Source organism: Spermophilus citellus (genome assembly GCF_964194105.1).
Source record: "Spermophilus citellus genome assembly, chromosome: 13".
Classification (NCBI taxonomy): domain Eukaryota; kingdom Metazoa; phylum Chordata; class Mammalia; order Rodentia; family Sciuridae; genus Spermophilus; species Spermophilus citellus.
Genome location: NC_138193.1, coordinates 77,273,763 through 77,554,474, shown reverse-complemented (window position 1 = coordinate 77,554,474; position 280,712 = coordinate 77,273,763). Strand labels below are relative to the sequence as shown.

The 280,712-nt window shown below is 40.6% G+C and overlaps 2 protein-coding genes across 7 annotated transcripts; one reads left to right on the top strand and one right to left on the bottom strand.

Annotated features, from left to right (window-relative positions):
* The first annotated feature begins 143,821 nt into the window (after nt 1–143,821).
* MSH6 (mutS homolog 6) lies at nt 143,822–164,175 on the top strand. Of its 4 annotated transcripts, none has more exons than XM_081264062.1 (10): nt 143,822–144,424; nt 152,738–152,937; nt 156,112–156,281; nt 157,855–160,414; nt 161,587–161,855; nt 162,683–162,800; nt 163,049–163,138; nt 163,421–163,575; nt 163,681–163,880; nt 164,012–164,175. In XM_081264062.1, the coding sequence occupies exons 1-10, from the start codon at nt 144,228–144,230 to the stop codon at nt 164,091–164,093; spliced, it is 4,041 nt and encodes a 1,346-aa protein (XP_081120188.1). In that variant the 5' UTR covers nt 143,822–144,227; the 3' UTR covers nt 164,094–164,175. The 4 variants fall into 4 exon arrangements, with proteins under 4 accessions (XP_081120188.1, XP_081120185.1, XP_081120186.1 ...); XM_081264059.1 differs by having other exon boundaries at nt 143,826–144,435; XM_081264060.1 differs by lacking the exon at nt 143,822–144,424 and adding an exon at nt 145,120–145,232.
* A 603-nt stretch (nt 164,176–164,778) lies between these two features.
* On the bottom strand, nt 164,779–253,650 carry FBXO11 (F-box protein 11; the record flags this gene model as incomplete). Of its 3 annotated transcripts, none has more annotated exons than XM_081264063.1 (23): nt 164,779–165,500; nt 165,581–165,679; nt 166,098–166,206; nt 166,471–166,578; nt 167,259–167,369; nt 169,045–169,188; nt 169,276–169,352; nt 170,463–170,548; nt 170,636–170,758; nt 171,799–171,893; nt 172,899–172,984; nt 173,965–174,182; nt 179,603–179,740; nt 179,828–179,934; nt 180,018–180,129; nt 180,216–180,322; nt 181,497–181,629; nt 181,708–181,791; nt 182,990–183,119; nt 186,248–186,392; nt 187,271–187,352; nt 187,490–187,617; nt 253,425–253,650. In XM_081264063.1, 23 exons carry the CDS (start codon nt 253,648–253,650, stop codon nt 165,371–165,373), a joined length of 2,778 nt encoding a protein of 925 aa, XP_081120189.1. In that variant the 3' UTR covers nt 164,779–165,370. The 3 variants fall into 3 exon arrangements, with proteins under 3 accessions (XP_081120189.1, XP_081120190.1, XP_081120191.1); XM_081264064.1 differs by having other exon boundaries at nt 186,248–186,389; XM_081264065.1 differs by lacking the exon at nt 253,425–253,650 and adding an exon at nt 253,030–253,332.
* Between the last annotated feature and the right edge of the window lie 27,062 nt (nt 253,651–280,712).

Here is a 280,712-nt window from a genome sequence, read left to right as displayed (position 1 = left end):
GGCTGCAGGGTCTCCTCTCGCCACCCCAGCTTACCAACCCCTCTAGCTCAGGGTAGGGGAGCGTGGATACGATCCTGGCTGCGGTAGAGGGGTAGAGGAGGTTAGGAGAAGCTAGCTTGTGGCTCCCCCACGGCTGGTGCGGGCAACGGTGTGCTCCGTAGTGCCCCGCGGAAAGGGTCGCCCCCTCCGCGGGGAAAGATAGCGGGTGCTTGGCTCTGCCTGGGACTCTTCTCCACTCGACACAAGTTGGCTTGGCTGGGTCCAAGGAGAGGAACGCCCTTGCTGCAGGCGGAAAACTGTCCTCTTTGGGTAGCCAGTCCCTTCTCTGTCCTCCTCCCCGCCTTTGTACGGGCTATGGATGGAAGACCCTGATGATGCTACAAAACAGATGATGGAAAATAAAGATAACGGTGGAGATAGTGCTTAGATACTCCAAGTGGATGAACTGTGGCAAAATTCAGAGCTGCCCCTGCCCCTGCCCCTACCCCAGCCCCAATCCTAGGCCCCTTGACCCCACAGGAAAACTCCAAGCTAAAGTCTACTCAGTCGTGGCCACAGAGTCAGTTTCCTATGGATGGGGTGCTCATTGTGGTCTCTGAATAAGCCTCCACCGCTCATTGAGCATTTCACAGCCTTGAAATTAGGGTCCTGTGCCTGATCCCTCAAGAGAGGCAGATTGAGGCAGAGACTTTGGATCTTCCCAGAAATGCTACTGCTGCAGGGCATGAATAGAGCCCACTATGCTCTTCTCTGTGTTAGTGTAGATGGGAAGAAATCCCACCTCCCACCACCACCACCATTGTTAGAGTTGGGCTTCCTGGCACTGGATGACATGGGGCTAGTTTCTCAATGATCTTTTTAGAATGGTACAGGGAAGCCCTTGTGTGAGGAGAAATCTGGGCCCACTCCTCCATTTCTGTAGTATACTGGGAGCTTTACATACCCACAAATTACTGTCATTGCAAACTATTATTATTGTCAACTGTTTCTCTCCAAGCCTTTGCCTCCCCTGGCCTCTCCACAGCAGTGCCCCAGGTCTTTTTCTCCACAGGTCCTGTTCCCTCCCCTTTGTCCCTCATACATACAACCCCAGTGGGCAGTGAAGACAGCCTAGCCATGGACTTCTGGGACTGAATTCCACTTGGTGGAAAGAAGCTCTGAAAGAAGCCATGTGAGACATCACTTGATTCTCGAGCCTCCAGATACAGCTGAAGGGCATTGCCAGACCTCTCAATGGCTGTTCTTGCCCCAGCTTCCAGATTAGGGACAGGTTGCTTTGCTGCAGTGTTCTGGGACCAGCTTCTTGCTCAGTTGGCAGAGGGCCTGCCCTGTCCTCATATTTGTTATTCTAGCTTGATTAAGAGCAAACCCCTGGCATAAATTTCAACTCTGAATGACCTAATCAATTTATGTAATAGGGAGATGATAAGTACCTGCACATAGTCCTGGGTCCTTTAGGGAACTAACCACATGATGAATGTGGTTTTTATCCACTGGATCAATATTTAAGCCTTTGACTGCTGTAGGGCTATCTTCAAAACCTTTGCCTCCACCCTGAGTTGCTTCAAGAGCCTCCTAATGGTAGAACTGGCTATTGTAGATGTCTCCTCACTTGGGTCCATTCTGCTGCCCCTGCCAGTCATTGCTGTAATCCTACCTGTCTGATCTGACACTGCATCTGAAGTCTCTAAACCGGTCTCCAGTGGTTCCCCCAAAGTTACAAAAATTCAATGTTTAAGCTCTAGAGGCTGCCATTCAAAGCCTTTGATGGCATGATTCCCAACAAGTCATTCCTACTACCTACTGCTTCTTAGAGTAACAGGGAGTTAGAGGCTGCTTTTGCTAAAAAGCACTGACTCTTCACTTGGGCCTACAGCTGCCTAATGAATAATTAAATTTTTATTAGCTCATCTAATACAGAATAAAAGGATAAAAGCTTGGAATCTCTGCTTTCATTTTGCATTTGTTCCCTTTGCTACCTTAAACTTTGGTTCAGATTTCTGCTTAATTCTGCAGGTAGGGGGCTGGGAATGTGGCTCAGGCGGTAGCGCGCTCGTCTGGCATGCGTGCGGCCCGGGTTCGATCCTCAGCACCACATACCAACAAAGATGTTGTGTCCGCCGAGAACTAAAAAAAAATAAATATTAAAAAAAATTCTCTCTCTCTCTCTCTCCTCTCTCACTCTCTCTAAAAAAAATTCTGCAGGTAGATACAATAATCATTTAAGGAGTTTTTGTTTAAATCTGGCAACCCTCCTCATCATGGCTGAATACACTAAGATAAAAGTAACTAAAATGTTCTCAAGATTATTTTTTTTTAAATCTCAAAATTTTGAAGGCAATAGTGTCAGCCACCAACTCTTATTTCCTGCACCAGACCACTGTAATGGTGCTTACAAGTCTCCAGTCATTGCCCTAATCCACCTTGCCATTCTGACTTGTTCCTTCTCAGAGTCATTTTCTTCTGTCGTCACCTTGGATTCTAAGACAACATGTGTGATTGGTAAACATCCCATGACAGGAGTAAAAAACACACCCAAGCCAGGCAGGGTGGCTCATGCCTGTAAACCCAGTGGCTCGGGAAGTTGAGGTAGGAGGATAGCAGATCAAAGCCAGCCTCAGCAATTTAGGGAGTCCCTGAACAACTTAGCAAGACCCTACCTCAAAATAACATTAAAAAAAAGGGCTGGGGATGTAACAAGGTGGTAAAGCATCCTTGGGTTAAATCCTTGCTATCAAACGAATGAACAACAGCAACAAAAAGACACCCAGGTAGCAATGAGTTTCTTACCAAGGACAAGGCTCTGCTTGACCATCCTTAAACAATGATCAGTCAGACCAGTTTTACCACAACTGCTTGACTATGCATACTTCCCATGCCCAAACTTTGTCCTTTCTCTATATATTCCCCAAGTTTGTCTTAGCTCCTTTAATCCAAGGCTTGGGATTCTAGTCCTCCTGCTTCCTAGTGTGGCTACACTGAATAATACATTACTTTCCTATATCACCATTACTTTTTATGTTTGATTTTGTAGCTAGTGACCAGACCTGGTCTGTTGGGGACCCCCAGAGTCAGGTAACTCATTGAACAACCTTATTCCTCAAGTACTCCATACCAACCCAATCACCAGGCCTTTGCTCCTCCTGTGTGGCCAGCATCAGCACTGGTTACATTGGAGTGTCACCTTTTTTTCTCCGCTCTACAAATATAAAGCCCAACTCAGCTCTCAGACTTTTTCCAGAAAAGCTTTCCTTTTGTAGTATATTTTGAGCCAATCACTTTGACAGGGTCATTTGAATCCCAAGTTTACTGAATCTGCCATGCACTCAAGAATTTCATATCCTACCTCCCCCTTTCCCTCTCTCTTTCTACCTTTCTGTGTTTTATAAAAGAAAATACCATGCAGGAGTTTTAGTCAGGAAAATTAGGTAAGGTTAAATGCAAAAAATTGGCAACTCCACTTTATGCATATAGTTAAGATAAACAAAAACATACATCCACACAAAAACTTGTACATCGATGTTCATGGCAACAAAAAGTGGAAACAACTGACAAGTACATCAACAGATAAATGGAGAAATAAAATGAAGTCTATCCATACAACAAAATATTTGACAACAAAGAGTGGGGGAGTATTAATATGTGCTACAATGTACATGAATCTTGAAAATTATACTAAGTGAAAGAAGCCAGTCACAAAAGACAATAAATTATATGATTCTGGGTGGGGGCTGTGGCTCAGTGGTAGTGCACATGCCTGGCATGCATGAGGCAGTAGGTTAAATCCTCAGCACCACATAAAAATAAATAAATAAAGATATTGTGTCCATCTACAACTATAAAAGTATTTTAAAAATTATGATTCTATTTATATAAGCAAATCCATTAAGACAAAACATTTTAGTTGTCGCTGGGGGATTGAGGAGAAATGGAAATGATTGCTGATGGGGATGGGGTTTCTTTGGGAAGATACAAACGTTCTACCTGGGTATGACAGCCAGCACCCCACCACCACCACACACACACAGGTTTCTAAAGTTGATTGTGGTAATGATTGCATAGCTCTGTAAATACATTTAAAAAACATCAATGTGTACCCTTTAAATGGCTAAATTATATGGTATGCAAATTATATATCAATAAATCTATTTAAAAAGACAACTTATTGTCTACATATTGACAAGTGACTGTGTAGCAACATACTTGTTAAATATTAATTTGTTTCTATCCTACAAAAGACCACTTGAATCGCCTTCTTGGTTGTATATAAATGCAGCAACTCTCTTCTCTTGGAATTAGGCTTTTATAAAACCTTTTATATAAAACTTTATATATTTATAATTATTATTTCTTCTTTCTCCTCCTCTTCTCTTCCTCCTCCTCATTTTCTCCTCCTCCTTCCTCTCCTCCTCCTTGTCTTCTTAGTGCTTAACCACTAAGCCATATCCCCAGGCCTTTTTAGTTTTATTTTGAGATAGGGCCTTGCTAACTAGCTTAGGGCTTGCTAAGTTGCTGAGACTGGCTTTGAATTTGTGATCCTCCTGCCTCAGCTTCCCAAATCACTAGGATTACAGGCATGGATCACACCACTGGTCTTATTATATCTTCTTGATAGATTTACCCTTTAATCAATATACAATATCCCTTTTTTGTCTCTTGTAGCAGATTTTTTTTTTTTTTTTTTTTTTTTTTTTTTTTGGTACTGAGGAACATCCTCAGCCATTTTATTTGGAGACAGGGTCTCACTGAGTTTCTAAGGGCCTTGCTAAATTGCTGAGGCTGACCTTGAACTCACAATCCTCCTGCCTCAGCCTCCCAAGCCGCTGGGATTACAGGCCTGTGCCACTACACCCAGCTCAGGCTGTTTTTAAATCCATAACTTCATTGGCTGACTCTCAGCCCCTCACTAAGACTTTAGTTTGTAGTTCATGCATAACTGACTCAGTAAACCCCAAAGGTGAGTGAGAGTTGAATAGCTAATACAGGTGGACTTGGAATTAATGAAGACAAATTCATGTCAACTTCCTGTTTCTCCCATAGACACTGCCACACTGAGAGGACTCAACTGGGTCTTTGAAGGAAAAGCAAGACAAATGAGTTACATATGGAGGGTGGGGTCAGGAGCTCTGGAGTTCAAGCCTCCCAGTGCTCCAGTTTCCACAGCGGACTTTGTGAAGAACACACTATTTCATCTTTTTTTTTTTTTTTTTTTAAAGAGAGAGAGAGAATTTTAATATTTATTTTTTAGTTTTTTCAGTGGACACAACATCTTTGTTTGCATGTGGTGCTGAGGATCGAACCTGGGCCGCACGCATGCCAGGTGATCACGCTACCGCTTGAGCCACATCCCCAGCCCCACACTATTTCATCTTTATGTCACCATGATATTTGAGTATTAACAAGTCACCAATCATTCCATTTACTAAGAGTTTAGAAGTGAAGACCATAATCCTAGGGTGGTGAGGAGTCATAAGGCCATTAGAGATTACTTTTATCTTCTGATCTGATCCAGAAGGCTGTGGGTTCCTTGTCTAAAACCTCCATGAAGTCCTCTTTTGCAACACCAGATCATTCCATATTGAGAAGCACTTTTAAAATGTCTGTTTCAACTCTTTCTTACTTTAAAATATGATTAAGACTTTTTTTGTAGGTAAGGCTGATAAATGTATTGATTTTGTCTCAAATGGATTTGGATATAACTTCTAAAGACTATTTAAGTTATGCACAGTTAACTTAGAACAATTGGAAAATTTAGAAAAGCAAAAATAAGAAAATACAAATTACCCAAGTCCTATTCTATTATTTCATTATTGTAGAGGATTACTATAATCAATCATTTTGATAACTCTTCTGACTGGTTGGCTGGTTATGTCTATCTATCTTCTCTCATACATCATTTATCTGATCTATTTTCACATGTACATACACAAATTTGATTTGATTAAAATCCTAGGATAGGATATTTTACATGCTGCTTTACTATCTGTCATTCAAAAATATTTTAAATACTTGGATTCTAACATATTTGTTGAGAACATACTACATGCTGAACACTGTTCAAGGTGCCTGGAGTTGACCAATCAACATGGAGCTTGCATTGCTTTCATGCCAATAGGCATATATGCAGCATTATTTGATAGCGTCTTCATAATGTCCTGTCAAATGAAGTTTTAGCTGAGTTTCATGTTGACAGGTTTTGTTAGATTTTTTCAGGTTCCTTCTTTCTTTTTCTCTATCCTTTTCAATTATTTAATCACTTATTTAATTAATTACTTATTTATTGGTACTGAGGATTGAATCCAGGGGCACTTTACCACTGAGTTATATCCCCAGTCTTTTTTTTATTTTTTATTTTGAGGCAGGGTCTCACTAAATTGTCCAGGCTGGCTTTGAACTTATGATCCTCCTGTCTTAACTTCCTAAATAGCTGTGATTACAGGTATGTGCCACCACGCCTGGCTGGTTTTAGCTTCTTAATGAAACTTCTAATTCCTACCCAAATATATGCTTCATCTCTTTATTTGGATGTCAATGGACTCAATTAAAAAGCCCTATTTTGCAGGCTCCCTCATAATTAGGTGAGACTGAATTATTAATTTCTAGCAAAATATTATGTGGGACTTTCAGGAAGGCTGCATAAAGGAAGCTAAATTCCACCTGGAGAGGTACCTTTTGCTTTTCCACCATTTCTCCTTCCTTAGCCATGCTTCCTAGATGTGGTGCAATGTGGGTGGATTTGATGGCTGGGGTTTCAGCTGCCATTTTAATCACGAGGTGACTTTAAGGATGAAAGTCACAGTGTGGAGAAGCAAAATGTTGAAGTCTTTTGCAGGAGAGAATTATATGTCTGACGCGCTGTTGTTTAGTCTCTTGCCGATTGGATATTCTGATATTCAAGAGTCCCTGTTTGAAATGAATCTGAGATAGAAATCCAGACTCAGTAGGCCCAACTCATTCATTTGTTTGAAGTTTTCCCTCCATCCTCCGTTGTCCCTTCTCTCAGGCATCTTGTAATCTCACCATGGCTGACTCTCCTGTGGTTTTCTGCCCACTTGATTCCTCCAGATTCTTCGAATTGGGAGAGATTAAATGATGGTAAATTTTCTTATCCAAAAACATTAGGCTTGTCAGGACTAAGCACAAAACCAAGCAGGGGAGGAGATCCCCAGGAGAAAGAGGCTTTGAGGTTGTCATCACTGACATCTCATTGTTTGAACGAGTTGGAGTTCTGATAATATTGTTCTGATGCTTTTAGAGTGTTCAAGCATTTGTTTTTTGATAAGAAACTTTTAAAATGGGGGTGAGACCTGATGGAGAAGGAACGAAACCCAGCATGAAAGAGTAGACAGAGATGATGGAAACGATTGTTCTTATAACCCAACCGCTCTTCACATTCTCAACCTGGCTGTGGGCTGTGAACATCTCGTGCAAGGGCAAGAGATTTGCTCATTAGATGGTAATTAAAACTCCTGCTTAGCATGAGCATAGCACAGAACATCATATTCAACTTGAAGAGCAGAGAGGGAAACCGGGGACAACAGCTCTCCTTGTAATAACCCAGGAAAGGCTGGAGGGCTGAGAATTGAGAAGGGGTATGGAGGGGGATGGTGTCCACAGGGGGAGGGTTTGTAGAGGTAGGAGTGGGGATGGGATGGGGAGAAGAGTCTTGAGGACAACTTTGTAAGTATTACATGAGCGTCAACAGAGCCTATGGGGAAAGGGATGTTTCTTCAGAATATAAGTTCTCTAAAGCTAGTGATGGGCTTCCCTCCCTTCCTTCCTTCCTCTCCCCTTCTTTCCTCAACCTCTCCTCTGTGCCAGGGACTGTGCTACTAAGGATTCTAACTCATTACAAATTGACTTTATTTTCATGACTGGATAGGAAAGAGTTGGGGAGTGACACTGGGGGCAGTTGACTCTCAAATAAGGAATCTAAGGCCCAGGGGAGCAGTCAGAGGTAGTTCCCTTGTTAAGCAGGAGCTCAAGGACACCAAGATGGCGGAGGCAGGGTATAAGAAAGATGCCACTGGAGGACAAAACAGGGAGACAAGTCATGTCCTTGTTTATGATAAGTCCCATTCGTGACAACTCCTGCCAAACAAGGACTTATCATCATGACAGCTCCAGACACAGGGTAGTAGACAATGGGAGTAAAGTGGGCAGTATTCTAATGAGGTTTTCTAAAGTGACCAGTGGGGCAAATCGGATAATGTTCCAATCAGTTATCATAAAGTAACCAATGGGAGCAAGTGGGGTAAGGTCTTCAATCCAGGCCATATAAGAAAGAGAACATGCTGGGAGTGGTGGCGCCCACCTGTAATCAGGAGGCTGAGGTAGGAGGATCTCGAGTGCAAAGCAAAATAGGGCTGGGGACTCCGTTTGAGAAACTAATGTGACTCCATCTTTAAAAATAAATAAATAACAGCAGCTTCTACCTCAAGGCCTGTCCCAAGGAAGGGGGCGTGACCCTGTCCTTGGAAAAACCCACAGAGCACTCCTAAGCACATACCCACCCTGCTGAGTTGTTGGTCTGTAAATAACAGGAGAGGTCTGAGGCGCCAGGTGTCCCTGACTCAGTTAGGCTAGGTGAGGACCCATAGCAACCCCCTAGCAACCTCCAATCAGCATGAGACAGGGAAAATACCTGGGATGCCAGATGACACCCCCAGTAGTTTATGGTGGTTGATAACATGTTGGGAAACCATGTAGTTTAGCATGTACACCCCTCGTGGCCTAAACCAATCAGTTCAAAGGAATCCCCCTCTTGTACTAACCAATCACCCCTACCCAACTTGTTCCCGCCATTGAATGTGCTAATCAATGTTAAGAGTTGTTGTTTGACTTTCCTGTGTTATGGAATGATTCGCTGTGTGATGTTGTGACGCATAGAGTATCCCCCCAAAACCTATAAAATCTCACTGGACAAAGGACTGGGACTCACTCCCTGGGACCGCTGCGTTGAGAATGGTTGTGAGTCCAGGCTCAAGCTTGCAATAAAGACTCTTGTGTGATTGCATTGGATTCAGCTCCTGGAGGTCTACTGGGGTCCCACGAATCGGGCATTACAGGTTCAGTGGACAAGTGCCCCTGAGTATCCCAATTACCCCCAGCAAAAAAAAAAAAAAAAAAAAAAAAAGAAAGGAAAGAAAGAAAGAAAAAACGAAGGAACTCCTCACTGACTTCAGACATGGGGGCCGTGAGCCTCTCCCTTGCTCAGCACACTCCACTCTACCTTACAAAGTACTACTTCCACTTTCACCTTCAATAAATCTCTACTTTGCTTTTTACTTGTTCAATTCTTCATTTGGGACACCTAGGACCTGGACCCCATCTAGATACCCCAACGATAACACTTACGCGGCACATTTTCCATCTCCATCAACACAAATGTCCACCGGACTGGCTCAGCTGAGAGTGGACTGAAGACCCTCCATTTAGCATGTTCAGCATCTCACTCCCTTACAGGAGACTAAATGGAGGAAAATGATCAGGTGGGGAGAAGAGGGAGGAGGAAAAGGGAGACCGAGGAACCATCTCCAAGAAAGTTTGCTGGAGAAGTTCAAGTCTTTCTGAGCAAGTTGAGCAAGAAGGAAAGTGCTGAGTAAACCCACTTTCAGACACAATTACAATCTAGGAGGTGTTTTCTCACTATGTGTGTCCTCATTATATTCTACGTAAAAAGCATAATATACTGCAACCTGGGGATGATAAGCCAGCCAAGCACCAGCTGGACTCACCCTGGGAGCTGCTGTTCCCTTGGCATTCCTCAATAAACAGATTTTAGCAGGAGAAGGGCCTGATCAAATCCATAGTAGAGGAGTCCTCACACCATGAAAATGCTGGAATTCCAGCGATCTCTCTGCTTGTCCCAATACCCATAATGGAAACAAGATCTCAAGTGGCCCCAGGGTTCTTAGAAAGATTCCAGTTTCATGTTCTCATTTGTCTTTCCAATAAGTAGAGTGGGGGGAACAACTGCCTACCAGCTATGTTGCTACGTGCTGGATGCAGGAGCTGAAATTGGCTTGGTTCCTGCCTTCATGGGGCTTCAGGATCAGTAATTATACAAGTAATTGAGAACTGGCCATTGTGACAGTAGCGCTGAAGGAAAACTGTGTGACAAGATGCACACAGAGAAGGGCAGGCAGTGGCCAGGAGGAGGGACGTGTGAGTGCCAGGGATCGGCCACACAGAGGGCACAACAGCATGTGCTGAGGCTGCTGGCAGGAGGGCACAGCTGAAGAAGGCCCTTGTGGGACCAGATGGAGCGGGCAGAAGCCTGATCCTGTGGGACTTTGGAAACACACAGGCATTCCTAAAAAACAAACAATAAAACCCAGAGTCAGGGTGGGGGGATGGCACCGTGTTCCAGACAGAGGGCAATGGATTAACAGGCTGCTTCTGCCTCCCCCATGATTTCTTTGCTCATCCAAAGGAGCTCAGTCCAGAGGCCTGACTCCCTCTCTCTTGCACCTGCCCTATCTAGACGGACACCCAACTCCTGCTATTCAATCTTTGAAATCCCTCTCTGATGGCCTCTTCCTGTTCCCTGATCCCTGCCACTGCCAGAGCGAGAGTCCTGGTCCTCCTCTTCTGGGGCTGCTGTAGTTCCTCTGCCTCTCCAGGGCAGTTTTCCTTCTCAGTACCTGTTTCCTTCCCCAAACACACACTGATCCCTGGCTGGCTTGTTTCCCTCTCTTGGCCCCCCAGAGTCTAGATGAGCCATCCCAGTCTCCCTATAGGATCCCCTGGGGCTCTGTTCTTTCTGACACAACCTGCCCATTGCACGATCTCCTTCCTCCCCAGCATCCCCAGCTGCACCCCCTCCACCTGTTGCTACCCCTCCAGGAACTCCTCCACGGTCTCCAAATATACACCAGTTCTTTGTCGTTCCTTCTTCCTGGAATGCCCTTCCCTCTTCTTTACTAGAAAAGTCTTGTCGACATAGCAACAGAAATGCCAGGGCACCACCGGCACTCCCCGGCAGAGCAAGCTCCCAGACTGCTGCAGGTCAGTCTCTCTGACTGCATTTGACCTCTGGAGGGTAGACACTCACCTAGTATTGCCCATGGTGGGTGTTCAATGAGAGGTCACATCATGGACTGCCATTTATATGAAACTTCCAGAATGAACAAATCCATGGAGATTTGTTAGTTTAGTTGCCAGGGGATGGGGGAGGAAGCAACTGGAAGGCACAGGGTTCTTTCTGGTGTAATGGAAAATGTTCTAGAATTAGTGGGGAATGATCATCCAATATTGTGAATATATTAAAATCTTCTGAATTGTTTACTTTAAAATAAATGGTGTAGGTTTTTTTTTTGTTATATGTCTTTTATTTCAATATTTTTGTAGAAGAAATGTTAAATAAAATGTACTGGAGGCTGGACTTGTGCTCCTGCATAGGTCACAAAAGATCAAAATGGAGTCACTCATGCTTAAGTTTCACATCACTAAACTGAATTAAAGTGGTTTTAAAACAACTTTGTTTTCTTAGAAGTCGTCATTGGGCGTGGTGCTTTAGCTCTTATAATGAAAATAGCCTTAAGTAAGCGGATACTAATGTTTCTCTCCACTCTTTGGAAGTTTGATAATTGAGTCTGCTGAAGTAAACTCACAATAGACATATTAACTGGAGAAAAGATATATAAGCTTATTAACATGCACATGTGCACAGGAACCCTAGAAAATAGAAAGTTCTTGGGCTTTGGGCCGAGGATGTAGCTCAATAGTAGAGCTTGCCTAGTGTATGCAAAACTCTTGCAAGACCCTTGGTTCAATTCTCAGCACTGAAAAAAAAAAAAAAGAAGCAAAAGAAAGTAAAAAAAAGAGTCAAATATTTGATATTTGAAGCTTAAATACCCTCTTCAAGGGAATAGGGAAGGAGATGTGTGAGTAAATAATGTTTTTTTATTTTATTGATATTGGAGATTTAACTCAGTGGTGCTTTATCACTGAGCCACATCCCCAGCCCTCTTTCTTTCTTTCTTCCTTTTTTTTTTTTTAATTTTTGAGATAGAGTTTCACGAAGTTGCTTAGGACCTTGCTAAATTATTGAGGCTGATCTTCAACTTGCCATCCTTCTGTTTCAGCCTCCAGAGCCACTGGGATTACAGGCATGGGCCACCATGCCTGGCTCCTCAGCCCTTTTTATTTTTTATTTTGAGATAGGATTTACTAAATTGTTGAGGGCTGGCCTCAAACTTGTAGTACTTTTTTTTTTTTTTTTTGGTGTGGTGGTAGAGATTGAACCCAGGGCCAAGGCAAGCACTCTACCAACTGAGCTATACCCCCAGCCTTGGCCTCAAACTCCTGCCTCAGCCTCCCAGAAGCTGGGATAACAGGCATGCACCACCATGCCAGGTAAACAGACTTTCTCAGGTAACAGCCTGGGTTGAGTAGGTGTAGTGACCACCTTCTGTGATTAACCTTCCCTGGTTAAGGAGATTTCAGGGATGGAGTCCAATGCAGCTGCATTTCTTTTGGAAGAAGTTACTTCAGTCAGATAAGGGTACGCTAGAGAGTCCTTCCCTTCGCATGGTGGGAGGAACAAAGAAGGTCAGAGAGACTTGAATCTGAGACAACCTCTAAGCCTTCCAATTTCCATTAATTCAAAATGCTCAGCCTCCAAGTGGACAGATTAGGGTCTGGTTTTCTGAGCCCTGGCATTAGCAGATCCACTTTCTGTTCCCATTTATGCTTTCTTCAGTCCTATTTGCCTGTCTAGCCATCCCCTGTGCAGCTCATCCAAACTTTTCTACATTTTTAGAGGAGATGCTGCCCCAATTCATGAATTGCAAATAGAAGTCAATTAGATCATTTAACTATATTTGTTGTAATTTTGTTTTTGCCAGAAGTGATAAAAAATGAATAAAATGTTTGTTTTCTAATTTGCTTTCATCCTAAACTCTTTGCTCATTCTCCAGCCACTCCCCCATTGGCAACCATTACGATTTAAATGGAGAATTACCCAAGAATAGACCACATCTGAAACATAAAAAAACACCAATTAGTTGTCTTGGATCAATGGGATTTGGTTCTTTTGCTGTTTGTCTTTTTCTTGTTGAAGTAGAAACTCCAAAGAGAATACAGTGGCTCATGTCTGATTTTGGAACTCAGGAGACAGGGGTGGGAGGATCGCAAGTTAGAGGCTAGCCTAATCAATTTAACAAGACCCCATCTCAAAAGAAAAAATGAAAAGGAGGGATGTAGCTCAGTGGTAAAGCTCCCCTGGGTTCAATCCCCTATACAAAAAAAAAAAAAAAAAAAGAAAGAAAGAAAGAAAGAAACTCTGAAGAGAGAAGCTAAGCTATGCAGACTGGTGTGTATCATCTAATCCATCCATCCACCTATCCATCCATCCATCCATCCATCCATCCAGCCATCCAGCCATCTACCTTACTAGAGACCACACTGGGTCTACCTACAAACCAGAAGCCATCTAGAAGTCATCGTCAGGATTGTAGTTAGATTGGGACAAAAATAAATTTTCAAAGCCCTATACACACATAGGCTCATTTACTCATTATGAGAATGGGGTGGGGGACAGATGAAGAAAGCAAGCTTGTGACTTGCTCTTGCTGCTAGTGACCTGAGAAGGCCAGTGGGATTCTTCTGACTCATTGGTCATTTACGCTGGTAAATGTGTGTGAGACTTCTCCTGTGTGTGGGATTATACTTGTTACTCTCAAATTTCCTTAGCAGGGGTGGGCCTCCCTGGGAACATCAGAAAACACTAGAAGGTACAGGCATTGAAGACACCCTTGGGGCCACTTCAGGAGAAAATGGCAAAGAAACCCTAATTACTGAAGTTGCTTATGGCAACTCCACCTGAGACAACTGAGTCAGGTTGCTCTGTCTTCAGCCCCTAGAAACCTATGAGACACACCATTAAGTGTCAATTACAGTGACCCCTCTTTGAGGCAGAAGGAAGGGTTAAAATGGACTGCAGGAAACTTGGGCTCCTTTGAGGTCTGGTTTCTTTGTAGTAGAACTGAGAGACTATAGTCACAAGTCAGGCCTCATCAAAGTCAGGCCAACTCCTGTGTAAGCAGGAAAAAAAAAAAAAGAACTAACTGCAGTGTCACAGGTGAAGAGACGAGGTCTCCAGAGGAGGGTCTGAGGGGTTCCCAGAAGAGTTGAAGAACCCAAGTCAGGACCAGCAGGGTTCTTGGCATACAGGACAGATAAGAATTTCAGCACAAGCCTCAGTTTGGGCTGAGGATCCAATATTTATAGATGGGTTGTAGTTAGGGGCCGGCCTGGAGGAGGAGCCAATTTACCCAGCCTGGATATTTCCCTCATTTTACAAGGGCCTGATGCTCAAGAGTCACAACTGTGTCCTCTGCATCTCAATGGCTCATGCACATTTCCTTTACGACTCAGTATCTATCTCTTTATCCTAAATCTCAGTCTGACTCTAGAATCTGTTCAACAAATGGATCCCAAAGGGCTGTGTGGTTGGTAAGACAGGCAGTCAATGAATTGTGGGATTTGGGCCGACCCATTTCAGGGGATGAACAGCCCACAGAGGTAAATCTTCATTTAATAGGACTTCCCACAAGAGTGATTGCTGATTGTAAAATGCTTTCTGTCGTGTGGTTGTTGGATTTTATTTTGTTTTGTTTTTCCCAGAGAAAAAACAATCTGCATGGGCCATTTTCATGCTCATGAGCTGACCAGTTACCACCAGGAGAGGTCAGAGTCGGGGCTGTGGGGAAGGGAACAGAGCTGGGGGGAGGGAGTGTGGAGGGAGGCCCTCTCTCCTGCAGAGCACCCCCAAGATCAAATTCTTCACCAGCCTCCTGTCTTGTCCCCTGCCTACTAGATTCCTTCCACTTTCATAAAAACAGTGAATCACTTTCCTGTCCTCTGTGGAGAAGAAGTGTTCCATTTCCTAGTCAAAGAGCTAGACAGAGTTATTTCATTATTAGATTTTCAAGTAAGTAGGCAAGGGTTTCTCAGTTCCCTGATGTGAGGGTCAGCCTGAATTCTTCAAAAAGAATATTGTGGCAGAAACCCCCAGGTTCCATCTCCAGCACAGAAAAAACAAACAAAACCCCCAAACAACACACATACAATCCCACCCCCCCAAACAAAAAAACCTCAGCAGATTTTTTTTGTGGGGGAGTACTGGGGATTGAACCCATGGGTACTTTACCACTGAGCTACATCCCCAACCCTTTTTATTGTTTATTATTTGAGACAGAGTCTTGCTATGTTGCCCAGACTGACCTCTAGCTTGTGATCTTCCTGCCTCACAGAGGGAGTCACTGGATGGCAGACCTGGCAAGAGATTCTTCAGATACCTGCCTGATTTGAGCTAGGACAAAGGGCCTGGTACCCTCTTTCTTGTTGCTCTTCACTTCCTGCCAAGGACAACTCAGCCTAGGACCTGAGTGGATATGGGAGGTCATCTCCTACTCTAGAGAGCAGAAGGTTTCTGAATGAATACCTTCTGCCAGGCATCTCCCTTGGTCAATCCATCACTGTCTATAATTGGTACTGTGGTGGCCTTAACTATGTGTGCCAGGAAGGAAGGCCCTGGAGTGGGCTGCAGAAGAAGGACTGTGAAGCAGGACTTGAATGTGTGGCCCCCAGGAGCAAAGGAGCAGGTTTCCTGTCTCTCTCTCTCTCTCTCTCTCTCTCTCTCTCTCTTGCTCTCTCACCAGCTTTATCCTCCTGGTCTAAAGTTCATTACTGATCATCAAAATAAAATTCATGAGGATCGGCTTGTTCTGGCATGGCCAAGTCAGTTAGATGGTTGGAGGGGAGATGATAAGAGGAAGGTGGGCCTGGTGGGACTGTTATGGATCTGATCATGGTTTCTAACCTTCATTCAGGATGCAAGGTCTGACTTCCATGTAGCATTGGAACAGATAATTGAAAACCAGGAAACCGGAGACCAGGGCACGTAAGGAGGAATCATTCCCTTCATGCTGTCTCCTTCAAAAAATGTTTCGGCACAAGAAGGGGCAATGAAAAAGAAGCTATTCTTTCTAGGGTCCTGGAGAACAATGGCTATTTCTGCCCCATACAGACTCCATTGCCTTTGGGAAAACTTCCTCCCCATTCCCAGTTCCTCTGATTTGGGTGGAGGAGGTCCCATGATGTTTACCCGACCCCTGTCACAGGGATGGGCCAAGACTCAGTCTGGCCTGCCAGGGCATAACATCTGCTTAATCTCAGGAACTGGCTCAGAAAAATGGGACTCAAACCTGGGAACTTTGGCAGTTCTACTGGGGGAAATGAAGCTCTCATTCAATAGGAATGGTTAGTTCTAGGGAGAGTGAGTGGGTGTCCAGAGGCCAGCATGTGGCCAAACCTGTCAAGGGGGAAGCAGAACTGAGGGATGGAGGAGGAGAGAGACCAAGTCATGAAGAGATTCTTGGAGTGCCTTGTTTTTTTTTTTTTTTGGTTATACCAGCCTACATTTTTTTTTTCTTTTTTAAATTAACCGCTTTAAAGGGAACAAATCAGTGGCATTGAGTATGGTCCTAATGTTGTGCAGACACGACCTTGAACTAATCCCAAAACAGTTTGCTCACCCCAGAATAAAACTGCTCATTAAACTCTTCCTCCGCATTCTCCCTATGCTCAACCCAGACAACTGCCAGTCTACATTCCTCAGCAGCTCAGAGGCTAGGATAGGAGAATTGAAAGTTCAAGGTCACCTTAGCAACTTTGCCAATCTACTTTCTAATTCTATGAATTTGCCTATTCTGGACATTTCCTATAAATGGACTATTATGATATGTGGCATTTTGTGACTGGCTTCTTTCACTCAGCACAATGTATTAGAAGTCATCCTCATGGTAACATGTTGGTACTTCCTTCCCTTAGATGGTTGGATACGATTCTATCGCGAGGATACACAGCATTTTGTTTATCCATTCATCTATTGATGGACATTTAGTTGTTTCTGCCTTTGGCTCTCATGAATCAGGCCACTACAAATATTCAGGTACAACTGTTTGTTTGAACCCCCGTGTTATGGTTTATATGTGATGTTCCCCCAAATGCTCACATGTGAGACAATGCAAGCTTTGGAAGAAAAATGATTGGGTTATAGCCTTAACCTACTAGTTGAATTAATCCCTGATGGGATTAACTGAGTGGTAACAGGAGGCAGGTGGGGTATGGTTGGAGGAAGTGGTTCATTGGGGGTATGGCTGTGGGGTATATATTTATGTCTGGCAAAGGGAGACCTCTCTCTCACTCTCTGCTATCTGATCACCATGTGAGTTGCTTCCCTCTGCCACACTCTTCCGCCATGATGTTCTTCCCCACCTCAAGCCCCAAGGAATGGAGTTAGCCTTCTGTGGACTGAGATCTCTGAAACTGCAGCCCTCAAATTAACTTTTCCTCCTCTACAATTGTGTTGGTTCAGTCTTTTAGTCACAGCAGCAAAAAAGTTGACTAAAACACCCTGTCTTTGGTTCTTTTGGGTATGGTGTGGGAGCAGAATTGCTGGATCACATGATAATTCTCTGTCCGATTTTTTGGAAAAACTGCCAGACTCTTTTCCACAGTGGCTGAGCCTAAAGTCCTTTTTTACTGTCTCATTTACTCAATGACATGGGCGAGCTACATGCCAAAGGTGTCCCTTTGCCCCCAGGGCCTCCAGCCAAATGTCCCTCACTACTCTGGAACCATACCTTGGCTGGTGAACCATGAAGGTGTGATTCATAACCCAGGAATGACCCCAGCTAAGGATCCGCATCTCAGAGCAGCTTCTGTCTTCAACTGCTGGGAGAGAGGCCCAGCCCAGCTGTGTCTGTCAGCCCAAGCATTCTGCCTGGTGGCCTCCCCCAGAGTTGTGCTAAAAGGTTACAAGCTGATGAGAGCTGAGTTTCAGCTTAGGTCAAGGCTGTGGAAGGTCTGTCTTCAGATTCAGGTCTTTGGAGCTGAGATGGACAGTGTTAACAGCTGTGCATTCACCATCAGGTGTAGAAAGGCTGATGAAGGTGTCATGGTCTAAATGCTTGTGTCCCCACCAAGTTCATATATTGAAATCCTCACCTCCAAGGTGATGACATTAAGAGGTGGCGCCTTTAGAGGTTGTTAGATTGTGATGGTGGGTCCCTTCTGCATGAGTTTAGAATTCTTATTAAAAAGATCCCGTAGAGCTACCCAGCTACTCCGCCACGTGAGAACGCAGTGAGAACCTGCTATCTGTGAGAGACAGCTTTCACAAGATACCACATCTGCCAGCTCATTGACCTTGGACTTCCCAGACTCCAGAATTGTGAGAAGTAAGAGTCTGTTGTTTGTATAATGCCCAGTTTATAGTACTTTGTTATTGCAACCTGAATGGACTAAGAAAGTGACCATGGAGAGAGCTGAACCAGGGTCAGGACCCTTGGGCTGTGCCTACTCAGTATGTAACCTTCAGCAAGTCACATAATGTCTCTAGGTCTCAGTTTCTCAAGTGTCAAATGAGAGGGACCTAGTAAATGGTCACACCAATAGCCTCACATTCTGGCGCATCTCATGTTACCTTGCTCCCAAGCGTTCACCCTTGCTCTCTGAATCTTCATTATTTTTTATTTTATTTTATTTTTTTTAGAGAGGGAGAGGGAGGGAGGGAGAGAGAGAGAGGGAGAGAGAGAGAGAGAGAGAGAGAGAGAGAGAGAGAGAGAGAGAATTTTGATATTTATTTTATAGTTATCAGCGGACACAACATCTTTATTGGTTTGTGGTGCTGAGGATCGAACCCTGGCCACACGCATGCCAGGCGAGCGCGCTACCGCTTGAGCCACATCCCCAGCCCCCTGAATCTTCATTAAAATCCATCTGGCTGGCTGGATAATAATCCACTGGCCCCCCTCCCTGAACTCCTGTGTGCATTCTGGGTTCATAGACTGACCACTGCATGTGGGGGCGGCTCCTGGAGGGCATTTATGACAAGCTCTAGTAAGCTCCTGCAGAAGATGAAATCCACGCAAGCAGCAGCTGCCACAGGAAATGAAACCATTGTTACTGACGGAGAGATGATGATGTGCTCCCCACAACTGGCCCTTAGTGACGTTGGAGCTCCCCAGGCCAGCATGGGGGAAGTGACTTCCTGTTTAAATGTCAACCGGAGACATCAGGTTTATTCACATCACCAGCAGCACAGTAAGTGCTACACACACACCCAATCTCAGGCAGGGTCCTTGGAGGGCTGAGCGGTATTTGGGTGTATCTCTCTTTCTCTGCCTTTCTTTCATACACACACACACACACACACACACACACACACACACAGCCATCCTGAAGCCCACCTTCTGTGAACTCAGTGACTACCTGAGAATGACTCTTTCTTTCTTTTAAAAAAAAATTTTTTTTAGTAATACATGGACATAATACCTTTATTTATTTATTTATTTATTTATTTATTTATTTATTTATTTATTTATTTATTTTTACGTGGTGCTGAGGATTGAACCCAGTGCCTCATACATGCTCGGGAAGTGCTCTACCACTGAGCTACAACCCCAGTCCAAGAATGACTCTCTTTTAACATTTCATTCTTCTAATCAAAGGTTCATTCTGTTTTACAACAGATATAAATGTATTTGGCATACAAAAGAGAAATGTTAGAATACTGTTATTATTTTGTTGTTGTGCTGGGGATTGATCCCAAGGCCTCTTGCATGGTAGGTAAGCACTCGACAAGTGAGTTGCCTCCCCAGCCTTAGAATAAGTTGTTTTGTTACTACTATTATCTCTATTGCCCAACTCTTATAAATCCAAGAGATACAAATGATCACTTTTTTTTTTTTTTTGGTACCAGGGATTGAAACCAGGGGTGCTTAACCACTGAGCCACATCCCCAGCCCTTTTTATTTTTTATTTTGAGACAGGGTCTTGCTAAGTTGCTTAGGGCTTTGCTAAGTTGCTGAGGCTGGCTTAGAATTTGCCATCTTCTTGCCTCAGTTTCCAGAGCCTCTGGGATTACAGGTGTGCACCATCAAGACTGGCTAAAAATGAACCAGTCTTGAGATTGAACCCAGGGCACTTTACTGCAGAGTTACATCCCCAGTTCTTTTTTAAATTTTGAGACATCGTCTAGCTAAATTGCTGAGGTTGGCCATGGACTTTCGATACCCAAGCACTTGAACTGGTATTTTACTTTTACCCCCATGGGGGTGAGGACTTTGACCTCAGGCAGTGCCAAGCGTGTTTGGTAATGAAGGGCAGTGAGCAATGGACAAGGCCGTGGGTGAAGAAGACTAGGGCAGGGGGCACTCCTGTTCTTTAAGGGCCAGAATGTCGGCAAGGGGTGTGGGTGATGGACAAGACTGGGTGATTAAATAGCCCCCAAGCAGTTTCCACTCTGAGATCCAGGGTCTGTGAGTTCAGCTCTTTAGGACTGCAGACCTGAGGGTTTGTGCCTGTGGTTCCACCCTGCCTGCCAGGCACTCTTGGGCTCTATTTCCAAGCCATCTGCAGCTCCCCAACCATGGCAGGAGATATGGTCTTCTCCTTTGAAGGTGAGAAAAGGCCACAGAAAGAACTCACCCTTGACCATTTCACTAATGGGGGAAGTTGTGGGCATTTGGGGACATCCATCCAGCAATTCAATGGGCCAATGCAATGCAGGTTCCTCCTTGGGCCACTCACTGCTCTGCCCCCACCAGCTAGGGATATGGATTGGCCAAGGCCAGTTGAATACTAAATGGAGATGGTGAGCCGAGTATAGAGCCCCTTCTCATTTCTCCAGTGAGCCAGGGTCTTATGCCCAGTAGGGGCTTATGTTGCTCTTCGCACAGGCAAAATAGACAACTGCACTGTGGTATATATTAAGAATCAGAAAAGCCAGGCACGGTGGCACACGCCTGTAATCCCAGTGGTTTCAAAGGCTGAGGCAGGAGGATTGTGAGTTCAAAGCCAGCCTTGGCAAAAGCAAGGTGCTAAGCAACTCAGTGACATCCTGTCTCGAAACAAAATACAAAATAGGGCTCAGGATGTGGCTCAGTGGTAAAGTGCCCCTGGATTCAATCCCTGGTTAAAAAAAAAAAGAATTAGAAAAGACTCCAATGCCACCTCAATATCCTTCTCTTTTGTGCCTGATACCTCCATCATTAGTGGGTCTCACTTTTGAAGTTTAACTGTTTCAAATGGATATGTTTATGGAAAGAGGGAGGTGTCACTCTTGAAGATCCTGCTCTTCTGCACTGTATTTCTCCCTTGATGGAATGGCTTTGGGTGCCATATCCCCATCCCCTGAGGCAGGTTGTGGGTAGAGGTCCCTGGGGGGGACAGGAGTGTAGAAGCCCAAGCCTCTTGACTTCCCTGCGCTGCTGTGAGCTTCCCAGGACAGGCAGGGAAAGAGGTAGGCATGCAGTGAATGACTGCTGTGAATTTTAATTCAACCCAGCCTGTCTGGCTGACTAAATCAATGTTGGGAAAACACAGCACTCTCCTGGGAGGAGAGGTGTTTGGTATAAATAGAAGGTATCATCATTGTGAGGCAACTGGAGGATGTCACGTTGCTCCATGCAGCTCAACACAGCAGCCAGAGCCCAGTCGTGGGCTGCAGGGTTGCCAACCACCTGCTCCCATTTGCTCGTCCCTGGAGAAAGAGCTCTTCCTCTGCTCAGTGCTCACCATCAGGGTGACCTGAGCAAACCCAGTGTCCTCTCTGGGCCCTTCACCCCTTCTCTGCCAGAAAAACTGAGCCACTCCCATTCTCAGGGCACACTTACCGGGGACCCAACCATGCTGTTGAAGTGACAGTAAGAGGGGGCTACCGTACACCACCCTCCACTGGAACTGAGCCAAAGCTGGGCCTTCCCCATACGCCACCTCATTCATGATCTTTAAACAGTTTGAGATGTAACTTATACAACATACAATCCAACTACAGTGTATGAGGCAATGGTTTTTAGTACATTCACAGATATGTGCAATCTCCACAATATAGAACATTTTCAGCACCCCAAGAAGAAACCTGTTAGCTATCACCTCCCTGTCTGCCCATTGCCCTGGCCCTAAGACATTTCTATTTTCTGTCCCTGTTGAGTCTGCTTTTGGACATTTCATAAAAATGGAATCAGATAAAATGTGGTCTTCTGTGACTGACTTCTTTGACTTAGCATGTTTAGGTTTCGCTCATGTTTTGGCATGACATTAACAGCACTCCGTTCCTTTTTATGGTCAGATACTCTTCCGATATATGGACATACTACATTTAGTTTTCATTTCATCAGTTGATGGACATTTGGCTTGAATCTACATATTGGCTACTACAAACAATTTCTGCACAGACATGTGTTTTTATTTCTCTTGGGAATATACCTATGAGTGGAGTTATGGGGTTACATAGTAACTGTGTTTAGTCATTTAAGGAGCTCTATTCTGTTCAATTATCGAACAACAACTGTTAATTAGGGGCTTGCTAGACAGTTACTCAATAAATACTTATTAAGCTTTTTTAATGTTCCAGGAATCGTTGTGGACACTGGGGAAATAGCACTATGATTAGAGGTCCGTAAGGACAAAACTTTGCCACTTTACGGACTTTGGCTTTTATCCTGATTGAAAAGCAGAAAACTTGAATGTGGGTTTTTCCCTATAGGTTCATGGACATATAATGGACAAACAAAACTGACAAGCTTCACACATGTAAAGTGCACGATTTCATAAGGTTTGATGTGTGTGCATCTAACCATGAAACCATCACCACCATCAAGATACTGAATATCTTCCCCAAAGTTTTCTTGCACCCCTTTATAATTCCTTCCCCTGCCACTCCCCACCCACACATCCACAGACACCAACTAATCAAAATACAGATTAGTTGCATTTCTTTCTTTCTTTTCTTTTCTTTTTTTTTTTTTTTGGTGGGGGGGATTGAACCCAGGGGTGCCTTAATCTTTGAACTACATCCTCAGCTCATTTTATTTTTGAGGCAGGGTCATGCTAAATTACTGAGGCTGGCCTTAAATGTGCAATTCCTCTGCCTCAGTCTCTAGAGTAGCTGGGATTACAGATGTGTGCCACTGTGCCCAGCTAGATAAGTTGTGTTTTCTAGAACAGAACAGGATGTGTTCTTTTTAGTGTGGTTTCTTGAATTAGCATACTTATTTTGAACTTCATTCATATTGTCACTTATATTAATAGTTAATTCCTTTTTATTGTTGAGTAGTATATCCACTGTATGGATATACCACAATTTGTCCATTTCTCAGTTGATGGACATTGGAGTTGTTTCCATGCAGAACCACTGCTTTCTATTGTACCATTTATATTCCCACCAGCAGCATATAAGATTTCCAAATGCCTCATATTCTTTCCATCACTTAGAATGGTGAGTCTTCAAAATTTGAGCCTTTCTAATAGGTATATATTATATCACATCATGATTTTAATTTGCATTTTTCAATGACTAGTGATGTTGAGCATATTTTCCTCTGCTCAGTGCTCACTGAGTGTCATCTATATATCTTCTTTAAAGAAGCACCTGTTTAAATGTTTTGCCCACTTAAAAAAATTGAGTGATGAGCTGGGCACAGTGGCTCAGGCCTGTCATTCCAATGATTTGGGAGGCTTCAGCAGGAAGATCTCAAGTTCAAGGCCAGCCTCTGCAACTTAGCAAGGCCCTAAGCAATTAGTTAGACCCTGTATTTAAAAAAAAAGGCGGGGGGCTGGGGATGTGACTCAGTGGTTAAGTGTCCCTAGGTTCAATCCCTGGAAATGATAAAAAAAAAAATTGAGCAATGGGCATATGCCTATGTGGGAGGCTGAGACAGGTAAATTGCAAATTCAAGGCCTTCCCTGGCAATTTAGCAAGATCTTGTCTCAAAATAAGAAATAAAAAGGATGGGAGATATAGTTCAGTGGTGAAGTGCCCCTGGGTTCAATCCTCAGTACTGGGGGGAAAAAAAAAGAGTCCAGTATAGTAGCCCATGCCTGTAATCCCAGCAGCTCCAAAGACCGAGATTTAGGCAGCAGGATTGCGAGTTCAAAGTCAGCCTCAGCTACTTACCCAGACACTGAGAAACTGGGCAAGACCCTGACTCTAGATAAAATATTTAAAAAGGGCTAGGGATGTGACTCAGTGGTTGAAAACCCCTGAGTTCAATCACTGGCACCCGCTCCCCAAAAAAAGTCAATTAAAAGAAAATAACAAAGCAAGTGCAGCTCGAGGTTTTCCTCTGGTTTCACTCTCTTCATGTTTGATAACTTGCCACATCAGTCACAGAACTCAGAGAAGCGTTTGCTTACATTTGCTGTTTATCATAAAGGATATTAGACAGGGTACAGATGAAGGGTCAGAAGGAGGAGATGCACAGGTGAGGCTTGGGGAGAGGAGCAGGGCTCTCATTTGCTCTCTGGAGCACTACTCTCCCAGCATCCCCACGTGTCCATCGACCCAGAAGTTCTCCAAGCCTGTGGCTCAGGGGTTTTATGGAGATCCTGCTAAATAGGACAATTGATTAGATCACTGACCATTGGTAATTGAACTCAATCTCCAGCCCCTTCCCCCGCACCAGATGGCTCTGGGGCTGAAAATTCCAACCTAATCACATGGCCAGTTCCTCTGGCTATCAGTTGTCATCCTCCAAAGTTCCTCAATAGCCATGAACTCAGGTCTGGTTGAAAGGAGCACCTTACAATAATAAAAGATGCACCTTACAATAAAAGATGGTGGTGAAATTAGACAATAAGATAACAAATAACCCAATCAACAAATGGGCCAAGGACCTGAACAGACACTTCTCAGAGGAGGACATACAATCAATTAATAAGTACATGAAAAAATGCTCACCATCGCTAGCAGTCAGAGAAATGCAAATCGAAACCACCCTAAGATACCATCTCACTCCAGTAAGATTGGCAGCCATTATGAAGTCAAACAACAACAAGTGCTGGAAGAGGATGCGGGGAAAAGGGTACACTTGTTCATTGTTGGTGGGACTGCAAATTGGTGCAGCCAATTTGGAAAGCAGTATGGAGATTTCTTGGAAAGCTGGGAATGGAACCACCATTTGACCCAGCTATTCCCCTTCTGGGTCTATTCCCTAAAGACCTAATAAGAGCATGCTACAGGGACACTGCTACATCGATGTTCATAGCAGCACAATTCACGATAGCAAGATTGTGGAACCAACCTAGATGCCCTTCAATAGATGAATGGATTAAAAATGTGGCATTTATACACAATGGAGTATTACTCTGCATTAAAAAATGACAAAATCATAGAATTTGGAGGGAAATGGATGGCATTAGAGCAGATTATGGTAAGTGAAGCTAGCCAATCCTTAAAAAACAAATGCCAAATGACTGCTTTGATATAAGGGGAGTAACCAAGGACAGGGTAGGGACGAAGAGCTTGAGAAGAAGATTAACATTAAACAGGGATGAGAGGTGGGAGGGAAAGGGAGTGAGAAGGGTAATCGCATGGAAATGGAAGGTGATCCTCAGGGTTTTACAAAATTACATATAAGAGGAAATGAGGGGTAAGAGAAGAATAATACAAGTGGAAGAAAGGATTTACAGTAGAGGGGGTAGAGAGAGAAATGGGGAGGAGAGGGGAGGGGAGGGGAGGGGGATAGTAGAGAATAGGATAGACAGCAGAATACATCAGTCACTAGTATGGCAATATGTAAATCAATGGAAGTGTAACTGATGTGATACAGCAATCTGTATACGGGGTAAAAACGGGAGTTCATAACCCACTTGAATCAAACTGTGCAATATGATATATTAAGAACTATGTAATGTTTTGAACGACCAACAATTAAAAAAAAAAGATGGTGGTGATGGTTTCATGGGTAGATATACACACTTTATGAGCAATAAACTGCTTTCTCACTCAGGGAGGTACATGGGTATTTTAAAGTTCTGTGCCAAGCTAGGTGTGGTGGCACACGCCTACAATCCTAGCAATTCAGGAGGATGAGGCAGAAGGATCACGAATTCAAAGCCAGCCTTAGCAACTTAACAAAACCCTGTCTCAAAATAAAATGTAAAAAGGTCAGGGGATGTCGCTCAGTGGTTAAGTGCCCCTGGGCTTAATCCCTGTTATCATCATCATCATCATCATCATCATCATCATCATCATCTATGCCAAATATTTCATTCTTATTATGTCCCAATTATATATTCTGGATATATACCTTTATCAGATATTATAAATATTTTCTCCCAATCTGCAGCTTATTTTTTTTCATTCTCCTAACAGTGTCTTTCAAATAGCAGGGTTTTAATTTTTATGAAGTCAAATACATTAGTTTCTTTCTCTCCTGAATCATGCTTTTGGTGTTTTGTTTATAAGAACACATTGCCTAACCCACAGCCACAAAGATTTGCTCCTATTTTCTTCTAAGTTTGATAGTTGTTGGTTTTGCATGTAAGCCAATGGCTCATTCTGAGTTAATTTTTATATATAGTCAGGGGTATGGACTGAAGTTCATTCTTTTGCACTTGGCTCTCCAGGCATTCCAGCACTATTTGTGCAGAAAATTGATTTCTCCACTGCATTACCTTTGTGCCTTTGTTGAAAATCACTTGCCCGTATGGATGTGGATCTACTTTTGGACTCTCTTATGTTCCATTGTTCTATGTGTATACTTTTATACCAGTACCACCTGTCTTGATGAACATTACAATAAACTTCAAATCAGGCAGCGTTCCTCCAATTTTGTTATTTTTCAAAGTTACTTTTGTTATTCCATGTGAGTTTTCAAATCAGCTTGTCAATTTCTACCAAAAAAAAAAAAATCCTGAGATTTTAATTGGGATTACATTGACTCTACAGAACAATTCAGAGAGAATTGGCATCTTAATAATACAGAGTCTTGCAAGCTACCAACCTGGACTATTTCTCCATTCATTTGGATTTCCTTTAGTTGCTCTAATGCTTTGCAGCTTCTAGCGAGTAGGTCTCTGCAGAATATGTGTGCTTCCATGGAGTGGTCAGCTACTGGGTAGGCTTCAGGATTCTTGAAAAAGTTATTCAGAGAGCAAGGGTCCTCTCCTGGGTCCACTTGCCAGGAATGTGGAGACAGTGATCAATGTGTGTGTCAGTGGCTGCTGACTTTCCCTGCCAGAGCACTGCCACTTGGGGATTAATGAGTCCTCCTGGCTGCCCGCCAGCAGACCTGCAGAAGCAGTCCAAGTGCCTGGAGCTTCATGTCCAATCCGAACCTGGCATCCAAATCCACAGAAGCAAGGTAGGGCCTGTAAGGGAGGAAAAATATCTTTCCCTCTCCTAGCCTAGATTCATTGCTGAGGCCCCTCTAACAAAAGACAAATTAACAAGAGAAAACATGCAGACTTATTTAATGCAAGTTTTACCTGCCTTGGGAGCCTTCATAAATAAATAAAGCTGGGATGGTGTGTGGTGCACACCTGTAATTCCAGCAGCTTGGGAGACGGAGGCAGAGGATCTCAAGTTCAAGGAAGACTTATCAACTTAGTGAGACCCTATCTCCAAATAAAAATGTAAAATGACTGGGGATGTAGCTCAGTGATAGGGCACCCTTGGGTTCAATCCCCAGTACCACCAAGATAAAAGAAGTAAATGAAGCTGGGCACAGTGGCAACAACTGGAATCCCAGCTTCTCAGAAAGTTGAGGCCAGAGGATCTCAAGTTTGAGGCCAACCGCGGCAACATAGTGAGACACTGTCTCAGAAACACAAAAGAAACAAACAGACAAAAATAGATGAAGACCCAATGAAAGAGATTAACTTGTATATTTTTCATGCTGAGTTTGATGAAAAACTAAATAAGGGTGGAGAAGTATGAACCGATTAAAAAAGTATGATCGGATGATAATAAGATGTGACTTTGCAGTGATCTTGTGTCCCTGGAGATGAGAATGTTCCTTTCTTTATGATATAGGGAGGGTCCTCGGACCTGCTTTAGGGGAAGGTCAGGAAAATCCTTTCTAGGTCTTAGGATCTGCTTCCAGAGAGAATGGGGGGATGAAACCAGCCTCCGGCTTCTGTTTCCTCAACGATCAAGCCGCCATATTTTGGGGCAGTGTGTCCTGAACTCCAGAAAGCCAGCTCCTTCCTCTCTCTCAGTTTTGTGCACATCCTTCCTATTATGGGTTCAGCTCCGTTTCTGTCCCCTGAATCATTTTCTTGGCCACCACTCTGAGTTTTTCCAGGAAAATACCCACAGATGAGAAATAGCTACACCATTGTCGTGGATGCCAAAAGCCAAGAAGGAGTGGTGTCAGGGTGAGTCTGGAACCCTGAAGAACTTCTGTGAATTCTTCCGCTGTGTGTTCCTAAGATTAGTCTGTTCCTGTCAGTCATGTGCTGTTATCCTCAATGCAGGGTTAAAGTCACAGAAGCCAGAGTGGTCTTGCCTCTGACTCTTACTTCCAAATCATTTATGCACTGGGGAGGATGGATCTGTTTTCCCATGTCACAAGATTTATATTATTGTTCCCCCATTCACGAATCATTCATTTCTCCAGAATATCCTCAGGATAAGGTCAAAACTCCTTGACCCTGCATGCAAGAAAGCCCCAAATCTGGTACTTCCCCATGTTCCCCAAATGCTCTGCTCTGGTTAGACCAATCTTTTAACCAAGCATACCTCCACCCCTACACCTTTGCTCATGCATGTCTTGCCCTGCCCCTTGCTGCCCCCATCTTCCCAAATCTTACTTCTCCTTAAAGGTCAGTTCAAATCCCATTTTTCTATGAAGTATTACTGACAATTATGACCCATTTGGCCATCTTCTGTTCCTTAGGTTTAGAAGGAGCTTTATTTTACAACTTGCCTTCACCTTAATCCGTTTTATTAATTTTTTAGTAAGTGTTAGTTCTATAAGCTCCCTTTAAACACATCTATACCAAAAATTACATAGGCATCCCTCCATGAACACATGCCTGCATATTTGATTGGTTTATAAATGTTTGTTTCCTTATAAAAGTTGTTAATAACTCAAATCTCAAAAGTCTGGGCTTCTAAGAACTCTCTTTGTACATACTGACAGAGAGCCAAGTGACATGTGCCTGTCTCACAGCAAGTGAGTGTTGTGGGCTTTGAGCCCATAGCCATGTCTTTCCCGCTTGAACACAGCCCTGGAAGATAAGCAGGGCCAAGAGCTTCATGGTATAGGGAAAGAAGACTGAAGCTCAGCGAGGCCAGAGAGCCTACTTCCTTAAAAGTCATGCAGGAAAGCAAATGGGCCCTTTCATCTAAAAAAAAAAAAAAATTTTTTTTTTTTTTTTTAAACCAGAAGGGGTGGCACATGCTTGTAATCCCAACCTCTTACAAGGCTGAAATAGGAAATTTGCAAGTTCTAGGCCACCTGGGGAACTTAGTGGGAGCCTGCTTCCAAGTAAAAATAAAAAGAACTGGGGATGTAGCTTAGTGGTAGAGCAACCCTGAGTTCAATTCTCAGTATCTCAAAAAATTTGGAAAAAGAATATAAAATGATATGTATTATTTTAATCATTTAATCATTAATCAATAAAGTGAACAATCTAGTGGCATTAAGTATACTCCCAGTATTATACAACCTCACTCTCTAGTTCTAAAATATTTTCATCATTCAAAAGAGTAACCTTGCACCCATTAAGGTAACACTCTCTGTTACCATTCCCCCTCCCCCATGCCTCTTTTTTTAAAAAAATATTATTATTTTTAATACCTTTGTTTGTATTGATCTATTTTTAAGTGGTGCTGAGGATTGAACCCAGGGCCTCACATGAGCTAGGTGAGTGCTGTATCACTGAGCTACAACCCCAGTGCCAGCCCTCATGCCTCTTAATCACTAATCTGCCTTCTATCTCTATAAATTTTGCTGATTCTGGACATTTCAAATAATTAGAATCATATGATATGTAGTCTTTTGTGTATTTTTCAGTGCACCCATTTATTTTGCTGCTGCCATTTGAGACACCTTATCGGTCTTGCAGTGTGAAATCATGTGTCAAATGTGTCAAAGCAGTCCCAACCCCAAGTGGTGCTCAGCCTGGAATCCAGGTTTCCTGATGCGTAGTGCCCATCAAGCTGCATCCTGGTTTTTAAGTGTGACTGTGTTAGTCAGATTTTTGTTGCTGTGATCCAAATGCCTGATCAGAACAACTTAGGAGAAGAAAAGTTTATTTGGGCTCATGGTTTCAGAGCTCTAAATCCATGGTTTGTTGAATTCATTGTTCTGGGCAATGAATTCAAATGATTAATCCATCAAGTGAATTAATTCACTGATGAAAGTTACAGCTCTCATAATCTAACCATTTCACCTTTAAACACTCCTGCATGGGACATTAAAAACCCAGACCATAACAGTGACCCACAGCTTTGCCTTGCCTCTGTCACAGGGAGATCTGTCTTCTTGTTTTTCTTCTGGTCTCCACTTCCACACCAACACACAGCACCCACCTCATCTAGGCCCTTATGAGTTGAACAGCAGTGGCTGACTTGCTACTTCTGCCTTCCTCCCACAGAGTTCCCAGGGGGCAGAGCCCAGGGCTGCCTTCTGTGTCCCAGCCCTGGTCCCCACATAGCTCTCTTTGGGACAAAACACTGGCATTTGAACTTAAGGATTTTCCCACATGCCTGTACCCTCTTTTGGGTGGCATCACCCTGGACCAAAGTTTCTATCTGGAAGAATCTCTCCTCAGCAAAAACATCACTCACAGATGAACCCCGAGTCTGTGCTAATACAAACAGCAGTTAGATATAGAATGCAGCAGTCACCCGGGTCCTCTGCTGACTCAGCCACTGGAGGAGCAGGTGACTAGCCCCCTGCCTTCTAGAAAGCACTGCCTGGTTGAGCACAGTTGTTCACGCCTGTAATCCCAGCAACTCGGGGATGTGAGCCAGGAGGATCACAAGTTCAAAGTCAGCCTCAGCAACTTAGTGAGGCCCTGTCACAAAATAAAAAATTAAAAGGTCTTGAGCTGTGGCTCATTGGTAGAGTACCCCTGGGTTCAATCCCCAGTACCTAAAAGAAAAAAAGAAAAAGAAAGCACTAACTACACAGCCATGACTTCGCCTTCCTGATTTCCTCTTGGGAAGTCATTTCCAGCCACTCTTGTCAACCTATCCATCTCACTAAGCTATAGAACATATTTTGTTGCAAGATTTGTGAGCACTGCTTTCTGCTCTCAGGGAACCTCTCCATCAAGCCTAATTTCCTGTCCTACCTCTGGCACCTGCAACCCACCATTAGAGTGTCCTTTTGGGATATGGCACTGTCCTCTTCACTCTCCTTCAGGGTCTAATACAGGTAATTCCAAACAGTGCTGGGATAGTGGCTTGCCAGAATTTTAATTTTAATTCAGTTAACATGCCTTGTACTTGGCATATTAACACTTTTTCAACCCAAGTAGGCCAGTTTCCTGCTTCCAACAAATTGCTCCTCCCAACTTTTTTTTTTGTGGTGCTGAGGATTGAACTGAGGTCCTCATTCATGCCCGGCAGGTGCTGTACCACTGAGTTACATCCTCCCCCAGCCCCACCCCGCACCTTTTTCTTTTCTGTGACAGGGTCTCACTAAGTTACTTAGGCCTTACTAAGTTTCTGAGACTGGCCTCAAACTTGCAATCCTCCTGACTCAGCTTCCCAAATCACTGGTATTACAGGCATATGCCACCAAACCCAGCCCCAACTCTTTTCTAGATAGACATTCTAGGCCCACCACAGCCCTTCAGTATGAATGAGTTTATTCAGGCCTCTTCCTGTGGGGGGCTGTCACAGCTTGCAGGCCTGTTCTAGTTGCTGGGTTTCTGAATCTCTGACCCTTGGCATGGATGTGAGTCTCAGTCTTCACCAGGGTCCCACACACCTCTGTGTACCTGTGACATGTATTTACCCTTCCAGGAAGCTTACAGGCTTCTTCACTGGGAGCAGTACTGGGTATAAGGAGTTGTGTGGGTGCTCAGATTCCAAGTTCTGCTCAGGGTTTGAGATCTCCATGCATCTACTTTTTTTTTTTTTTTTTTTTTTTTAGGTTTTCCCAGGACAGCGCACAGAGTGTCTGCTCCCTCGCTGCCTCACCCTGAGTGTGACCTGGTTGAGATTCCACAATTTCTTTCCTGGTCATTTCATTGGTTTTCAATTGTTAGACTGTTATAATAGGCTTGACATTAAAAGAATGATCTTTGTGCTTCTGTCGTTGATGTGACCTCATTGGGAGCCAGACAGAAGGGAGGCTCAGAATTCAATTGGACTGAAATATATTTGAGAAGTGTGGCCTGGTCACATTGGCAGAGCACGGAAAGAATTCAGAATAGCATCAGGCAGTCAATAGAGGTTCTCCTGTAGTGAGGTGGGATCTGGGGAAAGTGGGTAGCTTTGCAAACTCAAATCAGACTTGATAATTTGGAAGTGTATGGAAAGTACATGGAAAGACTGGATTGTGAGACCACCTTGTTTAGAGGGCTGGGACTAGAGACTGCAAAGTTTAAACAGAGCTTCCATATAATTGAGTTTAAGTTATCTATTGTATAATGAGAAAAATCTCCTGAGGTGTCTATAGCTCCAGATCTTAGGACCCAGCCAGCAATAGGATCTGTGGGCAACCCCAGCCTAGCAAGAAGCTCATCCCCCAATTCCTTGGAATGGTAAAAATATGGTTCTCTTAGTGAGTTAGAGTTTTAGAATTAAATAGGGGCATGAAAAAAGCAAATTGAAATCATGGTGTTACTATTACTAATTGTTGTGAATTTTTAAAAGTAAGTTTAGGAAAAATCTATGTATATTTATTTATTTATTTTTTAGGTGCTGGTTTGAAATGATTGATAGATTCACATTGAGAGTCCTTTCCTGGCCCTTCCCCTACCATGCTGAACACAAGAACAACATTAACTTTGCTCTGTTCATCTACAAAATTTAGGTCTATTCAGTCTCCAGGGGTGGGAAATAAAGCTCCCCACATCTCCAGTGAAGAACACTTGAGACTAGAAGTATAGCTATAGGCCTCCTGGGCTATCAGCTTCTCTGACAGTCTCTTGAGGCCCTTTAGGCTTTCATTCATCCTTCCATCAAAGTACTTCCAGCCCCCACTGGACACCTAATCCAAAGCCCCAGTGTTTGGGTTTCATTCTGGTGGCACCCCACTTCCAGGTCCTGAAGTCTACATAAGGCATCTATTACTGTACCATAACCCATTCCTAAACATAGTGGGCTCAAAACAATGACAACACTAATTTTTTCATGGAGCTTCAACTTGGGTGGGACTTGGTGAGGATGGCTCATCTTGGCTCTACTCCATGGCAGCCGGTGCAGCTGGAAAACTGGGGCCTGGAATCCTTTGGAGGCCCAGTGTGTCTGGAAATGGGTCCTGGCTGTGGGCTGGGATGTTGACTGGGGCTGCAGCAAATCCACGCTTTCCTTCCCCATGTGGTCTGGGAGTCCTCACCACATGGTGACTGGATTCCAAGGGCCCACGTCCTGAGAGACAGAGAGAGGGAGAGAGGCAATATCCCCTTTAATGGCCTAAACTCAAACCATGCAGCATGGCTCTCTCCACATTCCGCTGAAGTCATCAGAAAGACCCACCCAATTTCAAGGAAAGAGGAAGCTGACTCAGACTCCACCTCTTGGTGAGAGGAACAACAATGTTCTGGAAGAACATGTGGGACCACAGATATTGCTATGGAAACTGCCATCTGCCACGCTTCTGTACCAGCCTGTCATTGTCAGTGAGCTACCTTGGTGTGGGGGTGAGGGTGAGGGAATCCAGATGCCGGGGTGACTTCATCCAGGAAAAAACCTCCAGTCTCCCAGGGTTAATCTCCTAAGACAGGCTCTGGAGTCGGGTGTGTGGAAGGCCCCTGAAAGTTGGGGAGAGGTACACAGAAGTACCCAAAGATAAGTTCAGGGTTTATAGAAAGAGAGTCTGTTTGAGGATCATAAAATGAAATGCTAATGGATGGACAATCAGCATAAATAATATCTGTCATTTTTTTGTGTGTATGAACACAAGCAGAGAAAGCCAACTTTACGTGACAGGACTGTGAACGGAAGGTCAGCTGGAGGCCCATGTTTAATGAGAAGTTGGTTTGACCCAGCATGTCCATCTCTCACACCCCTCCTGTCTCCATCCATTGAGAGGTAGACCAGTGGTTCTCCTTAAGTTATGCCCTCATTTAACGGTGACTTGTTTCTATCCAAAAGTGGTCTAGAGCTGGGAGTGGTGGTGCATCCTTGTAATCCCAGTGACTATGAAGGCTGAGGCAGGAGGATCACAAGTTGAAGGCCAGTTTTGGCAATTTACTGAGGCCCTGAGTAACTCAGCAAGACCCTGTCTCAAAATAAATAAATAAAAATAAACAAAAAATTAAAAGAGTCTGTGGACGTGGCTCACCAGAAAAGCACCCCTGGGTTCAAGCCCCAGTACAAAAAAAAAAAAAAGTAAATAAATAAATAAATAAAAGCAGGCTGGACACCCATATTTTGTTTTTACACATGGTCCCATATATACACAAAACAAGGAAGTCTTTATTCAGTGAACCTGCTGTTTAAACAGTACCTACCCATATGCACCTATAGACCTTTATTGGGCCACTGAGACTGGTGTTTTGGAACTAGCTTCTTTGAGAAAACGATGGGAAAGATATTTTTTCTAAGGATGAGCAGGCGAGAGGACAGAAGTGGACACAAAAGACATGAAGAGTACCCACCTTGGCTGTTAAAAGCAGGACCTTTGTGTATCTGCCAAGGCAGAGCCGTGGAATAGAATTCTCTGCTAGATGACAAAGAGATTTTGCTCTTCCCTAAACCTAGATGTTTTTCTCTTATTGGCAAAACTTCACAGAAAAACTTCTAGGTCTTTTAGATGCCTCCCTCACCACGGTGTAGCCATTAGGAAAGAAGAGAGGACTCACTGAAGGGCTCCGGGGAGGCAGGGAGTAAGTGGGAAGCCATTCCTACACAGGTCACACATCCTGAGCCTTGAAGGAGGCCTCTGAGTTAGCCCACTGCCTTGGTTTCCTCAATGCAACAGTCTGAAGAGGCGGGCAGGATCACTTAGGGCTTGGCTGTGCCACCCGTCCAACAGGTGAGCCACATTATAGGTTTTCTCCTGGAGGACAATGACACTCGTGATCTTATGTACACCTCCATTATTGTTTCTGGAGACCACCAGGCTCCCACCTCCCTCAGGCCCCAGGCCTGTGACTAGAGTCACGTGATGAGGTGCTCTTTCTCCTCTAAATCAAGGCTTTGTCAAAGTCAAACAAAAATAGAAAAACAAAGCAGGCACAGTGGTGTGCACCTGTAATTTCAGCGACTCAAGAGGCTGAGGCAGGAGGATCGCAAATTCAAAGCCAGCTCAGCAACAGCGAGGCCCTAAGCAACTCAGCGAGACCCTGACTTAAAAAATAATAAGGGGCCTGCTGAGGGGCAGGCCCGCCCCCTCCCCCAGTGCCTGCAAGGTCAGGCCCAGCAACCTGCAGAGTGACAGAGCTGCTCCACACGCCTGCAGGGTAGGTGGACCTGCGACCCACCAGCAGAATAGGTCCAGCGGCCTGCTGAGGGGCAGGCCCGCCCCTGCCCCCAGTGCCTGCAAGGTAGGCGGAACTGTGACCACCAGCAGATCAGGCCCAGCGGCCTGCTGAGGGGCAGAGCCGCCCCCTCCCCCTGCACCTGCAAGGTAGGCGGACCTGCGACCCACCGGCAGGTCAGGCCCAGCAACCTGCGGAGTGACAGAGCTGCCCCACGAGCCTGCAGGGTAGGCGGACCTGCGACCGACCGGCAGAGCAGACCTAGCGGCCCGCCAGCATGGTAGACAGATCACCGCAATTGGAGGAGGATCACAGCCACTACCTGCCCTGCAAGGGAGATTTTTCAACTATACAAGAGCAATATAAATAAATAGAGGGAAAACTTCAAAAACACAACAGTTTCACCAAGCAGAAAGAAACGCGAGCAGTATGAAAAGACAAGGAAAGAAAGGACCACAAGCAATGCAGGTCAACTCAACTCTAGAAGAGGTAATAGCTGCAACAGATGGAATGTCAGATAAAGAATTCAGGATATACATGCTTCAGATGATCTGGAGTCTCAAGGAAGACATGAGACAGCAAAATCAGACAATGAAAGATCACTTTGACAAGGAACTACATAAACAAATCCAGGAAGCAAAAGATCAATTACACAGGGAGATAGAGGTAATAAAAAACAAACAAATAGAAATCCTAGAAATGCAGGAAGCAATAAACCAACTTAAAAACTCAATTGAGAATACTACCAGCAGAGTAGATCACTTAGAAGATAGAACATCAGACAATGAAGACAAAGTATTTCAACTTGAAAAGAACATAGACAGCTCAGCAAGACTGCTAAGAAACCATGAGCAGAACATCCAAGAAATATGGGATAACATTAAAAGACCAAACTTAAGAGTCATTGGGATACAGGAAGGCACAGAGCTCCAAACCAAAGGAATAAACAATCTATTCAATGAAATAATATGAGAAAACTTCCCAGACTTGAAGAATGAGACAGAATCCCAAATCCTAGAAGCCTACAGGACGCCGAATGTGCAAAATCATAAGAGATCCACACCTAGACACATTATAATGAAGATGCCCAACATACAGAATAAGGAGAGAATTTTAAAAGCTACAAGAGAAAGGAAGCAGATTACATTTAGGGGTAAACCAATCAGGATAACAGCTGATCTCTCAACACAGACTCTGAAAGCTAGAAGATCCTGGAATAACATATTTCAAACACTGAAAGAAAATGGGTTCCAACCAAGAATCGTGTATCCGGCGAAATTAAGCTTCAGGATGGAAGATGAAATTAAAACCTTCCACGATAAACAAAAGTTAAAAGAATTCGCAGCTAGAAAACCATCTCTTCAAAAAATCCTTGGCAAAACATTACAGGAAGAGGAAATGGAAAATAACAATGAAAACCAACAGTGGGAGGTAGGACAGTAAAGGGGGGAAAATAATCAAAGAGGAAAACAAATCAGGTTTAGTAACATTAATAAACAAATATGGCTGGAAGAACAAACCATATCTCAATAATAACCCTAAATGTTAATGGCTTAAACTCACCAATTAAGAGACACAGGCTAGTTGAATGGATCACAAAACAAGACCCAACAATATGCTGCCTACAGGAGATGCATTTGATAGGAAAAGATATACATAGACTGAAGGTGAAAGTTTGGGAAAAATCATATCACTCATATGGACTTCGGAAACAAGCAGGAGTGTCCATACTCATATCAAATAAAATAGATTTCAAGCCAAAGTTAATCAAAAGGGATAAAGAGGGACACTACATACTGCTCAAGGGAACCATACACCAACAAGACATAACAATCATAAATATATATACCCCAAACAACGGTGCTGCTATGTTCATCAAGCAAACTCTTCTCAAGTTCAAGAGTCTAATAGACCACCATACAATAATCATGGGAGACTTCAACACACCTCTCTCACCACTGGACAGATTTTCCAAACAAAAGTTGAATAAGGAAACTATAGAACTCAATAACACAATTAACAACCTAGACTTAATTGACATATATAGAATATACCACCCAACATCAAGCAGTTACACTTTTTTCTCAGCAGCACATGGATCCTTCTCAAAAATAGATCATATATTATGTCACAGGGCAACTCTTAGACAATATAAAGGAGTAGAGATAATACCATGCATCTTATCTGATCATAATGTAATGAAACTGAAAATCAACGATAAAAGAAGGAAGGAAAAATCATGCATCACTTGGAGAATGAACAATAGGTTACTGAATGATCAATGGGTTTTAGAAGACATCAAGGAGGAAATTTAAAAATTCTTAGAGTTAAATGAAAACACAGACACAACATATCAGAATCTATGGGACACATTGAAAGCAATTCTAAGAGGAAAATTCATTGCTTGGAGCTCATTCCTTAAAAAAAGAAAAAACCAACAAATAAATGATCTCATACTTCATCTCAAAATCCTAGAAAAAGAAGAGCAAAACAATAGCAAAAGAAGTAGAAGGCAAGAAATAATTAAAATCAGAGCTGAAATTAATGAAATCGAAACAAAAGAAACAATTGAAAAAATTGACAAAACTAAAAGTTGGTTCTTTGAAAAAATAAATAAAATCGACAGACCCTTAGCCATGCTAATGAAGAGAAGAAGAGAGAGAACTCAAATTACTAGCATACGGGATGAAAAAGGCAATATCACAACAGACACTTCAGAAATACAGAAGATAATCAGAAATTATTTTGAATCCCTATACTCCAATAAAATAGAAGATAATGAAGGCATTGATAAATTTCTTAAGTCATATAATCTGCCCAGATTGAGTCAGGAGGATATAGACAACCTAAACAGACCAATAGCAATTGAGGAAATAGAAGAAACCATCAAAAGATTACCATCTAAGAAAAGCCCAGGACCGGATGGGTATACAGCAGAGTTTTACAAAACCTTTAAAGAGGAACTAATACCAATACTTTTCAAGCTATTTCAGGAAATAGAAAAAGAGGGAGAACTTCCAAATTCATTCTACGAGGCCAACATCACCCTGATTCCGAAACCAAAGACACTTCAAAGAAAGAAAACTACAGACCAATATCTCTAATGAACCTAGATGCAAAAGTCCTCAATAAAATTCTGGCGGATCGGATACAAAAACATATCAAAAAAATTGTGCACCATGATCAAGTAGGATTCATCCCTGGTATGCAAGGATGGTTCAATATACGGAAATCAATAAATGTTATTCACCACATCAATAGACTTAAAAATAAGAACCATATGATCATCTCGATAGATGCGGAAAAAGCATTCGACAAAGTACAGCATCCCTTTGTGTTCAAAACTCTCGAAAAACTAGGGATAACAGGAACATACCTCAACATTGTAAAAGCAATCTATGCTAAGCCTCAGGCTAGCATCATTCTGAATGGAGAAAAATTGAAGGCATTCCCTCTAAAATCTGGAACAAGACATGGACGCCCTCTCTCACCACTTCTGTTCAACATAGTTCTCGAAACACTGGCCAGAGCAATTAGATGAAAGAAATTAAAGGCATAAAAATAGGAAAAGAAGAACTTAAATTATCACTATTTGCAGATGACATGATTCTATACCTAGCAGACCCAAAAGGGTCTACAAAGAAACTATTAGAGCTAATAAATGAATTCAGCAAAGTGGCAGGATATAAAATCAACACGCATAAATCAAAGGCATTCCTGTATATCAGCGACAAACCCTCTGAAATGGAAATGAGGACAACCACTCCATTCACAATATCCTCAAAAATAATAAAATACTTGGGAATCAACCTAACAAAAGAGGTGAAAGACTTATACAATGAAAACTACAGAACCCTAAAGAGAGAAATTGAAGAAGATCTTAGAAGATGGAAAAATATACCCTGTTCATGGATAGGCAGAACTAACATCATCAAAATGGCGATATTACCAAAAGTTCTCTATAGGTTTAATGCAATGCCAATCAAAATCCCAACGGCATTTCTTGTAGAAATAGAGAAAGCAATCATGAAATTCATATGGAAGAATAAAAGACCCAGAATAGCAAAAACAATGCTAAGCAGGAAGTGTGAATCAGGTGGTATAGTGATACCAGACTTCAAACTATACTACAGAGCAATAGTAACAAAAACAGCATGGTACTGGTACCAAAACAGGCGGGTGGACCAATGGTACAGAATAGAGGACACAGTAACCAACCCACAAAACTACAACTTTCTTATATTTGATAAAGGGGCTAAAAGCATGCAATGGAGGAAGGATAGCATCTTCAACAAATGGTGCTGGGAAAACTGGAAATCCATATGCAACAAAATGAAACTGAATCCCTTTCTCTCGCCATGCACAAAAGTTAACTCAAAATGGATCAAGGAGCTTGATATCAAATCAGAGACACGGAATCTGATAGAAGAAAAAGTTGGCTACGACCTGCATACTGTGGGGTCGGGCTCCAAATTCCTCAATAGGACACCCATAGCACAAGAGTTAACATCTAGAATCAACAAATGGGACTTACTCAAACCAAAAAGTTTTTTCTCAGCAAAAGAAACAATAAGAGAGGTAAATAGGGAGCCTACATCATGGGAACAAATCTTTACTCCTCACACTTCAGATAGAGCCCTAATATCCAGAGTATATAAAGAACTCAAAAAATTAGACAATAAGATAACAAATAACCCAATCAACAAATGGGCCAAGGACCTAAACAGACACTTCTCAGAGGAGGACATACAATCAATCAATAAGTACATGGAAAAATGCTCACCATCTCTAGCAGTCAGAGAAATGCAAATCAAAACCACCCTAAGATACCATCTCACTCCAGTAAGATTGGCAGCCATTATGAAGTCAAACAACAAGTGCTGGCGAGGATGTGGGAAAAAGGGTACACTTGTACATTGTTGGTGGGACTGCAAATTGGTGCAGCCAATTTGGAAAGCAGTATGGAGATTTCTTGGAAAGCTGGGAATGGAACCACCATTTGACCCAGCTATTCCCCTTCTGGGTCTATTCCCTAAAGACCTAAAAACAGCATGCTACAGGGACACTGCTACATCGATGTTCATAGCAGAACAATTCACAATAGCAAGACTGTGGAACCAACCTAGATGCCCTTCAATGGATGAATGGATAAAAAAATGTGGCATTTATACACAGTGGAGTATTACTCTGCACTAAAAAATGACAAAATCATAGAATTTGGAGGGAAATGGATGGCATTAGAGCAGATTATGCTAAGTGAAGCTAGCCAATCCCTAAAAAACAAATGCCAAATGTCTTCTTTGATATAAGGAGAGTAACTAAGAACAGACTAGGGAAGAAGAGCACAAGAAGAAGACCAACATTAAACAAGGATGAGAGGTGGGAGGGAAAGGGAGAGAGAAGGGAAATTGCATGGAAATGGAAGGAGACCCTCAGGGTTATACAAAATTACATAGAAGAGGAAGTGAGGGGAAAGGGAAAAATAATACAAGGGGGAGGAATGAATTACAGTAGAGGGGGTAGAGAGAGAAGAGGGGAGGGGAGGGGAGGGGAGGGGGGATAGTAGAGGATAGGAAAGGCAGCAGAATACAACAGACATGAGTATGTCAATATGTAAATCAATGGAAGCGTAACTGATGTGATTCTGCAATCTGTATACGGGGTAAAAATGGGAGTTCATAACCCACTTGAATCAAAGTGTGAAATATGATATATCAAGAACTATGTAATGTTTTGAACAACCAACAATAAAAAAAATAAAAAAAAATAATAATAAGGGTTGGGGATATAGTTCAATGGTTAAGTGCCCTGAGTTCAATCCTTGGTACCCTTCCCCACAAACAAACAAATGAATCTCCAATATAGGAACTTTTAGAGGGGAATAAACAAAAAATAGGATTGCAACCCAGGACACACAGACACAGGCCAGAGTGGCCTCTAGAATGTCTAGAGTACAAGGGATAGTCTGGGTGATTTTATTAGGACAGGAAAATCTGTGCAAGTTATTTTGAGTGTTAAGTTCATTGACACCTTTGGTGCTTGCAGGAACTGGTGCGCCCTGATTGGCCAGCAGCAGCAGTTACAAGGTAAAGCTAGGTGAAAGGTCATGTACATTCCATGTCAGGGGCTAAACAAAAACAGTCTTGAAGATAGAGCAGGCCAGGTGTGGTAGCACACACCTGTAATCCCAGCCACTTGAGAGGCTGAGGCAGGAGGATCACAAGTTCAAGGCCAGTCTGGGCAACTTAGCAAGACCCTGCCTCAAAAGAAGAAAGGGCTGGGGATGTTAGCTTAGTGGTAAAGTGCCTCTGGGTTCAATACTCAGTTAAAAAAAAAAAAAAGACTGGGCAAACTGTTTCATTGGGTTGATTTCTGAGACAATTCCTGAAGCAGAGATATTTGTGACCTGAGTATTTCCTTTTAATTCCCAAGGATCCTCAACACTATTTTAGAGGGATGTAAAAGAAACGACTTCATTTTATGTAAGGGATTTTCATAACTCTTTCCTCCTGGCCCATTTCAGAATATTTTCTCAATGAAGAAAACTATAAATGTACAAAAACCGTTTTCTAGGGAGATTGCTCATCTAATTCCAGGCCTCCGTCCTGTTGGAAAGGGAGTGAATAATCCATCCCATGCCATAAGAGAGAGCCGCTGTAAAATCCCAACACAAGTCTGTATAGCACAGAGGGAGAAGCAGGGCCAATGCTGGGGAACAGCACCCTTCCACTGGATTCCAGCTGGGACTCGCCCCAGGCCCTCCCTTCCTCCTCTTGCTCTGGTGGATGCCCTGGGAATATATACCTGCTCTATGCTTTCCTGTTCCCACTGTCTCCTTGGGCAATGGAGGGTGGACCAGATCTGGGGATGCAAGACCTGGGGACAAGCCCCAAGTCCCCTTTACTAGCTATGTCCTTGTCTCTCTGAGCCTGCTTCCCCATCTAAGCCTGGGTCCCCTTCCTCATGGGTTGAGGTGAACCAGATGAGATGGCCTTGGAAAGAGCTTGGTAAATTCCAAACCTCTGTCCAAATAAGAAGGTCATGTGGGGCACTGGCTCAGCACAAATTTGAGTTCCCCATCTTGGAACACAGCACAGAGCAGGCTCTGAGTCCCCTGCAGGATCCTGGAGGCAGAATCAAGTGCTCTTAGCTGAGCACTGGCTGCCCTAGAGACAGACACCCAGCCCTCCCTCCTCCCATGTGTCCCTTGAGTCTCTCAGTCACAGTGTTTAGAGCAGTGCTGCTGTCAGTGGTAGACTCCTTTGTGCCTAGGGACTGGAATAGATTGATCCTGTAACCAGCCACTGACACAGAATACAGAGGGTTGGTTCCTAGAATTAATGAAGACCTCAGAGAAAACTAAAAGTTGGGATGAACTTCCAGCACTGGGCCAGGTGACAGGGTATGAAACAAACTCGCTGGGCACCCTCCTTCCTCAGCTGCCCAGAACTCCCACCTACCAGGACCGACTCCAGGAAAGGCCTGCTGTCAGCTAGTCACTTTATCTTTGATGTGAATGAAGGTCACTTGGCCCTCTTCCTTGAGGCACTGTAGACCAGATACAGAATGGAGAGTGTTGACCCTGGGTCCAGGGCTGTCAGCTTTCAACTAGCAGGTTGAGGAGGATTTTTCAGGACAGGAAGGTCTCCCTGGTGTCCCCGAAATACCTCCGTTTCTCTGTCTGAAATTTCAGGGCAGAGGAGAGAAGAGGCCAATAAAATCAGAGGTGGAAGGCTAAGGGCCAGGGCAGCAGATTGAACATCAGGCTGTGAGCATCTTAACATGCAGCCCTAGGGCCTCACAGAGAGGCTCTTCCAAATCACCCTTAAGCCACTGAGTGCTCTGGAGAGTGGTTGGTGTTCCGAGTCTAGAAAGAAGGAAAACCAATCTTGCAAGTCATCAGGGAGCTTTCTGAAACACACAGTGCTAGGTCCCATTCCCGGAATGTTTAACTCGTAAGTGTTAGGAGGAGAGATGAGATTTGCCATCAGAATCATTTCCTACATGATATCAATGCTGTTGATCTGGGGACTACACTTTGCAAGCCACTGAGCTAGTGTGTATCAGGGAGTTTCTGCTTAAGGACAGGATATGTACCTGCAAACCAGCAGAGAGCTTTCTAGAAACGGGGTGAGGTGAGGCTGCCATGATAAGAAGACCCAACACTAAATCAAGAACTTAAAGATGGAAGTGTCTCCCTTCTGTGACAGTCCACAGCAGGTCCTGTGATGCACCTCCTGACGGCCACTGGGCTGGGGCACCTTCCCCCAGCTGCCAGGATGGTTGATTATTGAAGACTCCAAGTTGAGTCCTTCTCTGGAGATTGCCCTTGGAAAAAAGGGAACTGCCTCACCCAAGACACATGCCCTGGCAGGAGCAGTTGCATCCAAGACGGAGTAGTAGGCATGGGAAAAAAAGGTAGTAGGCATGGACTGGGGACTATACTTTGCAAACCACTGAGCTAGTGCATATGAGGAACTGTCCCCGGTCTCAGTCCAGGACAACTGGAAAGATCTATTCCAGCTCCAGAGCCTCCACAGGGTCAGCAGAGGGCTCCCATCCAACTTCATTGCAGTTCAGTGCCTTTTTCCTTGCCACCCGCAGGTGCTGTTCCCCATAGCTCAGTCGGTGGAGTCTGTTCCCAGTCAGGAGGCTTAAGACAGTCAAGGTTCCTGGTTGGCAGGCAGCTGAGGGACCAGCTTCTTTCCATCTTGTTTCTTCATTATCCCTTGGGCTTCCCCACCCCCTGGGTCAGAGCCCGGTTGCGGGCCCTTCTGTAGAGAAGCACACTATACTTTAAGACATCTGTCTGAGGACAGCCACACGAACACCAGGAGCCTGGGAAACATCAGACAGCTGGGCTGTAACTCAGCTTTGGAAGAAGAAGAAAAGAGATGATGGTGGATGGCCAGGAGTCTCCATGACAACCTCTTCACTATAAATTTGTGTGACTCTGACTCTATGTGTCACAAACTGCAGCTGAAATAGCAATGTGAGCCATTGACGGGGCATAAAGTCCCCCGAAGCATTGTCATTCGTGTGGATGAAAACCCTTAGCACTCCTTGGGGACCGCTCACTCCGGCTCTGCATAAACAGCTTCCCCTGCAGATTTTACACAATACCTTGAGCTTGGGTCATAACTCTAGTCATTTCTCTGCCATGCAAGAAGGCTTAGCTAAATAAATGTGAGATAAAGTGACATGATAGAGATAACGTTCAACAGACTCAGTAAAATGAAAGTAGTTCCCAAGTTTCATTTTTTTTTCATTAGCCACAAATTACTTGTACAAATCTTTCTTCTGATGGTGACACACAGTTGCTGGCTTTTGCCTGAGACCTCCCCTCTGGAGGGAGAGAACCGACAGCAGAGTAGGGTGGCCGGTGCCCAGATGGAGAACTGCCCTGCCACATCTGGATGGGGCAAACTGCCCTTGGTGGTTCCGGAGGATATGGCTAAAGGCCTGGGGCCCAGGTCACCCCACACCAATGCTCTCCCCATCCAGCTTAGAACCCATGGCTCATTTTGTTCTAACTTTTGTGCAAATGTCTTTAACTTACTCTCCTTCCTCCCACTCTGTGAAGCTCTAGTCCCCTCCCCTCTGTGCCCAAGGAGGCCTAATGGCGCGGGAGCAGGTCCTGCATCAGGGCTGACTCTGCCACCACATTTCTCATTTGTTTATGATCCCAGATCTCAAGTTTGCAGTCAGTGCTGTCAGCAAGCCTCCTGCCTTCTGAGAAATTCCTTCCCACCTGTCCTCATGCTGCTGCCACCACCTCCCTCTTTGCACCCACACACCCTCTCCACCCACTCTACCAGGGGCCTCGTCCATAGTACAGAGAATAGAAACCATCAGGTGGACTCCTGTACCCACCCATTGCCAGTACCACCCATGCCCATGCCCCTTGCTGTCACCCTTGAGTATCTGCAGCTGTAAATCCTATCCCCAGCCCAGGCTCCACCCTTGTCTGACCTGCCCTGAGCCGCAGATCTGCATCCTGCTGCCTGCTCAGGATCTGCACTCCTGTCTGAGGGCACTGAGCTGGGGAGCTCAGTGACGGGGGAGAGTCCCGGGGGAGGCCATCTCCACCAGCAGGGAGCCCCCATGTCCTTCCAGACACCTCCTGTGCCACTGCAAAGGGTCACAATGGGACTTTAGGCAAAGCCCACCAATTCTGCTCCCAACAGGCCATCCCAGTGGCTTCCCTTAGGCCCCAGAGGTGACCCTCCTCTCTGGGATGACGTCAAAGCTGGCTCTCCTCCTGAGCAGGTAGAAGAGCGGGGTCAGCATGCAGTGTTTGTCCCAGGGGGTGGCAAGCTGCCCGGGGTGCAGCAGCTCCAGGAGGACTTGCTGACAGGCCTTGTCCTGGTGCTGCTTCTGGGGACAGGAAGCCAGCACCAGGGGATGAAGGGACGGCAGCAGAGGACCCCACACCCTGCCTGGGGGCTTTGGAGCTCCAGATTTCTACCCTCAGCAGAAGAAACTTGCCCAGAAGCTGCTTGGCTTTTCTTCATAAAAAATGTAATAGGTGGCTACTGGTCACCCCAGTGTGCTGTGGAACACTAGGACGATCCCCATCATCCCACCTCCCTCAGTCTTCCCCTCTGTCCCTGCTTTCCCAAGTAAATAAAAAGGATGAGGAGATGGAAATGCTAATAACCCTGATCTAATTGGTAAATGCTCTCATACATGTGTTGAATTTCACAGTGTATTCCATAAATAGGTATAATTATTACATGCTATCAAAAAATTTAATTCTCTTGCTTTAATAAACAGTAAGGAAGAAAAACAAAGATGAGGAGGAAAGGAGGGGGAGGGGAGGAGGGGAGGGAGAAGAGGGAGTCGCTTGGCACCACTGGGTGAGAGGCGGGCTGCTCGTCCACCCTGGTCACTGACCTGTCCTCTCTCCAATTCCCCACACTGTCCAACCAGCTTGTCCCTTGGCCAGTATCTGGGAGCCAATTTATTTGAGTCCCGAGGTTTGTTTTGTTAAGGACTTTAAAATATATTAGGAAATGAACTTTGTCATCACTTTTCCCTTTCAAACACCCGAGCAATTGGATCAGGCCCTGCCTGGCTCTTTCCGTGGCAGACCACCAAGGCTAGTCCATGTCCCAGGGTGAGGCAAGGAGCTGGGCTCAGTCCCCTTCAAGCCGTAGAGCTGTGGCTTGTTCCCCCTGCTTCTTCACTCACTGTATCACGGGGATCACTGGTGCCAGGAGGCAGAGAGCAGAGGACTTGGGGGCCCTGCACCCTGAGTGCCCATGCCATAGCACAATAAAGATTTGAGTTGTGAGGATGCACTGAGTACTGGTCTGCACCCACCTACCTTATGGGCCAGTTTCAATCCCCCACCCCAGAGGTGTCTCCAGACAGTTTAAAGGCCTGGACCAGAGGTGGCCAGGGTCTCTCCTAGCGTTTTTATTTCATTTTTTTCCTGACTGGGGAGAATATATTTGATGCTGCTCTAATCTGAGCTCAAGCACTGAAGAGAGTGGATGGATATAAAGGCTTTGGATTTTATTGTGCCCCCCGCCCCAGCCCCTGCCAAAGATACGCTGAAGTCCTAGCCTCCAGTACCTCAGCTTGTGAGATAATCTGAAATGGGGCTGTTGCAAAAGTAATTAGCTAGGATGCAGTAATACTGGAGCAGAGGGGGTCCCTGATCAATGCCCTTATAAGTCACCCAGGCTGAAGCCAGCCATGTGACAACAGAGGCAGGGGCAAGAGTCTACAAGCCAAGGAATGCCAGGGCTGCCGGCAGCACCAGAAACTGAAAGGGCTCTCTTTGCAGGTTGCAGAGGGGACATTACCCTGCTGACACCTTCACTGAACTCCCAGGCTCCAGGACGAGGAGGCCATGCCTCGTTGTTGTGCTAAGTCACCTGTTTATGATACTTTGCTATAGCAGCCCTAGGAAACAAAAAGGTGAAAGCAACTTCACCCCCAGCACCCACTTAAATGGCATTAACATGGTCTGTGCCCTGCCAATTGATGGTGTCAATACGTCTTGGAGGCTCACTCTACTCACCGGTCATTCACTCAATTCCCAGAAAGCCTTTGGAGGAACCCAGTCCCAACCTGGTAGTCATCAGAGTTGACTACAGAACACTCGGCACTGTGAGTGTTAAGTTTGGGGGGCTGGGGACTGTGGCAGTGAACCAGGCACCCTGGTACTCTGCCAGCACGTCTCCCCCCTGCCCCATGGGCATCATGCCTAGGAACTCTGCTATACAGCAGTCACGCACACATACCCCCAACCCAGCAAAACCCAGCTTCGTCCAAACCACACTGGGATAATCCAAGAACACACTCAAGTTCTCTGCAATAGCAATAAGTCCCATTTGCTCACTTCTTCCATCTGTTCCAAGAAATGTTCCCTTTTATGACTCTGTGAAGTGGCTTGTTATCCCCTTGTTACAGATGAGAACACAACACCTCCGAGAGGCTGTGGACTTGATTGAAGATCACACAGCTAGTGGTAGAGAGGGCCAGAACATGAGCCCCAGTCTTTGATGTCAAAACCCCAACTCTCCACTTTATCTGGTTGGGGGAGTCACTGTTCTCTTCCCAGGACAGATGCCTACTTTCTGACAAGGGCCATTTACAAAACCACTTCCTTTAGGAATTTTAGGCATCATGACATGCTGTGGATGGAAATGTTGGAGAAGCAAATCCTTCTGGGGCATCTTTATACCTATGAATATAAAAAAGTCTCAGTGCTCAGTTCTGGTCTATTTTTAGCTTCACTCAATCTTCAGTGGCCCAGGTGTGGCCTGAAACTGTTAGCCTCCTCAGGCAGAGCTGTAAGCAGATTGGTCTCTACCCATTGAAATGCTTGTGGCATTTGAGATGAGTTGCTTTTTCTAGTTAATTCTAACCTGTCAGTTTTCATTTTTTCCTAGAAGCCCAAATAGCAACATGTCACCTCCCTAAACACAGGCCCAGCATTGACTTTCACTCCTCTGAATTAAAATCATGGAAGTTGCCAGAATTAGAGAATTGGGGCCCATGATGGTACATGCAGGGGAGAAATCCAGGGTTACAGAAATTATGGGCACCCTACTTCAGGGAAAGCAGTACAGAGAGTAAAATGCCAACGTATTTCTTGAGATGAAAAGATATTTACAACATATTGTGGTATGAAAAGAATCAATTACAAGACTATATGCAACATGACTCATTCTGTATTTAAGAAATATAGCTGTTTATCAAAATTGTCAGGAAGGTAGATTCTGAAATCTACCTCTGGGTGGTGTGATTGGGGGTGATTTTACTTTCTTTTATCTACTTAATTTGTTTCTAATTTTTCACCCAAATTAATTATGTTTAAGTTTAAACACAACAATATTACCTGTGATATAGAGTTGTAACAGAAACCCTTGACCCTGAATTTCTGTGGACGTTGGTCTCTCAAATCAGCCAGAGGAAATTTATGTTTGAATGAATTCTATGCAGACCCACGTTCTATTTCTTTTTCTACTTTTCTATTTTGAAAAACCTTAAAACTCACAGAAAGATTTCAAGAGTGGTACAATCAGTATCCCAGCCTTTTCAGCTGGGTGGATGGAGTACCAACATTTTGGCCACTTGCTTTCTTTCTCTTTGTGGTTGTATTTCTTGGTAAACTCCCAACAGCCACCATGTAACCATCAAATGAATGAACAGCTGGAGTGGCAGGAAGGCCAGTCCTAGGGGCAGGGCAGAGGGTGCTACCTGGGGGTCAGGGGTGGTCAGAGGAGAACCAGAGACCAAGGACACCGGGGGTGGGGGGAGCAGAGGCAGAGAGCCTCAGGAGCTCTACAGAGCTGGCCATCAGGGACTGGAGGGCAAGTGGACTGAAGGCCAGAGACATGAGCACTGCAGAGACCCTGAAGGGTTCAGATATCACCCAAGTGTCAAAGTGTGAGGGGAGCCACCCAAAGAAGTGACAAGAGCAATTTTGTGCATTTGAAAGATTTCTCTGTCACCGTGATGAAGACGAACTTTAGAGATACAGACGGAAGGATGAAAGGATGCAAGACCAGTTAGAAGGCTGTAAACTAATGTGATCCATGGGCTGGGGATGTGGCTCAAGCGGTAGCGCGCTCGCCTGGCGTGCGTGCGACCCGGGTTCGATCCTCAGCACCACATACCAACAAAGATGTTTTGTCCGCCGAGAACTAAAAAATAAATATTAAAAATTCTCTCTCTCTCTCTCTCTCTCCTCTCTCACTCTCTCTTAAAAAAAAGAATGTGAAAAAAAGAATAAAAAATTAAAAAAAAAAAACTAATGTGATCCAGGGCAAAGCCAAGGAGGCCTGAACAGGTGGGAGGGGCCACAGCAGGCAGCAAGGCAGCTCTGGTAGTGAGTGCCTAGGTGTGATTAGTGGGGTGGAATCCAGGACACAACCAGGATCTGGGTGGGGACTGGTGGGTGGACGCCAGGGCTGTTTCTCTCCAGGGAGAATACAGGAACAGGAGAAGCCTTGGTGAGGGAGAGGGGGTGGGGGACTTCAAGGTTGGATGTGTTGTGGTTGAGTAGCCCACAGGGCATCCAAATGGAAATACCCAGCAGGCAATGGAGGGTGGGTCTGGATGTCAGGGCCAAGGGCAGGCAGGAGGCAGACACTGCTGAAGCATAGGATTTGCAAGGGCAGGGTGAGTACCATCCTGGATGGCAGAATAGCTGCTGTCCATGCCTATGTGGAGTATTTATTTATTATGATTTATTTATTATTAATTAACAGCTCCACCTTCCTCTTGTCCAGTTTGGACCTGCATTGCTCTCAGTTAGTCTCAAATTCTCTCCAGAGCTGACTCCAACGTGACCTGGTGCTCCAGGAGACTGTCTTGGAGTCTCCCTGCCCACGTAGCAGCATTCCCTCCATCTGGAGACAAAATCTCCAGATGGGAGGGCACCATTGAGGGTTGTAGAATAAGCAATGACAGGATGAAAGAGAATTTGCACTGATTCATTCATTCAACAAACATTTTTTCAACTCTTGGTACTAGTCACTATGTTGCATAATGAATTTAGAGAAATACTACTTTCAAGCACCCCCCCCCCCCCGTTTAAAAGAAGGAGGGAACAAGACAGAGGAATTAAACAAAGACTTACTAAACAATGCAATAATGACCGTAACAGTAGGAAGATCAAGTGCACAAGCGGAGGAACTGATTCTCTCATAGAATTGGAAAGGGTCTCACCTGGGAAATAACATTGAAGTTGGGTCTTGAAGCATGCATAGGAGTTTGCAGAAAAATGTTACTGCTGGCAGAGGGAACAGCAAAAGCAAAGGCTCTGAAGCCCAGAAAGATTCAAGTAGAAACTGAAGACATTCACAGGGAGGAGGGAAGGGAGTAGGAACTGGAGTAGGGGAGACAGAAAGTGCTGGGGAGACGAAGTAGGTGGAAGGAGGAGGGGGGTCCAGTATTATAAACAAAGGGCAGGTTTGTAGGAGAGCTAAACCTCGGTGACTGAGGCAGCAAGGAGAGGGAAGAAGAGAGCTGGTCCTGAACACCCACCTCCCTGTTGACCTGGGCTGCCCTGAATTCCCAGTCCTGGCTGCTTGGCTTCGGTTGAGAGTCCATATGCAGAACTGCCCACCCCACGCCCATGAGTTGCCAGCAGCTGCTACAGATTTTAGCCACCTCCTCCCCCACTCTCCTCCATCAGTACTTCTGGGGACAGAGTCCTTGCCAGCAGGTCTTCGGGACATTCCTTTTCCACCAGCAGGGAGATGCCTGTGCCCCTAGGGCAGGCAGATGGCAAGGCCTGCCCTCCCTGTTGGGCAGCTCCCTGGGCCTGCAGTGCCCTTTCAAGTGTGCAGGAGATGGCGGGAGCCCACAAGCAATATCCGGCCACCCAGGTCGCCATGCTTGGCAGCCTCACTGTCTCCAGCCAACTGTATTCAGGCAGGTGACACCAGCAGCAGGAAGGGGCTGGGCCCCAGCAGGTTCTCTGTTTTTAATAATCACAATATTGATGGTTTCTCTTCTTCTGGGTAAAACCATTAGTCCTAGTTTACTACTTCTCAGTGCCCCACTATAGGGTGCTGGTCACTGGGGTGCAAGGACTGTCCCTCCCTCTAGCCCCTAGGACTTACCAGCCTCTGGTCCTATCGGCTGCCCGTCTTATGAACGTTTATACAAATGGAAAATATCAATGTGTGGTCTAAAGGGAGCCCAGGTTGTGAAGCTCCAAAAGTAAACATCTGACAGGGCAGCGAGCTCCCCTGGGTGTGGGATGCCACCGGGTGATGTCACCTTGCACCAGGGACTCCGTACCCTGGGTAGGACCCATGCAAGATGGGGAAGGCTCCCCGCCCTTCTGGAGCTTCCCAAATGAAAAGATAAATGGATGGCCTGTGAAATCCCCAAGTCAATGTCAGAGCTGAGGTCAGGACGGCTGGGGCACCCAGGGTGACTTGTCCTGTGCCAGGCAGGAAGGTTCGCTGGAGGAAGGGCATCAGGGCCCACAGTGGCTGGGTTGGGAACTGGGGTGAGGAAGGGACTGAGGAGCTTCCAAGAGCTAGGAGACATGAGGGAGGTGAGGAAATTTCAGGAGGGAGCCGGGGTCTGACCAAAAGGCTGAGGGGACTCAGGGTATGAGGGGCCGGTGGGCCTGGCAGGTGCCGGGAGGCTCCGGAGCCTTGGACGAAGTTGGGCCCTTCTGTGTATGGAGAGGAGCTGCGCCCATCCCTCCTGGCCCTGCCCCGAATCAGCAGAGTCTTGTGTTAGTTACTTCCCCTCAGGTCAGATGAGGTCAGTGCACCAGAGCAGAAGTCCCCAACTAGGAGGAGAGAGGTGCTCTTGAAAAACCCTCTCCTCTGGAGCTGGTCCTGCTGGTGGACATCTCTGGGATGTGGCTCAGATGTACCTATGTTTTAAACGATGCTGGTGCTTCTGGTGTGTATTGCTGGATTAATCCACTTCTAAAATTCTAACAGCTCTAAAGCAATCATTCTTCTGAGGCTTAAAAACTTGGTGAAATGGCCAATGTAAAGGAATTCCTGAACAGCCTGGCTTTCATAGCCGGAGGAAACCAGGCTGAGGATTCACCTCACTGTGTAGACCACACATCCCTCCAGGGATCTAGATGACTTCAGAACAAAGCTGAGGCTGGGGGTGGAGAGACATCCTGAGCCTGAATGATCCAGATAATCGCAGTGGTGGAGCTGCCCTCCCAGCATGCCCTGGGATGAGGGGAGCCCATTAGTCATGGCTTGGGGTGAGGAGAGGTGGCTGAGGAACAGGGAATAAATAAAGGAGTGAGCAGTCATGTCTCAAGCAGGCCTGCGAGGGTGGGGTGGGGGGTGGCTGCCAGTGTCCCAGGCAGGGAGGCTGAGACATGAGTCACACTCAGAGACACTGACCTGGCAGCACCCAGCCTCTCTAGGAGGAGGGAGGAGGCAGACAGTGGAGGTTCTGAATGTCAGGCTTTGCCTCTAGCTGTATCCTAGAGGGGCTTGACAACTTTGTCATCCCTTATCACTAACCTTTGCAAAGCTTCAAAGATTGAGAGACCTCTGTTCCCAGTTCTTCTGCCACTCTTTATCCCCAAACCATCAGAAGCTCCATGCTGACCTTCGGAGCTGTACCACCCAATCACTGTTCCAGACTCTAGGAACCAGAGTATTCTTACCCCATGGGACCTCCTCTGTTTCAGACAGAGGAGTGAAGGTGTGAAGATGGGAGGAAGGAATGACGTCTGTTGCTACATTCTCGGCAGCATGTTTCTCTGCCAGGCCTCAGTTTGCTCTTGTTCCCTGCTGCCCTTAGAGAAGGTCTTTTCTAATGTTCTGACAAGATCCCCACCTCACCCTTGGGCCTTGTGACCTGCTTTTCGGGGCATCTGAAAAGCCAGCTGTATGCAGCTGGGGGCACTGTCTGGTCAACCATGTTCAATAGCCACAGCCACAGTTCTCCTCTTTCTTCTGGGACAGACACACTTTCAAGGGAACACCAGGCCAGCATTGCATGTGAGCTCCCCTCCTTCCAGATCTTCCCGGTGTTGATGCTGGAGGCTGGGCCGCCTACTCCTCAGCTATTTCATGGCCTCCTGGTCAAAACGTCATCCAGCCCAACATAGCATCCTCTCCTTCACCTAGATCTGCTCCCACACCCTGCTCCAAGCCTTGCCAAGGGCAGCCTGGGTGGAAGCTGACATTGGAAGTCTTTTGCCAACTTTGGCAGTGAAGTGCAGAGTCTGTCTACAGTCCTGAAGGCTATTTGCTCTTGTGTGAGGAGTTCTGCTGGCCATTGTGGGCAGCCCTCTTGGGCGACCTGTTTTTTCACCATTGGATGTTTGCAGTATCTACGCACTTGCCTTTTTAAAAAATGTCCTCCTAGGTAGCATTTCTTCTATTTTATGTTTGATCTTCCTTTTTATCTTTTCAGTGGTAAGTGGAGAGAGCAAAGGAGGGGTGATCGTGAGGTGTGCCTGTGCTCCAAGTGAGGCACAAGATTCTTTTTTTTTTAATTTTTTTTATTGGTTGTTCAAAACATTACATAGTTCTTGATATATCATATTTCACACTTTGATTCAAGTGGGTTATGAACTCCCATTTTTACCCCGTATACAGATTGCAGAGTCACATCAGTTACACTTCCACTGATTTACATATTGACATACTCATGTCTGTTGTATTCTGCTGCCTTTCCTATCCTCTACTATCCCCCCTCCCCTCCCCTCCCCTCCCCTCTTCTCTCTCTACCCCCTCTACTGTAATTCATTTCTCCCCTTTGTATTATTTTTCCCTTTCCCCTCACTTCCTCTTGTATACATACATTACATTTTGTATAACCCTAAGGGTCTCCTTCCATTTCCAAGCAATTTCCCTTCTCTCTCCCTGTCCCTCCCACCTCTCATCCCTGTTTAATGTTAGTCATCTTCTCATGCTCTTCTTCCCTACTCTGTTCTTAGTTACTCTCCTTATATCAAAGAAGACATTTGGCATTTGTTTTTTAGGGATTGGCTAGCTTCACTTAGCATAATCTGCTCTAATGCCATCCATTTCCCTCCAAATTCTATAATTTTGTCATTTTTTAATGCAGAGTAATACTCCACTGTGTATAAATGCCACATTTTTTTATCCATTCATCCATTGAAGGGCATCTAGGTTGGTTCCACAGTCTTGCTGTTGTGAATTGTACTGCTATGAACATCGATGTAGCAGTGTCCCTGGAGCATGCTGTTTTTAGGTCTTTAGGGAATAGACCCAGAAGGGGAATAGCTGGATCAAATGGTGGTTCCATTCCCAGCTTTCCAAGAAATCTCCATACTGCTTTCCAAATTGGCTGCACCAATTTGCAGTCCCACCAACAATGTATAAGTGTACCCTTTTTCCCACATCCTCGCCAGCACTTGTTGTTGTTTGACTTCATAGTGGCTGCCAATCTTACTGGAGTGAGATGATATCTTAGGGTGGTTTTGATTTGCATTTCTCTGACTGCTAGCGATGGTGAGCATTTTTTCATGTACTTGTTGATTGATTGTATGTCCTCCTCTGAGAAGTGTCTGTTTAGGTCCTTGGCCCATTTGTTGATTGGGTTATTTGTTATCTTATTGTCTAATTTTTTGAGTTCTTTGTATACTCTGGATATTAGGGCTCTATCTGAAGTGTGAGGAGTAAAGATTTGTTCCCATGATGTAGGCTCCCTATTTACCTCTCTTATTGTTTCTTTTGCTGAGAAAAAACTTTTTGGTTTGAGTAAGTCCCATTTGTTGATTCTAGATATTAATTCTTGTGCTATGGGTGTCCTATTGAGGAATTTGGAGCCCGACCCCACAGTATGTAGGTCGTAGCCAACTTTTTCTTCTATCAGATGCCTTGTCTCTGGTTTGATATCAAGCTCCTTGATCCATTTTGAGTTAACTTTTGTGCATGGAGAGAGAAAGGGATTCAGTTTCATTTTGTTGAATATGGATTTCCAGTTTTCCCAGCACCATTTGTTGAAGATGCTATCCTTCCTCCATTGCATGCTTTTAGCCCCTTTATCAAATATAAGAAAGTTGTAGTTTTGTGGGTTGATTTCTGTGTCCTCTATTCTGTACCATTGGTCCACCCGCCTGTTTTGGTACCAGTACCATGCTGTTTTTGTCACTATTGCTCTGTAGTATAGTTTGAAGTCTGGTATCGCTATACCACCTGATTCACACTTCCTGCTTAGCATTGTTTTTGCTATTCTGGGTCTTTTATTTTTCCATATGAATTTCATGATTGCTTTCTCTATTTCTACAAGAAATGCCATTGGGATTTTGACTGGCATTGCATTAAACCTATAGAGAACTTTTGGTAATATCGCCATTTTGATGATGTTAGTTCTGCCTATCCATGAACAGGGTATATTTTTCCATCTTCTAAGATCTTCTTCAATTTCTCTCTTTAGGGTTCTGTAGTTTTCATTGTATAGGTCTTTTACCTCTTTTGTTAGGTTGATTCCCAAGTATTTTATTATTTTTGAGGATATTGTGAATGGAGTGGTTGTCCTCATTTCCATTTCAGAGGGTTTGTCGCTGATATACAGGAATGCCTTTGATTTATGTGTGTTGATTTTATATCCTGCCACTTTGCTGAATTCATTTCTCTCCAAAAAATCCTTGGCAAAACATTACAGGAAGAGGAAATGGAAAATAACAATGAAAACCAACAGTGGGAGGTAGGACAGTAAAGGGGGGAAAATAATCAAAGAGGAAAACAAACCATATTCAGTAACATAAATAAACAAATATGGCTGGAAGGATAACCCATATCTCAATAATAACCCTAAATGTTAATGGCTTAAACTCACCAATTAAGAGACACAGGCTAGTAGAATGGATCACAAAACATGACCCAACAATATGCTGCCTACAGGAGACGCATTTGATAGGAAAAGACATACATAGACTGAAGGTGAAAGGTTGGGAAAAATCATATCACTCATATGGACTTCGGAAACAAGCAGGAGTGTCCATACTCATATCAAATAAAATAGATTTCAAGCCAAAGTTAATCAAAAGGGATAAAGAGGGACACTACATACTGCTCAAGGGAACCATACACCAATAAGACATAACAATCATAAATATATATGCCCCAAACAATGGTGCAGCTATGTTCATCAAACAAACTCTTCTCAAGTTCAAGAGTCTAATAGACCACCATACAATAATCATGGGAGACTTCAACACACCTCTCTCACCACTGCACAAGATTCTTTTAACCCTCAGTCTGCCCCTGCATGTTCCTTCCAGAGCTACAGAGCTGAGCTTGTACTGCAGCCATGAACAGGCCCCTTGACCTTGAACCCAGTGGGCTGACAGCCCTGGCACACTCGTGCTTCTATGAAACAACTGATACTCACCCAGAGCAGTGAAGAGCCTAGAAGGAGCCAGGGTGCTTCCCATCCCAGTCTCTGGCTTACAAAGCACCTCTGCTGCCCCAGGACCATCCATAGCAGCCATCCCACCCAGGAAGGGGCTCTTGGAGAATTGCCTCCAGCCCAACATTGAGATGTGGCTGATCATTGGAGATTCCCCAAGGGTTGGCTCTTCAGTATGGTGGTCACAGGCTTGTGTGGCTATTTAAACCTAAATTTAAATTAATTAAAATTAAATAAAGTTTTCAAACCCATTCCTTAGTCGTACTATACACATTGCAAGAGTTCATAAGCCACACGAGGCTGGTGGCTACCTCACTGGACATGCAAGGACAAGAAATCTTCTGTCAGCCCAGGGTTCCTGACCTGAAATGGAATTGATCCAACCTTTGGGTGATGTTTGGAGGCTTCATTTGCCCTGCAGACTCTCCCAGGCTTCTTTCCCAACTCAGGGAACTGGCTGTGGGGGGGTTTGTGAGGCCTCCCTTTTGGGAAGAGGGAGTCAGCCTCTAGTAACCAGGATGACCAGGCGCCCACCAGGATGAGCAAACGGCCTGACATTTACTGCCCAAGCTAACGGCTCCCTGTGTCCAGCAGGGACACCTCTCATTGAGATTGTCCTCCTGCCTCAGTGCTACTGAGTAACTGGTTGACACAGGAGAAGAGACCATCAGACACTCCAGTTCTTTACAATTTTCCCCTTTTGGCACCTCAGTGTCACCCTTCTCTTCCCCCAAACATCAGCATCAGTCCCCCACCACCAATGCTGTCTGTTGATATCTAAGGTACAGTCCATGATGCTCAGGTACAGGAAGGCTTAGAGGGGAGGGGCTTGTTTAAATGTACAGTTTGGGGCATGGTGCCAAGCTTATGGAATTGGAATCTCTGTGAGGGGGGAGGTGCTGAATTGCTAGTGAGGAAGTGGAGCAGAAAGCACCCTTGAGTCCCCTAGAAACTAGAAATCAGCCTCCTTTGCATTCTGGGATATTGCAGATTATGTTGCCCCTGGGCTGAGCCACTTGGGGCTGGTGGTGGTGATAGTGACAGGATATTTCCCATCTTCTCCTTTATTCCTCCAGCCCTCTCCACCTGCACACACACACAGGTGTGTAGTGACACACAGGCATGTACACAACATCTACATATTCTCTCTCTCTCTCTCTCTCTCTCTCTCTCTCTCTCTCACACACACACACACACACACACACACACACACACCCCACTCAGTTGGAAGGTCTTCTGGGTAACTAATAGACCCTGGGTTAAGGAAAGGCTGTGCCCATGTGGGGCAGGGTAAGACCCTGGCTTTCCCTGGTTATGTGGGGTTGGGGGGCCAGATTTCTCTTCCTCGCCATCAGTAGGTTTATAGCTGAGATATCTATAGTGAAAGACAAATAAACAAGAGAAGAGTATATGGATGGCTTTACTACCTAGGTTTGATGACTCTGACATGGGAGCCTTCAGAAACAAAGACCCAGTGAAACAGGGACAGCTGCGTGTTTTTCTGCTTAGGTTTGATGAGGAGCAGACGGTTGTGCAGGAGTATGAGCCAACCAGGGTGCCACCATCTCCTCCAATCTGGGGGAGCTCAGCAAGGTCTGATTGTTGAGTCTTCACTGCGTCCCAGTGAAGAAATATCAGAGATAAGGATGTTCCTTCCTTTCGTCCAGGTATGGTGGGGATGTCTCTCCCATGAGGGTCTACTGACCTGCATTAGAGGAAGGTTAGGCAATTCTTCCATGGTCTGTTCAGGGAGAAGATTGGGGGGATGACAGAGAGATCTTCCTGTTTCTCTGCTTCTGCTCTTTCCTCAAACCCGCCAAGGGGCCATCTTTTGGGGTATCATGCCCTGAATAACACCCTTCAGCAAGAACTTCTGAGACCTCCCTCCGGAAGACCTTGTTTCTTTTCTCTAAACCAGTGTTTTACAATCTTTAAAAATTCGTGCCCACTTTGGTGAATGTAAAACTCTGTCTCTGGGGTTTTAATATGCTTTGTTTCCCCTCTTGGCCTCCCAAATATTCAATTGTTTGTGTTACAAAAATAGTTTCCACCTCATTTTCCAAAAAGAAATTACATGCACATGATACTTAAAAGAAGATTAAGGTAGAGTTTATTACAGAAAGAAAGTCATACTGGTAAAGCAGTTTCCCCAGCACGAGTCTGCATCAGAATCCTGACTTGTTGGCACCCAGCGCTGGGTGGGGCTTGAGAATTTGCATTTCTAACAAGTTCCTGGGTGATGCTGCTGCTGCTGGCTGGGGAAACCACAGGGAGAATCACTGATCTAGAGTGAGTCTAGTCACACGCTCCCTCCCTAGAGCCAGAGAGATGATCAGGCCTTGAAGTTGACAGATGTGCACCCAGATCATCTGATGCTGCTTTCTTCTCGCTGGGCTCCCTCTCTCTTCAAAGTGGAACATCTACAGACAGACCAAGAGTGTTCTCAAAGATGCTGATGGCTGGATCTCTGCATTGTCACGCTGACCCAATCTCTGTCTGGGCAAGGATTCCACTCCCTTCACTTCTCCTAGGTGAAGGGAGAAAGGGAAGGAGGAGAGAAGGCAGAACTCTTCCTTGCCAAAGCAATATCGGTCATACACGTTTTCAAGTTGCACATCCCGGAGGTTTGGGGTATGTGAGTGTATTTATTTTTCCTTATATTTTTCTGGGCACGAAGTGAGAAATCAAAGTAAAAAACTCACATGGTGAATCAGAACGGTTCTGATAGAGAATGCAGGCCTTCTATTCCAGCCAGGGCTCAGGAGGAAATAATAGCATAGCCTGAATATTTATCTGGACCTTGGCATCTCAGTAATGAAAAAGTTTATGGAGTAAAGGAACAAAAAAAGATGGAGAACTTTCTGGCTAGGAGTCTATGGGTTTTGGCTTTGCCCAAACAATCCATCTCCAGCTCTCCCCATAAAACAGGCAAGGGACTCACTCTCTGACACTCCTATCTTGTTGGAAGTCTTATACTTTTTTTTTTTTTTTTTTTTTTTTGCTCTGGGAAAGGATCTTGGTCTCCACCAACGAGGCTTGTCAGGCAGTGACAGAGAGCGTGAGCTTGTTCGATTATTCATGGGGCTTTCTCTGAAATTCTCAGCCCTTCCCTACAGATGGGATACATAATGGAAAGTCTCTTAGCAACCCCTGAGCAAGGCTCAGGCGTCCTGATACGATCCTGGCTTAGTATCTGTCTCGTTGCCGAGATGGTCCTTTTCTACTGTGGACTGGCCAGTCACACCTGGAATGTCACACTCAGAGAAAGAAACTTTGAGTGGAAAAAGACCAATATGGTGAAGGTCTCTAAAGGAGGTCTTAAAAGGAAAGGAAGAGGGAACGTGGAAGGTAGCCTCTGGAAGAGGATACCCAGAAGGACACAACCCCTTTTTCTAAACATCCACAGCACTGAACTTGAACTTGTGTCCTGGGGTTCTAAAGAGAAATCATAAGTTATCATACCAGTTCCTGGCCGGGGTCTCCTCCTCTACCAGCCTCTAATGTTAGTTCCTGGGAGTCTTTTTTTTTTTTCTCTCTCTCTCTTCCCTCTCTCCCTAGGCAACCTCATCTCTTCTTGTGGCTTTAAATATCATCTCTAGGCGGATGACTCCCAAATGTATATCCTAGCCCAGATCCCTTTTCTAAAATGTAAACTTGTATATTCAACTGCCTACTCACATCTCCACTCGATATCTTCCTGACACCTCCAGCTTCGCATGTGCAAAAGTGAACTCTTGATCTGTGCCCCCTAACCCAAATCTCCTCCTCCCACGGTTTCCCCGTCTTAGTAAATGCCACCAGCCTCCACCCCGTTGTCAAGTCGGGAATCTGGGAGTCATGTTGGCACTTCCTTCTCATTCACACCAGACATCACCAGGTTCTGTGTATTCTACCTCCAAATAGGCTTAAGCTCCTCCACCTCTGTCCACCTTCCTATTGGCCTTGCCCATGCAAGCCATTATCATCTGTCCCAGAGACCACTGCAATGGCCCTGTAATTGGTGGACCCGCCTTCCTGTGACCTGATTGTGATGCAGGCTCCCACACAATAGCTAGAGGGACATCTGAAAACTCAGCATCTTTTCAGTCTTCCCTCTGCTTAAAAACCTTCAATGGTGTTCCCTGCAAGGGAATAAAGTCTAGGTTTTTTCTAAGTAAGACCTAGAGGCCTTGAATGTTCTGGCCCCTGCTGCCCTCTCTCATTGCCTCTTATCTGGTACTGCCCTCCCGTCTGTCTGAGCTTGAGCCACACTGGCCTTTTTCAGATCTTCAAGTGTCCCAAGCTCTTTCCCAACACCTCTGCCTTGGCTGGTCTTTCCCCAGGCCCCCCCACCCCTCCCCTCAACCTTGCAGTTCCTATCTTAGATGCCACCTCCTTAAAGAAGCCCTCTCTCAGTTATTTATTGCTGTAGAACAAACCCATCCAAAACTTGGTGGCTGAGCACAACCACCATCATAACACGGTTCGAGCTGCTGGGAGTTAAGTAGCCTGAGGCTTAGCCGGATGGTTCTTCTGCTGAACTTACTTGGGGCTCCATCAAGTGGCAGCCTGAGGTGCAGCTGGGACTGAAAGTCCCTGTGGCTTCCTTCACAAGCCTGGCCTCTGGGCAGGAACATCCTAGGTGGTCAAAGGTGTGGCTGGGCCTCTCTCTTTGTCATCCCAGGGGCTCAATCTTCGTGTGGCTTGTCCACATTGTTCTATTTCCAGCAGGACAGCCAGACTGATTTAGGCCTGACACAATCCCATGAAAAGTCTTGTTAGAACTAAGAACTGTGAGTATGTATCCCCGTCAGTGCGAATACGTGTGGTATAGCTGGGGGCGGGTAGACCAAAACAGAGTTCCAGAGTGCAAAGTTAAATCTCATGTCTACCACGCAATTCTTGCTTATTAGGACTCCTCTGGCTGGTAGGTAAGCCTCCTCAAGGGTGGGGACTTGATATGTTCTTTTTACCCTTCTGCGTCTACAAGTGTGTCTGTATATACTAAATGCTTCAAGCCAGGCATGGCAGCACATGCCTGTAATCCCAGTGATTCAGGAGGCTGAGGCATGAGGCTAGCAAGTTCAAGGTCAGCCTGGTGAGACCCTGTCTCCTACCCTCCACCCCTGCAAAAAAAAAAAAAAAAAAAAAAAGTGCTCCCTACTTGATTAACTGAATGAATTTGCTGTGTCTTAATTGTTGTTACTTTATAATATCTATTTTCTATTTAATCCAAGTGATATTGATTGAAATGCCCACTACTATTTTATTTATTTAGTAGTACTGGGGACTGAACCCAGGGGTGCTTTAGCATTGAGCTATATCCTCTATAAAAATCCTTTTTATTTTTGATTTTGAAGGGTATCACTAAGTTGCTGAGGCCGGCCTAGGACTTGAGATCCTCCTGCCTCAGCCTCCAGAGTAGCTGGGATTGCAGTCATGCACCTTTGTGTTCAGCTCTTGTTTCTTCTTATAAAGCCACTCATCTTTATGACCTCATTAACCTTAATTTCTTCCTTAAAGTCCTCATCTCCAAATACAGCTACACTGGGGATTAGGACTTCAGCATATATGTTCCACTGGGGGAACCCAAAACATTTTGTTCAAAACACTAAGGAAGAGAACCCTATGAATAACATCCTACTTGGTGGGGTCATGGGGGAGAGTGAGTAGTACCTGGATACCTGAACCAGGCCTGGCCTCAATACCTGAAGCAATTAAGCCAGAGGATTTATATCTGTGTTTAAGACCAGCAATATTATGTTTCTGGCAGGAAAAATCTATAATCTAATTATGAACCTGGGCATCCTAGAATTGTAGGGAGAAGCCCTTTTCAATTTGTTTTAACAGAGCTTCTCTCTGGCAATTCCAGCCAATTAAGCCAACCCTGCAGGTTCAGGCAGAGAGGGCTCTGTGCTTGGGCTATATTTAGTGCCCAGGTGGCAGATGGGCATCAGCCACGCTGAGCACAGCACCACTGCTCACCACCGCAGCATGCCAGGATGACCCCCGAGGGTCGTATGGCCACCAGGAGGTGCCTGCTGACTCAGACCCCTCCCTACCTGCCCCAGATGGCGTTGGAAAAGCATCCTCACCTGGCACTGGGCCTCTCTTTATGGGCACCATGCCGAGGGCCTACTGGCTTTTTAAGGACCCACAGAATTAAAAATTTATTGGCTCTAAGAGACAAAATTTTCTAGATTGAAATTACTAAATGTTACTTAAACATCCAGAAAATGTCCATGGTCACCTACATTTCAACTCTCAATTGTTATAGTTATAGAAAATATATCTACTAAACATGTAGCTAGAGCATAATATGTATATGATAGTATGAACAACATAGTTTTGTTTTTTTTTTTTTTTTTTAGTACTGGGGATTGAATCCAGGGATGTTTTATCACTGTTACATCCCTATTCATCTCCTCCTCCTCCTCTTCAATTTTGAGACAAGGTCTTTCTGAATTGCTGAGGGTCTCGCTGAATTGGTAAGGCTGGCCTCCAACTTGAGAAAGGTATGGTGGGAAGGTGGAAAGGTATGGTGGGGGAGAGTCACTGTGCTCATGGTGGCCAGGAAGTGGAGGTGGGGACTGGGAATGGGACTATAACATAGATGAACCCTTCCAGGGCACATCTCCAGTGTCCCACCTCCTCCAACCATACCCCACCTGCCTATAGTCACCACCCAGTCAGATGGACTGATTTAGTTCACATCTTTCATAATCCAATCATTTCACCTCCAAACATTACCTGCATTGACATAGGAGATTTCAGGGAACAATTCATATCCCAGTCATAAAAGTGCTCAAAAAATATCTGATGAATGAATGGGAAAGCAAGTACATTCCCTCCTGTGCATGTTCTAAAGGGTCTATCTTTGCAGCAGGAGTCATAGGAAGTTCATTTTCATAGATTTGAGAAGAAACTTATGGAATAAGATAGTTGGGTTAGTAATCTACTACTGGGTAACAAGTTATTCCAAAATTTAGCATCTGACAACAGTAAACATGTCTCTGTAGATCAGGGATTTAGAAATATTTTCTGGGTGTCTGTCTCCAGGTTTCTCGTGAGATTGTGTCAACATGTCAGCCAAAGTTGCAGTCATCTGAAGGATTGACCAGGACAGGAAGATCCACTTCTAAGACAACTTCAAGTTAGTTCTGATTGCTGCCTGGTCGTCTCAGATCATCACCATGTGAAATTCTCCACAGGACTATTTAGATATCCCACTGACATGGTGGCTAAATTCTTCCAGAGCAAAACACCAGAGAGAACACAAGCCAGAAACCAAAGCATCTTATATGACCTAGTGTTGGAATTCATACTGTGTCCTTTCTGTTCCACGCTGCTGGTTACATAGGTCAACTCTAATCATAGAGGGAGACTCCCCAGGGGTATGAAGATCAGGAGCTGAGAATCACTGGGGACCATCCAAGAAGGTGGCTACCAAGTACTCAAGTACATTACCCTATTATGTAAATGTGGACTCAGCAGAGAGAACAATCTCTGGGATAAAAAAGATAGGTTTGATGAAAGAAATTGGTTTTCTGTATCCTGAAGAATAACTAGAAACTAGAGAGTTGGAGGAAAGGTAAGCCAGGAAGGAGCACAGCATGAGCAAAGACACAGAAGCAGGAACAGGCGGTGTGAATTTGTTAATCAAAGAGAAGACTTGTCTGGCTGGAGCAGAGGACATATTTGGTGATGTAGAGGTAATAAGACAATGGAGCTCAGTGACATCCAACCCTGGGGGCTTCAGGCAGTGGCTTTCAGTGTTGACATGTGGTTAAGAATAGTGGTGAGTGTGATGATGGTCATGAGGATGAGAGCAGTGCTTTTAGAAAGCATGATCAGAGGCAGCTGGCAGGAGAGCTCAGCTGGGGGAGAGATGGAAGCAGAGACACGAACATTGGCCCGCTGAGAAGCTGGATTAAGATACTAGCATTTGGAATATAAGATGAGGCAGAGTTTTAAGTGAAATAATTGACACTACCCAGAAAGTCTGAAAGTAAAGAGATAGATGGATCTGAGTGTGGTGGTACACACCTGTAATCCCAGAAACTTGGAAGGCTGAGCAAGAGGAATGCAAGTTCAAAGCCAGCCTCAACAATTTAGCAAGGACCTAAGCAACTCAGCAAGACCCTTTCTCTAAATAAAATATAACAAAAGCGCTGGGGATGTGGCTCAGTGGTTGAGCACCCCTGGGTTCAACCCCTGGCACCAAAGGAAAAAAAAAAAGATGGATCAGGTTCTCCATATACAAAATGGCAGAGTAGTACCTGCTCCGCACCCTCCCAGTACTAAGCTGAGCTTCTTATAATACAATGGCTGTAAAACCATTTGGATGATACAGAAGTTGTAGACACCCAAGGGATTACTATTGTTGTAGGAATGATTCACTTGGTGAGAAGTGTTTATTTTAGGACAGAGGGAGCTGAGGATGAGAAAAGGAGGGTACACTCGTGGGCACGTCTGCCCAGTTCCTGCTCCCTCGCATCTCTTCTCCCCTTTCGTTGTCTGTTCACCATCATTCTCCTAATTACCAGCTTCAATCTGGGCATTTCACTCCAGGAACCTTAGGGACCTGAAATCTTCCCCTTTCCCTTTACCCTGCTGCAAACACACAAAGAACTGTGCCAGGGACAACATTTGGCTTGGCCAGTTCTGGCCAGCTACTGCTGTTGACTAAGCAGCCTAGGAGACTAGATCATTTGGAGCCTGAATGACCTGAAATGGTCTGGTCAAAGGAGATTCGGACTCAACCTGTGGACTCTGAACTGCAGTGTCTCAACTTCACATCTGTCTAATCTCTCCTGGTCACCTAATTCCTTGCACTCAGGGTAATTTGCAAAGAAAATAAAAGCCATTTTCTCTTTGCTGTGCTCATTCTGCACAGTCTTCTATTGTGTCATACTACAGACTGAGAGTTCGTGTCCCCCACAAATTCCTGTGTGGGAACCTAATCCCCAATGTGATGGTGTTAGGAGATGGGGTTCTGCTCTCATGCATGGGATTGGTGGTCTTATAAAAGAGGACCCAGGGCTGGGGTTGTAGCTCAGTGGTAGAGCGCCTGCCTCGCACATGTGAGGCACTGGGTTTGATCCACAGCACCACATAAAAATAAATAGATAAATATATTTTTTTAAAAAGAGGCCCCAGAGGGCTCCCTTTTCTCCTTATATCCAGTGATGATAACTTATCACATCCTGTCTATGAACCAGGATACAGGGCCTCATCATACATTCACCTTGAGCTTCCCAGCTCCTAGAACTATGAGAAATAATCTTCTGTTGTCTTGAAGCCTTCCAGTCTCTAACATTCTGTTATAGGCAACCCGACTGAACTAAGATATATTAATAATGAGATTCTGGATTTTTATTATCCTTATCATCTCCAGATACTTTTATGAATGCTATCACTAAGGGGATAACAACTGGTAGCACTTTTGTGCATGAGTTTAGGTCCCAGTTTCACAATTTACCAACCAGTTACAACAGCTCCCTTTTCTGTGGTTTCACTTTCCATGATTTTGGATACCTATTGTCAACCAGGGTTTGAGAATATTAAATGGAAAATTCAAGAAAAAAATCATAAATTTTAAACTATATGTTGTTCTGAGGATTACTTGAATATCAACTCTGAAATACCTTGGCAGTCAGTCTGATAATGATGACCAAGATGGCTACCAAGTGACTAATGGGTGGCTAGTGTATACAGCATGGATACAGGGGATGGGATGATTCACATTGTATCCTCTCATGAGGCATGGTTGTGGCAGTCCTATAATCCCCCAATCTCAGGAGACTGAGACAGGAGGATTGCAATTTCAAGGCCAGCCTTGGCAACCTATCAAGACCCTGTCTCAGATTTTTTAAAAAAGAACTGTGGATGTAGCTCAATGGTAAAGCATCCCAGTTTCAATCCCCAGTACCAAAACAAAACAAAAACCAAAAACCCATGTTATTTCCTCTCACATTATCATAAGAAGACCAAGGAGGCTAGAGAACAATAAGATATTTTGAGAAAGCGGAAGAGACCACATTCACATAATTTCTGTTATAGTATATTATTATAATTGTTCCATTTTACCATTCGTTATTACTGTTAATCTCTTTCTTTTCCTTATTTATAAATTAAACTTTATCATGGGTTTGTATAGGAAAAACATACTGTACATAAGGTTTAGGACTATCTGAGGTTTTAGGGGGTCTTGGGTAAGGGGGAACACTTGTACTTCTGCAGGTCATGGTCTCCTCATCTGTGGGATGGAATGACTCTGAGGACTGAATGAGGCCCAGTGGGGTGGCTGGCAGGTCATGATGTAAAGGCAGGGCCCCCCCCTCAAAGTGCCTGCTGGCTGGTTGGAAAGACACTTGAAAAGAATAAAGTCTGCTTTTTTGGGCTGCCTGGGCTTTTGTTAATAAATTTCCAGTGGGACGTTTCCGCCACTCGCCTTTTTTTAGAGACATGAAGAGAGGAGAATTGAAAACATTTCCTATGTTGAAATGAAAGGCACTATTTAATCTTGTCACCATCTGCCTTCGCTCCAGGCTGGGAGCCCACAGGCCCGGCTCCCTGTTTCCTAGCGACGGGGCAGGCACACCTTCCCCATTAGAGACACGGCAACTGCAAAGAATGCTCTTGTCCCAGGGAACTGGGAAGGAGACACCAGACCAGAAATGTGGCCCAGCCTTACTTGATGTTTTTCTTCAACCTAACGGGCCACCCAACTCACCCTTTCCAGGGTCACACAGCAGCAGAGCCAGTCATTAGTTAATTTGTGAAATCCTCAAATTAACTCTGCACTCCAAGTCCCCTCGTCTTCCTCGCCAAAAGTCCTAGGGCTGATATAACAAAATACCACACTCTGGGTGGCTTATACCAACAGAAATTAATTTTCCCTTGGTTCTGGAGACCAAAGGTCCATAACTGAGGTGTCAGCAATGTTGGTTCCTTCCAGAGGTTCTGGGGAGGATCAGCTCCATGCCTGTCCCCTAGCTTCAGGTGGCTGTGATGGTCCTTGTAGCTCCTTGGCCTATCGCCGCCTCACTCCAGTCTCTATCTCCATTCCCGTGTGGCTTTCACTTCCTGTGAGGATCTCTTCTCTTTTTCTGTCTCTTATAGGGACACTTGTCATTGGATTTAGAATCCAACTTAATCCAGGATGATCTCCTCATCAGAGCTTTGCTTCATTACCTCTGCAGAGACCCTTATTCTAAATCAGATCACATCCCAAGGTTCTGGGTGATGTATTTTTTTTTGGAAGGACCCTAAATTTAACCCATTGCAGAGGCTTATCATGTCACCTGGGGTCCTCCTGCCCGAGAGAAAAGGTTTGACAAACTGCAGTTAGAACAGCATGTGGTATACTCTTGATCTACAGTGTAATAAGTGTGTATTTTAAAAGTGGAACTTGGGTCAGAGCAACACCCTACCTGTAGAAGAGGTAGCCCTCACCCTCATGGTGGAATACCAGGTGTGGGGATCCCCTGGGACATGTTTGCTGACACACTCTTAGGTGATCCTGCTATACAAGGGGCAGCAGCCCTGTCCTGCACATTGGCGCATCCAGGAGAGGTACTGACATTGTCATCTTAGCAGGAGGGGTTCTTGCACCTTCTCTGCCCCCCTGCAGGACTCTGTTGGGGCCCTTCTGCCTCAGTTGAGCTCCCCGCTGGTGGCTCTGGCCCACCTGGAAGTGGGGTGTGTGAGGGGCTCCCCAGGCTCTGGGAAGGACCTTTCTTGTTTATCTTCCTGCTCACATACAAAATAGCTGCCTGCAAACCCAGGAGGATCTCCAGTTGCCCCAGATATCCCCCTCCCTGATGGCGAAACCTGACCATCTGAAATTCATTCCTTTTAGTTCTTTTTTTTTAATTCTTTTTTAAACGTCATATGCAAAGGCTGGGGATGCAGCTCAGTGGTCAGGTATGGGCTTTGCATGCATGATGGCCTGCGTTTGATCCCCAGCACAGGAAAAAAAAAAAATTGAAAACCACATGCAAAAACAAAACAAAACAAAAAACCCATGAAACCATCACAAGAATTTTTTGAATAGGTAATATATTCTCATTGTTCCTGATTTGAATGAAATAAAAGGATATTCTGTAAAAATTCTCCCTCCTACTCCCATCTCCCAAAGTACCTGGTTTATCTCATCTGAAGCTATGGATAAGATGTCTCAGTCTTCAGTCTTTTGTATTCTCCAGAGATATGGGTACTGTCATGTATTTTCCCTCTCTGCTCTTCTGTATAATTGGTAGCCACCATACCTACTTTTGTAACTTGCTGATTTCATGTCACAATATATTGGGGGATCTTTCCACATCAGTCATGGAGAGGTGGAGATTGCTTTTTTTTTCTTCTGCAGAAGCAACCATTGGTATTCCAATTGCTAATCCTGAGCCTTACTCAGTTCCCTGCTGGTGGACACATAGGCTATTTCCTGTTGCCACAAACAAAGCTGTAATGAATCACTTAGCATACATATACATCATACCCCGCATGTTTAGAAATAAATCTACAGAATACATTGCTAGAACTGGCATTGCTGGCTTACCCCCTCTGCCACAAACCTCCCAGACCTTCGGACCTGGGACTGAATAGTACTTTGCAAGGGCCTGGATGGTTTATTTTAAGATGGTGGGTGCTCTGCAGGTGGAAATGTGAAACTCACTTTGACGTGGTAGTTATTGATGCAGCATATTAACTCGGGTGTGATTCAAAACACTGTATTATTGTTATGCTGCTATTAAACCTGCTGCAAGTGAAAGCTTTGCCTCCATGCTCCATCTGCATTGAGGCCTCTCAGGGTAGCCCAGAGCCAAAGACCACAGGCCTAGTCCTGGCTCTGCTTCTGCTCCCTAAGACCTTGGCAAACCACTCACCCTCCCTGGGACAGTGGTAAGTTTATCCCCATCACTCCTTCTCTTCCAGACTTCAGGATGGATAGGAAAATGTGTTCATGTGCCCCCAGGAGCAGCTACATCTATTTTTAAAAATTATAGTGGCCACAGAATGAAGCGGACCCCGTTTCATCCTTCCTACTGCTATATTTATCTCCAGCTTTATGTTTTTGGCTTTCTGAGAGAAAAACTTATTGAGAGAACGTCTTCCATTTTGTGATTGATCGCCTGGCCTGGCTCCCCGGGCAGGGCAGACCCAGAGGGGTGGAGGGGCATTGCTGTGAGGCTTCTCTACCATGGGCCTGGCCTCAAATACCAACAGCTAACATTTTCCTGGCACTTTCCACATCACAAAATGCTTTCTCATGTGTTTCTCAGTTAATGTGTGCTTCATTCAGTTATAGCAGATTTAAGCAGAAAAAGAATCTACTGGATATTTTAGGGGGTGGCTCTCAGAATTGCCTCAAACGTGAAGCTTGCAGTTCAGATATGAGGAGGGAATGAAGGGATGGCAGGGGAGTTGGAAGTGCAGCTCATGCCCCAATCACAAGGCAGTGCAGACCCCATAGCGTCTGACACCATATATTACTGCACAGCCCCGCCACTCCCCAGGCGGGACAGTGATGCCAGAGGTGAAGGTGACATGTTACCACAAATGTCATCCCTGTTACACCCTCAGCCACCTAGCAAGCCCAGTGGGCCTCCTCTATCCCTGTTTTTAAGTCACTTACCCCAGTATTAGTGTCCCCTTCTGTTCACATTCCCAATGTGTAGAGTCTGCACCTCTACCACCAGAGGTGGGAAAAAGAGGGAGGCCAGCCTGCTCCCTTCATGACTTGTGGCGGGAACTCCTCAGTCCTAAGCAGGAGAGGTCAGAAGCAGGGCAAGAAAGGGCAGCTGTGCACAGCCACCTTGGGGTCTGGGTCAATGTAGCATTTCTGATCTGTTGAGGAATGCAGGGAGCGAGGTGTTTGCATGACTCAGGGCCACGGGGATCTTTATGCTGGGATTCTGCAGATCCATCATGAGTAGTCCTCACCCTACCTTTGGTATTTGGTGCTAGGGTTTATACGCAAGACCTCACATTTACTAGGCAAGCACTCTGCCACTGAGCTGTGCCCCCAGCCCTGCAGATCCATCCTGCCATGACAGCTTATTGCTTACAATCAACTCAGCATTAGGGGACAATTGGCCAGTGTTAAGGAGAAATGGAAGATGTAGCAAAGGGAGAGCTGCTGGGTTGGGAGGCCAGGGGTTACTGCATGGTCAGCCTCTGGGCCACAAGGAATCAGCTGGGGGGGACATCACAGAATGAGGCATGTTTGTGCTCCCACTGGACAGCTGCAGAGACCCATAGGCAGAGCATATAGGGGTTTCATGTAGGAGCTAGCTGCACAAGGTAGGTCTTCCGTAAGAGGTGATGGTGGCAGTGGTGGCAGTGGTGGCAGTGGAAAGCTAGAAGGACCCCAGGGCTCACTTTGTCCAAACTTTACATATTACAAAACCAGAGAGGGCAGGGAGGTGCCCAGGGTGAGTTGGTAAGGTAGAGTGAGGACTAAGGTGTGGCCCAGCACTCTTGTCACCCTAGCAGGACGCTGACACCGGGTTGGTGACATGCCCCCTAGAACTTTATAGCAATTTGAATCCCCAGGGGATCTTAGTAAAGTGCCCTCTCTGATTCCACAGCTCTGGGGCATTTGTAAGCCATTTTGGGACTACATTTCAAGAAGCCAGTCTTTGGTTCCCTGGCAGCCCATTATAGTCACTTGGGGACTGATGACAAAAGACAGGTTTGAGCCCAGCAATTTTAATTTAATTGGAAATAGTTAGGAGGGTCTGAGGTAGTATTTAAAGGTCCTTAGGGGTCTTATGTGCAGCAAGTTGAGGAGGATGGAGTGAGAGGTTTGAAACCCAGTGGTTGTCTGCAGGTGACCTGAGGAGCACCTGCTAGAGCCACCCCCTCCCATGGGGCACCAGGCCTGCAGAGGCTGAGCCAGCCAAGGTGCCAGGGTGCCAGCCAAGTTCACATGTGCAAATACCTCCAGGAGAGGTTGATGCTCCCTGAGGCTTGGCCCAAACAGCAGGGTCTTCCCAGAGGTACGGGGGTTCCTGAAGAATGGCAGGCAGAGCCGCAGTGGAGGGAAGGTGGACCACAGAGGGGCTGGAGCAAGGGGGTCAAACCCACAACTGCACAGCTCCGCTGCTGGCCACGACGCCCCAGTTTAGATGAGAGAAGCCCTTCGTGAGCACTCTGGGACTGACCCAGTTTAGTTCTGATGCTGGTAGACTGGGGGAGGGTTGCAATGAAGGGGGCTCCCCAGGAGTCCTGCCTCTGGCCCCATGAGTTCCGTCATTCCCTCAAGGGTCTATCTAAGATGGCTGCTGTCACCGCTTCCTGGGGGCCTGGTTTCCCTTTAAGGCTCTAGCCTCCCAGAGAGTCCCCCACACCAGGACACCTGAGGCAGGCTGTAATTTTAATGGGTATGTCCCTCAGTTTATGTGCAGGACCAAAGGAATGAGCTTTGGCAAGGAGATGGCCCGGCTCTGTGAATTCTGCAGATAGATTGTTTCCTGGGAAACACCAGTTCTGCCTCTGGCTTCTGCTCTGTGCCCTCTTAGAGACTGGGGAGGGTATGAGCAGAAGGTGCTGGAAGGAAGTTCCCATCAGACATTTGTTCATTCTAGGATTTCCAAGTTCACTGGACTATGGAACCCTTTTGCTGCAGCGTAACTATTAATTTCTGTAGAGGCCACTTGGGGATTGTGGATCCCCTTTTTTCTGGAGATTCAAGGGCTGGACTGATGTGTCAGATCTGGAAGTATAGGGCCAACGGGTATGGCCTGCATGAACTCTACAGCCCTGCTGGGCAGAGCCTTCTGTGCCCTTCTTGGGGGGCTCACAAAAGCCCAGGGCACAGGTATGAAGCATCTACTCTGCCACGCTCACATCTACATGAGATATTAAGAGTATGAGCTGTATCTTCAGGGACCAGGGTTCAAGTCCTTCCTCTGCTGCTCACCAACTGTGTGGCCTTGGACAAACTCCTTAACTCCTCTGAGCCTCAGTTGCTCCATTGGTAAAGAGAATCATTCCTACCTCAGGGATGCCATGAGAACTCAGTGAGACAAGTTACATAAAGTGCTTAGCACACTGCTGACAAAAAAAAAAAAATTACAAAATGTTCAAAATATTCTCCCCATCCAACCCCACCCTGTGCTTCAACACCCTCCTTGAAAGGCCATTCTCGACTCCCTGGCCCTCATGGAATGGACCCTTCTCCATGCACATGGCCTACACCTTGCCCTGCTCACTTCCCTGTGGGTCAGGGGCCACACTGGGGGAAGATCTGGCTGAAAAATGTTGAAACAGCAGGGCCCCTGGAAGGTGGGGTGTGGAGCCTGGGAACCAGGGGAGGAGCCTGCTCCTCAGACTGTCACCTGGCATTTGCCTCCGAGGCGGCCTTGTTTGCCTGCTCTGGTTGTTGGACTCTCACTGTCTACACAGCCCTGCACACACCACGGTCCAGCTCTGGCTGGAAAAGGTCAGGTATTCTTTCACTGTCATCGATTCTTTAAGCTCAATTTGATAACGAGGTGCTTTCCAGGTCTCCTTTGTTGCAGCCCCAATCCTGTATTGATGGTTTCCATAGTAACAAGCCCTTGGGAGAGACACTGAAGGCAAAGGGTGAAGCCCAGACTGTGACCACAGTGTCCTCCTGACGCCTCCTGCCTGTGCAGCTGGGTTGATGTGGGGAGCAGGGTCACACTCTGAAACCCTGGAGGGACACAGAACACTGGCATGAGCGCTTGGCTCACCAGGGGCTCTGCTCTTTCTGAACAATTTCTTCAAAGCTCTTTGCCCCTTCTCTGGGGGAAGACCCTTACCCCCAGCCCCACCCACACTACCCCATTCCAGGTGGACTGGGCAGGAGCTGATTTCTTTCTGCAATGAACAGTGTCAGCTGGGTCCCTGCTGCAGTGAATTCTGGAGTTGAGCCAGCTGGGGTCCTGGTGAGGTCCAAGGAGCTACCAGGTAGATCAGATTATCTCATCTCCCTGTTGTACCCCAGCCCTGTGTGGAGCAAGGCAGCTCACTCACACCAGGTCCTCAGGCAAACGCCCAAGCAGAGCCAGCAACTCAGCCACGCACAGAGACCTCAGAGGCTCATGACTCCTGGATTCCAAGGGGCTGCCAGGGCACCAGGACAGAAGGCCAATCCTGACCTCTGACCTCGCCAAGCCCTGTTTTCCAGGTTCATATGGAATGTCAGTCCTTAGGCAGGGTGGCTATATTTGAATGTGTTCCCCAAAGTTCATGTGTTGGAAACTTAATCTCCAAATTCTTACGTTGACGTTTGGAGGTGGGGGCTTTGGAAAGGCAATTGGAGTTAGATGAGGTCATGAGGGAGGGATTCCATGATGGAATTGGTGGCTTTATTGTCAGAGACCTGAAGCCAAGTGTGCTGGTGCACACCTGGAATCCCAGCAACTCGGGAGGCTGAGGCAGGAGTATCACAAGTTCAAAGCCAGACTCAGCAATTTAGCAAGATCCTGTCTCAAAATAAAAAACAAAAAGGACCAGGGATATATGTACAGCTCAGTGGTTAAGTGCCTAAGTGTCCCTGGCTTCAATCCCCAAACCAAACAAAACAAAGAATAGAGACCTGAGTCTGCACCCTTGATCTCTGGCCATGTGATGCCATCCAACAGGTCATTACTCAGCAGGGAGGCCCTCACCAGATGCCAGCACCTTGTTATCAGACTTCCCAGTCTCCACAACTCTATAAGAGAAATCCTTGTTCTTTACAAATTGATCTGTATCATTTTCTTAGAGCAATAGAAAATAGACTAAGACAGGATCCTTTCTGATGGATGGTGAATCTGTCTTAGGTGACTCCTGAGCGACTCTCAGAATCATGGTTCAGGGAACTGCAAGGCTCCCAGAGTTAGTGACTTCCGGGGAAGTTCAATGATTTTTTTCCCAAAAGCCTTGGCTAGTTAAGGGACACAGTGGGGCTAGAAGTCAGGCCTCCCTCTCCCTCTTACTTAGCTAGACTTTGGTGAATGACAACCAGGAGGGAGGGCAGGGTGTCCACAATGCCACCTCCAGGCAGCCACACACCGAGGCCCTGGTATAGGCATGGACTCCCACCCCCCCAGAGTTGGAGTTCACAGGTTGGACGTGATGCCCCCACACATGGGTTAATTTCTTTTATCCACAGCAATTTGAAAAGCAGAAACCAAGAAACTGTTGGGCTCTTGCTTTTCCCTCCATCCACCTATCCTTGTCTGCAAAATCTTTATGGCTGCTGATGACATGGGGATCCCCGAAGGCTGAGAGACTGGTCCCACTGAAGTCACTGTCTGGTGGGTCTCACCAGGTATAACCTGGACCATGGGCACAGATGTGCATCATCTATCAGAGAGGCACAGGAATGTCCCTTGACCTGACTCTCCTGACTAGGTGAGGAGCCTGAAACGTCTTGTAATGGAGGGCTGGGGAAACAAGGAGCTTCTCAGAGGGAGAGGAGGGCAAGAACTGTGTGTTGGAGAAGGTTTCTGAGGGTTGTGGGTTAGTCAGTTTTCCATTGCTATAGCAAAGTACCCAAGGCTGAAGAAAAAAATGTTCATTTTTGCTTATAGCTTGAAGGACTGAAGGTCCAAGGTTACAGGGCAGATTTCTGCTCAGCTCCTGTTGAGCTCTGGGGGAGGTCTTGTGGCAGGAGGCATCATGGTAGGAACTCATGTAAGAGTGATCACATGGCAAGACAGGAAGCCAGAGAGGGAGGGATACAGGGGACAGACTCAGTCTTTTATAATAATGCACTGGAGTCCCACAAGAACTGCACTAACCGCTTTGAAGGGTAGCACTCCTGATGGCCCAATTAACTTGCAGTAAACTCTACCACTTCCCAACCCTGCCACTGAGGATCAAGCCTCCAAGACTCACTCAAACCATACCCATCCATGGCAGGAGGCAAGGCCACAGGGTGGAGTCAGGGGATCCTGGCACAGAGACACATGGTGGGAGGCCACTGTGTCCACTGGGTTCTCTCAGAAAGCCTCCACACTGTCTCCAAGTGCCCTCTGATTCAAAATTTGCTGAACATCTGCTTGGTGTCCTGTCCCAGATTGGGTGCTATGGAGAGATAAAGGAAGATGATCCAATCTCTGGCCTCTTGGAAGCTACATTTCAGACAACTTGAAGAGAATTTAACCTTTATCAGTTACTTCTATATGTCAGGTGGATGGCATTGTATTTAGATGAGAAACTAGGGCCCGGAGAGATTAAAAAACTAACCCAATATCATGCAGCGCTAGCATGGCAGAGCCAGAAATTAAGATCTATTCTATTTACATCTCTCCCTATAAATTGATTATATCTGTGAACTGAGAGGGAAGGAGAAAGGAAAGGGGAAAGCAAAGAGGTAGGTTGGGGGTGGAATTCAGGTTCTGCTGTTAATTTTATTTTGATAAATACTTACGATGCCACCTAGATGTGCCCAGCAGGAAGACCCCAATCCCTACCCTCAGGCACTCACTCCATAGCTCAGAAGATGTGATGCTTGGTACTGGGTACCAAAGGAGCCAGGAGCACTCAGGGCCACCCAGCTTGTGGAAAGGGTAGTGGACAGCCAGATGTGCAGATCCCTCAGGAGTGGGGGGCAGACTGGAAGGAAGAGGGCGCTGTACGGAGGGAAAGCTTCCCTCTTCCCTCTGAGGGTCCAGACCTGAGCCTGGGAAAAAGTGGCATATTTATCCCATGCACAGGGGTTCATGGGAAAGAAAAGAGAAATCCCAAGCCCCAGTGAGACCTAGAAGCTATGCACCCTTTTCACAGGGAAGAAGGAAGGTGGATGTAGACAGTTTAGGGGACAGAAAATGACTTGGGGGAAAGATGACTGGACCCTGGGAAGAATAAATGACTACCTTTGACAAAGTCTGCCTGGGCCTGGTGTCCACCTCAAAAGGCCTCTGAAATTTGCTCATTTCTCAAGGTGTCTCCCCACGTACACAAGTGTGATGGTATTAGGCTCCTGTGCGTGTGTCTCTTGGGTTCTTGTCTGGGTTCTGGTTTCTGCAGTGCTGGGGATGGGAGCCAGGGCCTGGCACATGCTAAGCTGGCCCCAGCCCTGGCCTAAACCTGTGTATTTTTATGCCAGGTTTGATGAAGAGCAGACAGTTTTGGAGAAGCATGAGAGGACCTAGAGGGCAAGACCTCAGGGTAATAAGCTCAGGAAGGCCTGCTCCCTCAGGTTCCTCTGGGAGTCCTCCTGCTTCGGAGAAAAGCCTGCTCCTTTCCTCCAGATACGGGGAGGGTCTCACACGAGTCTTATGAGTTGCTTTAGGGAAGGTGGGGAAAGTCAGAAACTCCTTCCTTTTGTAGGGCCTGAGGTGGATGAGCAGCGTGGGGGGAGACCAGACTCACCTTCCTACTTCTTGCCATTTCCCCAGATTCCTTCAGCTTTGGAGGGCGTATGTCCTGAATCCCATCAGATATTAAGAGTTTTCACAAAGCCACAAAGCAGGCGTCAGTAGACCTGAGACTCCGGCTTGGATTTCCTGATCCTGTGACTCCTAAGACGGGTCTCTGTCTCTAGCTCTGAAATCCAGGATGGGCCAGCAGCTCTACTCATGGAACCAGGGTCAGGGGTCGCGCCCCGTCTGGCATCAGACTTGGGCTGGACCATGTGAGGTGGATCCAGAGTTTGGGAGAAGGTCACAAGACGTGACATACTGCATGCTACATTTTCAAAAGTGGCAACAGCTTCATGAGGTCAGTGACTTTGAGGAGGGCACATAGTAAAATAGGTCCTCTGCGGAGTAGGAAGATGCTTCAAGGAGAGGAGTGACCCACCCCTTGCAAGTTACCTGTCAGTCCCTGGATCAGCAGCCAGGGTGCTGCCTTCTTTAGCCATGCCTCCCCTGCCAGTCCTCAGGGTTTAGAGATATAATGCTCCCTGTCCCCCACCCCCCACCCCATTTTCTTCCTGTGCCTTGACTACTCTGTGACCCAGCCAGCTACAGGGATTCCCAGCAGACTTGAGCTCACTCCAGGACCTGGGACATTCCTAGCTACTAATGAATATGTTTACATTGTTGCCCAAAACACTGAAAGATATTGACCCCAGCCCTGAGCCCAAATTCCATAAATCCTCAAGGACACTCCATACCCTGACCCCTCTCCACTGAAAACCTAGGTTGAATACTCTTTTCCTCTGGTGTCCATTGTGACCACAGCTTGCAGTACTCTGTAGACAAGTTCCCCTAATAAATGCTTTGGGTTCATCATGCTGGCATTTGATGCTTCTTTCTTTGGAATCCCAACTGGCCCCATCTCAGGGTGTCTTGGGGTCCTCCTCCCTTGTGGGAACTCCCCTACCTCTATTTTTTGGACAGCTCCATTCTCATTTCAATTGAACAGAGCAGGAGGGAAGACTTGAGTTCAGTCCAAATAACCTGCCGGGGCACCTTCTAGACTCAGAACTACAACATGAGAGCTACAATACATGCTGACCCCAAAACTCATTGGGACGTCCATGAGATGGGTTTGAGCTGTCTCTAGAAAGAGAATTTATGGTTGGCTGATTAATGGCCCCCAAAGGTATCCACATCCTAATCCATGGAAACTGGAAGTGTTCTACTCTATATGGCAAAAGCATCTTTGCAGATGTGATTAAAAGATCTTGAAATGGGATGATTATTCTGGACTAGCTGGGTACCCTAAATATAATTACAAGTATTCTTGTAGGTGGGAGCCTCCAAGGGAAGCGAGGACACACCGATTCCTCTCTGTAAGAAGCAGGGAAACTGATTCTCCCCTAGAACCTCCAGAGGATCCAGCCCAGCTGATGTCTCATTGTGAGAGCATTGTGAGTTGTAGTGGACTTCTGGCTTCCAGAACAGCTGGAGAATACATTTGTATTGTTTTAAGCCAATGACTTGGCAGAAACTAATTATAGCGGCATGGGGAAACTATATAGGACCTTCCCAGGGATGCTCCCAGGGATTTATCCTGGTTAAATGCAGCCCAGAGTAGCAGGGAGGAAGGGTGCCTCTGGCTGCCTCTATCAAGTCAGGCTTGGAGGCTCCATGGAGACCCAAACTGTACCCAGGGCCTCATGAGCCCTATCACTGAGCTACACCCCCAGAACTATAAGGGGATTCATTGTGTGCGTGTGTGTGTGTGTATGTGTGTGTGTTTGTGTGTGTTTACATGTGTTACTAGGAATTGAACCAGGGGTTCTCTACAACTGAGCAGCCCTTTTTATTTTTCATTTTGAGATACAGTCTCACTAAATTACTGAGGCTGTCCTCAAACTTGTGATCCTTCTACTTCAGCCTCCAGAGTTGCTAGGATTACAGGTATGCACCACCACTCTTGGCAGAGTCCCTATTCTTAACCACCAGCCCCCTACTGCAGTGAGATTGTAAGCCCTGAGCAGGGTAACCGTGGAATGGGTTCAACATCGTTTGATCTAACTCCTAAGGGACAGGGTGATCCCAGTTCACACCTGGGCTACACATTAACATTCCATTGCCCTGTACCTCTCCCCAACTAGAAGCAAGGACTCCTGGAACATGAAGTGGGTGCCGTTGTTAAATAGTACTAAATCCTCAACAACTTGGGTGCCTGAGGCAGGAGGATCACATGTTCTATGTCAGTTTTAGCAAGTTAGCAAGGCCTTGTCTCAAAATAAAAAATAAAAATGGCAGGGATTATAGCTCAGTGGTAGAGTACTCCTGGATTCAATCCCAAGTACCAAGGAAAAAAAACAGGAGCTGGGGATGTAGCTCACTGGCAGAGTGCTGGCCTAATGTGTATGAGGCCTGGTTTGATCCCCAGCTCCACACACGCATGCATGCAACATGTGTGTTCACACGCACGCGCACACGCGCACACACACACACATACACACATACACACAAAAAAAACCCAGAATTCTAAGAGAGAAAAATACCATACCCCACATTTGTAGAGGGCTTAATACTTTCTCTCTGTACTTCCCCTACCCCATGTTCAATATTTTTTTCTTGCAGGGAGGGTGTACTCAGGATTGAACCCAGAGACACTTTACCACTGAGCTACATCCCCAGCCCTTTTTAATTTTTTTATTCTGAGACAGAATCTCACTAAATTGCTTAGGGCCTCACTAAGTTGCTGAGGCTGGCCTTGAACTTGCAATCCTCCTGCGTCAATGGGATTATGAGTGTGCACCACTGTGCCAGGCATGTAAGATCTAATTTAATTGTCCCAGGAGATAGAAACTGAAGTTTGTAGAAGCCATGTGGTTTGCATGGGTCATACAACTGATAAGGGACATAACTATGAACTGGAACATGAGATGTTTTTTCTACCTCACTGTGCTTCCTCATCAGGTTGGCTACTTTTAAAAACAGTTCCACCACCCCCTCAAAAAAGAGCCCACTCTCTTCTTTTCTTCCCACTTTTAAAGTGCAGGCCCCATGTGCAGATGGTTTTGAGCTGGAAATACCACAGTGTCAAGATGATTTCCTGGAGCTTTGGAGCAGGGATTTTGGAGGTTCAGCACTAACCACTAATCTTGGGTTTGTCCTAACTAAAAACGACTTCAGTTGCAGGATAATTGTGGCACATTCATACCCAAGGCCACTTTTATACAGATGCAGAGCCGAAGGCCATACTCTCACTGTTCTGATGAACGGCTGCTCCTTGCAAAGAAAGAAAAATGACCTTCAATTAGCTTCTGTGCCAGCTCAGAGTTCAGGCCAATCAAAAAACTACTTGAACTAAGGGAGAAATGGACAGTGCAGAGCAGCCATCCCCCTGATCTAATTGACTTTCCCTTTTCAATTTCTCCTTTAAAAACCACTTACTCAAGCCGGCGCAGTGGCACACAGCCTGTAATCCCAATGGCTTGGGAGGCTGAGGTATAAGGATCCAGAGTTCAAAGCCAGCCTCAGGAACTTAGTGAGGCTCTAAGCAATCCAGCGAGACCTTGTCTCTAAAAGGGCTGGGGATGTGACTCAGTTGTTAAGCACCCCTGAGTTCAATCCTGGTACCAAAAAAAAAAAAAAAAAACCACTCAGAAATGACTGATTTAGGGCTGGGGTTGTGGCTCAGTGGTAAAACACTTGCCCAGCATGTGTAAGGCAGTGAGTTTGATCCTCAGCATCACATAAAAATAAATAAATACAGTTATTATGTCCACCTACAACTAAATTTTTTTTTTAAAGATAGAGTGAGAGAGAGGGGGACAGAGAGGGACAGAGAGAGAGAGAGAATTTTTAATATTTATTTATTTTTTCTTAGTTCTCGGCGAACACAACATCTTTGTTGGTATGTGGTGCTGAGGATCGAACCCGGGCCGCACGCACGCCAGGCGAACGCGCTACCGCTTGAGCCACATCCCCAGCCCCACAACTAAATTTTTTTAATATTTATTTTTTAGTTGTAATTGGACACAATATCTTTATTTTTATTTATTTATTTTTATGTGGTGCTGAGGATCGAACCCAGGGCCTCACACGTGGCTGAGCCACAACCCCAGCCCTACAACCAAACCAAAACAAAACAAAACAAAAACGACTGACATGTCACTCTTCCGGTAAATTTATCCAAGGTTCTAAGCAAAGGGGCAGTTGCCTACCCAGATGGTGTAGGCTTTCACAATGATGGGGTGCAGGAAACACTACCCTAAAATATAGCACTGTGGGAATTGGAAAAACCACAGGGGCAGCCTTCCTTCCTAAGGCAGGTCATAAAACCTAGGAAAGTCACTCTCTGGCCTTGTCCCCCTACCTTTCATTAAGATCCTCCTGGGACAGGTGTCCTGCCCTCTACCTGGAGAGAAGGGATGTCACAGAAGGATGCCAAGAAGAATCTGAACAAACGGATCTTGCTAAGTTTGCCCCTGTTTATTGCTGGTAGATGAGACCCTTTGTCCTCTAATCAGAGCTCTTCACAACTGTCTGCCCTTCATCAGACCTGAGCATAAAAAACGGACAGTCATGCAAGGCAGAGTGTAATTCCAGCACCTTGGGAGGTGAAGGCTGAAGGATTGCAAGTTCAAGACAATTACTCCCATGTCATCATGTCCGTGATGCTTTTCCTTGTTATCTTGCATTTTGCTACAGGGCTCTCAGCCATGAACCTGTGCGGTAGGTGAGGAAAAGAGTCCTTTTTCTCTCCGACACCAAGGCTTTTGCCTGCTGCTCTGAGCACTTTCTGGACACCCAGAATACTTCAAGTGGTGCCAGATGTCAAGAGCGGCTGCTCTGTGTGTGTGACTAAACTGCAGGAAAAGATGCAAGAAAAACAAACAAACCCAGAGCTCAGGGAAAGGAGCTGATAAAGGCCAGGGTACAGGGGAAGCTTCCAGAAGGAGCAATACTTCATGGGCTTGGAAGACCTCTTCCTTCTTTCCTGAATACACATACTCCCCAGGTCCTGGGGAGATAGCAAGTCCTGGGAGTAATTAAAAATCCTGCCCAGACACATTGGATCTCTGCCAAAGTTCTTGCCCCCAATATTCATCTTTCCCTTCTGCCGAGGTGACTGAGACCTGATTTTGGCTGAGCATGTGGCCATCCAGAAGGAAGACGGTACTTGCTAGTCCTGCTTGTAGCTCAGGTTGGCCAGGACTAAGTTCTGCCAATGACGTATGAAAGAAGAGCTGAGGGAAGCTCCTGTTTGTTTGTTTGTTTGTTATTTTATTCTTGTGGTGTTGAGGATTGAGCCCAGGGACACTCTACTCCTGAGCTACATTCTGACACTTTTTTCAAGTTATGATTTTGAGACAGGAACTTGCTAAGTTGCCCAGGCTTGCCTTGAACTTGCGATCCTCCTGCCTTAGCCTCCCAAATCCTGGGATTACAGGCGTGCGCCACCACAGCTGGCTCTTAGAGCCTTCTTCCCAGGACAGCTGTCACATTCCCCCCCCACCCTTGTTAATGTCCTCCCCCTGGGCCTATTGCCTGGAACATGAAACCACTATTATGATTGGATCTGGAATTCTCACCTGTGTTAGAGTCTTGGTCCCCAGTGCAGCAAGGTTCAGAGGTGCAGCTGTGGGGAAGAGATTGGATCATGAGGGCTTTAACCTCATCACTGGATTAATCCATTGATGGAGTCATAATTTGATGGAACCGTCGGGAGGTGGTAGAAACTGTAGGAGGCAGGGTCTCATTGAAGGCAGTGGATCATTAAGGGCGTACCCTGGAAGGGAATTGTCCCTGGCCCCTTCCTTGCTCTCTCCCTGTTCCCAGGTGCCATGAGGTGAGCAGCTTTCCTTTACCACACCAAACTCAAGAGCCATTTAATTAGAGGAAGGATACATCAACTTAGCCTCCAGATGACTAAGATTTAGACTCAGAGGCCAGGAGGGTGAACATTCTAGACTGAGGCTGGAAGGATCAGTGAGCGTGGCTTGGTGGAGGGCCTGAGATTGCAGACAGTGAGTGGGCCAGATTGGAGAAGACGTTGATCACTCCATTGAGACTCGGGCTGGATGAATCTGTGTGGTTTAGAATAGCCCCTGGAGAAAATCCATCCTTGTGTTGAACTTAAATGTACCATGTTGTGGTTTAAATTTCCCTGCTCTTATTCACAGAACACTGAGCCTGACTTTACCAATAGAAAGTACAGCCTCTTATGGACCCTTAGGCATTATTAAATGGAACCCTATCACCACATAGACAAACAGAGTGGATTTCTTTAAATGGCTAAACCATCACTCCTCACTGCCATATCTGGTTCTCCAAATGTGTTACTGTCATCCTTAAAGTCTAACTCCCAGGACAGGCTTACTGAGCTGGTGAGGGCAGGAAGTCATCTCCTCCCTTGGCATCCAGCCTGGGCCTCTCCTTTGTTGAACAACTCTATTCTCCCTTTGTTCTGCATGGGAACAAAGACCCCCGGTAGCTAAGTCAGGCTGGGTATGTGGCAGAAGGGGACATCACGCCTATCCTCCTCATTGCTTCCCAGAAATCTCCCTGAGGTCAGGTATCTGAGATGCAGTACCATAAACTGACTCCAGTACCATAAACCACTGGAGTCAGAGAACATCTTCACTGTCACACCCCTGACCCAGCTGCCAAGGGTTTTCTGGACCTGGAAGACAAAACAAACCAGGGTTATTATTTTCATGTGAATGACATCAGTGTGCTCCAGGACTCTGTAGGGGTGTCACTGGGAAAGAAAGACAGGGCCCGCTGACTGTGCTTACTCTGACCTAGGATGCCTGGGTGCTGGTTCTGTTAAGTTGGGGGAGACGGTGGAAGACAGGCAGGGATCTGGGGTTCCAGCCACAGGTCATACCATCTTTCTTCTACCAAGGACACCCTGGAAGTCTGTCTAGAGGGCCAACCGGGCCTTTTTCTAGTCATCAGTTTGCTGCCAAGTTTTGCTTATCCAGAAGCCAGAGTGATCATCAAACCAAGCCACCCTGAGCGTGCTGTGGACAAGACTGACCCACCAGTGACGTCATTCTGCACAAGTGATGTCATTCCCGCTCCCCGTAAAGCAGCCTGGGCTTTAGTGAGCTGCACGAGGCTCATCTTGGTGAGTTTTTAAGCTTTCTTTTAGGCTTTTTAAAACACTGTCAACAACTTGGCAACTCTGCCCACTCCCCACCCTTGCTCTTGCCCAAGTGAAAGCCAGTACTTCAGCTCCAAGAGTGACTCTCGTAGCTGGGACCAGTGGTTCACACCTGTCATCCCAGCGATTTGAGAGGCTGAGGCAGGAGGATTGCAGGTCCAAGGCCGACCTCAACAACTTAAAAGACCCCATCTCAAAATAAAAAAATAAAGAGAGCTGGGGGTGAAAATCAGTGGTGAAGCACCTCTGAGTTCAGTTCCCAGTAACACTATTAAAGTGTCTCGGGATCCACCCCACCATGTGCAGTGCCTCTGGGTGAAGCCTGACCTGGGCCCTCATGTTCCTGGAAATTTTGACAAGTTTTCCATATGCCCGCAGATTTGGATAGTAGGAAAAACTGAGTGTGTGTGTGCAAGAGTGTGAGGGGGAGATGGCCTCCAGTTTCTTGCAGGAGCTAATTTTGCAACTAAATCTAAAAAGATGTGGAAAATCCTAGCACCAACTTGCAACACTCCTCACACCCTCAGGCTAACCAAAGGGTTGATTTTATTTTATACAGTGGGGAGGAAAGGCAACCTGAGATTTCACCTGTGAAACTCACTGCCTTTATTACCCACCCACTCCTCATCTCTTCCCAGGAGGTGAGCTTAAAACTCCTGGTGGGTCTAGCCAGGAGCAGTGCCTTTCATTAGAGCGAGGATTCCTGGAGGTCAGAGAGACATGCCCTTCCCCCACCATGGCCAGTTCCTGCCTGGCTCACCTCCCACCCACCAACGGATGTCTTGTCTAGCAGCAAAGAAGTTATGATCATCCTCCTTGAACCTTTAAGTCTGTGGGCAGTTTGAAGGCGACATGCAAATCCTACTGAGGGAAGTTGCCCAGGGAAAGGGTAGAGGAAGGCAAGAATTTTGTGAGGGTATCATTTCCCTGTCCAGTGCTTCATTTCCTTTGCTCATAAATTCATTGCTTGGGCACCCAGACACGATCTATCTCACAGTAACAGAGTCCTCAAAGACTGGTGGGTAAGACCAACACATGGAAACAAAATGGTCACCAGAAGTGTTTGGTGAGTGCTGGACTGAGATTGTTGGAGAGCGTGTGGTGGAATCAGCAGGGGAAGCCTCCCCCCACCCCACCATCACCAGGATTTCCTAGACTGCAGTGAATTGGGGGCTGGGGGTCCTATTACAAATGGGAATTACTGAGAACTAATTCAGACATTTCTGGTGTCTCTGGTATCTCTGGTGTTGGGCCTAAGTATCTTCAAGTTTAACCAAATCCTCAGGTGATTTTCCCCCAGTGGACCCAGGGATCCAACCCAAGGTCTAGTTCAGGCTAGGCAAGTGCTTTCCCACTGAGCGGCATCTCCTGCTCTCCCAGGTGATTCTTACAAGGCTCAAGTGTCTAAAGACCTCAGCTTGGGGCTGGGGATGTGGCTCAAGTGGTAGCGCGCTCGCCTGGCATGCGTGCGGCCCGGGTTCGATCCTCATCACCACATACAAACAAAGATGTTGTGCCCGCCGAAAACTAAAAAATAAAGATTAAAAAATTCTCTCTCTCTCTCTCTCTCTCTCTGTCTCTCACTCTCTCTTTAAAAAAAAAAAAAAAAAAAAAAAAAAAAAAAAAAAACCTCAGCTCCAGGGTATCACCTGCCGGAAACATGCTGCTGGCCTTTACGCCAAGGCCATTTCTGCACGACGACTTTCTGATCAGTGAATTTCTTCTTTAGAATGTTAATTCTTTTAGTACCTTTGGGCCAGCAACGGAGCTATTTGATCCCAATAAAACTATCCCTATATCTCAGCTCCTCTACAATAAATATTTATCAACATCTTAGACTCAGGAGTCAGTTTGATTTGGCTCTAAGTGGTGAGAACTTTGGTGGGGGTGAAGGGTGCTGGGTTGGAACCCAGAGCCTTGTGCATGGAAGGCAGGTGCTCCACCTCTGAGCCACACCCGCTGCCTTACAGAGGACATTTGAAACATTTTCATGCTTTTCGTTGGAAGGCCTCCCTTGGAGCCAGGGTGGCATGGCCTGCCCTTCTCACTCCATGCGGTGCCAAGAGGTGGGAAAAACCTGCAGACCACCGTGGCTCATGAGCTCTTGCAGATATAAGGTGAGAACTGCCTGTGCTCCACTTGAAAGGCTAACCCAGTGTGGTTTGTCTTTTGTCTTCTTTGTTTTGTCTGGCCCAGTGTTTCCTCTACCTCTATGTTTGGGATCTTGTCTGCAGGTCAGGAAGGAGTGATGTAGTTGCCGAGACATTTGGATAGGGTGACTGCACTTCTTGGTTTGGGTGATTGTCCATTTGTGCCTGCCCTTCGACTATAGAAACAGTGCCTCCTTTTGAGGAGCATGTGGCTCCTTGGGAGACAAAGGATCAAGATCTGATTGCTTTCCTTTGGAGGGTCAATGCCCTTTCCTTTTTAGGATTAGTAGCTCTGTGGACTGGGGTACCTTGCCTAAGATTCAAAGGTGACACAGGGTACCCTGGGGAACTCCCCAGAAGGAAGTGGGAATATGGGGCCTGGGACCCAAAGCCCAATGCCAGAGTGGAGGGCACCTGTTCTGGTCACAATAACATCGCAAACATCGAGGGGCTCTGGCTCTGTGTGCCTGTGTGTGTGCAGGCACTGCGGTTCCGCTCATTCAGTCAGGGACATTTATTCTATGCAAGGCTTTGATCTGGTTATGGGATACAGTGGCAAAAAATATACAGATATTTCTGCAGTGGCAAAAAATATCTAACCTACATTATTGAAACTTATTTTCTAGTGGAGGGAGACAATTTTTTTAAAGGTAAGATACTAAGTCATATCAAATATGACTGAGGAAAATCATTCTTCAGTAAAGAGAATGGAAAAGGGCAGTAATTTTATGGAGAGTGGTCAGGGACGCCCTGACTCATGTAAGGAAGCAAAAAATAGCTTTCTGTATCCATCCTAGGTTCATGGCTGAGACCTCTATGACAAGACAGATTTACAACAGAAAAGCATTGCAGTGTATTTAATACCCGTGTTCTGTGACACAGAAACCTTCTGAAATGAAGACCCAAACAAAGAAGGAACCCTGTGTATTTTTATGGACAGTCGTCAGATATAGGACAAAAGCGTGTGATCTAATGATGGAGTGGGGCAGGTTTAACAAGGCTGTTGGATCAGATTCTTCTCTGTCCCTGTGTCTTCAGAGATGAGGATGCTAATGAGTGGTGTGAAGTACTTCAGAGGAAGAGGGCAGGAGGATGGGTTTTATGTTGGGCTTCAAGAAGGAGGATGAGGGAGAGGCGAGAGTGGTCTTCTGGTGTTTTCTAAAATGCCAAGGAGCCATATTTTAAAGTAAAGCTTTGAACCTGTCATTGGTAAGGTGCTTAGGACAAAGACCTGAGGAAAGTGAAAGGACGAGTCCTGTCCATGTTAACGGGAGAGAGTTCCAGGTGGAAGGAGCAGCGGGTACAGAAGCAGGACAGGTTCTTCTAGAAACAGTGCAGCTGGAGACAAGGCAGGTGGGGGGGAGAGGAAAGTTACTTTTTGTACTTGGGGCAAGTTTTGAGCAGAGAAGTAACAAAACTTATAAGCACTTAAATTTTGTGTGTTTGTGTATGTGTGTATGTGTGTGTGTGATGCTAGGATTGAACCCAGGAACTCACACATGCTGGGCAAGTGCTCTACCACTAAACTATATCTTCAGCCCTTTTTCTTTTTTATTGAAAATGGGTCTAAGTTTCCTTGAACTCGCAATCTTCCTGTCTCAGCCTCCCAAGTAGATGGGATTACAGATGTGCACCATCATACCCAGCTAAAAGTAGGAATAAAAGAAGGAAGAGGAGGAGGAGGAGGAGGAGGAGGAGGAAGAGGAGGAGAATGAAACAAATGCCCTATGCCCTTTATGGAGCTCTGCCAATTATTTACATTATTATAAATTGATTTTATCTTATTAAAATTTAAAAAACATTCATTTGATGCTGTTGCTCAAGAATTTAAACTGATTGAGAGCAGGAATCCTAATATCTCATACATAAATTCCCAGCCCTGGAACACTACCTGGGACAGAATAAATATATTTATTTCCTAAATATGTTTTGAACAAATGAATTGCATTTATATTTGTGTAGTTTCTGTCCTTGCAAGGGTCATTGTGTCCCACCTTATGACATTGTTAAGAGCATAAAGTTTGCTTTTAAGAAAAACCTATATTCAAGTGAAGAAATGGAATAGATTAAATATGCTTACTTGTGTGTGTGTGTGTGTGTGTGTGTGTGTGTTGCTAGGGATTAAACCCAGGCCTTGTGTATGTAAGGCAAGAACTCTATTAACTGAGCTATTTCCCAGCCCTAAATATATTTACTTAATAGTAATACAAAAGATGAAACACAGATAAGATAAAAGTCACCAAATACAAAAGTGACGTTTGAGAACCCTGTGATGGACAGAATGGGTGCTGACTTGCAAGGGTGGTAGTGGAGTGCCATTTATGTAACACTCTTGAAATGACACATTATACAGATAGAGATTCACGATTGCCAAGAGAACAGGGTACAGATGGATGTAGGAGTGGTTATTGACGCAGGTCAGGATGCACTAATGTAAAGTATGGCATATTGAATAAGGTGAAGGAATTTGAGAAAATGACAGAAGCCCCGATATTCTGAACACCATAGGTTTGTAAGTTTGGAGGAGTTGGAGAAGGCCAGGTACTGTGGTGCCTGGTTGTGATCCCAGCGACTCAGGAATCTGAGGCAGGAGGATTGCCAAATTTAAAGCCAACTTCAGCAACTCAGTAAGGCCCTAAGCAATTTAGCCAGACCCCATCTCAAAATAAAATATAAAAAGGGCTGGGGATATGGCTCAGAGGTTAAGTTCCCCTGGTTCAATTCCGAGTACCAAAAAATTAAGAGTTAGGGGAGGTGTCATAGACATCACGTGAGGTGTTTTACATGCACAAGGTGATCCAAATATGTTGGGTTTAAGGAGATAGAAACTCACCTGGAATGATGTGCATGTGGCAGTCCCTTGTAAGGAGAAAGCTGTCAATCTCATATGCAATCTGAAAGTCCTTTCCTGGACCAGGAAAGTTAAAAACTTTTTTTCTGTCATCTCCAGGGAGTCAGATAGACTTTGAGAATCTGCTCCATCCTCCCTCTAGGAGCTTCCCCATATTTTCTTTACTCCTCAATGATTCACCTTTGGGCTGGGAGTGGTGGTACACACTTAAAATTCCAGCAAACCAGTAGGCTAAGGCAGGAGGAGCACAAGTTCCAGGCTAGCCTCAGCAACTTGATGAGGCCCTGAGCAATTTAGCAAGACCCCATCTCAAAAAGCAAAAAGGGCTGGGTATATAGCTCAATGGTAAAGCACCCTTGGGTTCAATCCCAGTAACACAAAAATAAAAGATAGTGAAGCATCTATAAGAAATTCTTTGATGTCACAAAAGCCCTTTTATCCTTCAAATGCAGTTGCTGCAGATTCTCAACAAGGTAACTCTATGATGATCTATAACCAAATTCAGGACATCAGGCCAGGCATGGTGGTGCACACCTGTTATACCAGCAGCTCAAGAGGCTGAGGCAGGAGGATCACAGGTTTGAAGCCAGCCTCAGCAAGACTGAAAGCAACCTAGTGAGAACCTGTCTCAAAATAAAAAATAAAAAGGGTTGGAGATGTGGTTCAGTGGTTAAACACCCTTGAGTTCAATCCCTGGTACCAAAAAAAAAAAAAAAAAAAATCAAGGTGACAGCACAATTTCCACAATGAGGAGTCAAGTGACTGATATAAAACAGATTATGGTGCAAAATATTGATGTAGTTTTAGAAAGAGAAGAAAGATTAAATACTTCCTCCATAGAACAGATGATCCCCAAACAACTGCCAAGGGATTCCAAAACATGCAATTCCTAGGAGGATATGGTGGAGATATTTCAAAAAGATTGTAATTATCACCCAGGCAATTCTCTTTTCAACTACTGACTCTTTTAAGTACAAATGTGATACCAACTTGGCCACTTTCTCCCCAGTCCCAACACATACCAATAAATTGTTATATGTAAAACACAAACCAAATTAAAAAAAAAAAAAACTTGAGTGAGTGAAGCCTTAGTGACTAGAAGGAAGAGAGCTTGCCAAGGTTGCTAACTTAGATATAAAATTGGTTAACACCCTACAGTAGCTGTTAACATTTGGCATTACTTCTCTGAAGGACAGACATCATGAGTATCTCTATAGGACAAGATTAATATGAACTGATTGATAAAATGATTAATACTCATTTTCTACAACTTAGTCTCCTGGTAAAATTGTTCTACTATTCAATAGCAAAAAAGCCAACGAGCACAATCCTAGTCCATCAAATGATCCAGGGTAGGCCTGCCAGACAGAGCCCAGGAGGACTCCGTAAAAACAGGTGGTGATCTTTTCCTTATTTCAAGTTTTGGAAACATGTTTTTGGTCACCTAAAGTCTTGTTTTCTTCCTTCTTTACTTTTTTTAATTTTAATTTTTAAGTTTTACTGATTCAACTCCAAACTTTAAAACTATTGACTCTGGATTTTTTTTTTTTACATAAATGCTCATTCAAGTGAAATAAAAATGTTTGCAAGAGGCATTTTCTACTCATTCAGTATGAAAATGCAGATGGTCTCCAACACAATGGTTTGACTTAAAATTTTTTGATATTTTCGTGGTGTAAAAAAAGTGATATAGTATGCATTCAGTGGAAACCATACTTCAAATTTTGATCTTTTCCCAAACTAGCAATATGTGATACAATCCTTTCTTGCCATACTGGGCAGCTGAGGTGAGCCTCAGCTCCCAGTCAGCAACATAATCTCAAGGGGAAATGACCTGTACTATATGGTGTGTTGTGTGGCTGAGCTGTGATGACCAACAACTCAGGTGTAGTAATTGCAATTTGACTTGTTATATTTTACCTTATGGTGAGATTGTTGGGATGTAACCCCATAATAAGTCAAGGAGCATTTGTATGTAGTTTTATTTTTTACCTTGCAATAGTATATGTTCCTTCAATTTTGATAACCTGCCTTTTGAGATCGAGAAATGTTCATGGGAAATTGGCTTCAATTAAACAACTGAGCCTTTTTCTTTTTTTGGTACCATGGATTGAATTTGGGGGCACTCAACCACTGAGCCACATTCCCAGCCCTATTTTGTATTTTATTTAGAGACAGTTGCTTAGTGCCTCACTAAGTTGCTTAGTATCTCACTTTTGCTGATGCTGGCTTTGAACTTGAGATCTCCCTGTTTCAACCTCCAGATTACAGGTGTGTGCTCCCAGGCCCAGCAACAACTGAGCTTATTTAAGAAATGCTTTCCGGGCTAAGGATGTGGCTCAGTGGTAGAGTACTTATCTTGCAGGCATAAGGCTCTGGGTTCTAATCCCAAAGCAAAAAAAAAAAAAAAAAAAAAAAAGCACTTTCTAATCTTCATCATGAATTGTTCCAGCTTATTCTGCTTATACAGCTCATTTTGGTTTATACACTGATTTAAGGAATTTATTAGCAAAACCCTATAGGAAATGGATCCCTAGAGAAGAGTGACAGATAACAGTTAGGGGCAAGTAAGAGAAGGAAGGTGGGGTTTGGGGGATTGTAATTCTTCAAGCTAAAAGACAAAGGGCTTTTGAGGAAGAACCTTTTGCAGGCAACACCATTTTGAAACATATCCTCCATCTTAAAATAAGTGTCGGTTCCTGGTCACCCTGACTCAGTCTGACCTAACCCCCAGATAATACTCCATCATCATGCAAAGAAAGGAAATTGCTCTCTGGGACTTGGAATCCTGAAAACACCTGGTCCAGCAAGGAACAATGACCACCTTATAGAGTAGAAGTGACACCCTGACAACCTCCTAGCAATGGCCAAACTGGAAAAATCCATACCCCGCATCCCCTTATGTCAACCCCAGCTGTAAGTGGAAGACGGGTCTCTGTCTCCACTGAGCCCCCTCCACAGGTTTGTCCTGGATAAACCCGTGTTGCTGCTGAGCTGCCTCGCCTCTCATTATTCCCTGCATTCGCTTCTTCCCTTCCAGTACTGAGCTGAGGTCCTGGGGATGGTGGTGCTTGCAGAGAACACCCAGCTTCGGAGCCTGAGGGATGTAGCCTCCGAGGTCCCTTCCCCAGATGCCTGTGTTCTTGCTTGCTTGAGAGTTCAGGACACTCCTCTTACCTCCAGCTTAACTGGGGGTCCCAGGGACGGTTCCAGAGAGTTCTGCCCACTTTTGACTGATAACAGTATTGCATCAGACTTCTAAGTCCCCACTGTGCATGATAAAAGTCCAAGGCAACTCTGGGTCACTTTGGCCCATGCTGACTGTTTCTGTTTGGAACTTGTTCTTACAGATTTTATGGTTTGAGGAATTATCTTTATCTTCCTGAGTTATGGGATCTGATCTGTGTGAGGGTCACAAAAGTCCCCGCCCCAAACATACCCCCTTTCAGGGTCATTTGTCAAGATGAAGCTTTAGGCCCGCATTCCTCCTGCAGATAACAGGTTGTTTGCTGAGGAATGTAACATATCCTATTGATTGAAGCCAGGCAGGGCTGCAGGCAAATTGTTTTTTAAAAGAAAGCATGTGAGATCAGCACAGTGGGCCATTTATAGAATTATTCCCTTAACCTCATGGAGCATTCAAAGAAACCAATTGTGCTTAGAGCATTTACAAGCATTTCCTTTAAGGCCCCTCTGCTGCCTGGAGAGCTGAGGGTGGGGAGTAAGCTGTCACAGTAGCCCATTCTCTGCCTCCAAGCCCAAGTGGCTGCCAGGCTCAATAGCACGGCCTGCTGAATTAATCTTTCCCCTTCCTAAATGGCTATGTACCTTCTAGAAATTACGCTTTTATCCAGAAGGGTAGCTAATGATAGGGATTTCAGACCCTACAGCAGGGCAGTGGCACTGATATTGTGGGGTGGCATAGTGGGTGTACTATCACTATCTATTCCTATTGTAAGAGACCCAAAATATACTTCCCCAAAATATGACTTTACGAGATCAGAATGTGCCACCCCAAAATATGCCTCTTTCACATACGGATTATTTTGAGCTGATTATTTTGAGAAACAGCAGACATAGGAGAAGCTCTGAAAACAGAGGAGAAGCTACCCTTTTGTAGGGGAAATTTACATCTACAAAGGAAATCTCTTCTCTGTACCAGGAAGAAGAAGATGACTATAACCCAGGAAACTCTTATCAATGGAGAAGGCAGTGAGTTAAATCTGCTTAACAAACCTTATTACCTTGTTTGCCAAGCTTTTCCTGGTCATCTCCCCACAACCAGGCATCAAAGACAATGAGCTGAAATTCTAAGCCACTTTTTAGAGATTTTTTCCTTTCTCTGAGTGTCTATCATATGTACATGAGGCATTCGTGTTAATAAACTGTGTGTTTTTCTCTTGTTAATCTGTCTTTTTTTTTCAGGGCTGATCTAATTAAGAACTCAGAAAGGGTAAGGGAAAGTTTTTTCCTGCATTATGTCGTCCAGTGTGGATTCAGCACACGTACTTAAAATGTGATTAGTCCAAGTTGAGATGTGCTCCAAGTATAAATCACACATAAGATTTCAAATACTTACTAGAGGGGAAAAAAAAGTAGAATTATCTCATTGATCATTTTTATATCAATCAAATATGATATTTTAAGTATATTGAATTAGTATATTATTAAAAATAATTTCCCTGGGCTATGGGTGAAGCTCAGTGGAAGAGCATTTGCTTAGCATGCTTAACGCCCTGGGTTCCATTTTGTTGTGGTATGAACTAATCAATAAAATCAATAAGAGTGTAAGTTATAGATTAGTAAAAAATATAGATTATAGATATAAGATTTTGATAATCGAGATAATGTAAGGGTCCGGCAGAGCGTCAGAGAAAGAGACCACACAAGAGACTGGCTCCGTGCAATTGGCAAAAGGGGATTTATTGGGGATCCATTCCAGCGCGCTGGGGCTCCGTGCTCACTCAAGAAGGGAGAGCAGCCCAGAGCCCAGAGAAGAGGTCAAGCAGAGCTTAAGTACACTTTTTGGAGAGGGCAGGGGGCTTTGCATACATCAGAACAAATCATCATGAGGCGCGGGAAAATTGAACAACAACTCTGATACATGATTAGTCCATTCATTGGCGGGAACAGTCTGGGCAGGGGTGATTGGTCATTCCTAAGCGGGGTACACATTTAAACTGATTGGTTTTGGAGCCTAGATGCTTACGTGCCATGCTACTTGGAGCCCTTAGCTATTGAACAACCAGGGGACCAGAAGAAATATTTACTGGGCAGTTCAGGTATTGTCCTAACAGCTACAGAGATTACAGGTTCTGGGGGTAGCAGAGGAATTTTAACAATACCTAGTCTTTACTTTTTAGCCCAGACCTTGCCATTTAGAAGCTTTACAATGCCTAGTCTTTTACACTTTAACTCAAGCTTTTGCAGCTTAGAATCAGCTTAGAAATTTTACCTTTACAATAAGACAATTATAAAGCAAGAACTCTCATAGGCAGGCCTAAGACTCCATTTTGCTGCCTTCTATAAAAAACTGTTACAAGAGCTGTTTCTGAGAAACTGAAATAAAAACTGTTTTCTGCTAAATTTAAAAAAATATATTTTTTTTGTACTTTGTAGCCCACAAAATATACTCACCCCAGGATATGGTGGTCTTGGTGACCCACACAACTTTGAAGTAAATTCTCACCCCCTCTAACCACCTGCTTAATGGTTGTCTAGCACCTGCTGGAACCCAGGATGCAGTTAAGGAGTGGTTCTGCTAACAGCTTTTTCTTGCTGCTGTAACTCGCTTGCTTGATAAATGAAAAATTCCACAGGATGTGGTTTTGAAAGGGTAAAGTTTCTAAGCTGGAAAGCCTGAATTAAAATGTAAAAGACTAGGTATTGTTAAGTTCCTCTGCTACACCCAGAACCTGAAATTCCTGAGATAGTTAAAACAAGCCCTACTGGCCATTTAGCCTAGGGCCCTGTGCAGTTTGTCACAGGGCCCGAACCAATCAGTTTGAATGTGTACCCCGCTTAGGAGTGACCAATCACCCCCCCCACACCTGTTCCCGCCATTGAATGTGCTAATCACGTCTCAGAGTTGTTGTTCAATTTTCCCGCCTCGTGATTATTTGTTTTGATGCATGCAAAGCCCGCCCTCCCCAAAAAGTGTACTTAAGCTCTGCTTGACCTCTGCTCTGGGCTCTGGGCTGCTCTCCCTTCTTGAGTGAGCACAGAGCCCCAGCGCGCTGGAACAAATCCCCAATAAATCCCCCTTGCCATTGCGTGAAGCTAGTGTTAGACCAGGACACAAGAAAAGACCACTGACTCCAATTAAAATCAAATTAAAGCAAGCTTATTATTTCGACCGGCCGGGCTGCCTTTTCCTCCCAAAATGGCGGGAACAAGACAGCCCCGAGGCTTCTTTGTGGCCCAGTTTTATAGCCCAAAAAGTTACACAAAGGGGGGTTACAGATAACAGAACTCTGACAAGCATCACACTAATGGTAGTTTACATTTTTTTTTCCTGGCCCCAACATCAGAATTTATGAAGACCATTAGAGCCTCAGAGAGGGTCGTTGTCTGGCCAGGGAAGGCCAATATTTATAAGGTGTCACTAAAGTTTCAGAGAGGGCTGCTATCTGGTCAGAGAGCCAGGCATGGGTGAGTTCAAGACATGGGCAGGCATTCCAAGCAGGTTCAGAATTTGCAGTAATTTATAGTAAAGCAGAAATTAGCTTTTCATGGCTTTGTGGCAAGATGGCTCCCAATTTTAAGAAAAGATCAGGTTGGGTCTATCACTAGTCTCGTGTGGTCTCTTTCTCTGACGCTTCGCCGGACCCTTACAGTTTTCCTCCTTAAGAGGAAATTTCCCTCAGAGGGGGGCTGCTGTTTTTTCAGAGAGCCACTTGGACTAAATTAGACACAGCCCCTGGCCAGGAATCATTGGCAAAATAGGTGAATAAAATTCCTTTTTTTTAATATTCATTTATTTTTAGGTGTAGATGGACACAACACAATGCCTTTATTTTTATGTGGTGCTGAGAATCGAACCTGGTTCCCACTCATGCTAGGCGAATACTCTACCGCTGAGCCACAATCCCAGCCCTATAAAATTCTTTTTCAAATTCAGCCTTAGTGTGTTTTCTGAGAGGTCTCCCCACAACATCCTCAGCACAGGAAGGAAGGAAGGAAGGAAGGAAGGAAGTAAGGAAGGAAGGAAGGAAGGAAGGAAGGAAGGTCTTACTCCAGATCTCTCTAGAACTGCCTGGCCCACAGGTTCTTGGACCATGGGTAATACTGACAACACCTTAATTTCCGCCTGGTCCAGTGGTGTTCAGCAGTCTGATGGCCGAGATCACCACATGATTGAGCAAGAGGGATTTCACCTCGTGACCATGAAGTCCCTTTGGGCCTCAGAGGAACACCTGAGGTAGCACTACACTGACCCAAAAGACCATCCATTCTTTCCATGGGTGGGTGGAGTGCATGGTCACAGGGCTAGCTGTGGCCCTGGTGTGGGAGAGACTGAATGTGGCAAAGACAGGATGAGGGATGTTTGGGGAGACAGAGCCAGTGGCCTCTAAGGCATCATTTGTGGGGACTTCTGCATTCCAGCTGTCAGGAATGTCACTCAAGGCAGTGACTCTGCAAAAAGTGCTGCACAAGGAATCGCCTATGCTTTAAACCAGAGGAACTGGTTAGCCACATCCTGTGCCTATAACTGGGTCAATGAATAAGAGGTGGACAAAGCAGCGGTCCCCTTCAGTGTGCTTGATGTGTCCTTAGACACAGCTCTTCATTCCACTGACATGGAAGCAATAGGATCAATCACTGTTTTCTAAAACATATTTATCAATAAAGCCTTTGCAAACTTCCTGTGTTTCCTTCCACTGTTTAAAATGTATCTACTAGAAAACTTAAAGTGACATATGTGGCAGGCGTGCGGTTCTATTGCGTGGTGCTGGTCTCCTTAATCATCTGCTGCCATCCCCGCAGCTCCCAGCATGTGGCAATGCCCTCAGCTGTCATCGGTCTCACTTATCTTGACGGCAGTTTGGTTTTGAACTGTTTCCCCCTCTCCTGGTGCTCATTCCTGGGTTGTATACCTCTTGCCCCTAAATAGCTCCTCCACTCATGTCCACTCTGCCATCAGCGACACAGGGCCACAGGGTAGAGCTGGAGAATCACAAGATTGGAGTGCAGTCCCAGCATTGCCCCTTGCTTGCGATGGGAGCAGGAAAAGTCCGCCCGATAGAAACACAACTAGGTTTTACCTTCCCCTCTTCTTGAACGACGCAGCCTAAATGAGATCAACTCGCAGGTCCCTTCCAGCTCTAGAAGTTGGTTTTGTGAACTGAAATCTCAGTCCATGTATCCCTGCTTGATGAAATAAGGAAGGAAAGGAGCCTTTAAAGTTAATATATTTTGTCTCCTTCATTTAGAAGGACAAACACAGCAGTGGTGCCTGGTGTGACTCTTTGATCCTCAGGCAGAATTACAGCATTGGACCTCATTGTATTTCCTCCAGGCAAAGCAGGTCTTGCTGCCATGTTTTTACCTACATCATTCCCTCTCTGTTACCATTCATCCAGCCAACTTGTATTAAGTGCCTAGTATATGCCAGACCCTGGGATGCAAAGATTGTGTTAGTCAGCTTTCTGTCACCATAATGAATACCTGAGATTAACAATTTATAAAGAGGAAAGGTTTATTATGCCTCACAGTTTTGGAGGTTTCAGCCTGTGATTGATTGGCTCTATTATTCTGGGCCTGTGGTGAGGCAGTACGTCATGGGGGGAGTGGATAGCAGAGCAAAACTCATAACACAAACCAGACAGCAAAAGAAAGGAAGAAGAAGAGACCATAATCCCTTCCAGGACACACCTAATGGCCCAGGGCTCTCTCACAAGGCCCCACCTCTAAAAGGTTTCCCTACCTCCCAATAGCATTATCCTGGGGAGCAAGCCTTTAACACAGGCCTCTGGCAGACATTTACTATCCAAACTATAACAAAGATAAAACGTCAAGGTCTGCTGGGACACTCAGCCTCCCTCAAAGCCTCCCACAAAAAAATGCAGGGCAAGGTGGACCATTCAGAGGGCTGAGCTTGGTCATGGGTCTGGGGCTTAGGGAAGGCTCCCTGGAGGGCCACCTATGCTGTGTTCTGGGGTGCACAGAAGTCATCCAGCTGAAAAGAAGTGGGAGGGAAGGCGCCTCAGGCAGAGGGAGCATTGCAGATCAAGCGGGAGGCAGACTCCAGCCAGCTCCTAGATCTCCTTGGGGCACCCAGGCCGGTGCCTGCATGGGTTTCTTTTTCTGTCCTTTCCTGGTTCAGTTAAGGTGCCAAGCTCTTGTTTGCAGCCTCTGTTGGACTCCAGCTCCTGTTCTCTTGCCAGATCCCACCTCCACCCCTTCAACTCCTCAGCTGTGACTCACCTGTATGCTCCTGAATGCTGGAAGGATCCACAGTGAACGAGAAATGAGTGCTGACTGCCTCGAAGTCGACACATCTGTAGTCCTAGTCACTCACCTCTGAGTGACTGTTGCCCAATTACCTTACCTGAGCCTCAATTTCCTCATCTCTAAAATAGGGTTTATAAGAGTGATTTCCTCTTCATAGAGCTATAATGAGGATCAGCTAAAAAAATTACCTATAAATTCTAAGAAAGAGACTATCTCCTTGTTATTTGAGTGGCAGGATGGTGCAGAAGTTAAGAATGGTGATAGAGAGGGAATGATGTGGACTCTGCAGCCAGAGAGCCTCAGCTTGAGTCTCAGCTCTGTGTGACCTTGGGCCCAGCACTCAACTCTCGAGGCCTCAGTTTCCCCATCTGTAAAATAAGGAATATACTTCATAGGCTTGTTGAATTATAAAATCAATGAATATATGTAAATTGCCTCAATTTACATATATTGTTTATAAATTTTATAAAGCTGTTATTCTTCTCATTAATCTGGACTCAGGGGAGGGGGAGCTCACAGCAGTGACAGGACTAGCTAAACTTTCTGGATGAGGTCAGTTGAGTGGACCAGTCCTCTGCCACAATTCAGGATTCCTAAGTGAGCTCTGCCACCTGCTACCCAGTTCCTCCTCTCCCCAGGGCCCTTCCTCTCCCCAGGTCTCACTTCCCCTTCTCTAAAAATATGGAGGCCACTTGAGAGGATCTCAGAGGTAAGGCCCTCAAAGGCAATAACTAGGAGAAAAGCAGAGACAGGGACTCAGATGACAAAGCAGAATTTTAAGGTGCACTTTGAAGCACCCTGAAGGCCAGCTAGCAGGAACACTGTGATAGTCACCCCGTTACACTGCTTGGGGAAGGTTGGCTGCTCAGATGAGGGACCTGATTTCCGAATAGGACCAGAAGAGATGAGAAAACCCACCCTCGGTCACCCCCAAGTTCCTTGCCAGTGTGCAGCAGTGTGGCACTGTAATAACTCCCGGGCTGGTGTCAACAATCCCATTTACTGCAGAAGCATAAAATATTCATGCTGAGAAAGGCCTGGGGAGCTTCAGTAAATGCTTCCCAGGGGGGCAGCTGTGCCAGGGCCTTGACTTCAGGGGAAAAGGAGCTGCCTCCTCTGCCTGGAATCTGTGTGTCAAGAGGACATGATGGCCCAGAGTGCTCTGAGCACAGTTCCCTAGTGGGAGGGGCACAGGACCTGGGGGGCTGTGATCCCCAGGAGAGGGCTCTTCTGAGATCAGATTTGAATCTGAGATTCAAGTGGAGGGTGAGCTGCCTCCGGAGCTAACCTGCCAGTCAAGTCAGAGGGAGGCAAAGGTCAAGGATCAAGGACATTCTTCTTTGCTGGTAACCTCTCTGCAGGGGGTGTTGGCTAGGCCCTTGTAGGACTGGAACTCAGTTCACTATTTTTACAGAGTGCCAAGGACAAGGCCTAGTGCCAGAGGTACATTCAAGAATAAAATACAGCCTCTGTCCGCCTCGTTAGGTTGAAAGCACAGATCTGGACACACAATTAAAATGTAACAGCCCAGTGGTAGCCCGGGGTGGTGGCACACGCCTGTAATCCCAGCAGTTTGGGAGGCTGAGGCAGGAGAACCTCAAGTTCGAAGTCAATCTCAGCAAAATTGAGGCCCTAAGCAACTCAATGAGAACCTGTCTCTAAATAAAATACAAAATAGGGCTGGGGATGTGGCTCAGTGGTCAAGTGCCAGGAGTTTAATCCCTGGTACCAAAAAAAAAAAAAAAAAAAAAAAAAAGAATGAGGCACTGCTTCATAAGCCATCGGAAAAGATGTACAGGAACATGAAGTAGAAAAAGCAATGTCCACAATTCCTAGAGCAAAGTCCCATCACGCAATAACAACAAAAAAATACACATGTGTGTCTGCTCACAAGCATGATCACAAGCTTACCCACATGTGAAATCCTTCTTGGGAAAATACACAAGAAAATTAAAATGATTTCCTTTGGGATGGCACTGGGCTGGTGAGAAAAGAGAACTGTTCTTATTTGTATTCTCTGCATTTTAATAATTTAAAAATAGTTTAAAAGAAATTAGAATAATATAATAAGTGCAATCTTGCAAATGTATACAGCATATTTTTGAGGTAGAGATGTGGGAGGCTGTGGAATTTCTCTTTGAAACAGAGGTTGGGTGAAACCTCTATTATAGTGAGGAAGTTTACCACCACCACCCCATTTATTTATTTATTTATTTATCTATCTATCTATCTATCTATCTATCTATCTATCTATTTATTTATACATACCAGGGATTGAACCTAGGGGTATTTAACCATGGGCCATATCCCCTACCCTTTTTATTTTTTATTTGAGACAGGATCTCAGTAGGTTGCTTACAGTCTCACTAAGTTGCTGAGGCTGGCTTCAAACCTGTGATCCTCCTGCCTCAGCCTACTGAGCCACTGAGATTACAGGCATGCACCATCGTACCTGGCTCCCCAGGCCCACTCCTTATTATTTTAAACAGGTTGGGCAGGCATAGAAGATTGGAGAAGTCAGTGGAAGAAAGCTGAGATATAGGTAGTCAGCCAACTCCAGTCCCCAAGGATGCACTCAACTTGGGTACCAGAGATTTTTAGGAACATCAGGTGGTTAGATGCTAGGACTTTTCATTGTGATCCTTATAACTACCCCTAGCAATAGGTAGGCTCATTGTTTTACAGAGATGAGGAAATTGAGGCACAGAGAAGTTAAGTATCTTGCCAGTAAGTGGTCAAATTTGGAACCCAATTCAAACCTGACTAAATTCAAAGCTCACGCTTTTCTCACAAAGCTCCGTGGAATTGCCTTGGAACTTCTCTTTTGGCCACAGAGATGCAAAAATCCCCAATAAACAGTGACCCTGCCTCTGGTTTGCCACCAGCCCGGCATCTTTAGGCTGACACTTGTGGTGCTACCATTACCCTTTGTTGGCCTTAGTTCTACCCTGGGCAGCAATGACGCTTCGGTATGCAAATGCCTATTGCCACCCACCTGGATCTTCTTAACAAATATCTCTACTTTCTTCAACTTTTGATATGATATGTTCTTTAAATACTTTACTGTTCCTTTAATATGACTCACCTTAGTGATTTTTAAAAATTGCTCTCAGGTTTACTGATACCATGATGGAATAATTGGTATCACACCTGCCCTCTTAGGCTGGGTATATAGCTCAGATGGTAGAGTGCTTGTCTAGCATGCACAAGGCCCTGGGTTCAATCTCCAGCACCACCAATAAACAAAACAACAACAAAAAGCTTGTCCTCTTTCCCTGAACAACTATAAAACTGGACAAAATGCACATGGTAATTTTTTCAGGCACTGGGCAACAGGAAGCACTGGACTATGATCCTAGAGAGTAGGGAAACACATGAGATGAGCACCATCTAGGGGCATGCTCAGAAGCACAACCAGGGAGTGAACCTCAAGTGAAGAGGTATAGTTTTGCAAAGCTGAGGACGTAGAAAACAGAGGTCAGGAGTCTTAGAAGCCTGAAACTTGTGAGGCAGGGGTTAGATGGTGGTGCTGGGATTTTGGAGAAAGCTGGGTAGAGGAGAGGTACTCAGGAGTCCACAGGGGGCCCCTTCAGTCTTTGGCTGAAGTCTGGCTGTGAATGAATACATCTCTCGGTGAGATCCCAAGAATCCCAACAGAGAGTTGCTTCTGCCGAACTGAGAGATACAAGGGGCTCCTTGCCGCAGTCTTGGCTGGGCACAAGATCACGAGCCACTCACAGCTTTGTAGATTCAAACAGCAATTCTTTATTCCCGAACTCACACTGGCCTCTACACACACGTCTGGGGAAATCCCAGTTCTGCTGCACAATTCACGTCCCAAATACTTTTCAATTCCATGAGAACTCAACGGGAACTCAAGGATCGGGCGTACCTGAGGCAGCAGGATATGCCCTGTTCCCCCGCAGGGTACACCTTAAACCTGGAACTTCCCTAAACCCAAGGAAGGGATACTCCCTAAAACCTGATCAGCTCTAAACCCGGATCCGCCCTGGTCCTTGAGCAAGGTCACCTTACTAAAGCATACATGCAATGTCACAGCGAATGTCCTCTAAGCAACATGGGGTACGCTGGCAAGGAAATTTTGATGGGTCATTCCTACTTGGCAATGGCCCTCAGCAGCTCCTAGAAGGTGCATAGTGCTCAAATATGTTGGATATGCCCAGGCTGACTGAAGAGACCTCAGGAATCACTTAGGAACCTTGAAAGGCCATGCAGTAGAATTAAGGATCATGCCCTTGAGTAAGAGTCATGACCAACATTAAAGACAAAATCAATTAGGCACAGTGACACAACACCTGTAATCCCAGCTACTGGGGAGGCTGAGATAGGAAGGTCACGTCTTTAAGGACAGCCTGGGTTACTTAGTCAGATGCTATCTCAAAAAAATTTTAGGGCTGGGCACGATGGTGTACATCTGTAATCCCAGTGGCTTGGGAGGCTCAGGCAGGAGGATCCTGAGTTCAAAGTCAGCCTCAGCAACTTAATAAGGCCCTAAGCAACTCAGTGAGATCCTGTCTTTAAATAAAATATAAAAAAGAGCTGAGGGGCTGAGGATATAGCTCAGTTTGTAGAGTGCTTGCCTTGCATGCACAAGGTGCTGGGTTCAATCCCCAGCACCATCAAAAAAAAAAAAAAAAAAAAAAAAAAGAGCTGGGGATGTGGCTCAGGGGCTAAGCACTCCTGGTTCAATTCCCTGTACCAAAAAAAAAAAAAAAACAACAACAAAAAAGGTAATCCTTGCAACAACATGGAAAAATCTCAGAAACATTAGGTTGTCTGAAAGAAGGTAAACATAAAAGAGAACATATTTATGATTCCATTTCTATAAAATTATAAAACAGGGGCTGAGGTTGTGGCTCAGCAGTACAGCACTTGCCTAGTATGTGCGAGACACTGGGTTTGATCCTCAGCCCCACATAAAAATAAATAAATAAATAAAGGTATTGTGTCCAACTACAACTAATATATATATATATATATATATATATATATATATATATATATATACACACACACACACACACTAAAGAAAATGAAATCAGATCAGTGGCTGCCTGGGAAGGGAGGTAGTTCTACATTAAAAGGACAGAGAGCATCTTTCTAGAGTAATGGGAAAGTTCTATGTCTTGAATGAAGTTGTGGTTACATGGGAATATATATTTGTCAAAACTTACTAGGCATACGAATGGTGTGAAAATACTTTGTATACAATCAGTGACTTGAAAAATTGTACTCTATTTGTGTTATATGAAATGAATTGCATTCTTCCATAGTGTATAACAAATTAGAATTTTTTTTTAAAGATGCAAAAAAAAACCAAACTTACTAGGTGTTAGGCATGGTGGCACATGCGAATGATCCCAGCTACTTAGGAGGTTGAGGTAGGATGACTGCAAGTTCTAGGCCAGCCTTGGCAACTTAGTCTCAAAAATAAAAATAGGGGGAGGGGGCTGGGGATGTGGCTCAAGGGGTAATGCGCTCGCCTGGCATGTAGGGGGCGCTGGGTTTGATCCTCAACACCATATAAAATAAAATAAAGATGTTGTGTCCACCAAAAACTGAAAAATAAATATTAAAAAAATTATCTCTGTCTCTCTTTAAAAAAAAAAGCCAAAACACTATTTAAAAAAATAGTGGGAGGAGGCTGGAGATGTGGCTCAAGTGGTAGCGCACTCGCCTGGCATGCGTGCAGCCCAGGTTCCATCCTCAGCACCACATACAAACAAAGATGTTGTGTCTGCTGAAAAACTAAAAAATAAATATTAAAATTCTCTCTTAAAAAAATAGGGGGATGGGGGCTGGGGATGTGGCTCAAGCGGTAGCGTGCTCGCCTGGCATGCGTGCGGCCCGGGTTCGATCCTCAGCACCACATACCAACAAAGATGTTGTGTCCGCCGATAACTAAAAAATAAATATTAAAATTCTCTCTCTCTCTCTCTCTCTCTCTCTCTCTCTCTCTCTCTCTCTCTCCTCTCTCACTCTCTCTCTAAAAAAAAAATAGGGGGAGGAAAACTGTGGGGGGACTGTGAACTGAAGTCAATTTCCATGCATGTGTGAGTTTGTCGGGATGAACCCAATGATTATGTGTAACTATAAAGCTCTGATTAAAAAAAAGAGAGAAAGAAAGAAAAAAAGAAAAAGAACCGAGGATATACCTCGGTGTTTTAGTCAGCTCTGTATCACTGTGACCAATATATCTAACAAAAATCTGATAGAAGAGGAAAAGTTTAATTGACTTACAGGTTTAGAGGTTCAGTCCACCGTGGGCCAACTCCATAGCTCTAGGCCTAAGGTGAAGCAGAACATCATGGTGGATATGGCTGAGGAAAGTACATGGCCACCAGAAAACAGAAAGAGAGATAGAGGGAGAGAGAGAGAGAAAGACAAAGAGAGAGCACCCAGCTCACCAGGAACAAAATATAAATCCCAATGATAAGTCCCCAGTGACCTTCCTCCAGCCATACCAGACCTACCTACAGTTACCACCCAGTTAATCTATCAGTGGATTGATCCATTGATTTGGATCATAATCTGATCATTTCATTTCTTTCATTTTCTCCCACATGAGCATTTGGGAACACCTTCTACCTAAACCATAACAAGTGCCTCTGGGTTCAATCTCCAATACTAAAATAAATAAATAAATAATTCACTCTTGAGCTTTATATTCAAATGTGCATTTTATTTGTAAATTATTTCTGAAGAAGTTTGATTTCATAAAAAAAATATATTGAACATCTACTAGATGCCAGGTTTATAAACTGAGAAGAAAGAATGAACAAAGAGGAAGTAGTTGAAAAGGAAGAGCAGACAGGGGCCCTGAGGAAATGAGGAGGAAGACCCCCGTCCACACAGAGGGGTTTGCTCCAGCCAACAAAATGGATACTGGGGCCAGAGGGAAGGAGGGCAGAGGGAAAGGGAGCTGTCTAGAAACAGGTGGAAGGACCGTTGCACCCTACCGTGGGGCCAGCTGAACCTGGCCACCTGATCTCCCAAGGCTGGGATTTCTCCAGCATCATTCAGTAACCCAGAGGAAGGAGGAGGTCCACCACAGAGGATTTAGAATAAAAGGAAGAGAAGTAAAGACAGCGAGAACTGAAGGTTTTGACAAACAGTTGTGGTGATACACAGGGCTCCACTGGGACAGAAGGGCGTGGAGGCAGGAGGGCCATGGTAGGGAAAGCTGTAGGTAGGAGGGCAAGGGAGCATGCTGGGGACCAGGAGAGGGGGAGGCTGAGGCTGGTCTGCCTTGGCAGCTGGAGGCTCCTGATGTGCTGCTCTTCAGCTCACAAAGCACTTAAGATTTCCTTGGCACCCTGCATTTCAGTGAATTCCACACATTGGTTGAAAGCCTATTGTATAGGAATCCAAACTGTCTTGTAAAGGAAGTTTGTGTAGGTTGTTTCCACCTAATAGAAGTTAAATTCTCCTGGGTCTGTATTCACACAGTTCTTCACCCGCCTACCTCAGCATTTAACTTCACACTGCATTTTAAAACGGAGAAGCTAAATATCTACCCCAAATTAAAGTTCTCAAACTCTTTAACCAGCAATTTCGCTTCTAAGAATTCATTCTTATGGGTGTGTGTGCTTCGGTATGTAACAATTTCTGTACAAGACCATTCATTTTATTACTATTTGTAATAGCCACCCTAGGAGGAATAGCATCACTGGTTAACAAGGGCAGGGAAATTCTTTAGGTACTGAAATGAACTAATTTTGAGTTATATGTTTGTTTTTTATTTTTGAACCCAGGAGTGCTTAACCACCGAGCCACATCTCCAGCCCTTTTTAATATTTTTGTTTAGAGACAGGGTATCTCTCTGAGTTGCTTAGATGCCTCGATAAGATGCCAAGGCTAACCTTGAACTCACAATCCTCCTGCCTCAGCCTCCCGAGCTGCTGGGATTACAGGCATGCGCCACCATGCCTGGCTTGAGGAAGTAATGTTGAAAGTGAAAATGAATATAAGGCACAAAACAGGGGGCAAGATGTTTTATCATTTCTATAAAAGTAAACACACAGCTGGGTGTGGTGGCGCATGCCTGTAATCCCAGTGGCTCAGAAGGCTGAGGCAGAAGGATAGCGAGTTCAAAGCCAGCCTCAACAATTTAGAGAGGCCTTAAGTAACTCAGCGAGACCCTGTCTCTAAATAAAATGCAAAAAATAGCACTGGAGATGTGGCTCATTGTCCAGTGCCCTGAGTTTAATCCCCGGTACCAAAAAAAAAAAAAAGAGTAAACATGCAGATAGTAGTCCTTGTCCTTGTCCATGAGAGATACATTCCAAGACTCCCAGTAGATGCCTGAAAGAAAGAATAGTGATGAACCTTTTATACACTTTGTTTTGGATTGGAGGTATAGCTCAGAGGCAAAGTGTGAGCTTTGCATGCATGAGACCTTGCGTTCAACCCCCAGTGTCAAATAAATAAATAAATAATATGCATGTGTATTTATATACATACATACTGTTTTCTTCTATACATACATGTCTATGATAGTTTCATTTGTAAATTAAACATAGTAAGAGATTAGCAACAATTTATAGTGTAGATCTCAACATGAAATTTTCTTTCCTTATTGAGTTGAAAACTCACAACTTTTCTCATAAAAAGAAGCACTTTACAGTCTCCCTCTAGCATAGCCAGACCGCCAGCATAACTATTCTTGTATTTTGGGGCCATTATTAAGTAAAATAAGGATTACTTGAACACAAGCTTTGTAATATTGAAGTTGTCAGTCAGACAACTGAGAGGGCTACTAATAAATGACTAATGGGTGGGTAACATGTACAGTCGAGACACAGTGGTCAAAGGACTGATTCACATCGTGGACAGGACAGAGCAGGACAACATGAGTCCATATCATACTACTCAGACTGGTGTGCAATTTAAAGTGTGAATTGAACTAGCTCAATGTCAGGTACCCATAATCCCAGCAATTTGGGAGGCTGAGGCAGGAGGGTCTAGAGGTTTGAGGCCAGTGTTGGCAAAATAACTCTTATGAATTGTTTATTTCTGGAAATTTCCATTTCTTATTTTCAGATCATGGTTATAACCAAAATGATCACTGATAAAATGGAACTGCTGAGGACACTTAGGAACTGGAAACCAGTTATTCCTGGGGATGGGAAGGGAAAGACTGCAGCACGGAGATGGGAGGAAGGTTTACTGTATATTGTACACTCTTGTTTACCTTTTTGCATTTACGATTTTGTGTGATTTTACCCTTAAAATTTGGGAGAATGAGAGGATGTGAGATAAAGACATTGCATTTGTTAGTGTGGCTAGACAGGATAACTACAACTACAACTCTAAACCAGGTGCCAGGCACACAACCATAATCCCAGTCCTGTAATCCCCGCAATTCAGGAGGCTGAGGCTGGAGGATCACAAGTTCAAAGTCAGCCTCAGCAACCTAATGAGACCCTAAGCAACTTAGCAAGATCCTGTCTCAAAATAAAAGATAAAAAGGGCTAGAGATGTGTCTCAGTGTCTGAGCATGCCTAGGTTCAACTCCCAGTACAAACAAATAATAATAATAATAATAATAATAATAAATTACCATGGGAGAGAGTTCATCTCAGGCAGAGGCCTTCCTTCAACTTCACAAAGTGGCAAGATGACAGGGTTGGGAATGCAGCTCAGTGGTAGAGCACTTGCCCAGTATGGGCAAAGCCCTGGGTTCAGTCTCCATGTTGGGTTAAACACTAATCAGGACCTGGACTCTAAAGAATGTGGTCATGAAGGAAATAGAGAGGGGGAGCTGACCACTTCCCTTATCTCCAATCTTCAGGTGAGAATCAAAGCAGAGTGACGCTGGTTGAAAAGTAAAAAAAAAAAAAAAAAAAAAAAAAAAAAAAAAAAAATTCATTCATAAAACATCTGAGGAAATCCACTTGCAGACTGGACGTGAAACCTATCCTGTATATTACCCATTTGTAGGTGTGGTGTGGATTTCCATTGTATCCCTGTCTTTTGCTGAGGAGTGAGTAATAAAATGTCCCCTCTCTCCGTTAAGTCCTCTAAATTCATTTGTTCTTTATTTTAGGTACTGGGGATTGAACTCAGGAGTGCTTAACCACTGAGCCACATCCCTAACCCTTTTTATTTATTTATTTTGAAACAGGGTCTCTCTGAGCTGCTTAGGGTCTCACTTAGTTGCTGAAGCTGGCCTCAAACTTAAGATTCTCCTGCCTCCACTTCAAAAATTGCTGGGATTACAGGCGTTCACCATCATGCCTGGCCCCAAATTCTTTCTTTGGGATTGGTGAATAGTAAGCAAGTAATAGATAAAGCTGAACTGTTGAAAGAGCGACAGAAACATCTCTTTTAACAGTAATAATAAGAGCCTCCAGGAAGTCCAGGTCATGTGCCATTCCACATATCTTCTTGGATGTCATGATGAAGGAGGCCTCTTTAACTTTTTTTTCCTCCTGAGTTCCTCTCTTCTACAGCTACCTTGGATTCCAGAAACTACAAGGTCTAGTTGATAAGCATCTTCTTCTTCTTCTTTTTTTTTTTTTTTTTTTTTGTGCTGGGATTGAACCCAGGGCCTTGTGCATGCAAAGCAAGCCCTCTACCTACTGAGCCATATCCCCAGCCCCCTACTTGATTTATTTTAACATCCATTAAAACTCTACTGTGGCTGGACGTGGTGACTCACTCCTGTAATCCCAGTGGCTTGGAAGTCTGAGGCAGGAGGATCCTGAGTTCAAAGCCAGCCTCAGCATAGTGAGGCGCTAAGCAATTGAGTGAGACCCTGTCTCTAAATGAAATACAAAATAGGGCTGGGGATGTGGCTCAGTGGTCAAGTGCCCCTGAGTTCAATCCCCAGTATCCCCCCCACCAAAAAAAACCTCTTCTGTATATCCTGCACAAAGCTAATTAAGCCCATAGTGAAGAGAAAAATGAATAAAACAGAACCTTGACCTCAAGGGGCCCCTAATCTGCCAGGAACAAAGTTAACTAACAGAGGGGAAAGTGCTTTAGAAATGGAACCCTCCTTTACAAAAGAAAAGCATCAATACTTTCTCTGGAAGCAGAATTTACAGTGACATCCTTATCAGAGTCGGCCACAGATCCTGCCCGGGAGGAAGAGGTTAGGCCACAAAGCTCACTGCTCCAGAAACATTCAGACAAACTGGTAGGAAAAGAGGTTTCATCCAAAGCCGGCTCTGAAGGAAGATGAAGTCCCATCTCTGAAAAACCTGGAAACTAGCAGAACCTTTTAAGGAGAAGAGGCACGGAGGTGATAATGGCAGGTGATATACATATGCAGATTTAGTTAGCCTGCGTTAGACGTGGGGGGGCAACCTCCGCCCCATCTTCTTGGGCACCTGTCAGGGTGGGGATTGCAGTGGCCAGCCTCCACTCACCAAGAGGAAGCCAATCCTAATTTCAGACTGGGGTGGGGAAGTGGGACAGATTCCGACTTTCAAGAGAAGCAGCAGAGCTTTAAGACCAGTTCTGTTAACACAAAATGACTGAGCTGGGTGCAGACCTCACAGATCAGCACAGCCTTTATTCAGCGGCGGAGTCATGCTTCTGGTGGACCCACTTTCCTGATAGAAAATGAGCCAATGCAGAGAGGGATTCTGTGCTTATATATGTTCCACTGAGAGTTGACTTAATTATTGACAGAATGTGTCAGTTTGGGCCCTCAGGAAGCAGGTTTGTGAGAATTTGGGATTTGTTTTTACTGGGCAATATTTTTACTTGGAGAAGAATGGAGGGTCTGGAGTCAGCGTTCAGTACTTATCTCTTTCCCTCCATGGTCCCATTGTACTGTCACTGGAAAAGGATTTATTTGGGGAAGGATCAATTCTTTGGCTTCAGCCCAGAGACTGCCATTCTAGGCTTGATAGATATCTCCTCCCTGGGAATTGTCTTGCCACTGGGTGGTGTTTGCTTCCTTTCTAAGGATTGTCCTGTCACTGGAAAAGGATGTATTGGGAAAGGATCAATGTTATCAAAGTGTTGCCTTCTTCCTCACTCCCTCTTCCCAGGCCACATGATTTTGGGGGATTTGTCATTTCCCATATCTCACAGGTTCAGCAAACCAAGTCCCATACACCAAATCGAAAGCACAACCTGTTCTAACAAATAAGCCGGGCATGGTGGTGCATGCCTGTAATCCCTGGGGCTGAGGAGGCTGAGGCAGGAGGATTGTGAGTTTAAAGCCAGTCTCAGCAACTTAGTGAGACCCTGAGTAATTCGGCAAGATCCTGTCTCTAAATAAAATACAAAAAAAAAAAAAAAAAGGGCTGGGGATGTGGCTCAGTGATTAAGTGCCCCTGGATTCACTCCCCAGTACCAAAAAAAAAAAAAAAAAGCCACCAAAGTTTTAAGGGAATGCAATCAAGTGGGTTCATATTGTCTATAGCTGCTTTCAAGCTAAGATAGTGGAGTTGAGTAGTTAGTACAATTACTATATGACCCAAAACACCAAACATTATGTTTTGGCTGATCCTTTATTGTGTAGAATGAGAACAAAGAAAGCCTGTTTATCCAGAACTTGCTATTCAAAGAGGTCTGGCACCTTCACCTGTGCTTGCCAGAGACTCAAAAGCAGGTGAGGAGTGGGAAAGCTTTGTAGTGGGAAAGAGGGAGGCTTCAGGTGTGCTTTGAGGCTGTTGCTGCAGTGAAACTCATGATGAGATCATAAAGTATTCTTTCAATTACTTTAGGGTCCTTCTTTAAACTATCTTCAGAAATCACATGGTGGTAGTTAGCCTGTAGAAAATAAACAAAAGCAAGGGAGCTATCTGTAAAACACATGGAGATAAAAGAATTAATGGGACTAACTCTTGACAGGGTCCAGGGAGGTTGATGCGAAGTTAGGAATTATGGCTCCAAGTGTTGCCAAGTGTCTGGGAAGGAAGATTTCTGTAGTAGCGCAGGCGCACTCATGTAACCTCTGACCAGCTATTGACCCCAGTGCCACATTAACATGGGATTGACTGGTAGATGATGCCTCCCTGATAGGATGGCCACCATGACAGGCCACCAAACAGGGTCAAAAACTCTACCACCCAACATGAAGGAGGAGTTGAACACCTGATTGGCAAAGAGTACAGAAGGTGGTCCCCAGCTCTCCTAGTAATCAGCAAACAGTAATAAACTTGGAGACAGCATCGTCTCCTTGGCCATTCTCGGCTCAGAGATGGCCCACTCTCTCTTTTGAGAATGTTTTCTGCTTGAGTCTCACTTTGCTTATACTTCACTTTGACCTCACTTTCACTTACAATAAAGTTCCCTTGCATGACTTTTGGTACTTTAAATTTTTCTTTTATTGGAACACAAGAACTGAGGTTTGGAGTTTCAGCTCCCTGCTTTCAATTGTGACACTTTGGTCTGTGGAACCAGAGGATTCAAAGGGATTGATTAGGGGAGCATATTTGGCTTTTTTTTTAAAATTATTGATTCTAAGTACAAAACAGGGACAAAAATTAAGGAAGCTGTCAGTTATTAATCAAATCCTGGTTGCTTTGAGCCAGTTGTTACAGTAGTTACTATGGTTCCTGGACTGGATATTAGAAGTAGCACCCTAAGTTCTGACTTGCAGATAGTAATCTTGCTGCCTGGGCTGATTACTGTCCCAGAAGAAATATCTCCAGAGAAGGGTCCTAGGTCAGAAACAGAAGGCTTCTTGGCATACATGACAAAAAAGAAAATCAATACAAGCCTGGCAAAGACATAGACCAAGGTTTACTTAGGAAGTAGACACACATTTAAGGGAGAATGCGGGCCACCTAGAGAGTAAGAAGCAGCCCTGACTTGGGCTGGGGTTCCAATATTTATAGAAGGGCTGTATCAGGGGCCAGACTGGAGGTAGATCCTGGCACAATGTCAAGCCATTTTACGAGGGCATGGGCCAAGGGCCTGCTGCTCAAGATTTACAACTGTGCTTTCTACATCTCAATGGCTTGTGTTTCCTTTAACATTCAGTATTTCTCTCTTTATTCTAAATCCCTATCTCACTACCTTACAGAAGTTTTAGAAAGATTAAGTCCAGAGAAAATGCACCCAACTGTTGAACCACGATGCAAAGAAAAGACCACCGGCTCCAGTTTTAAATCAAATTAAAGCAAGCTTATATTGTTTACACAAAGATAGCTGATCAGCAGCCATTTATCCCAAACCCCGGCTAGAGACCAGCCCCCCAGCTCTCCAGGAAAAAGGTTTTATAGCACAAAAAGTCGCAAACAGGGGTGTCTTAAGAACCTACAACTAACAGGATTTTGATAAGCATAATTCAAAGGAAGATAGTAGGCTAATGATCTGCATGGCTTAACATTTCAAGGTAGGGAATAAATTCAGATTCCAACATCAGAATTTATGAGGCACCACTGAGGTTTCAGAGAGAGTTGTTATCTGGTCAGGGGGAGCCAGGATTTATGAGGTGCCACTAAGGTTTTAGAGAGGGTTGTTATCTGATCAGGGAAAGTCAGGCATGAGTGAGTTCAAAGGATTGGCAGGAATTCCAAACAAATTTAGGAATCGTAGTAATTTTTAGTAAAACAGAAATTCACTTTTCATGAATTTGTGATGAGATGGCTCCCAATCTTAAGATGAAATTAGGCTGGGTTCATCACCAACCAAGTTCCTTGATATATTGTGGGTTGCAATGAATGCTATTCACTATATTATAGTCATCTGCAAACTCAGAGTTCCTTTAATGCCTGCTCTATGACTTTGTCCTAATTGTCCCGGCTTCTATCATAGGGTCTGGCACACAGTAGGTGTTCAGTAAATAATTTAATGAGTGGAAACTGGCATTGTGGCACACACCTGTAATCCCAGTAACTCTGGAGGCTGAGGCAAGAGGATACCAAGTTCAAGGTCTGCCTCAGCAATTTATCTAGATCCTAAGCAATTTAGCAAAACTGTCTCAAAATAAACACTAAAAAGGCCTGGGATGTAGCTCAATCCCTATAAAGTCCTTGCTTAGCATCTGGATGGCCATCTTAAGTGACAGCCCCATTTTAAGGAAAAAGTTTCACTTTCCTGCCCCAGGGCCTTTCTAAGAAAGGCTCACCACTCCCTCATACCAATCCAACCCCTAACCACCACATTAGGACTTGCCCAGCTCTGATTCCTGAGCCTGCCCCATAAAAGTCCCAGAACTCAAGCCTGTGTTGCCTCTCTCTCCTATAGAGAGATGGCCTTTATTTGTCAGCTCTGACAAATAAACTCTGGTGTGTATCTCTGCCTGGTCTCCATCTTTCATTTCTTGCTTACCTGTCTCTTGTTCCCCACTTTCCCTTCAGCCCTGAAAACATGCAGTGAGCTTCCAATCCCTTTTTGCACAAAGCCAGAACTAACCCTGCCCTTCTCCATTACTGAACCGTGTAGTCTCCTTTTCTCTTAATTAGTTTGAGGTTGCTTCTCTTTACCAACAGTCTTGCTTGTTACACAGCCAAATGCTGTTCTGTGGTCATGCAGGGCTTCAAGTTCCATTCAGACATATTCAACCAGCAGAAACAGACACCTGTTTTGGGTCCAGCGTGGCAGCATATGCCAGTAAACCCAGTGGCTCAGGAGGCTGAGGAAGGAGGATCACGAGTTCAAAGCCAGCCTCAGCAAAAGCATGGCACTAAGCAACTCAGTGGGACCCTGTCTCTAAATAAAATACAAAATAGGACTGGGGGTGTGACTCAGCGGTCGAGTGCCTCTGAGATCAATTCCCAGTACCAAAAAAAAAAAAAAAAAAGACATCTGTTTTGTGCTAGGTATTGGGGACTTGGAGATGTTGAAGACAATGAATAAAATAAAGGCCCTACCCTGTAAGAATTCACAGGTTCATAGAGGAAATGAACATGTCAGAAAATGCTAACTGATCAGATAGAAGTTAGTTAACACAAGAAGCTATTAGAATACAAAAACTCAGCATTTACCCCACTCTGAGGGACCTGGAATTATTCAGGTGAGAAAAGACAGGAGCAGAGACCCTGCCCGGTAAAACACAATGTGTACAAAGATCACAAACCCTTGGGTTTTCTTACAGGAGTGTTGTGCAATAAATTCCTCTTGTCCATGGGAATGTTCTATTTCCATGTGATCCATTGCGTATCCTCTGGCTATGTGGACAGTACCTAACCGAGAAACCAAACTTTTTTTAGATTTTAATTTAACTAAAATTTAAATTACCCAAGATATAGAAGCAAACGGAATGTCCGTTGATGGATGAATGGGTAAAGAAAATGTTATATACTTACAAAAAAATATTATTTGGTCTTAAAAAAAGAAATCTTGCCACATGGGACATCATGGAAAAACCTGGAGGACATGCTAAGGGAAACAAGGCAGTCACAAAAAGGCAAGGACTATGCTATTCCACTTATATAAGGTACTTAGAGTAGTCAAATCAGTGACAGAAAATAGAGTCGGGAATGCCGGTGGCTAGGTGGAAAATGAGGAGATCTATTGTTTAATGAATAGAGAACTTCCATTTCACGGTCTTGTTATCGAAAGCTTGGTCTTTGACCCAGATGTCAATTCAATAACGAGGACACAGTTTTGAGAAAAGGGAAAAATGTTTATTGCTTTGCTAACGAAGGGGAAGCACAGGGGCATTCTGTCCCAGGGGCTGTGATTCTCCCATCAAGGGGAACAGGGGGCTACATTCCATGTGTTCTCTGTATTTCACTTGTTAATTTAGGAGATAGTCATTTCTGAGATCTTCTGGTACCATTCCCAAGTCTGAATTGCTTTGTTCCTGTGGTGGATGGGTGCTTAAGGACAGATAACTCAGCCCAGGATGGGGAAGAAAGGTAACCCTGTTTCCTCTGAGATTAGGGAGGGGGAGAGGTTAGGGAGGAGCAGGAGAGAGGAAGAGAAATGCATCCTTTTAAAAATGAGTAGCGAGGTGCTGGGGTTGTGGCTCAGTGGTAGAGCATGGGCCTAGCACTTGTGAGGCACGAGATTCAATTCTCAGCACCATGTACAAATAAATAAAATTGAAAGGATAAAAGAAATTGAAATTGAAATGTAAAGGACCAGGTTTTGCAAAGTTTCTAAGCTGCACTCAGAACCTGAAATTCCTGTGGCAGTTAAGACAATTCCCAGAACTGCCCATTAGATGTGTGTTGAAATCTTCCCTGACCACCACTTAACAACCCCCTCCCAGAAACCGTGCAGCTCAGCACGTATACATCTCAGGGCTTCAACCAATCAGTTTAAACGTATACCCCTTCTTAGGACTGACCGATCACCCCCGCCCGACCTGTTCCCGCCAGTGAATGTGCTAATCATGTTTTAGAGTTGTTATTTGATTTTCCCGCGGTATGTGATGATTTGCTAAGGGATGCTATGATGTATGTAAAGTCCCTGCCCTCTTCAAAGAATGTATATAAACTCTGCTTAAGTTGTTCTCGGAGCTCTTTGTTCTCTGCTCTTCTGAAGTGAGCTCTGAGCCCCAGCATGCTGTACCCCCAATAAACCCTTTGCTGTTGCATGGGACGGTCTCTTGGTGGTCTTTTCCTCCGACGTTTGCCCAACCTTTTCAAAATAAAGGTCCATCGATGTCTAAAAAGAATTTTTTTAAAAAAATGAGTCACTGTGGCAGAGCAGCAGTGGTTGTATTCAAAGCATAAAGTGGACCCCTGTCACAACTGGATCAGAAAAAGAACTGGTGTTAGAAGGGCATTCCTGTTGCTGGGGGAAGTAGTTATGGGGTGTGAACTATGGTAAGGGCAGAAGGGTTGGTGAGAGGAGAACTGATTTCAGAAGCTTTACAAGAATACAATCAGAAGGATTGAGTTCTCCTGGTTTTGGAGAATGGCATTGATTTGGGGGTTGGTGCCAGGGACCAAAAGGGAGTTCTCCTTCAAAGAATAGCCTGACAGTTACAAGAAACAGCCCCCTAGGAGACATCTCACCTGGGAGACACCCTGCAGCTATCCATCTCCCTGAGACATCCTGCGGCCATCTGTTTTCCTGAAACATCCTGCGCTATCTCACCTTGCGAAGACTTCCAGCAACTGCCGATAAGAGAGCTCCCCCATCCCCAGCCCATAAATACCCCTGTGTGAACAATAAAAGTTTGCAGCTTGATCAGAACTTTTGTCTTGCTGTCACCCTTCGTGTCTCTTGTCCCTTCATTCCTCCCCATCTAGGTTCGCTGCCCACGTTGATGTGTCCTTCCGGACGGGACAGGTTGGAGGGTGCTAGGAATTGAACTCAGGGACACTTAACCACTGAGCCACATTCCCAGCCCTTTTTAAAATATATTATTTAGAGAGAGGGTCTTGCTGAGTTGGTTAGGGCCTCTCTAAGTTGCTGAGGCTGGCTTTGAATTCACCATCCTCCTGCCTCAGCCTCCAGAGCAGCTGGGATTATAGGTGTGCCCCACTGTGCCCAGCTTGGTGTGGCATCTTTTCAGGAGGGTTTATAGAAAGACGGATTCTTTGGTGGTGGGACTTGGGCAGAGTCTTGTTTCCAGGCAGAGAGACTGGAGTTTGAAAATCCTGGAGCAGCTCCCAGATCCCAGGGATCCTCTTATCAATAAGTCAGACTTTGTCAAGGTCAAGGAGCTGGTCAAAGAGACATCTTGCTCTGCTTTTTTTTTTTTTTTAACTTGAAGGATACTGCAGCTTCAAAAACTACTGAGTCATATTGTAAATATTGACACCAATTTCCACAGTACTGATTGCAGGATTGGGAAGGTTTCCAAAAGACAGCCAAGCAGTTTTAAGTCTTTGGCAATTAAGAAAACACCTGAATAATTTAGTAGAGTTGAAGTGTCGCTGAGAGTCAAAGACTGCTCCTCCTTGGGTGGGGTGGCTAGGGAGCAATCTTTTTGGCCTTTCCCATTTAAAAGTGGAAATGGGAGATTCAAGTCTACTTTTTGTTGTTTTTGTAGCAGTGGTCCACTTTTTGCTTTGTATATAACCCTTGCTGCTCTGCCACAGCTACTGATCTTTAAAATGGACATGTTTCTCTTCCTCTCTGCCTGATCCTTCCTAATCTCTTCCTCTCCTTAATCTCAGGGGAAACAGAATTACCTTTCTTCCCCATCCTAGGCAGAGTTATCTGTCCCTGAGTAAACATCCACATTAGGAAGGACGTAATCCAGACTTTGAAGGTCTCAGAAATGACCATTTCCCAAATTAACAAATGAATTACAACTCCAACAGAGGAAACGGGGAATGGAGCCTTTGAATCTCTCTTTAAAAGCCCTATTTCTGCTGATGAGCAGAATCATAGCTTTTGGGACAGGAGTGCCCTGTGTTTCTCCTTTGCTAGCAAAGCAATAAAACTTATTTTTCCTTTTCCTCAAAACTGGGTCCTTGTTATTGGATTGACATCGGGGACAAGGACTGAGCTTTTGGCAACATTTTGGCAAACTATCAAAGGGATCATCTTCTGAGGCGGACTGCCAAGGTTCCAGGTTCCCTCCAGCCCTTATTTCTCATGAAATCCCCTGATTTCATTCACTCATCAAATTGGTTTTTGTTATTATTATTTGTTTTGGCACTGGGGATTGAAGGGACAGTGAGGAACGAGAGATGGGTGAGCGAGAAATGAAAAATGGAGACCAGAGCTCACAAATAAAAGCTCACAAATAAAGGCCATCTCTCTATAGGAGAGAGCGGCAACACAGGCTTGAGTTCTGTGACTTTTATGGGGCAGGCTCAGGAATCAGAGCCAGGCAGGTCCTAATGCAGGTGGTCAGGAGTTGGGTTGGTAGGAGGGAGTGGTGAGCCTTTCTCAGAAAGGCCCTTGGGTGGGAAAGCGAAACTTTTTCCTTAAAATGGTGGCTGTCACTTAAGATGGCTGTCCAAATGCTAAGCAAGGACTGTATAAGGGGGTTGGCTTCCTCCCAGCTCTCGGCTCTGTGGATGACCCTCTCCAGCATTCCTCTCAGGCAGGATGACCACCAATAGCCTTGGTCCTAAATATCCCCAATTTAGCAACCTCAGTGAAAAGAGAAATTCTCTCCCCCCAGTATCTATCTAGGTCTTTGGGAAGATCCTGGTTGGCCTTGTTGAGTTCATGTGACTTCTCCACAGGAGTCACAGTGAACTGTAGGAAGGGGTCGTTTGTTTGGCTGTATCACCTTAGATCACATCTGTTCCTGGGTGGGGTGAGGTACAAAGTCACCATGACTGACAGACAGCTCCTGGACCTGGGTCGACGGGCCTAGCTTCTCTCGCTGACCTGCACTCCTGCTTGCTTTCTGTTGCCCGGTGTACTTTTCCCACATAGACCAGAGCCTTGGGAGATTCCAGCAACCTTCAGATTCCAAGCTAACAGTCAGCAGGCAGCAGAGGATCTTGAGATGAGCAGGTTTCTCTGGCCTGAAAGTGTCTAGTTAAAGGAGTTTCTTTTATTTTTCTTTCTTTATTATTATTATTTTTTGGTTTAATAATTATTAATTGTCAATGGACCTTTATTTTATTTATTTATATGTAATGCTGAGAATCAAATCCAGTGCCTCACGCATGCTAAGCAAGCACTCTACCACTGAGCCACAACCCCAGCCCTTAGTTAAAAGAGTTTCTGAAGTACACTAGACATGCTCTGAAAAGATCCCTTATTGAGCCAGGCACGGTGGCACACAACTGTAATACCAGCAACTCGGGATGCTGAGGCAGGAGGATAACAAGTTCAATGCCGGCCTTGGCAATTTAGCTAGACCCTGTCTCAAAATAAAACATAAAAAGGGTTAGGGATGTAGCTCAGTGGTTAAGTGCAAAAGCGAATATAATAAAATAAAAACTAAGTTACAATTTACATATAGCAAAGTTTACCCTATTTAGTGTATGGTATTGTGAGTTTTGATTACAGTTATCCAACTGCAGTCAAAATATAGAATGATTCTACCAGCCACAGAAAGTTCCCTGTGCCTCTTTGTGGCCAACCTTTCCCCCAGCCCCATTTATGGCAACCAGTGATCCGTTTTCTGTCCTTGTAGTTTTACTTTCTCCCAAATATCATATAAATGGAAATACAGAGTATGTAGCCTTGAGATTCGCTTCTTTCACTTAGCATAAGAAAACCGAGATTCGTTCATGTTGTTCTGCCCACCACTATTACCTTCCTTTTTATTGCAGAATAACACTTTGCTGTCTGAATGTACCACATATTATTTATGCTCTAGTTGAGGGACATCTGGGTTGTTACCAGTTTTGGGCAATTATGAATAAAACTGCTATAAACATAGATTTTCATTTCTCTTGGGTAAAGACCCAGGAGTGGGATTTCTGGGCTGCATGGTAAATGTTTAACTTGATGTGAAACTGCCAAACTGTCTTCCAAAGAGGCTGTATGTTTTTGCATTCCTACTAGCAATGTATGAGCATTCCAGTTGCTTGGTGTTCTCGCCAGAACTTGGGTTTGTTGTTTTGTTTTAAGTCTAATTCTATTTTTTTCTCCCTGTGGTGCTGGGGATGGAACCCAGAGCCTCATGCATGCCAGGCAAGCACTCTACCACTGAGCTACACCCCAGCCCCTTTCTTAAGCCTACTTCTAATAAATATGTAGTGGTATCTCTCTGTGGTTTTAATTTGCATTTCCCTAATAACTAATTATGTTGAACATTTTTGCATGTGCTTATTTCCCACGCCTATATTGTCTTTGGGGAAGTATCTATTCAAATACAGAAGCCATATTTTAAGTTGGGTTCACTTTGTTTATGATTTAAGTTTGGGGAGTTCTAGAGTCAAGTCCTTCATTAGATATGTGTTTTGTAAAAGTTCTCACCCAGTTTGTGACCTGTCTTTTCATTCTTTTAACACTGTGTTTTTTGGGGGGTTCGTGGAAGGTGCACCAGGGATTGAACCCAGGGGTGCTTAACCACTGAGCCACTTTCCCAGCCCCGCCCCCTTTTTGGAGGGGGTGGTGCTGGGGATTGAACCCAAGGCCTTGTGCATGCAAGGCAAGCACTCTACCAACTGAGCTATATCCCCAGCCCCCAGCCCTTTTTTTAATGGTTTTTCTTTTAGGTTTTTGTAAACGTTTGTTTTATTTATTTATTTATTTATATGTGGTACTGAGAATCAAATCCAGTGCCTCATGCATGCTAGGCAAGCGCTCTACACTGAGCTACAACCCCAGCCCCCTCTTTCAAGGTTTTTATTTAGAGACAGGGTCTTGATAAGTTGACAAGGCTGGCTTTGAATTTGTGATGTTCCTGCTTCAGCCTCCCAAATTGCTGGGATTACAGAAATGTGCACCATGCCTGCCTAATGCTATCTTTTGAAGCACAGAATTCCTAATTTTGGGGCTGGGGATGTGGCTCAAGCGGTAGCGCGCTCGCCTGGCATGCGTGCGGCCAGGGTTCGATCCTCAGCACCACATACAAACAAAGATGTTGTTTCCTCCGAGAACTAAAAAATAAGTATTAAAAAAAAAAAAATTCCTAATTTTGAAGAGTTCTTAATTTAATTTTTTTTTTCTTTTTGTAGTGTTGGAAATGGAACATAGAACAAGTAGTTATTATACCACTGATTTACACCCTCAGCCCCAGACGATCTTTTTTTTTTTTTTTTAAAGAGAGAGAGAGAGAGAGAGAGAGAGAGAGAGAGAGAGAGAGAGAGAGAGAGAATTTTAATATTTATTTTTTAGTTCTCGGCGGACACAACATCTTTGTTGGTATGTGGTGCTGAGGGTCGAACCCGGGCCGCATGCATGCCAGGAGAGCGCGCTACCGCTTGAGCCACATCCCCAGCCCCCAGACGATCTTTTTAAAAATTTTTTGGTACCAGGTATTGAACCCAGGAATGGTTATCCTTTGAGTCACATCCCCAGCCCTATTTATTTATTTATTTATAAACAAGGTCTCACTAAATTGCTGAGACTGGCTTTGAACTTCCAATTCTCCTGCCTCAGTCTCCAGAGTGACTGGGATTATTTTCCACAGCAGTCAGCAAGTTTTCTTAATTTTGACCCACATTATTAATTTTTTTCTTCTACATGTTGTGTTATTGATGTCATATGTAAGAAATCCCAGCTTACTCCAAGTTTACAAATGTTTTCCTCTAGAAATTTTAGAGTTTAAGGTTTTACATCTATTTCTGTGATCTATTTTATGTTATTTTACAGGGTATGAAGCGTGGATTGAGGTTCATTTTTTTTGCATATGAGTATCTAATTGTTCTGACATCATTCCTTGAAACCTTATATTTTTTTTCCATTGAAGTATGTTTGAGTCATTGTCAAAAATCAATTGACCTATCTGGGTGCAGCAGCACATGCCTGCATCCCAGTGTCTCGGGAGGCTGAGACAGGAGGATCACGTTCAAAGCCAGCCTTAGTAATTTAATGAGGCCTTAAGCAACTGAGACCCTGATTTAAAATAAAAAATTTAAAAAGATCTGGGAATGTAGTTCAGTGGCTAAACACCTTGGGTTCAATCTCCAGAACCAAAAAAAAAAAAAAATCAATTGATCTTATATATGTGATTCTTTTTATGGATTGTGTATTCTCTCTTTCTCTCTCTATCTTGTCTATCTACACACACACACACACACACACACACACACACACACACACACACTCCTCCTTCTCTCCCCTACTACAGGACTAGGGACTGAACCCAGGGCACCCTACCACTGAGTTATATCTCCAACCCTTTTTATTTTGAGACCCAGTCCCGCTAAGTCACCCAGAATGACCTGGAACTTTAGATCCTCCTGCCTCAGCCTCAGGCATATACCATTGATCTATAAATACTTGTCTCTTCTTTTTTCAAGTCCACACTGTCTTGACTACTATAGCTTTATAGAAAATTTGAAAGTCAGATAATGTAAGTTCTCTAAAATTGTTCTTCTTTAGAATTATTTGGTCTATTTTTGTTCTTTTGCCTTTCCAAGCTTATTTTACATTACAGGGGAAAGAACACACAAATGTATTACAGCCCAAGGCATGGTGGGGGTGGGAGAGTATTAAAATCAGCTCACAGACTCCCTTTTTCTCTGGGGGACTGTGTGCTGGCAAGGTTGCCAATCAGAATCCACCCAATGCTCATGCTGTATCAAGAGGTAGTTCTAAAGTAGGGAGACTGTAATGCAGGACTCTGGAACAGTGTGGACTCAAGTCCTAGCTCCAATTCTAACTAGAACTTGGAAAATTGACTCAACATCCTTATGCCTCAATTTTCTGTTCTGATGAATGGAGATTATACCTATTTCATAGGATTTTGAACAGGGGCTGGGGGTGTAGCTCAGTGGTAGAACACTTGCCTAGCTTGAACCAAGTCCTGGCCCAATAATCTCCAACACTGTGAAAACAAAAACAAAAAAAAATTGTATACTTAGTAAGTGTTCAGTGTTATTTGAATTATCTTTACCTGTTTCAGTCTTTCTTCTCTCCCCACTCCTGCTGAATCCACAATTCCTGATGGTTTCTTTTTTTCTTTTGAGAAGCTTTCTGAGGATTTAAGTCACATAATAACCAGCTTATCACATTGACAACGGCCTGGTTAGAAGATCTATATACAGATATTTCTTGCTGTTTCACCTTAGTTATTGCCTCTAGATTTGTAGAAAATCTACCAAAAAAAAATCTGCTTCGTGAGCTATAGAATTTGGCTGGTAGTGAAAGATCACTGCTGTGTCCCAGGCCATCAAAGCTAAATATCGATTTCTCTTATGACCTGAGGGCCCCAAGGACAAAGACCTGCTCCTGTCCTGTTGAACTGGGTTCCATTCTTGCTCCATGAGCCTGGAATATCCCCAAGGACAGGGCCTTGATCTGTCTGTTTTCATCAGGGAATCCTCCACACTGAACTCCTTCTCCCCTAGGAGCAGGAGTCAAGGATCAATGTCCCCAGTCTACCAGGAACAATCCAGAAGGGTACTGATCCTCATCCCACTGGAATAGGATAGCAAGGAGGGGGGTGTTTACCTCAACGACACAGACTTTTTCCCCTAAATATTTTAATGATTTTTGCCATCATAGCTCTCCAAACGACCTCAAAGTCCCTTCATATGTCCTTGGTATACTGTTCTGTGAGTTTTGAGATACAATGTCCTAATGCAAAGGGGATGATTCAGTGGAACTACAGAAATGACAGTAGGGTCACTGGGGGGCTTTGTGTCCCTCACATCCCAAACCTCTGTAGAAACCTGGTTGTGTTGAAAATATGGGTGAAGAATAATCCAGGCATTTGTGATACACATTTGATGATTTTTTACATTTTCTTTATTTATTTTTTATTTGTTCTTTTTAGATATACATGACAGTAGAGTGTATTTTGACATATTATATGTACACGGAGTATCTTTTTCTAATTAGGATCCCATTCTTGTGGCTGTACATGTGGAATTACACTGGTCATGAGTTCATCTATAAGGGTAGGAAAGTTAACATTCTACTGTCTTTCGTATTCCCATCCCCCCTCTCTTCCTTGCATTCTCCTTTGTCTAATCCAAGGAACTTCTATACTTTCCTCCCCACCTTCCCTTGTAGTGGGTTAGCATTCACGTAAAAGAAGATTTGGCCTTTGATTTGGGGGGATTGGCTTATATCACTTAGCATGATATTCTCCAGTCCCATCCATTTACTGACAAATGCTATATTTTCATTCTTTTTTTTATGAACGAGTAATATTCCATTGTGTATATACGCCATGTTTTCTTCATCCATTCATCTGTTGAAGGGCACCTATTTGGGTTCCATAGCTTGGCTATTATGAATTAAGCTGCTATAAACATTGATGTGGCTGTGTCCCTGTGGTGAGATACACATTTGGATCAACATAATATCCAGTTAGGAACATGATATTCACCCGCCCCACAACCCCCATGTTCCTCATTAACCTGCAAGTAATGTGCTTGATTCTGTTGCATTAAGGAAAGAAAAAAATTAAACTCCTCAAAACATTATTGGTAGAACAATATTTGCCAATAAAGATTGTTTTAATAATAGAGCTCAAAACGGTATGAACAACAACAACAAAAAAGTTGTTAAGACACTTACAGGTTTGGTTTCAGCAAGTTCTTCCTGCTATTTAGAAGACAGAAAGGTGAACTCTGCAATGAGCAAAGAGTGTTTCATTTCCAAAGGGGAAGTATTTTTCATTAAACTCCCCTTTCCTTTATGAAATAGGAAGGCACACTCTCACACTTTTGTAAGATAATAGAGTATGAAAACCCTCTGAGCTCTGTGTGTGTGAGGCTATTTGGTCTATTGGGATTAAAAGTTTGAAATTCAGGATAATGTTTTAAATTGAGAAAAGAGAATCCTAGCCGGGCAGGGTAGCACATGTCTGTAATCTCAGCAGCTCAGGAGGCTGAGGCAGGAGAATTTCGAGTTCAAAGCCAGCCTCACCAATTTAGCAAGGACTTAAGCAACTTAGTAAGACCCTGTTTCAAAAAACAAAACAAAACAAAAAAAACCCACTAAATTCAGTCATTGTGCTTTTGTTCCTTTGTTCTTCAAGGTCATTTTAATTTTTAATTTTTTTTTGGTACTGGGGATTGAACCCAGGGGGGCTTAACCACTGAGCCACATCCCCAGCCCTTTTTATTTATTTATTTGGAGACAGGGTCTCCCTAAATTGCTTCAGGCCTTGCTGTTGCTATGGCTGACCTTGAACTTGGCTGGCCTTGAACTTGTGATCCTCCTGCCTCAGTCTCTGGAGTTGCTGGGATTACAGGCGTGCACCACAATGTCCAGCTGCCAAGATTGCTTTAGAAAGAACCAAGGGCTCTTTTCAGCTGAAAGTGAGTCTGCATTTCACAGCGAGTTCAAGGCAGGAAGCCCTGAACCCAGTGGCTCAGGAATAAGCCCTTGACTGGAAGCCTATGTACTTTTCCATCCTCCTGGAGACTACTTCTTGCTGCTGCGCCTCTACAAAGCCCACCTCTGAGCAGGAGGAAATCATTATTTTCTCCTCTGTGGCAGTGTTTGTGTTTCCATTCCTTATTGAGCTATCATTAAGTCAGGAAATTCTCAAGGGAAATCACTTTAATCTCTTCAGGGGTGTTTTACAATCCTCTGAAGGTGATTCAAGTACAACCAAGCAGTATTTCACTGCTGAATTACAGGAGGAATGAATGAGCTGTTGAAAAACTCATTTGCTCTTTAAACTTCATATGTACCTTTCTCTTAGGAGGTGGTCCTCAGCAGAGGCCTGGCCCACAGGCTTGGCTCTCTGTGCAGCTGCCCCCCTCTTACTGCCTTCTCCCCAGCTGTACCCCCTCTTTTCTCTCCACTGGCTGCCTCTTAATCTCTGCTGCTGTCCTCTCTGCTGCCTCCTCTGGAAAATTACTATGGGAGGTGGGACCATCTCCTGGTGTTTTTTGCAGTTTCATGAGGGAAACCAGCAAGAACCAAAGAGCTGAAGTTATGCTGGTGGGTTAGAAGGAGAGGGGCTGAGGTTCTGCCGCAGGAGCAGGAATCTGGAGGTTCAGCTCCAGGGATCTGACCAGACTCTGCCTTCCATTAGCTTTTCCTGCTTCCATTCCTGATGAGCTTTTAAGATTGCACGTTTTCCACCCACCCCCACCTTTCAAAAACTCCTCCTACACAGAAGATGTTCACTGAACAGAATTGCTAAAAACACAGGGCGCCCTACTACAGATTCTGCTGGCAGTTGGGCTCTTGGCTGTCTTTAGAACTTTTTCTATTCTCAGTTTCTCCATCTGTAAAATGGAAATAATCAAAGGGTGGGTTCATCTACAATGCTTGAAGAGCCATTAATGAGAAAGGAGCCAGAATATTTCCAGAAGATGGAGGAAAACTCTTTATTTTTCCTCCAGGATTGAACTGTATGCTCCTAGAGATAATTATTTTAGTCTAGTTTCTCAGAGCAATATGATAACTAATCTGACTAATCAAAGCTCAGATTGTGAGAACTGGAGGGGACCTAACTCAAGAACCATTTAATTGGAGATTTTTTGGAGGCAAGTGGTATTGGGAATTAAACCCCAAGATGCTTTACCACTTAGCTATATTCCCCAGCCCTTTTTAATTTTTAGATAGGGACTCATTAAATCGCTTAGGACCTCACTCAATTGCTGAGGCTGTTCTCAAATTTGCAATCCTCCTGTCTCGGCCTCTAGAACCACTGGGATTACAGGCATGCACCACCATGCCTGGCTTAATGGGGATTCTTAACTGTGACTTGTCATTCCCAGACCAATTATATCAGACTTTCTGGAGGCAGGGTCACAGCTCATTTTTTAAATTGCTTTTATTTTTTAAATACATGACAGCGAAATGCATCACAATTCTTATTACACACATAGAACACAATTACACATATAGAACCAATTCATGTCTTCATACATGTACTTTGGATAATGATGTCCATCACATTCCACCATCATTGCTAACCCCCTGCCCCCTCCATTCCCCTCCCATCCCTCTGCCCTATCTAGAGTTCATCTATTCCTCCCATACTCCCTCTCTCACCCCACTATGAGTCAGTCACCTTAGATAAAACATTCACCATTTGTTTTGGGGGGATTGGCTAACTTCACTTAGCAATATCTTCTCCAACACCATCCATTTACCTGCAAATGCCATGATTTTATTCTCTTTTATTACTGAGTAATATTCCATTGTGTACATATGCCCCATTTTTTAATCCATTCATCTACTGAAGGGCATCTAGGTTGGTTCCACAGTTTAGCTATTGTAAATTGAACAACCTACTTTTTTTAACCCTCCCCAGGTGACTTCAGTGTCCGGTATCCAGCCAGAATCAAGCACCAATAATCTGGTCCAACTCTCTCTGAACAAGGATAATACAACCTGGGAAGGTGTAGTGAGTCAAACCAAAGTCTCCCAGGAATAGGATCCCATGGCGTGGGCTGGAGATGTGGTTCTGCGGTAGAGAACTTCCCTAGAATGCATGAGGCCCTGGGTTTGATACCCAACACCACAAAAGAAGAAAAAAGATCCTATGGCTTATGGCAGCTGTGGCAGAGGAAAAATAACTTTCCAATATTTGTTAAGTTTTTAGTTGTAACAAACCCCATGACAAGAGACAGATTAATAAGAAAATGAGCAGACGTGGGCTGGGGTTGTGGCTCAGTGGTAGAGCGCTTGCCTAGCACGTGTGAGGCCCTAGGTTCAATTTTCACCCCATATATGCATGAATAAATATTATAATGGTCCATCAACAACTAAAAAATATTCTAAAAAAATGAAGAAAGAAAATGAGCAGACATTTAACATGCATAGGTAACATGCAGTTTAAAGAAGCAGTTTTGAATGCCAGCTTATACACCAATGTCAACAAAGAACAGTAAAATTTTAGAGAAGACCAAAGAAAAGGACTTTGAGACTCTAGGGGTGGCAAGTTGGGGAAAGGTAGTAAAGGACAGATAAAGCTGATTAGTGAGGCTCGTTGGTGTAGATTCCTCTGGTGCCATCTCCAGGCTCGGAAGACTCTCAAGCTATCTTCAGGGGTTAACCTTTTTCTTCCCAGGTGGAAGGGGATGCTGGAAGGCCTTTGTCTTTGTGAATATATATCCTGCTTTAGTCAAATAGAGAGCAGACAGAGAGCTCTCCTGCATCTCGTTCCTCTTGTCATCAGCTCAACAGTCCTTATGCAAAAGAGGCATATTTCGGGGCAGCAGATTCTGAGCTCTTTACAGAGAAATGGAGGCAGAGGTCATGCAGGGACCACAAGGCTGCAAACCCTATCACTTGGGCAATTGAGCAGTTTTGAAAAACTGCTGTGTGCCAGGCTCTCGATTAAGTATCACAGGAAAAAGGGATACTAAGATGAATCATTCACTACTCCCCAGGAGCAATCCACGGGGTAGTGGATTGACCATATACAGTAGGGGTGTAGCAGTGGTCCACTTTATGCTCTGAATGGACCCCTTGCTTCTCTGCCACTGCAACTTGTCATTTATTTTTAGTTATAGATGGACACCATATCTTTATTTGGTTTATTTATTTGTATGTGGTGCTGAGGATCTAACCCAGTGCCTCACATGTGCAAGGCAAGCTCCCTGCTACTGAACCACAACCCCAGCCCCTTATTTTTTTTTAACTGTAATTTATTTTTAAAATGATCATGTTCCTTCCTCTCCCTCTCCCTGCTCCTCTCTAATCTCAGGGGAAACAGGATTACTTTTATTCCCCATCCTAGACAGAGTTATCTATCCTTGAGTACACACCCACTATCGGAAGGAAGTAATCCAAACTTTGGGGGTGGTACCAAAAGAACATAGAAATGACTATCTCACTGGATGTGCAGTAGCAGTGGCACATGCCTATAATCCCAGTTGTTTGGGAGGGTAAGGCTGGAGGATCATGAGTTCAAAGCCAGCCTCAGCAAATAGCCAGGCACTAAGCAACTCAGTAAGATCCTGTCTCTAAATCAAATACAAAATAGGGCTGGGGATGTGGCTCTGTGGTTGAATGCCCCTGAATTCAATCCCAGTACAGGAAAAAAAAAGTTTCTGGGTTTGCAGTGGTGGCCCATGCCTGCAATCCCGGATACTGTGGGGTAGGGGGCTGAGGTAGGACACCCCATGTTCAAGGACAGCCTGGGCAACTTAGACCCTGTCCCAAATAAATACATAAATAAATAAAAGTCTAGGATGTAGTTCAGTGATAGAGTGCTTATCTATCAATGTGAAGCTCTAGGTTCAATCCTGAGTACTACAAAAACAAAAGAAGTTGTTTCTGAAATAAATAATAAGGTCATTTGCAACTTATATGTCCCCACCAAGAGTGTCCTATAATAGCAAAGCCACATTGATAAAGATAGTTGAAAAGTAAAGTGACCTTAAGGAAGACTCTAGGCCTGGTGAAAGGAGGTGGCTTTGGTTCTCACCCCCATCCTCCAGCTCAGCTTCTGCCTCAGCTCTCTTACCACTAAAGCTTGTCAGGGTTGGACTCCAGTCCCCCAGCCTCCTGTTTATGGTCACTTTGGCCCTAGAGGAGATTATCTCTCTAAAGCTGAGAACCAGTAGCTTCTAAGGAATAAAGAGAAAACTAGTTTTGTTGACTCTTCAGTGGAATACAGTACGACTTCACATTACCCTAATGGAATGGTGTCATTACCCATTTTAAATATGGGGAAACTGACAGAGCTTTGAGAAGTGAAGAAAATCACTCCTGCTATTCAGTTAGCCAAAGGTGGTAAAGTAAAAATTATTCCTGACTACCGAAGATAGTCAGGCAGACTTTATTCAAAGAAGGATTGCAGCCAGGTGTGGTGGCTGTAATCAATCCCAGCGATTTTAGAGGCTGAGACAGGATCGTCAATTTTAAAGCCAGCCTCAGCAACTCAGCGAGGTGCTAAGCAACCCATCTCAAAATTTAAAAAATTTAAAAAGGGATGGGGATGTGCTCCATGGTTAAGTGCCCCTGAGTAGCCAAATTAAATAAATAAATTCATACATACATACATACATACATAAAAATAACAAATAAAAATAAAATAAAATTCACTGCAGAAGTGCCTGAGCAGTTTGGTGAATGAGGGAAATTTCGTCAATGTCAAGGATGAGATTGGAATCTGAACGCAAGGGTCTGACTCCAAAATGAAGCTGCCATATTTAACAAAGTATTTGTTGTTCATCTGAAATTAAAATTTAACTGCGTCCCAAAGTTTACTTGACATCCCTTCTTAGATACCCCTTCTTAGACCTCGCGACCAGGACGAAGAGTGTGCGCGGTGTGGTGGCCGCTGAACTGTGAAGCCCAGCGCGCGTTCTCTGGTTTGAGCGCTTGGCGAAGGGTGACCCCTGGTGGTTGCGTGGCGCCCTGCAGGCGGGGAGGGCTTCTGTGGACATCTGACCTCTCTCCAGGCAAGGAGGGCGGAACAGGTTCAGAACCACTTGGCATAGAAGATTTTTCATGGCAAACAATGGCACTCTGTCTTCCCCGAAAGATCCTCAGGCCCTCAATCTTCAAGGACCAAAGGAGGAACTGTTGAAATCTGCCCCTTTTCATACCACCCTCTGCCATCCATGAGGCCTCTTGGCCCCTCTGCCCACATCCAGAATGTGGCAGCTCATGTTAAAATCAGCCAGAATGGGACTCTTTCCAGGGCATAGGGCTAGTCCTGAGTTATCTCTGTGTGAATTTCCTTTCCAGTAGATTGTGTTAGTGCTACACAGGGTGGACGTGTTCGCCTCCTCCAACCTGTGCTCTCCTCTGTGACAGAATAGTTCAAGTACTGAAGGGTGTGTAGGAGAGAAAAAGGATTCTTCCTCATCAGTCAAAAGGTTCGTGGCCAACACTTCTCAAACAAAGACAGATTAATAAGAGAAAATGATTACAAACCTATTTAACAAAAGTCTTATGTGACATGGAACTGTTAGGATGAAGCCCCAAGCCCTGGGAAGACATACATTTCTCTAGGCTTGATGAAGAACAGTGTTTAGTATGATCTGATGATGATAAACTTAGGGTCCCCAACAAGGCCTCTTGGTTCCTGTACAGCATTCTTTTGCTCCTGGGCAGTGGGCAGGATACCTGTCATATGAAGGTCTTCAAGGGACAAGGAAGAAGATCATAGAAGACCTTCTTGGAGTTCATGACTTATTTAGGGAGAATAATTCAAGGTGCTCTGAGCCAGGTGCAGAGGTACACTCATGTAATCCCAGCAGCTCTGGAGGCTGAGGCAGGAGCAATTTAACCAGGTCCTAAGCAACTTAGGAAACCCCTGTCTCAAAATGAAAAAAAAAAAAAAAAAAAGACTGGAAATGTGGCTCAGCGATAGAGTTCCCCTGGGTTCTCCATTACAAAAAACAACAACAACAACAACAACAACAACAACAAAAATCAAGATGCTATGTCCTGCTTCAGGGAAGAAAGGAGGATGGGAAAAAAGGTGTGGGGGGGTCATAGAGATCTTGCTTCTGCAGCCTCCCAGTCTCCTTCAACTCAAAATGCAATTACCACCCCCACAATGACATTTTAGCAAACTATGGACTGCATACGCAGTGGTGATGGCATAAGATGATATCACACAATGACACTGTGATCATCTTAGTCTATGATGTTCACTTGATGATGAGATAGGCTAATGACACATTTCTCAGAATGAATTCATGTTATTAAGTGACAAGTGACTATACTCAGCAATGTCAAGTTATTACATTTTGAGGAATCAAGTTCTGACCCCCAATAGTTACAAACATGATCCACATGAGTCCTGCCTTCTTGGGGCAGTTGAGGAGACAGACTTGGACACAAATAGTTACACAGGACAGAGAGTGATAAAGAGGCACATCCTGCCTCCCCCCTAGGCTTCAGAATACTCACCTGCTTGCTCTTTTTTTTTTTTTTTCTGAAAGCTTGTTTCTTATCCTGATACAAAGGAGAAACACAGGGGACTCCTGTCCCAAAGGCTGAATGGTGATGAACCCAGCCTAATTCCATCTTAAGATTGGGAGCCATCTTGTCACAAAGAAATGAAAAGTTAATTTCAGTTTTACCATAAATTACTGTGATTTCTAAACTTGTTTGGAATTCCTGCCCGTGCTCTGAACTCACCCAGGCCTGGCTCCCCCTGACCAGATATCAACCCTCTCTGAAACCTCAGCAGTGCCTCATAAATTCTGATGTTGGAATCTGAATTTATTTCCTACCTTGAAATGTTAAGCCATGTAGATCATTAGCCTACTATCTGCCTTTGTATTATGCTTGTCAAAATCCTGTTAACTGTAGGTTCTCAAGACCCCCCCCCCTTTGCAACTTTTTTGTGCTATCAAACTTTTTTCCTGGAGAGCTGGGGGCTGATCTCTAGCTGGGGTTTGGGATAAATGGCTGCTGGGCAACTTTCTTTGTGTAAACAACATAAGCTTGCTTTAATTTGATTTAAAATTGGAGCCAGTGGTCTTTTCTTTGCATTGTGATCAATAGTGGTGAAAGGGTAAAGTTTCTAAGCTGGAAAGCTTGAATTAAAATGTAAAAGATTAGGTATTATTAAGTTCCTCTGTTACACCCAGATTCCTGAGATAGTTAAGACAACGCCCTACTGGCCATTTAGCCTAGGGCCCTGTGCAGTTTGTCACAGGGCCCGAACCAATCAGTTTGAATGTGTACCCCACTTAGGAGTAACCAATCACCCCCGCCCGACCTGTTCCCACCAATGAATGTGCCAATCACGTCTCAAAGTTGTTGTTCAATTTTCCCGCGCCTCATGATGATTTGTTCTGATGTATGCAAAGCCCCCCACCCTCTCCAAAAAGTGTACTTAAGCTCTGCTTGACCTCTGCTCTGGGCTCTGGGCTGCTCTCCCTTCTTGAGTGAGCACGGAGCCCCAGCGCGCTGGAATGGATCCCTAATAAATCCCCCTTGCCATTGCATGGAGCTAGTCTCGTGTGGTCTCTCCTTCTCCGACGTTTCGCCGGACCCTTACATTTGGTGCGTTGGCCGGGAACTGCGAATCGCCGGACAGGGAGACCTAACGAACTGCTTCGGGGGTAAGTAAGGCGCCTCTCTCTCTCTCTCTTTCTCTCTCTCTCCCCTCTCCTTCTTCTCCTTCTCTCCCCCTTGTTCTTCTTTCGCAATTGCTCAGGTGCGATCGCTCAGGTTTGGCTCAGGTGCGATCGCTCAGGTTTGGTCTCTGGCGGCTCAATGGTGGGCGTAAGTCCCCAAAGGGCATAATCTCTCAGAGCCTCGGGTGGGGTTGGCAGTGTGTGTGTGTGTGGCTGTCAGTGGAGAGCGTAAGCTCCCCCTGGCGGTGACTGGCAGACGTGCCTCAGGAGTCACAGGCCACGCCCCCAAGGGACGCTTTGGGGGACTCGGGGGGACGGAGGTGCTCCCCATCAGGTAGAGGGGCGGATGAACCCTCGTCGGTGTATTACTGCCAACCCGTCTGGTTTTGCCAGCAACTCTTTCTGTTGAATTCACTGTCTGTCTTTAATTTTTGCTTCTGAATTTGTGTTGTCTCTCTGCGTTTCAGCAGGGGCCGCGTGGCCATCCAGATCATGGCTTCTAACCTTTCAGGACCTCTGCGAATCTCTTCCTGCATGGGTGGGGTCCGCACAGTCTGCTGGGATCTGCGGATCTGTCCCTGAATCGGGGGTGAGGTCAGCGGGGGACCGCCCCTCCTCCCCCTCCTCTGCCGGCAACCGGCTGCCACCAGCCGCGCGCGGTGCATTTCCGGCGAGCAAAAAAAAAAAAAAGCGGCTCGGGGGCACCCGGCCCTCTCCCTCCCTCATGGGGGTAAAAGGGACCGGGTCCCCAAACCCCCCGAGTGTTACAGCCCTCCCAGGCTGCAGTGATCACCAAATCCCCGGGGCCAAAGAAGCGAACGGGTCTTCCTCGAGTCGGGCTGCTTGGAAATGCAGCCCAAGGCGGATAGGCTAAATACTGAGACTAGGGAAGCAATGTTTTCTTTCCCTCCCATAATCAGCTTGAGTGCAAATAGAGATGCCTGCTGGAGATTTAACAACTTTGACATTTTGCTTTGACTTTTCTCAAAGCCCTGTCCTCGTTATTAAATTGGTGTTAATTGGCTTTAGAGATGGGAACCAAATTTTCAGTCACAAATTTTAACACTCCCGAGGAGACTTCTAAGGAGTCTCCACTCAAAACAACTGCAAGCAGAGGATGAGCATTTTGGGAGCTGGCTACTAAAAAGTGAGGAAAAAAAAAAAAAGCCTAGTGCCTAAGGTCAAACCAAACTGGAGGAGCTGATCCTGTGGGTGAAAGATAAGATTAAGGGACTCCCAGCAGCTGCCAGAGCTATTTAGCTCTGGGGAGTTCCCTAGGTCCTTATCTGCATCTTAAGGATTACGCCACCTTTGTTTACTTAAAAAGAAGGGACACTGAATGAGTAAAGCCAGTCACACTGAGACCCTTGATTTTATACCTATAGTTGCCCCTACGTGAAAACATCTGGTCCACTAGTGGGAAAGTCTATGGTGCCACTGATGGGAGTCATAATTAAATGAAAGTTCAAAACTTGGAAGGATATATTCTTATCTGGTTGTCTGATTGTTTCTTAAAGATAAACTAGGTTAAATGTGTGTCTAAAAAAATAATTTTTTTATTGTAACAATCTGGTATCTGAATGGGTTTCTAAAGCATTGCACTATCTTGCAGTTAAAAGTTGGGTTTAAGCAATTGTTTAGTTTGATTTCAGATAGTTCTAAAGAGTTTCAATTTTTGAACTGGGTAGCCTAAGGAGATTTCACTAGGTATACAGTGCATTGATTTGGGCAAGGATAGTAAATTATGATTTGGTATCTGTTTCTCTGTGTGTAAGATTTAGGAAAAAAGTGTTGAATTAAAACGTTGGTCTGGCTTATTGAAATGACATTAATTAGCAACAGTCTTGGGAATTTTCAAAGCTTAATTTCAGATATGCATGGTAGTGTGTGGTTCTTTCTAAAATTTTTCAGGCAAATTTAATGTAACTTAATGCTACTTTAGGAACTTCAGAACAAGGAAAGTGGCTTAGAGGTCCTAAAGAAATTTCTTCTGATGGTAGAGATCCTATTTCCAGTTTTATGTGAGCAAGTTTTTCTAGTGTAAAAAGATATAAAATTTTGGGAATTGCTTCTTAAATTTGTATCATAATTTTCAACATCCAAACCTGGAAATATGACTTATGGCTAAAATGCCTTAGGCCTAAAGTATCTGTTCAAAATAGCAGTTTTTCCCTGCTCCTTCCAGACCTTAGCCAGGGCTTAAGCTGATATGCAAACAGAAGCAGCTTGGAACTCAGGCCCAAGGAAAAAAAAGGTAAAGGTATCTTTTTATGGGAACTCAAAATAGATTAAAGGACTTTTGCCTTTTCTTAGATTCTATGTTTTCTTTGAGCTCATGATTTTTATCCTACAGACAAGTTAATGTTTTTCTGATAAGTTCTATTTTTTGATCAACTGGAGTTTTTTTTTAAAACATTGCAATGGAGATTTCATCTGCGAAAAACTACGAGGCCTTTATTATTGTTATGTGTGCACACTCTTGTTATGTGTTGTATGTCGGTATGTCTGTATGTGTGTATGTCCATATATCCTGCAGTGATATGACAATTAACAGATGAGGAGCGCTCATAAAAAAATTAAAAATGGATCCAAATATCTTTGATTCACGTGATTCAAATGGTTCAATTTAAATTTGGTAAACAGATAAAAAAGAGGTCTTAAATTAAGCTTATAAGTTTTTCTAGGTGTTCAAAAAGGCCCTAATAAAATGTTAAATCTGCTTAAATTAAAAAGTTTACAAGTATTGTTTCAAGATGTGAACAGAAGGAGGTTAACAGATAGAAAAGAGAAACTAGAAGTTTCTAGGTATGGATTTAATAGAGGGAAAATGTGTTTCTGGATAAGAGAGTCTATGTGATTAAGTAATTAAGAGGGTTTAAGTAAGTGATAAAAAAGGTCTGTGCAAGTTGGTTATAAGTAAGTTTTTGAGCAAGTAATCTTAAAGAAATTAAGTAGCTGGTTAAACAAGTGCTGTTGTTTTAGAGAATTGTGCTATGTTATTTCTTTAAAAGCCAAACTTGGTTAGCATAAAATCATCAATGTAATTGTGATGTTACTAATGTGTTCATATCTTCCAGGTATACAAGTCCGTAAGGTAGAAGCTTTACAAGCCGGTGTTCTAAAGTTGTATGGTAATTTTAGGTTCAAAGAAAAAAAAACATGTTGGAGATTCAATTATATCATTTGTGTTCTATAACTGGACTTGTTATCAGTAAGATATGTAAAGTTCTATGTTGCTTTCTACACTGAGACACAATTTAAATGTATTTTTAAGTTAATGAGAGCCTAATCTGGGTAAAGGTTTTATTGTAAAACACAAAAGTGCTTTGCTACTTTCCTACAAGAGGTTAAAAGCTTTCAGCCTTTCTTTAATTCATGTTTTAGATATGATATTATGTTGTGTTAGCTAATATTCATGTGAACTTGAGCAACAATTTATGTAGGCTTTGTAAGATGATGTCTAAAAAGCAAAGATCAGCTTCAGAACTATAGTATTTGAGATTTATGAGCCCCGCCTTACTTGAGATAAGGCTCTATGTCCCATCTCACTGCATGTGAAAATGACTATGAAAAAAAGTAGGCCAGATTTTAGTGCATTTAAAGTTGTGCCCAAAAGTTGGTTTTTGTCACGATTGCCAGGATATCAAACAGGGGATGTACTCTGCCAAAATTCTAGGTAGCTATTACATAGACTAAATATGTTTTTACCCTAGTTAGTTTTGTTTTGTAGTTTGCCTATAGATGGTTTAAGAATTGCCTGTTAATGTTTTAAAGAGGTACTGCTTTAAGAACTCACAACCTGGGTTAATTTAAGATAATGAGTTATAGGGAGTTGCCACCTACAGGATAGAGAGATAGACATTAAAGCCCAGTACCCTTAATATAAGGCTGTTAACTTATTTTGCTGGATGTTTAAGATTAAGTTTTAAAATTAAAAATTTGGCTCTTGCCCTCTGAGTCAGTCTAAATCAGGGAATAGGGAACTTTTTCAAAGGGCTCTGCAACTCTAGGCCACATAACTTCCCGAGCAGGGAGATTAATGAGACCAGTGGAGGGCAGAAGGCCAATCAGTGCATTTGCTGTAAAGAGGAGGGTCATCAGAGAAGGGAGACATCCCTGATGCTTCTGAGGGAAGCCGTATGGTCAAGCAAGGCCTGGACCCATCCCAGCGCAAATGGCACTAGCAGAACTGAGAAGCTGCTGTGAAGTTCCTGAGGACTTCTCAGGAGACTCAGCTGACTGTTAACAATAGGTAGAAACATAAGTCAGTTTGACTTGCTTCATCTTAAACACTTAGCAAAGACAGTCAAAGCCAAAGCACGGCTGTTCCTGGACATCTTAAATGATAATAATAGTTAAATGTAACTTCCATAAATAAGTAGACTGGAGGCTACAAAAGAGATTCTTAGACAGAAATGCCTGATAACTGTCAAAGGGACTGCTAGAGTAGTTTTAGTCTAAGGCCTTTATTTCTAACCAACACAGGTAGGCTTAATGTTTGCTAGTATGGTTATCCAGCCCTAAGTAACAGAATTAAAGATTTCTCTATTAGACACAGGTCACACTAGTAAAAGGATTTTGCAGGATCAGATGGCATTAAATTATTAGACTATATCTTAAAGGAAAAGACATCTGTAACCCTAAATGTTGTGTTGACATCCCTGACATTTCTGACAATGTGACAAATATCCTTAAAGATTTACATGCTCAGATGGAAGCCATGTCCTCAGCAACATTGTCGTGGAGACAGTATCTTAACTCCTAGTTCCTGGTACTGCCTGATAGAAAACATTGATGATCTTTGTCTTGGCCATTATACTCATTGGCATATTTCTGTGCTGTGGCATTTCTTGCTGCATCAATCTGGTTCCAGTACTAATGAATTCTTGTTTCTCTTATAGACCACCTACCACTTGAATGGCCCTCCAGCCTATTACTTCTCAATTGGACTTTTAGCATGGACCACTCAATAGACCCAATATTTTTAAGGGGGACTCCAAACTGCTTGCCCCACACCGTCCCTTTTCAGCCTGAAGAAGCCAGAGAGATCCTCTTCGTCCCCCTTCCTCACAGCAGTAAGGAGTTCCCAAATTAGAGGGGGGAATGAAGCCAGATTTAAAGTTAGGTAGTCAGTGTAGTTAGATAAATCAGGGTCTAATACCGAGTAAAATCTAAAATGGAGGCCATGCTAAAAATGATTCCAGGAAACACAGGACAACCCATGGTAATCAGAAGGCAATATGCTCCACTGACAGAGATGAAAAATGAGACTCCCCAATATTCATTAATTTTAAGATTAAAAGTAGTCAGAAAAAGGAGTGGGGAATGAAAGGGTAAAGTTTCTAAGCTGGAAAGCTTGAATTAAAATGTAAAAGATTAGGTACTATTAAGTTCCTCTGTTATACCCAGATTCCTGAGATAGTTAAGACAACGCCCTACTGGCCATTCAGCCTAGGGCCCTGTGCAGTTTGTCACAGGGCCCGAACCAATCAGTTTGAATGTGTACCCAGTTTAGAAGTGACCAATCACCCCTGCCCAGCCTGTTCCCGCCAATGAATGGACTAATCATGTATCAGAGTTGTTGTTCAATTTTCCCGCGCCTCATGATGATTTGTTCTGATGTATGCAAAGCCCCCCACCCTCTCCAAAAAGTGTACTTAAGCTCTGCTTGACCTCTGCTCTGGGCTCTGGGCTGCTCTCCCTTCTTGAGTGAGCATGGAGCCCCAGCGCGCTGGAACGGATCCAATAAATCCCCCTTGCCATTGCATGAAGCTAGTCTCGTGGTCTCTTTCTCCACGTTTCGCCGGACCCTTACAGGATCAAATTTTAGAGAAAGTTTACTGTTAATATCAGCCTGAATGGAACATCTAGTAACAGAGGTTTACCTTATTCTTTGAATACAAATAGTCCTTGAAGAATGGAAAATAAGTCCAAGGATATTTCCCCTAAGCTTTATCATTTAAAATCCCAGGCCTCAACCAGAGCAAGGAACACAAAAGGCACCTGACTAGTGGCCACCCTCCTCCCCCTACCCTAATGGGTCAGCTGACCCGAATACCATAAGCCCCAGGAAATTCCCTGTTCACATTCCTGTCCCACCCTAGTCCCCTCTAAGCCTATGGTCCTCTATTAACACAAAAGAAATAATATTCTGGGCTGGGGTTGTGGTTTAGCGGTAGAGAACTCACCTAGCATGTGCAAGGCCCTGGGTTTGATCCTCAGCACCACATAAAAATAAATAAATAAATAAAAGGTATTGTGTCCAACTACAATTAAAAAATAAATAAAAAATAAAGAAGAAATAATATTCTAAGTTGAGCCAAAAGTGATTAAAATGTTGTGCTTTATAAAAAATATCAAGTTTTGGTGACTATGTTGGCACATGCTTATAATCCCAATTACTTAGGAGGCTGAGGCAGGAGTGTCATGGGGATCTGCCTCAGAAAACACTCTAAGTCTGAATTTAAACTAGAGAGCTTTATTTATCTGGTCAGGGACTGTACCCCACCCATAGAGACTGAGGCTCTGTGGGAGAACAGCAATTTCCTGGCTGTGTCTTGGGAATTTAAGGATGAAAACCATAGCTCAGGGGCTTTTCTCAGCATCATGCAAGCAAGCAAGTTACAGAAGCTTAAAAAAAGCAGTTAGCTTACAACTTAGTTAACCGCATCTGGGGTCTGAGCAAGTGTTAGACAACAGGATCCTGAGTTTCAGCTGAGTGGGGGTGATAATCTATTTCAAAGTCATGTAGACCCATAAATGTACTCACACCCAGGATATAGCTCATCACGACCACCACCATATCTTGAGGTGGGTACATTCTGTGGGGTACAAAATACAGAAAAACAATTTTTATAAAAAGCTTTTGTTTCTGTTTTGCAGAAATGGGTCATGTAGTTCCCTCTTTCACAGAAGCAGTCACAGAAAAACTAAGATGGAGTCTAGAACAACTAAGAGGAAGTCCCTATGGCCACACTTTTTTGTTCGTATAGCCACAGTGACTCTATTCTCACCATTCCAGTACTAGTAACTTATTTGGTGCTTGCAGTTATCTCATTTACTTATTTTATTAATGATATCTATAAGCCTTATCTACATGATCAAGCTACTACAATTGTTCACAATTATATTGACTTAACCTTGTCTGAATCTATATTAGCTTATCAGCCTTTATTTATCTATAACTATACTGGCATACTGACATCACCTTTCACTGTTCCATATCTTTTTCCTGTGACTTAAATCCTATGTCTTACAGTTACATGATTTTATTACTATTACTTAGGCTTACTCCTGATGAATTTATCTATGAACTTATGTCTTACTATTGCTTATCTGTGTTATCTTACCTTATTCCTATAATCTATAACCTATGTCTATGACTTATTGATTATATTGATCAGTTCAAACCACAACAGGAGGATCACAAGTTGGAGGCCAACATCAGCAATTTAGCAAGATCCTGTCTAGGAAAAAAAAAAAGAGAGAGAGAGAGAGAGAGAGAGAGCCAAATCAAGAGAAAGAGAGATAAAGGGCTGGGATGTAGCTCAGTGCAAGAGTGCTTGCCCAGCATGTGTGATGCCTAGGATTTAATCCTTAGCATGGAGAAGAAAAAAAGAATCCACTCCTTTGTCTTGGACAAATTATTTGACCCATCTACTCATGCCTAAGTTCCTTTATACATAAAATACAACTATTATATGTAGGTTAGCAATCTCTTAAGTGCTATTCTAAAATCCAACAGTTCTTTTTTTTTTTTTTGTAGTTGTTTTTCATTTTTTTTTTTTTACCCAGTTGTGTTTTACCACTGAGCCTTATCCCAGCTCTTTTTACTTTGAGACTATTTATTTTGATTTCTTAGGGTCTAGCTAAGTTGCTGAGGCTGATGAACTTGTGATCCTGATCCTCCTGTCTCAGCTTCCTGAGTTGCTGGGATTATAGGTCAGTCCACCACATCTGGCTACCATTTTTTTTTCTTGAATTTGAATAGAAACCTTCCTACTGTTCTAAAATCTGAAAAATCCTGCTTTCTAAGACACACCTAGATAAAAGGGCTCAGAAGTATCTACCTCATGGGTTGACAGGACGAAATTAGTTATTAGATTAAAATTCTTGACTCTGTGATAGACAAAGGAAAGCTTTGTATAAGGAGGTTTTTAACATGAACTTGTAAAGGGCCTATCAGCGTTCATTGAGAATTTACCAAGTGCCTAGCATGTGCAACGCCTTGAGAATACGAGCAGAAGCTGGGTGAAACCTTGACTAAATTCTGTCCTCCCCCCAAACCCAGTTGCTTGGTGGAAGTGTTCTCTGGCAGGAATCCGAGTTCTCTTCAAAGAAGAGAATGGTACCTCTGTAAGGGTCCGGCGAAACGTCGGAGAAGGAGAGACCACACGAGACTAGCTCCATGCAATGGCAAGGGGGATTTATTGGGGATCCGTTCCAGCGCGCTGGGGCTCCATGCTCACTCAAGAAGGGAGAGCAGCCCAGAGCCCAGAGCAGAGGTCAAGCAGAGCTTAAGTACACTTTTTGGAGAGGGTGGGGGGCTTTGCATACATCAGAACAAATCATCATGAGGCGCGGGAAAATTGAACAACAACTCTGATACATGATTAGTCCATTCATTGGCGGGAACAGGCTGGGCAGGGGTGATTGGTCACTTCTAAACTGGGTACACATTCAAACTGATTGGTTCGGGCCCTGTGACAAACTGCACAGGGCCCTAGGCTGAATGGCCAGTAGGGCGTTGTCTTAACTATCTCAGGAATCTGGGTGTAACAGAGGAACTTAATAGTACCTAATCTTTTACATTTCAATTCAAGGTTTCCAGCTTAGAAACTTTACCCTTTCACCTCAACTGGATTTGGGTGGGTTCTTGACTTTTCCCATAGAAAAGAATTCCAGGACACAGAAAATGCAAGGAAGCAAATATTTATTTAAATAATGGTACATATACCCCAAAGGCGGAGTGTGGGCACTCCTCACTTCTCTGAGTGACTGGGTTAGGCTCTGATTATATATGAGTTTCCTGGGACTGCTGTGGTGTGAACTAATCAATAAAATCAATAAGAGTGTAAGTTATAGGTTATAGATTAGTAAAAAATACAGATTGTAGATATAAGATTTTGATAAGTGAGATAAGAAAATTATAAAGCAAGAACTGTTATAGGCAGGCCTAAGACTCCATTTTGCTGCCTTCTATGAAAACGGTTACAAGAGCTGTTTCTGAGAAACTAAAATGAAAGTTTTCTGCTAAATTCAAAGGATATATTGTCTTCTGTACTTTGTACTCCATAAAATGTACTCAACCCAGGATATGGTGGTCTAATAATTTGAAGTAGATTCTCGCCCCTGCTAACTACTTGCTCTAACCCAAGATACAATTGTCTGAAACCTATTTAAACTCAACATGTGGTTGTCTTGAGTAGCTCTGCTAATTGCTGTTTTGGCTTCTATGATTGGCTTACTTATGTGAGGCTAACAAAAGTCCCTGAGCTGTGGTTTCTGTCCTTAAGACACAGGCCAAGAAATTGTTCTTCTCCCACAGAGTTTCAGTCTCTACAGGAAACTGTCTCTGGCCAGGTAATAAAGCTCTTTAATTTGTTTCAAATTCAGCCTTGGTGTGTTTTCTGAGCCATGTCCTCACAACAGGAAGAAATGTGCAGGTTTTCAGGGAAGCTTCTTTGAAAAATTACATCCCATGATAATTACTTGATATTTGGGTTCAGACTGCTTTTTGATTATGCAGTCTAGTCATAAGTCATTTGTGGGCACATTGTATTCTCTTTAAATTTGGTGATGTTTAAATTGGGGGGCTGGGGTTGTAGCACTGTGTTAGAGCACTTGCTTGGCATGCGTGAGGCCTTGGGTTCAATTCTCAGCATCAAATACGACCATTCTAGCTGATATGTTACAAACACAGGCTGGAGGTTTTGTTCATAAAACTAAAGGCACAAGCATGACTGGTTATTCCCAAAGATCCTGACTTCCATCCATTTCCATCTTTATTTCTCCTCTTCCTGACAGTGACCAACCAGGCCTAAATCCATTTTAAGATTGGGAACCATCTCATCATAGTCATAAAAAGTTAATTTCTATTTTACTATAAACTACTGAGACTTCTAAACTTGTTTAGAATTCCTGCCCATGTCTGGCTTTCCCTGACCAGATAACAACCCTCTCTAAAACCTTACTGGCATCTCATAAATGCTGGCTCCCCCACAACCCCTTCACCAGATAACAACCCTCTCTGAAACCTCAGCAGCACCTCATAAATTCTAATGTTGGGATCTGAATTTACTCCCTACCTTGAAATACCATGCAATGTAGATCATTAGCCTACTATCTGCCTTTGTATTATGCTTATCAAAATCCTGTTAACTGTAGGTTCTCAAGACACCCCCCTTTGCAACTTTTTGTGCTATAAAACCGTTTTCCTGGAGAGCTGGGGGGCTGGTCTCCAGCCCATATTAGGAGAGAGAGCTTCTGATCAGCTTTCTTTGTGTTCACAAATGCAAGCTTGCTTTAATTTGATCTAAAATTGGAGCTGGTCTTTTCTTTGCGTCAGGGTTCAACAGACAGCCCGCCTAATCTTAGTCCCACCGGCAGGTTTTCTTGCTAGGTAGCGCCGGAAGGCGGTTCGCTCCAGCGCCCCTTCCTGCCGCCTGGCTTTGCTTTGAGTCCCAAGCCGATCAGGCACCCCTGGTGCACGCTACTGCACCGATCGAGCTCGCCCATTTCCGTTCCAGAAAAGGACGTCTTTCGGAAGGCGCCATTCTACAGCGACAGCTGACTTTGGGCCGGAGAGATCCAGTCTGCGCCAGCCCCGAGGCGCGAGGGCGGGGCCAGCAGGGACCCCCTGCTCACGTCAGAGCCCGCGCTCCTCTGCGGGGCGTGCCTCTCCCTCCCCATCTCGCGTTGCCGCGCGCCCGGGGGCGGCTCCTGGCGCTCACGCCTTCAGCGCACGCCGGCGCGTCTGCCGATTGGCCCCCCGGGCCAGGGTCCCTGAGGCTGAACGCGCCTCCCCCCGAGATTTCCCGCCAGCCGGAGCCGCGCGGTGGATGCGGCGTCTTTAAGAGATCCGCCCGTAGAACGGTTGGGCCTCGCCTTCCGTCGCTATGTCGCGACAAAGCACCCTGTACAGCTTCTTCCCCAAGTCTCCAGCGTTGAATAATGCCAACAAGGCTCCTACCAGGGCCTCACGCGAAAGCGGCGGTGCTGCTGCGGCGGCTACCCGGGCCTCCCCTTCCCCTGGCGGGGATGTGGCCCGGAGCGAGGCTGGGCCTGGGCACAGGCCCTTGGGGTCCTCCGCGTCACCTCCCGAGGCGAAGAACCTCAACGGAAGGCTGCGGAGGTCGGCAGCGCCCGCAGTCCCGGCCAGGTAGCGGGGCGGAGGTGGGGCCCTGAGCTCTTGCGAGGCTGGTCGCTGGGGCTCGGGGGCAGGGCGGCTGTGTGGCCTGGTCCGGGACTCGGAGGAGCTGGGCCTACGGAATCTAGAATTCAGGGGTTGCGTTTGTAGCACTTAGGGAGAGTGTAGTTTGTAAACAGCACAGGAGGAGATAAGTCTGCAGGAGGAAAGGTTGGTGGGGAGGCGCGCAGAGTTAAGACTTTGGAGGAAGACTTTGGACCCTTTTCACTAGGCTGGGGGCCGGGGGAGGAAGAGCAGCTGCGCGAAGCTCGGGGTTGGGAGGAGATGTGGTAGATGGGAGGACGGGGGTGGGGCCGGAGGAGAAAGGCGCTTTGCTCGCCTGGTGCGCGGCGCGGGGGAGGGGAGGAGGGATGCCTGCCAAGAGGTCGGACGCCCCCACCTCTGAGGCTAGGGCTGCAAAGTATGTAGCGCGAGAAGTTTTCTAGTTCAGAGCGAGAACAGAGACTTGGGGATCCTGGAGATGGTCGAAGTACACCGTCAGGTGTAGATAAGAGCCCCCAACACCTAGCCGCTCTGGGGTCTGCTGGCCCTCAGCCGGGAGAGGCGGGGAGTGAGGGGTGGAAGCTGGACGAGCGCCGGGGGCGTGTCCTGCAGCCCGAGGGGCCTGATTGGGTAGAGTGAGGTTGGGAGGGCGGGGCAGGGTGCGAAGCGCTTCCAGGGCTGGGATCCCGCAGGGTCTTCTCGTAGGTGGACAGCTTATGCACAGACACAAATAAAAATGGCAAGAAGCTGTTCTGGAGCACGTGGAAGTTCGTGTCGGGTGAAAAAGACGTTACTTTAAAGAATAATTAGTTTTGAAGCCCGATTCCATGGGAGGGTAGAGCACCTAATTTCGGAGTTGATGGTGGGCCTTGCTTGGCAAGAATGTGTGGACGCGGCTGTGGGGGAGTCCGCCCGGAGGTGGCCTCTTCGCTTTCTGGGTAGTTCGGTGCTGTACCAGTGCTTGGCTGGTCCTTTATTGGGACGGCGGGCGACATTTTGAAAAGCTCGCTTTTGCTGTATAACAGAGATTGTTTGCCACAAAGTGTAATGGTAGACGCTTGAACGGATGAAGAAATGAAGGCTTAGAAACAATTGAGGATCAGAGAGCTAGTTAGTGGTTCTGCGTATTGATTCCAAATGTTCTGTTTAAGGTGTCCTACAGGAATTCTCAGGTTTTTCAAAGTCTAATACAGCAATATTTTTTTGTGTGGTGGTGGGAGTCGATTCCAGGGCCTCAGTTACCCTCTTTATTTTCGGTACTGGGGATTAAACCCAGGGGCTCTTTACAGCTGAGCTTCATTCCGGTCCTGTTTTAATTAAAAAAAATTTTTTTTTTTTTTTTTGAGACAGAATCTCGCCAATTTGGTGAGGCTGGCCTCCTGCTCTTGCCTCTGAGTCGCCAGGATTACAGGCGTGACCACCAAAAAAAAATTTTACCCTTTTATTTATTTTTTTAATATTTGAGCTCTTTAATTTTTATTTATGTATTTGCGGTGCTGGGGGTTGAACTTGGGGTCTTATGCATGGTAGGCAAGCGCTTAAGTGCTCTACCACTTGATCTACAATACCAGCCCAGGATTATCCTCCTAAGTGACCCTTTCCAGCTGTTTAAATATAAGTTGTGGACTGGGGTGTAGGTCAGTGGTAGAGCACTTGCCTAGAGTGCAAGACCTTTGGTGTCATCCCCAGCACCTCAAAAGCAAACCAACCTTATAGTTTGTATTAGTAGAATCTACTTGTGGGAAACAGTTATCATCCACCATAGCTCTTCATGGGAAAAATGCATGATGTGTTGATTATTCAAGCATGAGTTGATTCCTCTGGCATCCAAACTAAAAGATTACATTTATTGGTTTGTGATTTTGTGTGTGTGTGTGTGTATGCGCGCCTGCGCTAGGGATTGAACCCACACGGATGCTTGAGCAGTATCCCCAGCCTTTTAAAAAAATTTTGAGACAGGGTCTAGCTTAGTTGCTTAGGGCCATACTAAGTCGCTGAGACTGGCTTTGAACTGCTTCAGCCTTCAGCCTTCCAAGTCACCAGGATTTCAGGCATGCATATCTGCGCTTGGTCATTTATTGTAAATTGTAAATTATTGTAAATTGTTCTTTACATACGTGTTGCACAGAATTTATTTTTTATTTTTGAGGTCTACATTCAAGATTGTATATACTTGATCTCCCATGATGGAGACAGACTCCAGGAGATGGGTATTTAAAGATTTGCCCTTTATTTCAACAAATATTCATGTACCTACTCTACCAAGCACAATATTAGGCATTGTGGATCCTGTATGAAACGGTGAACAGGACAAGCGAAGAAACTGACCTGGAACTCAAGCAGAGCTCTGTAAAATGAAACCAGAAGGGCAAACAGGGCCAGCCAGATTATGTCTTGGACCAGATGGGAATCTGGCTGTGAAGGAGAACCTTCAAATTATGGGTGGAATGAAGGAAGGAGAACAGAGCTTGGAGAAGATATCAGGGGTCCAATCAATAGGCTGATGAGGTCTGCAAAGACATTTCTATTTGTTCTGAGACTTGGTTGAAAGCTTTAAAATGTTGGGCATCTTTTAATGTTTGTCAAAGTCTTTTTCCATTCTTCCCTACCACCTTATCAGTTATGTGTTATGCAGATATCTTCCATCCTGAATGGTCCCTTTAATTTGTGGCATCTTTTGGTGAACTGAAATTGTGGAATATAACGTTGAGTCATTCCCAGTCTATTTTGTATTTTATTTAGAGACAGGGTCTCACTGAGTTGCTTAGTACCTTGCCTTTGCTGAGGCTGGCTTTGAATTCACTATTCTCCTGTCTCAACCTCCTGAGCCCCTGGGATTATAGGCGTGTGTCACCTGTGCCCATCTGGGCCTGTTTCTTAATACTTTGTTTTTCTGTAGTTTAGCAAAGTCATAATAGCAATATGCAAGCCTTCTGACCCCTTAAATCTGGCTTCTGAGCAAATCTTAGCTAGTTTATTTTTCAGGATCTCAATTCAGTGACAACTATTATGGCTGATGAATGCAAAAAAATCTTTTTTGGGGGGCGGGGTACTGTCACTTGAACCCAGAGGCACTTTACCCACTGAGCCATATCCCCAGCCCTTTTAATTCTGAGACAGTCTGGCTGTTGCTTAGGGCCTGGCTGAGTTGCTGAGGCTGGCCTTGAACTTGAGATTTTCCTGTCTCAGCCTCCAGTGTTCTTGGGGTTACAGGTGGATGCCACTGTGCCTGGCACAAAACAAAATCTTTTTGTATGCCTCTGTTCCCATCATAGATCAGATGGGGTATGTCAGAACTGACAAATCTTTTTATTTTAAAGAGTTTTTACAGTAAACTGTCTGTACCAGTTGTAGGTATTTTTCCTGAGAATTTACATGGTTAAAATATTTATAGCAATATATTCCAAATAATATCACACTTATTATATAATGAGAGTAAACTTTAAACCTTTTACAGAAATATTTGGATTTGGACTCAAGATTTAGCAACTTTTTAAAAATTGATTTTAATTATTTTATCTGAAAGTTCACTTGGGCTGGGGATTATAGCTCAGTTGGTTGAGTGCTTGCCTTGTATAAACAAGGCCCTGGGTTTGATCCCCAGCACCCCCCCCCCACACACACACACCAAAAAAAAAAAAAGAAAAAGAAAAAAATGAAAGCTTACTCTTTTGGGGGACATGGCATTTTACTTATTTAAGATTGGTTTGGATATATGAAAGCTTTTTTTTGTTGTTGTTGTGTGTGGGTTTTTTTGTTTTTTGTTTTTTTTTTTTTGTACCAGGAGTTGGACCAAGGGGCTCTTAACCACTGAGCTACATCCCCAGCCCTCTTAAAATATTTTATTTAGAGACAGGATCTCACAGAGTTGCTTGGGCCCTTGCTATGTTGCTGGGGCTGGCTGCAAACTATCCTCCTGTCTCAGCCTCCCAAGCCACTAGGATCACAGTGTACACCATCATGCTGGAATATGAAAGCTTGAAAGCTTTTACAATTTTTTTTTGAGCTGTTAGCTTTTCCCCTTTCCTATCTTTAAAATCCCAAGCATACCAAAAACTTTTTAAGATAAATTATGACTCTAAAAAAACACTTGTAAAATCATAATGTAATCTTATTTATATCATAAGATAATTTTAATGTTTTGCATTTCATCTTGGGCTTCGGGATGAATCAAGGTATTTTATAATTACTTGGGGGTTGTGAGTTGACTTTGGCTTTGATATTTTCCACTTGTTTACTTTGCATAGGACTAAGAAGATCCATATTAATACATTCTAGTTAAATGAAGAGAGAAAGATATTAGGATTGGCTGAAAATGTAGACAGATATTAAACTACAGTAAAATTAACAGAAGACTGATAAAGAGAAAGTTTTAAGAGAGCCAGTTTTACAGTTCTCTGACTTTACAAGATTGTTTGGGCTCTTACGAGTGAGTATATATAGCAGATTTCACTTTCTAGCAAATTCCAACTCTGATCCTATTTTATATTATATTTACATATATCAGTATGTAGTGTTGATAGAAAAATCCAAATATTAGTGGGGTAGCACACACCTGTAATCCCAGCAGCTCAGGAGACTGAGTCAGGAGGCATACCACCCCTACACCCCCGCCCCAGAAAGAAGAAAAATCCCAATACTTGCAAATATTAAAATATGTTCCATTTATTTTGGCCTTTTGAAAATCGCACAATAGAGGCTGGGGATGTTGCTGAGGGATAGAGTGTTTGCCTACTATGCTCAAGGCCCTGGGCTTGATCCCCAGCAGAATATACACAGGTATGCACACAGATACATATACACATGTTGATTAAAGAAAAATTTTGAGACATGTTTGAATCTTTAGTTTTATTAAGTTGCTTGATTTCTCTTTTTGGCTTATAACCCACTGTTTCCTAGGCTGGGTTTTTTTTTTGTTTTTTTTTTTTGGTACTGGGGCTTCATTAAGTTCCTGAACCTCTGGAGCTGTGGAATTACAGATGTGTGCCACTTTGCCTGGCCTGAGTCAACTCTTTCGGGAGGTACCGGGGATTAAACTCAGGGGCACTCGACCCCTTAGCCACATCTCCAGCCCTATTTTGTATTTTATTTAGAGATGGTGTTTCACCAAGTTGCTTTAGTTCCTGGCTTTTGCTAAGGCTGGCTTTGAACTCTTGCTCTTCCTGCCTCAGCCTCCTGGGCTGTTGGGATTATAAGCGTGTGCCACTGTGTCAAGCTCTCAGTCACTCTTTTTTATTTTTTAGTCTTGGGTGGACACAATATCTTCATTTTATTTTTATGTGGTGCTGAAGATCCAACTCAGTGCTTGTGCATGCTAGGCAAACGTTCTATCTCTGAGCCACAACCCCAGCCCTGAGTCACTCTTAATTGAGGATACAAAGGAATTTTATGAGGAAGGTTTGTCAATCTCACATTTTTGCTCAGGTCATTTAATTTTTTTCAGAAGCTGCTGTGACAATCTTTTTTGCCTTTCATAATAGGCAAAATAGAATTAAATAGAATTTCACCAGGTTTAGGGCAAACTTGAAGTAAACCATCAAGATGTATATTCTTGCCAGGTCTGGTGGTCCTGTCTCAAAATAAAAAAGGCTAGGGATGTAGTTCACTGGTAGGGTACACGTGGGTTCAGTCCTCAATACTGCAAAGAAAAGTATGGTTTTTTTGGGGGGGGGCATGGTAGTCTCAACTCTGGGACTGAGGCTGAGGTGGGATGCCGATGATCTGGGAAGGACTTCTAGCCACTAGCCAGGGCAACACAGCAACAACCAAAAATGCAGTTCTTTTATGGTGCTGGGGATCAAACCCAGGGCTCTGTGCATATTGAGCTCTACCACTGAGGTATCCAGCCCTAAGAAGTGCATTTTTGTCAATCTCTGATGCATTAACTCCATTTCTAACCCTGTAGACATGTGCAAAATGAAATAGCTACTGTCCAGTTGGGTCCCTCTTTGGTCCTTAGTTTACATAACTAAGTTCAGACAGGGAGGAGGGAGAGAAAGGCTCGTACACATAATCATTTTCAGTTTTAGGGACCAAGAACACTTTGTAAACCTCAGTCCATATTTGGTCTCAGTGCCTAACTCTTAGGTATTTTAAAATTTCAACACACCAAGGGTATACACTGTATACACACCAAAACCTTACTGTAGTTTCCATTTCTAAAGGAATTTAGTTGCCATTAAGTTATGCAGACAGGCTTGAACTAATGACTGTCTTTTTTTTTTTTTTTTGGCAGGATTGGGGGTACCAGGGATTGAACTTGGGGGCACTCAGACACTTAGCCACATCCCCAGCCCCATTTTGTATTTTATTTTGAGACAAGGTCTTCCTGAGTTGCTTAGGGCCTTGCTAAATTGTTGAGGCTGGCTTTGAACTCATGATCCTCCTGCCTCAGCCTCTTTAGCCCCTAGGATTACAGGCGTGCTTCACTGAACCCAGCTCCAGTGACTAAACCCTTCCTTCCTTCAGAAAAATATGGCTTCATCAATACACGTTTGAAGCCTGAAATATGCTTCATGTGGTGAGATGTGTTCATTGCCATTTATTTGCTCTGTCTGGCTAATGTTTCAGAAGTTAACTGGCAGGTTTCAGATTCTTTAGCAGTAGAATAAAGCGGTACAGCTTAGGGAAAAAAATTATTTTATAAAACTGCACAAAGAAGCTTGGGAACATAGTATTCCATGTGGCGATAGTAGGTTTTGTTTTTGTTTTACTTGTTAACTGATATGTTAGGTGGAAACAGAGCTATGGTAGAGTTTTGAATTGTGAAGGCAAAGCTTTCTGTTGAAGATACCCTAAGTGTTGAGACAGGCAATATTCATAAACTTGCACAGGCTCCTGAGAAGGATATAAGCTGAAATCATATATCTGGTCTTATGTCTCTTCTAATTATTCTAGCCTGAAGTTTTCTGTTTCTGTATTTATGTGGCCCCTCCCCCCTTTTTTTCTACTTTGTTTTCTTTGAACTGGGATTTGAGTCCAGAGCCTGGAATGTACTTTCACTGAGTTATACATAACCCCAGCTCTACACTCAAATTTTTGGAGAAATAAATATTGTTTTCATAATTGGGTCTAAATCATGTTGTGTCAACTATCTGCTTTTCAGAAGTGTGAAAAATTTTGTTTGTAATGTGCTTATTTTAATTTCATAGTTCTTCAATAAAGACCTCTAAGCAGGTCCAGAAAATCTTGATGTTTAATACACTTAGTGATTATCAGCTGTTTGTGGCCTTTCCATTACTGTGGGTCTCTTTTATAGTTTCTTACCTAGATTCTTTGCTTTTTCCCTGTTCCTTCCTCTCAAAGAAGAGCCTTCATGGCTAAATCATTGTCATGCCTTACTTACCCCCACCAGCCATCCTGGGGATTGAACCCAGGGCCTCAAACATGATAGGCAAGTGCTCTATCACTGAGGTATATTCCCAACCCACTTCCCCTTTTCTAATTTTGAGACAGGTCTCACCAGGTTGTCTGGATTGACCTCTGAACCTCAGCCTCTGGTGTAGCTAGGTTTATAGGTGTATGCATTATGTCTGGCTGTAAGTTGGCTGTTATGAAGAATGTATGTTTTCTAATTTTGTAGGCTTATATACTCACTGTTTTTGGCACATTGGGCATTTATTGACTTCAGTTTTTCCATAGAACTAGGAGGTAGAGGATGGTAGAATGCTAGGTAGCTTCTGGAGTGTTTGGAATACATAGGTGCTTAACTGGAAACAGATTCTAAGCAAAGTCTAATGTTACATAATTAATTAGCTAAAGGTATGTTTTATATTAATGAAGTCTGTGTCTTTACCCTGCCAACATCATTTTATCAGAACTCTTCTGTAGTTTGCTTTTTTCAGCCAGAGATTGAACACAGGGTGCATAACCATTGAGAAACATATACAGATCTTTATTTATTTAGTGACAAGATCTCGCTAAGTTGCTGAAGCTGGTTTTGAACTTGTGATCCTCCTGCCTTAGCCTTACTGAGCTGCTGGGATTTTAGGCTTGCACCACTGGGCCTGGCTCTTTCATGGTTTTTGAACTTTGATTCTGAGAAATGGTTTTTCACTTTAATACCAGAATTTTTTGTGTTTGTGTTTGCCTAGAGTTTTGAAACTTTGATTCTGAGAAGTAGTTTCTTATTTCAATACCAGAATTTTTTGTATTTGTCTGTCTTAAAACTTAAAAAAAGCATCATATTAGTTTATTTTACTTTTTATTTGTAGGTAATTGCCTTTGAAGTAATTCAATATTAACTAACTCATGTATTTTCTTTTGGCAACAGTTCTTGTGACTTCTCACCAGGTGATTTGGTTTGGGCCAAGATGGAGGGTTATCCCTGGTGGCCTTGCCTGGTTTACAACCACCCCTTTGATGGAACATTCATCCGCGAGAAAGGGAAATCAGTCCGTGTTCATGTACAGTTTTTTGATGATAGCCCAACAAGGGGCTGGGTTAGCAAAAGGCTATTAAAGCCATATACAGGTAAGAGTCATTGTGGGGATGTGTGTGTGCACATGAGAGAGTTTGTGTTTAGCCAAGATTTTGTTTTGTTTTGGCAGTATTTGGGATTAAACCCTGGGTTTTATGCATGCCAGGCAAGCACTTTATCACTGCCTATATTTTTATTTTATTTTGAGACAGGGTATCACTAACTTGCCTTGGCTGGTTTTGAATTTGTAATCCTCCTGCCTCAGCCTCCTAAGTCGCGGGGATTATAGAATGTGCCATCACACCTGGTTTGGGATTTTTATTTCTGTACTTGGGTGAGTTACAGCAGTTAAAAACTTTTAAAGGGAAAATAATCTCATTGAAATTAGTAACCAAAATAGGAAATTCAAACACGAGAAAGGTAAACTGCACCATCTTGAAGGAACCTATTAAAACACAGATAATGTGAACAGGATGTAAGGCATAGATCAGTGACATTTTTTATGACAGAGATGCACACTAGCCTTCAAAATTGTCACCCACGAGCACATCTAGAACCATAACTTTTTCCCAAGGCCAAGCTTTATCGCACGTAAGCAGTCCTGCATAGTTAGCCTTACTTGGTGTACCCTTAGTATATACTGTGCATACAAAATATGATTTCAGAATATTGCCCACTATACAGTAGGGCATGAACAAATCCTTGTCTTTGATCTTCAGACAATTTAATATGTTGTTTAGCTCCATTCTGTAGAATCAGAATGAGGGTAGATTTCCCAGAGATACCTAGGAATCAAAACCTTTGTTCATGTGCTTATCCTACAGAAGGTGGAGGAGATTGAAGATAGCTAAAGATATATACAGAATGGGTGGAGAATCAGGAAATTTTGATTCTTTCTGTCTTCTCTAATTTGTTCTATAAACTTGGCCAACTGACCAAAGTAAATTATTTCCTGATACTTTACTCATAATTAAATGAGGTTTCTTTAGGAATAGTTTTGAGCTTTTAAAAAAGCCTGTGCTGAATGACTTAAAAAGAGATCAAGAAAATGTTAACATTTATGTTGTCATTATTTTATGAAATTATTCCTGTACATAGTGTTCTTTGCCCTGTGTGTGATGCATATGATATGTTGAGGCTTGCATGTGGTATGTTAGGGATTGAACCCAAGATCTTATGTATGCAAGGCAAGCACTGTACCACTGAGTATACCACCAGCCCTGTTCTTTGCCTTTTAAAATTCTCAGTTGCTGAGCTGGGGATGTAGCTTGGTTTACCTAGCATGCACAAGGTCCCAGGTCCAAAACCCTAACCCTAGTTTTTAAAAAAAAAACATAGCATTGTTTCAGTACATGCATATTAATCACTTGAGAGGCATGGGTGAAAAATAATTTGCCTTTTTTTGTTGAATTTTTGTCTTAGATTTGTAGAGATTGTATCAAGTGTTCTCTGGAACAATTTTATCTCTAGATAGGTTGGGGGGACTGGAGGGGGTGGTACATGGAGTGCAGCTGCATTAAGCATTTTGGGAAAAGTTAAGATTCACTATCCAGTTTATCTTGTTCATACCTTTAGTGCACACACCTCTTCTGAAAATTGGGGAAATGAGCTGGGCACAGTAGTGCATGCCTATCATTCCAGCAATTCTAGAGGCTGAGGGAGGAGGATCACAAGTTTGTGGCAAGCCTCAGCAACTTAGCAAGCCCCTATCTCAAAATAAGAAGGGCTAGGGATATAGCTCAGTGGTAAAGTGCCCCTGGGTTCAATTCCTAGTACCAAATAGAAAAAAAGAGGGCTGGAATTGTGACTCAATGGTATAGCGCTTGCCTAGCATGTGGGTTCGATTCTTGGCATAACATACAAATCAATCAATAAAATTAAAAAATTCATCAGCAACTAATAAAAATGTTTTAAAAAAGAAAAAGGGAGAGAGATGGGAAATTGTAGCTTTAATTTGTTGTAGGTAACACGTAAAAGTTGCTTGTTCTGTTGAAATACTATGTTTTGGATATGTTTGATTCAGACATTTGAGTTTTTTTTTTCTTCCCAATAATGATTATAAGAACAGAGACATTTCCATTTCTAGCTGTGTCCCTTGGGAAAGAAATATAATATTATATTTGTGATCCCCTGTACCTAACCTTTTGCTGAGTGGATAGAAGTGTCATTTAATATTACAATGAAACTGTTTTTTGGTGGCACTAGGGATTGAACTCTGGGCCTTATATAAGGCTAGACAAGTGTTCTACCACTGAACCCCAAGCCCTGTGAAATGAATTTTACATGAGAGAAAAACAATTCCTGTTTAGGTGCTGTTTTGGCCACGTGGAAAGATTTTACTTTAAAACAGATTTTTTTGGGAGTACCAAGGATTGAACTCAGGGGCATGGGATAAAGTTATCCCAGCCCCCTTTAAAATTTTTTTTTTAGAGACAGGGTCTCACTAAGTTGCTGAGGCTGGCTTTGAACTTGCAGTTTTCTTGCCCGAGTCTCCTGAGCCACTGAAATTAATGCTAAAATATAACTTTGAAAGGTGCATTTTGATACTCTTGTGGGGGAAAATTTTTTTAAATATATTCATAGTGTGAACCGGATTACAGTCCCAAAATGGTAGGCCCTTTACAGTTAATTTGATTATTCATTTATTTTATTTAAATATGTGGGATCTGACTATCTTTGGCTCTCAGACCACATGTACAGGTCTTGCTTTACATAAAGAGGTGTCCCATGCCTATTTAGGGCCTTGGTCTGGTCTTAAAAACATTAGAAGATTGAGTTTTAAATGAGAGGTCCTTAGTAACCCAACAGGGTGATTTTAAGGAGGTAAAGTTGGGGATTTCAATTTCATTGGTAGTTTTCTCCTGAAAATTTTCTTCCTGTGAATAATGGGACATTAAAAATTATACTGGATTGTTACCATTCTTTTTTTCTTTTTTAATAGTACTTGGGATTGAACCCAGGGTCTTGTGTATGCTAAGGCAAATGCTTAATCACTAAATCACATCTCAGCCCTTCTTTTGAGACATGGTCTTGCTAATTATACATTTCCCCTGCTGGCCCAGAACTACAGGCCAATTAACTAGGATTAGGGGAGCACGCCACCACACCTAGCTGATTGTTGTCATTCTTGTTCATTTGGGCAAATGTTGTAATTGAGCCAACTGTCCAGTAAATTCTTATTTATAAATACATTTCTTTCTTTCTTTTTTTAAATAAATCCATTTTAGGTTCAAAATCAAAGGAGGCCCAGAAGGGAGGCCATTTTTACAGTTCAAAGCCTGAAATACTCAGAGCAATGCAACGTGCAGATGAAGCCTTAAATAAAGACAAGGCTGAGAGGCTTGAATTGGCAGTTTGTGATGAGCCCTCAGAGCCAGAAGAGGAGGAAGAGATGGAGGTAGGATATTACATTTAATTGTTATTTCTGTTAAAAGGGTGATGGGGAAAATGGTAGTGGGAGGGATATACTAATGTGATAATTCCTTCTTTGGTACTGGGGATTGAACCCAGGGGCCCTTTGCCACTGAGCTATCTCTTGGCCTTTTTGTTTGTTTTTTTACTTTGAGACAGTTTTGCCAAGTTGCTGAGGCTGGCCTTGAATTTGCCATCCTCTTTCCTCAGCCTCCTGTTGCTGGGATTATAGGCATGTGATATCATACCCAGTATAGAAGTTACACACATGCATATGCGTGCAGTGTGCACACATAAATACACACATTTCTGTACTTTCTTGGAAAGTTAGGTTTTTTAGAATTTCAACTACTATTGTCCTTTTTTAAAGTCTGCTAGCAGGACAAGGCATATGTTATAAGAGGTAGTATGTTTTGTTAAGTAGAAAGGAAGAGTAAGGACATGTTCATAAAATTGGTCATGGAGTCTAGTAGGCTTCTATATGAGGGTGTAGTCATGCCATGGTAATTAAAATTCTCTAGGTTTATGCTTTTAGTTCTAATACTTTTTTGGGGGTGGGTACTTTACCACTGAAGTCACATCCCCAACCTTGTTTATTTTTTGAGACAGAGTCTCACTAAGTTGCTTAGGGCCTCACTAAGTTTTGGAGGTTGGTTGCAAACTTGAGATCCTCCAGCTTTATTTTATTATTATTATCATTATTATTATTATTTGTATCTTGGATTGGTAAAAGTAGACTTCAAATAACCTTGGAATACAACATTTGTTTCAACTGAATTAAAACTGTTAAAGAAATGAACAAAGAGAACAAAACAAACAAACAAACAAGATCATCATTCTATAGGAAATTAGTGAGCTGCATCTCAAAGGAGATTCTAAGTTCAATTTTGTTCTGTTCCTTTTTCTTGTAGTTGAGAAAGGGAATAAGCAAGTTTACATAGTATTTTAATTTTAAGATTGAGCTTAGGGATTACAACATTAATTAGGTTTAGAAATGGATAGTAATTAGAACAGTTAACCCTAATACTACTCTATATATATATAGTGTAAGAGATCTATGGTAGGACAGTGTGCCATGACCAAGATGATATAGCTGGTTTGTGGAAGAGCAAGCATTAGAACCAGTATAGATTACTAATTGTTTCCTTGCTAGAGAATGCATAAAGTGGTTTTATAAAATGTCTATTTATTAGGAGGAGAGGTGATCCTGAAATAAAGCTGTCAGATAAGAGGAAATTAAAATTATTTTTACAGTATTGACTATTAATAAGGATATAACTTACTAGTCTTTGGTACATGTTCATGCTAAAGCTTAATTTTTGTTGTATAGGACAGAACTCCCATGACAGCAATCAATCCTGTAGCGTGACACTTGTTTTAATGTTAGGTGAAACTGACATCGATATTCCTTGAGGAAGAAAACAGCTTCTCATTTCTAGAGGTGTATAAAGTTGCAGCATAATGAGAGATTTCAGTGGAACTCAGGCCTTATGTATGCACTCTCCTACTGAGCTACATCCCAGTTCTTTTGTTTTTAAATACCTTTCCTTGTTTCGCAGGTAGGTGCAACTTATGCATCAGATAAGAGTGAAGAAGATAATGAAATTGAGAGTGAAGAGGAAGTGAAGCCTAAGATGGAAGGATCTAGGCGAAGTAGCCGTCAAGTAAAAAAAAGGAGGGTCATATCAGACTCTGAGAGTGACATTGGTGGCTCTGATGTGGAATTCAAACCAGATGCCAAGGAGGAAGGAAGCAGTGATGAAATAAGCAGTGGAGTGGGGGATAGCGAGAGTGAAGGCCTGGACAGCCCTGTCAAAGTTGCTCCAAAACGTAAGAGAATGGTGACAGGAAGTAGTGCTTTTAAAAGGAAAAGTTCAAGGAAAGAAATGCCCTCAAGGAAAGAAATGCCCTCAACCACCAAACGAGCAGCTGGCATTTTATCAGAAACCAAAAATACTTTGAGTGCTTTCTCTGCTCCTCAAAATTCTGATTCTCAAGCCCATGTTAGTGGAGGGGGTGATAATAGTAGTCGCCCCACTACCTGGTATCATGAAACTTTAGAATGGCTTAAGAAGGAAAAGAGAAGAGATGAGCATAGGAGGCGGCCTGATCACCCCGATTTTGATGCATCCACACTCTATGTGCCTGAAGATTTCCTTAATTCCTGTACTCCTGGTATGAGGAAGTGGTGGCAGATTAAGTCTCAGAACTTTGATCTTGTTATCTTTTATAAGGTGGGGAAGTTTTACGAACTATATCACATGGATGCTCTTATTGGAGTCAATGAATTGGGACTGGTGTTCATGAAAGGCAACTGGGCCCATTCTGGTTTTCCTGAAATTGCATTTGGCCGGTACTCAGATTCCCTGGTACAGAAGGGCTATAAAGTAGCACGGGTGGAACAGACTGAAACTCCTGAGATGATGGAGGCACGATGCCGAAAGATGGCACATATATCTAAGCATGATAGAGTGGTGAAGAGAGAAATTTGTAGGATCATTACTAAGGGTACACAGACCTATAGTGTGCTGGAAGGTGATCCCTCTGAGAACTACAGTAAATATCTTCTTAGTCTCAAAGAAAAAGAGGAAGATTCTTCTGGCCACACTCGCATGTATGGTGTGTGCTTTGTTGATACTTCCCTGGGAAAGTTTTTCATAGGTCAGTTTTCAGATGATCGTCATTGTTCCAGATTTAGGACTCTAGTAGCACACTATCCTCCAGTACAAGTCTTGTTTGAAAAAGGAAATCTCTCAGTGGAGACGAAGACAATTCTAAAGAGTTCATTATCCTCCTCTCTTCAGGAAGGTCTGATACCAGGGTCCCAATTTTGGGATGCATCTAAAACTTTGAGAACTCTCCTTGAAGAGGGCTATTTTACTGAAAAACTAAATGAGGACAGTGGGGTGATGTTGCCCCAGGTGCTTAAAGATATGACCTCAGAGTCTGATTCCATTGGGCTGACACCAGGAGAAGAAAGTGAATTGGCCCTCTCTGCTCTAGGTGGTTGTGTCTTCTACCTCAAAAAATGCCTTATTGATCAGGAGCTTTTATCCATGGCTAATTTCGAAGAATATATTCCCTTGGATTCTGACATGGTCAATACAAGATCTGGTGCTAAATTTACTAAAGCTAATCAACGAATGGTGCTAGATGCAGTGACGTTAAACAACTTGGAGATTTTTGTAAATGGGACAAATGGTTCTACTGAAGGGACCCTGCTAGAAAGAATTGATACTTGCCATACTATTTTTGGTAAACGGCTTCTAAAACAGTGGCTTTGTGCTCCACTGTGTAGCCCTTTTGCTATCAATGACCGTCTAAATGCCATAGAAGACCTCATCGTCGTGCCTGACAAAATTTCTGAAGTTACAGATCTTCTAAAGAAGCTGCCAGATCTTGAGAGGCTACTGAGTAAAATTCATAATGTTGGGTCTCCCCTAAAGAGCCAGAACCACCCTGATAGCAGGGCTATAATGTATGAAGAAACTACATATAGCAAAAAAAAGATCATTGATTTTCTTTCTGCGCTTGAAGGATTCAAAGTCATGTGTAAAATTATAGGAATTATGGAAGAAGTTGTTGATGATTTTAAGTCCAAAATCCTTAAGCAGGTCGTTACTCTACAGACAAAAAATACTGAAGGCTGTTTTCCTGATTTGACTTCAGAACTGAATCGATGGGATACAGCCTTTGACCACGAAAAAGCTCGAAAGACTGGACTGATTACTCCCAAAGCAGGATTTGACTCTGATTATGACCAAGCGCTTGCCGACATAAGAGAAAATGAGCAGAGCCTCTTAGAATACTTAGAGAAACAGCGCAATCGAATAGGCTGTAGGACCATAGTATATTGGGGGATTGGTAGGAACCGTTACCAGTTGGAAATTCCAGAGAATTTTACCACCCATAATTTGCCAGAAGAATATGAGCTGAAATCTACCAAGAAGGGCCGTAAACGATACTGGACCAAAACTATTGAGAAGAAGTTGGCTAATCTGATAAATGCTGAAGAACGCAGAGATATATCGTTGAAGGACTGCATGCGGCGACTGTTCTATAATTTTGATAAAAATTACAAGGACTGGCAGTCTGCTGTAGAGTGCATTGCAGTGTTGGGTAAGACTTTGAATAAGTTTGTTGCTCAGACTTGGTTAGTAATGCTGTATCCTAGTTGTGTATCCCAAAGTCTAATTAACAAGGTATATATATCCACATGCGTATTTTGCCTCACTAGGCAACATGACAAGGTTTCCCACAGCGATTTAACTCAAAGCTTCCCCTTTTCTCTTTAACCAATTATCTTGCTTTCTTTACTGCATTTTTGTGAGTTCTGGGGATGACCAGAGCCTTATATATGCATTCTACCCTGATTTTAAAAAGCCCTGCTTTGGGTGGGCGTGGTGGTACCTGCTTGCTGTAATCCTGTGTGACTCTGTGAAGCTGAGGCAGGATGATTTCAAGTTTAAGACCAGCCTCAGAAATTTAGTGGAACCCTGTCTCAAAAATAAAAAATTAGAAGGGTGCAGGATGGTAAAGGACCCTTGGGTTCAATCCCCAGTACAAAAAAACAAAAAGCCCTGATTTGTGTACTTTCATGACCAATGAATGTGTCTATAGATTTTTTTTTGTCTCATATTTTAGGTTTATAGTTTTGTTTTTTTTAAATTTGCTTAAAAACAGCAACCATAGTTTTCCCAGATTGTGTGTGTGTTATGTACGTATGATGTATGTATGTATGTATGGGGTGGGGTGGAAAGCTCCATCCCAGGACCTTACTTAAGCATGCACTTTGCTACTGAACTACATCCCCTGCCCAACCCATGCCCAAATTTATCACACAAAACTGTTGTATCCAATGGTATAGAATAAGTAGCATCCTTCTGTTGTAGTATACTGCACTTGGTAATCAGGTAATTTAAAAATCATTAGTACAGGTGTTTAAAATTGGTCAATTGATCTAGCTACCAAGATTGAATACCTAATATACCAACTCTCAGAACATTGTGCTTCCCCAAAAAATGTTAGCTCCAGGATTACATCGCCTCTTCACAGTCTTCTGGTATAGATGTTAGAGCTTAACTCTCTTGAAGGGAAAAATTCTTAGGCCTAAATCCAAGTTATTTCTAATTCATTAAAGTGTTATAAAACATTACCATTTCCACTCAGTGAAATACATTTCTGATGACTTTTCAAAGAAGCTGGGTTTGTGCTATCCAGTGGCGGTCTGAGTTTACCTGTCAAGATCTTCACTCCCCCCAAATGAATTCTCATTTTTATTTCTTTGACAGATGTCTTAATATGTCTGGCTAACTATAGTCAAGGTGGTGATGGTCCTATGTGTCGCCCAGTGATTCTGTTACCAGGAGAAGACACCCTCCCTTTCTTAGAGCTTAAAGGTTCACGACATCCCTGCATTACGAAGACTTTTTTTGGAGATGATTTTATTCCTAATGACATTCTAATAGGCTGTGAGGAAGAAGAGAAAGAAAATGGCAAAGCTTATTGTGTGCTTGTTACTGGACCGAATATGGGGGGCAAGTCTACACTCATAAGACAGGTAACTTATTCTTATAAATCAGAAAGTGCCTGGGGTTGTAACTCAGTTGTGTGTTTCCTGGGTTCAACCTTAAGCACCAAATAAGACCGAGGTAGGTTTCAGGTCATGAGGCTCTTTGACTTGGTTGAATAGGATTATGAACGCTTGAAATACTGCAGGTTATATTCCTCTATTTGTTCTTGGTGCTGGTGATTGAACCCAAGGTCTTGTACACACTTAAGTGCATGCATTGCCAGTGCCCACCTTTTGGTAGGAATCCTTATAGAAGACCCATGGCAGAATTTTTCAGATCCCTGTCTGAAAAATTCTGCCAAGTGACTACTGGGAACTGCTTTTTAGGGAAGGCATGATGGCCTTTTTGATTCTCTAGATGTCAGGGGTTGGCCAGCAACCAAGCATTGTTTTCACATTTTAAAAGGTTGTAAAGGAAAAATAGTTTGCTGACTCTTAGAGGCTTAACAGTATGTATAGTGGTTTTCAGCTTTTTGAAAAAAATCCTGAGAACCCCCCAAAATGGCTACAGAAAATATAGGGGTTGCATTTCCCTGAAGTAGATTCTTTTGATCCAGGATTGGTTCAGCATCAGTAGTCTTGAGGAGCTCCTAGAAGGTTGGGATTCACTAGTGTAGTGGGATTAGTATGTAGGCCAGAGGTCCTCAGCATGTTGACACTCCCTAATCCTCGCTTATCATAAATGGAGGTATTATAGGATTGTGAAGATTTTTTTTTTAATAGGGGTAGACTCAGATTCTTAATAAAGGTAATGTATAGGTTCTTGTTAATATTAATTATTGAAACTTCAACACCTTTACCTTCCATGTTCACAGGCTGGCCTGTTAGCTGTAATGGCCCAGATGGGTTGTTATGTACCTGCTGAAGTGTGTAGGCTCACACCAGTTGACAGAGTGTTTACTAGACTTGGTGCCTCAGATAGAATAATGTCAGGTGAGTTGGTTCCCTTTAGCCCCCACAAGCTTTGACAGTTCACTTGGAAGTGGTACAAGAAATTTTTTTGTGTTATACAAAGCAGATTGCTTCAGACATTAACATTACTTAGGTTCTAAGGATTTCGTAGTTTCTTAGGAAATCATTAAATAGCTTGTGATAGGTTTGGATATGCCATACAGAGTGAATCTGCTATTAATAAGATTCTTAAAATAATTATCCCTTTGTGATACGATTCTTTTTTCTAGGTGAAAGTACATTTTTTGTTGAATTAAGTGAAACTGCCAGCATACTTACACATGCAACAGCACATTCCCTTGTGCTTATGGATGAATTAGGTAAGATGTAAAAAAAAGAAGTTTGCATTCAAAATAACTACTTCTCTAGATTATATGAAGGACATCCCTTACATTGCAAGAGATTTTTGATTCCCTGTTAATAAGGGCTTTAGATTTCTCAGCTTTATTAAAATTATGAGAATACTTTTCACTAATTCTAAATTCTATTCCCCAAGGGCTGAGAAGTAGACCTATTGTTCTTACTGGGCCTCTCCCCTGTAGTATTCCTTTGTAATTAAAAAGGCAGTTTATAACATGTAGTTTATATCTTCACTTTCACAGGAAGAGGTACTGCAACATTTGATGGGACAGCAATAGCAAATGCAGTTGTTAAAGAACTTGCTGAGACGATAAAGTGTCGTACATTGTTTTCTACCCACTATCATTCATTGGTAGAAGAATATTCTAAAAATGTTGCTGTGCGCCTAGGACATATGGTATGTGCAAACTGTTTATTCAAAAATTATTCACTTTTTTGAGGATATCAACTGACATTTCAATTGCTAACACATAACATAGCTGATAAAATATTTTTCTTTAAGGCATGCATGGTAGAAAATGAGTGTGAAGACCCAAGCCAGGAGACTATTACCTTCCTCTATAAATTCATTAAGGGAGCTTGTCCTAAGAGCTATGGCTTTAATGCAGCAAGGCTTGCTAATCTTCCAGAGGAAGTCATTCAAAAGGGACATAGAAAAGCAAGAGAATTTGAGAAGATGAATCAGTCACTACGACTATTTCGGTAATTATTTAGATCCACAACTAGCCTTTTCTTTTAAAAATGGTAAAGAGGGAGGGATGATGCACTGTGACAAAGTAAAAACAAAAACAAACAAACAAAAAAACCCTCACCTCTCTTATTTTTATTTTAAGGGAAGTTTGCCTGGCTAGTGAAAGGTCGACTCTAGATGCTGAAGCTGTCCATAAGTTGCTGAGTTTGATTAAAGAGTTATAGACTACATTGGAAGCTTTGACTTGACAAAGGTGGTAAATTCAGACAACATTATGATCTAATAAACTTTATTTTTTAAAAATGACCATTTTTCCATTTTCTTTCTAGGAAATTAAACCCTTTTAATTCTTACCTACCTTCTACATAATGGTTATTGAATACTCCACAATATATTAAGTCTAGATGTTATGGTACATGCATACACTTTCAGGCTGTTTATACCCACTGTCACCAATACACATAAATGGGGGAGGGGGAGCTATGAAACTGTATAGGGCTGTATATATATATATATATATATATATATATATATACTGGTCTCAGCTTAATGCAGGAAATTGTTTTAATTTCCAGCAGTTTTGCCTAAACTGTTCAAAAAAAAACTATGAACAGAGTTCAAATACAGGACTGTTTTGAAGAGACTTTCTAAAGTGTACTTTAAAACATAGTAGTTTTTACCTTTCACAAAACTGAGTTACAAGAATACTTTTTGTTTTACAGTGCATCCCTTCCTAGGAAGTCTCAATAAAACACTCACTTTTTCTAGGGGTGATTTTGAATGCTGCACAGGGAAGGGAAGGAAATAATAGTCTTAACTTTTCTTAAAGGATACCAGAAACATTGCTGGATATAATTTAAGATTAGTGTTTTCTCTTTCATAGAAAGAACGTACATACTGGGACATGAGTACAGTTTACAGCAAGTCTAGGTGTGCTAACAAAACAGGGCACATTCAAGTACAATAAGATTTTGCTTGAAATTAAAAACAAACTACATGAGATTAAAGCATTAAAATCATATTTCTCAATCTGAATACATGTTAAAAAAAAATCAAAAGAAACGCAGAAGTGCTAGCTCACATTTTTACCATATTACAAAAGCAATTGGTACCCATGTCCATAAAGGCAGCAACAAAGCTGCTTGTCTATTGAAGATTACTACTGCAAATTGGACTGCATTCAATGCTAGTTGTAAAAACACCAGCTTTTCAGAAGTTGGTATCTGTACAAAATTGCAGCTTATTTTCTTCACTTCTGTCCCTTCAAAAGTCTTTTACACAGTAATGCTAAAACACCCAGCTTTGAGATCCTGAGTCAATATATTGCCACTTTCTTTTTGGTAGCTTGAGCTTCATAGTGTCAACTGACCTTGTGTATCCATTTTTAATACAGTCTCTTCCTGTAGCATGGGCAAATATTTTAAATCTTCTTCCAAAACAAAACAAAAAATTTTTAAGTTATGGTGTTAGAATGGCAGGACTTTTTCTTTAGGGAAGGAATTCAGTTGTGCTGCAATGTATTAGATTCTATAGGTGGAGCAGAGTCATATAATGTATCTGTATCGTGTGTAGGTTCACCAGCTAATGTACAAGGATTAGACAGTGTTCCAGCACCACAGTCACAGAAAAACCTAAAGCAAAATGAAAACCCAAAAATTAGGAAAGTGAGGGTAAAATAATCGGGTAACATAGCAATAAATGTGCTACGTACCTATCATGTCTAATAAACTCTACATCATGTCCCTGATGGCACTTCTTAATGCAGTTCACACATATGGCATTTCGATCTGTGGTGTTACAAGTGTGACATCTAAAAAGCAAAACCTTACATTATTCTTCTTGAACATGGCATTAATACAAAACATTGCATGTGGGGGGTGGGGTGTCACCATTCATCTTTGGATTGATTCTAAGAGGGCCAAATCAAGATTTTATGGTTATAGGTCAGAAACTTCAGTTTAATAGGTGATTCTAAAACAAGTCTTTCTGGGCTGAATCAATTTTGGGAAAAGGTACTTCAACTTGTTACTGGGATCTATCACTTCACACTTCATGCATATTAGATATCAGTTCCTATAATACTGCATTTTTCCTGTGGACAAAGAAAGCTTTTTTAAGTTATACCCTCTTTCCATTGGCAAGTAGCCAAAAATGCTAGGCACTGCCAATTTTGAAAAGGAAATTGCTATTTTCCCTTTTTCTGATTCACAAATAACTTAGAAATATACCTGTAGAAATCATGCATGGGATAGCTGGTATAACTTGATATTTTATATAAACACTGGCCTCTACTAACAGCCTTTTCTATGGCGTCTTGATTGTTCATTATTTTGTTATCTGTAATAAAAGAAAAAAAAGGAGTAAAAAATCTAGAGGATTAAGAAGATTTTAAACAAAGCTAGCCATGATGTAATTAGAAATCTGCTTATAAATGGATTTTCCAGGTGTAAGATATTCCAACCCAGGAATAAAGAACTATTTTGTTTCAAATAGTTCTCTTTTAAATTTTTGCTAAATTGGGAGAGTGTCGAAAGAAAGTTAAATAAAGGCTTCTGATCATCTTTATATGGCATATCATAGGCATAATAGACTCCAACATACCTTTCATTGTCACATTTACACCAGATGCTAAAAATAAGCCTCCAAATCGGTTGTTAAAAATCTGATTGCCTTCTAATGTTGCAGTTGCATGATTTGTAATTTCAATACCTAAAGTAAAATTTATAAACAAGTGGATACATAATCACTTTTTTCGTCTAAAGGATAAAATGCAAACATTTTAACTTGAATCACTGACAGTAATATTCACTTTACTGCTGACAGTCAACTAACTATCCAGCATTTGTTTGTGTGTGGTAGAGGGGGAACCGAACCTCAGGCCTTGCACATGCTAGGTGAGTGCTCTGAGCTACATTCTCCAAAAGAACACTCTCAAACTTTTAATTAAACTGCTAGGAGGGAATAGGGCCCATAAGTGTGTTTAGGTAGGTAGTTTACATATTGAAGATTAAACAGCTACATGGTTATTTTAAATAATTAAAGTAACTTTCACTGGCAATTTGTAGGTCTACTCCAAGCATATTTCATATATATTTTTTAAGCGTGTTTGAAGTGGGAGACCTTAAATTTTTGTATTCCTAATAATGGTATGAGCCATTATTAGGAATATAAAATAATAGTCTTATGAAATTAATATTTCATTATTACTATGCAACAGTGAGTGCATAGAGTTGAAGAATTCAGAACTTGGACTAGATTCCTAAGTTACAAGCATTCAGGTACTTGAGTGCATACATTGCACATTATTTGATAATTAAACAGAACATACCAAAAAATTTAAGACTATATAACTATAAAGAAGCTACAGGTTAACAAAAGAGAATACAAACCTGCAGCAAATCCATCAAATATTCTGTTTTTCCTTAAGACTGGATGACTATTAGTGCTGATGAGAACACCTGCTTGAGCATTCCTGAAAATATCATTTTCTTCAAGGAGACCTATAATAAAATATTTCCTCAGATTAAGGCTAATGCATATAACATTTTAACTAGCCTCTCTGATGGTATTTAGGGTTTCTTTTAGTTTCTTATTAGTACTGTATAAGTTTTTTTCAGTCAAAATATTTTTTGTAACTCAGGTATGTAAGGTAAAACTTAAACCAAAATTTGCTTAAAATAACATGTAATGACAGAACTGAAAGTTCTGACAATAGGGGTTATACCTAAGTTTATTCACTACTTTATCCCCAGTGTCTGGTATGTAAGTTGATTTCCAGTACTGCTGAATCAATTAATTTGAAATATTTCTAGAAACTGTGCTGTTTTTATATTTTAATTATCAAGACCTTACTTCTGTTCTTTATTACTATATTCATCCCCTGGTGAGTTTCCTTTAATTCTGTTGTCATCTGTTGCAGTTTGCAGTCACTCTTATAGCTTTTCCAACTTATAAAACTACCTATCAGTTTAGTTCAGGTTCTCATTATCTCTTGCCTAGGATATTCTAATTCTCTGCTTCTAATCCTGCATATTTGTGTTACGGCCTTCTCAAGTACTATTACTAAGATGAAGTCCAAACTTCACATAGAAAACCTCTCATGATGTGGGCCTTGCCTCTTCAGCCTCAACTTTTGAGTACCTCTAGATTTAACTAAACCATTTGTTTCCTTTAGACTTTGTTTACAATGTGCCACTCTAATTTTTATGGATGCTGTTGTCCTCTTTGTGTTCACCATTTCTATCACAGTGGTTGGTACAGAAAGGTTCAATCATTATTTGCAGAAAAAGAGTGCAATAATTACACTGGAATGACCAACCCTGTCTCTGCCCTCTCCCCCCCTCCCCAATTTCCTGAGACAGCTCAAGTGATTTTACTATACAAAGATTTTCTCAACACCTTGCAACCAACCAACCTTTCTGCATTTTGTGTCCTCACTATAATCTCGTAAAGAAAGACTCCTATTAAAGATATGTCACTTTATTGAACTATTGGATTAAAAAGTCCATGAGAATTTATGTCAACGGGATCATCACTGCTTGCCTATACCAAATTTTGGTCACTTAAGTCTTGGTATGTTTGCCTATTCTTCCATAAAAAAATAATGTACATTTTTGAGTTACTGACATTTCAGTAACAGCAATAGATTTGCATTCAGCATTCTCCAATGTCCAAGAAGAGCATGTATTTGCAAGGGGCAGGCATTGTGGAACTTCTGCTTCAATGCAAAGTGAGCCAAACTTTCTGGATATCAAATCAGACATGCTTTCACTTTGTAAATTTCATTCTCCAAATAAAAGTTATAAAAGCAATACCTATGTAGACATTTTCATATCAATTTTCCTCACACCTATTGCTGTAACTTTACTATATCATTCACTATTCTGAATAATATAAGATTCAGACTGATATCAAATTTGTCTATTTAAAAAAAGTCTTCCTGACAACTGGCAGAGTTAAGATGGATACAAAATAAAGTACTGTAAAGATTTATCTCCTTCAACTCTAGGCTCTGTCTAAATCATCTCAATCTGGTATTGATGAGGATAAAGACTTAATCATTCAATTATATTAGCTGGATTCAATTATATTAGTTGGCAATGTCACTGATCATTACAGATATGGAAGAATAAGGGAAAACTGGGTTTTTCACTAGTGCAAAATTAACAATAATACCTCGACCCCCATTAAATATACAGATGCCACCATCTCTTCCATCATGGATTTTATTTCTTCTTAGTGTAGGGTTACTATCTGTCTTAATCCAGACTCCAGCCATTGCATTGTCAAATATTTCATTGTCTTCTATACAGCCTAGACCTATAAATGCAAAAATTTAGGTATATTATTTAGAAGGTATACCTGAAGTCTGTTAATATAAAAAGATGATGGATGGGTCAAACATACCAGAATTATAAACTAGAATTCCACCATTCTGTCCTCCCCAAATTTTGTTACGTCTAATTTTGGGGTTGCTTCCAGTCCTATGGATAAGATAGAAATACCATCATCAATTGCTGCTACTCCCATATGCCATGTTACACGAGGTATCACTGGAGAAAGTCACACATTAATCAGGTAAGAATAGCCCGGGGGGTGGGGGTGGGGGTGGGGGTGGGGATGCATGCCTAAAATCCCAGCAGTTCAGGAGGCTGAAGCAGGAGATGTCAAGTTCAATGCTGTAGCAACTCAGTGAGACCCTGTTTCTAATAACTTCTAAGAAAGGGCTGGCGATGTGGCTCAGTGGTTAAGCACCAGTTGTTTCAATCCTTGGTATCAAAATAAATAAATATGCACTGGAGTTCTTGAAGATCCTCAGAGAAGTCTATCAGTAAAGAAAATGGTTAATTTAATTTGCTTATCCCATTACAACACTTTGCTAATAGATTATATCACTACGGAGCCTTCAAATATGTAAAATACACTGAGAGGGTTATATTAAATGACTTTTTCAATTTTGTTATTGTATTCTCCCCTCAGATAAAACGAAGGGTCAAATTATGTGAACATTAACCAGAAACATACAAGAGGGATATAAAAAACTATTATTTTGTTGGAATTGGGGATTGAACCCAGAGATGCTTTACCACCAAACTGTCTCTAGCCCCTTTCATTTTATATTGAGCCTCAATCTTGCTAAGTTGCTTAACTAGCCTCAAGCCTCCTGAGTAGCTGGAATTACAGGTGTGAACAACTGTTCCTGGCTACAAAACAATTTTACATAAATAGTATAAAAACAATTCCCATTATACTGAGTACCAACAACATGCTATTCGGGGCACAATATACAGTAGCTGATGTGATTCACAATGGATGGCACAACAGTAGAAAAGTTCTTACTACATTTGTCACTGGTTCCTGTCATCACCTAGACTAACTACATTCTGGTAATTCAAATTGAAAGTGTGTGTGTGTGTGTGTGTGTGTGTGTGTGTGAGAGAGAGAGAGAGAGAGAGAGAGAGAGTGTGTATTACAAATAATATAGGGATATACACTTAGGGGAAAAGACGGGACACTAAACAAGAAATTCCTTCTACACAGTCCACTTACTCCCAACTTTCTCTCAAAAGAAAGCCAAATGTAAAAACATTTACCTTATTTGAACCCCTGAATACATATGATTATAGATATCATTGTCCTCTAGCACTCCATGTCCATTGTCGTAAAAATAAACACCAACCTAAAATTAAAAATATAATATATTTTTTTTCAAGTTACAAGGGTTACAAATCAACATTTCTCACTCAAGAGTCTAAGCTCATCCTACCTGCTTGCCACTGTGTATCCGATTTCTTCTCAATACTGGAGTGCTGCCAGTTGTCACCCAGACTCCAGCCAGAGTATTACTATAAACTTCATTTTCTTCTATTACACCTTGTCCTTTTTCATGCTAAATAAAAGTCACACCGGTTACAATATACATCACTTATATAAGCAAGTAGCAGTATATAATATGGTCTTTACTTAAAGACAGATAGGAATAAAATTTCAATTTTTGTTTTTATAGTGGGATAATGGCTTTTTTTTTTTTCCTTTTTGATGCTGGGAATTGAACCCAGGGCCTCATGCATACTAAAAATGCACTCTACCACTAAGCGACTGTTCCATCTTCAAAACAGTCTTTTGATGTAGCTTCTACCTGAGTTTTAAGCTTTCAAGATTTTTATATTATTATGTGGTTTTTATACCTTTAAAATCTATCACAGCAAGAGTGGAAACATTCAATTTTCTTTAGCAAAAGAACTTATTTCATTCTGACATTTGTAACCAACTAGACCTTTCATTTTAGTATTTAGTTATTCCAAACTTCTACCAGTGAAATCACTTCAAAATAAGGTCTTCATATTATCTAAATTTGAGAAATGAGCCTAGAATCATAAATAAAAATTAAAAGTCATACCTGGTCTAACAAAAACCTTTATGATGTTGCCTGTATTACTTGAATTAGTTAACAGTTTCAGATAATCATAATGATAGAAGAAATGCAACTGATACACAGCTTTCAAATTTTTGAAAGATAATTATGTTTCAAAAAATTCAAATTCAAATTAAAAATTTTTTTTTTCATAATATATTCAAGTCTAAATGCTTTTGTAGAATTTCAGAGACTCACAAAATAACTCTACCAAAATTCCAATGTAACCAATCTTAAAGATTGCCAATCAGTTGTGAAGAGTTTAGTACACACTGCCAATAATTAACACTAAAAAAAAAAAGCCCAAATTTAGCTGATTAAATTTTATAGAACTCTACATATAGTATAAAATAAGAAGTCATTCATATACTGACAGTTTTATATCCTGCCTAAATACTAAAGAGTTACAAATTCATACTTCAAATATTGAATAGCCACATGTAGCCTTCACCTCCCCCTTTTTTTGTCCCATGATTTTTGTGCAAGAGTTTATGTAACTGTATTTGTTAACTTACCACATAAATTCCACCATGTTGGCCATCGTGAATTTTATTATGTCGAACAATTGGACAACTGTTTGTCCTAATCTGAATTCCTGCTAATGCATTGCCTATTTAAAAATAAAGGTTACAATGTCAATATTCAAGAGCCTAGTGGGATACATTAAGTGTTTTACGAAAGGTAGTAGCAAATGCTTTTTTTTCCTTCTCCTTTTTGGTACCAGGAATTGAATCCAGGAACATTTAATCACTGAGCTACATTCCCAGTCCTTTTTATTTTTTACTGAGACAGGGTCTCACTAAGTTGTTAGGGCATTGTTAAATTGCTGAGAATTTGTGATCCTCCTGCCTCAGCATCCCAAAATCGCTGGGATTACAGGCATGTGCCTCTGCACCTGGCCAAAAATTCTTACATTAGAATTTTAGTGGGCATTAGAAGAAAAACTAAGGGAACTATAGTGTAAACACAAATAAGGATTGCAGACAGTACAGTACAGTGGTTACTAGAGCCAGGCTGCCAAGCATAGGAAGTAATACAATTCCTGAGATTCTATGTGACATTAGGAAAATTATTTAACTTCTTTGTGCATCTGTGTCCTGATCGGTAAGTGGGGATATTTAATAATATCTACCTCATAGGGTTGATGTGAATATTGTTGACTTTATTCAGGTAAGGTCCTCAAAACAGTGCCTGGCATTTAAATATGCATTATATATTATCCAGGTAAGTTACCAGAACAGAAAGCCTAGAAACATGAATGAAGCTTCTAAAGCTATAATGAGGAATATTTTCCTTCTCTACATAGTTGAAAGTGTATCAAACTACCACAGAATTAATTTATTGTTAAGTAATGGAGTGAATCCAAGGAAACCATAGATAATTCTTGAGACTAGGGTCTTATTTATATTTCACCCAGCTATCTGCATAGTGCATAGTATATAGTAGATACCCAGGGAATATTTGTTAAATAAGTAAGTACTGCAGAATAATTTTTACTGGGAATTTAAAGAAACTAGATCAGTTCTCCACTCAGATGATTTCAAAATAGCCTATTTTGCTAATATCAAGAAGACAGGCTATTCTATAAGTTTTCTAAAACAAAGCATATGCTTACCATAAATGTCATTTCCTTCAATAAGGCCTCGTCCATCACCAAAGATGTAAACTCCTCCTTGATTTCCATTAAATATAGAATTTCCCCTATAATTATGTAAACAATAATAGTACCTATTTTAACAAAGCTTGTTTTATGCAACTATTAAGACTACTTATAGTTATGTGATAAATTATTTAACTTCTATGGACTCTGTTTACTTGCAAAGTTGAGACACACTTACTAGATGATTTATAAATTCTTTTAGTTCTTTCTAATCCTAAGACTTGGGAAATGTCACCTATTATCTGAGACAAAAATAGCATTCATTTCCATTTTTTTTTTTTTTTTTTTGCAGTGCTAGGGATCAAACCCAGGACATTGCACATGCTAGGCATAGGCAAGTGCTGTTAGATAACACTAAGCTATAGCCCCTGACACCAAATAGCATTCTTAAAAATTCCTCTCAAAAAATTCAATTTCTTTTAGCTGATCTACAAACATTTGTGTAAGAGGACACAACATCCATTTTCCTACAACAAGTGGAAAAGAAAATTTGATAATTAAAAAATAATCCATGCTCTCTGTTTTACCCAATCTTGGACAATGGCTTTTAAGACTAGATTTATTTCACTTCTTATTGTGACTATAGGGGGTACGAACTATAAGGGAAAGTAGCAGTCTATAGTTTTGACTTTTTGATATTCATAGTTTCTCTGTCCAAGAATCTTTCAGATAAATAGTTTCTTAAGTTACTCTAACTTTTGACTTTTAGAGAAAGAGAAGACAAAGTAATTTAGATTCCAAGAGAAGGTCTCAGCTCTACTTAGTCATCAATAATGTGGTTTGATGAATTTTAAACAAAAATTACAGCATTTGCAATTGTTTATAAAATAATTTTGTGTATGGCATAAGTCACTAATAAAAGTAAACAGAAGACAGAAAACCAAATGATAAATAACTATTCTCAATTGGATGCAAATACTTTAAGAGTCAAACTTTTCTTATATGACAAACCCTATAACTTTTCTTATATGACAAACCCTGAAGCTAAATGTAATTTCTGTCCATAATTATAGGTAAATACCTTATTGTTGGGTCACTATTTGAGGTAATCCATACACCTGCAAAGTTGTTTGCATAGATTTTATTCTCTATAAATTGTCCTCTTCCTTTTTCATGGACATATATTCCTCCAGTCTGCCCATGGTGAATTTCACATCGAACCACTGTGGGGTTAGCATAGGCTTTTACTTCAAAGCCTGCTATCCTGTTTCTGTGTATGTTGCAACTTTCAAAGTAACCCTGAAAAAATCAGAAATTAAATCCGATGGTAAATGCTATTTTCCAAAAAGAAATAAAACTTTAAAAACTTCTGAATGCACACCTCAAAATAAAGCATCAAAAATGTTCCATATAAGGATGAAAAATAAACACTAACCTTCAAATGATAAATATGGAAAGAAACAGATTTAAATGTTTTAGTAAAACAACTATGAACTTCTACTTATTATAAATGCATTCAAAGACAGGAAAAAAAAAAACAAGGAAAGATCTATTATAAAGTGCAATTAAATACCATTATCTAATACATATATGTATGAGAGAGAGAGAGACAAAGAGTGTGTTTGTTTGTGTGCATCCTTCAACAAAAGGCTGAAGACAAAAAGAAAATAAACTCTGGTTGCCTTAAAAGTGTTGGGTAGGGATGTAGCTCAGTGGTAGAATCCCTGCCTAGCATGATAAGGCTGGGTTGCACACACATACACCCATACCCACATCCACAATAAACTCCCAACAAATCAACTTCTAGAAGTTGACCTGAAGCCAGGTACAGTGGTATACACCTGTAGTCCCAACCTCCAACTACTCAGAAGGCTGAGAGGTATGAGGATTGCCTGAGTCCAGGAGTTTGAAGCCAGCCTAGGCAACAGCAAGACCCAAAGGAAAGAGAGGAGTGGGGGAAGGGTGACCTAAAAACATATTCAGAATATGTTTAATTGAAACATTCAATTAAAAAAAAAGTTTTCGGGCTGGGGATGTGGCTCAAGCGGTAGCGCGCTTGCCTTGCATGCGTGCGGCCTGGGTTCGATCCTCAGCACCACATACCAACAAAGATGTTGTGTCCGCCGAGAACTAAAAAAATAAATATTAAAAATTCTCTCTTTAAAAAAAAAAAAAAAAAAAAAAGTTTTCCTAAAGCTGGGTGCAATGGCACACGCCTGTAACCCCAGCAGCTTGGGAGGCTGAGGCAAGAGGATTACAAGTTCAAAGCCAGCTCAGCAACAACGAGGTGCTAAGTAACTCAGTGAGACCCTGTTTCTAAATAAAATACTAAATAGGGCTGGGGATGTGGTTCAGCGGTCAAGTATCACGGAGTTTAATCCCTGGTAATCCTCCTTGCACCCCCCCCCCCAAAAAAAAGTTCTCCTAATACGCATGAGGCTCTGGATTCAATTCCCAACACCACAAAAAATCATACTAGGGGCTGGGGTTGTGGCTCAGTGGTAGAGTGCCTGCCTAGCATGTGTGAGGCACTGGGTTTGATTCTCAGAACTACATATATAAAAAAATAAAGTCCATTGACAACTACAAAAAATTTTTAAAAAAGAAAATCATACTAACTCAATAATAGGGAACTGGCTGCATTTTCCTTTCAAATATTTTAAGGCAATTTATTCATTTTGTTAAAGAGGGATCTCCAATGTAAAATGCTCCAGTAATAAGAATTATAAGTTACAATTATAAGAACACTGCCTTGTAATGCAAATCACAAAAGCTCCAAGGTGTGTGTGTGTGTGTATAATATATGTATTTTTTAAAGTGAAATAATCTTTATTATATACCACAAAATAAAAAGGTCTTTATGAGTTTCACAAAACACAGCCAAGCATAGTGGTGTAGTATACATGTAATTCCAGCTACTTAGGAGGCTAATGCAGGAAGATAATAAGACCAGCCTCAGCAACTTAGTGAGACCCTGTCTCAAAATAAAAAGGACTGGGGATGTGGCTCATTGGTTAAGTGCTCCTGAGTTCAATCCTGGGTACGAGAAAGAAAGAAAAAAAAAAAAAAAAGGAGGTGGAGAGAATTGGGCTGGAGGTGTATCTCACGGGCAGGATACATGGCATGTGCAAGGCCTTAATTCCGAGCACAACAAACAAACCAAAACAAAATATATAAAAAACAAAGATAACAGGGTATAAAAACTTAATTCAATCATAGTGTTTAGAAATGGAGCACTCATGATTGAATACTTGTGGCTTTATAAAAGAGACAGAGAACAAAGGGGACACATCCATGGTGCCAATTTATTTCCATGTGATGCCTTGGGCCAATTTTATGATTTGGTGGAAAAGGAAGTTGTCATTATAATTTAGCTGCTCAACCCTGGACCAGAAATCTATCCCTAAGTCAAAATAAACCTCCTGTCTTTATAACTTATACAGTCTGCAATAATGGGTTATTAGCAAGAGAAAACCGACTAATACAGATGGCAATGAATGGGGCCACAGGAAAGGAAGGTAATTCCTCTGCCACAGTAATATTTTCATAGAAATAACTTTAGGCAGAAAAGGCAAATCTAAAGAAAGGAAACTAACATGCAATTTTTCTTATCTAAAACTTTATTTCTGGTAGCTCAGGGTGCAGCTTAAGGGCACTTGTTTACCAAGTGCAAGGCCCTGAGTTTGACCCCCAACATCACAAAAATAACAAATAAATAAAAAAAAACCAAATTAAAAAAAATAAGTTTAAATTCATCATCTAAGGAAGACTATCCAAAGTCAGATGAAGTGAAAGAAGAACAGAGAGAACAGGCAGATCTCAACACAAAGAACACAGAAAATGTATTACTACTCATATGAAAAATTCAGAAATTTAGAACACTTCAAATATTTTATAGCAATCTGAAACTGTTATGATATTTTAATCATTTTACAAAAGTAACACTGCAATGGACTAAATATTAAACAAACCATAAGTGGGTAACTGAATACTGCAAAGAAAATTTGATTATACCAAGCAATTATTCCTAATTACTTTTACTGATATTGTGTTAACGTGAAATCTCCTCCCTTTATTTAAAGGTGCTAGGTATTGAACCTCAGAACCTCACACATGCTGTCATGTGCTTTATTACTGGGCTATAACTTTACCCTCCTAGAACTTCCCCTTTTATTGGTACTGGGAATTGAATCCAGAGGCACTTGATCACTGAGCTGCATTTCCAGTCTTTTTTTGTTTTTTATTTTGAGACAGGGTTTAGCTAAGGAGGGTATTGCTAAATTGCTGAGGCTGGCCTTGAACTTGTGACCTTCCTGCCTCAGCTTCCCAAAGTTTCTGGAATTATATAGGCATGTGCTACTGGCACCTGGCTTAAAATTATTATTTTTTTGTCCTGAGGTTTGACCCCAGGGGTGCTTTACCATTGAGCTACATCCTCAGCTCTTTTTCTTTTAAAATTTTATTATTATTACCGAGACAGAATCTCACTAAGTTGCTGAAGGTGGTCTCCAATTTGCAAAAACTCCTACCTCTAGAGTGCTAGGATTAGAGGCATGCATCACTGTGCCTAGCTAAAATTGTCATTTTTTACAAGAAACATGCTGAAATATTTAGTGATGACATGATGCTATATTTGATTGAAAATAATGCAAAGTATAAGGAAGGGAATAAAAAGTGAATGGGGAGGTAGAGATGTAACAAAACTGGCCATGAGTGTTAATGAATACATGGAGATACATTATACCATTTCTCTACTACTTTTTTTTTTTTTTTTCATACCATGGATTGAACACAGGGGCACTTAACCACTGAGCCACATCCCCATCCTTTTAAATATTTTATTTACAGGGAGGATTGCACTAAGTTGCTGAGGCTGGCTTTGAACTTAGCCTCCTGGGCTGTTGGGATTATAGGTGTATGCCATCGTGTCTGGTTCATTCTCTCTCCTTCTGTGTATATTAGAAAGATTTCATTTAAAAATTTTTTTAAAATTAAAAGACAAACCCCACAGAAACAAAACAGACACTAGAACTATGGAAATGAAACAAAAGAATTAGATACAAGGAAATCACATAATACTGAAAGGAAAAGAACACAGGAATACAAAAAATACAAAGAGAGCCAACTTTCTAAAAAAAAGCACACATGGAACAGAAAAATCACAAAACAACAAACCAACATATGAATACTGAGAAAAGTAAATCACTCCCAGAAAGAAAAGAAATAAAACAAAACCAAACCCAGGGTAAGAGTTCTAAAAAACACTCAATGCTACAACAGAAAAATGTTACAGAATTCAGAAGGAAAGAAGGTATAATCTAACTCAATTAAGTAACAGGCATTCTCAAGTGGCAAGAATTCAAGCTACAATGCCCACAACACTCCTAATACACATTTTTTAGTGGTGCATTATAGCTGTACATAATGGTAGGATCTGTTGTTACATATTAGAATATGCACACAACATAACTATATAATTTGGCCCATATCCTGTTTAAAAAACAATCAAAAAAGTTATGATGATAATACCCAGTCACACACCAAAAGAATAAAAAATTTTAAAATTCAGGTGGTTGGGGCTCAGGTTGTAGCTCAGTGGTAGACTGCTCACTTAGCATGCATGAGGCACTGGGATCAATCCTTAGCACCACTTAAAAATAAAGATACTATGTCCACCTAAAGCTAAAAATAAATATTTAAAAAAAAAAATTCAGGTGGGTTGGTGATATAGCTTAGAATCAGGGTGCTTGCCTCACTGAGTTCAATTCCCAGCACTGACAAAAAATTAAAACATTAAAAAAAATCAGGAATGGACAAAATGTGAAAAAAGAACTGCTGAATAAATGTAAAGTAAATAGAAACCAATAACTGTAGGAATGTAAATGTTTTATACCTTCACAAAAGAAAAATAATAATATAAATGATGAAATGAAGCTAGGTTGAAATATAAAGTATGTCTATTTTCTTGTCTCAAAATACAGAGTAAAAAAGGACTGAGATATAGCTCAGTGGTAGGAACATTCTTCAGTTCAATCCATAGGAACATAAAGAAAAAAAACCTCTTGCCTGTTAAAAAATTTAAGCAGGATGAGGTGGGTCATGCCTGAAATTTCAGCAACTTGGGGAGACTGAGGCAGGAGGATCCAAGTTCCAGGCCAGCCACAGCACATTAGCAAGGCCCTAAACAACTTCATGAGACCATTGTGTCAACACAAAAAGTAAAAAAAGCTCTGGGTACAAGTGGTTAAGTGCCCTGAGGTTCAAACTCCAGTACCTTCCACCCCCCCAAAAAATAAGAGGCATAAAATAGAAATCAAACTAACAAGACCTTTAATTCTAAAAGTGTACTCTCTACAGACAACCTGTGTTCAACTTACTCATGGTGCTTTTTAGAAATGCATCTCTTTGGCCTCAACCTTGAAAATTTGACTTATTATATCTGGGGTAGAAATGGGAATTTTCATTAAAAAATAAAGATTCTGGGTGATTTTTATGTACAATTACATTTGAGAATCAATACTATTAGATTAGACTCTCCTTAAAGATCACATCAATTCCATAAGGACTCTTCTCATCACTATGCTTATCTGGATGTAATGTCTGACATTATAGAATAAATATTACATGTTGATTTTAAATATAATGCTGAATTGCTTCAATTCAGACAATCTGATGGTGAAAAATAATGTTGAAACTTATTTAAGAATAAATGGTCTTACCATGCCATGATCAAATGTGAACACACCAACGTCACGTCCATGATGAATATGATTCCGCCTAATAATTGGGTTTCCATGATTTTTAACCCAAATTCCAGCTAAAGCATTATTGGAAATTTCATTATCTTCATATATTCCCTATAACATTTAATCAGAAACAAACTTTAGGATAGCTTTAAAGAAATTAAGAAAGAAAAAAAAAAAAAAACCAAAACTTAAAAATACCTGTGCATGATCTGTTATATAAAGTCCAACATTTTCACAGTCACTGATGTTACAGTGCTTGATAGTGGGACATGCTCCTTGACCACTAACACATACTGCAGAACCAACTATAAGAAAAAAGTATTTATTAAAAATAACCTGGGCAACACAGTGATTCAATTTTACTGTAAAAGATAAAGGAAACACTAACCTGTACATGTACTTCGGATGATACAGTGATCAATAATAGGGCTACAATTTACTGTAATTTCTAAGCAGTGGTGTGCATTGTGGTGCTGAGCAGATTTGTCATCAGGATTAAACTGGAAAAGTAGAAATTTCATTTGAAATAAACCACCATTGCTTAATGATTTCAACATTTATTTTTTAAATCTTAAAAATTTCTTACCCGTATTGTCATATATCCAACATAAGCATCTTCAGAACCTTCCATAAAAACAAAGGTTGAATCTCTAGTGTTTTCAATAATAACTTTGTCTGCTACTTTCCCAGGTGCTGTGGAGAAGATATTTTAAGGCATATTACTTTATTCCATTCCAACTAGGTACTTTTATGGAGACGGGACTTCTTTAAAAAACACCAGTATTGGGGCTGAGGTTGTGGCTCAGTGGTGGAATGCTTGCCTAGCACTTGAGGGGCCCTGGGTTCAATCCTCAGCACCACATAAAAATAAATAAAGGTATTGTGTCCAACTACAACTAAAAAAATAAATAAATATTTTTAAAAAACACCAGTATTAAGCAGTAGGACTAATACTTTATTAGGTAACTATCAGCCTTTATGATATTTAAAGAAGATATTATTTTACCATTATCCTCAAATCCACGTATAGTAATATACTAGGAAAAACCAGCTCAGGCAGAGAAGAGACAGAGAGAAGAGACCTCTTTAAATTTGTTGCAACAGTACCCTCAACTTGGAAAGTAATAAAATCAGCATGCAAAAGTCTTCTATACTCTCCCCCAGTTTTAAAAATTATTTTTAAATTTTTTGGTGCTAGGGATTGAACCCAGAGGCTCACATGCTAGGTAAGTGCTCTACACTGAGCTACACACCCAGCCCTTTACTCCCCTATAATGGAGAAAGGGGAGGGAAGCAGAAAGGCAGTAAATGCAAATTTCATTAGCAAATAATAATTGCTTGCCATCTTAAATTGATCTATGTACTGTATCCCCAAAAACTCAGAGACAACACAATCCTTCCAATCACTCATCAGTGTTCAACAAATATTTCACTGTATTTATTCTTACAAATTTGACCATAATGTATCTTTGAAACAGTATACGATGTATTTAAAAATTACATTTCAATTCCTTTAAAATACAGCATTAAAAACATTAATGTCTTTATTTTTATTTTTGTATTTTTTCCTCCATCTTTATTTTTACAATAAATATAGAGCTAACAAACTTTTTTCTTTCTTTAATGAGGAAAGGCACCTGGAGAAAGGGCTAACATCAAGAAATACATACATTTATAATTTGTGAACTCTCATATTTTCATTTTCTCCACAAAGTATGAGATATCTTCATTCCTATTCTCTCCTACTATTAAGGTATTAAACAAAGCTCAACCAGCTTTTAAGTTACTATCATTTAAAAAAACCCATCTAGAAATTTAATAATATGAATAATTGTTAAAATTCTAATAACAATGTATTTCAAAATACCTGCACCAATCATGGTGATTGGAGATTCAATATATATCCATTCATCAGTATATATTCCAGAATGAACAAAGATAAGTCCATCAAAATGAGCTTCTTGTACCCCACCAAGGGCATCTTCAATAGTATCATAATACTAAAAAAAGGATAAAAGTGTCAGTACAGAACTGAAAGATTATTATTTTAAATTCATAAAAAAACTAATCAGACATACCAACATATTTTCTCTTCCTTTATATCTTGCAGGGTTACTGTAGAAATGTTCAGCAAATCCTGGCTTTACATGTGCACCTTTATACTGAAATATCAAAAACAAAGCAAAACCAAATATTGACTACTAATATAAACATTATATTCTAAATGTACCACAGTATGACTCCCCCGCCAAGGGGATTGAATCCAAGACCTTGTGCTTACAAGGCAAGTACTCTACCAACTGAGCTATATATAGCCCCTGCCTCACAGTATAACTTTTTTTTTTTTTAAAAGAGAGAGTGAGAAAGGAGAGAGAGTGAGAGAGGAGAGAGAGAGAATTTTTAATATTTATTTTTTAGTTCTCGGTGGACACAACATCTTTGTTGGTATGTGGTGCTGAGGATCGAACCCGGGCCGCACGCATGCCAGGCGAGCGCGCTACCGCTTGAGCCACATCCCCAGCCCACAGTATAACTTTTAAATATAAAAAATCCTAACTACTCAAACTAATTTTCTGTCATATAGTACAAAATAAAATCTATAATAAGTTATGACTCAGTAATATCTAGTAAGAAAGGCAAAGTTTTTCAATCTCACCACTACTATTATTTGGGGCCAAATGATTCTTTGTTGTGGAGGCTGTCTTATTCATTGGCAGATATTTAGAAGCATCATTGGTCTCTACCCAGTTTGATACCTCTAGCACCATCTTCTTTCAATTTCTCAAGTATAAAGACATTGCCAAATGTTTCCTGGCCTTTGAGAGACCAAATCACTCCCAACTGAAAGCCATTATAAAGGACCATAATAAGTTTGTGTGTACAGCTGTGATCCCAACATTTCGGGAAGTTGAGGCAGGAGATCTATTGTTTGAAGCCAGCCTCAGCAACTTAGATCCTGTCTCAAAACACTAAAATAAATGAAAAGGATGGGGATGTAACTCAGCAGCAGAACACCCATGGATTCAATGCCTAGTGCCAAAAAAGGGATTAGGGGGACCACATAAAGTGGAATAAACTAAATGTGGAAGTTTAAAATGGCTACTGAAAACTATTTAAATATGAGTTCAAACACACCACCTGAAATCATTAAGTGTTCTCTCACTACTGATGCTTATTACCACTAGATAAATTATTAATAAACATGTCAGTAGAAGAAAGAATTGTTAAATATTTTGATGGTTGACAAAAGATCAGTGGCTGATCTTCAAAACCTATTCTTGACTTTAAATTTATTTTTTAAAGAAACTTTTATTTACATATGCATAATGTAAATTAATATTTTTTGCTTATATTTCATACCAACTGCTGGAAACTCTCTTTCCAAGGATTTGGATGCTCATACTCTTCCGGATTAATCTGGTAGAATTTACCAGGTTCTGGATGCATCATAGGACGGGTATATTCAAATACTTCCATGTATAATCGTTTCCTAAAGGGAATTAAAGATCTCATTATAAAATATCCTTTAGAGTAAATAAAACTTTAAATAAATATCTGAGGCCTCAAAAACTAGGTCCCAACTTCCTTAATAATACTCCTGTGGCACAAGAATTGAAATCAAGAATCAATAAATGTGACGGACTCAAACTAAAAAGTTTCTTCTCAGCAAAAGAAACAATCTGTGAGGTGAACAGAGAGCCTACATCTTAGGAGCAAATCTTTACCCCTCACATATCAGACAGAGCACTCTCACTAGGGTATATAAAGAACTCAAAAACTAGACACCAAAAAAACAAATAAGCCAATCAATAAATGGGCCAAGGACCTGAAGAGACCTTTCTCAGAAGATGATGTACAATCAATCAACAAATACATGTTCATCATCACTAGTAATTAGAGAAAGGCAAATCAAAACCACTCTAAGATTTCATCTCACTCCAGTCAGAATGTCAACTATTATGCATACAAACAATATGTGTTGGCGAGGATGTGGGGGAAATGGTATACTCATACACTCCTGGTGGGACTGCAAACTGGTGCAGCCAATATGGAAAATAGTATGGAGATTTTTGGAAAATTGAGAATGGAACCACCATTTGACCCAGCTATCCCTTTCCTCGGTCTATACCCAAAGGACTTAAAAACAATACTACAGGGACACAGCCACATCAATGTTTATAGCAGCACAATTCACAATAGCTGAACTGTGGAGCCAACCTTGATGCCCTTCAATAGATGAATGGATAAAAAAAAAAGTGGCATATATACACAATGGAATATTACTCAGCAATAAAAGAGAATAAAATCATGGCATTTGCAGGTAAATGAATGGAGTTAGAGAAGTTAATGCTAAGTTAGCCAATCCCAAAAAACCAGATGCCGAATGTTTTCTTTAATATAAGGAGGCTGATTCATAGTGGGATAAGGAGAGGGAGCATGGGAGGAATAGACAAACTCTAGATAGGGCAAAGGGGTTGGAGGGGAAGGAAGTGGGTATGGGGTAATTAACGATGGTGGAATGTGATGATCATTATTATCCAAAGTACAGGTATGAAGACACAAATTGGTGTTAATATACTATGTGTACAACCAGAGATAAGAAAAATTGTGCTTTATGTATGTAATAAGAATTGTAATGCATTCCGCTGTCTCATATAAATAAAAAAATGAAAATAACAGACAAAAATTAATGTAAAAATACAAAATTTTATTTCACTTTTTTGAGCCAGGGTCTCACTTTCGTTGTTAAGGTTGGTATCCAACAATCCTACCACCTTAAGCCTCTCCAGCAGCTAGCACTGTTAACCATGTGCCACCACACAAGGCAACATATAGAATTTTAAATGTGAAAATAGTTTTTGGCTAGAACAATATAACTATATATGAAAATTAGCCTACCTAAAGAAACGAACCGTCAATTTCTTTAAAAATTGTTCACTGGCGAGGGGAAGGGGGGAATAGGCCATACCTACTATAAATGCTTCATGCCACTTTATTTTAAAAGACAACTTTCAATAAAACACTTAATTCTGCCTATATCTTCAGTCTATTTACATCCTACTAAGTACCATAAGATCTTAGAACTGAAGTAATAATAACTTTTAATTTCTTATACAATGCAAAGTGCTTTTTCTTCTAGTTTTCATTTTCAATTTTCATTTCTAATATAAATACACCTTTTCAATAAGGCACAGCTTAGTATATTCTCCTCCAGTATTTTTATCTACAGATATTTCATTTATTACAGTTGTAATTAAACAGAATATTATATATTCTGTTCTTTTCACTTATTATATAACATAGCATTTTTTTTCCATCTTATTAAAAACTTATATAGTGGGCTGGGGTTGTGGCTCAGTGGTAGAGCGCTTGCCTAGCATGTGTGAGGCTCTGGGTTCGATCCTCAGTACCACATAAAAATAAACAAATAAAAATAAAGGCTGTCCACATATAAAAGCTGCTCTACAAAGATCCTGTTCCAGCAAATAAGAGAAGATTTTTAGTACCACAACAACTCCAAAAACAAATTTAAAAAAATAAATAAAATAAACTTACGTAGGGCTGGGTATAGTTCAGGGGTAGAGTGCTTGCCATAAACCATGCCCCACACTTCCCAAAAGCAGAAAACAATTTTTTGTAAAGATCACAATTAGGCCGGGCTCAGGAGCACACTCCTGTAATCCCAGCAGCTCAGGAGGCTGAGGAAGGAGGATTATGAGTTCAAAGCCAGCCTCAGCAAATTTGCAAGGCCCTAAGCAACTCAGTGAGATCCTGTCTCTAAATAAAATATAAAAAAGGGCTCGGGATGGGGTTGTGTGTTAGAGTGCTCTCTTAGCACGTGCGAAGCGTTGTGTTTGATCCTCAGCATCACATAAAAATAAATAAATAAAATAAAGATATTGTGTCCCAAATAAAAAAGAAAAAATATTTTTTTTTAAAAAAGGGCTGGGGATGTGGCTCAATGGTTGAGCGCTTTGGGTTCATTGCCGATACCAAAAAAAAAAAAAAAAAAAAAAAAAAAAAAAAAAAAAAAAAAACCCACAATTAGCAGATATATCTCAACCCTCCAATTAGAAGTCATATAGTTTCCTTAGTTCATTCTCTCATTGCTGGACATTTATATTATCTCTAATTTTTCCTTATTATTATCTATGCTGTTATAAAAAATTTAATGAAATACTTCATAAATATAAAAAAATTGTCAGAATAATTTCTGAGGAATGAACAAAAGGGAATGAACATTTTAAGTTTCATGGAAAAAATATTGTTTCAAAATTGATGGACAAAATACACACTTTCATTAAACTATCAGATTATAACTCTCATTAACTATTTTAAATTACACTTAGCTGTGTTTCTACAAAGCAATTAAATGAAAAACACTTCCCTTGATCTTTCAATTGCTATTACTTGAAAAACAGCAGAGAAAGTATTTCATTTACTGTATCTTAAATACTGCTTGGATTGACAATCCACATTTATGATAAACAGGTAACTTGAACTTCATAATTCTGTTCTGACTACTTAATTGTAATTACCAACTCATACTTTCCTACTATGTTTAGCATTTGAAGCAGCAAATAATACATCAAGATAAAGAATAGGTTTTCCACTTACCACAAAATTGGATCATTAGCAAGTTCACTGAAGCGTTTACATACACAAGCTGCTCTACAAAGATCCTGTTCCAGCAAATAAGAGAAGATTTTTAGTACTACTTCATCTGGCAGTTTCTCCTGAAGATACTGTTCAGCAGGTGCTGCTAAAAACAACAACAACAAAAAGAATAAACAATATAAAACAATCTATCATGCTAACAATGCCTTTCTCATTAAAGAATACAATTTTCATTTTATAGAATGAATAACTTGCTTTTGCTAATGGTCATTTTACTTCAGAGATAAGACATTTATCTCTACTTATCTTGACTTAACAAGTATTCGTTTAAGTATATTTAATGTGCCATTTAAGAAATCACTTAGAATAAATATATGAAGAATTTTTTTTTCCCCCGGAGGATGCAACATCTTTGTTTGTATGTGGTGTTGAGGACCAAACCCTGGCTGCATGCATGCCAGGCGAGGGCACTACCGCTTGAGCCACATCCCCAGCCCCTATGAAGAATTTTTAAGAAGGATAAAAGCTCAAGATATAGAGGTAAGCATTCAAATGTTATTTAATACTCTAAAATGTAATAACAAATATATATTTCCATTTTTTGGAATGAAGCAAAAAAAAAAAATTTTTTTTTTTTGTTGTTACCAGGAATTGAACCCAGGGGTGCTTGACCACTGAGCCCCAGCCCCACCCAACTTTTTAAAATATTTATTTTTTAGTTGTAGGTGGACATAACACCTTTATTTTATTTTTATGTGGTGCTGCAGATCAAACCCAGTGCCTCACTTATGCCAGGCACTCTACTTCTGAGCTATAACCCCAGACTCCAGTGCCCCCCCCCTTTTTTTTATATTTTGAGACAGAGTCTTGCTAAATTGCTGAGGCTGGCTTTGAACTTGTGATCCTCCTGTTTCAGCCTCCTGAGTCACTGAGATGATAGGTGTGCACGGCTTTGCCTGGCTTGAAGCAAAAAGGTTTTAAAAATTATTTTACCCTATGCCTTAGTATCCCCATGGGAAATACCTGATAGATCTTGTGACTTTCCAGATACTCTTGCACGTTTTGCTCGATGACCAAAGTTTTCTGTAGCTGAAGTTGAGGCACCCTTCAAAATAAATAAATAAAATAAAATAAAGCAATGTTTCTACCATACATACTTATTACTTCTAAAACAGATAACATTCCCTTTGTTTCCTAAAAAGTATTTCATTACAAAAATGAAAGAAATTATAATTAACATACCTCCATACTGCTCTTTGTAGGACACGCTGTTCTTTTCGGCAAAAGAGTTTTTCTACGAAGTTGGTATGGGCTATTCTGTGCACCAGGACCTGATTCTTCTGCAACCATATCTGCAGGTACATCATCATCTGTTATAAACAAAAGCAATAAGAAAAATAACCACTTAAAAATGTCTATAGATGCAGTAAATTTTTTAAGATTTAAAATTTGGAGGGACAGAGGAAGAGATACAAATTTTACATAAAATTCCAGCCAACTAGATAACAATCCAAAGGAGAAATTAAAGTTCTATAAAACTCAGAGGACATTAAAAACGAAAACAAATACAGGACAAGGATATCTGCTTGATTAAAGGAGAGAGAAGGGAACTGGTATTACATGGTTAGAGCCTAAATGGGGAGGTGAGGTAAGGTGGACAGATTGGCAAAGGGCACCATAATCAAAGCAGAGTGAAGAAAGTATCAATGAGGAGGGTCAGTTCAGTCTCTAGTTTCTGATGCTAGTAGGGTAAAAAGGATGTCAACACAGAGCATAGTCTGGTATGTGGGCTGGAACTTAAGAGGGGTAGGAAATAAATCTGCATGGGGGAGGAGGAGTGGCCTAGAATGGGGAGTCAGAGAAGACAGAGGAGGGAATTACACAGGAGAGGGGGTGGCAGAGGTGTATGATGTATCAAATAAGTCAATAGGATAATGGAAGCCAGATAACCTCACTGTCAGAGAAGATAGTTGTAAATATAAAAAGAAAGCAAGAATAAACCCTTTGAATAGGAAATTTCAAGTGTGAACTTATGGTTTCCAAGCACAATCACACAGATGTAAATGTTCCTAGATCTATTCACTAAAAGAGCCTAAGAGCACTGATCTTCCAAAAGCAATGAGCATAACTAACAACTGAATCTTGGCTTCTGAATATTATTTTCTATAAAAGGAATAAAGACTCCTTGGAAAAATGGCTGATTTCAGAGTTGGGCAGAAATGGACAAAATGAATCTGGAATATCTGTGGCAAAAAAACTAAAATGTGCTCAAAAAATGATAAGGACATGTTAAAAGGTCATAAAAGCCAACCTGAAAAGGCTCCACTTGGCAAAAGTATGTTGAAGGGTAAAGATTAATAATAAAAGTAAAAGGATAACCCACAGAATGGATATCAACTCACAAACCTGTATTGACAAAAATAAATATGCTAAAAGTCTGAGAATGCATAAGATAAAACTACATTCCCACAAAATACTTAAGTAGAAAGGGGAAAAATAATAATTCCATAGTAGTGATGTCAACCAGACAATGTTTTAATCAAGTGCTCAGTAAACATCAACAGGACAAACTGGAAAAAAAAAAAATCATAGCACTTCTATGATGTTTCTAACAAAGATCATAACCTGAGCTGAATTATAAAGAAACATCGAACAAAGTTGTTTTAATGTGTTCTATAACACAAATGATCTACAGTTGTCAAACTGTCAAAGTCATTAAAATCAGGAAAAGTTTGAGAAACTGCTCCAGATTAAAGGCTGTTTGGAATTGAAGATTGAAGAGATAAAGCAGATTTAAAACTGAAAAGTCTTAAATCTATTGCATCAATTAGTGAACCTAAAGTCTAAAGTTTAGAAGATAGTAATGAATCAATTTTTACATACTGATTTTAATAGTACTATGTGGTAATTTGAGAGAATATCCTTGTTGTAGAAAATATACACTAAAGCACTGGAATGTGACAGGGAAATATGTCGACAACTCTTAAATGGCTCCAAAGTAAAAACTGTTGTACCTCGAAGTTCGATTTTTCTTAAAGCCTAGCCAATTTCAGTAACATAGAAAATTTAACTTCTAGAAAGTAAATAACACAAACGTAATCAAAAGAAGAAACACGATTAGGAATAAATATGTGCACCCATAATCACCAAAGGATAATTTCTTTGTATCTACTGCTCACAAATAAATATGGAAAAGATTTAAGAATTCAATATAAAATTGAGCCAATTAAGGAAACACAAAGACTACAACAAGGTTTGTTTTCTTTTTTTTTTTGAATCCAGCATACGAGTATTATCAGAGGATAATAAGGAATTTTTTAAAAGTAGTTTTTCATTGCTTTTTGAGGATAATATGGGAATAACTATTACTCAGCCATTCCATTTCTGGGAACTGATCCTGTAGCTATCCTTCCATGTGTTGACATATCAAGATATACACTGCAGTACTGTTTACAATACTGCAGGGTAACAATCAAAATGCTCATAAGTGTAATCACTGCGGCTCAGGAGGCTGAGGCAGGAGGAAGGGGACCGCAAATCAAGTCAAGATGGCGCCTGGCAGTTTGCCAGGAGGAGTGGTTTGTGAAGCAACGCCACAGAGCCATTAAGATGGTGGGGATTCCTTATTGGCTGACTGCTGTATCTAGATGATGCTAATGGAGTCAAGCTGTGTGTAATCAGTTAGGTACATACACCTCTGCTGTCCTGCAATAAAGCGGCTCCTGCTACCTTGCGTGCCCCCTACCTTTAGTTCCGGCTGAGTTCCCTCGCAATAAAGGAGTTCCCGCTACAACCTTCAAGTTGCTTGTCACCTCCCGGTTATTTTGCCCAGCCGGACTGCGACAGAAGCCAACTTCAATGCCAGCCTCAGCAACTGTGAGGTGCTAAGCAACTCAGTGAGACCCTGTCTCTAAATAAAATACAAAATAGGGCTGAAGATGTGGCTTAGTGACCAAATGCTCCTGACTGCAATCCCTGGAACTCCCCACTCAAAAAAATTAAAATGTTCATCAGCCAGGATCTGTTAAATAAGCTCTTGTATAGCTATATAAGAGACCATTATGTGGCTATATAAAATAAAGCAGTTCTATATAGTTTAATGTGGAATTACCTTAAATATATACTGAGTATAAAAACCAGGGTTGAGGTTTAGCTCAATGGTAGAGCACTTGCTTAGCATAAGTGAGGCACTGGGATCAATTCTCAACATGGGAAAAAGTTACATATATGGAACATGTTTAGTATATGTGCTTTAAAAGCTACACATACACACGCACACACATACAAATATAAACACCACAGGACAGGGATCTAACATGAAGAGATTCCTGTTGGCCAAAGAAAATAAGGAACGATGGGACAATTTGAACATCAGTAAGGATACCTGGAATGAATAGAAAGAAATGTAATCATGGGTTTATGAAGATACTTATAAAGAAAAAAATGGCTTACTTTGAAAGATGTAGTAAAAACCCCCATCATTTCCCAAACTGGTAAAAAATGAGAAATAAACATTTATTTTTAGTTTTCTTGCTGTACCAAGGATTAAATCCTGGGTCAGACAAGAGGTCTATCACTAAACCATATTCCTAAACCTTTTTTTTTTTTTTTTTTGTACTGGAGAGTGAATCTTCTGATTCTTAACACTGAGCTACAACCCTAGGCCTTTTTACTTTGAGACAGGGCCTAAATTGCTGAGTCTAACCTCAAACTTGCAACCCCCCTTTAAACCTCCAGAGTCACTAAGATTACAGGAACACATCACAGTACTCAACTTCCCCAGACCTTTTCAAAATTTTGTCTTGAGATAGGCTCTTGCTAAACTTCCCAGGCTGACCTGGAATATGTGATTCTTCTACCTCAGCTCCCAGAGTAGCTAGGAATGCAGGCATGCACCACAGTATGCCTAGCTATGTATTCTTCCATATATAAACTGAACCAGCAGATAACCACACATTAGAGAAGGGAAAGATTCTCTATAGAGGATAACATTTTAACAATACGTGAATAAGAAATAATAAAAATGGAGATTAATTACTTTCTGAATCTGCAGTGAACTGATTTAACTGCTGAATATCAATAGTCACATCACTAAAAGAAAAAAAACAAGGCTTTATAATTCTTTTTTTTTTTTTTAGAGAGAAGGGGGGAGAGAGAGAGAGAGAGAGAGAGAGAGAGAGAGAGAGAGAGAGAGAATTTTTAATATTTATTTTTTAGTTCTCGGCGGACACAACATCTTTGTTGGTATGTGGTGCTGAGGATCGAACCCGGGCCGCACGCATGCCAGGCGAGCTCGCTACCGCTTGAGCCACATCCCCAGCCCCGAGGCTTTATAATTCTTGACGAAACAAGAGCCCATAATCTACAAAGTCTTATCAAAAACACTAAGTCTGAACCGATGTGATTCTGCAATCTGTATTTGGGGTAAAAATGGGAGTTCATAACCCACTTGAATCTAATGTATGAAGTATGATATGTCAAGAGCTTTGTAATGTTTTGAACAACCAAAAAAAAAAAAAAACACACTAAGTCTGAATCTGATCAAACTTATAATAGAGATTCCACAGGTCAAACTGTAGTGGGGGTGGATGGGGAGTAGGGAAAAAACAAAAGAGAACATATACTGTCATATTATTTTTAAAAAGGCAGAAAATGATTATCATGAAATTGCCTTTTAGGAGATCAAAGATTGCAGATTAGAGAAAGGCTGAGCTAAGCCAGCGGCAGAAGTGGTGCCAGTTCACTGCAGAATGAAGGTGAGATACAAACAGAGAGAGAGAAACAGCAGGCTAATATGGCATGGGAAAACCTATAGAACAGAAAAAGCAGTCTAAACTTAGCTGAATCAGAGGCTGTATAGTGAGATGGTATTTGAAAAGTGCTCCAATTTCTCAACTAGCAAGTAAAGAGCTGAGGCTGGGAACCATCTTGAAGAGGCCAGGTTGTAGCCTGCAGCTACAGGAGCCCAGGAGATCATACAAAATACTGCCATCCTGTCTCAGCAAGTGCATACCATCAGGCCTAGGATGTGCTTAGTGGAATGTGATTGAAAATTCAGGTTTAGGGCTAGCAAGGGGAATGCGGCTTGTTTTCCCTTTGAGCCTAACAGCTCACAAGATCATCTGAAGGAGGTCTATAAATTGCATAGGTGGGTGCAACTGCACTCTGGAACTGAGCCTGGGAAGGCCAAGTTATGAGTAGTAGTGCAGTGTGCAAGACCTGTGCAAGGTTGGTTATTCTGCCCTACAAGTAGAATTCTTAGAAGGACACGAACATCCAGATGCCCAGCAGAGCCTGGCATTTGCCTGGCCCTAGGATATGTTAATCTAATCTCTCCAAAGTAGATACCACAGGATAAGGTTCAGATCAGAGCTAAACCCTAGCTAACTGCTGGAACTTCCCATTTAGAACTCTGCATCAGCCCCACCCTGGGAGTGCACTGATCTAGTATGTCCCAACAAACTCAAACTTTCCAGTCCACCCTACATTTTAATGGTGAGAAGGGAAGCTGAGAACTATTTCAGCCAGCTTTGTTCCAGGCCACTCTGGATGACAGCTAGGTGCGCAACATAAAAAAAGAGAAAGGGCTTGGGCTGGGCTTGTGGCTCAGCGGTAAATCACTAGCGAGGCCCTGGGTTTGATCCTCAGCACCACAAAAATAAAATAAAAATATTGTGTCCATCTACAACGAGAGAGAGAGAGAGAGAGAGAGAGAGAGAGCTTGAGATCTTAACAATCCCCAACGCTTTCTAAGAGGTACATAGCACAAGAAGAAATGGAAAGAAAGGCAGTCTGGCATAGGGAGTAGACATTCATCCTTGTTGAGTTTTGACCAACTCAGCAAAGACAATCCTTTGTTTCTCTTTAATAATTTCCTTCCTTCTCTTGGTTTGTGGATACATGTACATTATACATACACACACACATATTCTCTCCCCCGCCCCCCATACTGAAGATTGAACCCAGGGGTGCTCAACCATTGAGCCACATGCTCAGCTCTATTTTGTATTTTATTTAGAGACAGGGTCTCACTGAGTTGCTTAGCAGCCTGCTTTTGCTGAGGCTGGCTTTGAACTCGAGATCCTCCTGTCTCAGGTTCCTTGGAGCTGCTGGGATTACAGGCATGTGCCACTTGTGCCCGGCTGAGGCTGGCTTTAAAGTCACACCATCCTCCTGTCTCAGCCTCCAGAGCTGCTGAGATTACAGATGGGCGCCACCATGCCCAGCCTCTTTTCTTTTCAGCAACCATTTGTTAATTCATTTTGTCTTCAGGGTTAGGGATTTTTCTTGTTTTGGTTTGATAATATTTTTTTTTCTCATTACTCTTTCCTTTTTTCTACCTCTAGTAGCCAAATTCTCTTCTGTTTATTTTTTTCTTCCTTCTTACAGCTGCTCTCTCTTCTGCTTTGTTTCTTCACGTTCCAGATATTCTGATTTTTTTTTCTGCTTTCCTACCTCATTTTCTTTTTACTGTATTTTTACCACCTTTCAGTACTGTTTGGTTTATATAATTCTTGTCCCCACCATTCAAATTGTTGCATTTATTAGTATTGTGGGGTGTAGTTGATATCTACTGTTTAAGGCTAGATCTAGCTCATGGCTAGTTACTGTTACTGACCCTGCCATTTCTGTACTGTGGTAACTGGTGTTGTAGTTGTCATAGTAGATACCAGGCATTTATTTTAATGCTGTATACTGTTTGCTGCTATTGTTTGTTCCTCCCTTTTCTGAGAGATGCTGGAAATCTACAGGATAGTAGTGTCTATTGTTGAGCTACACCCACAATCCAGCCAAGAGATGGACACCTTGCTTCATACACAAATTAATCCTACTCAAATTTTTTTGTTTGTTTTAATATTTTTTTAGTTGTCGATGGAGCTTTAATTAATTAATTTATATGTGGTGCTGAGAATCGAACCCAGTGCCTCACACATGCTAGGTGAGCGCTCTACCATTGAGCCACAACCCCAGCCCCTCCTGCTCAAATTTTAACAATACTTTCACATTTAAACAGGGGAGAAAAAAATCCCAAACTGATGACCAGGCCCCAAGGAGAACAATTAGGTGAGGCCTTCAAGTCCCACTCACAAACATCTGTTCCTATAGCAAAACACCAGAAAGGTTCCAAGATGGAGGCTGAAAGGAATCCACAGTGGTGAAGGAGCTAAAAATGAATCAAATCAACAGTTCTGCACACTGAAAAGCATTTGAGGTTGAAACTAACCCTTGGATTATGCTGAGCCTATGCGTAGGAACTAAAATATACAGACAGAAGAGGTCTTATAACAAAAGAGACAACTGCTCACCAGAGGATCTCCTCATAAAAGAGAAATCCATCTCAACAAATCTATGATATGCAAACTTAAGACCCCTGAAAACATGAAGAAACAGGCATATCCCCCCCCCATTTATAATTACTCAACAAAGGAACCCACAGATATTGAAGGGGATAAAATTCCAGAGGAAGACCATGAATTAAGAGAGCAAATACAGCTGAGTGCAGTGGCACACAACTGTAATCCCAGCAACTTGGGAGGCTGAGGCAAGAGTCTCCAGTTTGAGGCTAGCCTCAAGTTACTCAGTGAGACCATATGCAATTTTGTGAGGCCCCCATCTCAAAAATAAAATATAAGAAGGGATGGAGTTGTAGCTCAGTGATAAATTGCCCCTGGGCTCAATTCCTGGAAACCCCCTTCCGCTACCAACAAAAAAAGAAAGAGTAAACATAGGAGGTGAAAGACCATTTCAAAAAAAGAGAGATTCTGAAAACAAGCCAATCAGAACTCCTGGAAATAAAAGACACAATAAAGTAAATGAGAAATTCCCTTGAAAATATTACCAACAGATTAAACAAAAAATAGAAATTTGATCTCAAAGACAGGGTATATGAACCTGAATACTCAGTAAGTGGCAAAGAAAAAATAAAAACCATGATCACAATATACAAGATCTCTGAGCAAGGAACTGGGGCACATACCTATAATCCCAGCAGCTCAGGAGGCTGGGGCAGGAGGATCATAGGTTCAAAGCCAGCCTCAGCATATTAGTGAGACTATAAGCAACCTAATGAGATCCTGTCTCAAAATACAAAGTAAAAAGGGTATGTGGCTCAGTGGTTAATTGCCCTTGAGTTCAAGACTCAGTAACAAAAAACAGAACAAAACAAAAAAACAACCCAACTCTGGACAACATTAAAAGACTAAATTAAAGAGTTATTGGGATTGAAGAGGGAATGGATGTTACAGGCTAATGATATTAAGAACCTTTTCAGTTCTTTCCAAACCTTAGAAATGAAACGGACATCCACACACAGAATGCATACACAGTCCTAATTAGACAAGATCAAAAAAGAACCTCTCCAAGATACATCATAATCAAAGAGTAAGGATAGAATATTAAGATGCAAGAGAAAAACATCAAGTCACATTTATAGGTAAATCAATAAGGATTACTTCTGACTTATTAGTAAGACTCTCAAAATCCAAGAGGACATGGAATGAGAGACAACCTAAACTCTGAAAGAAAATAACTGCTAACCAAGATTGCTATATCCAGCAAGGTATCATTCAGAATCAAAGAAGAAATAAAGTATTTTCAAGATAAGGATAAACTAAAAGAATTCATGACAACGAAGTCACCACTACAGAAAATACTAAAAGAAAAAAGATTGTGGCTTATAGTGAGCAGTAGAGTGCTCGCCTAGCATGTGAGAGGCCCTGGGTTCGATCCTCAGCATCACATAAAAATAAATAAAGATGTTGTGTTGAGTTACAACCAAAAAATAAATATTAAAAAAATTTTTAAAAAAGGATGGAAGATATTCCATGCATATGAAGTTCAAAAGTAAGCAGGAGTAGTTATTCTCATATCCAACAAAGCAGTCACCAAGCAGAAATTAATCAGAAGACAAGGAAGATCACTATATACTGGTAAAAGGAACAATTCAATAAGAAGATACTACCCCAAGTGTCTATACACCTAATTATGTAAAATAAACACTTCTTAATAAAATCTCAGACTCAAGGGGTGTGAGGGGAGGGGTAGGGCTGTAGGGATGGGAAGGACCATAGAAGGAGACAAACATTATTTCTCTATATACATGTATGACTACACTACTAGAGTGACTCTGCATCATATACAGCCAGAAGGAGAAGTTCTGCTCCATTTGTGTACAATATGTCAAAATGCATTCTACTGTCATGTAATTAGAACAAATAAAAAATTATATATTAAAAAGTTTCAGACACCAATCCAATAATACTGCATGATTTCAACATACCCTCTCACCAACAGACACATTTTCCAGACATAAAATCAACAGACACTTCTGACTTAATATTATAAATCAAATGAACCATACAGACATTTTTAGAACACTTCCATCTGACAACAGTGGAATTCAATTCCTTCTCAGCAGCTTATGAAACCTTCCTCTAAAATAGACCACATTTTATATCACAAAGCAAGTTTTGGCAAGTACAAAAAAAGAAAAAAAATCTATATAGCCACTTACATCTTACCATATCATAATGGAATGAAATTATAAATCAACAGCAAAAACTACAGAAATGCACAAAACACATGGATACTGAACAATACTCTTGAATGACAAAGGGACAGAGAAATTAAAAAAAAAAATTCCTAAACTGGAAGGAGAATAGTGACACAATGTATCAACATTCCTGGAATATTATGAAGGCAGTTCTGAGAGGAAAGTTCATAGCACTAAGTGCCTAAATTAATGAAGGAACCCACATAAATAATTTAATGCTACATCTCAAGGTCCTAGCAAATCAAGAACAAACTGATTCCCAAATCAATAAGACAGGAAAATTAAGATCTGAGCCAAAACTAATGAAATGGAGATTTTAAAAATTTCTGCAACATAGAGGATCATTAGATGACTTAGAAAACATATGGAAAGTCTATAAGATACTGACAAATTTCTAAAAACATTATGATCTACCCTAATTGAACCAAGAAGATACAGAAACCCTAAACAGACCAATAGCAAGCAACAAGACTGATGCAATAAAAAGCCTTCTAACAAAGAAAAGCCCAGGACCAGATGGATTCTCAGCTGAGTTCTACCAAATCTTTAAAGAAGAACTAATGTCAATCCTCCTCAAATTATTTCATGAAACAAAAAAGGAGGGAACATTCCCAACTCATTCCATGAAGCCAGTATCACACCCTGATACCAAAACTGAATAAAGACACACCAAGGAAAAAAACCTGTAGATCAATATTCCTGATGAATACAAATGCAAAAGTCCTTAATCAAATATGAGCAATCCATACCAGAAACACATTAAGTTGTATTCATCTTAGGGATACAAAGTTGGTTCAACATACACAAACCAATAAATGTATTTCATTACATAAACAGAATCAAGGACAAAAATAACATAATCATCTCAATAGTGGCAAAAAGTATTCAATAAGATTCAGTACTAATTCACATTAAAAACACTGAAGCAGTTAAGAACAGAATGAACTTGCCTCAACATCATAAAGGCTACATACAATAAAACCAAAGCTAACAACATACTGAACAGAAAAAAACTGAAAGCACTTCCTTTAAAATCAGAGACAAGACAAATGTTCATTTTTACCACTCCTATTCAATATATTTGTTGAAACTCTAGACAGAGCAATCAGCAAGAGAAAGAGAGTAAAGGGTTACAAATAAGAAAGAAAGAAGTCAAACTATCTGTGGATGACATCACCTTATACTCGGAAAACCCAAAAACTCCACCAAAAGAATTCTAGAGCTGATAATTTTTTGGATACAAAATTAACATACAAACAAGAAAGAAAGAAAAGAAAGAAACACACACACAACCCAAGAAACCCAATAACTCTCCTATACTCCAAGAATGAATCTGCTGAGAAAGAAATCCAGAAAATAATTCCATTCTCAATAGCCTCAAAAATATTTTTTTAAATACTTAGGAATAGGGCTGGGGATGTGGCTCAAGTGGTAACGCGCTCGCCTGGCATGCGTGTGGCCCGGGTTCGATCCTGAGCACCACATACAAAGATGTTGTGTCCACCAAAAACTGAAAAATAAATATTAAAAAATTCTCTCTCTCAATCTCTCAACAATTAAAAAAAATGAAAAAAATAAATACTTAGGAATAAATCTAACAAAGGTGGTGAAAATTTCTACAATGAAAATTATAAAACACTGAAGAAAGAAACTGAAGCAGACCTTAGAAGGTAAGATGGAAAGACTTTCCGTATTATCAGACAGGCATCAAAATGGTCATATCATTAAAAAGCAATCTACAGAGTCAATGTGATCCCAATCAAAACACCAATGACATTCTTCATAGAACTAGAAAAAATAAGCCTAAAATTCAGTTGGAAGGGGCTGGGGTTGTGGCTCAGTGGTAGAGTGCTTGCCTAGCACGAGTGAGGCACTTGGTTTGACAAGGGCACCACATAAAAATAAAAGTATTGTGCCTATCCACAACTAAAAAAAAAAAAAAAAATCAGTTGGAAGAACAGAACACCCAGAATAGCCAAAAAAATAAGAGCAATGCTGGAGGCATTGTGATAACCAATCTCAAATTATACTATAAAGCTATAGTAATTCAAAACAGCATAGCATTGTCATAAAAACAGACACAAGGACCTACAAAACGCAGAGACAAATCCACCTAGATAAGTCATCTGATCCTTGACACAGGTACCAAAAACATACATTGAAGAAAAGATAGGCTTTTTAACAAATAGTGCTAGGAAAACCAGATATACCTGTGTAGAAGAATGAAACTAGACCCCGATTTCTCACCTGTACAAACATCAACTCAAAGTGGATCAAAGACCTAGGAATCAGACTAGAAAAACTGCAATTGCTAAAAGAACATACAGTGTCAAAACTCCAATATCTTGGCACAGACACAGACATACTTTTTTAGTTAGATTCCTAAAGCTCATGAAATAAAACCAAGAATCAATAACTGGAACAGCATCAAATTAAAGAGGTTTTGCAGAGCAGAAGAAAGAGCCTACAATGAGAGAAAATCCTCTCCCAACAGGGGATTAATACTAGAATGTCTTTTAAAAGTCAAAAAACTTAGCACCAAAACCAAACATATAACCTAATTAATAAATGAGGAAATGAACTAAACAGACATTTCTCAAAAGAAATATAAATAGCCAACACATTTATGAAAGAAATGGTCAACCATCCTTAGCAATTACAGAAATACAAATTGAAACTACACTGCGATTTTATCTCACTTTAGTTAGAATGACAATAGTTAAGAACACAAATACCAATAAATGCTACTGAGGATGTGGGCAAAAGGTACATTTACACACTGTTGGTGGGACTGCAAATTAATAAAACCACTTTGGAAGATTGGAGATTCCTCAAAAGAATTGGAATGAAACTACTGTATGACCCAGTTATCCCACTCTTTGTTATTTATCCAAAAGAACAAAAATCAGCATACTACAATGGTATGTGTATACCAATGTTTATAGCAACACAATTTACAATAGTCAAGTTATGGAACCAGACTAGGTGCGTGTCGACAGATATTCTGAATGAATAAAGAAAATGAGGGATGTGTGTGTGTACACACACAGGCAATGGAGTTTTACTCGGCCATAAAGAATAATGAAATTATGTAATTTGCTGGTAAATGAGGAATTTGAGAAAATCATGTTAAGTGAAATATGCCAGCCTCAGAAAGTCAAGGTTCAAATGTTTTCTATGCAAAAGAGAGAAGGAGAGCCAGGCCCCAGTGACTTGAGGCAGGAGAATCACGAGTTCAAAGCTGGCCTAGGTAACTTAGTGAGACCCTGTCTCTAAATAAAATATAAAACAAGGTCTGGGGATGTGGCTCGTGGGTAAGTGCCCCTGGGTTTAATCTCAGGTACAAAAATAGAAATAAAAAATATAAAAATAAAAGAAAAGAGAGGAGAGGAAGAGAGAGAATTAAATAGGGGGAATGGGACTCAAAAAATTAGAAGGGAAACCAAAAGAGTAGAAGAAGGGGATTGAGAGAGGAAGCGAGTGCATGGGGAAGTACAGGGGAAGGAAATCTACCAAATTATGCTACACCTATGTACAAATATACCATATTGAATCCTGCATATATAATGATAATGAACTAAAATAATAGTACAAATAATAGAAGGGAGATCAGGAGAGTAGAGCAAGTTAATGAGGAAGGAGGGGAGAGGAAAGGGAAGGCGCTGGGGAAGGAGACTGAACAAATTATGTGGATGTATAAAATGACATAATGAACCCCACATTATGTATAATTATAATGTACCAATAAACACCACCACCAATGAAACAAATGCTTTTAATGGTGAGAGGGGGATAAGATTAGAAAGGGGCACATAAAAACCTTTTCTCTTGAGCTGTTTATACTACAAAGGTAATAAATAATACCTTTATAATAACTCAAACTTTTTTTTCTCTCCAAGATGACTTTATTGTTTGACTTTCAAAGAATTCCAAAACAAGCAACACTTAAAAACTGCATCATCAATATTAAAGGGAAAAAGTCCAATATCTTTTGGTGGATATTTATTGAATAGTGTATATGCACTAGTTACTGTACTGGCACAGTTGCTATTTTGGATTAATTCAGTATAGTTCAAAATGTGATATATCTCTTCCACAGTCTGTAAAACTTTGATTAATATCCTGAATTAATGATATTGTGGTGGGGATGGAATATGTAAAAATGACATGACATAATTCTGAGGGCAAGTTCTATCATAACCAGGAAAAGATCATCTTAGCTTTCCAAAATGCTTCTTCTGTGCATGGGGGGTGGAGTTGGAGGGATAAAGGTAAGCCCTCAAACTCTTATTTGCTTTTTTTTTTGGGGGGGGGGTGAGGACTGAATCCAAAGGTACTTTACCACAGAGCTAAATCACCATCCTCTCTACACTTTTAAATGTTGAGACAGAGTCTAAGTTGTTGAGGTTGATCTTCAACTTGCTAACCTCCTGCCTCCATCTCTAGTGCTGGAATTACAGGTGGGCACTACCACATTCGGCTTCTACTTTTTTATGAGTTTCTCTACCTGGCCTATATTTTGTAATAATCAATGTACAAAGAAGGGTGGGGTATTGAAAAGTAGAGCTTTTTCAATCAATTGACTTTGGGTAAATTTATATTTTAAGCCCCAATTTCCTCACCTGTGAAAGATAATTAGTGGCTCCCCCTTAATCACAGGGAGTATGTTTCTAAGACCTCTAGTGAATGCCTACAGCCATGAGTATAGTACCAAACCCTATAATGCCTTTTCCATTTTAACTAAGACTTATGCACTGTGGCCAACAGCTTCTGCAGTTTTAAGGTGCAAGAATAGAACAGTGGGAATCTCTTATTTTTCTTCACAATTTCAGGAACAGAAAATTCATTCCTAGTGTAGATTTTAGCAACTTCAGCATGATTTTTTCCTTTCCCTGTATGTTGAGAACTTTACCTTTTCACTAAAAGGAAGCACTTTACAGCTTCTCTTTGGCTTCAGAAGGAAATGTGTTAAAATTTCCCACTATCTTTCTTGGCACTCTATTTATTTTTAGCCTATAAAATCTTTGATTTATATGCTTCTTGATGTTACCTGGCCACACAGATTTAAGACCACTATTTCTATGTGGTGAATTATTCCAGTCATCATTATGTAATGGCTTTGTCCTTTTTGCCTTAAAAATCTATTTTTGCCCAATAACATTTTCTTATCAGCTTTTTGTTTTTTAGTATTTTTTTTTCAGCTCTATATTTTCTTTTTTTTTTTTAAAGAGAGAGTGAGAGAGGAGAGAGAGGGGAGAGAGAGAGAATTTTTAATATTTATTTTTTAGTTCTCGGCGGACACAACATCTTTGTTGGTATGTGGTGCTGAGGATCGAACCCGGGCCGCACGCATGCGAGGCGAGCGCGCTACCGCTTGAGCCACATCCCCAGCCCTCTATATTTTCAATTTCCTACTTCTGTGTGATTACATTTTAGATTTGTTTCTTAACCATTTATTATTTGATTTTCTTTCTCTTTTGGCCAAACCATATCTACCTAATTTGAAATTGAACCCATCTAAAGTTGACTTTCATGATTATATTTTTAATTTCTAGAAGCTGATTTGGTTTCTTCATATTGGCTTGTTATTTTTATCATGTTTTGTTTTCTTCTTTTATCTCTTCAATTACTTTACACACATTTTATATTCTCTTTTGGACTTTGCTATCATTGAATTTCTTCTTGAGTGTTCAACTAGTGGTCACTTTTTCTAATTTCTAGTCTAATACAATTAGATAAATTATTTCAAGTTTTAAAAGCTATGTACCAGGTCTATTTGGAAAGTTCTAAGATCACATTTCCTATGGTCCCAAATCTACACACTACAATTCCATCCCCACAGAATACATATACAGGACCAAAAGGCCACTGTGAAGCTATATAGCAACACAAGATCCCACTATTCCTTTGATTCTATTTCTCTCATTTCTGGTATCTTCCTCTTCTCTCCTTGCTTCAAGTTTAATTGTGCATTTATAATTTTTGTTCTTGTCATGAATTTATTTAGATGTTTGCGTGTATGCACAGGTAAGTGTGATATTAGCTTGGTTTGCCAGGCTGCCAGTAGTCAGTTCCTATAATACTAAAAAATACACTCTAAAACTTTTTATCATATACAATCCCTTCTCTTCAGCAACCTTCACCTGTTTATTACTATAGATACCCACCCACCCCATTCTGGAATCCCTTCTTTGTCACCATCAACACAGCAAACATTAAAGACTTAAAAGTAAAGTAACAGGCTGGGTGGGGTGACGCATGCCTATGATCCCAGCAGCTCAGAAGGCTGAGGTAGGAGGATCGCAGAGCCAGCCTCAGCAAAACCAAGGTGCTAAGCAACTTGGTGAGACCCTGTCTCTAAATAAAAAATACAAAATAGGGCTGGGGATGTGGCTTGGTGATTGAGTGCCCCTAAATTCAATCCCTGGTACCCGCCCCCTCGTAAAGTAATCAGAAAGGGAAGGTATTATGGCTAACCCTGGGGCAACCTGAAGTTAACAGTAAATAAACTTAAGATGCCACATGATTTGAGTCATGTATATCACAAAATCCTCAACTTTAAATTCATAAACACTGTTCTGTTCTAAAGCACTCAAAGCTCTATTCTAAAAATACATCATTAAACTCTGTGCCAAGGTAAAGAATATGTGTTACATTTCTATATCATTCTCATAATAAATTACCATTGACTGTTCTGAGATTGGTAGTGCCAGATAGTACTTTACACAAGAGAATGATCACCTGGCTACCACTGTGATAAGAAGCAAAAGAAAGAGCTAAAAAACAAAAACACCCCAGACAAGATCCACCTCAGCTTCTTTTTTTTTTTTTTTTAAAGAGAGAGAGGAGAGAGAGAGAGAGAGAGAGAGAGAGAGAGAGAGAGAGAGAGAGAATTTTTAATATTTATTTTTTAGTTCTCGGCGGACACAACATCTTTGTTTGTATGTGGTGCTGAGGATCGAACCCGGGCCGCACACATGCAAGGCGAGCGCGCTACCGCTTGAGCCACATCCCCAGCCCCCACCTCAGCTTCTTTCTGCCTCCAAATCCACAAACTCATTTTACTTTCTCTCTCCCTCACTCCCCCCAATTTTTTTCTTTAATATTATGGAGATGTATTTCCCAAAACCAACCTGACACACAATAAACAATCAAAAAATATTTGTTACCTAAATAATTAAAACAAATAAAATGAATGATCCATTGTTAGCTGCCAAACTGGCTCAAATGCAAGAACCATGAAATCATGAAGGATTATAGTCTCATGCTAACAAGAAGTTTAAAAACAAGACCTAGAAATAGATATCAAGTTGTAATCTAAGACTACTAAAAATAACTCTTTAATACAAAAAAATGCTCAAGCTGTAACTTACAAAGGACTCAATTTTCTGTTTAAAAAAACGTTCTAAACCAGAAAGTTCCAATAGAAAGAGAATGTGATCCATATATACAGTTTTTAATTTCAGATACTCAGGAGGCTGAGGCAGGAAGATCACAAATTTGAGGCCAGCCTCAGCAACTTAATGATAAATGCCCTTGGGTTCAATTCCCAGTACCAAATTTCAATGCATTTACTTAACCCATCATACCTAAAATATTACTTTAGCATGTACTCAATATGAATTTACTGAGATTTTAATTTTTATACCATATCTTTGAAATCAATATGTATTTTTACATATTTTACAGCATGCCTCAATTCATACTAATCATAATTCAAGTGTTCAATGTCCATATATAGCTACTGGCTACCGTAATTAGACAGTATAATCATATTTATTTCTATATCTGTATTATTTACATATATCACACATATACATATATCTTTTAATTGAACTTTTATCAGTTCCTATATATATATATATATATATATATATATATATATATATATACACACACACACACACACACACCAGGGACTGAACCCAGGGTGCTTACCACTAGGCCACATCCCCAGCTCTTTTAATTTTTTATTTTGAGACAGGGTCTCACTAAATTGTTGAGGCTGGCTTTGAACTTTGCAGCTTCCCACATCAGACTCCTGAGCAGCTGGGATTCAGGTGCCCAGGTTATCAGTTCCTTTGAAGGGAAAAAGTTAATAGCATACAATTTAAAAGAATACTATATACATACACATCTATAATAGTAAAATTTATTTTATAATTTCTATATTTTACTTCAAATCCTATAAATATACTAGAATCTTCACTATTAGTAGGAACCACAGGGATAAGTAAAGTCTTTTGGAAAATAAACATACTTTTTATCTAAATAATTACCTTTGAGATCTTGAGTATTAAATAGCATTGAAAATTTCTATTAGAATTCAATTAAGAACTCTATGACTTCATTTTCAGGCAAGCAGAATGTCCTCATTTTAAAATACAATTATCTTAAAGATGTGCAAAAAACTATGCTACTAATTGGCTGGGACTTAAAAGTCTAAATACTTCAGGTTGTAAACTAACCTAAAGTTCGAGATCAATTTATAGAACTTAATATATGGAAGTTTTTTCTATAAGTACTATACATATTCCAAACTACTTACCCAAAGACACAGATCAGATTGGAAACTTAGGCAAATCTGTGCTACTAACAACTGTGTGTTTAGAAACAGTTCCCAGTCTCACAGTGCAAAGAACCACACTTGACAACTGTTTCTAACACAGTTGGAAACTACCACAGCTCTTCTTCAATTAAAAAGAAAAAAAAAAATCACGAATAAACTGAAATCAAGAGAAAATTTATTTAAAATTTTAATTTGAATATTTTACTCAAAGCTTTACTAATTTGAATATTTTACTCAAAGCTTAAATATTAAAAGGGAGGGAGACCAAAAGTAAAGCCAGTATTTAAAAACTGCTAATTGAAAGTCTGACTTGCTGTAATCAGATGCTTCTGATATTTTACAGTTACCAATTTTTAAAATTTATTCAGGATAATGCTATAAAATACTTGTGTATTCAGTGTATTCAGTTATTAAATAATATTTTAGGTATGATGGGTTAAATAAATTTTTCTTTTCTTTTATGGTACTAGGGAATTGAACCCAGGGTGCATTCTTTAATCACTGAGCTACATCCCCAGCCCTGTTTTTTATTTTGAGAAAGGGTCTGGGTAAATTGCCCCAGTGTGTCTTGAACTTATCCTCCTGTCCCAGCCTCCAGAATTGCTAGGATTATAGGCATACACCACTGTTCCCAGGAAAACATACACATAAGCTATAGTGATTACTTAAGCCTACTTTGAAGAAAATACACATACACTTTGACTACTTCAGAAACCAAATCTTTGATATTATAAATAACTACTACAAATTCATGTGGCTTCATTTCAACAGAAGAAATTTAGACCTATTCATTCTAAACTGCCAGACACAGAGCATGCTCAACAAATATTTGCTGAATGAGTAAAAATAAATGACTATTCCCTTCATGGTATTAGGTATTGGTGAAACAGATCAACTAGAGTACTGCATTTGCCCTCAAAAAGCTTAAGACAGACAACTAAACAGGCAGCATACGCATAAAGTCCAAGGTGAGAATTACATGACAACTGGGAATTAGTCAAGAGAAGGAATAATGTGTGTGAAGACCTGAAGGTGCTTACCTTGAGTATAAAAAAAAAAAAAGAACTACCAGATGTAGTTGAGTGCCCCTGAGTTCAATCCCCAGCACAAAAAAAAAAAAAAAAAAAAAAAAAGAAAGATCAATGATATACACTGACTTGTGTGTTAGGAAGATGAAACAAACATAAAAACCATGCTATTAGAAATAGCAAATAAGATGAAGATAGCTTTAACTCTGGTAATAAAAATGGAAGAAAAGAAATGAATATATTTAAGATATATTTATAAGGCAAAATCCATAAAATTTGAATAACTGATGAGATATGAATAAGTATGGAAAAGAGGTTGAAGCCAGGAATAATACTGATTTGGGCAACTCAGTGGATGGTGGTGTCATCTAGTAAGGCAAGGATTTTCAGAAAATGAGAGAGGGAGGGAAGGAAAAAGATGAATTAAGGGTTTGGATTTGGGGTTTTGAGGTCCTGTGACAGATTCAAGTGGAGGTGCCCAACATAAAACTAAATATTTGGATCCCAAGTTCTAGTGAGTCATATGGGTTGGAGATAGAGAGTTAGGAATTTTGTCACTCTGAAAATACACTCCAGGAGTAGAAGGTCAGAAAGCAAAGATAAACTATCATATACATATAGTACAATACTGATGGTTTCATGCTATAATATGTAATTCAACTCCTGAGAAAGTCTTATAAGATAAAGTTGATTAGTGTCTGTTGATGTCAAAATTGTTAATACCATGTCTGTGGATCCCAGAATTTACAAAATATCATAGCTTTAGTTTGTGAAAAATAAAAGAAAATCTCCAAACTTTTGACAACTTAGGGATAAATGTCTCATGTACAACTTAGCTTTATTTTGATTCTTTCCTGTTCTATATGACATTCGGTTCTCCCAATACATTTTCTCCCACTGTTTTCAGGAAAATGAGTTTAAAATAACTGTCTCCTAAAATGGAACATTTTAAAATCCTCTCTTCTCTTTTCATACTTGTTCATCCAGTTTCACATTTTCAGTATTTATTAAGTATCAAAGTTCAACATAAATACAACTTTTATTTTAATGAGCATGAAAATTTAAAGTCAGTAGTTTTCACCAATTTTAAGTATTTTCCAAGTTGAATCTAAGTTCAACTGGAAAACAACAATTCAACAGTGTTAAACCTAAATAGAAGCTATGTGACCAGAGTATGAAATTTATCATTAATTTAGTATCAGAATAACCACAGCTCCAAATTGATTCAAACTAAAATTTTAGAATAAAATAGAATTCACACAAGTCATCAATTAACCACTGTTAATTTTCACTTATTTGCAGACACTGTGAACATAAAGATCCACCACTGAAGAACTTGTTCTACTATGAGAATGGGACATAAATGAATAACAGAAGCAACATAGTAAATGCCATACTAAAACCATATGAAAGGTATTATAGGAGTATAATAAAGAACTCACAAGTCATTATACATACACAGCTTAAAAGAAAACAATTTAGCCAGTCCATAATTTTATTTTCATATGAAATTTAGACATTCCTGGAAATGCCTTTTATTGGTTTAGTTTATGGGGGGACGAACCACCAAGATCAGGAAAATAAAGTATGAAGAGCAAAATGGGAACAAGGCTATCATTCTTATAAGCATTAAGTGCTTAACCTTTCTGTTGTGAATTTCCACACAAGAAACAACTATTTTATTGAAGAAGGAAAAGATACTGTGGGCAGGGGAGTACAAGACATCATCAGTTATTAGTAATATTTTTACAGATCAAGAAATCACCTAACAGCAAAGATTCATATGGCCTATTTTATTGATGGGAACCTGAGGGTCATTAAGGTTAAATGAACCACCGAGGGGTTAGAAAGCCAGGAAGTGCTGGTAAAGTGTCAACTAACTAATGGTTTTATTTTGTTTTTGTGGCCTTGGCAATCAAAGCTAGGGCCCTGTGCATGCTAGTTAACTGCTGTACCACTGAGCCACATTCCAGTCCCTAAGTACAATGTTTTTATTTTTCACTTTGGATATACTTTGGATATCATTTTAAAAGTTTACTATAAGCTGGGCGTGTGTGTGTATACATGTCTGTAACAGCTACTCAGGAGGCCAGACTCAGAAATTCAGCAAGACTGTCTGAAAACTAAAAAAATAAAGTATCTGGGTTGTGGTTCAATGACAAAGCATCAATCTCCAGTATAAAACAAAAGCAAAAATAAAAACCCTATGAGGCAGAAATGACTCTAATTACAATCTTCTATTCATGGTTTTAGAGTGATCTTGAAGAGCAAAAAATATGGTGTTCAATCCATAAACTCCAATGGCTGATTACAGGTAAAAAATGAACACTGTTCCCTTTAAAGTATTAGCAGTCATTTTGGGTAACAACAATCCTGCCAGTTTCAAAGATTTTTTTTTTTTAAATAATAAAAGTACTTTAACCTAAAAAAAATTTGATCAATAAAGAAAAAATACACAAAAAGGAAGGTATTAAAAGTTTCATCAAATTTTATACTATTAATATTTAGAAATATTTTAGCTATTTTCCCGTATACAAATTCTAACTGGAAGACCATGTACTGCTTTGTATTCTGCGATTTCATTTCTATTGCATCATAAATATGAATTATGTTCAATTTTATATGTCATAAAATTTTTGTTTTTGTTTGAGATATGGTCTCGCTGTGTTGCCCAAGCTGACCTCGAACTTCTGGGATCAACTGATTCTGCTACTATCTTATCGCCAAGTAGCTGGAAATATAGGCACACACTACTGCATCCAACTCATGTAGTGAAATTTATTTTACCAGTTCCCCGTTGTTTTGTTTTGTTTTTTAACCTTAGCTGTATTTATAAGCTCATTTAAAAACAGACATGATTTTAAAGGGGGAATTCATGAACTGAAACAGATTCCCATGCATGTACTGAGTTTGTCGGGATAAACCCAACTACTATGTATAACCATAAAGCTCTAATTTAAAAAAAATTGATACGATTTTTGACATTAGCCTATTAAGTCATTCAGCATCATATGTTAACTTATTAAGTTAGGGCATTTATTAAAGTACTTATCAAATAGGCATGGTTATCAACATCCACTTTTCTCTCTTAATCCTTACTACCAACCTATGCGATTGACACTTTTAGTACCATTTTATAAATGTGGATACTAAGCTTTAGGAGAGATTAACTTTTTAGAAATTAACAGCAACTGACACTGCTTGGGATCTGACTCAGGAATCCGCATTTCTAACTTCTGTTCTACTTTGCTTTCCTAAAAACAAAATCAACAATACAATCAATAACACTCGCCAACAAAATTTGCAGGGCACATTTTACCAATGTATCAGGAACTATAAAAATTATTTTACATGAATTATCTCTGTACTGTTATAAAAGATCTAGTTTTTTAAGTTCAACTTGTCTATTCTGTTGCCAAGACATGTTTATTTATATATATTTTATATATGTATATGTGTGTATATATCCATATATTTATTCACTGTGGGCTTCCTGCTTAGAACATCTCTCTCTCTCTGTACTTACATAATGATATCACTTAATGTTTAGTCAAACCCTCATTCTCTTTAATGCTTTTTACAAGTGAAATCAAATGTGAAGATTGAAAAGAAAGTGAAAGTAAACTCTTTAAGTTGTATGACTTTGGACTAGTTAGTTAAACTCTCTAGACCTCAAATTCTTTACCTACAAAATGAAGGGGAGAGTAGACAAGCAGTCCTCAAAGCATGCATCTTCAGAACTGGGTGATGGTCCTATAAAACGGATTGCTTAACTCTTCCCCCATAATTTCTGATTCAGAAAGTTGGGGAGGAGTGAGCCTTGGTAATAAATTCTCAGGATCTGCTGGGCTAGAACCACACTTCGAGAACCACTTGGGGCTGAATAAAGAAAAAAAAATGTTGAATGCCAAGGTAAATAAATTTGACTTTATTCTACTTTTTAAAAAAAGTAACATTTTTGGTTAGTGTTATAACATTTATCAAGGTTTTGTTATTAGAAGACTTAGATAGCCATGTGTACATAAGAAACTAGAATGCAACAATTAAGACTTTGTCAATAATGGCAGTAAACAAAAAGGCCTGGAGTAGGGTAATGAGAAAGGGGAAGAGAGGAGAGGACTAAACAAAAACCCAAACACACACAACTATTATCTATAAAACAGAACATGAAACCAGGAATCATTTTCTAGTATAGTGAAATCACTAAAATATCGCTAGGGATCTAATGTTTAGGTTACTTAGTACATTTCACTTTCAAACTTTGAAAAATAAAAATTTGGGGGAAAATGACAGATTATATATACCAATTTTATCTCCAAAACTTTTATGTTATTAAAAAAGAAATTTTAAAATTTAAATTACTACAAAGAAAATAGTATGTGGACCATCAGGGCGTTACAGAATTCAATACATTTCTGAAAGACACAAAAATAAAGAAATGTTGGCTGGTGAAACGAAGTTGAAGCAGCTATGCCTAATAAAGTATGAATGAGCTTACAGCATAAGAGAGAGTTGTCAAATACCCTCAAAACTTTAAATAAACTTTCAACTCTGAAAATCCAAGTACAACAAAGGACAACAGTGATACATGGATCTCAAAACAATCTAAGTCAACAAAAGGAAGTCGAATCTCCCCTTTTAAAACTATTAAACAAGAAGAAATGTAGAATAAGAAAACTTCCAGATGAGCAGAGACTTATAATAAAGTTACTCTCCTAAATTACCTTTATTTGGAAGTTACTTAAACACAAATTTCAGCTAAACACAGAAAGGGAAGACATGGTATCCAGCAATTAATGGAATCTTCTCAGAAAAGCAACAAAAAGAAATCATCCCAAGATACAGTATGAACAAAGCAGGTCCAAAGAAACCAGTACACATTGAAAGAGGAATCCAGAAATGAAATTTTGAGGGTGTGGAGAAAATAGATTAGATAGTAGTAAATCTTAGGATAACTTTAGAACATGACAAAAACCACAGTAGTATTTTTAACATAATTCATCTGGCCAGCTGAAAAGGCTTATACTTGTAATCCCAGCTATCTGGGAAGCTGAGGCAGAAAGATCACAAGTTGGAGGCTAGCTTGGGTAACTTAGTGAGACCTGTCTCAAAAAAAAAAAAAAAGTGTAAAATGGTCTGTGATGTAGGTCAGTGATAGTGTGCTTGACCTGCATTACAAGGTCCTGGGTTCACTCTCCAGTACTATCAAAATCTCTCTCACACACACACACACACACACACACACCAGTTCAGCTACCAATGATCTCTTCTGAATGATCCAAAGAGGATAATATCAACTAGAGGAGAAACAGAATTCTAGCACATATTCATCCATGTTCATAAGGTGAACACTATTACTATATTCTCAACTTATATAATCATACAAATGACAGAAGAAAATTCAACAATGGAATATATACACTGTCAACCTTAATAATGAAAATGTAGTAATTAGGCAGCACAGTGGTAAAAGGCAAGAACCATGAATGTCTTTGTTATACAAGAGGGTGCCTACAGACATTATTCAATTTGAGGAAATACAAAATTTAGTATGTGAAAAAAATTCAAACATTCATAAAAAATTAAGGACAAATTAAAGTTATATTGGGATGAGTACAAAACTGCCGCAAGTAGACTATCACAGCAAAAATCAATAAAAAATGCTTAAATGTGATAGAGAAACAGTAAGATAAGCGTTGAGTAGCCCAAATTGACATTATTACTCTATGTACAGAAATTTATCCATTTTACTAAAAATTCACTGCTCAGGATTCATCTATCTTTACTGTGCACATAATTTTTAAAATTAGAGCAAGAGATTTCTAAGTCTGCATTTCTAATAGCGCATGATTTGTTTTCCAAGATTACAAAATCAGTACATAAACTGTACAAGTTAACAAAAAACATGCCACTTATTTGGGAAAAAAGACATAGGTGGTAATTAATCAGTAATACAGTAATTTTATATTCCATACATACAAATATATATTGCTCTACTATACAGAGTACCAGATCATGTGATACAATTAAAGATTATAAATATAAAGCAAGATGCTATATTTGCAGGGCAAATGATTTACATAAAAGCAGCTATAGAAATAAGATTTAAAAAGTAAATATAGTTTAGAATCATAGGGTGATATTTCATAGTACGAACAGAAGCAGGGCTTCAGGGCTAAGATATGACAGACTATGAAAGATGAAAAGCCACATATTCTGAAAAAAGGGACATAAACATTAGCAAAGGTAAGTAAGGAGGTTCAGTGAATTTGTCTTTCTCAGAAGCCTCTATCATAAGAGACACAGAAAGCTAGAGAAGGAAATCTTCAGCAACTCAAAGGCATGGAATGAACATGCAAAATTGTTGAGAGGCAAGAGTACAGAAAGTTTTTTTGTCTACTTCTTTTTCTTTTCCATACTGGGGATTGAATCCAGGGCTTTGTGTACACTAGGCAAGTGCTCTACCACTGAGCTACACAACCAGCCCATACAAGTCTATTTCCTACCACTAAAATGACAAAAGATAACCTTGACAGCTGGGAACATAGGAATCATAAGGCAGATGTTAACCTATGGGTTTTTTTAAAAATTCTATTTTTGTGTTTATGTGGGCAAAAAGAAGAAATAATATATATATTTGAATCCTTTACCTACAAGTTTTACCAATATAATGAAGTATCTATCACATTAAAGAACAGCAGATGGCGCCAAAATGCCATTTAAAAAAAACATTATTGCCTTAGGGTGACAAAGATTCACTGAAGCTAATGGAAAATAACAACAAAAACCCTTCATGTTATAACCAAAAGTGTACACTGGAAAAAAAATTATAAATTATCCAAGTTTTAGTGTGGCACTCTCAACAACTGAAGTCAGTAACAATATTCTACAGCGTAAATACTTAATAAAATTTTTTTAATTAAAATGTACAAAACTCAACTGACTAGTAAGTACTTCTGGTTTTACTAAAAAATTTACACCTTACAAAGGAGTTACTAGTCTAGAAGTGCTAGTATCTACAAAGTTAAAGGGATTCATATTAACATTATTTAATAAACTATTTTTTTAATTTGTTCTAATTAGTTATACATGACAGTAAATGTGTTTTGACACATTGTACACGAAGCACAACTTCTTCCTCTGGCTGAACATGGTGCAGAGTCACACAGGCAGTGTAACCATATGTGAATATAGGGTAATAATGTCCATCTCATTCCACTGCCCTTCTTCCCTTTCTCCTCAATAAACTCTTAAAGGCAAGAACAGAACTGATCAGCAATATGGGTAATTTTAAGCTACTATTCACAAAAATGCATCTTTTCTTGATTCTAAGAAAGGAAGAACCTTATCACAATAAACTGTATCTACTCATCCTAAATTCAAAAAATTATTTTATTTTTTGGGTATTGATGATTGAACCCAGAGGCACTTTACTATAGCCTCCGCTCTCTTATTTATTTTTCAGTTTGAGACAAGTCTTGCTAAATTGCTAGGCTGGCCTGGAACTTACAATCCTCCTGCCTCAGTCTTCCAAATTGTTGGAATTACAGGCATGTGTCACTATGACCAGTCTCAAAATATTAAAATGTAAAAAATTGGAGATTGGGGAATGATTTGTATCAGTCAATGGTTTGCTTTTATGATGATATATGCGTTAGATTAAGATTAAATTAATTTGTACTAATTGGGAGTGAAGGCTGGGGGAGGAAAATTTGGCAAGGTTTAAAAGCAATAGGCTCTGGATGATTTACACAAAGGAAAAAAATACGTTTTCACAAATTCTTATGTTGAGACTAAGATTCTGTTTCAATTCATCATATAGAAATGCTTAAAGCTTTATTCTTTCTTATTTGTAGTTCTCAAAAGTGTTTCACAGTTATGTTTTCAAGAGAGCTGAGGGTTTATACCCTTCAAGCACTAAAATAGAATTTTAATCATTTTGACTTAAAATATTTCCGAAGTAAATTATTTTGTCTTTTTATATGACACCCATTAGGATCATGAAATAACCTATTAATGAGACCCAAGTCCCTACATATTTACTGGTACAAAGCTATTTTCCAGAGTAAGCTGTCCTAAACTGGGGTTTCTTGAGATATTTCTGCATTTTATAGATATTTCCTCTTTTGTCATGTTTGTCATTTTTTTCTGTCTATGAGACTATAGAATCCTCTCTTCTTTGATAAACCAATGAAATAAACTTGCTAGTCCTTTCTATTTTCAAAGAGAAAGGCACTGAAACCTTACAAGATTTTTCCAAGAATAAAGTACATAGTAATTTAGCACTATGTTATGCTGCTCAGAAGTCTTAATTGCTTCTGTTTCTTAGTGCTATTTAAGATAATTAAGATTGATGGGCACTTTACCCCAAATAGTTAAAAGTATTTCTCTTTTTCTTTTTGCAATGCTGGGGATTGAACCCAGGATAGGATAACCAAGTACTGAGTTGCATCTATAGCCCTAAAACAATTCCTTTTCTCATTATGCCCTGAGTGGTTAACTCATCTGCCTGAAGGTACAAAACCAAAGAATCTCCAATAAGCAGGACATCAGAAAATGCCCATGTCACACGGATGACTAATAAATTTAAATGGAAATTTTTTTTTTACACTGGAGTCTTAACATAATTAAAACTTTATTCTCTTCAGCAGAAATGAAGATAAGTTAAACCAAACTTATCTTTATCCAAAAAGGAATCTTATTCCACTGGAAAATTAGAGGGAAAAAAAAGTTTTTTTCTTATTTTCCTATTAAAAAAAAGTTTTATTTTTAGTTGTAGATGGACACAATACCTTTATTTATTTAGTTTTATGTGGTGCTGAGGATCAAACTCAGTGTCTTACACATGCTAGGCAAACGCTTTACCACTGAGCCACAACCCCAGCCCCTTCCTTTCCTACTTTTAAGTCTTAAATTTGAGAAGTGTAGCCTTTCTCAAACTTAGTTTTGCAGCAAATCACCTGCAGACTTTGTAAAAACATACATTCATACTTCCTATGGAGCAGACATTGTAAATGGCTTCACATATTCATTCCACTCAACATGAATAGTGTGGCCATTTATGGTCATTTCATAGCCCTCAAGGGTAGTCAGGCCAAAGCCAATGTGGCCTTCCTTGTGTGTCTGTATATGGGAAAGAGGTAATCCTTTCTTTTCTCTTGGTAGAATCAAACAAGGGTAAATGTTGCATTATTTATGGTAGGCAGTCATCCTGGGTCCTTGAGGAGAACTAACCTAAGGTTCATGTTGACACAATGAGAAGGGCAGAACTAAAACAACTACAGAAAATCAGAGACAAAACTTCTTATCATGTGAGATTTATTTCCTTATGTTTAAGCCAGTATGAGTCAGACTTAAGTTACTCACATCCAAAAGCAATTCTGAAAAAGTTCCACTGCTCATGATATACAACTGGGGCTACAAGATGATGGACTAGAGAATAAAATGAAATTCAAAAGTAGTGAAACAAAGCAGAGTGATGTGAATAACTAGGAAGGAAAAGTGAAACCAAAAATCAAAACCTAATCTACAGGGCGAATTCTTAATCACAAAGATTTAAATGCAAATCTCAAAAAATGGAAAAAATGTAATTCTTTCTTTGGATTTTCCTCACTCCCATTCCACAACTCTTGTCAGAGGTAGGTAGGATTCACAGAAAGTGCCAGATGAATGAGAGCCAAAAAATATTTAGTAAGCAGCATATATATTACTAACCCAAATGCCTAATCAATATGTCAATGACAAATATGAAAGCTGTTATTAAGTGTTTTTAGTGATACAGATTTGAGAAATTATTGATTTTATTTGTCACATCATTACTTTATAAAATTAGATGCTTAAACTTAACTGAATTCACATTCTTCTTATAGAAACTACAAGACTGCAGGGTAATCACTTAAAAATGCACAGAATAAGTAGATAAAGAACTGATATACAACCAGCTTAGTAGCATATGCTTGTAATAAAAGCTACTTGGGAGGCTGAGGCAGAAGAATCAAAGTTTGAGGTCAGCCTGGGAAACTCTTAGAGGACCCTGCTTCAAAATAAAAATTTAAAAGGGCTAGGAATGTGACTCAATGGTACAGTGTTTGCCTAGCAAGTACAAAGCTCTGGGTTTAACAAAACTAAACCTTAAAATCAACAATTAAACAACTGATATACACATCTATATATTTGTTATCTATTTAGACATGAATACATACAAATATACATAAACAAATTCTCCTAAAGACATAATACATTTCCAAGGAAACAGAGATGGCAATGCTGGTTCAAATTTGAGGCTTTAAAAAACAAAACAAAAACCCTTAGCTAGGCACAGTGGTAAATGCCTGTAGTCACAACTACCTGGGACGCTGAGGTGGGAGGATGGTTTGAGCTCAGGAGTTCAAGACTAGCATGAGCCACATGGCAAAGACTCCATCTCAAAAACAAAAGCCACGTTAATTTACCCCCTGGTATTGTTAGTTTCCCATCCCACAATCGGGGGCAACAAACTTTTTAAAAAGGCTCTTAATTGAATCTGAACCCCAAAGTTAGCAAGAGTCACAGGTAAAGAAAATGAATGAAGTGAAGCATAAAGAAATGGTGAAGGGACCTGGGTATGGTGGTGCACAACTTTAGTCTCAGTGACTCAAAAGGCTGAGGCAGGAAGATCACAGGTTCAGGGCCAGCCTAGGGAGGGAGGGAGGGAGGGAGGGAGAGAGGAAGAAATGGCAGAGGATGCAGAGAACTGGAGAGTTTATGGTCCACACAAATCCATAGGTAGTGCTAACCCCTAACCAACTTTTGTCAGGCTGGAATTCAAGCCAGTGTTATTAGATAGTCCAAAATGTTCAGAGGATAAGGAAAAAAGGGGGCGGTGGTGAAACTTTTAGGTTCTTCTCTTTATTCCTGGATATATTAAAATTTCACTGTAACATACGTGTGCCTTTTAACATTCACTGTGTGCTTGTATAGGTCAATTTGCAAAGTCATGTCCTTTATTTTTGAGAAATTTTCTTAAAACAGTTGTTTGAATTACTTCTTCTAATTTTTGTTTCTGGAACTCCTAATATTTGAGAATTGGACCTCTCAGATTGGCAGTGTTTTACTTGTCATATTCCACATTTCAATTCCTCTAGTTTCTGGAAGATTTCTTTAGCTTTACTACCTAACAATTTTATTTGTATTTTAAATTCTTTATTTCATCTTGATTTCCCATTTTCATTCTTCTCTGCACACAAATGCAACTATTCTAAAACATTTAGTGTTAATCTTTGTTTATTACAAAACAAGCATTAGTTTGTATATGAAGATTACCAGGGATTGAGTCCAGGGGTGATTTACCAGAACTAAATCCCAGCCATTTTTGAGACTATTTTGAGATAGTCTCACTGAATTGCTGAGGCTGGCCTCAAACTTGTTATTCTCCTGCCTTAACCACCAAGTATCTGGGATTACAGGTGGGTGCCACCACACCTGGCTGTGATGAGGATTTTGATTGCCTTTTTCTATCCCTAAATAATTTACAGGTAAATTACGCTGATGATGTTGACTGGACCCAGAGTGCAAGAACTAGCAATTACTCTAAACTTACTGATAAGACATTTACATGCCAGTGGTGGGAAATAAATGTGACAAAAATTCAGGGGATCAGTGAAATTTCTAGGGGTTCAGTGGCATGGAGCATGTTGAGATACTGTAGATTTGCAACAGGTCTAAGCTTCCATGCAAGCTGTTCTGCCACTTAGGCCAAATGATCCACCAGTTTCAATGGTGCTTGAAGTGGCAGTGACAGGCAGGGATGTTTTTTGGAGCCTTTGGTAGGCCCCTATAGTTGAACTGTGACACAGGCCTTTAGGTTTATGCCACCCACTTTAGAAAATTACTCTCCTATTGAGAAACAGCTCTTGCCTTGCTACTAGGCCTTAGTAGAGATGAAACACTCAACCACAGGCCATCATGCTACCAGGCAACCTGAGCTGCCCATCATAAACTGGGTGCCATCTGACCAACCAAGCTATAAAGCTGGACATGAAAATAGTATTGTATCATCAAATGGAAGTGGTATATACAAGATGTAGGGCAGGGCTGGGGATGTGGCTCAAGCGGTAGCGCGCTCGCCTGGCATGCGTGCGGCCCAGGTTCGATCCTCAGCACCACATACCAACAAAGATGCTGTGTCCGCCGAGAACTAAAAAATAAATATTAAAAATTCTCTCTCTCTTAAAAAAAAAAAAAAAGATGTAGGGCAGGGGGAGAAAGAAGGAAGAAAAAAAGGTCCTGAAAGTACAAGTAACTTAGATGAAGATGTATCCCAAATACCCATGGTCCTTGCCCTTGTGACACATTGTCTTTTTCCTCCCAGCCTGCACAAAAGGTCCCAAGGAAAATTGCCTGCATACTACACAGGAACCATCTAAAAGTTGGCAGCTGCAGCACCACAGTCCCATTCTGGGACATGCTGAAGGACAGTGGTGAAAAAAAAATTCTTCTAGTGGGCGTAACTTTAGGAAGTGTACCTGGATGCTCATTTTGCCTGGGAGGAAAAATGGCTAGATACATGATTATCTATCAATCCCTGGGCTGTGGTTAATGGTTTGGCTAGAGGATCAGGATGTGGGAGAAACACGACTGAAAACCGGTCACAAAATCTGGGGAAGAGGTATATGGACAGACCTGAGTTGGCAAAACAAGATGTTTTTCTTTTTTTCAAATCTCAGTGTTCACCAAAGGATGACAGAAGGGGAGGATTTTTAATATTCGAGTGATAAGAAGGATCCACTTTGTGGAAACCAGTCAGCCTTTTCCCTAGCCACTAGTCATCACCCAAAGGGCACATGAATAAACTACCCACAAAAGCAGGAATGAAGGTTATACTCAAGATCAGCAACATGACCTTCCACTTGCCAAGGCTAATTTGGCTCTCGCTGCAACTGAGCGCCCAACATGGAAGCAGAAGAAACCAACACTTACTAGTCCCTGATATGACACTTTGCCTGGGGGTGACCTCTCTGATGGAAGGCTGATCACACTGGACCACTTCTACCATGAAAATAACAGCATTTGTTTTTACTGTAAGATACTATACATCAAAGGAGGGATAGCAATGGACCTAAGTTCATGGAATTCACTGATCATACCACATTCCTTATCATCCTAAAGCAGTTGGCTTTGCAGAACAGTGGAATGTTTGCTTTTTTTTTTTTTTTTTTTTGTAGTACTTAAGATCAAACTCACTAGGTAAGCACTCTATCACTGAGCTACATTCTTAGCTCCTAGAATGGTCTTTTGAAGATTATTAGGTGATAACAGCTTATACGGCTGGGGAAAGGGGCTCGGATATTATATATTCTCTAAATCAATGTTCAACATCTGGTACTGTTTCTCCCATAGCCAGGATTTTCCAGACCTAGGAATCAAGAGGTAGAAATGGGAATGACATCTCTTATTATTCCTGCTAATGACCCACTAACAAAATTTTTACTTCTGGTTCATGTGAGCTTATGCTCTTCTGACTTACAGCTCTTAGGTCCAAAAGAAGGAATGTTTAAACCAGAAGACATAATAATTTCACTGAGTTCTAAGTTAACAATGCCACTTGGTCATTTTGAATTCTTCATGTTTTTGAACCAAAAACCAAAGAGGGAAGTTATTATGGAGTGTCTGATCTTACCAAGAGAAATTTGGACTCCATAATGGAGGAAGGAAGAACATGCCTGGAATACAGGAAATCCCCCAGGGCACCTCTTAGTAGAGGTGCCTGTGATTCTGCTTGTGATGAAAGTGAATAGAATACTACAAGCCAATTCAGACCAGCACTGCTAATAGCCCAGACTCTTCAGGAATGAAGGTTTGGATTACTCAACCAGGTGATGGTGAGGTGCTTGCTAAAGGCAAAGGGAACATAGAATGGGTTGGAGAGGAAGGTGGTTATGAAGAGCAGCTATTACTAAACAAGCAGTTACAGAAACAAGGACTATTACTGTCTTGAGTATTTACTCATTTTGTTCTATGTGTGTACACTTACAGTATAAATGGCAAAATCTTTTTCATTTCTTACCTGCTTATGTAATACAAGACCCATTAGCTTTTTATTCATTGTATTTAAATACTGTTAACTTTACATCACAGTATTTTAAATTATGAGATATCAAGAATAATAAATCCCATTCAAAGGCTTTTCGGGGAAAGGGTAATCCACTTTCAGTTGTGAGCAGGATAAATGTTACAAGTTAGGCAGAAGTATGACCTTGTTATCTTTTGGGGGTGAAATGAATCCATGGCCTCACACATGCTAAGAATGTACTCCACCACTGAAATACATTCCTAGCCCCTTTGCTATTATTAAAGTGTAGGTAGGAGATAAATATGGATGCCAAATTTAGACTGGATAGACTGGTGACGCTTAATTTTCCATCAATTTAGTTTTATGATGAGATTAAAATTTAAATCAATCAGCAAGTGAGTGGGTCTCATCCAGTGAGCTGGAACGCATGATGGGAGAAGAAAGACTGGCCTTCCCAAGCAGTAAGATATTCTCTAGTCAACTGACTTCTGAATGCATCTGCACCATCAGCTTTCCTGGGTCTCAAGGCTTCCATCTCACACTGCAGATTTTAGAGGCCACAGGCTTCATAATTGTGTGAGCCAATTCCATATCTCCTATTGGTTCTGTCTCTCTGAAGCACTTTAATACATATGGATTTTTAATTTATGTTACTGTCTTCTCGTTCGGTTTCACATACATATTTTTTGCTCTGTACTATATGCACATCTAATTAGTTGCTTCTGACTAGAACAGAACAGTCGATGTGCCTGAGTCAAATAATGTTCCTTAAAAATGTATTGAAGGGACTGAGGTTGTGGCTCAGTGGTAGAGCACTTGTCTAGCACCTGTGAGGCACTGGGTTCAATCCTCAGCACCACATAAAATAAATAAAGGTATTATGTTCATGTATAACTAAAAATATATTAAATAAACAAATTTTTAAAAAATGTATGTTGAAGTGGGAAGGTCACTTCAGGCTAAGAGTTCAAGTCCAGCCTAACCGACAGTGAGACCTCATCTCAAAAAAAGGTACATTGAAGTCTTTTAACCTCTGGTACCTGTGAATGGGATGATATTTGGAAAATAGGGTATTTGTAGATGCAATCAAGTTAAAATGAGGCCATTAGTCCTAGTCCAATAGGACCGGTGTCCTTAGAAGAAACATGCCATGTGAAGACAAAGACACACATGGAAGATGCCACATGGATAAGAGATTGGAGTGATTCTGCTATAAGACAAGGAATGCCAAAAATTAATAGCCATCACACCAAAATCTAGGAACAGGCAAGGAAGGATTCTGGTTAGATTTTTGGAAGAAGCATGGAGTTGCTGCTACCTTGATTTTGGACAGAAGTGAAAGAGCTCACTTACCTTCAGGAAGTGAGAATAAATTTCTGTTGTTTTAAGCTCTTGGTTTGTGGTACTTTGTTAAGGTAGCCCTAAGAAAATAATACAGTGTGCATTCAAAATTTTACCTATCTATACTCAAATCTATATATGGAACTAGACTGCCTTCAGCTTTCTGCCACTAAAAATAATGCCAATGAATATCCATGTAAATATTCCTTTATGAAACTTTTTTGTACTGGGTATTGAATGCACCCAGGACCTCACAAATGTAAGAAGTTCTCTAGCAGTGAACTACATCTTTACGCTTGAATTATTTTTGGACACAGGATCTCATTAACTTGCCCAGGTTGGCCTCAAATTTGCAATCTTCCTGCCTCAGCCTCCCAAGCAGCTGAGATTACAGACATGCACAAACATGCCCAGTCCCCTTGTTGTTTTCACATTTTGTTAAGTATCTTCTCCCATTTTATCATGATGCCACTTCAATGCACAGAACTCTTTAATTCTGATGTAAACAAATTCATTCCACTTTTTGACATAAACAACATGCTTTTGAAGTTTGTGTAGACAATGCTCTTCCAAGTTCTATATTATGAAAATGATGTCAACATTTCCTTATATTACTTTAGTAGAATCTCCTACATTTAATATCTACTTCTACATGTTTACTTACCAGAAGCTCATTTTTGTTCTCTGTTGTCCCTAGTTTATATTCCGGTTCTGGCTTCAGGAATATATATCTTCATTTGGCTCTCTGAATCTTTGACTTTCTTACAAGTTTTTTTTTTCCCCCCTGTGCAGATTCTGTCTCTTTCAAGTTATTTTTTTTTCCATATTGCTGTCTTGGTATCCACCATTCATGTTATAGGTTTTCCCTTCAACTGCCTGGTAATCTCCAGCTGTCCCTTCATATATTAGAGTTAAGACAATGAATACTGTTTAGAAATTCTATGATGGGTTATGACTGGTAGGCTTTAATGCAAAGCAGCTGTTATCAATGCACGGTCTGGAATCCTTGGAAGTCATCAAGGGATGATGTTCATAGAGTATTAAGATCAAAACTATTAATTATTAATAGACATTAAGATATGATATGCCTTTTTCACTCTTATTTTCACAGTAGTCTTTTCCAGAGGCTACATATATGATGTAGGATTATCACAATAGATCAAATGCAGAATATTAAAATTTAGTCAATTTAAGTTGAACATTAAATTCACAAAAATTTTAAATGCTATTGTAAATTGTTTTAAAAGTTAATTTTCATATAAAGTATATTTTGTTAATGTATTTAAGGATTTTTACTGTTATTTCAAGAAGAATAACTTTTTTTGTTCTTATACAATAATACTATAATGTATTCAAAACATTAGTGATACTTCAGCAGCTTTTACACAGTTAAAGGGGTCCTGAAGTTAAAAAAAAAAAAAAACTCGCTACTATAGAGTAATAAAGTAGTGACAAATTAAATTTCAGTGTGAATACTGGCAAATCTACAGCTTTAGTTTAGATAGGTTAGTTTTCCCAGAGTTTTCTAAAGTCATCCTTGGAAGGCATTAAGTCTAGAAGCTAGCATTCAAAGAGGCAAAGTAGGTTCAGGCACTGGGATTCTCAATTTTTGATATGAAGACTTTCCATTTAATCACCATGTTAGGTTTGAACACCCAATTATATCTGGTGCATTCTCTCCCATTATAAACCTCCAACTTTCTGCTTGACAGTAAAAAAAACAAATGTCTGACTGCATAGGATGCAGGAAGGGAGCTGGAAATCTAATTGTTTTCTCAGTCTTACAACCATTACTGTAAATTGTTTCCTAACTCTACACCCAGACTTCAAAGGTACTTGTGTCCCCTGATTCCTTAATCTTCTAGAGCTCTTTGGCATGATTTGGCTTGTTTCTTGTAGCCTCCATGCCTGCAGGCTTAGTTTCAACTTTATTGGGTATGCTACGTTGGTTACTACTCTTTTATTTACTTTTCAGTTTTTAAAATGTTGATTTCTTTTGTCCTTCCACCATCCTCTCTTATTTCTGTCTTAAAAGATAGTCAAGAAGAAAAAAGATACACACATATTTGATTCATCACATTTTTATCTCCTTATTTTTATTCTATGTTCCTTTGCTTTGATTACACCTATTGGAAAAAACAGTTAACTTGATTTGTTTTTTAAAAAACATAATTTAAGTACATATATTTAACTCATTGTTATTAATTATATTTCTACTATTTTGTTTTGTTACATCTATCCTGCTTTTTTACTTCCTACTCTCCCTTTTCCTGATCTTAAAAGGGGTCTGACACCTTTAAGAAAAGTATTTTTCCATCTTAAAAATAATGTACAGAATAATAAAGGGATGATGCAAGACAAACATGCTGTGTGTACATGTTATTTACATATATAAATAATATATATTATTATATAAATAAGAATTTAAAACACAGCAAACCTCTTTGTAACAAGTTTTTACATATAAACTTCATAAAAGATCAAAGAACATTGTCATAGGAAATTTTGTGGCAAAAGAGATGGTTCAACTTCATGATGTAAAATATTCCTATTCAATGACTAAATGGATCAGAATTGCATATTTTCCTTTTACCCTTAGAAATACATCATACATTCATCAGAAATATCTTGGACATTCATCATTTTTTAAGAAAACTCATACAGAATGTTATTATCTCAAGAACTGTAGTCTCAGATCTCACTTATATAATCAATTTTATTTTCAATGAGAGTCTAGAGTAGTGATATTCAACAGAACTTTCTACAAAGATGAAAATGTTCTTTATGTGTGTAGTGCAACATAGTGGCCATAGTGAAATGAGAATTGAAGGATAAGGAACAATAACCCCCAGGGAGAAAGAAGGTTAGCAATAGGCTCTGGGCTTTCATCCTTTCCCACTAACAATGAGTCCTGGGTGGGGAAGGCAAACCATGGGGTCTGCCAGGTTTGGGCTCTGGAATTTCATCCCAGTAACAATGGAATTCAAACTTTTACAACTGTTTTCCTGATTTAGCCTTTGAACCTGCAAAACTAGTTTCCTGACTAACCAAGTCTGTAACCATTAAGTCACATTAAACATTCTGCCATGATTAACACTCATTGAAACCTACAGAAAACAGCCCCCTCTTCTAAGCAGTTGCCATTTTCTTCCCTGAAAATGTGCCATTCTGCCACTGCTTAATAAAGACAGCTTGCTGAACTGCTGAGGTCTATTTTAGTTATTTTTGCTTATAAGAATAATCAATAATTACATTCCCTCTACATGACCACTTGAAATGTGGTTAGTGTAAGGAACAAAATTTTAAATTTTATTAAATTAAATATAAATAGTCACAAGTGGCAAGCATGACTCGCTCTTTTAGACAATTAAGGTGTACAGTGCTATTTCTCTCTCTGCATTTATCTGTGTGTCCTCCGAACACTTTTAAACCTTTTTGGAGGAGGACACGGTATTTGGGCAATGTAATAAGAAAACTGAAAAATGATTATTTCACTACTGCATCTTCCTTCTAAGACATTTTATCATTTTCATTACTTATTTTAGTCATTTTTAGCACAGTTTTATCCTTTTATACACATTTTTATAGTTTATGTATAATTGTATATTAAACATAGTATAAAACAAAATTCCTAAAATCAAATAACAATACTTCAATCTATAGGAAAAGTAAGATCATTAAGATCCCATAATTTACTTGAGTTTTTAAGTCTAATGGGTCTGTATGGTAATTGCCAAGACAGAATGATTTTTAAAAATTAAGTAAATTTTCTTTGTTCTTTGGAAGATCTCTAAGAAAAAATAACAACAAATCAGTCCTTATAAGTAATTGGAACTACTAAAAGAAATTTTTCTTTTATATATACCAGTTGAGCTGGGCACCGTGGCACATGCCTGTAATCCCAGCAGCTCCGGAGGCTGAGACAGGAGGATCCCAGGTTCAAAGTCAGCCTTGCAAAAAGCAAGGCACTAAGCAACTCAGTGAGACGCTGTTTCTAAATAAAACACAAAATAAGGCTGGGGATGTGGCTCAGGGGTCAAGTGTCCCTTAGTCCAATCCCCAGTATCCCCCACCAAAAAAAAAAAAAATTTACCCAGTTGATGCAAATGGTGTACTAAAGGGTCAAGCTTTATTCATTCCATTATTTTAGTTCTGCTGGCCTAGAATATATTTTATTATTTCTAGTTACTCTTCTAAAAAAAAAAAAAAGCAGCAACAGACACAGATTGAGTCCTTACATAAATTAAGTAGTGTTCTAATGATTTTATATTTGTTTTACTTAACCTTTCCCATGATAAAGTATTATCATCATCCTATTCACAGATAAGGAAATTTAGGAACAGGAAAGTGAAATAACTCATTAATTTCACATAGCTAGTAAGGGATAAGCCTGGACTTCATCCAGGTAGTTTTGGATATTGTATCACAAAAATAGCTATTTATTTTTCTAAGATGCACTGAAGTTGGCAGTTATATTTATTTACTGTGAAAAAGAAAAAAGCAGTATTGACTAAATGAATACCCTGCCTAGCATCTCTGAGTTTGTTATTGTCTAGAATTTTAGTTCTACTGAAAAAAAAAATACTACAATCAAAACTTGATTTATCTACCTTTTTTAATGACTTTGCTTGCCACTGTATTCTTTTAATTCCTCCTCTTTTTTTATTAGTTGTTCAAAATATTACAAAGCTCTTGACACATCATATTTTCATACATTTGATTCAAGTGGGTTCTTCCTTCTCTTTACTTTTTTATCAGCTGAAATACATCATTGTTCTTACATCAAGATTTTATAACTGATGATTTCTTCATTTTGTGTATATTCCTCATTTTGGACCTCATAATTACGGAAGGCTAATAGTGTAAGTGGGTACAGAAGTCAAGGTAAACAGTTAAATTCCCTCTACATTTTCATGAAAGAGGATCCCATTAGCTTCTTCTTTTTTTTTTTTTTTAAAGATAGTGTGAGAGAGAGAGAGGGAGAGGGGGAGGGAGGGAGGGAGAGAGAGAGAGAGAGAATTTTAATATTTATTTTTTAGTTTTTGGTGGACACAACATCTTTGTTTGTATGTGGTGCTGAGGATCGAACCCGGGCCGCACGCATGCCAGGCGAGCGTGCTACCGCTTGAGCCACATCCCCAGCCCCCATTAGCTTCTGAGAAGTTATTATTCTGGTAAATATGTTGTCAGTTTAACTAATGCTTTGGTGTAGATACTACAGTATTTTCCCCATCTTTTAAAATAACTTTTCGTTATTGAGTATCTGGAAGTAGACTCTTTAAAATTCATTTTGCTAAGTAATTGTTCAGTGAAGTGCAATTTCAAAACGAAATCAATTCAATATTAAACTTGGTTCAGCATGAAACTTCAATTCTGAAAAACTTTTATTTATGTCTTTACTTATTTACTAGTACTGGAGATTGAACCCAGAGCCTCACACATACTAGGCAAGTGCTTTAACAGTGAATTGCTTCAAAGTCCTTTATAAATTTTCTTATGAGATAGGGTCTCACACTAAGTTCCTCAGGCTGTCCTGAAATCTCAGGGTCCTCTTGCCTCAGCCTCCCAAGTAGTTGAGATTACAGGCATGTATAACTGCACCAGGCCTGAAGACCTTTTAATCATTTTTTCATTGAATATTGTTTCTCTACTATAATCTCCTTCTTAAATTTCTTTTGGACATGGTACTCATGTTTGAACCTCTGAATGTAACTCTTTATAATTTCTTCATGCTTTTCTACCTTCTCTTGCTACATTCTGGATGAATTCCTTAATATTATATTTCAAATCACTAATTCTTTCACTAATTATGTTTATAAGAGTAAATCTCATCTTATGATTATTAAATGATTTCTAGTGTTTTCATTCATATCCATTTGTTTTTGACATCTATGTAATTCTGGTTTTCTTTTAAGGCTATTATTCCTTTACTTCTGTGAGGCCCTTTCTTCTTTTGGGGGAAAGCGGAGTAATCAGGGATTGAACTCAGGGGCATTTGACCACTGAGCAGCATCCCCAGCCCTATTTTGTATTTTATTTAGAGACAGGGTCTCGCTAAATTGCTCAGGCCCTTGCCAAGTTGCTGAGGCCAGCCTGGAGCTTGTGGTCCTCCTGCCTCAGCCTCCCAAGCAGCTGGGACTAGAGGCACCACAGCACCTGGCTTCTGTGAGAATCTTAAACATACATTTTTAAATTGTTCTATTATTTACTCTTCATAGACTAGAGGTTCACTTGAATATCAATTATCTCCTCATTCCTGCACAAAAGGAAATATACAATAAACATAATCATGGTTCCTTTTCCCTTTAAACTAACAAATCCTGTAGATAATTCCTTGCCAGTCCATAGAAAGCATTTTCTTTTCTAATGAAAGTACTGATGGGTTGTTTTTATGTATTTCTGAAATTTTGTTTGTAGGCTCATCATAACTCAAAGTTGCATATGTGTATGTGTACCTCACTCTTAACAATTTTCATTTGCAGCCACATATCACCCAAACCTCCCACCTCAGAATGAGGTCTTCTAATTATTATAGCTGTCTCTTCCTGTCAATCCAAGTTGGCCCAACGCTTATCCAGGAGTTTTCAATTGCTTTATTGTAATTTGAACAAGCCATATCAGTTTATTCCTGACTCAGAACTCCAGTTTCTTGGGTGGTAATGAAAAATTCTGCATATCTCTTCCCTAACTATCCACCAAAATACAGTAGTTTTGGTAACTATCCTGCAGGAGATGAACTCTTGGGGAACATGCCCATTTTCAAACCATATTCTGTTACACCCATGTTTATCTAGTACCTACTTAACACCTTGCCTTTTGTTCTTTTAAGTCCAGAAATGTTTATCCTTATATTGGTATGTTCTTTTAGTTTTGAGTAGGTTAAAAAAAATTTTTTTTTGAGGGAAGTCTCCCTCTCAATCTTTTTATTGCTTTAGTTCCTCTTCCCTTTCCCCAAGTACTCCTATTGTTTCCTGTGCATCCATCCATTTCAAGTTTATGAATATGCAAACATAAATTAAAAATATACAAACATAAATTACTTAATCCTAGATATTTTCTCTTGTTTTCCTTATAATTTTGTAATATTCCATTCTATGGTTTTCCATCATATCTTTGACTAATCCCCTATTGATAGACACTGAGTTTAACTTCTGTTGTTACAAACTATTCTACAAAATAATCTGGCTGCACATGTCATTGTGTACAGTGGAAATATAACCTGCTAGGTCAAACAGTAAATACATTTTTACTCTGGTACTGTCCAACTGACTTCCACAGGGATGATCTCAACAGCAATATATGAGTGCCTTTCCGTACCCAGAGGCCCACAACTGAGTATGTTGCTCAACTTTTATACTTTTGCCTAACAGGTGAACTGTATCATTAGTTTTTTCATTCTGTGAATGAGGTTGGCAGTTTCTCACATGCTTAAAGACCACTTGAATTATCTATTCATACCTTTGCCCACTTACTTTTAGGTTGCAAAGACTTTTTCTTACTCAGTTTTCAGGAGTTCTTCATATGTGCATTAGGAAGATTACCCTTTGTAACATGATTTGCATGTAAGTTTTGCTAGTTTTTAATTGCAACTGAAGTTTTAGGTTGCACATACACTTTGCTGAAATTTCATACCCACTGAACAACCTCCCTTTCCCCTCTTCCCTCAGCCCTGACAACCACAGTTCTATCTGTCTGACTACTTTAGATGCCTCATATAAGCGAAATCATGTAATACTTGTCTTGTTTTTGCAGTGCTGGGATCAAATTCAGGGCCAGATGCAAGTGCCTGACCACTGCTTTGGTTTATCTGAGTTATATCACATAAGTTTTCTTTACCCATCCAGTGTTTTTTTATTTTCAATATTAAAATTTATCAATTACTTTATTATGACTTCTGGATTAAGAGGATTTTTTGTTTGTTGTGTGTGTTTTCTGGTGGGACTGGGGATCGAACCCAGGGTCTTGTGAATGCTCAGCAGGCACTTTACCACTGAGCTACATTTCCAGCCCAAGACAAGTTTTAAATGCCTTCCCTACACCAAAATTACAAAAAGACATTTGTTTTTGTTTGTTTCCCCTCCGCCCCTCCCCGTACCAGGGACTTAACCTGGGGTCTTTACCAGTAAGCTACATCCACATCCCCTTTGAGAGGGTCTCACTAAGTTGCTGAGGCTGGCCTTAAACTTGTACTCCTCCTGCCTCAGCCTCTAAGCTGCTGAAGTTACAGGTATGTGCCACAACACCCAGCTGTTTTTAGTATTTTGATGAGTATTTTTACACTGACACATTTGATATAGGTTTGAAAAAACATTCAATTTCTTTCTTTTCAATTTTCTTATCTACCTGTCTGTTTTTCCTTAAGAACTTTGGCAACAGTATACCTAAGATTTAAAATTAATTTATGAAAAACTTAGTGAGAAATATTTATTATTTTTGTGGTGCTACAGATTAAACCCATGGCCTTGTACACAGTAGGCAAGTGCTATACTACTGAGCTACATCTCCATCCCAGAACTGTTATCTTTACGTTGTTCTTCCAAAAACATGTTTTTTCATTTGTTCAAGGCTTGTTTTATGTCTTTCAATTAAATATTTTCTGCCATGGATGTTTCCATTTCTTCTTGTATGTTCAATAATTTTTGCTTAACCAAGGTTGTTGCTATATTATTTTTCACACAAATTCACAGCTGTAAAACATTCTTTACTGCTTTTTAGTATTAACTCTACCTCATTTGTTAAAATCACAACACTCCTATTTTTTCCATTTTGTGTTTGTTATCTCACACCTTTGTCTACCTTCTTTTAACCTATTATTTCTTCTTCTTCTTCTTCTTCTTCTTCTTCTTCTTCTTCTTCTTCTTTTTGTACTGGGGAATTAATACAGAGGCACTTAACCACTGAGCCACATCCCCAGCCTTTTTTATACCTTATATTTAGAGAAAGGGTCTCGATGAGTTGCTTAGGGCCTCATTAATTTGCTGAGGCTGGCTTTGAACTCACTATCCTCCTGTTTCAACCTCCTAAATTGTTGGGATTACAGGCATCACCACTGTGCCCAGCCCAAGTTTTCAATTTTGCAAATGTTTCAACAAAATTGATACAGGTGCCATTAAAATAGACTGGAAATAATAATCTAGAGTTTATGTATCCTTTATATGTATACTCACATATACTGCAAGACATATTCAAATGCTATAATCATAGACCTCTTCTTTTCTCAAAAGAACAGGCCTCTAAAAACACAGTAATTATTTCAAAGTTACCATTTAGCAGCATATTAGTTGCTCAATTTAAGTTTTTATAGGTGTTCCATAGCTGGGATGATGGGATAAAATGGGTTAAAATGTCAATCTTTCGGGCTGGGGTTATGGTTCAGTGGTAGAGCACTCGCTTAGCAAGTGAGAGGCCCTGGGTTCAATTCTCAGCACCATATAAGAAAAAAATAAAGGTATTATGTCCAACTACAACTAAAAATTAAATATTTAAATAAATAAAAATAAATAAATAAAATAAAGGTAATGTGTTAAACTACAACTAAGAAATTTTTTTTTTTAAGTTGATCTTTCATTGCTGTAAGTGTATATACCTTGTATAAGTCACAAAATTGGTTTTGACTTGAGTCTAATCTGAAGATATTTTTCTTCTAGAGGTGAATTTGGTCTATTAGTTTGCTGTGGTTTGTGGTGCTAGGGATCAAACACAAGGCTCATGTATGCTAGGCAAGTATTCTACCACTGAGCTATATCCCCAGCACTAGCCCATTAGGGGTTTTTGTTGTTGTTTTCATAAGAAAGGCATGTTTGGTCCTCAAATTGCCATGTTTTGTTACATGTGGGTTGTATGTAGTTGATATCTATGATGAGTTTTCAGTTTTTTTCAATATTTAGGAAGGTTTATATTTTGTTATAGTGGTTACCTTTACGTTGCTTAACAACCAGAACATGTTCTAAGAAATGTGTAATTAGGAGATTCTGTTGTATGAACATCAATACAGTGCACGTACACAAACTAAGATGGCTATGACATCACTAGAGGACATAATCTTACAGGATCACTTGTATATGAAGTCTATTATTGACTGAAATTTTGTTGGGCAGCACATAACTAATTATAATTTGGCAAAATTCTCCTAGATTTCTCTCTTTGGAAAACATACATCAATTCCTTAAAATGAACAATGTTAAAATTAGGGAGTTGCCTCTTCATTCCACTGCTTAATAGTATTTAGTTGTGCTATCTTTAATGTGCCCTTTTTGGGGATAAGGGGTGCTGGGAATCAAGGGGCCTTACACATGGTAAGTAATGCTCTACCACTGAGCTATAGCCTTAGCCCCTTCATGTTTCTTTTTAAGTGTTAAATATGTTTACTTTCATTACTTGATTTGTGATCTTTAAATCTCTTTCTGACTACCAGTTATTAAAATGAGGCAATCAATAAACTTACCCTACAGCCTTCCTCTCTCAGATTTTATTAGTTTTTATCATTTATACATCATTGGTGTACATAACATTAACACTGTGTGTGACCATCATGATTTCTATATTTCAGTGAAGTCTTTAAATGTTGCTCTACTGGTGTTTAATGCTGTGAAGAAATTTGAGGTCAGCCTTACAAATTCCTTGGGGGTTGGGGGATAAGACAGGTAGTGTCTCCACCTGACCATTCTGTTAGGATTCCCCCACCCCAACTTCATCACAGAATTTTCCTGAACCAGCTATTTACATAGGTTCCTGAGGATAGGAAGAAAAGGACATTTCACAATCCAAGGACTCTCTTCCTTTGATGTCATAACTAATACAGACAAAAGGTGGTTCCTGCACAGATGGCTCTGTGTACATGTATGTGGTTCTGTATAGCTCTTTTTCTCCTTTCCTAAATCAAACCAGGTACTTCTGCCACCAACCCTGTCATTACAAATGAGATTTAGCTTTGATACTTCAAGGTGAACCCCTCACCTTCAGTGAGTATATTTAATCTCATAGTTTCTGCCCAACTCAGATGCTTTTGGTAGCCCTTAATAATATCATTTTTCAGTTCACTGAAAACAAAAGCATTTTTTCCTCATTCTTTTCTTTCTCATAATTGATAGAAGGGAAAGACAAAGACCTACCTATGCACGTATATTCATTGCAAAAGACTGATTATTAATTGTGTATATTTAATCTACCATAGCTGTCTTTGGAGAGATGGAAAAGCTCAATGCTAAAATCCACAGCACCATCCTGATAGTTTGTACTCACCAGTGCAACTTAAAGAAAAATTAGAGGTAACCTATAATGACTGCCAATAGTAAATAAATTCCATTATATATGTAAAATATATCATGCACTCAATGAGAACCATTTTCAATGAGTATACATACATTTACAGTAGAAAAGTAATATATTAAATAAGGGAACATTATAAAGTATGCACATAGTCTCTAGTATATGTAATTTTACATAATTTCTATTATAGACATTTACCAAATGAAAGAAATATTTTTCTATAGTTTGTTCAACTGTTCTAATCTTCAGGGGTTTTTTGTTTGTTTTGGGGGTATTGAATTGAATTCAGCGGCACTCAATCACTAAGCTACATCACCAACCCTATTTTGTATTTTATTTAGAGATAGGGTCTCATTGAGTTGCTTAGCACCTCGCTTTTGCTGAGGCTGGTTTCGAACTCCCAATCTACCTGCCTCCAGCCTCCTGAGCTGCTGAGATTACATTACACGCAGCTGCATTTCTAAATTTTTAAAATTTTCTTCATAAGCATATAACTCATGACTCATCACTCCTCTCTTCTCCTAAAAGCAGATAAATGTAGTGCAATTAGTGATCATTTTCATGTAACAAAAGTCTATATTCTTTCTAGAAATATTTTTAAAAACTTTTATATTAGATAATGATTACTGGTACAATATAATACAGGAATTAAAACTTCACTCAGGCTGTTTAATCAGAAAGACATGGATTCTAATACTAAACTATATCCCCTAACCTTCAATTTCCTCATATGTAAAATACTCTCTATCTGATGGGGCTGTTTGTTATAAGAATAAAACAAATATCTGAAAGTGATTATTATTACAGCTAATACTAAACAGTAATTATAACATAAAAATTCTATGTTCTTCAGGTATCAAAGTATGTACACACATGCTTTAAATATTTTATTATGCTTTATAAATTATACATCATTTCTAAGTCCACACACTAATATCAGACATCTATTAACAAGGAAAATATACTCCAGCGAGTTATTTAGAAATTCCACTGCCAAACAGTATTATAGGTGGAGTGTCCCTGATCTGAATTGCTTGGGATTTTGGAGTTTTTGTACAGGTTTGTGTACACAGTTGAGCAACACTAATCTGAAAATCCAAAATCTGAAAAAATTTAAATGGCAATGTAATGCTCAAAATTTCAGAGTTTGAAGCATTTTGGATTTTTGGATTAGGGATGTTCAATCTGTATAAAGAAAACATTCAGAGCAGTGAACAATGAGATTACTATACAAAATATTAACTAAATATTTACTAATAATTCTTCACCTATTAAGCACAAATGGGCCTTACACTAACTAGAAACTACAGCAAGCACCCAAGATTGGGATATGGGTACATATCAAGAAGACATGAGGCACATAAAAGGAAATGATTAAATACTTAAGTGGAACTGAATTTACAATTTTACAACAGTGTTTTCTTTTTTTTTTTTTAAAGGCAGTAGTTGTGGTGTTTGATGGTCTATCCAAGAGTCATGTAAAAGAAAAATAGGCCATAAAAGTGAGTAAGACTTCAAATTAGACTATTCCATATTGGTAAAACCTTAAGTGCCCAATTCCACTTAATTTCCATTTCTGCAAAAGTAATAGCCAACATAAAGTTAACTGTGTGACGAAACAAGTATGATGACAGAGCAAAAAATTTTGTCCTGATAATAACTCTTCCATGACCTTTGCCTGACATTTCTTCTAAGACTCCTACCTCCACTCCCCATTCCTCTATCTATGACATATTCATTCTTTTTTTTTTTTTTTTTAAAGAGAGAGTGAGAGAGGAGAGAGGAGAGAGAGAGAGACAGAATTTTTAATATTTAGTTTTTAGTTCTCGGCGGACACAACATCTTCGTTGGTATGTGGTGCTGAGGATCAAACCCGGGCCGCACGCATGCCAGGCGAGCTCGCTACCGCTTGAGCCACATCCCCAGCCCAACATATTCATTCTTTAAGCTCTAATTTAAATACCACTTTCTCTGGTCAGTCTTCCCAATGATTTGAGCCCCAAGACTAGTTAGTTGTCCCTCTATTTTTAAGTATTTGTATATTTATTAATTCATTCATTCACATTTAATTTTTTTAAATTTTTTGTTTTAGTTGCAGTTGGACACAATACCTTTATTTTATTGTTTATTTTTTATATGGTGCTGAGGATCAAACCCAGGACCTCGCACATGCTAGGTGAGTGCTCTACTGCTAAGCACAACCCCAGCCCCATTCACATATAATTTTTAATACACTAAAATGTACTTTTTTCATGAAAAAAGTATGTGTATTTATTTATTGGTAATGGAGACTGAGCACAAGGGATCTCTGCCACTTAACTACATCCCCTGTCCTTTTTAACTTTTATTTTGAGACAAGAGTCTAAGTTGCTGAGGATCTTGCTAAGTTGGTAAGGATGGCCTCCAACTTGGTATCCTCCTGCCTCAGCCTCACTGGAATTTACAGGTATATAAATAATAAATTTTTAAAAAGTGTTTTTTTTTTTTGCAAGGTGTGGTTATAAAAACACATGCATCTTAAAAATTAAAAAATAAACATAACAGTTAAGTTACCTCCAGAGAGTAAGGAACAACAAAAAACTGACTTTCTCCTTTACAATTTTATGCTTCTATATTCTTTAATGTATATATAATTTAATAGTTATATAAGAATTCCTAGGGTGCCAGACATTCACGATCTATGCTACTCACTTGGCACTTCTCATCTACACCTCAGAAACAAATATCTTGAAGACATGGTCCTTGTTTCTCATACAACAACCACATGATTTTATGTAAACTAAGTATTTACAAATACATATTTATATATAGAAGTATTAAAAAATAGAATGAACAGATTTGTATCAAAGTCTTAATTTTGGTTGCTTCTAAAGAGGGTCAGGTCAAGAAAGGCATGACAAGGAAGATGATTTTTTAAAGAGCTCTGTTCCATAAATAATATTTCATGTTTAAAGAAAAAATATCTTTTTCTATGGTACTAGGGATTGAACCTAGGAGCACTCTACCAGTGAGCTACAATTCCCAGCACTTTTTAATTTTGAGACAGAATATTGCTAAATTATTGCCCAGGCTGACCTAGAACTTGAGCTCCTCGTGCCTCCATCTCCAAGTAGCTGCGATTAAGGGCCACCAGGGCAGCACATTTAAAACATTTTAAAATAAAAATTCATATATTCATCATTTATATGTTAAATAAGCTGATCTTTTTTCCTTCAGCCTCTCATTGCCTTAACTTTGTTTCTAGCACTTTTCACTGCATAAAACTTTATTTTATGCACATACATGCTAGGCTAGAGCTCTACTACTGGGCTACAGCCCCACCCCCTGTAGTCAATTTCTTAATATTTCCTTAAGGCCTTTGTATTTTTTTGACCCTGTTAAGGAAAAGGTAGTTCTAGTTCTTTCATAACCTTTTTGAAAATATTAAGCCTTTAATCACTTGGAATGAATTTTCTGGTACTAAATAAAGGAGAAAATTAACTAAATGTTTTTTCCAAATGAATAATCAATAGCATCAATATCATTTATTGAATGGTAAATCCTTTTGTCATTGATCTGAAGTATTACCAATTATCAAAAATGGCCACTTGAACTCACAGTGAAAAGAACTCTGATTTCCTTCTTCAAAAGCATTAACTAGTTTTTAAATCAGTTCCATTGGGAAGAATCACATTAATCTATCAATATGTTTCACCTTATACTGATTAACATACTTTTTTTCCCTAACAAGTCACCACTAAAACAAAACAACAGGAGCCAGAGATGTAGCTCAGTGGTAGAGCACTTGCCTAGCCTGATGATTCCCAGCACTGCACAAGAAAAACCAAAAACCAAATAAGAAACAAAATAATAATTTTACTTGCATACTTCTATAAGCAGTTAAACAAGACAAGCATTCCCAACTGAGGAATTACAGAAACATTTATCAGATCAATAGGTTCCAAAAACTTACTAAAAACGAAAAATGAATAGAAATAAAGTTCTATTAACAAGAAAAGATAACACCACTATCACTGACTCAGAGTTAGGAGACTTGGGTTCTAATTTCTAACCCCACTTTGAATAACTGAATAAACCTTAAGAATTAGGACTATGGTTCCTTCTATTTTAAACATTCTATAATTCTAACTAATTCATCATCTCTAAGATAAAATATCTAGAACCAATAGCTGCCACTAAAAGGAAAAATTGTATAATCGTTAGCTCTCCATTTCAGAATTTACTGTTACTTACACCACTCCAAATCAATCTAACAATTTAATTCTTTTTCTCCAGCTTTCTTTTAATCATATACAAAATAACTTGAGCAACACTTTTAAGAATTACTTTCAACCATGTGAAAGATTAAGTTACCCTGAGGCTTGTCCCTAAGAGTAATATTTAATAATTTCTAAGAGATATAATTGTTAAACCTTTCAAAATTTTTACAAATCTTATTGCTATTACACTATATCATGTCTATACACACTCCCATGCCCACAAATATCACATTTCAGAATTTCAACTATAGCCCGTATCTGCTGTATTAAGTCTTCGCTGGATATTTCTAAGAGTCTCTTTTGTTTGTTTCTACACAAATTAATGCAATTCACCTATTTTAAAAATACTACTCAAATTAAATTGATTCCTATTCTTGTTTTTTCAAATACTTAATCTCACTCAATTTATCATCTATGAATATATTTAATAGTCTCATTATGTAAATTAGCAATTATATGAACAAATCAAACATGGGTCCAAAGAGAAAGCTGAAGGAAACAATCATATTAAGTGTCTTTTTGCAAACACCACTGTTTTTATAGGTTACAGCATCCACCTAACACAACTTCTGAATATTTCCCCCAACTGACACAATACCAATAAGTGCTCCAATAAGTTTTATCTAAATCTGCTGCTCATTTCTTCTTTAGCTACCAAAAATCTGTATTTTAAAAAAACATTAAATATATGTTATTAACTAAAATCTAATTTTACTGATTTTTCTCTAAACCACACCAGCACTTTAATTTGTATGATGCTGGGGATGAAACCTAAAAACTTGCACACAAGGTAAGCACTTAGTTAAAATTAAATCTAATCACTAAATTTGAGTTTCAAGGACCCATTTTTTTAAAAGTTCTTAATTATTCCCCAATATATTAGGTATCACTTACCCAAAATTTCCTAGATTATATAGTATCTTAGAAAGTAAGGGATGTGTTTTAATTGATGATGAAGAAATAATTCTCCTTAGCAATCTGTTCAATTTCCCTTAACATAAACTGACAGTGGTTTTCAGAACTAAACCCAGTTTTAGGAAAATATTCCCCACACAAAATTATTAACAGACATGAAACTGCACCACCAGGTATCCTGGAGAAGAAAGAGTCACTTGTTATGACCAACAAATTTCTCTTTTCTAACCATTCAGTTTGTTTACACACTAAATTTCTATCTTCCAACATTTAGCCAGGATGTAAGCAAAATATTTGTATATATTTACTATCATAACCTGATGCAAAAAGAATTCTAGGGAAAGACAGAATCATGGCTCAAAGTCCCAAATACTAAATTTTGTTTTTACTCTGAACTTTCTGATGATCAGTTATACTTACTTCCTAAAAAAATATCTAAGCCAATTATAATCCTAAAGTTACTGTGACTACATATACTGAAAATATTTATAAATTAATAAGCAGTTAAAACATACAGCATTGAAAAACATAAGTTTAAGTTTTCAAATTTAAAATGATAGAACTGTCATCAACCAAGAAGTATGAATTCCAATAATCAAAACTATTAAGTTATAACTTTTAAATTAATTTGTATTTTGTTAAGAACACTTAGCATGAGATTTAGTTTTTTGTTTTTTCGGTGCAATACTAGAGATTGAACCCAAGGCCTCAAGCCAGGGCTTTACCACTGAGCTACATTCCCAGTTCTACACTCTTAAAATTTTAAGTGTATAATACTGTATTGTTTATTACATGTACAAAGTGCTATAGCAGATCTCTAGAAATTATTTACTGTGCTTAATTGAAACATTATGCTTTTTAATTAACTCCTCAATGCCCCCTCCCTTCCAGCTGCTGGAAATCTCATTCCACGTGCAGTACTTATCTTTCTGTGACTGGTTTATTTTACTTTACTTATTTTACATAATGTCCTCAAGATACATCAATGTCATTGCCTATTATAAAATTTCCTTCTTTTAAAAGGCTAAATAATATTCCACTGTATGTTTTTACATCTGCTTCACCCATTCTTATGTCAATAAACATGTGGGTTGTCTTCACATCTTTGCTATTAGTAGTACGGCTATAACATGGAACTGCCAGTATCTCCTCCAGATCCTGATTTCAATTCTTTTGGATAAATACTCATAAGTGGAACTAATGAATAACAAGTCTAACACACCCAGCTCTCCAACCCAGGGCTGGAGATTAAACCCAGGACCTCACGCATACTTGCATACTAGGCAAGTGCTGTTATCACTGTATCACGGAGCCACATTCTCAACAATATTTCTATTTTTAATTTTTTAAGGAATCTCCATATTGTTTTCTATAACAGCTACACCAATTTGCATTTCCATCAACAGAGTACAAGGGTTTCAATTCTCCATATCCTAACACATGTCTTTACCCCCCTCCCCTTTTCCAAGGGTGCGATGATGTTCTGGATTGAACCCAGGCTTTGCATGTGCTCTACTACTGAGTCACACCCCTAGCCCTCCCAATCTTTTGCTTCTTTTGATAACAACCATCCTAACAGAGATGAGGAAATATCTCATTGTGGTTTGGATTTGCATTTCCCTGATAAGTGACATCAATTTTTCAGACTTGTGTCTTCCTCAGAGAAATATCTATTCAAGTTCTTAGCCCATTTTTTTAATAGGGCCACTAGTTTTTCTGCTACTGGGTTGTAGGAGTTCCTTAAATATTTTGGTGATTAACACTGAGTCAGATATAAGGTTTGTATATTTTCTCCCATTCCATAGGTTGTTTTTTCACTGTTGGTTATATCCTTTTGCTGTGCAGAAGCTTTTTACTTTGATGTAATCCCACTTGTCTATTTTTGCTTCTGTTGTCATATTCATGAAATTACTGCCAAGACCAATGTCATGAAGCTTCTTCCCCCTTCTAATTCCATATACCGTATTGGAAAAACAAACAGATCTAAGAGTAACAAAAATTATCTTACCTGTACGTCCCAAGATACTACTACCTAATATCTTGCCAAAATTTTTTGACATTTTACCAAATCAAGAGTATATATTCCTAGTTTCATTTTGTATGTTAACATATATCTTACTTTACATTTTTCTAGACCCACGAAAGATGTAACTTTACATATCCTGGTCAAGCTCCCTATATCCAGATCTCCCATCCGTTTTTCCAACCAACAGAAATTTCAGGTAAGAGGTTCTCAAATCAAGTGACAATGACACAAAAATACATTATAGGTTTCCTGTAAAATGTCACAATGGAAATATTTAGATGAATTAGTAAGATTCATAAAGTTACCCTGGGAATTAGTTATTTGGTATATAAGATTATAGATGCTTTGAGAAACCTTATGTGTTATTTTTTAAGTACAATCAAAGTGCTTAGAATATAGCAACATATAATTTAATATAAACCTATCCTCCTACCTCCAATTTCTAGATGTAAGGGCAAAACAATGAGCATAAAGAAGGGCACTACATCAATGACCCTGACTTTGCAAGTATTTCTTTAGTTGGGCACATGTTTCTTTTCAAATCATGTACATAAAAATTTGAAAACTTAGCTTAATTGTTGGGCTAAAACTCTGCTTCAATCACTTGAAGTGTGACAAAAAAGTAATCAAAAAATGATTAAAAGACAGAGTATACGGGGTCATAACAAATCACCTTAATAAAATTTCACAGAAAGCTCTTAACAAATTTTAGTTTTCAAAATAGCCTAGGATCAAGGGAACAAATGCAAGTCCAGTTCTTTAAACATACCTGGAGATACACAAATTTAGATACAGACTAATAAAATATATGTGTATCTGACACAGGCAGAAAAATATAGGCTGGCTCAGGAGATACACTATTGACTGATCAATGGAAATGTTAACTTCTACTTGTTACAAGAAAAGAGCATGAGGGAAAAAATGAGAGGACAATAAAATCAGTACCATAAAGCTTATTTGTAATTCATCCTGATTTCAATTTTATTTAAACTCAGCTTTAAGTTCTATAAAGACAAGAACTATGTTTATATAATAACTAACAAATTCAAATCATGCTGATTTAAACTAACTTAAATAATGCAGAAAGAATCTTAGAGCGTGTCAGAAGTCATCTTATTCAAAAAGCCCCTAATTAATCCCTTAATCCCTTTGAAAAAACAAGAAGTGGGGCCAGGTGTGAGAGGACAAGGCAGGAGGAGGATCACAAGTTCAAAGCTAGCCTCAGCAAGACCCTGTCTCAAAATCAAAAATAAAAAGGGCCTGAGGATGTAGTTTGATCCCCAGTACCATATACACAAAAATAAATAAATTAAAAGCAACAAACAAACAAACCAGAGGAAGAGCCACTCTAAAACCAGCTCAGGTTCCTTACCCACGAATGTAAGGGCAACATTTACTGAATGGAACTGTGTAAATTAATAAAAATAATAGTCTTCTCTGCACTGCTTTTCTGGACAAAGAGCAACTGTTAGCAATGCACTGCCAAGTGCTGAAGGAGCAGATGGAAATTAAAACATCTTCCTCCTTTTGTACATAAGTATACCATATCATCAATTTCAAGCAAGTAGTTCCTTAAGAACAGCCCCGTCTGATATTCTCAAGGAATCATAGAGACTAAAAGTTCATATGCCGTGAGCACTTTAGCACCAAGCCTTTACTTGAAGAACTATTTATCAAGGATGCTAGCAGAGGCACTTTTTCATCTTTCTCCTACACATCAGAAATGGATAGATCTGGTTAAATACTAGGAAAACATCTTTGAAAGCAAACTGTGCCTCAATTTTTTGGTGAAATTTTTAAATAAGATAATAAAAGGCAATCAAAGATAAGCAGAAAACCAAAAATGAAATGAAATAATTGATCAAATAATTAGTACATATTTTTAAATGAGTTTGAAAGGATAGGCTTAAAAAGAATAAGAAAGTTTCCAAATTTAAATGAACAAAAATATTTATAACCATTTTGGTAGCAAAAGTAATAGATTTTGAATGAAGGCTCAGAATTACATGCTAAAGTCCATTTTTTTTTTTAATGCCTAAACATAAAAAAGATATCCTCCTGCCTCAAAACAACATAACTTGCAATCTCTGGGGAAAATTGAAGTGTACAAGGTTGATAGGTAAACTTTCTGACCACTGGGGAAAACGTTCCTCAGGTTTTAAAACTGTATTCTTACAAAAACAATTAAAATTAAAGAAACCTACTAAAACTTTTCCCAAAGTTTAAAAGATTAAAATTTGTACATAAATTATTAGCAGATGAGCCAAACACAGTGGTGCACACCTGTTGACCCAGCTACTCAGGAGGTTCAGGTTAGAGGATCACTTGAGCCCAAGAGTTCAAGGCTAGTGAGATCCTACCTCTTTAAAAAAAAAAAAAAAGCACACAAAAAGTGTTTAGGATAACTTAGTGTATTTTAATATCAAAAGTAGCTATCTGCCAAAAGAAGAGAAAAGAAAAGAACATGACTGTCCACACTGTTTTATGTGGATTAACTGTTAGCTCCAAGACTGAACTGTTGTTATAGAAGAGCAAACATATCAAGAAATTAAAAAACAAAACCAAACAAGTACTGATTTTTTGAACAGAATCATCCTTTCTAGTCAACGGTTTTAGCAACATAATTATGAAAGGCCATATTCATATGTCTTAGAGCCAAGCAAAAACAACTCTAAGATCTCTATGCCCATAAGTTGTAAAATGGATAAATTGTAGTGTATTCATACAATGTAATATTAAACAGCAACAAAAAAATGAATAAACTAAAGCTACCAGCAACAACATGTATATAGCTCACAAATATTAAGGGCAAGAACCAGACACATGGGAGTACACACTGGGCAGTTGGATTTACATAAAGTTCAAAAACAGGTACAACTAATCCAAGCAATTAGAAAGATGGCGCTGGGAACAGTAACTGGGAAGGCCCTTAAAGGGAACTTCTAGGATTCTGGTCTACATATCACTGGTTACACAGCTATGTATACTTTGTGAAAAGTCATCAAACTGTATACCAATGACTTGTGCACTTCAATTTAAAAAATATTAATAAAATTTCTATAATTTAACTATAAAATTACATCTATAGCCCATATACACATAAAACGCAGATTTTCTAATTCAAATGACCACTGCTTATTCAAATGATCTGTATGTATATACTACCACACCTACTGCTCCAACTCTACTTTTCTCCATCTTTTCTCCCACTTAAAAAAAAAAAAAGAAGAAAAGTAAAATGATGCATGCCTGTAATCCCAGAGGTTTGGGAAACTAAGGCAGGAGAATCACAAGTTCAAAGCTAGCCTCAGCAACTTAGTGAGGCCCTGTCTCAAAACAAAAATAAAAAGGGCTAGGGATGGGCTGGGGTTGTAGCTCAGCAGTAGAGTGCTTGCCTGGCACATATGCGGCATTGGGTTCAATCCTCAGCACCACATAAAAATAAATCAATAATAAAAGGGCTGGGGACGTGGCTCAGTGGTTGAGTACCCCCTCAAACCGTTGGCACCAAATAAATAAGAAAAAGAAAAAAGAAAAAAACTTGAAGAAAACAAATGAAGTCACAGCTTATCTCTTTAACTGGGCCTAAAATACTAACATTTGAGAAGTAATCATATTCAGACTCTTAAAAATGCACATGTCTTTCAGAGGATTATGAGGTTACCAGTCATTCATAAGCAAATGTGAATAGTTCAATGGCTACTTTTAACATACACCCGACCTTAATATTAAAGAAAGAAAACAAGTGATTTCACTATTTCCTTTACTATAAAATCACTTTATGAAAAATACTGGATTTCAAAATATAGTGCCATACCTCTCTTCCCATTTCTTGCAAACAAATTATCTTTGATCTTTCCTTGCTGCCATGATATAACTTGGAAAGGCTCCTACTTTTCAATTTGAAACTTCATTCACTTTTAATTCTCCTGAAAGCCTATTTTTTTTTCAAAAAAAAAGATGCATTAATTGTGTAAGAAACAATTACTACTGACATATATACACCAATCCCGCCTATTTCAAAATATAACAAATGAATAAAAAAGCTCTATGCTCTTCCTTTGCACCATAAACCCTTCCTCTTCAGTGTTATATAAAACCAAGTATTCATATGTATTTGTGTATACACACAATGTTATAAAACTATGGATACAAGATACAAAAACCAATGGTTGAGTATAGAAAAAGAATTCTCACTCAAAACTAGAATACTTGCAAGAAAGCACCTACACCCAAGTAAAACTGGCAAATCAGCAAAGACTAATCTGATTCAAGTCAGATGGCTAGATTATGGTACTAAAGAAACCAGTGCTAATGGTTGAGCCTACATAGTAGCCAGTTAATTCCACATTAAAGAAAAATTTTCAACAATGATTTTGACATGACTCAACTCAGCCATTTGGAAAATGAATTTCCTTGCTCATTATAGAGGTATATAGCTAAACTGAGATTATCATCATTACCAGAAAAGTAATTTAAAGTACAGATTCTTAATCCATATCCAACCTTCAAATAATTTCTAAACTTGAGAAAACAAAAACCTCTTTACAAAATTGGTGAGTGCCACTTTTCTCTGATGAGACAAGGAAGTATTATTCCTTAATAGTTTTTAATGTTTAGTCACCAGATAGGAAAATTGCTTTTAATAATTTACCCCTTTTTTGAACATAATTCCACAATGTTCCATTTGTTAAAAGAGCAAAACTTTTAACAGTTGGATTTCTAGAAATTGAGAATAAGCAATAAACATATAGAACTTACACTTGCTTTAACATACTCTTACTTGAAATGTTTTAAAATAAAATTAATATGTTTTTCAAAGTAAAGTTAATAATTTTGATATTTGCTTAAAGCCAAAATAAATTAACATAAAGGAAGTTAGTTGGTTTCATTTCTTTACTTTCTAAGGATTAAATTTAAACATACATCTTATGTTAACCAAACATATAAAAACTCTAAGCTACAAATACAATACACTAAACTCTGGTAAAGGAAGGATATTTAGTCCACAAACCAGTCAAAATTACTAATAAAATCTATCACTATCATTTAACTTACATTTTCCCTTCCTCAAATAGTCCATCTGTAGCCATGAGCTAAAATGACTTAACACCCTTTACTCATAACTTATGAGTAATTCAAGGGAAATCAACCCTTCTTTGTACAATAAGTGCTTAGTGATCTCATCAAGGCACTGGAAGAAAAAGCATGCTGATCAATCAGTGTAGGCTCTTGAGACAAATTTACATGAGAGGCAATACTATGATAAGAAGGTTACTTGGAAAATGTGAACTCAGATGATTCAACAATTAATGGAATCAAACTAATGTTATCTTTCTCTAAGTGATAGATGGGATAGGACAGAAGACAGACATGCTGTAAGGGCAAGGTACTCCCTCCTCTTAAAGTGGTGGAAACAGATTACCAAATGTGTTTTGCTAGCTCACCTTGCTTATGGAGTGACTGGGTGATCAAAATCAAATTTGGAAAAATTTTCCAGCTACCTCCTAAGGATTTTACTGCTAGGTAACTAGGATACTCAGTTTCCTAATTTGTTAAAAAACAAAAAACAAACAAACAAACAAACAAAAAAAACAATGAGCTGGGGCTGGAACTATAGCATGTAACAGAGTGCTTGCTAGTATATATGAGGCACTAAGTTAGATCCCCAGCACCACACTAAAAATAAATATATAAAATAAAGGCATTCTGTCCATACACAACTACATTAAAAGAAAAATGAGCTGGGCACAGTGTTACACACCTGTAATCCCACTGGCTCAGGAGACTGAGGCCAAGAGAATGGCAAAATCAAAGCCAGTCTCTGCAACTTAGCCAGACACTAAGCAACTTAGTAAGACCTTGTCTCAAAATAAAAAAGTAAAACAGGTTGGGGATGTTGCTCAGTGGTTAAGCGCCTTTGGGTTCAATCCCCAGTACCCGTCCCCCCCCAAAAAAAGGAATGACAACATCTACTTTACAGACTTGCTGAAAGGGTTAAATGACACAACTGTGACTACCTGGAATAGATTCTAGCACAGAGCAGAAACAGTTAAATGTTTATTATCCCAAATACCTATTTTTGTTTTCTTATTCTTCCGTGAAAGAATATTTTAATTCATTAAATATAAGACTACTTATTTACAGTTACAAATCAGTCTAAGTTTATACCAAATCATCCAGATATTACATTTCGGAATATACCAGAAACACACACATTTTGTCTCTTGGGTTTAATTTTATATACAGTTGATCCAAAACCTCATTATTTCAAGAGCTGTCATTTTCTGAATATTTATCATGTGCTAGGTGCTTTACTACCTTTTATCTGTACAATTATTCTAAGGCAAGTCTTATCCCAATTTTAAAGATTAGAAACACAGAGAGGTTAAGACTGCCTACCCAATGTCAAGCAGGTAATTAGCTCAGATCTCTGTGTATCATACTACCCAATTGTCTCATTCCTTGTATTTTGTGTCTTCATAATTTATTTTCAGAGGATAACAACTAAATTTGGAGGGAAACGGTACCTTGTCAAGAAACTCATATACTAACCAGAATTATTTGGAAAATAATAATGCAACTCAAATAGCAAATAAATTAATGAGATGGAAAGTCGAAAACAGAATAATTCTTCAGAGATAGGAGACAAGATAAACACACAATAAAGAGTAACTTGTTGGGCTGGGGATGTGGCTCAAGCAGTAGCGGGCTTGCCTGGCATGCATGCGGCCCAGGTTCGATCCTCAGCACCACATACCAACAAAAATGTTGTGTCCGCCGAGAACTAAAAAATAAATATTAAAAAAAAAATTCTCTCTCTCTCTCTCTCACTCTCTCTCCTCTCTCACTCTCTCTTAAAAAAAAAAAAAAAGAGTAACTTGTTAGTTAAAAATAAATAGGGGGACTGGGGTTGTGGATCAGCAGAGTGATCGCCTAGCACATGCAAGGCACTGGGTTTGATCCTCAGCACCATATAAAAATAAATACATAAAATAAAGATATTGTGTCCAATTACAACTAAAAATTTTTTAAAAAAATAAATAGGGAGGCAAAAAGAGATCTCATATTAAAAATAACTCATTTGTATACCAGTTATTTTTAGAGTTAAAATAAAAATAAGAAAAATTAAAAGTTGAGAAAACATATCTGGTCCTGTTCTCTGTGTCCATGGGTTTCATACATTAGAATTCAACCAATCATGGATTGAAAATATTGAGTAAAAAAAAGTTTATACTGAACATGTACAAAACTTTTCCCCTGTCATTATTCTCTAAACAATATATGTAGTAACAACTATTTACATGGCATTTACATAGTATTAGGTATTACAAGTAATCTAGAGATGATTTGCACCATATGAGAAAATATGCAGAGGTTATATGCAAATTCTGTACCATGTCATTTTATGTAATGGACTTGAGTGTCTGCAGATTTTGGTGAGTATGTGTGTGTTCTACAATCAATCCCCCATGGATACTAATGATTATACTCACTATTCTTGAATTCTGCCAAATCTAAGTGGGTTGATAAGAGGGGAAAAGGGAGGCCTAAGAAGTCAGGATATACTGCTGGTTGTTGCCTTACCTGATAGTTCTCTTAAGCTGGTTAGCCTTGCTGTGGGTTTGCCAGAATTTCAAGTAAAGAGAAAAGCAGTACTAGGACAGCCTTTAGGCCTGATCAGAGGAACTTCAACATTAACACTGATAGTACCCAATTTGTATCCTTCAAATTATTTCTATGCTCTGAAAAACAGGCTCTCTTTTGCTGAAAAAAATTAAAAAAATTTAAATACACTTCTCTCATAGGACACATTCTGAAGATTAAGCCACCAGATGGGAGAGTAGTGCCCCACAGAACTTAATTCTTAAACAGGGAAAATCATGTTTCTTGTCCAGAACTACTCTATTAAGGTTGCACAGGTTATTTTATGAGCAGTGTAAGAATCTAAAAGTATCATAAGCTAGTACAATTCCATGGAACGTATTAACTAGGCTACCTGTTTAAAAGACCAACAAGTATACTAGCTATTCACATAATATGAATATGTAGCTCCATCAGAAATATTTTATGCAATGCTATATGTTCTGAAAGAAATTCTAGAATTCCATGGTCATAGGTGAGATTTTTTTATCCCACAAATATAGGACATAGACTGATTTACTCTATAATTGTTTCAGACTACAAGTTTATAGCCAAATCTGTTAATATATGATATTTGCCAAATTTCTCAAACTACATCACTAAATTTTCAGCACTTCAAACAGTCCTATGCTTTCCCAGTAATTAGAGAAAAAATTTTTACACCTATTTTCAAAATCTTCCATGCAAAGATTATTTTCAGAACTCAAATTTTATTTTTTATTAAAACATAAAGAATGAAAAACTAATAATAGTGACTGCTTCCAGGTAGAAGAATTTAATAGTTGGCTCAGCAACTCGGTGAGGACCTAAGCAACTCACTGAAACCCTGTTTTCATTTTTTTTCTTTTTTTGGTACTGGGGACTGAACCTAAGGGTGCTTAATCACTGAGCCACATCTCCAGCCCTTTTTATTTTTTGAGACAGGGTCTCACTAAATTGCTTATGTCCTCAATAAGTCACTGAGGTTGGTCTTGAACTCTTAATCCTCTTGCCTGAACTTCCTGAGTCACTGGGATCACAGGTGTATGCCACCATGCCAGGCACTATGAGACCCTGTCTTAAAAAGGGCTTGGAATAAAATGTCTCTGGATTTAATCCCTAGTCCCCCATCCAAAAAAAAAAAAAAAAAAGAATTTAATAACTGTAAGTAGATAAAAGAAAGGGACTTTCAAATTTTAAACTACATACATTTATAATCTATTCAAATAAATTAATTTTAACTAAAAACTACTGATTACTACATAGCAGTTCAGCACACTTTTAAGTTTGCCCATACTTCTAAGGAAAAAAATTTAAAAAACAGATTCCAAGGATAAAGAAATTAAACTGAGAACAGGTGGCAAAAGCTAAATCCTTCTAGAATTTTAAAACAAAACAAGGGTACATAAACAATCATTGTTAAAAAGTCATCTATACTCCCATGTTTACTGCAGCACTATTCACAATAGCCAAGAAATGGAAACAATCTTAAGTGTCCATTAACTGATGAATCGATAGAGAATATGCTACACACACACACACACACACACACACACACACACACGAATACTATCCAGTCATTAAAAAGCACGAAATTCTGTCATTTCTTTAGCAACATGGATGGAACTGGACATCATTATGTTAAGTGAAATAGACCAGGCACAGAAAGAAAAATACTACGTGATCTCACTCATATGTGGAATCTACAAAGGTTGATCTCATAGAAGTTGAGAGTAGAACAGTAATTACTAGAAGCTGAGCAGATTTGAGGGAAGGAAAAGAGAAAAGGTTGGTTAATGGTACTAAGACACCGAAAAGAGAAATGAGTTCTGGTATTCTACTGCATAGTAGGGTGACTACAAATGACAATAATGCCTTACATACTCCAAAAAGGCTAGAAAAAAGGAGTTTCAATGTTTTCACACCACAGAGAAATGATAAATATTCGAGAAGACAGATAGCACTTACCCGAACTTGAACAATACATGATGTAAACATGTATTGAAAAAAATCACATGGGATCCCATAAATATGTACAATTTTCATGTATCAAAAATACAAAATAAGCCAGGCATGGTGGCTAAGGCTGTGCCTGTAATCCCAGCAGCTTGGATGGCCGAGGCAGGAGGAACTCCAGTTCAAAGACAGTCTCAGCAACTTAAGGAGGCACTAAGCAACTCAGTGAGCCCTCCCCCCCCACCACCAAAAAATAAAATTTTTTAAAGTGGGTGGAGCTTGGGATGTGGCTCAGTGGTTAAGCCCCCCTGGGTTAATCTCCAGTACCAAAAATATATGTGTGTGTGTGTGTGTGTGTGTGTGTGTGTGTGTGTGTGTATATATAAAATATACAAATATTATAGACCCAATACCACACTACTTTCAGTTTCATTAACTGATGGAATATATTACCAAATTGTGACCATATGGAACACAAACTATTTTCTACTAGTTTAAAGTGGTGTGAAATCTGAAACTCAGAAACTTTTTTTTTTTCTTGTGGTGCTGTCAACGATTGAACCCAGGGCCTCATGCATGATAGGCAAGTGGTTTACCACTGAGCTGTATCTCCAGCCCCCCAAACTCAAGTCTAAGAAAGCTAATGATCAATATTCAGTCTTAAGACAACAAACAGACCACTTAAGATAGCATGAGTGAAGACAACATTCCATGAAATACCCGGGCCAATATTTAGTTTCTTTCTCTTCAAACACTGGTATAACATGTAAGAGAAAGTCTGTGTGTGCAACACAAATATGTTATGTATATGTAAATATATTTAAAAGTGTTATTAAGCTTTTATTCCAGTTAACCTGTGGGTGAGAAAGCAGCTAAAAACTAGGGTGCTAAAATTTTTCTTTGAAAGCCTAAAGCACATGATTTTAAATATATTGAACTAACCTTAAAACAGTGAGTCTCATTTTGATTTCCTACCGGAAAGTTGGCTGTACCACTATTATGTAATTCTATCCAAGACTAACGCAAGAGTTACATACTCACCAAGAGTTAGTAAAAGGTTTGGGGGGGGGGGGGGCGGCGGCACACACTTGTTTTAGTTTTAGTTCCTTAATAACCTTATCAAATTAAATCCAGCATATTCTTAAACAAATACCAACAACAAAACCTCTTTTCCAAACTAGAAGTAGTGATATTCTGTATGTTCCATAAAACTTAAGATAATGTTCTTCTTAGCTAACTTTTGAACATTATGTGACTTTCCTATTTTAAAAATGTAATCAAAATGCCAATTTTTCAAAAAATGGTCTATTTTAACTAAGGCCTGCAAAACTTTGATTATTTTAGGTTTTTAATTTTTCTTAATGTTTAATTCATTTTAAGGCCATTTACTTGCTCTTTGAGAGACTATTTTCCCTGAAGGCTAATCAGGGAAAATAGTTCCCCTCAGTGCCAACACTGAACCTCCAGAACCTCCTGGCTTCAGCAAGGGAACAATCCTACAGTACAATTTCATTTACCACTTGGTTAGGTACATACTGAAATTCTGATTCATGAACATCATTTGTCAGTTTATGAATATCAATTAAAAAGAAAACTACCACTAGTTAGTTACTACCAACAACCAAATCACTTCCAATTTAAGTACAAAGAGTTCAGTAGCTAATAATTTTGAAGAAAACTGTCCAAAAATCACCTGAACCAGGTTTGAAATTACACACAAACTGCAAAATGGAGATGCAGAATAAACATCTAAAAAATACACAACTGGAGTAAATTAAGTTTGGCTGAAATATTTTGATTCAGTGCTCATGTTATTAACAAATCACATCTTGAAAAAGCTTACTATAGTAGCAGAATCCTTAATATTAAATGCTAGCATTTCAATTTTGTCATTGTTTTCTCAAAAACACTTTAATATATGATCATACATAATAGTAATTCTAGAAGGAGACTTGAAAATTTGAATGGAATACCAGAAGAACTCTGATATATGTGAAAGGAAATGATGAGACTCAAAATTTTAAAATATGCCAAGAAACTAGTAAACGCATCAAAGAATCATTAAAACATATTTACCAATTATGTTGCACAAGACTTCTAACTGGCTTGAAACATCTTTCAAGCAACATATAGCAAACTGTTTTCTCAAAAGACTATCTGTAACAGTGACTACAGTAAAACCTATAAACTATTTTTCAGATTAACATCTTCACTGGTTAAATATTTGGATCAAAACAATGAAACAGTTTTTAAGGAAAGAATGTATAATTTTAAAAATGCCTTTAATTCTCTTAACCAACGGGGATGTGACAACCAACGCAAGTGAAATTAACCTTAATCCGGCAACTAAAACAGGCAAAATGTCTCCTAACAATTCTCCTCCTTAAAACAACAACCATACACAAAAAATACGGTATTGACCTCCACCCCACTGCAAGCAGCTAATTAATAAAGAGAATAGTTGTGTTTAGAGATCCAGGTGCAGCACCTCTATTTCACAAACCTCCCAAAATAATCATATCATGCAAGTAAAGCTGAACATTATTTTTGCTAAAGCAGGAATCCAACCCCGGGGAGCCTCAGCCCTTAGACAATGGTGGTTACCAGACAGTGCTGCACAGTTGGGTCCAAATGACACATTTCACTAGGCCTTGGTCACAACACACACGCGAGCGCCCGCGCGCGCCCGCCCGCGCACACACACACACACACACACACACACTCCCAAGAGGCCGGTTCTAAGGAAGGGGTGTTCAAACCCCACTAGGAGATGGAGGGGAGCACCGCGGCGTGGAAGGGTAGCGAGGGGACAAAAATCGAGGGGGTGCCGACAGAGCGGAAGGGTAACTGCACAGCACATGAGGGAGGGGGTGGAAATGGCCGATGGATTCTATATTTATTTATCTAAAGGACTCGATTTAACGGGTCTTTCCCAGAGGTTCTATAACTAAAGACAAACTACGCAGCAAACATCGTGGGGTTGGAAGAGGAGTCGCTGCTCCCCCTACCCCGTGACCGGGGATGGGGGTGGGGGTGGGCCGGGAGAAACAAGTTCCCTGGCCAACACCACGGACCACTCGGATCCCCTCTCCCCCTCCTCCACAGGAAGGGGGAGGCGAAGAGAGAGAAAAGGGGAAAACAAGTTCCCCAGCCAACCCCACCGCCCCATCACTCCCAGCCATTCCCCCCACCTACCAACAGAAGGGGGGAGATCGGACCGTGGAAGGCGGCAGAAAAGGGGGAAATTCCACCCTTAGCCTTTCCTCCAGCCACCTACAGACTCCCACGGGGTCCGCAGGCGAGGCGAGAAGCCCCAGGGAGGGGTGGGGGTGGAGGGTGCCGAGTCCCCGAAACCAAACAAAGCGCGGCCTGAGCAAGAGCCCAGGAGAGACAGAAAGCCGCGGCTTTTCCTGACGGCCCGGCCGGGCCCGGGCTGACACTGCGGCACCACGGGACCCGCCTCCGCTCGGCCTCCGTCTCCCACCCCCGGAGCGCACAGGCCGCCCCCACCCGCCCGAGCTTCCCGTCCGCCGTGCCCGGCCGGCCAGGCGCCCGAACCTGCGGGCGGCGGGGAGGGAGAGCGGCCTTACCCCGCTCGCCGGCGTTGTTCCGCTCCTGAGGCAGCGGCGGAGGCGGCGGTGGTGGCGGCGGAGGCTGCTGCTGCGGCGGCGGCGGAGGCTGCTGCTGCGGCGGCGGCTGCTGCTGCTGGGGCGGCTGCGGCGGCGGCTGCTGCGGTGGCTGCTGTTGCTGTTGCTGCACCGGGCGCGGCCGCGACACTCGCCTGGGTCTCCGGTTGGCGGCTCGGACGGAGTTCATTTGCCGGGCTGAGGTGGCGGCGTTGGCGGAGGGACACACACACTCACGCGCACACGCACAGCGAGCTCCGGGGCAGGAGAAGGGGGTGGGGAGGGGGAGGAAAGAGAGGGGCGAGGGGAAGGGGAGATGGTGTGGGCGGAGGGGGCGAGCGGGACCCCGAGTCCAGAGAAAGGCCGGGGAGACAGACTGAGCCCGAGCGAGGACGGCCGGGCGGGCCTGGCGCACGGGGAAGGCCGAGGCCGCCGGGCGGGGCGGCCGCGAGGGACAGAGACAGAAAGACGGGCAGAGGGAGAGAAAGAAAGAAAGGGCGTCCGCCCGCTTGGGGATCCCGAGACGAAGCGCGGCGGCGGCGGCCGAGGAGACAGACCCGGGTCCCGCCGACTCCCGAGCGGCGTCTCCGGCGGCGGGGGGAGTGGGCGGGCGGGTGAGGAAGGGAGAAGGAGAAGAAGAGAGGGAGAACAGGGAGGGAGGGAGCGGGGGGCGCCCGGCTCTTTTTTTTCCCCTCTTCCTCCCCCCCACACCCCCTGAAAGAGATTTCTGCGAGGAATTTTTTTTTTCTTTCTTCGGCCTCTTCTCTCTCCTCCCCCCTTCTCTCCTCGGCGAAGGGGAAATGAGTGTAAAGGGAGGAGATTGGGGGAAAAAGAGGCGTCGTCGTTCCTCCTCCTTAAAGGAACCTTTCCTCCTCCTCCTCCTCAGCCCCGTTGCTGCTGCTTCTGCTGCTGCTCCGTGGCAGGAGGAGCCATTGACACCGCCGGAGCCTTCACTCTCGCCCAGTCGGTCCCTCCCCGCCGCGGGGCTGGCCAGGGGCGCGGGGGAGGGCCTCGGGGCGGGGGGGAGGGGTGAATGGGCGGGCAATGCTGGAGGCGGGGATTCCGGCCAGACGACCAATGGGAAGCGGCCATACAACCTTCGGGCCAATGGAACCTCTGCTCTTATCGCGAAGTCCCTTCCTTCAACGCCCTGTTTCCTCTCTTGGGTTTCCTCCCTCCCCCGCCGAGGAGGGGAAAAGAGGGAAGGGGGAGTGTGTCGGGGCGGGTGATAATAGGGAGGTATCAGGGCATATAATAGAGCTGGGGGTAGGCGAAGGGAGCGCCAGTGCTTAGCGAGTGTTTGAGGAGAGGAGGTACTCGGAGGAAAGGGCGGGGGCTGCTGATGTAATGGGGAGAAGTGATTAATCCTTCATTTCGCCGTTTCACCCCCCCAACCCCCGATTTTTTAAGCGGAAAAAAGTGGAGCGAGGGAGCCAATCTTTGATAACTCCGGTGTTCTGGGGTGGTAGTTTTAAAATATGAGCTGTAGGGAGCGCTAGAGGTTCTGTGCCCTTTAGCCCAGCTGAGGGTACTTGCAAATCTTTGAGATCTACTTAGCCGAGCTTTGAGGTTGGTAACCGAAGTTTGGAGTTGACTCTTAATCATAGTCATCTAAGCTTTCAGAAGGTTTTGACCTTTGGTCAGTTTGCTTTGGTTTTTGAAAAAATGGTCTATATGTACTATTCGAGAAGATAATATATGAGAGAAGAAATAAAGTAAATGTGTTGAGACAGATTTTTTATGTGATTTGCTTTTTTCCTTTTTTGTTATATATGAGAGAAAACAGGAGAAAAATTTAAAGGGTATTTTTATTTGGGGTAGGATTCTTTCAGAATTATTTCAGTAACACTTAGATTCCACACCCACAAACTCAGAAGAAAAGAAAAACCCCAAGAGGCTTTATCTTTAGTATTTGTATCTGGTCCCCTCAGCATAATCTCTCCCCAAGGAAGACAGGTTTTGATTCCTTAGCTGCTGTTCTCAATTCTCTTTGCTCTCTTTTGTTTATCTTTTTTTTTTTTTTCTAAAGATGTGGTAAAACTATGAGCTTACTTCGCGATTCTCTGGTTTTCAGCTCTATTGGTGATTTTTTCTCTCATTTGAGTTTCATCAATTGCTGCCTGGGTTTGAGACAGATAATTGTTAAAAGCATGATAGAAGGAGAGGCACAAGAGATGTAAGCCAGTATCATATAGTGTGTTTGAGTCCCAGATTTGATATGTGACTCTAGGCAAATTACTTCCATCATTCTAGACATTAGGGTTCCACTTCATTTTAAGTAAGAACTTATTTTGTACTATATAATGGTGTTTCTAACTTTTTAAAGTTCTGTGTTTTGTTTTTATTATTTTTATTTATATATGACAGTGGAATGCATTACAATTCATATTACACATATAGAGCACAAATTTTTCATATCTCTGGTTGTATACAAAGTACATTCACACCAATTTGTGTCCTCATACATGTACTTTGGATAATGATGTCCATCACATTCCATCCTTGTTTCTAACCTCATGCCCCCTCCTTTCCTGTCTTACCCTCTGCCCTGTCTAGACTTCCTCTAGTCCTCCCATGTTCCCCTCCCTATGCCACTATGAATCCTCATACGCTGCTGGTGGGACTGCAAATTGGTGCAGCCAATATGGAAAGCAGTTTGGAGATTCCTTGGAAAATTGGGACTGGAACCACCATTTGACCCAGCTATCCCTGTCCTCTGTCTATACCCAAAGGACTTAAAAAAAGAATACTACAGGAACACAGCCACATCAATGTTTATAGCAGCACAATTCACAATAGCTAAACTGTGGAATCAACTTAGATGCCCTTCAGTAGATGAATAGATTTTTTAAAAAGTGACATATATACACAATGGAATATTACTCAGCAATAAAAGAAAATAAAATTATGGCATTTGCAGGTAAATGGATGGAGTTAGAGAAGATAATGCTAAGTGAAGTTAGCCAATTCCAAAAAAAACAAATTCCAAATATTTTCTCTGATATAAAGTTCTGTGTTTTTGAGATGATCTGTACTTGGTCCAGAAAATGGAGAAACTTAATCCAGGTTTCCTTTTCAAAAACATACTTGAAAAGGACACCTATTTAAAAAAAAAAAAAGAAAAAACAGCTTGAAGAGCTTCAAACGTTTATGGTTGTTTGGCTAGGTGCAAATAAACACAGTTTTACATTTGTTTCAAATAAATATAAAAATACAGGGGGAATAAAAATACAGGAAAGTCACATGATACTAGTTACAATGTGTGTCCGTATTTTTGATTTTTCTAAAATTTTACTTTTATATTCAAATACTTATTTGTTCCTTCCATGAATGAATAATATGTGAGGTGCTATGGGAAATATTGATAAAATAAATGGCATAGGGAGTTTGTATTCTGATTCAAATGTACAAAGAAAATGTAACTTGTTTGTTTTCTGTATTTTTTAACCTCAAGTCCATACAAGTCTCCTTCTTGTATGTCAGGAATTTCTTATCCAATTTGTTTTATATAAATATCATCTTTCAGATTTTATTTCTTCTCTCCTTATTCCAAAATATGTATGGGGGAAGAGAGTTGTTGTATAAGGTATAGAGGGTGTCTTTTGTATATATCCTAATTTCTAAACCTACTATGACAGTTCTCTGGCCAATGGCAGTAAATGTGACTTCTTGTAATATGACATTTCTTTTTCTATTTTGACAGTTTTCTGAAGATGAAAGTAAAGTGTCTTCAAAAAGGGAGTAACTTTTTTAAAATTTACATAGCGACTAGTGGGCTGGGAATTGCCCAGAGGCTTACATGGCACGAGGGAAGAGAATCTAAGCCTTAAATGCCATGTTGTCCTAGGATGTAGTAGCTGATATGGTCTAAGAGTAGGGCTGCAAGCCTCAGAAGTAAAAAGGCTGGGTGTGGTGGCACACACCTGTAATCCCAGCAACTTGGGACACTGAGGCAGAAGGATCCTAAGTTTGAAGCCAGCTCGAACAATTTAGCTGTCTCAAAATAAAAAAATAAAGAACCTGGAGATGTAGCTCAGTGGTAGAGGGCTTGCTTACCTAGCATGTATGAGGCCCTAGGTTCAATCCATATACCTTTAAAAAAAAAAAAAAGGTAAAACTGGTTATTTCTGTCCTTCGGAAGTGTCATAGTTTTTTTGTTGAAGTCCATACTGAGGCATTTCCCCCCTCCACACACTACAACATATTTACTGACCCCAGGTTTCCATAAGGCCATTGATCCTCTGGATGCCACTTTATCTTCTCACTGAGACCCATGGGCACTTCTGGATTTTCCAGATACTTCATTTAGGAATTGATGAACCAAGGGCCTTGCTTTGAGCTTGTTGGACCATCTCACTTCTCCATTGTTGCATTGATTTCCTTGTGTCATATTAAGTATGGTGTCAAACTGAAAAAAAGAGCTCCTAGAGGTCTTGACCTTTCAGAGGAATTCCCAGAAAAGCAAACCATTATCCACAGCTCTTGACTTTCCTCATTATTTATGTTAATATGTCAACTACATATATTCAATTTTAGATTCCACCCAGAGAGGGGAAGAAAGCACACTAGGTCTTGCTTTTTCCTTGTCCTCTTCTTTCCATCATCCTCTAGGGTTACAAAGGGCAAATTTTTCCCCTTATATGTCAGAAACTTTCCTATGTGTACTATATGTACTATGTCCTTTTCCAGATTTGTTCTGCTTCCTTTCTTGGAACCATGAGGGCTGATGAAGTACAAGAGAGAAACTAACAACAATGGATCTATGGGGAGATACTTAAGAAAATATTATGCTATTCCCATATTGCCACTTTCTACATATTTTTTGTTTATTTCACAGGATTAAATGTTAGAGTCTTGTTTGTGCAAACGTGTTCAAAGCCATCTTAAAATTGTGGAACTTCCGGCTGGGGTTGTGGCTCAGTAGAACACTGGGCTAGCACGTGTGAGGCACTGGGTTCAATCCTCAGCACCGCATACAAATAAATAAATAAAATAAAGATATTGTGTCCATGTATAAAAGAATATTCAAAAAAATTGTGGAACTTGGGAGTTTTTAGAATGGGCCTTGGAGATCATGTAATCTCATTTCTGTATTTGACAAGAAAACTAAAGTCCAAAGAAGGGAGATGGCAAAACCAAATTCCATTATACTACTTAGTAGCAAAACTATTCTCTGTCAATCCAGTGTTTTTTCCATTCACGGGTATTATAGATGCCTAATTCTGGTGAAAACCCAAAATACTACAGCCAGTTTGATCTATTACCAGGTCTTATTAGCAAGTAATCCTGTCAATTAGCTATCATGGAAGTTATATATATAAGAGAAAACAGAAGAAAAATTTAAAGGGTATTTTTATTTGGGGTAGGAGTCTTCCAGAATTATTTCAGTAACTCTTAGCATAATTTCAGAGGCCTGAATTCCCTCAGGGTTTGCTCTCTCTTCAAGAACATTTGTGTTTGTTTTCCTGAACTAATTACTGGTACTTAACAGGTTAGTGTACTTAAAATTATTTGTTTGTAAAACCTATCACAATAGGAGTGTAGAAAATAAGCTCTTTAATCATTTTAATACCTGGCAGGTGATATTTACTATGATTTTTAAATTATATTTTTTGCCATTTCAAAGATTCATCTTCCCTTTCCTCTGTCATTCCATCATCTAGTTCCAAGCCATCAGCACTCAGTCAGTTACATAAGACACCTCGAAGCTGCTCACTCCTTTTATGTCATTTAAGAAATTAGTTTGATCCGAATATGGTTCCCTACAGGAATAACCAGCTCTGTTTAAAATATCCTCGTTAGAGTATGAATGACTTATCTCACTAAGCTGTAAAAAGTCATTCTTTAGTACATGCTCAGATAATATTTTATCAGCTAGGTAGTGAAAATTAACTTGGAACTAAGGATTTAAATTTAATGTATGTGTGGGAAAACCTGGTAAGCACACAATTCAGTGATACTCATAATAGGGGTTATCTTTAAAGAATTATGGAATCTATCTTTAATACTCTTCCCTAGGGAATAATGCAGACACAGTACTATTAAAAGAAATTAATTATGTTCAAAATTTAGGATGGGCTGTGATATATGGATATAAATTTTTATTTTTGCTTTTTAAAAGAAGAACCAATTTTAAGTGTTGAGAGAGACGAGGCCAAAACAATAAAAGTATGTCCAATTATTGAAATCCTGGTAGGTGACAGAAATGTGTGCAGATGTGAGTGGGAGACAAAGAGAGAGTTCTGCCACTTACTGGCTATCTAACCTTGGGCAAATTCCTCAACCTCTGTGCTTATTTCTGTGTCTGTAAAATGGGATGATAACAGTCCTCATTTTGTGGGATTGTCATGATAGTTAAGTAATGAATACCTATAAAATGCTTAAAATAGTGCATGGTGCATAGTAAAGACTCAGTAAACTGTTATCCTTTTTTTAAATTTCTGATGCTGGTATTTCAGGGATGAATTTCAAGATTACATGGATATTGTAATAGGGAAGCAGGTATACTCTTATAAGGAAATATGCCTAGAAAATGAATAAGATTATACAATTTTTAACAAGGTACAGGAAAAAACACCACCAAAGGAAAGAGGCAGGACAACAATGGGTACAGATGAGACTGATGGGAGAAGACCTGTACAGAATTCTCTACTCAAGCAATAATGGAATTTTGTAATAGATCCAGAATACCCTAATGTTTTTTCACTATCAGAACCTCTCAAGAAAGAGTCAATGGAATAGGTCAAGAAATAAATGCATAGGTTTAGAGCGGGGGGAAGCCATCAGTTGAAGGTTTGTGTTAGAGAAAGAATTGCATCCACTTAAGTAGCAGGTTGAAATTTAAACATTCATCTGGGCCTCCTTGAAAGTAGTAAATGATCGAAACACATGGAATAGGAATAGACAAAGAAATGGCACAAAGTAATACACACAGTAGCATAAGTTACTCAAAGGCTAGAGAATCCAAAAGTTAAAGGAAGAAGACATGTCAGAGCATGTCTCTTCTCTCGAGATTACGGCCTGTGGAAACATCAATAGCAACTTCAGATTAGGGAATCTGTTGAGAGTGATTATCCAGCCAATACACATTTTAGAAAAGAGGGTCTTGGAAGCAGGATTAATAGACCTAAGGAGTTCTAAACAGGAAACAATGGTAGCAGATGTGTCATAAGGTTTTAAAAGTTTTGGGTTCCTGCTGTGGATGAAGAAATCCTTGGAAGACATCCACCGTCTGGAAGTGTGGACTGCTGGGTTGCCTAGTGTAAATGTGGGATGTTATGTTCACACATGGGAGAGGAAGATGTGTCATTAGATAGAAACCATAATAGGATCAATCCAGCATTGTGCTTCCAGACCAGAAACACAAGGCTCAAAACAGAAATAGAAATATTCAAATTATGGGGAAAGAAAATGAAGAGAAAAAAGGAACACTTGGGAATGATCTAGACATCATTGTAGACGCTACCACTTAAAACCTCCTCATGTTTCTTTATAATTAATAGGGCCTTATACTTATTCATGAATTTCTCTTGGATGGATGAAACTTGCATGTGTTGCTTTGGGTGGTGTAAGCTGGATAAAGAAATGTAGTTTCCTAGAAAAAAAAATGAAGTTGGTGAGGGGATGACAATGATGTTGTATGGAAGTCAACTATATCCTTACTAAGGTGTACATTGCAGATATCTCTTGGGGAAATCTATTCCAATTTAATTTAAATTCACTAACAGTAGTTGGAGAATGATGTTTAGGGGTTTTGATACTAGAGATTGAACCCAGGGGCACTTTACCATTGAGTTACATCTGTAGTCCTTTTTATTTTGACATAGGGTCTCACTAAGATCCTGAAGCTGGCCTTGAACTTGCCATCCCCCTGCCTTAGTCTCCCTAGTAGCTGGGATTATATGCATGTGCCACTGTACCTGGTAGAAAACTGATATGTTCTAATAGGCATCCTGGCAAGGCAGAAATTAAGAAGATGTTCTCTCTCCATCTTTTATTCCCTGTGGGTTATTCTCTTTCCCCCAGCTATTTGATAGGCAACAGGAACAAATTTCTATATACTAGGTTCTAGAGCAGCAGTTTGCTTGCAAAATGCTATCACTGCAGGAACTATGTCTGCTTCCACATCAATGAGATACAAGAGATTTGGGTGGATCACTTCAATTTTAAAGGTACTGAAAGGTACCTGTAGTAATAGAAGATGTAGTAGCCATGGAAGAACCTAGAAACCCCAGTTATTTGGAGAGAGAATCTTGTGACAGAGACTGCAAAAAAAATCAAGAAAAAAAGGGAGAGGAATATCAAGCTTTAAGGTCTTTGGAGTTCAGTTTACAATAGGAAGAGGAGTTCATTTTTGGACTTGAATTATCCTGGGAATTTAATAATGGAAAGGTCTCCACATTAATTGTTGTTTTTTTTGCCACTTTTTGTTGTTGTTGTTGTTTGACTTTTAAAAGTCATCCTTTGACCAATTTGGACAATATTAGCACAATTTCAAGTACAAAATAGAGTGTGAATATTTGATCTAGGGTGCAGTATGGCCTTGAAGTTAAATTGATTCATGACCTATTCTGCAGAAAATCTTGGGAGGAACAACTTAACTATGCAAGAAGGAAGCTACAGCAATAATCAATGGTAAAAACTAAGGTTGTTGCCAATCTCTCCTAGTTGGACAGTTCTAGCTGAACAGGGATTTGTTTTTTAAGCCTAGCTGTTAGAGAATATAATAATAGGGCTTGTAGGGGTAAGGAGTAGTTCAGCATCTCTCCCTGCACTTTCTCCAGAACTCCTCTAAACTGCCTCCAATCCCATCTTATAGGATCTTATTATATAGAAAAAGTGACTAGGGGGTTGGGGTTGTAGCTCAGTGATAGAGCACTTGCCTAGCCTGCAGGAGACACTGTGTTCGATCCCCAGCACCACATAAACAAACTAAATAAAATAAAGGTATTGTGTTAAAAAAGTGACTAGACAGAGACAATAAAGACACTTCAATAGAAGGAGAGATCATGACACCGAAAAGCACTCACTTTAATTTCCTATAGGCCCTAATACCTGCTTTTTAAATTTCCTACCATTACGAGCAGCAGGCTGATTTGTATATTTTTCTCCAAGTAGTAAAAAAACCAAGAGACAAGAGAGTGTTGAGAGGAAGTGGGTGGGTTAGCTTTCTTGAGGAACCCCTGTTCTCCTTTTTCCTCTACTTCCAACTCCATGGTTCTGGCAAGCCAGTCTCATCCTGACACCTGGTGGTGTGGGTGAACTTGCAGTTGGCTATTGATATCTCTCCACCTAAGACTTTTTCTTATCCTAGGTGTCATGCCTTTTTTCTCTGACACACGTGAGGGATTCTCAAGATTTAGTTTTGGAGTTGGAAAAGAAAGAAATAGTGTGCCCGCGGGTTCGATCCAATACTACAAAAAGAAGAAATTAGGGCATTTGCTTGTTTATTATTAAAACTGTAGTGGGGTCCCAACAACTTGGGAGCCTGAAGAGGAGGATTGCAATTGAACTTGCAATTTAGCCAGCCTCAGCAATTTAGCAAGGCCCTAAGCAATTTAGTGAGACTGTCCCTAAAAAAATTTAAAAAAAAATTTAAAAAGGGCTAGGGATGCAATGCTTAGTGGTTAATCATCTCTGGGTTCAATCTCCATTTAAAAAATTTTTTTTTGAGGTTAAAATGGTACTGGGGTACTTGAGGTAGATACAGATGTACACACTCTGTCAGGGGAATCAGTTGGATTAAAGGTCGGGGTAGGATTCATGTTTGGAATTCTACCCTAAATTTCTAACGTTGTTTTTGAGGACTGATGGTTATATTCTATGCTCTAAAACCATGTACATGTCTTATAAGAGGTTGTCTATCTCAGAAATTCCCAAAAGAAAAATGAAAGAACAAGAACTTTTGGAAAAGTTAGAACTGTTTTTATGACATTAGAAAAACTAGAAAAAAAATAAAAGAACTTGTAAATGTATTTTGAGCATGATTTTTGTAGCTATAATTTACCTCTTTGCTTAGTGAATGAGTAACTATTGCTATTCAAGTTATAAGTGATGGAAAAAAAGTAAAATGAAAGACAATTCCAAAGAAGTGAAAATACTGTTATAGTAATGCATGTAATAAATTCTTTATTTTGGCCATAATGAGCTATACATTTTATATTAATAGAAAATGATTTTCTCTCTGTCCTCAGATATTTAAAGAATAGAATTGGTTTGAAGGAGTGCCAGATTACTCCTTTTTCCCAAGGCTCTCTTGTGACATGAGCCAATCCTTACTTAGCATCTCTTTCACCCTATAATCTGTCTACTATTTTCCTACTTTATGCTGCCTACTACATAGTGTGGCACAGCCCTCATCTTCCATGACTCCTGAAAAGATAGGCTATTGCAAGGACTGGTAGGAGTGGAGAAGAAGACAAAGGCAAAAACTGAAAAGAAAAGAAGATAAAAGAATTCAGTCTTCTATGTTTCAATTTCTTAAAAAAAATCCATTTCTACACAATGGACTATGCCATATGATCAGAATTCGCTCCCCAAATGCTGTTCCAGGGGAAGAAGAGTGATAAGCCTCATATATGTGTCAACTACATCAAATGACATTGACTTTTTGGTGCTCCTACCTCTGTCCCTTATTTCTATTCAGTGGGCAGTGAGTAAATCATTAAGGTCAGCCAGCACATTTATATATATAAAATGGTTTGGAGAAAATGTTATTAGTTTTGATCAGTACACAATTGGAGAAGAGGCCTTGGTGTGGAGTTCCAGGTTTTGACGTGCAAAAACATCAAGGAGTCTTCCCCACCCAATCCATCCTCATGACTTCCCCTCCCACATTGCAAGATAGTCTCTGACGCTGTAGAGCTTTCGGAAATTGAAAATTAGGGAACTGATCTTTTTATATAAGTAAAACCCTTCAAGCTACTACTTACTTAGTATCACAAATGAAAGGAGTCAGACTTTTGAAAACAAACAGATCAACAGATTAAACACCTTCTAGCTTTTTAATAGCTTAGTTAAAACCCTTAGTTAAAAAGTAAACAAGAGATACTCATCAAAGGTGGAGAGCTTTTAGCACAGATGCTTGTGATTTGGGGGGTGTGGGGGACACTACCAGGAACCCATCTTGTCCTAACAAGAAGGAACTGGAGCTCTTCAGTCATTATAGACCTCATTTAAAGGGCCAGGCCTCACCAAAGGATGCGTCTCCCTCCTGATACAGATCAACTTTCCTATATGACTTATGTTAATGAATGCTTAACATGAAATTGAGGGTATTTTGTTTGAAAATATCATTTGTTCTTAGTCTTTAGATCAGGATCCTTTAGAGAAGTAAGTGGGCATGCAAGGATTGTTCACCTATAAACCAGAGTAGGGTGAACAAGTACAACCAGATATTCTTGAAATCTCCATGGATGAACCCCCTTTTTAACTCCCCTTCATGAACCTAAATGGTTCCCCTATTTCCCTGATTCCAACCTTTAATGTCCTGCCTTTGGTGACTTGTATTCTGATTCCTGACCTTGTTTCCTATTTTTGCATCATCTTTTCCCAAGACCCTAATCTTTATGTTGTGGACCCTGAGCAGGTAAGATTTCCTACTTCCATGCTTTATAATTTAATTTAGTACTATAATGAAGTAGAAAAACATGGGTTTTGCAGTCGGCAGACTTGGGTTTAAATCGTGACTTCCATATCTAACTGGTGGTCTGACCTGGATAATACACTTCTCTGAGGAAGTTTCCTTGTTAGTAAAATGAGGATGTTAAGACCCACCTCAAAACATGGTTGTGATTGGAAATTGTGATGGTTCCACAACATTGTGAATGTATTTAATGCCATAGAATTGTATATCAAATAATGATTAAAATGGGAAATTTCATGTTATATATATTATACACAATTTTAACAAGGAAAAAAAATATGGTGGGTGAGAATTAGTCTTTGTACAACATCCATTATAATGCCTGGCACACATAGGTTGTATAGCATATGCAAGTAGTAACTGTACAGCATAGAATTTTTTTTGTTGCAAATAACAAAAAAAGCATAGCTCAAATTGGCTTATGCAATAAGAAAATGTATTGATTCATGAAATGGAAAAGTTCAGAGGTAGGTCAAATTTTGGGGTTAGTTTATATCACTAAGAATTCCTATTCTCTAAGACTTCAGTTACTAAGGACTGTCACTAAGGATTCAATTCAGTTTCTTTTCATTTTCCCACTGACTTCTGCAATGTCAGCTTTGTCCCATAGCCAGGAACCCTCAGGATCACAAGATAGCTACCAACAGCTCCAAAGAAGTACATCTTCCTTTGTCTATATCCAGAGAGAATGACTTGGTCCTAGCAGTCCAGCAAGTATCCTGATATTCGCTTGCTTAAGTCACATGCCTGTCCTGGTATCTGGAACCAAAAGCTGAACATACAAAGATAGAATATGATGGCTGGTTATAACTAACCAGAGAGTGAGGCTAGCTTCTCTGGAAGCACATGGGTTTCCAAAGGAGTAGATTCTCCAAAGGAAAATCAAGGAACCATGGAGGAGAGAAGGCAGGACTAATGCACTGAGGAGGCAACCAACAAATGTCTACTATAGTAGCTATTATCATTATTATTGCCTTTCTTTGCCCTTAGCTCTCAGCTCTTGGCTCTTCTTTGGAAATATATATATATATATATATATATATATATATATATATATATATATATATTTAATCTAACAGACCTCTTATTCAAGTATTTGTATTCTTTTTAGCAAAGGGAGACTGATAAATAAAACAAACTAAGTTTGATTTACCTGGTTGTTAGGCTTCTAGAGTACCAAGCCCCCCAAATCAACAACAACAAAACCCCAGCAAAAGCCACTGAATGAAAGGGTTCAACAAGAATAAACCCAGGGGAAGGAGAGCAGGGAGGGAGCTAGAAAGACTTGCCAAACCCAGAGAGATGAGGTTAGTTATTGGCCTCTTTTTTAATGGAGCCAGGTTAAAAAGCTGACCTGAGTTAAGATGAAGGAAGCAATCAACAAGGGAAGGGGCAATTCCCAAAGCAGAGCTGACAAAAGAAATATTGATATCTAATTTTGATTGCTCTGCCCACCAATTTGTAGCTTCTACCTGCCCATCTGTGTTAGTTGGATTCTTGTCACTGTGACCAAAATACCTGACTTAGAGGAGAAAAAGCTTATTTTGGCTCATGGTTTCAAAGGTTCTTACTCTGGGGACTGAGGACAGGCAGAATATCATGGCAAAAGGACATGGTGGATGTGGGGCTAGCATTGTGGCTCAGTGGTAGAGCGCATGCCTAGCCTGTGTGAGGCACTGGGTTTGATTCTCAGCACTGCATATAAATAAATAAAATAAAGGTCAATTGACAACTAAAAAATTATTTTTTAAAAAAGGGACATTGGGGAGGAAAGCTTCTCAGCTCATGGCAGCCAAGAAGTAGAAAAAGCACGAGAGAGGCACCAGGGAAATATAAATCCCAAAGGCATGCTCTCAGTGACCGACTTCCTCCAGCAACACCCTATGTGTCAATAGCTACTACCCTGTTAGTTCATTCAAATTATTGATTTATTAAATGGATTTATCCACTGTTTAAGTTAAGGCTATCTTAATACGATAATTTCATCCCCAAACATTCCTGCATTAACACAGGAGCTTTTGAGGAACACCTCATATAAAAAATTATAACATTCCACCCAACCCCTAGAAGCTCATGTCCATCTCACAATGCAAAATGCATTTAGTCCATTTCCAGGACAAAATAGTTTAACAGTTGTCTAAATCCAAAGTCTTCTCTATGACTTAAGACAAATGCTTGGCTGTGAGCCTCTGTAAAACTCAAAAGAAAGTTACACACAGCCAACACATAGTAAACATTCCATTCCAAAGGGGAGAATAGGAACATAAAAAGAAGTGACCAAAGTAAGGCCAAAACCCAGAAGGGCAAACAAGTCCTGTAGCTCTAAGTCCAGCATCTGGGGCATATAGTGAGGAGATGTGATCTTCAAAGGCTTGTGCAGCCCCACCTCTTTGGCCTTGTTGGTTGCAGCCCATGTGGCCTATCTTTTAGGCTGGCTCTGTCCACAGCCAGCAGCTTTCCTTGGCAGACATTCCATATTAGTGGCATCTCTTAATCCTGGGGGGTCTCCACTGCAGCTTCAGCTTCCTTCTCACTTCATGTAATGACCTCTCAGAGGCTACCCACAGGGATCCTGACCCTTCTGCACTTGCCTGAACTCCCAGGCCTTCCTTTCATATCTCAACAAAAGCCTCCGTGACCATTTAATGCCATCATCCTGCATTCCTGCAGAACCTACACCATATGAATGATGCTAAGATCTGCCACTAGCTCAAGTGGTAACTCTTGAGCCATGGCTGCAGTGGCCTCTGAGTGCTTGGGCATCCAAGCATGGTGAAACAAATCCCGAGGAAGCACATGTTTAGGCACCCCTGTGCAAGCAGGGTGCCCCAAGGTTTCTTCTCAAATAAGTTTTCAGTTTTACACCCTTGAACCTACCATGTGTGTGGTCTTGCTGAGGGAATTTTTTTCTATTGTCTCTGTGCAAAGTACTTAGCTTCTCTTTAGAGGTGGTAATCTTTTTAACAGTCATATTTTCCTTGCCCCGAATTTTACATGCGTTTCTTCTCTAGACAAACTGCAAGTTTTTCAGATATTTTCTGTCTGATTTTTGCTCCCAATTCTCACAATTAACCTGGTTAAAAGCTGCCAGTGATATCCATGCCACCACTTGAATGCTGTGCTGTCTTGAAATTTCCTTCACCAGATTAATTAACCCATCACCTTTTAATTTGGCCTCATATGAAGTTTCAGGACATGGGCAAGATGTAGACAAGTTCTTCACCATATGCAGCATGGATGACCTCTAGTCCAATTCCCAAAAATGTCCCTATTCCCTTTTGAAACCTTGTTAAGCACAATCTTTACTTTCCACATTCCTGTTGGTGTTCTGTGTTAGTTTGTAAACAAGTCAAGATGGTGCTGGGCATTTTGCAGAGGGAGTGGTTTGTGAAGTAACACCAGTGAGCCATTAAGTGTGGACATTCCTTATTGGTTGACTGCTGTATCTAGTTTATGTTAATTAGGATAAGCTGTGTGGAATGTATATATACCCCTCCTGTCCTACAATAAACAGCTCCCTGCTGTATCAATCTATACAAGTTGCTCGTCACCCCCCCCCACCCACACTGCTGCACTTCTGGTTTTCTGAGAATCACCCATTAAGCTCTGCTTACAACATTCTAAGGCTTCTCTATCCTGTATCTCCAAACTTCTCTGAAAAGCAGTTCCAAAGTCTTCTGAAACCATATGGTCAAGTTAGTCACAGCAATAATCCAAATTCTCAGTACCAATTTCTGTGCTAGCCAGATTTTAACCACTGAGACCAAAATTTCTGAAAAAAAAAATTAGAGAGGGAAAAATCTATTTTGGACTCACAGTTTCAGAGAATCAGTCCATAGTTGGCCAACTCCATTGCTCTGGGCCCAAAGTAAGGCAGAATATCCTGGGGGAAAGGCATGGCAGAAAAAGGTTGCTCAGTTTATGGCCACCAGGAAGCAGAGAGAGAGAAAGCAAGCAAGGTTCCAGGGAAATATGAACCCCAAAGGCACACCCCCAGTGACCTACTTCCCCTCAGCCATATCCTACCTGCCTATAATTGCCACCTAGTTACTTTGTTCAATGATTAACCCATCAAATGGATTAATGCATCAAATGGATTAATCCACGAATTAGGTTACACCTGTCATAATGCAATCATTTTACTTCTGAGTATTCCTGAATTAACACAGGAGCTTCTGGGGAACACTTTATTTCCAAGCACTGTCTGTGATATTCCTTTTTCTTTTTTTGCCCCAGCCCCCTATCTGATGACTCACCAATTTCTGCCAATTGTATTCTGTCCCTTCTGACAAGAGGGCTCTTTCACACTCCTTTACCACACTTCATCTGACTAATTACTATTCGCTGGTTGGAGAGTTACTTTCTAGCAGTGTATATCTACTTAGACTTTGGAAGTGGTGAAGACAAAATCAAAATTTCCAAGAAGATCTAGAATGCCCTTTTCTAGTTTCCATCTTCAAACACTGTTCCTATTCCCAAACCATTAAAAGATACTTATTTCCCCTATTTACTCATAGAGTATTCACAATTTTTAAGTTATTTTTTATTCAGAGAATAAAAATGTGATTATTACAAGAAAGTACCCATTATAATAGTTCAGACTTACAAGCACTAGTTATTGGCATTTACAGAGTGAAGCAAGCCGCCTGAACTAAATACCAGGTGCTCAGTAAACTTACTGTAATACCTCATTCCTGGTTACAAAGATTTCATATGACCTTTATGTTAGGTATTTGTTTTCTGCTTAATTTATTTTTCTACTTTGAAATAGATTCATCTACTATAGGAAAGAAGTCAATTATTGGGTAAACACAGTAGCACCTGATGACTATACCCTCTGGTATTTAGTCTCAAAAACATTTTGCATTTCTTAACACAGAGAATTTAAAATATTTTAATGTTACACTAAAAAGAGATTAATGTCAAATGCTAAAGAATACAGAACACTCAACTTAATTTCTCAAGCAGGCTAAATAATTGTGTTATTTTCCTGATGGTCAGGTTTTGAAAACAAGCAGAGGTAAGAAGTTTCAGAAGTGGGGGTCTGAATAAACTCTTGTAGGTTTCTGGTTATTTAGGATTATTTGGAGTCAGAGCCAGACAGAGGCAAGTTTCATGATGTAACATATCTTTATGCCCCATCCCTGCATAACTGCCTTCAAATCCTTCTCCACTTGATCCTTGTTGGATGCTATGCCTTTATGAGCATAGCTAAGGGACAAAATGCTGTCTCTACATAATGATACACATGCATACTTTTCTCTGGCTCCTGTCACTCCCTAAGGCTGCCATAAAAATATTACCTTTCTTAATTCTAAAAAAACACTTTAAGCCAGGTGTGATGGTACATACTTATAATCTCAGTTACTTGGAAGCTGAGGCAGGAGGATCCCAAGTTCTAAGGGCTAGGCAACCAGGAAGACCCTATTTTAAAAAAATTTTTTTTAAAGGCCTGGGGGTGTAACTTAGCAGTAGAGCACTTTTAAGCATGTATGAGACCCTGGCAATCTCCAGCACTGAAAGAGAGGGTGGGGATGGGGGACTTTAAAAAATATTTTAGTGTTTTTTGAAATTTTAAAACATACATGCCTTTTCCACATTTCAATGTTTCTGAAATTGGAATTAATTTTACTGTCTTTTTTCCCTCTCTTTAAAAGGTAATTACTACCTTTTCTGCCAACTGTATAATAAAAACTATCTTGGAACTAAAGAAATGTCGTGGTTAATATACCTTACTGGACACAACCTATTTTTTCAAGAAACATAAAATGTCCACAGAGATTTGCTTTATACAGATGAAAAAGGACTTTGGGGAAGGGATTTATGTATAGTTTAGACAAAACTTACTGCTTTTTGGTTTTCTGGACTAACTTTTCTAATAATTACCTCAGCTTTCTTATCCTTTTGAATTTTTAGTTGGGGATCAAATGCAAAAGAAATATGAAGTGAAATGTTTCCATCATATAAGGGATCTCAAACTATCTCCTCACGTCCTAAGTCATAAATTTATATTGACCAAAAGTGTAGATTTTAAACAGAACTCTCTGCAGAACATTCTTCATGTGGATGACCATTTATCTCAAACCACCTTAAGGTCTTCCTGAAAGAACTATAACTTGACCCATTTTTTTTTTTTTTTTTTTTTGTACTAGAAGTTGAACCTGGGGAACTTTACCACTAAGCTTATATCCCCACCATTTTTTTTGAGACAAGGTCTAAGTTGCTAAGGCTTATCTTAACTTGCAGTCCTCCTGCCTCAGCCTCCCAAGAAGCTGTGATTATAGGTGTGTATCACCACACCCAATGACCCTATGTGTTCTTGCTAGAGTGATGACAACTATCTTTGGACTGAGGCAGAGTATCAACACAACCATAAATCTATATAGTACATGCCTCCTGCTGAGGGTAAAATATTCAGAGATCTCTGAGCCCCATTTCCAATATCCAGTAAAATTATATAGTAGTTTTCTAAAATATTGTGGTTTGACTATAAATTGAATAAAATTATTCTAGTGATCCTCATCCAAACAATGTTGGCTGTTAAAATTTTAAAAGAAAGAAAATTCTTAGAATGGGTTTGTCTCTCACATTTGTAGTATTCAGGACAAGGGTACAAGTAGAGGTCTACATATAGTAGGTTGAAATCATTAAAAATTATAAATCAAACCAGGCATGATGATACATGCCTATATCCCAGCTACTCAGGCTTGAGGTAGAAGGTCACAAGTTCGAGGCCTGGCAGAGCAACTTAGTGAGACCCTGTCTGAAAATAAAAAGGCTTGAGGATGTAGCTCAGTGGTAGAGCACCCATGGGCTTTTAGTACTGCATAAATAAAATAAATATCAAGCTATCAAACTATTACATAAATATATTCAATCCATTCTCCTTGATAAATTGTCATGTATGCCCTTATTATGACAGTATTATTAAAAATGTGTAAAGCAATGAATTTTATGACTGAAAGTGAAACAGAAAAATGACTCGACTTTGCTATTGTGTATTTGGGTAGTCTGCTGATCGACTGCTGATGTTTATAAAACAAATATGTACACAATTTAGAAATTACTATGTATTACATAGAATATTGAATTTCTTCGGCAAATAATTATATCATAATCCATATTTTCATGTAATTTGTCCTCTGTTAACAATAATAGCAAAATAGACAACTTTTCTTCAATGAATGTATTTAAAGGGGTGTCAGAGTCTGCAACTCTAAAACATGCTACTTTGGCATAAGGATTATTTTGTGCTGAAGGCAATTAAGAAGTAGCAAATACAGAAACTGGGGATATAATTCAGTGGTTGAGCACTTGCCTAGAATATGAGGCCCTGGGTTCCACCCCTAGCTCTGCAAAAACAAATAAATAAGTAACAGTAGCAAATTAAAAAAAAAAAAAAAGCTGTCCTCCTAAACAACCCTTATTACTGGAGACAGAAAGTCAGCACTGAAATGGGTCTGTACAAACAAATCTTATTAAAATAACCTTATCTTCCATTAGTTTCCTCCATACATTTCCCACAATTTCTGTTTTTAGAAGCCCGAACCCCTTTTCCTTTGTTCTATCAGTAAAATTTATCATTAGATGTTATATAAGAGATATCTATATTTTAAAATATATTTTACAAATTCATTTCAGTGCAATTGGAGAAATTTTATTCTGCTGAGGCATAAGTAACCGGCATTGTCAGTTTAATTTCCAAATCAATACTTAAATTTGGAAATGAACCATAAATTTTAAATACCATGTTCAGACATTTTTAATGAGATTACAATAATGATAATCATAGAAAATGTTATAATTTTAATTTTATCACATGAATTCTATTATTTTTACTTTTTGCCAGCCCTTAAAGCAGTACCTATCCATATAGTATTTAATTTGCCTTTGTTTTTTATAATGCTGAGATATCAAAAAGAAAAATTAAAGAATAATATGTGGTTCAATTTATTCAAATCTCTTTTCAAGGAGACCATACTGCAATCTAGAATATATAGAAAATGACACATACATATAGATATGATTTTGTATATGAACTTCTCCTTTATAATCATGCATATAATTTTGATTTCCTGTTTCAATTTTCTTTTATTGGAATATAATTTTTGTTACATACGCCACATTTTGTATTTTTCTATTAAAATTTTATTTAAAAACTATTAAATTATTTTAAAAGGGAACTAGCCAAACTTAGATTAGTCCAATGCCTTTTATAAGCTTTTGCTAATACCATTTATAGCAAGAAATAGTCTACACTAAAAACTGTGGTTGGCACAAAATCTAAAGTATTTTCAATTCCTTATTATTTGAGGATCCTCTGCTGTTTCACTTAACTCACCTAAACAACTCACTTTCTGGTCTCAATTAAATCTAACTGCTTTAACAGCATTTTAAGTGGCATATCTGTTGTTAATCAAGAGTGGCTATGAGGTCAATTTTTTTTTTAAGAGAGAGTGAGAGAGGAGAGAGAGAGAGAGAGAGAGAGAGAGAGAGAGAGAGAGAGAGAATTTTTAATATTTATTTATTTTTTTTTAGTTCTCGGCGGACACAACATCTTTGTTGGTATGTGGTGCTGAGGATCGAACCCGGGCCGCATGCATGTCAGGCGAGCGCGCTACTGCTTGAGCCACATCCCCAGCCCTATGAGGTCAAATTTGATGTGTGTTTAATCAAGATGCTTCAGAATATATTGTATATAATCTTTGAATCACTCTAAAGAATGTCAATGCTATTATCAGAGTTGAGGCTATGTCTCCTAGGAACGTGTTGATAGAAGTTTAATAAATGTGTGTGCCTGTGTGCTTTGATATGCAGGGCCCTCTGAAATACAATCCTCAGGGTAGGGGCTCCTCTTGTCTAAGAGTGGCATTACAGACCAATAATAAGTGTAAGTATTAATAATACCTTATAATATGCATGTGCTACATTTTAAAAATGCTTCCATATTTATAATTTCTTTTGATCTTCTTAATAACCTGTGGGCTAGATAGGGTAATTAGAGACGAGAAACAGAGGTCTAGAGAGGTTAAATGATTTATCTAAAATTACACATCTAATTAGTGGTAGAGCTAAGAGTAGAACCCAGGTTTCTCCATACACAGGTCTTTGTGTTTCACTATGTTATAGCATACTACTTCCTTAATGTCTCTGAGACAAAGCAACCTGACGGTTGGACAGGTTACATCCCAACATTTTTCATTTCTTAAAACCCTTTGGATTTTAGCACAGAAAATAAATATAGGGCAATGAATTTTTAAAAAGCCATATGCTCCTTTGTATTTGTTCAGTCCATGTGGGACCAATATATACATATTGACCAATGTTTCAGAAACTAGAGATTTATCTTCTTCCAGGAAAAGTTTCATTTGAGTAAAACAAAATAAATCTTCCAAAGGGTGAGGATCATTTAACCTACTCATAAGGTATTAAGTACAACTTTGGGAATATAAACAGCATCTTCTAAGAGCTGAGACTTTGGGGGAATGGTCACCTCTTAGTTTAACATTCCTAAAAGTTCACCTGGAAGTACAAAACATTAGTATGAAAATGAACAGCTTCTCCTCCCCTCTCTTACTTCCCTCCCTCCCTCCCTCCCTTCCTTCATTTCTTCCTTCCTTTCCTTGTTATATATTTTATTTTAAGAAAGAATCTCACTAAGCCTTGCTAAGTTGTTGAGGCTGGCCTTAAGTTTGTGATCCTCCAATCTCAGCCTCCCAAGCCATTGAGATTATAGGCATGTGCCACCACACCTACATAGCATCTTTTTTTTTTTTTTGAGAGAGAGAGAGAGAGTTTTTAATATTTTTTTTTTTTTAGTTTTTGGTGGACACAACATTTTTATTTTATTTTATTTTTTTATGTGGTGCTGAGGATCGAACCTAGCGCCCCACTAGGCAAGCGCGCTATCACTTGAGCCGCATCCCCAGCCCCATAGCATCTTCTTTTAATCGTGCAATCCAGGTTTCTTTCTGATTCTCCTGTACAGTTTGCCCAGGCTTACTTTGGTGCTTCTGTTCTCTGCACACATAAATCCATGACTTCAAGTGCTTACTAAAATCCTTCTTATTCTCCCCTCACTTTTTAGCACCCTTGAATTTAGAATGCATCTTAAAATCAAGGTCATCTTAGATGAAATAAAACACAGCAAACTGTTAAAAGTGTTTACCTATGTATTTTTTACATTTACTGTAAGAATACATTACTTTTATAATGACAACAACTTTTAAAAATTTGACACAAAAATCTCATGTGGTTTATGCACCTGTCTCTTAGAACTAAAAGAGTACTGAGAATGTAATAACAACAACAACAATGGATTTCTTTTTTTCTTTTGGCTTTGAACTTTCGATCCTCCTGCCTCAGCCTCCCAAGCCTCTGGGTCATAATGGATTTCATAAGCCCCTACATATTAGCAATTGGCTTCATACTTCTGAGGTATTCCTCCCAGCAGTTAGCTGGGAATTATCCATGATGGAACCACTCCTTAGAGGTCCTTGATATTCACCATATTGTATGGTAATTGTTTACTTGATCATTCCCCTCCCCCCCCCCATCAGATGAGAGCTCCTTGAAGGCAGGAACTATGCTCACTCATCTTTGTTCTCCCATGCCTAATGTAGAGTTGAACCTATCAAGTTCATAAGAAGTATGAATGAGGGACCTTCGGATACTCAATGTATTTTCAATGATTTCCCCCCCACATATATAATTTAATTTGTCTCTGGAAAGAGAATTTATTCTTTGCTAGGATATGGCTTGTTGGCTTTCCCTTTGTAAACAATGAATGCCAAGGTACAACCAAGAAATGTTATTCTAAAGAAGTGTCTTTATGGGGCTGGGACTATAGCTTAGTTGGTAGAGTGCTTGCCTTGCATGCATAAGACCCTGGGTTCAATCCCCAGCACCACCAAAAAAAGTTAAGAAAAAACCAAAATTCTCCCCTCAGGCACACACAGCTTTAGCTTTCTGTTGTCAAATCTGTTAATCTGTGTAATTATTGTGCAAGTAAAGAAAGCCACTTTCCAGCTTGCTAATAAATTAAGCATAGTCATGCATCACTTAACAATGGGCATAAGTTCTGAGAACTGTGTCATTAGGTGATTTCATCATTATATGAACATCACAGAGTGCACTTAATACAAACTAAGAAAGATGATAGAATCTTATGGGACCACCATCGTATATGTGGTCTGTCATTGACCAAGTCATTGTTACTGTGGAGCATGACTGTATTTTACTGAGGCAGGTTGTAAATAGAGGTAGTTTGAAATATTGTTTTTATTACTTAAATCTGAAGAAAAAACTTTGCTAGTGAAAATTTCTCTTCTGACCTTTAAATTATGGTATTATTTTAATATAGATGAAGTTTGTTTGGGGAAGAGTTCTCAGCTCCTAAAGCTCCATAGTCAAGGGCTAAAAATATTTTTAAGGATTTGGTACATGAATAAAAATAAAAAATACTGGCAACTTAGAAATGAAAGAAAATATTTGTCAACCATATATGTAATAAGGGAGTTAAATCCAGGATATATAAAGAACATTTACAACTCAACAACAACAAAAAACAACCCTATTTAAAAATAAACAAAGAACTTAATAGACATTTATCCACAGAAGAAAGAAAGATGGCCAATAAGCACATAAAAAGACGTTCAGCATCAGCCAGGCATAGTGGTGCACACCTGTAATCCCAGTGGCTTGGGAGGCTGAGGCCAGAGTATTGAGAGTTGAAAGCCAGCCTCCAAAACTTAGTGAGGCACTAAGCAACTCAGCAAGAACCTGTCTCTAAATAAAATATAAACAAAGGGCTGGGGATGTGGCTTAGTGGTTAAGTGCCCCAAGTTCAATTCCTGGTAATAATAATAATAATAATAATAATAATAATAATAATAATAAAGATGCTCAACATCACAGATCATTAGGGAAAATGCAAATCAAAACCACAATGAAATATTACTTCACAACTATTAGGATGACTATTGAGTATCGATAGTGGGAATGTAAAATGATGCAGCTGCTGTGGAAAACAGTATGGTAGTTCCTCAAAATATTAAACATGGAATTACCATATGGTTTAGAAAAAAAACATTTTTTTTGAACCACTATAGAACCCAGGAGCACTTAACCACTGAGCCACATCCCTATCCCTTTTTTAAAAAACATTTTTTTGTTTTAGCTGTAGTTGGACACAATACCTTTATTTTATTTATTTTTTTATGTGGTGCTGAGGATCGAATCCAGCGCCTCGCATATGCTAGGCGAGCGCTCTATCACTGAGCTACAATCCTAGTCCCTCCCTTTTTATATTTTATTTAGAGACAGGGGCTCACCAAGTTGCTCAGGACCTTGCTAAGTTGCTGAGGCTGGCTTTGAACTCATAATTCTTCTGCCTCAGTCTCCTGAGCCACTGGGATTACAGGCTTGTGCCACCACGCCCGGCTGATTAAAGAATTCAATAAAAATTGAAAAGAAGGAAATGCTGACATGTGCCATAACATGGATGGACTGTGATGTTATATGAAATAAGCCAGATGGATTCCAATTAAATGAGCTGCCTAAAGTGGTCAAATTCATATATACAAAAAGTAATTCTGAACTGGGTGGCATAACTGTAATCTCAGTGACTCAGGAAGCTGAGGCAGGATGGCAAATTCAAGGCCGGCTATAGTAGCTTGGCAAGACCCTGTCTCAAAATAAAAATAAAAAGATCTGGGGGTGTATCTCAGTGGTAGATCACCCCTGGTACTAGAAAAATAAATTTATAAAGTTAAATAAATAGATACAGAAAGCAGAGTGTAGTTTCCAGGACCCAAGGGAAGAGGGGAATAGGGTACTGTTGTTTAATGAGTAGTTTCAAGTTGGTTAGCTATGGTCGTACTACAATGTGACACTAAATACCTTTGAGCTGTATATCTAAAAATGGTTAAATACAGAATTTTACATTATATTTTACCATAGTTACTTAGCACTTTGATATTAGCACTTTAAAATTCATAATCACTGTCACCTGCATTTTCTTGTTTTTCATAATGACTCTTAGAGATAGGCAGGACAATCATTATTATCTTCATTTTACAGCTGGGCAAATGAAATATCATTTAGTTTAAATGAATCATCAAGGGACACAAAGCTAGAAAGGGACAGTGTTCGAATTAGGACCCAGGAACATTGTCCAGTGCTCTTTCCTCTAAACCAATTTGCCTTTCACAGAAAGGTTCCTGGACCCTACAATAGATGCTGATATTGAATTCACTAGCGAATGCCCAACTTTGACTTGGCCTTCATGCGTAAAACCAGACTCTAAAGAACAATTTTGAAACGGCTTTCTGGAGAATGTGGGCAAAACAACAGAGGCAGAAATCATTAACTAGGGATACCTTTCCTCCACCACAACAATGATATTATGGAGGGCAAAACAGAAATATTGGAACTGATAAACAGCCAGGAAATGCTCGACAGTCATTTGTCAATTCATTATGATAGCTCTAGCTCCTTTTAAACATTTTTTTAAGGGACAGTATCTTGATGGACTGGAATTAAATTCATTTGTAGGCTATTAGATGATTCTTGAGAATGTTTTTATTGTGGTTAAAAAAGAGTTTTATAGTTGCCATGGAATATAATTTGATCTGTATCTGATAGCCTCCTTGAAAAATAGTTAGAATATTAAAAAAACATAGAGGCACAAAGACAGTAACAAAACAGAGTTTTATCATACAACTATGTGTTTGCATTATTAATTCAATCTCATAAAATCTTTCCAGTAAATTAATTATGGCTAAGGATTAGAAAGGACTGTAAAGCAAAAAAAAAAAAAAAAAAAAAAAACAACAACAACAAAAAAAACACAAAGAAAAAACTGCAGAGGAGTCATAGCCAGCTGTTCTTTAAGAATGAAACACTGATTTTTATTTTTAAGTATCCAACAAACAATACTGATGCACAGCCTCAAGAATTTTAATCCTATATTGTTGGTGGACTATGAGGTTTTATTCTGTATACTGAAGGACAATGCCTATTATATAATATTAATATATTTTAGTATTTTGGGGTTGTTTTTATGGCAGGCTTGAAAGCTGAAATTTTGTGGTAACAAAAAGTTTGAAAATTGTAAATTTAATAATAATTACATAAGAACAAAAAAGAACTACTTCAAAATTTTATTGGAATATGGGGATGTTTTTCTGTCCCTATTGACCATACTTCTCCTTTTGGGTATTTTTCATATTTTCTATAATGAAATAAAATAAATTTTATTTTAAAAATAATGATAATTAAGGGCTGGGAATGCAGCTCAGTGGCAGAATGCTTGTCTAGCATGCACAAGGTCCTGGTCTTTTTTTTAATGTATATTTTTATTTATAAGTGGACACAATACCTTTATTTTATTTTCATGTGGTGCTGAGGATAGAACCCAATGCCTTACGTGTGCCAGGCGAGCGAGCACTCTACCACTGAGCCCTAGCCCCAGCCCAAGTTCCAGGTCTTAATCCCCATCACCACAAAATAAACAAACAAAATAATGGTAATTAAAGAATCATACAGGTCAGGTGTGTTAGTCAGCTTTTGTTACTATTACAAATAACCTGAGATAAATCAATTAAGAAGAGAAAAGGTTTGTTTTGGCTCATGGTTTCAGAGCTTTCAGTCCATGATTCTGTTGCTTTGGGCATCATGGCAGAAACACTTGGCAGAAGATGATTATTTACCTTATGGTGGCCAGAAAGCAAACAAAAATAGAGAAAGGGGACAGAGTCCCAATATTCCCTTCAACAGCACACCTCATTGATCTAATTTCTTTCTATGAGGCCTGCTTACTAAAAGTTCTACCACTTCCCAACAGGGCCTTGGCTGGGGAACAAGCCTTCGACACCTGGCCCTTGTGGGTGACATTTAAGATCCAAACTAAAACCAAGACATTGGTATGATTTATTTATTTATTTATTTATTTATAATTAACTGAAGGAAACAAAAAGGTGAATAATTTATTTTCAACCTTTCAAATGAGTAAATATATTCATTCCATTTATAGAAGAGAAGAGCAAAGTCCTAAAGAGTGAAGGGCTTGGACTAAGATCATTCAACTAAATGGAAGAATGACAAGAAAACCCAAACTCAAATCTCATCTGTACACCATGATTAGCTCTGGTTTGATAAGCTTTTATATAATTAAAGAAGCTCCTACATGACAGAAGTATGCTTCATTTGCTCTGAAGCACCTTTTGTTTTAAAATGATTTTAAGATCATAGTTCATGGGCTACAAGTAAATCATCCCTGCAATAAATTTCCATGCATATTTTGTAAAATTTTAAAGTATCATTTTATCTCATCATTCATGTGTGCATTATTGTGGGGGGTGGGCACTGGGATTGAACCCAGGGATGCTTTACCACTGAACACATTCCAGCACTTTATATTTTTTTTTACTTTGAGACAGGGTCTCACTAAGTTGCTTAGGGCCTTGCTAAATGGACAAGGCTGGCCTTGAACTTGTGATCCTTCTGTCTCAGCCTCCCCAGCTGCTAGGATTACAAGCATGCGCCCTCATACAGTACCTATGACAAAGTATATTTTGCTGGTACCTGTGAGGCCCCTCAAGTCATCC

Excerpts from the sequence above, each read along its gene's own strand:
- MSH6 (XM_081264059.1), top strand. The coding sequence starts at position 144,173 with ATGTCGCGACAAAGCACCCTGTACAGCTTCTTCCCCAAGTCTCCAGCG. Across the intron at positions 152,938-156,111 it reads GCTATTAAAGCCATATACAG|GTTCAAAATCAAAGGAGGCC; the intron begins GTAAGAGTCATT and ends AATCCATTTTAG. Across the intron at positions 160,415-161,586 it reads AGAGTGCATTGCAGTGTTGG|ATGTCTTAATATGTCTGGCT; the intron begins GTAAGACTTTGA and ends TTTCTTTGACAG.